We start from the raw sequence: 288,309 nt of genomic DNA, 5'->3' as shown, positions 1-288,309 counted from the left end.
ACAGATGTTAATATTATTTTTTAAGGGTTTGCTTTATTAGAGTGTGATATCCAAAGAGAAGGAAGTAAAGGCAACTAAACTGATGAATCAACCACAAACCTTTGTTTCCAGAAGTAACTCATATCTCAGCCACATCTCCACCTGATAACACGTTTTCACAGCAATAAATAGATGACACCTCACAGATGCAAAGTAGCAACAAATGGCACAAAAATCTGTATCATATGAACCCTAACCCCCAAAATCAGAAGAGTACATTTTTCAGGAAAAATAAAATAAAATGCCAGTTTGTAATCAGATATCTAATGTTGCTGGTTTACAGTTTGTTCTGCCTTCTGTTTAGAAACAGTGTTATAAAGTGGATCTTATCAAACGCCATCTAAAAAACAATATTTCATATTTTTACTCTAAATGCATGTTAGCTCTCGTCTGCATGGCTGGATGATATCAGATATCTTCCACTCCACCACTGAGCGCATGAAAACCGCGCATCTTTTTCAGCTTTAATTGCATCATTACACTGAGGTTGTTGTGGCACTCCAGCTGTCAATCGACCGGACAGTTTCTTGCAACAGTCCACAGGTTAAACTTCGAGTATCCAGGCGATGACGCCCAGCGATGAATGAAGGTCCATCAATAAAGTTCGTGAAAACAATGTGTTGCGGATGTTTTTGTAAACGATTCAGCTGATCGACCTTTCTGTCATTAAGAAGCATAAAAAACGTTTTGCTTAATAACTTTAAAACACTCTGAACCTTCAGTGCGTTTTGGAGCTGATTTTTTCCTTCCTGTAATTCCCTCTCGACCCTTTCTCACACTAATCCCGTCGACCTCCCGTATGTGCATCAATTACATCTCCATTGAGTCCCCATTAAGGCTGAGGCATTGACATTCACAGGCCTCCGTCTGCTCCCAGGCCTGATGTGTATTCCACAACACAGCAGTCCGAGTCTATGCATCACCACCGGGATTTTCTTTATTTATCTGCTTCTCTGCAGCAGCTGGTCGCGGGTGCGTCTTTGGAGAAAGGAGCAGAACAAAACCAAAAAGAAGCTCCACAATAATGTTCTTCAAAAGAGAGGGAGGAAGAGGAGGAAGAGGTCTTTTCCAATACGCATATCGGGCTGCGCATATCAACCGTCCGTCGCAGCAGAGAAGAGCCTGTGATGTTATCAGACATGTTGGTTTACGCACAGTTTACGCACAAACAAGCGAGTAAAGCAATTTGTTTTAGTGGAATCTGTGTTTGTTGGTCTTTTAATTACATAGTCAAATATTTACTAGAAAGTCATATTTGGTATCTTTGAAATATTTGACTATCAGAACCAAGGATCTCAAACATGTTTGGGGGGATATTTGAGCTCCAATGCAAAGTGGTGAAAGTTTTAAAACCGCAGAGAAGTGATAGCCGCGAAAATGAATCACTTTCATCCCATCTCCATACGAATTTAATTGGATTCTGGTCTTTCCACTCATACGCCGTTTTGTACCTTTGCTATTTAGGCCTTTTCGTACCGACTTTTCCGGTAACGAAACGAATTTATCTATCACGGGTCGTTTCGTTGCCAGTATGTGTTAAATTGGCTCCAGTTTAATCTATATTTTTGTAATAAAATATAGCAATTATCTTTTATCAAGGGGGGATGTGGAAACAGAAGAGACCCAGTCCATAAAACCAGTCGTGGTTTATTTGACTAGTCGCCTCCTCACCTCAAACTTACAGTACGTTTTAGCCATTAGTGCTGCTTTTTATTAAATATCTCTGATCTGCATATGCAACGTATCAGTTCTCTGTATTTTCTTTCACTTTGTGTCTCTTTGGGTTGTTTTTCATGTCAATAGAGGCTCCATGCCGTCCATTATCACCTCTGTAATTGGCTTAACAATAGCTGTAATGAGCTGACACTAATGGAAGAAACGACAGATCAACCAGCCGGAGCGCAAAGCCTCCGTGGGTTGGGAAGGAACAGACCCAGGTTCTGTTCACTTCAGAAACATCAGACCTGTAGATCAGCATTCAGGCTGATTAATATGCTTTAATAAAGTGTTGACTAAGCGAGGAGAAACATCTGACTCCAAACTGGAGTAAGAAAACAGATTGTCACCTAAACAAGTTTTAATGAGCCAAATTAAGTTCTGACAAAAGCTCTTGAAAGAAAACGCACCAATTGCTCTTCCAGGAACTATGTGGTCATCAGCGCCATCTTGTGGTAAAACATCAGCTCTGCGTTTTTTCTTTTTTATTCTGCAAACCAAATCCACCAAAATCTGAGAATATTTTCAATGACTTTACACCACGGACTGAAAGTTACTAAAGACTCAGCTAATCAGTCTGAGCGAAGGATAATCTAACCTCGAACTAAAGGATTTTAAGGAGTGTAGTTTGGAGGTCTTAGCTACTATAAGGATTTGACATGTTGGAGATGATGATCCTACAGCAGGGGTGCCCAAGTCCTGTCCTTCAAATCTACTATCCTGCAACTTTTGGATGCATCCCTGTGTTAGAGAAGAGAGGCAGACGTTTTAGCTGCAAAAATATTCAAAACTCCCAGATAATTTTCCTTTCACTTCACAGCTATGCACTTGTAGTTACTGGTCCATATGTGGGTGGACTGTGACAAAGTTCAACAGGTAAAAAGAGTAGGTGAGGCACTCTTTAGGTATTTGAGGCACTTGATGAATAAAGGTACATTTTCTCAACACCTTCAGTTATATTATACACAATAATGTCTGGTCTGTGAAGCAAGAAATTCCCTTCACCTGATGAATATTTTCTACTGCTGGGGAGAGACTGTCAGATCCAGTAGATCTTTAACCTGCAACTCATTCCAAACGAGATGCTTGATACTCGTCACGTTGATTTAAACGTGCACAATATTTTGAACAAAGGTTTTAGGAAACTTAACAATATCCTTTTTTCTGTTTTAGAGACTTGGAGACAGACATTGAGGGAATTTAAAACAATGCTGCCAACTAAAAAAATGTAGTTGAACTAGAAGTTGTTGGTTACCTTCTTTAAGATGAATTAAAGATAGATTTAACACGATTAGGTTGACTGAACCTCTTCAAAGTGTTTCCTACAGTGAGAACATTAAGTGCCACTTGTTTTTAAAACAGCGTGAATTCAGCTTATTGAGGTTTGCAGACTTTCTTTTTCAATCAGGTTGAGGCCTGGACTTTGACTGGACCATTACACCGTGATTCTGTATGTTTTCAGACATTCTGTTGTAGACCTGCTGCTGTGTTTGGGGTCATTATCTGGTTGATGACCCAGTTTGGTTCAAGCTTAGCTTTAGAAAAAAAGAGAGTAGTTTGTGGTCATGATGCCCGAGTCCTGTTCCTGCAAAACAAGCCCAAACCATCATCCTTCCACCATCGGTCTTCACGTCTGTGCTGAAAAGCTGTATTTGTCTCTCTACTACTTGGGTCTTATCCTTCCAAGGGACATTGCTCCAGAAGTCATTCAGAAGCAGCTTCCCAAACCTCAGCCATCAGCCAGACTCCTTTAGGAGAGCACAGGCTTTCTCCTTCAAGCCTTTCAAACAACCTGTACTTGCTCAGTTTTTAGTTGAACTTCAACATTTGACATACTGAATGAGGCCTCTAGAGTTGAAGATGGAGCTCTTGGGTTGTTTTTCCACTCCTGAGAAGACCGGCGGTTGTCTTACATGTTTTTCACTTTTTAATAATCTTTCTCTGTGCAGAATGATGGACAGTTCAAGATTCAATCAAGATTAAAAACTTGTTTATAGTGGCCTTTGTGCTATCTAAACATGATTAGTTTTCAGTCCCAACTTTCATTTTCTTATCATTTTATCATAAAATGTTTATTTTATCTTCTATCATCTTTTTAATTATTTTTTATTCTCTTTAATTATCTTCATGCCACTGTAAAGTCAGTCAGTCATTTTCTACCGCTTATACCATAGTGGGTCGCGGGGGAGCTGGTGCCGATCTCCAGCAGTCTATGGGCGAGAGGCGGGGTTCACCCTGGACAGGTCGCCACTGTAAAGTACTTTTCCTATTATGTTTTTATTTTTTCATGTACAGCACTTTGAATTGTCTTGCTACTAAAATGTGCTATATATTTAAATAAAACTTGCCTCGACAGTAAATTGTGGGGAAATGATCATATTCCTCTTCCCAGATTGATTAGCAGCAACAGTTGCTGATGTCTTTCGTTCTTGGCATTAACGCTTAATGCTCCAGCCTCATAGAGGTGGTCCCACTGGTGATGATCAGCTAATCAAGTCTGATCATCAGCAGCAGCATCTTCCTGCTCCTTTCCCTCTTAAATCCGGAGGTAGAACAAACGTGGATTAAGCTTTTCTTTAATAAATGACAGTATGGAATGTGATTTTCTACACTTAAAGGCATAGATTTAAACAATTGCAGAACTTGGAAAAAACCTAATTTTGATTAAATATTTACAGCCAAGGCCGTAGTATTAAAAAGGATGTTCTCTGTTAAGCTTTTACATGTCTAAATGCTAATAGTAAAGACACACCAACATACATGTTTCCATCCCGTTTATTGATGGTTTCTATTTTGTACATGAAGCTGCAGTAAAACCAAAAGCTCTACAAAAACAAGCACATGGATAAAAAGAGACTCAAACTGAAGGGGATGCAGATAAAACAACGCCAGGTGACTTCAGAAAGGCTTCAGGTAAAAGGAAAAGCCGTCTGATGGCGATCGAGGGGAACTGATTCGGGTTATCGCTAACATGAGAAAGAGCGTGTTGCCCTCCGACTTCCCCTGAGGTTCCCAGTCGCAAACAGATGGTGAACGTTTTTAAGAAGGCACTTACCGAGGGATTGCATCACGTATCAGTGCATAATGTACTTGATATCAAAATCTTCAAAGACATTCCTCTAAAACAGAGCCAATCTATGGGATATTACACGCTGGACACCATCAGTTATTCCATCCCATCATAGAACAGAACACGGGCTTTTAAACCGATAGGGGCCGATAAAGAAAAGCAGCTGTTTCAATCCTGCTCAATAAAAAATGAAATATATTTTTTCACTAAACATTTACATCCAGAAACATCAAGTTGGGCTAAAAATGACCTTTGGTTTGTGTGTGCATCTGCACTGACGGGTACATACTGCACAAGAAGAGAGAATCGACCCAAAACACAAACTCAGAATAACCCTCGGCTGACGCTGGCCGACCCACTTTAGTTTCATCAAATGTCCATTAATCAAATAAAATCAGAGAAGTGTACAAATAAAATCATCATACGTGGGACCAAAATATTTAAAACTTTTTTTTTTTTTAGGTGGATTCTCCCTTTAAAAGTTTTTTCTAAAGATATGCAATTATATTCCATAACATATTTCAAACTGCTGCTTATAAGACTAAGGGATTGCACATACATACCATAACAGATCCTTACAGTATATAACATTTAACATTCTAGTATAAAATATAGTCCTAGGCCTAACAATAGATATCTTTGAAAATATACATTCGGGGTAAAGCGTAGGCTGGGCTGGAAACCGGGAGTCTGCGGCTGGTTGACGGGTCGAGTCAACACCGTTAACATCCTCCTGTCTCCGAGTCACAGATTCATGAAAAGCAGGCATGAAGAAAACAGAGAGAAGAAGAGAAATGTTGCGACTGCTTATCTGCCCATATCGTCAGTTTGCGTTTAAAGTCAGATTTCTTTTGGCTGGATTTGAAACTTTGTCAAAATGTGACGCCAAACTAGAAGTGGACCTGGCAGAGAATACTGCCCTCCACCCAAAACAAGAGAGCTTTAATCTTTACTGCAGTCAGGTCTGACCCTTCTGATGCCAAATATGAATGCATAGAGATGATGTTTTGTAAAGCTCTAACCTTTCAGTACTGATTTTAGACGACTCAAACATCTCTTTAAAACTTGAATTACGAATGTTTCAAAGGTTTCTTGTTGGCCTTTTTAGTCAACAATCATTACTTATCTGTATCTGGAGCAGAAGTAGCGTCCCATAGTGTGCATGAGAGCAGTCAGTATAAAACAGTGCTTACTATCTTAGCGTTGTTTGTGCTGGTCTCTGTGTGGATTCCCTGAATCCAGGATCTTATTCTCCAATTTCCAAAAGGCTCCCATCGTTTCCAAATCAGGCAGGGAGACGTAGGTTTAATTAATGTTGAAGATAAATCAGAGCCCGTGTGGTTTTTTAGGAGAGTGTAACTTCTTTATACTCTGAGAGCCATAAAATATCTCCAAGCTTTCCTCTACTTGCTTTGTTTAAACCAAGCATGGCAGGGGTGCGGGGTCAGAAAGAGGAGGGTGTTTGTGGTCTCTCCGACACAAACATTACATTTTCATTCAGCTCTGTGATGATTCAGAGAGAAACTGTTGTGGTTCTGCACCTTCAACGCACTAAATGAAGGATGCTTTCACATTTTTAATGTTTAGACCTTAATCGCTTATTAAAATGTGACAAAGCTGTTTTCAGACTCAGAATAATGTAACACCAAAGTTACACATCATCCATTTTTCTTCCCTGTCTTCTACCATGTTGCTGTGAAATTCATTCTTTATTCACTTACAGTTGCACAACACTATAATGTACAATTAATGTTACTGTCGTTTTGTTTCTATCGAGTCCTTTTTAAACTTTAACTTGTCCCTTTTGTTTCTAGGGGATATGGGGAAAGTTTCACAAGATATCCAGAGAAATAATGGACATGTGTGCGTGTAGCTGGGATGAAAGGACGGCCGGGTTAGAAGGCAAAGATGTTTTTCTGAACACGGTTCTTAAACGTTCATGAAATAACCTATTATTAGCCACAGAGAACCTATAAATTAGAATGTCAGCATGTGGACAGGTGCTGTTGGTGTGATCCCAGTATGTTAACTGGACCACGCTGAGCCAAAGCGAGTTATCTGTTTTTACTTGACTTTATGAAACAGAAACAACGCCAAGCACTTGGATCATTACACACGAGGCTATGGAGACATGTTCTAGGTTGATGTTTAGCATCTTTGAATCATTGAGGGTGTTGCTTTAAGCTAAATCAGTCTGCCAACAGAAGCTAGTTACTAACATGGGCATCATCAGTCAGAGTTCCAACTCAAACACTCAATGTTTAGACGATGACGTCTGACGCATCAGCTCGTCTTACAGGATCCGTCACACTTCTCTTCAGGAAAATTGTTTCACCAAAATCTCAGCTGTTCACCAAACTGAGTCTAATTTTTCCTGGATTAGGAATTGTAAGGAAGGTTAAATTTAAATTCATTTTAAATGAGGACAACCAAAACATTTACTCTTTGTTAACTGAGAAAACTGATTTTGATGGGAAAAAAGCAGAGCAGCTTCTGAACTCCGAGTTAGAGGAGTCAGAACCTGTGTCGTGGAGGATTTCTGTTTTTGTGTTTCTCTTCTGGGTCCCTCGGCAGTCCAGTGTAGACATCCCTTATTGTACTGAATCCAATTCTGTAGAAACAAAGACGAAACACATAAATATGACATAAAAACACTCCGAGCACCGAGAAGTAGGATAGAATTTTACTTCATTGAGTTTCTGCTCAAAAACTCAATTTTAACAGTTGAGGAATCAGGACAAAATTAAGGAAAAAATTGTTCCAGAAAAAACCAAAATCTTAAAATTTTAACAAATGCTTTATAATACACATGCAAGTATTCCAAGAACTGGAACTGCCGCCATAGAGGAGTCTGTAACCTAAATGCTTTGTTCTGCACAGGTTTCACGTGTGAAATCATAACCTGCCTGCTGCTGTCTTCGGTCCTTGTCACCATCAGAAGCGCCATCACGTCTCTCTCTCTTTTTTAACAGTGACGTCTCCGCCTCCTCCTCCACTGCCAGCTGCTCCTGCAGCTCCATTCCCTGATCCAGATGCTGGAGCAGCTCCCGACCCTGTACTTGGTCCAGATGCAGCTGCTGATGCAGATCCTGCTGGTGCTGAACCAGTGCCGAGGATAGTGGAGACCTCTCCCTGCATGAAGGCCCATGGAGGGCTGTTGGGCGAGTTGTCCAGCGGGCAGCGCTCTCCGCTGGGGCAGTACACCTCCCCATCTCCCCGTCGGCTTTGAATGTACACTCTGGTGCACGGGAAGCAGAACCTGTGTTTGAAAGAGAGCAGAAACAGTCGTGAAAAAGCAACTGGTTTAAATAATTAGTAAGTAAAGTTTCTTTGTTAAAAGCCTTTCACAGACAAAAGGGTTTTCTTTGAAATCTGGTCTGCTGATCAGGTCTACAGTACAACACATAAAAAAAGAAACCATGTTCTGCTGGTTCTTTAAGAGAGGTAGTTGGTTTTGAATCCAACATAAAATGGAGACATTACAAGATTATCCTCATTCATGCATCAAAGCAACGGTCCTCAATCATTTAACAGGTTCTTGTTCAACTCAAAACAGCGCTTCAAAATACAGACTGTTGGCAGATGTGCTTAAAAAAACAAAAACATGGTAGTTGTTAGTTTTGATGCTTTTAAAATATGAATCTGATAACTTGCTGATTAACTGATGGAATCTATAGTAGTAACAAGAAAGCATTGTTCACCAAATGCTTTAACCCAGTTTACATATTGCAATGCATCTGTAGTAATAAATATAGTAAAAACACAAACCTATGCCCTGGGACTGATGGACACTGGACAAAGTGTGTGTCTTCAAGTCGCTCATGGCACAAAGTGCAGGACAGACTGCTTCCAGTTGGATGGGTGTTGGTGGCAGATGCTGATCCCAGCTCAGAGGCACCATTATTGGGTAACGCAGCAGCAGTGGTGGCTGCCTCGGCTGAGCTGCTGGATCCAAGAGGCTCAGCTCCAGACCTTACTGTTGGGGGGCGTTGCTGTCTGGCTGGAGATGAGGCCGGCTTGGGACTAGTCTGGCTCACGCCTCCAGCCATGGAAAAAGATGAAGAAGATATGCTTGTACTCTTGCTGCCGCCGGTGCCAGACTGGGACTGAGTCTGGGACTTGGGCTGGCTCTGGGAGGAACTGAGCTCCCGCTCCAGCTCTGGAGTGATGAAGGGTGAGATTCCCAACCCGATCCCCAGCTGTCTGCGACTCATCTCAGCCAACACCGGCCCAGGGAAGATCATAGGACCGCTCATCGGTGCGGTCCTGGCGGTCAGACCCGCTGGCATGCCCGTAAGCAGCCCAGGGGGGATTCCCGCAATACTTTGAGTCACCAGATTGGGAGCGATGGCAGCTCCGATCATGTGTCTTCGGTTGCTGCTGGGGCTCTGACGGTTCACCTCTTGATGCGGCTGCCCGTCGCGGTGCAGCCCGTTGGGCGGAACACGTATCGCCGTTCCGCCGCCTTCTCCCCGTCCTGCCCGGTCAAAGCGCTCCGTATGCTGCCTTCCACCGTCTGGTCCGGGCTCTGCTCTCGCTAACGAGCCGTGTTTGTTGGGTGAGGGGCCGGGCGACCTCACGTTACCGTCCTGCATGCCGTGACTCCGTTTAAGTTGGCGGGCGCTTGCTATTAGGAACTCGATCTGATTAGCCCCTTCGTAGTTAACGCAACCGCGACAGACCACCTCGCTGAAGTCCCACACCACGGTCCACGGCATCTTCGGCAGGTCACACAAGTAGCACCACTGGCGCCTGGACGACGAAGAAGGGGAGGACATGTCTGGCTGGCGGGCCACCTGGCACACCTGTTCGGATTCAAACAGCCAGCTAGCACGCTAACGTGCTAACACAGGTTAGCTTCGTTAACCTATTTCGGTTTGACAGGTGTACGCCCTCTCTTTTCTACTAACTCTCCGCCTTAACAGACTCAACACAACTTTAGAACAACATTACGCATTATAAACATAAAAAATTATGTCAAATATTACAGTCGTTTTCGCTCTTTTTCTTATATTTGCTGTGTTTATCCAGTTCGGCCTACTTCTCGCTCCTGTCAACTGTTTTTCCTCGAACGACGCTGGTAGGTTACGTAATCGTTCGAGGGGGGTTGTGGGCGTTGGAGTTTTTTCCCCCCGGTGCGACCAGCACAAACATTTCCATCAAACCTAGAAGTGGAACTACAGTCCGCCTTGACACGGAAGTAGTTCTTGAAGGTCTGGGTTCACTTTGTATCAACACATGTGCATTTCCACCTCAGAGCCATGCGTGCCGAGCTAAAACACTCCACGTTACGTTGTTAGCAGTTTATTTTAAAGCATAAAACATGCCAAAAGACGTTTCGTCGTTATCGAGCGAGGATGAAGCGAATGATGTTGCCACGGAAACAACGGCACAGCAGAACCGAACCGGTAAGTTTCCGATGTCATTTGAACAAAAATAACTGATGGTTTTAATGTTATATATCAGAACAAAAAAAAAAAAAAAGCGAATTACCGACGTTTTTACACGTATGAATATGAATTAGAGCTCATTTGAGATTTAGTGTTTCGGTTATGCGTTCGAAAATGTAATAAACGAACGAAAGATCATTGATTTCCCAGAGGCTCGGCTGTTTGATCTGATTCTAGTCCACAATTAAAGTCTGGAAGTGAGACGTTGGTAAACATCTAAAAGAGGAGTCACCGATTACATAATTCTGGGCCAATCCCAAAGTTTGAAGTTGTTGTATTTCGGCAGTTTGTTTCCATAATTTAATTTCATTTTAGTATAGTTAAATCAATGAATTTTGCATTATAAAAAGTAACAGAAAACTCTGTATGTATTCCTTGATGGAGCATTATACCTGCATATGGGTGGGTATTATACTCTTTCAGGTCACATTAAAACTACAGACTTCAGTGTATTATTTGGGGATTTTATGCGATCCATCAACTCAAAGTAGTAATGATGGTTTTTACAAATAAAGTATGACGTACATTTGTATATAGTGCCTTTTGATTTGATACACCTAAAAGAATCCAGTACAATATCCTTTCCGTGACGGCAACCAAGACATGATCTTCCATTTACACTCACAGGGCGGCCAAAAAGAGCATTAATCAGAGAAGAAGCCAAGAAGCCGACAGTAACTCTGTGGTAAGGAAAAAGCAACTGTTGAAACAAAGCCATACGAAGTCTCTGTGCATTTTGTCACAATGTATGTTGGGGACACAGTAGACGTGGAAGAAGGTCGTCTGGTTAAATGACACCTTAACTGAACTTTTGATCCATACGCAAATTGCTATGTCCGAATACTAACCCTGCACATAATCCTGGAAACATCCTTCCCACTTTGAAACATGGTGGTGGCGGCCCCATGCCGTGGGGATGCTTTTCTTTATGGGGCGAAGGGAAGCTGGTCAGAGTTGATGGGAAGATGGTTGGAGCTAAATACTGGACAATCCTGGAAGCAAAGCTAGAGGCTGCATAAGACTTGAGACTGGGTTGGAGGTTCACCTTCCAGCAGAACAATGGTCCTAAACATACAGAGTTACAACTGGATCATTTAATTCAAACCATATTTGTGTGTTAGAATGGTCCAGTCAAAGTCCTAGACCTAAACCCATTTGATAATCAGTGGCAGGTTCTCAAAATGTATGTATGTCCCCAGAGGTTATTCATCCAATTTTGACTCAGCTTGAGATATGATGCAAAGAAGAAAGGATCCAGATTTCAGCGTCTAGTTGTGCAAAGCTGGTAGAGATAAAGACTGGCAGCTGTAAATGGAGCCAAATGTGGTTCCACAAAGTATGGACTTGCATTTTGCTTGAGTTGGTCTGTTAAACACAATCCCAATAAAAAACGTAGCAGTTTGTAGTTGTAATGTGAAAGAATGTGGAAATGTTTTGGATGGTGTTGAGCCAATGGCTCCTCAACTTTTAAACTTTTATTTATTGATGATTTGCTTGTTTGTTCTGCAGAGAAGAAGACCACAAGGTTTGAGTGTCCTGAGGACTTTGTGTCTTTTTGCCATGTCCCCTGCAGCAGCACCTTGGCAGAGAATCTGAGGAGCAATGAGAACGAGTTGTGGCTCATTAAAGCTCCTGCCAGCTTCGATCCCCAGTGGTAGGTACAGCCCGTGCTCTTTGCATCTGTTTATCACATGCATTCCAACTTTTCTAAGAACTTCGTGTGAAACTAGTTTTTTCCTTGCAGTTTTATCTTTGCGTTGCTGTTTTTTAGTAGACTGTAACGTTAAACTTCCTTTAAATCCCTTAATTCTATTTTTATGAAGACATTATTAAAATAAACCCCAGATGAAGCAGGACAGGAGTTGTCTCTTCTTCATTAGGAAAGTGTCGATTTCATTTCAAATTTATGAGCTATTAATGGTTCGATCTCTAATGTCCACCTCACCCAGCAGCTGATTACACAAAGTGTCCCCCACATTTATTTTCCAATCACAGTATTATATTCCTACAAAAAAATAGGTATTTAATCCAACATGAGTTCCTGGACTCGGTGTCACACCATTGGTACCATTGCTGTTAGACAGGACAGCACTTAGTGTTCCTCTATGACATCTTCTAGAGAGAAGGGTCTTTGCACAGTCTGTTTAGTTGTCCTCAGTGCTGCGCACTTTGTGGACAAGATTTTTATCTGTAAAACAATTCAATATTCCTTCCTCTTTGCAACTGACATTTGAGTTCCACAAAACGTTTGCAAAGCGCTGTATCCAGACACTTTTATGATGCGACCACATCCAACAACAGTTTATTCATAGATGTTGGTGGAAATGTCTGATGTTGATCACAGATTTTTCTGTAGTCACGACTGATTCTGGATCTTGCCTTTCCTCTTATCTTCCAGCTTCAGCGGCATTAAGGTTCCCCTCACAGGTCTTCAGACCCTTAAGGTTCCTACCACTTCCACGAGCAGACCTGACCAGCAGATCTACAGCGTCCTGGCGTCCACCCACTGCTCCGCAGATCTTCACCTGCTCACCAGTGACAGTCAGACATCGGATGGCTTCGTCTTTGCTCCTGCATTTTCTGGCCTGCTAAACATCTGCGAGAGCTACGGAGACGGCAGCACCAACCAGGTCCCTCACATCATCCCTGCCACTCCAGCTCCATCCATACCCCTCGGCCTTAAACAGCGGTTCCACCCCTTCGGCAGTAAGACCCCCACTCTTACCTATGTGGCTGAGAATGAGGCAGACGGAGCTGCGTTCGGTCCTTCGTCCACAACCCTCCGGCCGCTAGTGGTGAAGCGGTTCATAGAAGAGGAGGGCTGCGGGGACGAAGACAACAATCAGGAGGAGGAAGGCAGGAAAAGAAAGAAGAAGAAAAAGAAAGAGAAGAGGATAAAGTCAGAACAAATGGAGGTGTTGCTCAGAGTAAAACGGGAACCTGCTGATGAAATTCTGGACGAAGGGATGACGGAGCTCCAGGAGGGCGATCAACAGGTGGAGAAGATAAAAAAGAAGAAGAAGAGGAAGAGCAAGGAGGACAGGGAACGAGAGGAGGTGGAGGAGGGACTGGAGCCCAGTGTGAGAGTGAAGGTGGAACCCGTTTTTGTGAAATGTGAACCAGTGGACACTTTGTACAGCGACGCAGCATCGGGCTCGGGGAAGAAGAAGAAAAAGAAGAAGAAAAGCAAAACTGAGGAGGACTAATTATTGTTAGGACATTTACCTCTACTTCCCTCCATCGTTTCAAATGTATTCAGCAAGCATGAACTCTTAAATGAGTTGAAGTGATGAAGCTGATCTATTTTGAATCTTTAAGGCCAGTTTTCCTCACATTTAAATGTCAGTGATGTGACCTGAGATGCAGGAAGACGTGACAGGATGGAAAACAGTTCCAGTTCCTGTCAACTCGTGCTGGATTTTACGGCTTAAAGACACTCTGTGTTGAGGTGTTCATTTCCACAACCAACGCCACTGCTTTGGCAGTCGAGCTGATGAAGACATGATAACGAGACGGTGTCACGCTGAGATTTACTGTTTGTTTTTCAGCTGAGGGTTTCAGGCCTGATTTGGAGACACCAACTCTAAAAGCTTTTAAATAAAGGTTTAATATGTGGAAAGAAGTGTTTCTTTATTTTGTCCTACAGTTGGCCGCTCAGACCAACAGTTTCCTTGGAGGAGTGATTTCATCCTGAAGGAATGAGAACCAAAATTGTGTTGTTAGTCTATCTGTGGCCCTTAAATCCAACAACAGCTGGGATGTTAGCCGTTTCCAAAGATCAGAATGATTTCTGATGCTGCGACGTCAGCCAAAGCTGTGAGTTTATTTCCACAAAACCGAGCTCTATTAATCAGATATACATTCCAGAAGTATTCGCAACCTTTGAACTTTTGGAGATGAGTTTAATTGTTTAAAACTTTTAAATAGAGTGGTATGTATTTGGATTAAAGTCCTCTCTGACACGCCTAAATATAATCCTTAACCAACCTTCTTCACACTGATAGTCCACCTGTGTGTAATTTACCCTCAGTATAAATACAAAGATTTGGAGCAATTTGTCTTTAGCCCCCTTGAGTTTTAGGATGTGTCTCTACCAGCTTTGCACATCTACAGACTTCCATTTGTTCTCTGGCTGAAGATCAGTCAGATTGAATGGAGAGCATCTGTGAGCATAATTTTTCCATCACGTAAATGTACTTTGATCTAAAGCTCTAAAGCTATGCTGAGGACTATGTCCACATGTTTGCTGTTTCCTCCTATTGACTTGCTTCAAACTGCAAACAGGAATTCTGATGGGCTTCTTTCAACCAAAGCTTTCTTTTTGCCACTGTTTCATAAAGGCCAGATCTGTAGACTGTCCTGTTTTCTTCAGGTCTGCAGTTTGTCCATCATCTTTCCATGTTCAGATGATGGATTGAACAGGGCTCTGTGATGGTTCCAAAGCCTGGGTATTGTTTCATAACCCAACTGCTTTAAACGTCTCCAGAACTTTCTCCCTGACCTGTCTGCTGTGGTCCTTGGTCTTCATGATGCTGCTTCTTCACTCATTTTCTCTTACAAACCTCACAGCAGCTGGATTAATGCTGATGTTAAATTACACAAAGGTGGACTCTATTTACTAGTGAGGTGACTTCTGTTGGCAGCTGATTGCACTGGAGTTTATTCAGGGGCATCAGAGTAAACACTTGAAAAAAACTCACAAATTATAGGTAAAAACAAAAACTTCAAATCCGCACAACATTGTGTCTATTACAAAAATCCTCACTTCCCAATTAAAGTTTGTGGCTCTAATTTCAAGAAATGTGAATAAATTACTGGGGGTATGATTACTTTGTTTCCATATTTTTAACATTTGATGCAATGAAACTTTCTTTTTGAACAAAACAATAAAAGACATCATTTTCCTCACAAACCGAAACTATGCAGGCCAGTTTTCACAGTTTTACTCATCTGCACAACATTCTGGGATTAACCTAGAAGAACATAAAATGATTCACTTTTTGTTTCCTCTGCAGTAGAGAAATCTCTACCCCGACAGGAAGATGGCGCCAGAGTCCAGACTGTGGGTCAAATGGATCAGTCTGCACCCTCTGAACAACCTCTCACCTTTTCATCATTTCTTTTAACAGATGTGATGAATTTTCTCTCTGAGTCTGAATGCACAAAGGAAGGATTTGGACGTGTTAGGTTTTGAGGCGGCTGGCGATGAATCATCAGATCTTTATGACACTGAGGTGAAAAATTTCAGGCTTGGCTCTGCATCCCCCCTCCCTCTGCTCCCCTCTCCTTGCTCTGCACCGCAGTATGGCTCTGCTTCCTAATGAGCTCGGGCACCTCTGGTGCTATCACAGCCTCGCCATCTGTAGTACCCCCCCTCTGCACATGCTGCAAAGACCCACATTTATGCTTCCAGCCTTGGAAGCACATTCATTTGACCAGACATTGGTGCACCTTGCAGCTCAAACCTGCAGGGTTTTGTTGGTTTAGCTGCTAGCCACTAAAGCAGAAAGCCACAAATGTCAGAGGGTGGATAAAGAGTCTCTCTGTGAGTCAGATATGTTGCCAGAGTTTTGTGTATCCTTGCAGGTATGCTGAAGATGTGTGAGATTTTATTTTCCCCTGTGCTTCAGTATTCAGGTTTGAGGGTCTCCCTGCATGTTGTGTAACTGTCTGAGCTCATAGCTTATGAAAGAAAAAAACTTTTTGTGTTTTTTTTAAATATCTTTTACATCCTTCGTATGTGTCAGCCATCTTATTCCAATTACAACGATTTTTTAAACCATTCTCTAACTGTTCTTCCACAATTTGGTAAAGTAGAAATAAAAACATGTCAGATTTCTTTTTAATTGAAGAAATTGAAGATGTTTGAAGAAAAATGGGTGCTAAACTATAACCGTGTCCCAACCCTTGTGCTGAATGGTAGAAGGTGGACTCTGTAGAACCTGACTGCATGAGGAGGTAATTCACTCATTTGATTCAGTTGCGTTGGACTTTGGACACATCCAGAGGTTGCAGGACACCTGCCCTTGAGGACTGGAGTTTGACACCCTGTTTAAAATGCTTTCTGAAATGGTTATGAATACCTGCAACCTTCAGTTCTGTATTTTTTATTTTATCAGATCAAAAGAAAAAAAGATTGAAACCATTTCAATTTGCAGACTTTTAAATGCAGCTACATTAACTTCAACAAAACTCTATTTGGTTTCTGTGCATTTAAACTTTTTAAATCTGCCAGGAACTCTCTGAATATTCTCACATATTTTAGATTTACTGATATTAATTCTGCTAATGCGACACATTAAACTTGAGCCTCTTACTGTTCTTCACCTTTCTGCTATTTCTTCTTTTTCTGTCATGAATTTTAGTTCTCTGCTTGTACAGCATTGGGAAAAAAATCAATTTTCAAAAAAGAAGTCTGTAAATTGTTTTACTGCAATACTTTTCAGTGTTTACAAAATTTGCAAAAATTGCAAAACAAAGAAAATTTAAGATATAATTTGAAAACAAAAAAACAAAAACATACTTAACGTGGGTTTGGCTTTGCATGTGATGATGTCACACCTTCACATTTTAAATCTGTTGAAAATGTAAAAATTTAAACTACCTTCTCGCCCACAGTTTTATTTGCAAAGGTAGACTTTACATATCAGAATGGATGCATTTCACCTGCTTTGACTCAGAATGCAGAAAGCACCGAGACAAACTAATTCACTGAAGCTTGTGTTTAACCTCCTGTATCTCCTACAAAGAACAAAATAACCTGTGCAGATTTTGCCTCTGACAGTCGACAGAATGACGTCCAACAGATCTTAATGTTACAGCCTCACTTACTTTCTGTTTGAGGCTTAAATTCTTTGCATTTCTGCTTAGCTGTCTGATGTAAATTGTGGTACTGCAGGCCCTTTCTCTCCTCCCCCCTGTAGCCAAGAAAAAGCTGGAATAACCACAGCAACCAGGGAGGCAGAATTTTCCGAGTGTCTGATTCTTGTATTGCAAGGAATAAAAGTGAAGTTTAACATACAGAGGTTGAACAATGAAACTGAAACACCTGGTTTTGGACCACGATAATTTATTAGTATGGTGTAGGGCCTCCTTTTGCGGCCAATACAGCATCAATTCGTCTTGGGAATGACATATACAAGTCCTGCACAGTGGTCAGAGGGATTTTAAGCCATTCTTCTTGCAGGATAGTGGCCAGGTCACTACGTGATACTGGTGGAGGAAAACGTTTCCTGACTCGCTCCTCCAAAACACCCCAAAGTGGCTCAATAATATTTAGATCTGGTGACTGTGCAGGCCATGGGAGATGTTCAACTTCACTTTCATGTTCATCAAACCAATCTTTCACCAGTCTTGCTGTGTGTATTGGTGCATTGTCATCCTGATACACGGCACCGTCTTCAGGATACAATGTTTGAACCATTGGATGCACATGGTCCTCAAGAATGGTACGGTAGTCCTTGGCAGTGACGCACCCATCTAGCACAAGTATTGGGCCAAGGGAATGCCATGATATGGCAGCCCAAACCATCACTGATCCACCCCCATGCTTCACTCTGGGCATGCAACAGTCTGGGTGGTATGCATCTTTGGGGCTTCTCCACACCGTAACTCTCCCGGATGTGGGGAAAACAGTAAAGGTGGACTCATCAGAGAACAATACATGTTTCACATTGTCCACAACCCAAGATTTGCGCTTCTTGCACCATTGAAACCGACGTTTGGCATTGGCATGAGTGACCAAAGGTTTGACTATAGCAGCTCGGCCGTGTATATTGACCCTGTGGAGCTCCCGACGGACAGTTCTGGTGGAAACAGGAGAGTTGAGGTGCACATTTAATTCTGCCGTGATTTGAGCAGCCGTGGTTTTATGTTTTTTGGATACAATCCGGGTCAGCACCAGAACATCCCTTTCAGACAGCTTCCTCTTGCGTCCACAGTTGATCCTGTTGGATGTGGTTCGTCCTTCTTGGTGGTATGCTGACATTACCCTGGATACCGTGGCTCTTAATACATCACAAAGACTTGCTGTCTTGGTCACAGATGCACCAGCAAGACGTGCACCAACAATTTGTCCTCTTTTGAACTCTGGTATGTCACCCATAATGTTGTGTGCATTTCAATATTTTGAGCAAAACTGTGCTCTTACCCTGCTAATTGAACCTTCACACTCTGCTCTTACTGGTGCAATGTGCAATCAATGAAGACTGGCTACCAGGCTGGTCCAATTTAACCATGAAACCTCCCACACTAAAATGACAGGTGTTTCAGTTTCATTGTCCAACCTGTTTTAGCCTAGAACATTAAGAGGTGAATTAAGATCATCTCTGACATTGTGAAGTTTGAGATGTGTATGAAAAAAGTCAGACATTGATTATAAAGTCAGATGTATTTTATTTATTTCTTAGAGGACTTCTAGCATTTTTGGTCCCAAATATCTGAGCAAACTTCAGAGTTCTTTTCAGATAAATTTAAGGGTTTATTAATGTTGTAAATTTCTTACTTTACAATGTCAGATAATTTCTTAGTCTAACATCATAATGTTATGCCTTTAATCATGAAAATTATTATTTAATTCTCAGAAAGGTACGACCTCAGAGATTATCCAAATTGTTTATAATTTTTGTTTTTTTTGTGGAACTTTTCTTCTCCATGGCTAGTAATTCATTTGTCTTGTATCTGCAATGGCCATAATATTCTATCACATTATCTCACAATGAAAAACTGTATAAAATCCTCCTGAAACACGTCAGAAGGTTTGAGCATCCAGAGAAAAGTATCTTTGAAACATCCCTGTGTGAACAACCTCTCTACATTGTTCAGAGTCCTGGGTCCATTGATCTGCTCTCTGCAGTACGTCGCAGGTTTTCTATGGGATCCTTTGGGAAAGGAACAGACCCACAGCATTACAGGCCTTCCACTATACTTAACAGTGGGAATGAGGTGCTTTTCGGCCAGGTCCACCTGGAGTGTTAGTTGCAGATAAGCTCTGTCTCATCTGAGCAAAGCACAGAGTTCCAGTTAAAATCCCATAAGCATTAAGTTAACTCCACATGTTTATGTTTGGGATAGTAGGACAGAAAAACTCTCCCAAACAACTTGCTAGCATCTAATGGTTGTTATGGAGACGTGGTGCCACTCTCTTCTACAGTTCCCTAACTGTGGGCTTTGGAAATGTTTTACCCCCCACCCACCCACCCACCATACTGCCTCCAACCTAAAAATAAACACACGTGTATTTCTTACTTTAACTGTGTTTGTTTCCAATTTTAAATAGCGGCCCAAGTGAAATTTACCTCTGTGTCACATATTCATACCCCAGGGAAACAAGAACTCGTGGACTATTAATTAATTGTTCCTAGAGACTTGGACAACTTAAAAAAGTTAGTTTGCTTCAGTAAAATTTGTTTCATAGTGATTGTTATAAGTATTATTATTTTTTGTTATTATGGGTCTGGTGATTTAAACAGTTATTTCTTTTCTTTCTCTATTAATATATCTATTAAAATAGGTTGGTTTTCAGTGTGAGGTTGAGCTACAGTAAAAAAAGATGAATTTATTTTAGGTGTTTTTACAGACTAACCATGGATGCTGTGAAATGTGGATGATGCAAAACCTCCAAAGTGTTTGAGTCTGATTTAAAAATTATAAATGAACAATTTATCAATAAAATCATTTATTTTCTAAAATGTTTCTTATAAAAGCACAGTTAAGAGAAAAGATATTAGAATTTCCTAATATTACAGTTTCTATAAGCATCTTTAGACACCTGTTTAAGTAGCAAAACCATCGGTCCACATTGAACTCGGACAGCATATGTGACGTACAGGGTAGCTGAACCTGTATTCCTATGCTGGATTGTGTGTGTGTGAGTGTGTGTGTGCAGCTGCGTGATCATGAAGATATGTCAGATCCATATCTCATTTCTGCCACATTTAGAGCCTGCTGTCAGCAGATCATCAGATGAAACAAACAGCCGGATGGAGTCCCAGAATTCAGGTGTCTGTTCATGCATTTCTTTTAGCAGACATCAGTGACTTTTTATACGTGTTTTTCTTATTGTGCTGCACTCGGGAGGCTTCAACTGCTTATTTATGCTGTACACAGCCAGTTCTCTGCACTCGTTCTACTTTCCCTACGAATATGTAATGTTTTTTACTCCATAAAAACATGTGGGTGTCAACTGGACGTAGATATCACAGTCAAAGACACCTGTTTTCTTCTCTAATAAACTTCTTTAAAACTACAAATTCAGCCAATAGATTTAGCAATTTCAGGAAGAAATCGCAGAATCTATAAGTTGATATTCAATTCAATTCAGTTTATTTATATAGCACCAATTCACAACACACATTGTCTCAAGGCACTTCACAACAGTCAGGTTCATACATTCCAATTAATCCTAATCATTGAACAATGCAGTCAGATTCAGTTATTTATTCAAATTGGATAAAGTTTTTCTATCAAAGGAAATCCAGCAGATTGCATCCAGTCAGTGACTTGCAGCATTCACTCCTCCTGGATGAGCATGTAGAGACAGTGGACAGTCACTGGTGTTGACTTTGCAGCAATCCCTCATACTGAGCATGCATGTAGCGACAGTGGAGAGGAAAAACTCCCTTTTAACAGGAAGAAACCTCCAGCAGAACCAGAACCAGGCTCAGTGTGAGCGGCCATCTGCCACGACCGACTGGAGGTTTGAGAGAACAGAGCAGAGACACAAAGAGAACAAAGAAGCACTGATCCAGGAGTAGTTTCTATGGGAAGGAAAAGTAAATGTTAATGGATGTAGCTCCTTTAGTCGTTTCATCTAGAAAGAAAGAATATTAAAAATAACCTTTACGCTTTAAATGTGATATTCTAAGTACAGTTGTAACTTCTTTCAGAGATTTAGAGGATGACCTAAAAATGACCTCTGATTATGTTTAACAAGCATATTTAGTTATATCCACTCCTACGGACAAAGAACAGAGGTAAAATACATTTTAATTTTACACCTGGCATTTTCTATTGCCAGTTTTTTGTTGTAAGATGAGAAAGCTGTCAGGAATGGAAAGACACAGAAGTCATAAACTGATTAACATTATTTCTGAAACCTAAAATCATACCTGATTTGCTCTCAACAGTTGCCACTATTGTTTTTCAGAAGCTGATGTTTCCTGTGTGATAGTTGGTGGTCCAAGCACAACATGGGGTAAGGATTTTGAGGTGAGGCTCTTGGGCTTTTTGTAATTTCTTTGAGCATTGAACGGTCTGATCTCAGGCTGAAGTTGCTGTGATGTTCATTTCTGGGGAGATTGGCAGTTGCCTTGAATGTTTTTCAGTTGTGAATATTCTTTTCTCACTGCTGAATCGAAGTTGTCTGATAGCCCGTTCCAGAGTAATGGGGAGCAACAGTTGCTTATTGAGGGTCACTGCCGATGTTTTTCCTTCTCCGCATTGTGGTAACACACGTTATCGTTTTCAAAAAATATTTTTCAGTTTAGAGCTTCATTTTTAGGTAGTACATAATGACAATGTAGAATCTGCTGTGTTTTCAGAAAGACCAGATTATCTTTCTTATATCCTGATGCGTAAAACCCCACAATGAAGAGATGTGCTTTCTTTTTACCCAAACTATGACTATGAACAGAAAATGACTGACAAGTTCACAGTGGTTCATCAGGAATGTGATCTAAATATTTTTTCCTAAACAAGATGACTTGTGTGTACCACAATTGAGTTATTTAACTGCCTTCTTCAGTAAAGACATTTCTAGTGGGACTTTTCTCTTTAAGAAGACAGCAAACTGAGGAAAGGTTTAGCGTTAGCACAGAAACAAAGGGGGCTACCAAGCTACAGCGCCCCCCTGTGGTGACCCAATGTTGCAGCATTACAGAACATTTTAACAGCTAAAATGAATCTCTAGTTGTTTATGTTAACATACAAACTAATGCAGCACAGCTGGCTGCAGCAGGAAGTTAGGAAGGCCGCCTTTTAAAACTCCCATGACCCACTGCTGTGAAGACTATTGTCTCATTTATTGTCTAATGTCTATTTATTGGTTTTTGTTATGTGGCATTTAGGCAGATACCAAATGTGAGGACTGGACACAGTCATTTTCAAAATGGTCATTTCTGAGGGTGTTGCATTAATATTGCTAAATACACTAAGAATTTCTTCAGTGAGTAGTGATTTATAAAAGTATCTCAATTTCATTGTGCCCCCCTCAGTACAATGACAATAAAGACTATTCTATTCTATTTTAAGGTTTTCCTTGTAGAGCACCAGAGCTGGATTTGAACACAGCAACCCTGGACATTTTTCTTCTATGTCACAACTTGACAGAGCATAAAAGTCCATTTGTGTTTGGGTGAATGGGTGTCTTCGCTCTACAGCCCGTAACCATCCACCAGCCGGATCTGATTCTGCACTGTAATACACTATATCTAAAGGCAATAGACTGATGCACTTTATGTCTCTGCCATTCCTCTCAGTGTGTGTGTTTGTGATTTGGTGTTTGGCTGCAGAGCTGTCTGACGTGGAAGAAGACCAGGATGAATAATAAATGCAGCCTGAAGTTTTGATCCAACGTGTGTGGACTACTGAGCAGGACCGAGGCCTTTCTGCGGCCCGACTGAGACGATGCCAATGATGAGGTGTGTGTGTGTGGGGGGGGGGGGGGGGGGGGGGGGGGGGGGGTGGATGGGGGATGGTCCCTGTTTTTATTTTTATTTTTTTTGGAGTGTGTTGGGGGATGCTGTAGGGGAATGAATTGTAGAACATATTCTCGCCTCCTCCACCCCTCCCTCTGCAGTGATCTGTCTCCCTTTCCTTCCTTTGCCTTCTTTTTCAACCAGCGCGCCTTGCTCCAGCCAGCCTGCGGCAATGTGAGTGCTGCCATGGCAACACGGACCTGCCGAGGACCGCAGCGATGGGGAGAGAAACTTGGAAAGAAGTGAGGGAGAGGAAGGGGGGAGGTTGCAGCTCATCAGTGTCTTTAGAGCCCCCTTTTCCATGCAAAAACATCACACAGAATCAAAAATCTGCAGCAGAGAAGCAGAAACTCTTACAGATCCACAATTTCTTACATATACAATTTATATAATTTTAAATAAAAAATCCCAACCTTGCTAACCATTCTTTGTTTGGTTTGGCAAGTCTGACTCAGACTCATCAAATCGTGGGGAGAACGGAGTTGGTTGTCACACTTTTACATTCATTTAAATTCCAAAATATTACTATGTTCAGTCATTACTATTTCAATGTGTAATGGAAGCCTAAAGTGTCAGAATAGTTTAACTTTATATTTCTCAAGATAAATTTGTTCAAAAGGTACACACCGCCAAATACATCTTGTGCATTTGTGACAACCAACCTCACTGTGGGGAAGACATCAGCCAGGAAGTCAAAGCTTGGACACAAATAGGGTCATCCAAATCGACAATGACCTTAAGCATGCCACCAAATTAGGCTATATTTGGCTTAAGGACAACAAAGTCAATGTTGTGGCGTGGCCATCACAAAGGGGGCATGCTTCCTTTGCTTCCCCTTCCACCTGTGTGTCTCAAGAAGTCAGGTGAAGAGACAACTGGAGAAACTGAATCGGAATAAGGCTGCAGGTCCAGATCATGTCAGCCCTAGAGTCCTGAAAGCCTGTGCAGAGCAGCTCTGTGGGATTCTGCAGCACCTCTTCAACCTTAGCCTGGCCCAGAAGAAGGTTCCGGTGTTGTGGAAGACCTCCTGTCTTGTTCCGGTACCAAAGAAAACTCACCCATCAGTCCTCAATAACTATAGACCTGTTGCCCTGACATCTCACATCATGAAGGTCCTTTAGAGACTCCTGTTGGCCCACCTGAGTAAGCAAACAGTAAACCATCAGGACCCCCTTCAGTTTGCTTATCGCTGTGGAGTTGGAGTTGAAGATGCCATCATACACCTGCTTCAACAAACCCACTGTCATCTGGACAAAGCCAGTAGCACTGTGAGGATCATGTTCTTTGATTTCTCCAGAACATTTAATACAATCCAACCTGATTTGCTTTGTCAGAAACTCCAGAAGACTCAGATGGAGGCCTCAACAATCTCCTGGATCAAAGACTACCTGACAAACAGACCACAGTTTGTGAGACTGAAGGGTTGTGAGTCTAACCAGGTAGTCAGCAGCACAGGAGCACCACAGGGGACGGTACTCTCACCATTCCTTTTCACTCTGTACACTTCAGACTTCCAGTACAAGACAGACTCCTGTCATCTGCAGAAATACTCGGATGATTCTGCAGTTGTGGGGTGGATCAGAGATGGACAAGAAGCTGAGTACAGGAAGGTGGTGGACCGCTTTGTGGCATGGTGTGGAAACAATCATCTCATTTTGAACGTGACTAAAACAAAGGAGATGATTGTAGATTTGAAGAAAAACAGGAATAAGTCAAAAACTATTTCTATCATGGGAGAAGAAGTGGAGGTGGTGGAGGAGTATAAACACCTCGGTGTTCACCTGGACAACAGACTAGAGTGGAGATGCAACTGTGAAGCCATCTACAAGAAGGGACAGAGCAGATCTGCTGTAAGACGGAGCGCTACAGGAGATCCTTCCTGCCCACAGCCATCAGCATCTACAACGGCTCTTTGAAGAAACCTTCATAATGTGACCTATAACAACATTTAATTTCCCTTTGGGATTAATAAAGTATTTTTGAATTGAATTGAATTGAATCATGCGAAATCCATTTTTTTAGCCTCTAAATATGTTTTGTTGTGTACTTGGAGTGTGTAGGAGAAAGGTTGAATTTAGTTTCTCAGGGTGTTGCAGAGATATCTTTATATTCTGTTTGGGTCACATTTTTGAGTCCGTACAGTTTTCTCTATCATCAGTTACGTTTTTTGAACTGTTATGTCACAGTATTTGCTGCGGAACAGCTAAATAAGGTTATGGACGACCGGCTGATCAATTTTGCGTATCCACCTTATGGAAACGACGGAAACAGCAAAGCGGTAAGGTGCAAATAATGGTGAAATGACAACAAACTTTATTTTAGAAATAAATATATTGTGCATTGATATGATGTCCTGGCCATTGTTCTAATAGCAGTAGCATTGTGCCTTCTCCTTATGTTTGGCTGTGTGCTGCTTTTAGCTTCTTGAGGATAGTGTTTTCAATATTATAACTACATAAAAGGTTTTGCATTGTTTTTGCCATATTTGTCCTGTTTCTGCACTGCTAGATAATTGTTATCATGCAACAAAAATGGCCAAATGGGTTAAAATTGAACACTATTTGACCTGGAGGGGGGCGGGGCATACGGTGCTGCATTAGCATTTAAAGAGACGGCACCAAAACAAGTTGTTCTCAGTTGCACCTCAGAACAGGTAAAAGAGGAGCCTGTGGAGCTACAATAGGAAGGAGTTCAGACCAAAGCATTGTAGTTCCACTTTATATGGACCACAACTGTATGATTTAAGGACAATAAGGAAGGTTTTAAAAACGTCATATGTCCCCATATGTCATACAGTTTAAAGGCAATTCTACCAAATACTAAGAACATGTTTTTAAACTTCTAAATTTGAAAAATGTTATAAAAACTAGGATTTAGCAAATAGAAATCAACCTGGTTATCCTAACTGGCCTAAAACAGGAAAACTTTACTCTGATTTAATGTCAGACTGTGAAAATAAATCCAGTTCTATGCAAAAGTTTTGACTCTTCCTACATCTTTATATTTTCTCTTCCAAAGAACCAGAGTTTTCTTCTAATCTTTTAAAGTGGTCTAGATAAATAGTTCTCCAGGCTTTCTGAAGGTCTTTCAAAGGACCTATTTGTTTTCAGCCCAGTATCTGCTTATCACACGTTTTTTGAGCCACTTTACTTTTACCAATGAATCATTTGGGCCTCAAGTGCCTTGCAGAAAGTATCCACACCCCTTAAACCTTCCTCATTTGTTCACTTTAATTAAAATCTGTCAACCTGACATCTATTAGCTATGCAATCCACACATCTGGTCGTTACGGGAGGGTAAGCATGAAGAAAGTCATTGTTGGAAGGAATACAATAGCAACTCCTTTGGCAGTTCGCTACCAGCCATCTAGGGGACACAGCACACTGGAGAAAGAATGTGCCCTGGTAAAATGGGACCAAAATTTTAGTTTCTGGCCAAAATGCAAAACACTATGTGTCACCCTGAACATATCATCCCCACTGTGAAACATGGTGATGGCAGCATTGTGTTGTGGTGCTGCTTTTCTTCAGCAGGGACAGGGAAGCTGGTCAGAGTTAATGTGAAGATGGATGGAGCTAAATACAGGAAAACTCTGGAGGAAAATACGTTTAAGGGTCTCAAACACATGAGACATTTCAGCAGAACAACCACCCTAAACATACAACCAGTGCTATGGTGAAATGGCTTAGATCACTTATGTCAAACCCAAGTCCTCAAGGGCAGGACTGTGGAGAACTAGACTGCATACTGAGGAGATATTTCAGCCCTTTGATTCAGGTGTGCTGGATGAAGGACACATCTAAAAGTTGCAGGACACTGAACCTTGAGGACTGGAGTTTGACACCCCTGGTTTAGATCAAAATATATTCATTTGTTGGAGTAGCCCAGTCAAAGCCCAGACCTAAATCTAATTAAGGATCTGGTGGAAGGCTCGAGAATTGATGTTTCATGTCCTTCGTTCAACCTTTATGAGCTAAAATTATTTTGCAAAAAAGAACAGCCAAAGATTTCAGTCTCTCAATGTGTAAAATAGGTAGAGACATAACTCTTGTCTTGCAATTGTAATTTTAGCAAAGTGTTGTTCACCTAAGGGCAATTTCACATCAGAGCTGCATGATCTGTTTTAAAAGGGCCAAAATGTGGTTCCTTAGATCATCCACTCTGTTTGAACAGGTGTGATGCCATATCCAAACTGTTGTGGACCAAACCAGCTAACTGTAATGTGCCTGAATGGTGGGTCTATGGTGCAACTACCCAGCAGATCAGAGATAGGAAGTCAGCCGGTTGTATTCACATAACTGCTTGGTGTCCTTCCACTTCACAACTATGCACTACGTTTGTGTTGGCATGACATAAAATCCCAACAAAACACATTAAACTTTGTGGCTGTAAATGTGAAAAAGGTTCAAGAGGAATGAATACTTGTGCAACATTGAACTGCTTCTAAACTCGGGAAAAACTAGGGTTCTGTCTTTCCAAATCATTAAAATACGTTGTTGCAATTAGGATTTACTGTTTTGTGATAACAGAGCACGTAGAGAAACCGTTAAATACACTCCTGGCCTTGTACATAATCTGTTGTGTTGCTTAACATACAGTACATGCATATGTAAAGCTGTGTAGTGATGCGTGTGTCTGCAGCCTCTCAGAAACATTTACCAAGGTACCACTGACCAAAATGTCTACCTCAAGAGTTTATCTGGCTGAAGAAGCAAAAACTGACCACAGTGGGAATTCTATCTGTCATAATATGAAAAACACACCAGATTAGTTAATCTTTAGAAGTCTAGATTTTTTTTAGCATGAAATAAATGTGATTGGGAAAACTATTGAGTTTTCTTTTTTTCCCATACTTGTCCAAACCTGGAAAATCCTAAAAGTAATTTCTTTCTTCTTAACACTTTGTAGAAATCCTGTCACTCATGGACTCTGGGTAATTCCCAAAGAGCTTGAGTTATGTTATGGTTCAATATTCTCTAACAACTTTAAAGAATGAATTGGTAGCATTGCTCGACAAACCAACTCTGAAAATCAGAAGGAGCTGAAATGTAACTTGCTAATACCATCTCCAGAATATCTGTCTGTGTTGCAATTAATGATGATAAAAAAATATCTCTGGGTCTGAGGATCTGACACCTGTAAAGAAAAATGGAACAAACAAGAATGAAAAACTGCTGTTTGCTGAGGATTTATTGATAAGCTTAACATTACCTACTTACATGTCAAGCATGGTGGTGGCAGCATTATGCTGTGGAGCTGTTTTGGTGCCAGTCAACAGGTAAAAGGTTGAAACTTGGACACAACTGGATGTTCCAGCAGAGCAGGGATGTCAAATTCCAGTCCCTGAGGACCTCGTCCTTCAACTTCAAATGTGTCCCTGGTCCAACACACCTGAATCAGAACCTTCTCAGCATGAAGTCAAGTTCTACAGAGTTCTGCTAATGACCTGATTATCTGATTCAGGTGTGTTAAAGCAGAGACACATCTAAAAGTTGCAGGACACAAGGCTTTGAGGACTGGGGTTTGACAACCCTAAGCTAGATGGTTAAAACTTGGACACATGTTCCAATAGAGCAACCATCTCAACACTCATCAAAACTGGTTTTGGATTGGATAAAGCAGACTCACATTAAATCTTTCTAAAGCCATGTCCATGCCTGAAAACCAACCAAATTTAAATGAACTCTACCTATTTTGCTAACAGCAGTCAAACATCCAGTCAGATAATTACAGAAGCTTGTTGATGACTTCAGGAACTGTGTGGCTGAGGAGCACCTTTCCAGCTGTCTGCTCTGTCAAATATGTTGATCAATAACTCGATATTTGAAGCATTTCTTTGCAGACTAACATGCTGGTTCTTTCATGTGCCTCTATTTTCTTCCACATGAGCGTTTTAGCATGTGAGGCTTTGCGGTAGCAGCCTCAGTTCCTTACCGCACCAACAACTTGATTGCATACTAATGTTTCTGTATAACGCATCCCTCTTTCCTCATCCTCTCTACTAAACATCTTCCCGTCCTCACTTCTCCCTCCCCTCCTTCCCGTTCTCATCTCAATTATTTTCATCTGTCTGCCTTCCTGTTTCTCATCCCCTCCCACCTCCTTCCACGTCTTTCTCCCTCTCCCCCCACCTCGCTCCTCATATTCAGTGTGGCAGTGATGTGGCACCGAGCCGCTGCGTTATATGCAACCCACCCACCATCGCTGCAGAGACAAACAGGAATTCAATCACAAGGGAGATGAAGATGTGCAGGAAAAAGAAGAAGCCATCAGGAATTTTTACAGTCTAAACTTTTTACATTGAAGCTTCAGCTGCATGTACAGAGTAGGGGAGTTTTTAGTACGCCACTATGACTTCATTATTCAGGATTATTTATCGCCCTTTTTATTAAAGTCAAGATGTGAACTAATCCCCCATTTAGGAGCAGCTATTAAAGGTGACTCACCTGGTCTAATTGCAGCAGATTTCATAGTGAAGTCCAGGTGAAGGCATCTGACTCTCAGCTCTTAAACCATCACAGTTTTATCATAAAATGCATTTAGAAGACTGATACAGAATAGAAAGATGCTCCCAAATCATATTTTGGCTCCCAGTAAATGTTGAGAATTTACTGTGCAGGTGCACTGCAATACAACAGTGCACCTGCACTGTTGTATTGCTCTTGCATCTTATACTGCTCTATATTTACTCTCACTCACTTAAAACTGTGCACATATATTTATATTATATTGTAGATATGTTTATACTGTTTAATTTGTACTGTATTGCACCGACTACGCCAAAACAAATTCCTTGTATGTCCAAAAACGTACTTGGCAATAAAGCTTTTCTGATTCTGATCTGATTCTGATTCTGATCTTTCAGAGGTAGAGATCTTAAGAATCACAACTATTTGTACTCTTTCTCTCTGTGGTTAGGATTAACCATTTCGGTGAACTATTGATCAGCAGAAACATCTCTGCTTTTAAACATGAGGTTCTCCACATTTTTAATGAAATCGGTTTTATTTGCATTCATTGTTTCAGTCATAACTGTTTCAGTCAGATGTTGGTGCAGTGAACGCTCAGCAAGACGGTGCGATTGGCTGCACTGAGAATCTGTTGCTAGGCTCACTGTGAACAAAGCAGTCAAGTCTGACATATGTTATCAAAGCAGCCCTCTTAGCAGCTTGCTGCAGTTGCCATGGAAACCCCAAAGCCAATTCCCCCATTGTTTGAACCGCTCGATACCCTGAAAGCTTTTTTTTTTAATGTTATTTTTCTAATAGAGTCTTGGTACATTTAAGCCTTAGAAACCTGCGGTAAGAGCTGGTTTGGTCCAATCTGTTCATGTGTGCAGAATCTTAGTCCATGCATGGATTTCTGGAACAATGTGAGTGTGTTTCTGTGGCTCTGTAGATGTGTGAAGCTCCTTCACTTGACCTTCACGGCAGATGCAGACAGAGATGATATGTGTGCCGCCCTGTGATCACAGAGAAGCTGGAAGCAGCGGTGACGGACCACAATAAATGATTCAGTTATGATTTATTTATTTGAAAACGGACAGCATGTAATCAGCCAAATTACTATTTTCTTCATCAGAAGTCCATTCCCTGATGTAAATCTCCAAAATGCAACATCAACACCAAATCAGAAATTAAACAAGACCTTGAATTTCATTAATGACCTACAATTAAAATTAAAAATAATCTTCAAAATAATAAAAACATACATATTTTTAGCTTATGTGCGTAAATGGTTTTAATTTCTTTGCTTTTCTTAAAAATACACATCTTGCATCATATACATTAGCAGGTGATGATGTATTTTAAATTTTTAATCTTATCTATAATTAACTTTAGTTTTAGTTTTTAGTTTTAATATATAAAAATCTTTTTCTGAATCAGAACAAAGTTAATTTAAAAATTGTACCTTTCACATGTCTCCATTAGGGTTTTGACATTTATCTTTTGCAATGAGCTACCTGTATATTACACATGGAATCTCCAACTCTTTTTATCATCTTTTACTAAATCAAGAAAATTATTTCAATGAACTCTTAACCCTGATCTATGAGGCATAACAACATTATAAAGTCAGAAGATAGACCAGTGTTAGGTTAGCACATAACTGACAACTTTAAGTTGGATCTTTAGGCTCTTTGTTCCCAGCAGTTTATCACAAAGACACTTTTCTTTCAACTTTTCCACTGAATCAATGAACGGTACCAAAGGAAAAACAGTTTTAATGGCAGGAAATAAGAGCTGTTGTCATACCCAGAGAGCTTTGCGCAGGTTGGTGTGTTTTTTTGTGCTGTCTCCTCACCTTCTCTGTGCAAGGTGTGATTGGCAGGTGATGCTGCGCAGCTGCTTCTTGTTAAGAAGCGCTTAAAAGGAGCTGAAAACCCATGGAGAGATGCCAGATTGTTAACGCTGCTAATGTGGTAATCAGGCCAGCCTATCAGCAGGTTACTGATTCTCTAAACCACTTAAGCTTACCTGAGAATTTCTCTCTGTTGCCTTAGACCTAGTTCCCAAGCCCTGATGAATGGTTCCATGCTCCATGGGTCCTAGGAGGAACCGCTCATGTGGATCTCTGCCAGTCTCTCCGTTGCTCCAACTAAGGCTCCAGGAAAGCAGCTTACATCCTCTGCTGGATTGTCCCCATTCTACCAACCAGACCCATAACCACGTCCCTCTCATCCTCATCCTCAGCATTCAGACCGGTCCAGCTACAGAGTTCTCTCCCACTCCCTAGTCTGCTTCAAGTAAATCTGTTAAAAATGTTATCTGTATCCGTAGTTGTTGCTTGCTCCAGAGTCCATTTGCCATCATGAGTGATCAAGGTGATTCCCAAAGAGCCAAAATCCCCGGTAACTGAAGCAAACATTCTTTATAGGGACAAGGAGCAGATAAAAGCTGAACAGAGCTTATGCAACCCTAACTACAATGAAGTTGGGACATTGTGAAAAACATAAAAACAATACAATGATTTGCAAATTCGGTTCAACCAATATGCAATTGAATGCACTACAAAGACAAGATATATTTAATGTTTAAACTGATAAACTTTACAGTTTTTTGTTGTTTTGCAAATATTCACTCATTTTTGATTTGATGCTCGCAGCACATTACAGCAAAGCTTGGACAAGGGCTTGTTTACAACTGTGTTACATCACCTTCCCTTTTAACAACACTCAATGAGCGTTTGGGAACCGAGGATACTAACTGTTGTTTATTGTTGATTGTGGAATTCTTTCCCAGTCTTGCTTGATGAACAAGTTCAGTTGCTCAACTGCCCGGGGTCTCCGTAGTCGTATTTCACCTTCATAATGCGCCACACATTTTAAATGGGAGGCAGGTCTGGACTGCAGGCAGGCCAGTCTAGTACCCACACTCTTTTACTACCAAGGCACGCTGTTGTTACACGGACAGAGTGTGGCTTGGCATCATCTTGCTGAAGTAAGCAGAGATGTCTTTGAAGAAGACGTTGGTTGGATGGCAGCAGATGTTGCTCCAAAACCTGTGTGTACCTTTCAGCATTAATGGTGCCTAAACAGATGTGCCAGTTAGCCATGATGCCATGGGCACTAACACACCCCCATTCCATCACAGATGCTGGGTTTTGAACTTTTAGCTGATAACAAAAGTTATTAGGCCCGCAGGTCGCGATCTGAAACGTGGACCCGTCAGACCACAGCACCCTTTTCAACTTTGCATCAGATCATCTCAGATGAGCTCAGGTCCAGAGAAGCTGGCGGCGTTTCTGGATGTTGTTGATATATGGCTTTGGCTTTGCATGGTAGAGTTTTAACTTGTAGATGTAGCGACGATCTTTGTTAACTGACAGTGTTCTCGAGCCCACGTGGTAATATACTCCAGTAGGAGTCCCATCACTCCATTCAATCACAATCAATCATTTTGAGCGCCAGTTACACATTAAGAATCAATTGTCCAAACGGTTACTAATTTTCATTAAGCAAATAATGTTTTTCAAAATATTATTTTATTAAAAAATGTATTGTCCTTTCTGATTTGCATTGTGAACTAGTTGTTTGAACATATACATGCTATTGTTCTAGTTTTAAAGCTAATTTGACCATCATTCCAGTTCTCTAAACAAACCTTGGTTCTTCAACAGACACATTCACACTGTGCTGTGATAACATTGCTTCATTTTATTGATTATGGTTTTTTTCTTTTGTTTCCTTTTCTTTGTAGTTTATTAGTTCTCAACATCCTTTTCATTTTTATTCAGTAGTTTATTTGAAAGTAAAAAAATATTTGAAATATTCTAACTTGAAGTTAAGTTATTCTGTTAAATTCGTATATTTTGGAGAGAAGTTGTCTGTCTTTATTTTGCATATGTGTGCAGGACTTGAGAACACCAGTGCATGAATTCACTCCTTCATCTATTGTTCTCTAATACAACACCTCACCAGGCAGGTATTCATAAAACAATGACTGACTGAGACTGAGAGGTGATTGGCTATTAATCTCTAATAATTACATGGTGCCCCGACTTGTTAGCTTGAATAAAATAAATACTCCAACTTTATTAATAATTTGTTAATAATTATTAATTCTAATCATTAACAGTTGCTAATAGCCAAACCAAACCTATTGTTACACAACATATGTAACATAAAATGTAAGTAAAGAATGAATGCATTGACAAAAAAAGATTTAATCTCAGATTTGGTTGGCTAGCTTTGTGCCACAGTTAGGATTAGAGTTTGATTCTGAACTTTATTTTATTTCATATGGTAAAACAGATCAATTAGGACCAAATCTGGATGTCTCACCTTGTCTCAGAAGAGCTCTGGGATCCTGTTCCTTCTGTCATTAACCCCACATCATTACTGAAAATCTGCAGATCAATCACCAAGTCAAACATTTCACCTTCAGGCCCGTCGGCTGGTCCAGTACTGCTGAGGCTGCAGAAATAGCTGCATGCTGTAAAGTCCAACGGGTGTAAAGTTCAACATTTACATTAACAGGACATTAGACTTGCAAACTGTTATTGAACCATTATTGAAATCAGTAGCAACATGCTTGATAGGTTTCCAGGGAGATGACAGAATTACAATCAAGCATCAGTGACAAAGAGAGCCTTTGACACACATACTGTAAACCTGGCTGCTCTCGCTAAAACAACACATCCAACTTTTCAAAATTAACTATCTAGTTCACTTAGTTTAGCTGGTTAGTTGTCATAATGTGGTCATAAAAATAAACCAAAAATACAGGAGAGGACTTACAAACTTACACAGTGCCTGCGTTAAAGAACATCCACCAATAGTTTGAAGCAGAATATCTTTGTTATTTTAGCCAAACAAGATACGAGAGATGTGCATGTTCTGGATAGAACCTCAAACCTCACAGCTGTACAGGGTGCAGGTACTACCACAGTTTTAGAGGATCATTTTTATTTTTTTACCAAAGTTTTACACTGAACTGTAAAAGTAACAGCTAATGTTGGTTCAAATTAGGTCTTTAAATAAAAGTGTTTAATCCTTTCCAGAATTTCTTTTGGTTTTGCTTTTTTAATTATGAAGGAAAAACATCTCCACAAACCAACCAAACCCTCTGTAAAATTTGAATGACCTTCCTTGCTAAATCACGAATTAACCACAGCTTTGGCTTATTTTCACCAGCCGCACCCAGGCCTGATTACTGTCTGACCCATAGAATAAGGAAATTATTTAAATAGAACCTTTCTGACAACATGAAGCAGGCTTAAAGATCTCAAAAAGCAGCACATCCTGACCGGACCTAAAGAAATTAAAGAACAATTGAGAAATAAGTTTTTGACATATATAGTCTAGGAAGGGTTACCAAGCCATTTCTGAGACTCTGGGACCACAGGGAAGCCCACTGAGAACCATTATCCATGAGGGGAGAAATTCTGGAACAGTGTGGCCAGCCTACCTATATTCCTCCACGAGCGCATCCATGACTCATTTAGGAGATCACAGAAAAACCCAGAACAACATCCGAAGCTCTGCAGACCTCACTTTTTTCAGTTAAAGTCAGAGTTCAAGATTGAACTGTAGGAAAGAAATTGGATATTTGTCCAAAGACATCTTGATACTCTTTCAGACTTTAGGGAAAATATTCTGTGGACTGACAAGAGAAAAATTTGACTTTTTTAAAGGTGTGTCTGCCGTTACATGTGGTGTCAAACTGACACAGCACAAAAGTTCATACCAACAGTCAAACATAGTAAAGGCAGTTTGATTGCTTGGAGCTGCTCTGCTGCTTTTTGACCTGGAGGACTTGCCATATTTAATAGAACCCTGAACTCTGCTTCTTTTAGTCCATTTAAAAACAGCAACATTTGACCAAAAAGCTTCACAATTACACCAGCAATCATAAATTAGCAAACTGAATAAAACTGTATCAAAAATAAATAAAACAGAGAAGAGTTAAGACCTCTAAGAACTGCTTAGTGTCTCATGCTCAATCAAAAGAAAACAGATAAGTTTTGAACAGACATTTAAATGTTTCTATGATCTGAGCTGTGCAGGCATGGAGAGGTAAGGCATTCTCCAGTCTTGGGGTGGCCACAGCGAATGCTTGATCGGCTTTGCGTTTTAACTTTGGTCTCAGAACATCGAAGAGAAAGTGACTGGTTGAGCGGAGGGCTCTGGAAAGGGTGGGGATGTTGAGGAGATCACGTAGACAGGATGGGGGTAGACCATTTAAAACTTTAAACATGAGCAATTTTAAAATCAATGCGATGACAGACAGGAAGCCAAAGAAGAGATTTTAAGAGGGGAGTTATGTGTTCATGCTTCTTTGTACTGGTTAACAGACGAGCTGAAGCATTGGGAACTATTTGTCAGTGCTCCAGGGATGATTGATCTAGCCTGACCTATACAGGTCCTTCTCAAAATATTAGCATATTGTGATAAAGTTAATTATTTTCCATAATGTAATGATAACAATTTAACATTCATATATTTTAGATTCATTGCACACTAACTGAAATATTTCAGGTCTTTTATTGTCTTCATACGGATGATTTTGGCATACAGCTCATGAAAACCCAAAATTCCTATCTTACAAAATTAGCATATCATTAAAAGGGTCTCTAAACGAGCTATGAACCTAATCATCTGAATCAACGAGTTAACTCTAAACACCTGCAAAAGATTCCTGAGGCCTTTAAAACTCCCAGCCTGGTTCATCACTCAAAACCCCAATCATGGGTAAGACTGCCGACCTGACTGCTGTCCAGAAGGCCACTATTGACACCCTCACGCAAGAGGGTAAGACACAGAAAGAAATTTCTGAACGAATAGGCTGTTCCCAGAGTGCTGTATCAAGGCACCTCAGTGGGAAGTCTGTGGGAAGGAAAAAGTGTGGCAGAAAACGCTGCACAACGAGAAGAGGTGACCGGACCCTGAGGAAGATTGTGGAGAAGGGCCGATTCCAGACCTTGGGGGACCTGCGGAAGCAGTGGACTGAGTCTGGAGGAGAAACATCCAGAGCCACCGTGCACAGGTGTGTGCAGGAAATGGGCTACAGGTGCCGCATTCCCCAGGTCAAGCCACTTTTGAAGCAGAAACAGCGGCAGAAGCGCCTGACCTGGGCTACAGAGAAGCAGCACTGGACTGTTGCTCAGTGGTCCAAAGTACTTTTTTCGGATGAAAGCAAATTCTGCATGTCATTCGGAAATCAAGGTGCCAGAGTCTGGAGGAAGACTGGGGAGAAGGAAATGCCAAAATGCCAGAAGTCCAGTGTCAAGTACCCACAGTCAGTGATGGTCTGGGGTGCCGTGTCAGCTGCTGGTGTTGGTCCACTGTGTTTGATCAAGGGCAGGGTCAATGCAGCTAGCTATCAGGAGATTTTGGAGCACTTCATGCTTCCATCTGCTGAAAAGCTTTATGGAGATGAAGATTTCATTTTTCAGCACGACCTGGCACCTGTTCACAGTGCCAAAACCACTGGTAAATGGTTTACTGACCATGGTATCACTGTGCTCAATTGGCCTACCAACTCTCCTGACCTGAACCCCATAGAGAATCTGTGGGATATTGTGAAGAGAACGTTGAGAGACTCAAGACCCAACACTCTGGATGAGCTAAAGGCCGCTATCGAAGCATCCTGGGCCTCCATAAGACCTCAGCAGTGCCACAGGCTGATTGCCTCCATGCCACGCCGCATCGAAGCAGTCATTTCTGCAAAAGGATTCCCGACCAAGTATTGAGTGCATAACTGTACATGATTATTTGAAGGTTGACGTTTTTTGTATTAAAAACACTTTTCTTTTATTGGTCGGATGAAATATGCTAATTTTGTGAGATAGGAATTTTGGGTTTTCATGAGCTGTATGCCACAATCATCCGTATTAAGACAATAAAAGACCTGAAATATTTCAGTTAGTGTGCAATGAATCTAAAATATATGAATGTTAAATTTTCATCATTACATTATGGAAAATAATGTACTTTATCACAATATGCTAATATTTTGAGAAGGACCTGTACATAGTCAAAATAGTCCAGACGTGATGGAAGCATGAATAACCTTCTCAGGTTTAGCAATGAGTTGTAGTTAAAAAAAAAAGCTTGACTTAATAACAAACTTATCTGTTTGTCCAACTTCAGAGAAATATCCAAAACAACACCCCTATTTCTTACTGCAGAGAGACTGCTAGTGGTAAAGAAACTGCTACCAATCACCCAGACAGTCTTCTTATCATTAAAGCTGCAGTAGGGAGTTCTGAGAAAACTGTGAACTGAGCCTCAAAGTTTGAACAGGCACACCTTACAGGTCCCTCCCCTTAGCTCTCTCCTGTGCTACAGCCCTCACTCTACAGGTCCTTCCCCACAGTGAAGTCTGCTGTGGACGCGCAAGCTAGTGAGCAGGGCCACCAATACTGGCGGACAAACAGCTCATATTGTACTGTCAGGACATAGTGACACTTTTTACAAATATGTAAAAAAAAACTAATGTTTACAAAAGTTGCCTTCTGCAGCTTTGAGGTTTAGAAAACCTAATCTTTTCCAGGTTTTAATTTCAGCCAGACCATTTAATAAGGGTGTCAGTGCAATTTTGCCACTTAGTTTAACTAGCATATAGGTGCGAATGTCACCAGCAAAACAATTAAAATGTATGTACTGCTTCCTAAAGATAGACCCTACACACAGTTTGTAGGACAGGTATGACTTGAACCAGGAAATACAGTCTGGGGAGGAACGTGAGACCCTGATCTGATGAACTATCTGCTTTATAGCAGAGAACGTTGCAGGCTCAAAGTGCTGAAGAACAGTTGAGCGTAAGGGAGAATATAAGGGATCTTTATTCTCATGAGATGATGAGACCACAGAATGATTTGTAACTCAATTGATTTAAAAACGATAAACAAAACCTGAGGTCTGTTGCTGTTTAGAACAATGTTGGACAGAAAAGAAATCTTAGCAGCCTTCACAGCCCTTTGGTCCTTTGACAAACTTCAGTTTCTAGTTTACTGTCATAATCACAACGAAAAAAATTGTTTCCCTGCAACAAAATTCCTCCTTTAGAGTATGGTCGCCAGATGGACAGGAGAAGCAATAATGTAAACACTGGAAATAGTTAGAGAAGAAGAAAAAAAACGAACTGAAAGATCAGATGGCATACCAGCAATATATGAATATACAAGGGCCAGTGTTTTAAATCAGTTGCGCGTGATGAGCGGAGGAAGATGCACAGAATAAATACAGTAAGTAGAATTATCTACATGGAGATTGTGAGTATATATACTACATGACTGCAGTGAACTGTAAACAGTTTGAAAGCCTGATGTCAGAGGGGAAAAAAGAGCTCTACAGTCTGGAGGTCCTGCATTTCACACTCCAGCCTGGGTGGAGAAGTGTGAAGAGTACATGCTGACGGTGGGATCGGGTCTTTGAGGATGGTGCCGGCCTCTGTGCATTCTAGAGTGGTAGATGCTCTGCAGAGAGGGCAGTAAAGTCCTGCTGACCTTTTCTGCTGTCTTCACCACTCTCTGCAGGCGCTTGTAGTTCACTGCAGTAGTGCTGCCATACCAGACTGTAATTCAGCTGATCAAGATGCTCTCGGTGATGCAGCTGTAAACGTTTTTGAGGATCTTTTGAGACATCCTAAACTTCCTCAGTCTCCTCAAAAAGTGGCCGCTGCTGAGTCTTCTTAACCAGCTGCGTGGAATGTCCAGGTGAGGTCCTTGCTGATGTGGACACCTAAATACTTGAAATTGCTCACCCTCTCTACCTCAAGCTCCTGAATAAACAGTGGGTTATGACAAATCCCCTACCTAATGACCACTGTTATCTCCTTTGTCTTGGTGTTTTGGGTGAAGTTGTCCTCGCACCAGGGCACCAGACTGGCCATCACCTTCCTGTAGGCTGCTTCATCCTCACCAGTGATACGTCCAATCACAGCAGTGTCATCCACACACTTCAGGAAGATGTTATCCTTTTAGAAGGTGACACAGACATGGGAGAACAGGGTGTAGAGGATGGGACTGAGAACACAGCTGTGTGGGGCGTCGATGTTTGTGGTGATGATGGGTGAAGTCACAGATTCTGACAGCCTGCAACCTGCCGGTCAGAAAGTCCAGTCACAGAGAATGGGATTTGAGCCAAGTGTGGTCAGTTTGTGGGGGATGATCATGTTGAAGGCAAAGTTGGAATCAATAAAGTGCACCCTAATGTAGGAGTCTTTATTTTCCAGATGGAGACAGTAATGGAGGGCAGCAGCAATGACATCTGAGGTGGATCTGCAATGGATCCAGGGTGCCTGGTACCCTGCTCTAAATGTGGATCAGTACCAGTCTCTCAAAACACTTAGTAATGATTGGAGTGAATGCTACTGTCCTGTAATCATTCAGGTAATCAGGCAGGCAGGAGGGCTCTTCTTGGGTATACGAATGAAGGTTGAGGTCTTAACGATTCTAAAGAGACCTGAAATTTGTCCTTATTCCACTTTCTCTCAGTCCGTCTGCACTGACATCTGAGAGACTGAGAAATTTCATTTAACCAGGGCTGAAATAATGGTTTTCTGCCTTTGGTCTGTAGTGGAGCAACAGAGTCTAAATTATCAGGGCAAGTGGAGTTAAAGCTGCAAGTTAAAAAAAACAAGTCTTTTAAAATTGTGAAAAAAAAACACTCTGAGGATGTAGGATTGTATTATTTATGAGTAGTAATTTATACTACTGTAGAACTACTGTACTGTACTATATCATAGTAGAAAGTACCAAAGGTAGCTGATCTGATTGTCATGGAGTGACATTTTGGACTTTACTTTGTGGGTTGCTTTCTTATTACTTTTTGTGGTATTATTAGTATTATTATTATTATTATTTCACCCTTGGATTCTTATTTAGTATCTATGTGTTTAGTTATGGATTGGTATTTGTTTCACCTGTTCCTTCTGCTTCCCTGCCTCCTTGTCGCACCTGTTCTCAGTTTCTTTGATTACCTGCCTTCTGTTCCCCTCTCTGTTCTCCAGTATATTAGTTGGTTTGGTGTCTCTGTTCGTCGCTGGTTCATTCTGTGTTCTTTGTGTTCCTTGTGTCTGTCACTACCCCTTTACCACGTCTATGCTTTGTTTATGCTACGCTATGCCTTGGATACCTATGCTTCGTTTTGACTATGCTATGCTTTGCCATGAGTACCTGCAGATTAGCGCAAGTTTTTGATCGTGTCTTTGTTTTATTCCTGCAGTGCTTTTGTTACGTTTTTGGACTTTTATGAATAAACAAGGAAGTAACTATGATGCGGCTACCGAGCTCTTGTCTGCACTTCGGTCCAACCCAAGATCCTTCTTCGACATTGATAAACAAATCACAGATTTCTAAAACATGTACATCCAATCCATAAGACAACACCAAGTCAAGAATGTGGCCTTTTTCATCAGTGGGTCCAGAAACAGACTGCTTTAGATTAAAAGAGTCAATCATTTTTAAGAACACTTTGATTAAAAGTCCAGTTTCACAGCAGATATGAATATTAAAATCACTCACAAATACAAGTCAATAATTTTAAAGTAAGAGTTCTGCCAATTAATCAGTAAAAGGAAAAATAGGAGTGAAGTTCAGTAAGTATCAGACTGAATTTGCCGACAGTCAAAACTATTTTGACACTGGCAATCTTGAGCTAGAATGATGGTGGACTCTGTGCAGTGGAGTGGTGTGAGAAGTGCGTTGTTATGGTTTGGGTTTGTTTGGTTTTTTGGTTTCGGGTTTTTTCTTTATGTTTTTCACAGTTAAGGTTTTGAATCGTTCTTCTGTTTATTATTATTATTATTATTGTTAGATTTTTGAATCATGTTTCTGTTTATTTTTCTGGTCATGCTTTAGTTTTGTCGTCTTGTTCATGTTTTGTCAAGTTTGGTTTTCGGATCTGGTTATGCTTTTTGTTTCATATTTTTCTAGTTTCTGTTAGTTTGTGTTCAAGAGTCTCTGTTTTGCTTCAGCCACGTTTTGTTCTTCTGTCAATTAAGTTTATCCGATTCACCTGCACCTATTATTCCGTCTTCTTGTTTCACCTGGTCACACTCCATATATACACACCTGTCCTGTTTATTCCTCGCGGAAACATTCTCAGATTATGCTCATTTCTTGTTTTGTGGATCATGCCAAGCCTGTCCTGCCTGTCCGTTAATTGTTTTGTTCCTGCCTCTTCTGAGAGTGAGTTTTTGTTTTTTAAATTAAATCGTTTTGCACTTACCGTCATGCTGCCTGCTAGTCTGCATTCCGGGGTCCTCTATCTCGCAAGCCCTAACATGCGTGCACAAGTGTGATTGAAACTGCTTGTTTCTGACCAGGAGCGGTGTGTTTCTGCAAATGGCAGTAGAACCACTGGGAGGAGCCAGAGGGGCTTAATTTTTTCACAGTTTACCTGCCCAAATTCAACTGTCAGGACATAGTGACATTTTTAACGAAAATGTGAAAAATACATTTTAACAAAAGTTTCCTACTGCAGCTTTAAACATGCAGGCTTTTTGTATTTAGTCCTAGTTTACAGAGCCAGACTTCCTGACGTCCTGCCACTTAAATTCATTGGTCCTGTCATATTGTGTGGTGTTTTAAATAACTGTTGCTGTGTGTAAGGTTAGTTATTCAGGTGTCATTAAAAGGCCTTGACGATGCATTGGGGCCCTAAAAATTAAGCTCTTCTCCTTGTGGTTCTTTAAATGTTAAGTGTTCAAAGTTTTCCTCTGGCAGTTCAATACATTTTCTGGAATCTTAGAAGTCAGTGAAACACTTATATATCCAATTATTTAAGGAAGGTGTTATGATTTGGGGTTGTTTGGTGTTTGGTTTTTTCTTCTATGTTCTCACACTTTTTGAATCATGCTTCTGTTTATTATTTTCCTAGTCATGCTTTAGTTTTGGTTTTGTATTCAAGATTCTCTGTTTTTGCTCCAGTCACGTTTTGTTCTGTCTGTCAATTAACCTTATACGGTTCACCTGCTCCAAGCTAATCTGTCTCCTTGCTCCACCTGTTTCACACTCCATATATATACACACCTGTTAAGTTATTCGGCGAGGAAACATTTCTCAAATCATGTCTTGTTTTCAAATCATGCTCATGTCTTGCTTTTTGGACCATGCCATGCCTGTCTCGCCAGCCTGTTTCTGTTTTGTTCCTGCCTCATCTGAGAGTGAGATTTGTTTTTTATCCATTAAATCTTTTTCCACTTACCATCATGCTGCCTGCTAGTCTGCATTCCGGGATCCTCTATCTCGCAAGCCATGACAGAAGGACGTTCCTGTATTTCTTTTGGCAAGGATAAAAGAAGAAGGCTTGTGCACATGCAATAAATTTCACTTTGGTTTGGTGTTTTAAATAAAAGAAAATACGAGTAATGCAGCTTTATGAACATATTTATGGATATGCTTTCTTTCTTTAATTATGAGAATGAATAATCTGCACATTTCTGACTTTTGGGAAAATTTAGTTTTGTTTGCAAATCTGCACAGAGATTTATGGAGTCTTTTGAGGTTTTTTATGAATGTTGGTTTACTTGTGTTTCTTTACCATACAGATCTCAACCAAATGGCACTCTGGCAGAGATGTCTTAAATGACTGAATGATGAATAAATGCATATTACTGTAACAGCTTAACCTCACACTGCAAACAACCCAGCCTTTAATTTGACTACAATTGTTCAATGCAGGAAAATATTTAACAAATAATTGTTTTTAAGTAAAGCACTTTTAATTCTTAAAAAATAAAAAGTAACTAAACATTTTAAGTTGATTAGAGTGTCTAGAAACCTTTAATTAGTAATCCATAATGTCCTGTTTCCGCAGGGTACAATATATAATAATGAAGAACAAATTCTCTTCAAAGGGGGAAAACAAGAGAACATGCCCGTTTAGATAAGGCACACCTGAATAACGGATTGGGTATGAGAAAAAAATGTCAGTTTTATTACATATAGGTATGTTAACATAACTCTTTAAATGAGCGTAAATAGATGTAGAGGGTTTTATTTTCTGTATTTGCTGACCTCCATCTGTCTTTTACCTGCTCTAAAATCCTGCTGTTCACAGTATTTTGAACTGGGACTCTGCTCTAGATATTATATAACTCTGAAACAGGTCAGCATGATGGCAGTAGTGTCACTTTCTCTCCTTATAGTGTACTTTATTGCTTCTCACACAGTCAGATTATTTAAACCATTCATGTATCATGTTTGTTCATCTAAATGCTTCTTAAAAGGGCTTTAATTTTATCCACTAACTGAATGTTTTGCAAGAGTAGATGCGATGAACTTTTGTATGCAGTGATAATACCAGCGTATTGCAGTGATTTTTCAGAAAGTCTACTGCTCCATAAGCTGACTTATGTAAAAGGGATTTAGCTGACACCGGGTGTATTGCATAAATGGTTCCTTTGTGCTCGGTCATCCTCACAGAAAACCCGACTGCTTCTCCTGGCCTCCATTTTTACAGAACAATTCATATCCAGTTGACCCCACTTTCAACAACAGGTAGCTCAATCTGTATGGACATGATTTCATTTTCCCTGAGCGCTGCTGTCACGTTCTGAGTCACTTCAGGTATCACAAGAGTCCAGACAAAAACTCACATGAGAGGTCACTGCTGCAGGCAAGTAGACAAACACAAGACTGTTGGGACCTACAGCCATGGATTTCCACATTAAAACTCTGGTACAGACTTTTCTGGAACTTTTCAAAATAAAGTGCATTAACCTTCTTCCAGCACAGCCAGGAAAGGGGATAACTGCGGACTTCCTGTGGTGCCATTACCCAAAATAAAGCACAACTCCGAAGGTGGAAGGGTGGGTAGCAGAGGACGTCCCAGTGATACCACTGCCCGTATAAGACCCCCATCGGGATAGGAGGGAACAAAGCGCGCTGATGTCTGTTGCTGGCAAAAAGACATAAAATTAAACTGGATCCAAAGCCATACGATCATCGATCATATGCAAAGTTAAGTAGAATGAAATACTGTCTGTGTATCCGGTATTTTCATTCATGAACGGGGATAATTAAGGTACAAGCATTGCGCAGACTCAAACGGTGTTCGAGAGAAATCCCCGGCAAGGACGCAGTCTGGAAGGAAGACGGCAGAAACCGCAGCGGACAACGTCCGTTCTTCATCCACAGCTGGAGGTTAGCGGGAAGCTAACCCGTTGTTCACAGAACGAACGCACCTTCTGATCGGGAGAAACTGAGGAAGTTAGCGGGAAGCTAACCTTTGTTCACGGTGGATATCTCTTCAACCTTCGTCGCTTGGACAACATTCCTCACCACAATTCATGAGGTCAAGTGTTTGGGCAGAATAATATAGAGACAGATTTAGGATGAAATAATCTGAACGTTTTCATTCCATGAAGTTTTGTTTTTGTGAAATCCGGCTATCTTAGTGCTAGTAGGCTAGCTACGGCACGCGCCGGTTCCGTGTTCTTTGTATGTTTTAAAGTTAAGATAAACTTTATTTAAAGGGTGGTTTTAACCAGAACATCGCTCATAATGCGCCGTCCGCGCTTATGCATTTTAACCCTTTTATTAATCCTGGTATTTTAAAGGTATGTGTTGATTCTGGTGCTAAGCTCTCCGCTTCTTTGTTAGCTCAACGGCTAGCTGGTAAGGACACATGGTAGCACTAAGACTATTAAACAGAAAGGTTGTTGGTTTTCAAGCTAGTGAATAATCGTCCCTGAACATCATTTACTAGATTTGATAACTATGTCAACACCATTAAGCCCCATTTCTCCAGAAAGATTTGGCTCTTTTCCAAAATACCCGTTTTATAATCTTTCTTTGAATATTATTTCAATAACTAAAGGCAGCTAATTAGACACCGATGTGAATTGGTCATCCAGAAGGTTGGTTTTATTCAGCAGATCATTATTTAAACATTATTTTATTAAAATAATATTTATCTGATCTTGCATTGTGAATGGTTGTCTAAAGGTTTGCTGATTATTTTCTAAGTTAGTTCCAAGACTAACTTAACTTAATTTCCAGATTCTTCAAGATAATCCTTGGTTCTCAAACATAAACATTGCATGGTAATGTTGCATCACTCTTTTTGGTCATGATTTCCAATAATCTTTAATCAACTTGTTTATATTGTACATAGCCCATTAGTCTTCATTATTCTTTAATTCTGCTTGGTAGTTTAGTTGGATTGTTTTAGCATAGTAAAGAGTTTGTTGATTGAAATATGTTTGACTTTGAGATGACTTATTTTTGTTAATAAATTCTTGTATTTTAAGAAATTGTGTGAATTCATTCCATATATGTGCAGAGTTTATGCTGTTCAATAATGTTAGAGCTCGTCTCACACCTTTCTATTCTGTCCTAATACCATCGCCTTACTGGGCTGGTATTCACAGGACAACCCTTAACAGACCGAAATATTATTTAATAAAATATTAATATTAAAATATTAATATTAAATAATATTCTCAGATTCATATTTACAACAAGACTAAACCAGGGTGTGACGGAGGAACCAGCGGGGAACAAAGAACTAATATACAGGGAGAAAACAAAGGCAGATTATCACAGGAACTAAGAACAGGTGTGGCAAGGAGACATGGAGGCATAAGGGACAGGTGGAACTAATTAACAATAAAGGAAAACATAGGCCAAGGATGTCATACCATGACAGCTGCATGGCCAAGTGTCAGTGTTCCAGCCTCTGCTTCTTGAACGGGCAGGAGTACGGACCAGGATAAGGATGATGGAAACACTGGGCTACAATCTGAAGCTGGATAACGTGTTAAACACACGTTTAAAACTATACTTCATTTAAAATAAGACCAAACTGATTTAAATTGGGAGGATTTCTTCAGGGTAATAAATATTTTTTATGTCACAAGTTTTTACTTTAAACAATTATGGTCAGAAGTTTATATACACATCATCTTGGACATGTATCATATATATGATGAGTTAGTTATACATCCAGGCTCAAATACCTTCACCTGAATCTTTAAGAGGTTGTGCAGAAATTAACTTGAAAAAGTTAATGCCTACTAACTTGCTGGTGATCATGATAAAGTGCAGCTGCTATTTCCTTGTTTGCGAGCAGTTTGACAACATTCATCGGATTGATCACTGCAACACATTTTACCCACAGCTTTGTGCCGGTCATAGTGTCTGATTTGATTCAAATAATAAACTCTTCTATATTGTCAGTTGTTTTCCCCCAGGCCCTGAAAAAAGCAATTATCAAACCACTGTTACAAAAAGAATAATCTGGAAAAGTTGCTATATCCATCTCAAATCTCCCATTTATCAGTAAGGTTACTGAAAAAGCTGTGTCTCAACAGTTAAAAACCTTCTTAATAATGACCAGCTGCTTTGACGTCTTCCACTTAGGTTTCTGTGCTCACCACAGAACCCAGACCGCCCTTATTAAGGTGTTCAATGAGATCTGCATAAATGCAGACTGTGGAAGAACCACAGTGTTGGTATTATAGGACCTCACCACAGAATTCGTCACTGTTGAACACAGTATATTACTGGAGCATCTGGAGAACTGGGTCGGGCTTTTTGGTTGGTCACTTGGTTGGTTTGAGTCTCACTTGAAAGACAGGGACCTTTTTTGTGTCAGTAGGTAACCTTACATCAGAGTTGACTACATTCACGTGAGACACCCCTAGGTTCCATCCTGGGACAATATCTACGTGCTCCCCCTAGCTCAGATCATAACAAACTGGATAAGTTACCATGACTATGCAGATAATACACAGCTCTACATTACAATGTTAACAGGTGATTATCAACTTATTAAAATTAGAACAACATTTTCTACTTGGGACAAAGGTGATTTGGGATTTTCTACCTTAGAAGTGAGTGATGCGGACCTCGTTGTGTGCAGTGAGAAGCAGTTCACTGCAGAATATCCCTCCTCGACTGATCAAGTCTGAGCTGGGCTCTCCTAACAATAGTTAGGGGGGAGGTTGCAGAGCACAGAGAAGCTCTGACTCTTGGTCCAGATGTGGACAGGTTTTAAAGGAATATTCCCCCATTACCCAGACGCGTAATGGGCCAGAAGAATACAAAGGAATTACTTCCTCCCCAGGGAGCCATGCAATATTAAAATTAATTCATTTTAGTCTGTAGTCCAACCTTTCTTTGCTTTTAACTTTTTTACTTTCCTTTATTATGCCACTGCAATGTACTTTTTGTGATTTTTATCACTGCAAAGTACTCTTTTAATCATGTAAAGCACTTTGAATTGTCTTGTTGCTGAAATGAGCTATATAACTAAACATGCCTTGCCTTACCTAATTTTCACTGTTACTCTGATGATACTCAGCTTTTCTTATCCATAAATCCTGATGAGCCCAACCAGTTAGATAGACTACAAGCATGTCTTGAAGATATAAAAACTTGGATGACTTTAAATTTTCTGCTTCTAAATTCAGACAAGACAGAAGTTGTCGTCTTTGGACCGGAGTCTTTAAAAAGAAACTGCTTAGTCAATCACTTAACCTGGATGGCATTAAATTGACTTCCGGTAATAAAGTAAAAAACCTTGGTGTTATTTTTGACCAGGACATGTCATTTAAATCCCATATTAAACAGGTTTCTCAGATTTCCTTCTTTCATCTCAGGAACATTGCCAAAATTAGAAATATCCTATCCAGGAGTGACGCTGAAAAACTAGTCCATGCATTTGTTACTTCAAGGCTGGACTATTGTAATTCTTTACTATCAGGATGTCCACAAAATGCAGTTAAAAGCCTTCAGCTGATTCAAAATGCTGCAGCAAGAGTTTTGATGAAAATTAAAAAGAGAGATCATATTTCTCCTATTTTAGCTTCCCTTCATTGGCTCCCTGTTAAATCCAGAATAGAATTTAAAATTCTCGTCCTCACATATAAAGCCCTTAATGATCTAGCTCCATCATACATCAGAGATCTGATTGGTTCATATGTTCCTAACAGAGCACTTCGTTCTCAGACTGCAGGTTTACTGGTGGTTCCTAGAGTCTCTAGAAGTAGAATGGGAGGCAGATCCTTTAGTTATCAGACTCCTCTCCTGTGGAACCAGCTCCCAGTTTTAGTCCGTGAGGCAGACACCCTGTCTACTTTTAAGGTTAGGCTTAAAACTTTCCTTTTTGATAAAGTTTATAGTTGGAGTGGCTTAGTTTATCAGGGAGGGAGCCTTCCTCCCTCCCTGTTGGTTGGAGTAAGGGGGAGTCAGGTTTAGCCTAAACCGGCTCAGTTATGGTTGAGGTGCAAACACACCCTCCATTTCTGCTACCTGTATGACCCCTTCTCTTTTCCAGTGGTTATAATCAGTCTGACAGAGGGAGGTATCCCGATCCTTGTGGTTTTTAGTGTAACAATGAACATCAGTGGGACCCTTTATGGGGTTCCTTGAGACGACATTGTTGTAAATAAGCGCCGTTTAACTAAATAATCTGAACTGAAACTATCTGTGTAGTTATGCTGCTATAGACTTAGGCTGCTGGAGGACATAATGACCACTTTCACCCTCTTTGCTACATTCTCACACTACTCTCCAATTTTGCATTATTTGCTGTTATTTCAGCTTTTAACCTTGTTCTCTCTTTTCTCTTCCTAGAAGCTACACCTGGCCTGGCTCTGTGTCTACCTGTGACACCTTTCTGGAGAGGGGCATCGTCCGAGCTTCTGCTGGCAACAACTTAATGCTCACCCTCTACCGATGATCCACATGGCCCTGTCTTTCAGTGTTTAACCCTTTCTCTCTCCTAGACATGGCTACTGACTGAGCTTCTACTGTGACTAACTCTATGTGCTCTCTTTCAGACTCTAACCTTGAAAACTGGCTCAGAGTTTATCTGTTCTTTCTTTCTAGATGAAACGACTAAATGAGCTACATCCATTAACATTTACTTTTCCTTCCCATAGAAAGGACTCCTGGATCAGTGCTTCTTTGTTCTTTTTGTGTTTCTGTTCTTTCTCTCAAACCCCCAGTCGGTCGTGGCAGATGGCCGCTCACACTGAGCCTGAAGAAACGTTGCTTCAGTTGTTTGGCCACATTCAAAAGAGGTATTTTGCATTAGTCAAAATGAGGCTTTCAAAAACAAGACAACATACCAACTGTAAAGCTATTCACTGGCATTGGTACTAGTGCATTGCACAAACTAAATCAAAATATTAAGAAGGAAGACTGCCTCCAAATTTTTTAACTTCACTTTAGTAAAACAAACCAGCTGAGGTTTTCCAACAGGACACATCAAACACTCCCAAACTGGATCTGAAATCAACTAAAAAAGGTTAACAATTAGGCAGGCATCTTGATTCTGATCCATAGGTAGCTGTGAGTAGTCACAGTTTTACATCTCCACCTTATGACCATGTCATCTTTTCCAGTTTTATTGCATTTTAGACTGAAGTCTTTACAGATCATCTGTCTGGCCTGGAGGCCTGGGGACAGCCTTATTTCATCTTCTTTATTTCCAAGCACTTAGCCTGATCAGATTAGCATTCAGCTATTAAATGAGCAGAGATCATGATGACTAAAAAGCATTGCAGAGGAATGCAGAGAATCAAGGTTAGTTCAAGTTCACCAAACCACTAAGTCTGTCTTTAATCTCACTTAGGCCTGACATTTATTAGCTTTCTGCTGCTGTTCCTGATGGTGCATTGTTATAATGAGGAAGGGAAGGAGGTTGGAGATTAGAAGAGGAAAAAAAGGGGGAATAGGGGAAGCTAAAACAGAAAAAGTAGAACCAAATGTGAGAAGATGAAGAAAAAAGGAAAAAATGAGACGTTTGAGAAAACATGTTTGTTTTTTGAGTTCTTAATAAAGAATTACTGACAGCTTTACTTAAAGCACTAAATGTTTCCCTTTTGTATGATTTACAAATATTTGTCACATGTAGCTGTGCAGACCCATAACTGTTGAAACACATCCGTCAACCATAGCTGTGACTTTAAAGTGAACACATTTACAGCCCAAGCAAATGCTTCACATGTTCCTCATTTCTGTTTGTTCCCCCTCGCCTTGCATATCTAGTTGTCTTCTGCAGCCACGTTGGTCTTCTTTTGATTTTGTTTCTTCTTATTGGGAGGCTCTTATCAAAGGCACCAAAGTTCACATCAATACAACACAATGCAGCTGATGGAGTTTTATTTCTTTCTAAACAGCTCTCTGAAGGTCTCCCCACAGCATTTCAGTCAGGTTGAGGTCTAGACTTTGACTGGGGCCTTGCCACACCTAGCTTATTCTCTGTTGTAAATTTGCTGGTGTGTTTGGGGTCATTCTCCAGTTTGGGCAAAACATCAACTGTCAGACAGACAGTCTGACAGTTGATTGTATAATACTTACAGAGGAGTTCATGGCTAATTCGATGACTGCAAGGTGCCCAAGTCCAATAACAGCAGAACAAGCCCAAATCATTACCCCTCTACCACCTTGCTCAGTAGTTTCTGAGGTGGTTGTTTAATTGCCTGTGTTTAGTTTTCTACAAACCTGTGGCTGTGCCTTATGGCCAAAAATATCTACCTTGATCTAACTTATCCAAAGGGCATTGTTCCAGTAGTTGTATGATTAATTCACATTCAATTTCTGTTTTTTTACCTGCTGCAAAATTCATTTTAGTGAGGAAAATATTCCTTCTTGAATCCTTCCAGGCAAACCATGCTTGTTTCGTCCTTTTCTAATTGTCCTGTCAGGAACCTTTTGATAATAACAATAAACAAGCCTTTTTTTAGCCAGGAAGGTCCTGATGAGATCCAACGTTTTAAATGTACAGACGCACAGCTTTTACATTCTGGCTTCATTTTTGTTCAGTAAATAATGACGGCCTGTGGTTTGAACACTAGAAGGCTAGAATTTTACGATTGTAGAACCTGGTAAACACCAAATAATTGTTATCATACCATCATACATAAAACGCACAGATTAGCAACATTATCAGGTGATTTCTGAGCATATAAAGAAGCATATAAAAAATAAAATTCATAGAGATAATTTGGAAAACTTAGAATTCTTCGCAGCTTATTGATAAAAAAAGATATTAGCTGGACCGCTACAGAACTATATCTCTGGATCTTAAAAACAAATAACAGAAAAAAAGCCTTCATTTTGTGTGTTTTTGCTGTCCTGCTGTTCCTACAAGGTGTAGCAGCCCGAGGCACTCGATGCAGTCAGCCTGATGTGGTTTTTCTCCTCCATACATCACAGAAAGGCTAATGTTTCCTGACAGGGTTCACGTGATGTTTGGGGGGGTCTCAAAACAGGTGGACGATTGCACCCGCAGGGAAGAGGCGCGCACGTCGAGAAGCTTGGGAACACAGTGATTAAAAATGACTCTGTCTGCTACCTGCAGGGGGGATTTCTCACAGGAAGTCTGTTCTCAAACACTACATCACAATGTTTTCACACCGTCTTTAACTTACTTGACAGCCTCAGTCACTGTTGTATTTATAGTAGTGTAAAATAAGCACACTACTACAGCTGCAACAATTAATAATACTTTTCTGGTACTTGTGGTGAGACTGATCTCCGGTTTATTTTAGACCAAACTGAGGCTTTTAACCATTTCTTTTGTATTTTAATTTCCTCCTACAGTAGTGCAGCAGAGAGATTTTAAGTTGTTGAGCTGAGGGCTGAAGTAAATTGTTGTATCTCATCAATTAATCATAATATCTAATAACTTTAGCCTGGAAGCTAACCTTTTTTACAGACACCAACAATGTCAAAACTAAAGATCTGTTGTTGAAACTATACCAAGATTACATGTATTGCTTGATATTCCTAGGAGGATTTTTAAGTAGAAAGAAAGATGTTTGCTTTTTGCATAAAGATACTAATGCTGGATATATTTTAAATGACAAACACAAATTCTGCTGTAATCTAGTCATTTAACTCATAAATAAGAATTTTTAATTTTAAATTGGTAGTTAGACAGGCTTCTTCTTGTTGGGTTTCTATATTCCCATTAAACTGAGTTTTTCTGAGTTATGCCTGTATTTATAGCCCCTCGCATTAAATTGTTCACATTTTTTAAGTGCCATTTTGAATCTTTGGAGAAATGTGTTATGTTCATGAGGGAGCAGAGGGTTGCCGGCTTCTCATAAACTGTCGTGAGACGAATGTGTCCTTGTGGATTTGTGTGATTTGCAGAGCCAGGAGGTGAAGAAAGCTCATTACTGTAAAAATAGAACAACAGCTAAAATAACAAACTGTCTCAATGCATGTTTTCAAACTACAACTGTGCTAACTGGCAAATAAATAGCAAGATTTATTGGTGGCCCTGCATCATTTCACCAAATATGTCATGTTTATCCTCTTCAGATCCCAGTATGAAAACGACATATTGAGAGAAAATAAGCATTTGACACACTGCATGCTCCATCAGAGGATGACCACACCTTTCCAGGTTTTTTGGCTTTTTGCACATTTCGGTTGTGTAAATAAAAAAGTTTGATATACATTTACAGCAGACCTTAATGGTACAAAATTTAAAAAAAGGGAAAAACTACAAAATTAAGTATTTTTTGTTAGATTTTCTAACCAAATGTGAGACTTTTCTTGCAGTCTGATAACAGAAACCAGCACCTATCTGAAAGAGATCAAACCTGTTGAAAATTTGGCCACAATAAAAACAAGACATACAAAGATCACATTGTTCACCTTTTTCATTACCTGAGTGAAGTCTACGTTTAAGCCCCAAATTATTTATACCCTGGCAGAATTAGATTATTAATTAAATTATTTTCATTCAACCATGAGGTTTGTATCTAATATAAATTGTGATCAAAAGATAATAAATCAGTGTTAGTTTGGAAAAAAAATTATTTTCTGTTATTTTATTTTATTAAAACTGGCAGATCAAAAATAATTCATATCCTTCCAAATAAATTGAAAACTATTTTTATTAACATCAAAATCTTATAATTGCTCAGCAGCGTTTTGCATTTTTCCCTTGTTGTTTTGATGATTTACATTTAGTAATTAGCTTAGAGTCTTTGAGGTTGGAAAACCTCCTTGCCATAACCCTAATCTTAATCTTTAGCTCTCTCCACAGATCAGGCCATTCCAAAACATTAACTATACTTCCTGTCAGAAAACCCGCGATGGTAAAATTCCAAGTTTCTTTTACCCTAAACCTGCCACGGGTGTGATTATTTAGAGCTTACCTGGCGGTGAACGGATGGGCTAAAATGGTTCTGAAATGTTGAACTCAAAAGTTGATTTAATAAATGAAAAGCTCTGGTTGGATAAAGTCATTTTTAGAAATCTAGATTTTTATATTTAAGCTGGTTAAAAATAATGAAATACTGATTAAAATTATTCTCTCAGCACCTACATGAACATCCAGTATATGACACATGCTCCTCTACAGGTCCTTCTCAAAATATTAGCATATTGTGATAAAGTTCATTATTTTCCATAATGTCATGATGAAAATTTAACATTCATATATTTTAGATTCATTGCACACTAACTGAAATATTTCAGGTCTTTTATTGTCTTAATACGGATGATTTTGGCATACAGCTCATGAAAACCCAAAATTCCTATCTCACAAAATTAGCATATCATTAAAAGGGTCTCTAAACGAGCTATGAACCTAATCATCTGAATCAACGAGTTAACTCTAAACACCTGCAAAAGATTCCTGAGGCCTTTAAAACTCCCAGCCTGGTTCATCACTCAAAACCCCAATCATGGGTAAGACCGCCGACCTGACTGCTGTCCAGAAGGCCACTATTGACACCCTCAAGCAAGAGGGTAAGACACAGAAAGAAATTTCTGAACAAATAGGCTGTTCCCAGAGTGCTGTATCAAGGCACCTCAGTGGGAAGTCTGTGGGAAGGAAAAAGTGTGGCAGAAAACGCTGCACAACGAGAAAAGGTGACCGGACCCTGAGGAAGATTGTGGAGAAGGGCCGATTCCAGACCTTGGGGGACCTGCGGAAACAGTGGACTGAGTCTGGAGTAGAAACATCCAGAGCCACCGTGCACAGGCGTGTGCAGGAAATGGGCTACAGGTGCCGCATTCCCCAGGTCAAGCCACTTTTGAACCAGAAACAGCGGCAGAAGCGCCTGACCTGGGCTACAGAGAAGCAGCACTGGACTGTTGCTCAATGGTCCAAAGTACTTTTTTCGGATGAAAGCAAATTCTGCATGTCATTCGGAAATCAAGGTGCCAGAGTCTGGAGGAAGACTGGGGAGAAGGAAATGCCAAAATGCCAGAAGTCCAGTGTCAAGTACCCACAGTCAGTGATGGTCCGGGGTGCCGTGTCAGCTGCTGGTGTTGGTCCACTGTGTTTTATCAAGGGCAGGGTCAATGCAGCTAGCTATCAGGAGATTTTGGAGCACTTCATGCTTCCATCTGCTGAAAAGCTTTATGGAGATGAAGATTTCATTTTTCAGCACGACCTGGCACCTGCTCACAGTGCCAAAACCACTGGTAAATGGTTTACTGACCATGATATCACTGTGCTCAATTGGCCTGCCAACTCTCCTGACCTGAACCCCATAGAGAATCTGTGGGATATTGTGAAGAGAACGTTGAGAGACTCAAGACCCAACACTCTGGATGAGCTAAAGGCCGCTATCGAAGCATCCTGGGCCTCCATAAGACCTCAGCAGTGCCACAAGCTGATTGCCTCCATGCCACGCCGCATTGAAGCAGTCATTTCTGCCAAAGGATTCCCGACCAAGTATTGAGTGCATAACTGTACATGATTATTTGAAGGTTGACGTTTTTTGTATTAAAAACACTTTTCTTTTATTGGTTGGATGAAATATGCTAATTTTGTGAGATAGGAATTTTGGGTTTTCATGAGCTGTATGCCAAAATCATCTGTATTAAGACAATAAAAGACCTGAAATATTTCAGTTAGTGTGCAATGAATCTAAAATATATGAATGTTAAATTTTCATCATGACATTATGGAAAATAATTAACTTTATCACAATATGCTAATATTTTGAGAAGGACCTGTATATCATCACTAGCAACACGATCATAAGTTCATAAGACCTCTTTGTGGCATGGTGTGGAAACCATCATCTCATTTTGAACGTGACTAAAACAAAGGAGATGATTGTAGATTTTAAGAGAAACAGGAATAAGTCAAAATCTATTTCTATCATGGTAGAAGAAGTGGAGGTGGTGGAGGAGTATAAATACCTCGGTGTTCACCTGGACAACAGACTAGAGTGGAGATGCAACTGTGAAGACATCTACAAGAAGGGACAGAGCAGACTGTACTTCTTGAGGAAGCTCAGGTCCTTTGGTGTTTGCAGCAAGATGCTGCATATCTTCTATAAGTCTGTTGTGGAGAGTGTGATCTCTTCTGCCATCATCTGCTGGGGAAGCAGCATCAGAACCAGGGACTTAAAAAAGCTCAACAAGCTGATACAAAAAGGCTGGCTCTGTTCTGGGGACTCCTCTGGAACCTCTGGAGATCATTGTGGAAAGACAGATTCTTCATAAAATGAACCCTGAGCATCCTCTTCATGAGACTGTCCTACAACAACAGAGTGTCTTCAGTCAGAGGCTTCTTCAGATCTGCTGTAAGACGGAGCGCTACAGGAGATCCTTCCTGCCCACAGCCATCAGCATCTACAACGACTCTTTGAAGAAACCTTCATAATGAGCTACAACAACATTTAATTTCCCTTTGGGATTAATAAAGTATTTTTGAATTGAATTTTGAATTGAATTGAAGTTGGCAACCACATTTAAAATCTTGATATGAGAAAATATAGATTAATTAAAAAAATATTCATAGGATTCATTTGTCATTTTTCAGATAAAAAGTACTTTTAGAAAATAACCTTTGGGCAGGTATTAAACATACTTTTCATTAAGCTGACATTTCTGTATCAAAAATGTTTTTATTTAATACAGAAATGTATCACGCGTCCCATTTACTTCAGTCCTCGACGCAGCTGGTCCAGGTTTGAATCCCAGCCTCCAGAAGATAACAAAACAATAAAGGCCACTAGTGCCGCAGCAAAATTTTAAAAATAAAATGTATTTTTTAGTTTGTTGTAATGTTTTAATTAAATCTTAGATGTCAGCCTCCAACTGTTGATTCATTTTTAATGTTTACTTCAAATAGCAGACAGTAAACTGTGCTTTGCTGCCTTATGCTCACTTTCTTTTACTTACACAAGAATATAACGATGTTTGAGGTAAATGTTGCTTAACTTACTTTGTGTCCCTTATTCTAAAGTTTTACTTGACATTTGTTTTAACATGCCAAGACTGTTGGAATGACAAGTAGCTGCATTTAAAATGTACTTTAGTCCAAGTTGTCTAAAAGTCAAACAAGTGGACAAAGAAATGAATATAATGCTCATGATCTACAAACCAGACAACACTTTAAAATGAAAAGTGGCGAAAATCACTATTATATGCTGCATAATGTAAGTAACTCTGCTTTCTTAAATGACTAACGTGACCATGTATGCAGTTATAGTGTTTACCTGCACACTTTGTTTTTGCACCTGAATTTCACTCTGTGGGACAATAAAGAATATTTCAAATCTCTGTATAGGTTTTACATATGGACAGCTCACATAAAAATATGTTTTTTCTATGTTTAGTTTTTAAATGAATAGGAAATGTATTAATATGTCTTGATCCATGAGGGTTTGTGATTTGGTATTGGAGTATGGAGTATTTCTTCGTTTATTATTATTTATAGTAAGATCTTGTGATGTAGGTTCAGGCTGTTATTTATTGTGTTCTCTTTTTGTATTTGGTGTATTTCTCCTTGGTTTGTAGTTCCTTCTGTGTCTGTTTCAGCTCCCTCTGTGTTCTCTGTGTTGTTTTATCTCCTTCCATCAGTTTCCCTGCTCTGAACACTCCCTCAGCTGTCCACCATTCCCCTGATTAGACTCACCTGCTTTCCATGTCACTAATAACACCTCCTTTGTATATAAACCCCCTGGTTTTATTGCTCCTTTCTTCTGTTTAATCCTCCCCGGTTCAATGTTCTATGCTCTGGTCTGGGTTTTAGTCCTGCTTCAAAACATGACAACATATGCAAAGAGTAACACTTGTATCTTAATCAAAATAAATAACTTTTTTACTTTAATACTGAAGAAGCAATGCGAAATTACAATGACTCAGCAACACATGAACTGCCAGCCATCTGTGTTTTCTACTGACAGTGGCTGTAGAAACCAGGCCTGGTGTTCTAACAATAGACCCAACCCAGCCCTGATCAGTGCTACATCATGGTACTGTGCATATGCAAACCAAAGTTACATTAATTAGGCCATTTATTCAACTATCCTCCTACAGGTGGATTTTCTTTTTGCCTTGCTGACTTTAAATACCTGTGATAGTTTTTTTTGACCATATTGCTTTCCATAACTGTTAGTTTTAAAAGGACATATATGATGAATATTTTCAGTTTAAGCTTAGTAAAAATGTTAATGGGGTTTCCACTGATGTCACACTGCAATGCATTCTGGGATTGCCGTTGCTACTTGTGAGCTCTGCTGCAGAAGAGGCAGCGGTCCGAGAGGGAGAGCCCATGACACAATAAGGCTTTTAAACTGTTTGGTTCTAGATGAGATGTTAGACGTAAATTTCTGATCTTCCACTGAATAAAGCTGTGTTAGCTACTCAGTGTGTGTTGGGTGTGTTCACCGATGAAGGTCATCCAAGCCATTATTATTTTTCAGTCAGTTTCTCTGTTTTGTTTTTCAGGTTCAGTGTGACCTTTATGATTGTTTATGCCACATATAATGACATTTACACAACATATGTGTAAAAATGTTTAGAAGTATAATTTGTGGGGATGCTGGATGTCTCAGCTGGTAGAGCACCATGTGCAGAGCTGTAGTCCTCGACGTGGTTGTCCTGGGTTCGATTCTTGGTCTCGGGCCTTTGCTGCATGTCTTCCCCTTCTCTCTCCACCTTGTTTCCTGCCGGATTACCTTTTAACAGGACCGAGAAGTTGTGAACTGTGTGGAGATGTAATGGTAAACCAGGCGCCCCATTTCCGGAGGCCCTCATGCCTGCCTGTAATTTTTTGCCTTTTTCTTCATTAAAATCTTTAAATCACCGAAAAGCTCCCGCCTGCATGTCTGCGTCTGGCTTTTACAGAAAGCCACCACCTTCTTGGCAAAAGCGTCATGTTTTGTTTAGTAAATTAACATCTACTTCATGTACTTTGTAATTTAACAATTTGTGGTCCTGTCAGGTCGTCTAGTAAAAAACTTTAAGACTTTTACTTATAAAGATTACATTAACGTTTGACTTGGTGACAAAATAAATTCTAACAACAGCAGAAGTAGTTTAGGGGAGCAAATGTCAGCATTAAAACATAGACTCTCTTTTGTGTTGAACGTTTTGATGAAAAATCAACATAAAAATAATTTTAAGGCCTTTTCTCAGCACTAGGCACCTGCTTCAAAGTTATGTGTATGTTTCACTGAAGAATAAGATTTTGACACAAGCACTGTCAATTGCTTGTTTTTTGTCAAAACCACACACTGGTTTTGAGAAAAAAATAAAAATAAAATAAAACAATTATATGACAGGCAAACAGAAGCAGCTGAACACCTGCCTAAGGTCAACAACAAGGAGCAGCGTAGCAGAAGGAAGTTGGCCCAGCTGTACCTATAGCAGCATAATGGCTTTCTGCAATGAAGACAGCATGGAGGTGAACTACAGCAAGGATACTGTAAGGATTCATTTCAGAGACAGATTGGGAGCAATTGAGAGGTTGTTAATGCTGTTTTCTGGACACATCAGGGGGTGTATGAGCTACAAAATTGGGAAGGTTGAGTTGACTGAGCAGTTCACTCCTGGTGACCCAGAATAGTATGTTGTCATTTGTAGTAATTTTGTGATCATGTGAGATGAAATAAGTGTTTTGTAGATGTTTAGAAGAAAAAAAACCTGTTTTTCTGTGTTATATTTATGACCAGACACTTATTATTGTTTTAATTAATTGTTTTTACTGGTGTTTGCTAATGTAAACAATCTGCCTAGTTGAGTCATCCAGAGCAGTGGTATTTCCAACATACTCTTAAACCCTGTCCTTTATAACTATACATTTAATTATCTGATAATTATTTTCCATTCATTTTTATTCTTGTAAGGCTGAATGAAGTGACTGGCTAAAGTAGCCATTTACCACCCAGAGCATAGCACGACTTTTTCTGTTCCATGTTATTCGTACCTTCATCTTTTCCAACCTAAATTCAGTCAGAGGGTAACAGGATAGATCGTTCACATCTGCAAGTTTGTACCAGTATGTTTGTCTGCTTAATATGGATTTGTGGTGCATCTCTGAGCTAAAACTGGGATTGACACTGGAAGTGGAGGGAAGCTTCCTTGGCATCGGGAGATCTGATTCTCTCTGGGCATTCCTGCTTCCTCCCACATGTCTATTAGGTTAATTGGTCCCTGCTAATTTCTCTTGGGGATGAATATGTTTGTGCATGGTTGTTTATCCTGCGTACCCCTTTGTTGCCCTGTGATGGACCCATTACCTGTCCGGGGTGTACCCCCCCTCTTGCCCAATGATCCCTGGAGATAGGCACCAGCCCCCCAGCAACCTTGCATGGATAAGCGAATACAGACAATGGACGTCTTAGTAGAATTTCCCAGACATTTTCTCATCTGCATCCTTTAGCTGGAGCTATGGTTTGCAGAGAGATTACATGTAGAAGATGATGCTTAATCCCTCATCCCATTCTCTGCAGCAGATATTTTGTTAGCTGTTAAAAAGTTAAGTTGCCCTCATGCCTCATGTATAGCATTATAAGCTTTAGGAATGAAGTGCATAAGAATGTTAAAAATTGGCTTTAAATTTAACCAGAATATTTTATCTTAGTGTTTATTAAGTAAATAGTCAGTGGCAAACTCTGTGGAGCCAAATTCCATATGAAAATAATTTTAGTCGAAGGATGATCCTGTCTGTCACACATGTAAGTTTTAGAAACAGACTTGTTCTGTTCTGCTGTTATGACACATTCAAGCATGTGCGGTTTAAGAATGCGTGACCGATTACTCTTTCTCCCCTCCTTCACACTTGCACTCTCCGTGCTCGCTCAGAGCAATATGTTTAGAAGATTACCTATAGATGCTGCCTGTACCCTCACTGAGCTAATCTGTCCCTGTCAGCCCACGCAGCAGCTCTGGATGCTTCCACTGCAGCACAGCATTTAGATCCCACTTAGATCGGACTTTATCCTGCACACCTGCCTTGGAGGAGTTTTGTGAATTTAGATGAAATAAGGACGATGGAAATGAGCCTGCTGAAAATTGTAACATTTCATGTCGCTAATTGGAAGTTCAGAAGCTTGGGTTTGGCTTGGTGAATAATGCCACGCTGTCAGAGACTTTGAGCTGTTTCTGGCAGCTGTAAAGAAAAAACCCGAAATGTTCTTTAGGCGTAATGTGGTCTGCTGGATCAGATGGTGAATCTCTCCAACATTTTAACTGCACGGGTAATTTAAATAATTTATATTTTATTTGTGTAGCATTAAGTTTCACCTGCCATCAAGATGGGCCTTACCTGCAATCCGAAAACTTCTGTTTTCTCTTTTACAAACCTTCCAAGTAGAGACAAAGATCAAAAGTTCTAAAATTGTGTTTAAATGCACAGAAAGAAGTGGAGAAAGCAGAAAATGTACCTTTTTATGAAATTTACAGAAAAGAAAACACAAAAGAGGAAGAGGAAGCAGGACTTGTTGTGTCCTGTTAGACACACCACACCAAGCACTGTGTAGGCTTTCCTTTTTTAAAGTAGAAAACATATTTATTACAGCATTCAGGCCCCACAAAAAAGGAACAACAGCAACTGCAAGATTGCAGAAATATATTATGTACCATAAAATTGATAAACAACTTACTGTACACACTACAGTGCTTTTAAGAATCATAGCGTTTGCATTGCAGTTACGGCATAAATAAAAACACATTCGGTAATCTCAAATATCTCCGTTAGAAGCAAAGCACTGACAAAAAAACGAGTCAGCTTGAGTTAAAAATGCTACAAACAGCATGAATAATTTCTTAGTTCTGCACATTGGTGCTCTTTAAATTATAGATGAGTTAGACATTTATTAAAAAAGTTAATATTTGACTGCTGTATTGCACTAACTCATTATACTGAGTGTGACTTGTTAATTAAAAATGAAAGACATACCAGGATGTTGGTTAGTTTTCAACCTCAAGATCACTTTGGCCCAGAGATATTGTGATGTTTTTGTCAAAATTTATAGTTAATATTTAATCATGCCTATAAATTAGATTTGAAATCTCTTGATGACGAGATTGGTTTAAATGCTAAAAATGTTCCTTTTAATTTATACTGTAATGCATTGAAGGTAGAAATATCCATATATCTATACATATACAGATATATATATGTTAAAAGTCAAGATCCTTTTACTCAAAAGCTCATTAAAATGCATAAAAATTATATATATATATATATATATATATATATATATATATATATATATATATATATATATACAAACAGTATCTTGCTAGTTCTCTACAAAATTCAATTCAATTTAAAACATTTTTTTTTTCCTCCAGGTAGCTTCTAACAGAAATGTAGCTTTTCTCCACATTTTGCAGCACATCCCAAATATGGTGGCACTCAATTAAATTTAGACTAAAACCAGAACCTAGTTTAATTTTTGACACCCCAAATTAAACACAAAGTAAAATCTTGGTCATTAACGTCTCACAGTGTTCCCCAATCTGTGAGTGGGTGAAAATTGAAAGACTTTGCGACTCTTAGACCTAAAACATCTGTTGTTTATGTTAGCAAAAGCTTCACCACAGTAATAAGGGGCACGTAAGGCTTTTGGTGGGGGTAATGGCAACTGTGACATACATTCATAAAGACAAAAGGACTTTTATACAGACTGGCTTTAACTGGTTCATTTCTGTAAGGATTAATGATATATATTTGTTTATGGGCTGGATTAATGAAAGTACTTTATTTGTACATCTGTACTAATTAAAATAAGGTTTTCCTGCCTTCCCTGATGAAATCTGAGTTCAGTCCAACCTTCATTGCTTTCCCATTTTCAGCTGTTTGTTACGTCGTATAGTGCCCTCTGAAACATCGCCTGCTGTCCTAGCCCAAAAATGAAACAATTCCCTGAAGCTGGGCAGAACGAAATCAACTGTACTGTTGTTCCATCCACAGTTAAGCCCAAAACTATTCACACCCCAGAAAGCTTTAAATGTAAAGTTGTCTACTTATGTGACCATATTGTTTCTGACTGGAACTCATATAAATGTTTTTGGGTGACCCATCCAGAGTTTTGACTTGAATCTAATAGAAAATCTGTGATGGGAACTGAAAATTAGGGTGATGGCAAGGAGGCCTTCCAAAGACTGGGAGCTCACTGGTTCATAATCAAAGACGAATCATCATCCAAATATCAGTGGAAACGTACAAAAAGCTCCTCAGAAATAATTAGAAAGACTTGATAGCTCTAATGTCAATAAAGACATTTCCCTTGATTATTGGGAAAGGTATAAATATCATTTGACATGATATACTTTAAGAAAATGTAAATAAAACTAAATGATTACTTTCAGAATTTATACTCCTTTTACATTGTTCTATCATCTTTTGAGAGATGCCTGTCTGATCAGAAACAGACGTATGAATAATTTTAAGCCTAAATCTAAATGACCTGTCCCTCTTCCGGCTGCCTGCTGTACTTTTTAACACCATATCCTGTGATTGATGGACTAGGAAAGGTACATTACAGTGGGAATGTTTTACCTGTTTCAGGCTTTGGTTTGTTTCCTACAGTTTGTTGTCAACCTACAAACCATATAAGTATTTTTTTCCTGTATTAATCCCGTAAAACAATGGATATATTGTGGAAAACGTGAACCATGGCCCATGAAAGCCAATGCTGGCAACAGAGATTCAGGCTACACATACACTGGAGTCTCTGCAGGAGGATGGTCCTAATTTATCTGCACACCAACTTCCAGAAGACTTCAGAGGAACCAACCTGGACATTTCGGTGTACTGCTCCTCTGGGATGTGCTGGCATTTATTATTAGTTTTAATGAATTAGGGAATATGGGAAAAAGTAGAAAGGGCAAAAGAAGTGGGAAGGAAATCAATATGGATGCCTCTTAGAGTAGAGGTGAGTTATTAGCACTAGTAGCAGCTTTGTTAACGCTGACAAAGACAGATAATCTGCATGGATTAGCCAGGAGGAGATAAAGAGTTACAGCTAAGAGCATAGGCATTTCTTTGGCAAGATGTTTAACTTTGTGATTAATTAAATGACTTTTAGTATCTCTGGTGGCAATTAGGCCCTGTTCTTCCTTTTACTCTAAAACTTTAGAGTACATGCAGATGCTGGGAGGCAACAGCAGCACAATGACATCCCAGTGCCCTAGTTTTCAGCTTTCAGGCTGTGCTCTATATGTTGGTCGCAGGCGTGCAGAAGCACAGATAGTTAATCAAAGAAGCTGTCTGACTAGCTCCTCTGGGGCCCGCACAGCCGCTTTATCCGTACAAACTTCAGTCCTAGGCAGAAGTAGGGCAGCTGGGACAAAAATATGCTAAAGCTCCTCCCCCCAAAAAACTGGAAACTGCAAGAATTATTTGGCATGTAACAATAAATGCAAAGATGGAGATCATTGTGAGTTTAACCTTTCTAAGTGCAGTGGGTAACTTACCTCTGGTATCCTGAAAAACCTCTGTGGTTTTGACACAACCTACAACTCCTTTGGGAATTGATCTAAGACACAGTATCATCCATCACAACACAGTGAGAAGCTTTCTAACCATCATTCAGGGCAGGGGGAAAGACATTTAACTTCTGCTCATCTACAAGCTAAAAGTGAACAGAAATCCAGTTTTCTAAACAGTTATTAGTTGGAGGAAGAACTACTGTGGAGGTTGGAGGAATGTGCAGTTCTCTTAAACTCAATATGAGCCGGAAAAAAAAGTAGCATGTATAAACTGCATATCTTTTTTGTAATTAAAGTGATCATTGTCTTGGAAAATGAATAGATAATTTGAACATCTAATTTGAACTATTCAATCATATGGCAGCTGGTGCTGATCAGACTGTCTTTGCTTGTTTGTGTTGTTCAATCTATCAGAGTCAAGCTTTTTATGTCAGCTATTTTATTAAAGTGAAGGAGTACACAGTTACACAGAACACATTCTGCCAGTGAGTAAACATTATCAATATTATCAAGGTTTGGTTGAAATATATTAAAGGTATGCAAAAAGTCTTTTTACTAAAGATACCTAAAAAAAGGAAGCCAGCAGGAAAAATGTATTGATGAACTATATTATTATTATTATTATTATTAGTGTGTTATGTATTGACAAATTTGACACCTGCCCTTTATACCACCCAGGTAAGGTCATTTTTTAATTGCACCACCATGATTCTTCTAACTGAAAGTTATGTTTACATTTTAGCCCATCCAGAACCATGACTTGAATCTGGTCGAGAATCTATAGAGGTAGATAAATATTATGGTGAGGGGAAAGAGGTCTACCAAGAGTCTACATTTAATTTCCCTTTGGGATTAATAAAGTATTTTTGAATTTGAAGAGACACCAGTGGAGACAAGTAAAAACATCGGTCAGCAATTAGCAGAAGGGCTTGGTTTCTATAATGCTAATACTGATTTTGTTCATTGTTCAAGTTTAGAAAACTTTTTTACATGGCATAAAAAAAAGTAAATAAAAACAGATTATTTCTATCAAAATGGTTTCACCTTTTACATTGTCTTGTCTTTTAAGAGATGTCTTTCTTTCCTTATTATTGCTACATTTAGCTCTTTATTGGTTGAATTATTCCTGTTAAACTGAGACGCTTCATTCAAAATCAGTGTTTAATATTGCAGTCATTACACAGTTTTACATTTTAAAAATAAATAATAACCATAGGGCATTGTAAATATCATGGTAATTATCATGGTCATTATTTAAACTAACACTCATTTTATCCACAATGGCTAATAACAGGTTCTACAATGTGATTCCTTCCCACATAGTTAAAGATCTTAATACATCTGCTTCGGGGACCGTGAAGATGCTGTCTATCATTTTTGGACCATAACAGAGATAAACAAGCCCTTGGGTTGACCTAAACTAATTCTGTTAATAACCTCATTAGTTTGCTGATTAAAATTCTGTTGAAAAAGCCAGAGTTAAATTACAATTTAAAATTGCATTCAAGTAATCATAACAATGTATTACTTTGGTAGCTCACACCATGCAGCTGTGGACTACGTGACCTCAGTCTTACTACACACCACAAAAAGCATATTGTCACTTCATCCGCCTCCTTGTTGCTGAGCTCAGATATACCGGTTAAAGTCTGCCATTGTTTGAGAGGTAAACATAAATCCAAAATGGAAGACAAATACAGAACATATTTTCAGAAGAAGTACATATTTGACAAGGAAGTACGGTAAGCTTGTATATCTCACCACTCACCTGGCAACATTTTAATACTGAATCGAGCTAACACAGACGTACTTTGTATTTGAGAGTGACTGCACTGTTGGCATACGCACATTAAAACTGCAGTAAAAAGCCAAGGGTGTACGTACTAGACGTGTAAAGTATAAAATTTGACATGAATCTAAATAACAGATGTACACAATATCTATAAAGTGTATATTTCTATAATTATCTTGTAATTAAATTATTTGTAATCCTTGGTATTTTAATACATGCATCTATTCAAAGCAAAGATGCAACGATCAGCTTTTTGTTGGCTGATACCAATATTTGGTTTTCTTTGCTATCTGACCTGTTGATTCCCATTTTGGCCCTTCATGACTTTCTCTCTCAGAACTATAACACATTTAAACCTATTTGTTAAAACGTAGCTTTTTTTAACAATTAAATATAACTAAAAATGACTTTAAAAGTAAGATTATGCCCATTTATGCATTGAAGTTTCTTTAAAAAAAGCAAACAATAGAAACAAAACACCCCATTAAGTACAAAGTTGTTGATAGCACAAAAAAACCTGAAACGTTTCATATAAATATGATGTAAATACTGTAAAAACTGTTAAATGTTACACTAAATTAAAATTGTAGGACAAAAGAGACCAGACTCTTGTTCAGAGTAACTATAAGAGTAAATGTAATCTCTAGTTTGTTTAAATTATTTTTAAATTAACATTTTTGACTGTTAAACCAAATACTTTAAGCCTAAAATGTGATGGTTTGGACAGATTTCATAAGCAAAGTAATTAATAAACTAATAATTTTTCTACATAACATACAGCCTAGAAAATGTAATTAATATGTAAAGTTTTGCTAAAGTAATTTTCAATTTTTAGCTCTGTCTTCATGTTGCGTCACATCGAGTTTGCTGGTTGTATCAGTTTTTTTGGTCATACATGTGTTCCAATTAGGCTCATTTTTCAGATTAAAAGAACCTTTCAATGATAACCTTAATGCAGATTTAAACACTTTTCAATAAGCCCATGTATCTGTATTAAAGAATGTGTTGTTTATTGGCCCGATGTAATATTCTAATCTTAAATGTCGTGTTTTCATTAGCTGTATGCAGAAAATTGTCATAATTAACAGAAACAAAGGCTTGAAAACATCTGTCTGTGTGTGCTTAATTTATACATTGTGTTTCACTTAGTGAATTAGGTTACTGAATAGTTTTATTAAATATGATTGTATTAAACATTACCTATATAAGTTTTCTGGTTTTATGTTGAACACTGACTGCACATTTATTCTGAAAGGCACTCCATTATCGCTCCAATGTTATTACTTTCTATAGTGTCTTATTTTTACTTTGTGTTGTTTTTATCCCTCAGTTTTTTAAAAGGTTTTTGTGGCACTGGTGGCTTTTATTCATTTGTAGCTCGACAAGAAGAAGAGCAGAGAGAGAAGGGTACTCATCTAAAGATGGGAATCGAACCTGTAGCCTCTGCTTAGGGTGCACTTGCTTTAACACTGAGCCACCTGGTACTCTCTTATCACTCTTTTTCATTAATCTCATTAATTTATATTTTTGTCTTTATTGTTTTGCTGTATTATTTTATTCCTTGTCTAACTGTGCAGTATTTTGGGATTTGAATCTGTGAGAAGAGAATCTGTAAAGAAACAGTACTTAATTACAATGATGTTTGCCTTTGTTCCAACAAACAAGAAGGTTTTACAGTAAGTCCTGGTTCCTTATTTACCTAATTTTCTTCATAACTGTGCAGCCTTTATTATGTTTAAAACGTCTGAACTGTGTTATGACCATTTTAGCAAATTTGTTTTAATTGAGAAATTTTGCAGACTATATACGTTTTAAATTTTCAGTATAAGTCTTAGATGATCTCTGAAGCTTTGTGTTCAATAGAGATGCTTTTCACCTGAAGTGTGTTTTAACTGGAGCAAGAATAGATTTAATACCTTTATGTATTTTTCAGTTTTATTCTAAAAATACTTAAATGTTTACAGTCTGCTGCTTTGACAATGTTTATTTCAATTCTAATATCTGGCATTTCTCATCTCCCCAGAGCTGCTGGCTTCCCCTAGAGAGTCGCTTGAAATTCACAGTTACAGAAAAGTTTGATTTTTTGATTTTTTTTTGCTTTGCATTTTGTTCCCAGCAGTTCAGCCTCCAAAAAAATTTAAATTAAAGAGAATTCTCAAATATTTAATGTCAGTATGAATTTTAACCATCAATAAAATTGGAGAAACTGTAACTGTTTTAATCAGTTCCCTAAATGTATATTGTCTGAAATAACCTTAATCATCAGGATACAGATTGATCTTCTCACTGGAAGCTGGAGGAACTTCTTTAGGTGGCTTATGGAGAAAGGTATGTGGGAGGAGAGTGACAAGTGGCTGTTCGTACCATGCCGTGAAGTGTGACTCCATTTCCTGGGGGTGGGAGGGGGCTTTGCAACAACAGCTCCAAAAGCAGCTAGCCGCTTAGCCGATGGCATGAAGAGAGTCGAATTGGCCAGAGGTCACAGGAGCTGACGGTGGAATCATGGTGGATGCAAAAGGTGCAGGTGTTGGTCGGATGACTCTGGTGCACAGGAGGATTGTGGGTAGATGGATATGTCATAGAGTTGAACCCTGCCCATTGTGGATCGGAAGGAAGACGATAAAGGTTTTAAAACCCTGATTGTCTTCAGTTCTACTACTGCTCTAACATGTATAGTCAAGCCCTCTAGAACCCTCAGTGGAAACATCATACCCAGGAGCCATGCTGGATGAGCTTTGACTCTTAAAACTTACCTCTGAATAGTGCATCTACATCATTATCCAAAGCAAAAGACCCCTCCTGTTGCTGACTCTTCAGACAAGTGTGAGGATTTACTGCTTAAGACTAAAGATGTTACTTTGCTTTAATGATTTATTTTACCCATAACCATGTACAAATAAACAAAACCTTTACAGCTTTGTATGGTCACACATTTAGCATTCATTGGTCCAAAAGCACTCCTCACGGGCGACATAAAAGTTTAGACACCGACTGATTCCTAGCATCGGCATCTTAAAGTTGCACTGACGTCACAAATGTACCATCCATTCTAACAGTTTCATTGCAAATAAAATAGTCACATGCAATGATTGAAAAAAATTACATTACCTCATGTCACATAAAAAGTAAGCGAAAAGATCCATTATTTAGAAATAAGTACTCTTCAGAGATTTGTCTCTCTCTTTTTTTAAGTCCTACACATTCTGTCAACAGCGTTGTTGGTCTCATTTGGGTTGTAAACATAAGTTACAGTGCCAAGCTTCTTTCAGCTGGCTGCGTACCATCTCTCAAGAGAACTGGTCAATCAATGCTATCAATCAGCTGATCGAGAAGAATTGGTCAGTGGTCAATCAGGGAATAAAAATTATTTTCTCATAGGAGGTTATGGTCGTCTTTGGGCTCAGTTTGGGGCAACAAGACACCAGTGAGAGACTGGAGAACAGACTAAACAGTAAATCTGTGTAAGACACCCTGAGAATCACAATTATTTTTCCTTCATCTGTCCTCCCTTCTTCCTATCCTCTCCTTTTTCTCCCTCTGCTTCTTCCTCTAAGAGCAAATCATAGACAGGTGGGCGGGCTTCATCAGTTGGGCAATATGGCTGGTTGGTTGGTTTGTTGTAGTGGAAGCCAGTTGCCATGCAACTGGCTCCTCTGTGGTTGGCATGGAAACAGGTTAAGGTGGATTCTGACCTGGTAAAGGTAGTATGCAGCACGTACAGTAGCATGAACAATAGGATGCAGTATGCAGCTCTGGGGAAAAGAACAATCTTGATTTTAAAATAAAAACAATGATTTTAAATGAGTGAAATGGTGTAAAATAAGTGCACCTCATGAAGATTAGGTTCAGCTTACTGTCATGCCAAAATACATTCTAACACATAGAGATTTGACACATCTGCCACAAATGTCTGTCCCCATCCCTTAAAAAAATACAAATTTATTTTCGTTGCATGACAACTACATCTGCTTTCATCTGAAAAAAATTGTCCCAGTAAAACTGTTCCCAGAGATGGTTTACCCAGAGCAACAAGGACATGTTCTCCATCACTGAAAGTTTCCTATTGATTTTGTTTTAAGCTTTTATGCTGTGAGCACCACCACAGGCTTAATTTCCTTCACCTCCACGGTTTTGGAGGTAGAAATCCAAGGAACAGACATGTTAAAACTGATAAAACCTTAATTTATTTAAACCTTTGAAGAATCAAACAACTTGAGGTGCACTTGTCTTGAATTTGGCTGGGCTTTGTTTGGTTTTAAACCCTTGGCAATATAAAAGTGAAAACACGCTACATAAGCTTTTATCCCCAGATCTGTAAGCATGTAACAGTAGATTGTGACAGTAGTATGTTATCGATGGAGAACATCACATGGGGCTGACGTGGTGTGCAGCAAAGGATGGCGCAGGGGTAGGCGGTAGTGGTGGACAGTGATTGGCTGATTTGGTTGGTCAGGTGACTGAAGGGGTTATGGACAGTCGAGTTGAGTCAGATCACATGATGAGGGTTTGCAGCTATAACGTCAGGAGGTTCCATCAGGGAGCATGGAAGCCTGACAGGTTTTAGCTTTTGGTGGACACTTGACAGAAACACCCACCCCGAACCCCACCCTCACAGAACTAACACACACACACACACACACACACACACACACACACACACACACACACACACACACACACACACACACACACACACACCATGATAGACATGCATCCAAAGGCAAGTTACCAGAGCAACACATGCACACATTTACCACAAAACACAATACGCTTGTTCATTCAGGACACAACACACATCTCTCAGACGAACTTGCATTCGGTCCCACCCCGGACTTGCGATGTGTTACTGTGATGATGCAGAGTGTGGTGGAAGGTGAAGAATAAGACAACGGAAGACAGGTGATGCTAAAATGAACATTTATAATGACTGCTGTTGCTGTCGCAAAATAAGAATCCTTAAAAAAAAGACCTCATATATATATTAGCACTAGATTGCCCACTTCACTGGTAATCCACAAGTCAAGAAACACAACTCACTAGTTTTTTTTTTTTGCTTTACAAACACAATGCTACAATTACATTAAATATTCAATAATCTTTAAGTCAGTTAATGAATGTTGTTAAAAGCAACCACTAAGATACTAAAAATAAAAACAAAACAATAGTATTAATTCACCTTTTTCCAGTCATTCCCTTTTTTTGTTGCGACGTTATTTATTAATAGTATATCAATAATAGTCTGAGAAATAAATAGCTCATGTGGTGTTCTCAGGGCGATGGGGCAGGCAGCATAAATCAAGAGTGGAGCTGAGAGCAATGCAATGAAATGGTGGAGTCGAATCTCAAGCAAATTACTGCTTTTCAAAATGTCTCGATGCCGAGGCGAAACATGGAGATATGATCTGAGTTTGGTTCTGCAGACAGCAGGATGGTTGAGCGGCACCTGCAGAGGATCTATGTATGTAAACTACGACTGTATTGCAAGAGCGTTAGCAGCTCAGCCTCCTCTTTATAAACCCCAGGAGGAACTGCTTTCTTTTAGTAAAAAATTATATTCAGTTCCAGGGGTTTTTCCAACACAGAGGAGCTGAGAAAGTATTTTCAGTGATTCCATAATGATATGTCTCTAACACTATAACTATGGCCTGACAATAAAACATACTAATGCCACTACAACTCACTGTTAGAAAAAACATCAACAAATGCACATGAACAAGCCTACATCGAGAATGGCTTGGACCAGTTCTCGTGGTTAGTAATTGCTATCTGATGAACACAGTTTTCTAAAGAGTTTGCAAGCCAACAGGAAAGCTAACAGTGCACACAGGAGGTAAATCAACACTAATAACAACAGCACAGGGCAACACGGTAGAACTACCAGAGCCGATTATACAGGCAGACCTAACTATGGGATTCAGGAGTGGGATGATCGCCTCCACGAGTTTCTCTCTTTATGCTGCCAGCCCCTTTCTGCTTAACATTTCTCTCTTTACAGCTTGGCAAAACTCTGACAAAAATATTTACAATGAGAGAGAAAAAAATGAAATTGTGGAGAAACAGTTGCTTAGTGTTTTTATCGTTTTTTTGTTTGTCTGCGTTTCCTTTTTCTTACTTTCATGTCTTTTTTTTCCTTTTTTTTTTGACTTGTATCTCAGAGAAATGTCCCCAATGATGAGCAACAAACAAACAAACAAAAAAGAAAAATCCAATCATATCAGCTAGCATTGCACAGTCTCAGAGAGGTTTTGGGGATGGAATGGAGAGTTATCGTCCAAACAGTTGGATGAACACAGAAGTGGGGTAGGAGGAGGAGGAGGAAGGTCAATAAAGTTCATGAGGGGGTGAAAGTTCAAAAAGTTCAAGAAGACAGAGGATGGCTGCGCAGCTGACGGTGCGTAAACACTCCCCACACACACCACTGCACGGAGGGCGGTGCGGTGTGTCGGCGTGCGTGGTTTGGATGTTAAACGACAAACAGAAACAAAAAAATCTTCATTAGAAAATGGAGTTTTTGAATCTTTCCCATTGAGAAAAATCAAATGGAGCGAGAGCGAGAGGGGTGGGGGGTCACAGAGAAAGAAAGAGAAAAGAGGTGGGGGCGGGGGAGGTACAGAGAGAGGAGAGAGGTGAGGAGAGTGAAAGGTGCCCCCAACACCATGGCACACAATCAATGGAGTCCAACAGGCTGAAGAAATGACAGAATTAGGAAAGCAGCTGGCATGAGCGGTAGGGCTGTTTGTTTTTTGGGTTGAGAGGCAGGACAGTAGGTAGGTAGCCAACCTGCAGAGGGGTTAATCCTTGTCGGGTTTAGCTCTGTGGAGGGGTGGTGAGAAGGAGGAGGAGAAGGTGGTGGTGGTAGGGGGGCAAGGTGCTGTTCAGTTGAGGTGTCATGAGCGACATCATGTTATGAGGGCGGAGCATGCTGGCTTCATGGGTGCTTCCAGGATGAATGTCCAAGACACAAGAACAACTCAAAGAAACGCTTGGAATGGTAGTAGTAGTCGCTGTTGTCATTTTTGTTTTCCTCTCTGTTCTATTTTGGCACTCGAGAGAAGAGACTCGTGGGAGGCGGAGGAGGAAAGTGTGTGCTGTGAGTGTATGTTTGGGCGAGGAGGAGGAGGAGGAAGAGTGGGCAGTGAAAGTGCAGAAAAAGAGGGCATGGAGCATGTGTTTTGAGCGTGTGTGTGTGGAAAAAGGGTAAACAGGCTACACACAGAAATGGCATTTTGTTAAAACAGGTTCGGGTTAAAGCATACAATACAAATCAAAACCAGGAAAGTAAGTAAATAAAAAGAGCGAGAAGAAGAAACCGAAGAACAGTGATATGACAAATGCAGTCTACAGTTGCTGGTGTTTCAATGGGGACCACGTTTTGGGAGAGTAGGAAGGGAAAAAGAAGGTAGGGTGAAGTCCTTTAATACACTGTGGAGGTTGTTTGAAGGGTGTCAGGTGGTATGTGTGGGTGAGAGCAGGTTTCTAGAGGTAGGTGGAGTGGAGGGGCCAAAAAAATAGAAGAAGCTATGAGCTCACCTGTCAAGCAGGTTAGGGGTTAAATTAGCATTTCACTACTCATCACAGTCAGATTAAAACCATGGGAAAAATGATGACTTATTGGCTGTCAACAAAGACACAATGAGCACAGGGCTGCCCTATAGCGGACAAACCCAGAGAGGACAGAAGAAGCATGCACATCTAAACACACAAAACATCTACATTAATGCTAAACATCTACAGTAGTCTTACACACTGACCCCCAACTTAGCTTGGCCTGCCATGCAGTGTCAGCAGAGAGTTTAGTGCAAACGTATGAGCAGGAATGGGAACATTGTTCATGGGGGGTTTGGGCCAGGCTCCAATACCTGACCCCAATGAAAATACTTTCTAACTTAAAAACAAAAACAAATGACAGAGAGAATCTGTGGTGAAAAATTAAATATTTAGAATGATCATGCTGAAGCCAATAAAGCAAATAGGGGAGGTATTAGGATTCAAAGCACACTGGAACTGTATAGTGTTTCTTTCTTTGGGATCTGAGCCTTGGACTGGATATTAAAGGAGCGTAGACTAGGGATGCACCGATCAGGCTTTTACTGCCAATCCTGATTTTCAGTTTTCTTTAACCTAAGCTGTAACTTCTGATTTTCATCTCAGAACTAAACAGATACAAATTTATTCAGGTTAGCTTAGTTTTTCTTCAGTAATTTAATGTAACATTCACAATAGACAGAGAAAATGTGTTCCAATGTTTCTTGATGGAAAGGATTGCAAGATGATCCCCACTGATACATTAAAGAATAATTCCTTAAGATTTTTTAAAACGTTGCAGGTTCAAAACCAACTGCTACCAAAGTTTAAAACTCTTGCACTGTGCACTGCCAGTCAGATGGTTTAAAAAGGCTACTGTAGCATTGACTCACTTACAAAAAATATCAATTTTGCTGCAGGAAATATTTCCTGGCCACAAAAACACGGACAGTCAAGGTGTGAAACCTAGAAGAACACCATACCACCCATCACCACAGGCTAACCCAATGAATAGTTTGATTATTTAACCAGCTATTATCAGGTTGTTATTCTTGTATTACTCTATAAACAAAATTGCAATAAAGTACACTATTCTGTGCAATAAGCAACATTTTATTGCCTAGTCATCAAAATAACCATAAATAATAATTACAGTAAATAAATACTGTTGCTGTATATTCACTCAAGTTATTATACTGTAAAAATGCCATATGGGCCCATGCCTATTCTAACTCAAAACATGTTAAGTGTTTAAAGTATGAAAAATGTCAGTTTTCTGTTTTGATGCATTTGAGCAGGAAATAAAAACCCTGCCATAACATGTCAGAGGCAAATAATGTGAAAATCATCCTGTTTCAATTACCTGATTGGTGCATCCCAAGTAAAAACACAAACTGTCCCAAGTTCAGCAGCAAGGTTTCTAAGGTTTCCAACACATGTGGGATGAGGGAGCTTTTACCCCCTTCTCACACACTGTTCCTGGATTCCTCTAGAACTGTTTAATCAAACTTTTACCATTACTATAACTTTAAATGCTCCAGATAAATCAGGTGCATCAATGCCAAGACAAGCCAGAGATCGAGCGTGGGGGTATAAAAGAACACACGGCAGAGTGTGTTGACAGGTTAGTAATGTTAGAGTACAAAACCACACAGAAACACATGGAAGCTCCTGCAGCACGACAGTTGTCAGAAAAGTGAAACTTATGAAATGATGAGAACATTCGTGGACAATCTCTGTCAAGGTTTGAAACTAAATCCTAATAAATATATAGATTTGTTTATGTGCACTTAAAAATGTTTTAGTCCAAGCTCGCTTAAGATATCACAAAGGAAAGTCTTAGGTTTGTTCAAGAGCTTTGTTCATATCCTTCTTAGGAAGGTTTAGTCAATTTAAACTCTAAAAAACGTTTTCTGTTGTAAGAAGAAAATCAAATATGTAGCGCACGTTTGGCAGGTTTAACGCAACTGCATGGAATAACAATAACAGTTTGAACGCATGTAAAACGATATCAAAATGCTCTACCCTTATTGACATGCAGAGATTTGTTTCAGAAAATCAACAACACACACTTCCTATTTTTATTCAATTGTTTTTGTTTCTTTGAATTTTTTTTCCTTTTTTTTTGTCCACGCTTCACTTTGATATCATGCAATATAGACGTGCAAAAAAGATAACATCTATTTCCACAAAATACATTTTATTTTTTTGTTGTAACTATAAAAGGTCGTATTTAAGAATGCTATCTTAGTCACATTTTCTTTAGCACGATGATGCTAACCTATCGCTATATTGATCGGTGGAGCCCCAGAGTTGTAGTGCTGTTGCATTCTGGGATGTGAATCTCCCAGAGGATCAGCTAACACTAAGATGGCGGTCCCTTCCTTAGCAGGAAGGACAAAAGAGGACTTTAACACAAAGTTATACTGAGGTGCTTCATCTTAGTTTATCTAGTTCCTAAAAACAAATATGGGAACTTCACCCTTAACTATAAATATGGTTCATTTGGCACTTTTCACATTTTCTTAATATAAAAGGAGGTCTCTTCATACCTAATGTTGTTTTGAGTTGACACGTTTAGAGTTTTAGCTCCTTCAAGACATATTTTGGCACAAAATGAACTTATTTTCAGCATCTAACAGAGCGATATTTTACACTGTCACTTAAAACTAGCCGCTCCAGCTAAAGGACAGGTTCCGATATGTTTCAAACTTGTCGTTGTACATCAGTTATTATTAAATAGCAGCATTTCCACAAATTTCAAAAAGGAAAAAAAAAGATGTACTTTTGTAAACCTATCCAACATCTACGGTTAAATCCAAAAGCTCCTATGCGGCAGACAGAGGTTAAGAGACGGGACAACACGATATGCCGACACGAGTATTGCTTCCAGTACTTGTCACATTTTTATTTCAGTCTCCTAACGTCGAGATAACTAAAATAATATTTTAAGGTTTGATCAATGAGTTAAATTAGAAATCCCGCCCACATTAATCATTTCTATCTCACATGTATTTAATAACTGTTTCAGCACTTCTCCCTCTGGAAGGAGCCAATACTGTGCTGCATGCATGCTTTCTTCATATTGCACTTTCAATTTATACAGATATTCCTTAAAATGTATTTTTGACTTTAAAACCATGAATCTGTGAAAAGGTATGCCTAAAAGTTTTAAATGCACATTTAAATAATAATAAATTGCAGTAAATTGTTTGACATTTTCACTTGAGAAATTAGAGATGATTTTGTTTACATGCAGCACAGCATCTGCTCACTGCAGAATGGGAACGCATAATCTTCCTACGCTGAGTTTTTTACTATTTACCATGAAATCCAGTCAAACCCCTGACAAAGTCAAAATACTACCTCATGATATGTGTTTGTGCAATAGGGGATTCCAGCTGAACAATACTTGCCTCCAGAGTCACAACGTAAAATTCACTGATCTAAACTGCACACTAATAGTGTTTTCTTCCACTGCGTCCTGCCAGCTCTTGCGTCCTCCATAGGTGTGGTCCTCTGCAGCCTCCACTACCCACACAGGCCACAGCAGGACACACTCAATCTGAGGCATTTGCTGGGGCAAGCAGCAGACATGCATCGATCGGAACACCAGACATAGTCACCCATGGAGCGATGTGTTAGGAGGAGAAGGGGGTGTCAGAATGGGAGTGCACTGGAAAACTGAGGACGGGTGGGAGGGGTGAGGAGGGTGTGGATGGTGTTAGATGGGAGTAAAGAAGCCTCCTTACCAAGTTGTGGAGATTAAACCCTCACTGGCGCTCCAACAGAGAATGACATGTTCGATATCTGGTTTGGGGTCAGATTGTTATTTTCTTTTTTACCAAAGAATCAAAGGTTTTCCCATCCCTCAACAGGCTATTTAGGTAAAAGAAAATCAAACACACCCTCTCCTCTTGTTCGGACCTTCCAGGGATTTGTCTATTGGATCTTGAGCTGCATTAAAGAACTGAAAGTAGATTTAGTAGAATTTGATCCAGTCTTCTTAAGCTGCTGCTGGACACCCAACACTCCCCTAACATCCTGCCCTCTCATCACAAAGGGAACAGGGAGGCAGAATGGACCTAACCAGAACCACAACTGATTGATCCTCTTCATCGACCTAGTCTCTCTCTACTCCTTCAGATATGACATGCTTCGTCATGAAGTTCTTCATATGCATTCTACATATATTTCATATATGTGGATTTTTGTTTGTTTTTCCCTGCCAGTCATGATGCCATCTGCAGCACACATCCCTGACCTCGTAGGTTGGGAAAACTGCTCTCTAGCTTCACAGTGCATTAAGACAAAAAAATAATTCAGTGTACTCCGATTGTTTAAAAAAACACAACACAAACAAAATATATTCAACACAATAAACACCAGCATCTTCATCTTCATCAGCCTTGTGGGTCTACGTTGGGTGGTAAACAAACAGGAGCTCTGCTCCCTGGATGTCTGTTGAAAATTTGTCATCTGCCCTTTACTTCCTGGCAGTTGGACTAAGGGCAAGTATTAGTTAGGTTATTTATCTCCTTTACTGATATACATGATGCCTTTGAAGAGCAAATCTGCCTACAAGGCTTGCAGATTTAGCAGTGGAGCCCAGACAAATAACGTTCCCTTGTCCTATTTCAGTGTTTTTCGTCCTACTCAACGATTGTATTTTCTCAGTAGTATGCTGTTAGCCTTTAAGTGCTCTTGCTTGATATAGTCTGTGGTTTGGAGGTCAAACTAAAGGGGTTTGGAAGACCACACGCCGAGGAGCAGCAGTTCAGCCGAGATTGAGTCTCAACTCAACAGCTCAACTAAATTATTTAATTTTAGTTGCAGTTTTGCTCTGAAGGCAAACTACAACAGGGCGTTTCACTACAGCTGCAGACAGCAGTGATATTTTGCATCATGAGAAGGAGTATCTGAGCAAAACAAAAGGGTATTGAAAGTTGATATAGCTGCACTGCAGTCTATCGTGTGAGTGGTTTAGATATTTTCCTGCTAAATTAGAAATCTTACTGCAGGCTGCGCCACAGATATGATGAATTCCCTTCTGTAGCACCAAATACGGCATTGTAATGTTTCCTTTCAGTGTGTGTGTGTGTGCATTTCCTGTTCTGCTCTTTGACTGGATATATCACTAAGGATCCTACTGCCTGGGGCGGCTCTCTTATTGGACATAAATAAGACATATATTACACTATTTGACATTACTATTCCTCTTCAGTCCACTTACATGAAAACAAAAGATTTAAACCAAAACAATAGTCTCAGTTACATTCATGTCAACCTGAATTCACAGATTAAAATAGAAGACTGCGCTTTATACGGGCGATATCATTAATAAATAGCGACAATGGTGATGATTCCTGTAGTAATAAGACAATATCATCATTAGTATTATTATTATTATAGGAGACTACAGAGATGTTGACGAGCCTGTGTTTGCCGGAGGTGGCATGTTCAGGCGTCGCACTACATCATGTCATCAGCATGTGCCAAAACATTAGTGCCACATGTGGAGGGTGGTGTGTTCTGTCACACGCCTGCAGGGCTACACAAGTTGTAGTGTGCGTGTGTGTGTGCGTGTGTGTGCAAATAAAGAATCACCCTCACCCTCCTCCCCCTGCACCTCGCAAGATTCAACTTATCCCTTCGCCATTTTCCTGGGAAGGGAGGCGAAATCACATGCGGAGCTGGAAGGAGGAAGTCGAGGACATTTCTTTCCTTACACACTTGGCTGAAGTTTGCAATCTTGCGCTTTTTCAAACTGTTAAAAGGGGAGGGGTAAAGCAAGGTGGGGTGGGGGGATTTCTGCTGGAGGGGGCAAATTTCCTGGAACAAAAACGAAAACCTGTTTGAGAATACAGTGTGAGGGCTAGAGGGGAAGGGTTTGGATCTGTAAAGGATTTAGGAGGGTTGTACCCTGTAAACACCAACCCTCCACCTCACCATACCCGAACCCCCCCCCCCCCCCCCCTTCTCCCGCACTCTGTAGCCTCTCAGGCAGTCTGCCTGGCATTCAGCTCTGTCCACACAATACACAAACAGACAGCTTAATTTACTGAACAAAAAAAAAAAAAAAAAACAACAAAACAAACAATAAAAATTCCCAAAAGGTCAAGACGTTAAGTAATAAAACCTTATTTACATTTTACACATTTTTTTCTTGGTTTTTCAGCGTAATAACTCGCTCCCCTCCCTCCTCATCTTCTCAGCACATTTTTGCGTTGAGTCAAAAAACTTTTTTTTAATATAGAATACTGAAAACACGCAGAAGAAAACGGCGCAAATGATTCCTTCCAATATTCTTTCTCTCCTCTCCTTTTTCCATTCTCCCTTTTGCTTTATTTTTACTCTCCTCCCCCAGGCCCCCATTCCTTTTTTTTTCCTCTTTTCCTCCTCATTTCTCATCAGCTGTCAGGTTTAGCCCACTTTCTGCGGGTTGGTGGCGCGTACCCCCTGCTCGTAGGTGATTCGCTGGCTGATCAGATACTGTGCAGCCTGTGTGGCAGCCTGGGATCCCGTGATGGTCACCTTCCTGTTCCGAGTTCCCGGGATGAACTCGCCTTTCTTGGAGATCTGGATCCTGGCACCGGTCAGCTCCTGGTACTCCACTAGCGTCTTCCCTCCTTTTCCCAAGATGGCTCCAACAAGGTTTTCTGGGACGGCGATCTCAACCACTTCCTTTGCTCCCTCTGCTAGCTTCTCCGTTGCCAGGAGAGACGACGCCATCAGTGGTGATGCTGCGCTCAAGTAGCCATTGGTGGCCCCTGTAGCAGCAGCCAGGGATCCCAGGGAGAGGCCTCCAAGACTAGCAGCAGAGTGAGCTGCGCTGGTAGATGCATCGCTGGCATATGATGCTAACAAATTAGCTGCGGCCGCTGCTGCTGGGTTGGCATTAGCTGCTACAGCAGCTAACACCCCTGAAGCAGCAGCAGGATTCAGCCCGAGACCCAGAGAGTTGGTGTTGTAACCATAGCTGGCCAGGGTGTTGAGAGCGGAGCTGATGGCTAGCAAGTCATTGCCTGAGAAGCTGGACATGGTGGCTGGGAAGGCTCCAACTCCTGCCAAGCCAGCCTGGCCAAGCAGAGAGGAAGCCGTAGCTGCTGCAGCAGCCGCTGCTGCTGGCATTACCTCGGTGGAGTTGGCATATGGAGAGCCGGTGGGGTTAGAGTTGGCCACTGGCCCTGTGATGTTTGAATAGGAGATGTTGAGGCAAGAGGAGCTCTGTGGATCTTCCTGAATCTTCTGGATGATAATCTCCACAGCTTTACGGTTCTGCTCAGGCTCACCACTGATGGTGACCACACGCTCCTGCAGGTTGATGCCCTCAGGTTTCTGGGATAGCTGGACCCATGCCCCAGACTGCTCCATCACTGCCTTGACTGTAGCTCCACCTTTACCAATGATAAGCCCAGCTGTACTGTTAGGGACAATCAGCTTGGCCTGTTGAAAGGGGTGGGGGTGGGGGGTTCAGAGCACAAAAAGAGAAAGAAAAGTTATTAAAGTGAAAATATTTCTACCACATGTCCAGTACAGCCATACAGGGATGATATCAAAGGAGCAGAATCGGGGTTAAATAAGGCCCAATTCATACTAACCCAGATATTTTGTATAACAAATCTTTTCTATACATGCAACCTACGTTTTTGGTGAGGAAACTTTCCAAAGTGGACGGTTTTAAAAAAGGATGGGTATCAGTGTGGGCTGGATCCCCGAAGATTATTAGAAATGATGATGAAATCAGTTCCGCTCTCTGTGCCACAAAAAAATTAAGATCTTTCCTTTTGTCAGATAAAACTGTAATTTAGCCTAGCACTGCTTTAGCCATTATCAGGATGTTTTTTGTTTTCTCTATTTTATGTGAATGTCTCCACCTTGTGGCATTGCTTTGCTGTTGCTCCATTTTCATTAGAAATCTTAGCATATTTTATGCTGTGTTACCATTAATGGAGGCAACCTCCCCTCTCTGTACCCTCTGCTCGCCTCACCACCATGGGGTGCAGGGCCTTCAGTCGCTCTGCCCCTCGACTCTGGAACTCTCTGCCCCCTGACCTACTAAACATCAACTCTCTATCACTGTTCAAAACTGGTTTGAAAACCCATCTCTTTAGATTACCCCATCTTTCTCAACTCTACTTATTTATATTTTCCTTTTTTTTTCTTTGATTTGATATGACTTTTTTAACATTTCATTTCATTGACTGTTGGCCCACTTTTGTGTCCTTGAGTGTCCTGAAAGGCGCTTATAAATAAAATGGATTTTTATAATTATTATGAACTGTGCAGAGTTTTTTTTACTGCTTTGGTGAATAACAGAGAGAGGGGAGGAGAGGCTGAAAGAGGTAAACCGAGTGGGAGGGATGGATGGATGAGACAGAGAGAGTAGAAAGAGGAATGCTAAAGAGGCTACTTCTCTGGAAAAAAATAACATTGACTCCCAAGGGTCAACGTTGCCATGGAAACACAGCTTCAGTATTCAAAGGGTAGAGAAAGGGAGCAGGGTGATAATACGCACACAAAGATGCAAACACGTAATTCTCCCTGCTGAATGCAGTGCTGTATATCTAAATACTTTGATCAGCTAAGCAATGAACATAGTCGTCGCAGAGAAACCAAGATGAACAAAAATTTTCACAGCATTATTTAGACATCATGTTCTGCTTTTCTTTGAAACAAAACATAACAAAAAACCATCCAAACCTGGCTAAAATCTACCAATACCTTGTGGTTGATTGAGGATGTGTAGGGAATTACTGATGAAACTAAAATTGAAGTTTTGAGGCAACGAGTCAAAAAAGTAAGTAAATGTCCACAGTGAAACATGGTAGTGACAACATCATGCTCTGGGATTAATGTTCATCTAATTATAGCCAGGTTTTTGTCAAAGTGGATGAAATTATAAACAGTTCCAAATACTTGTCACCTTTGATGAAAAACCTTCAGGTGTTTGATAGAAAGCTAAAGACGAAGAGAGATTTTAGTTTTCAGCATCAGGGTGAGTCCAAGCATTCATCCGCATCCACTTAAAAATGATTTCATGCAAGAAAATGAAAGTTTGGAAAAAAGCCTAGCCAGACTCTAGAACTAAATTTAACAGAATATCCTCACGATCGAATACATTTTAGGAACCTCTGCAGGTTGAGTTGGCAAATACTTTCCAAGTTAAGATGAGGATTCCAACGAAAAAGCCTGAATCAAAATGTGTTTTAACTTTAAGTAAAAGGTCAAGGATGTGCACACATATGTAATCTAGCTGATTCTTTTTTTTTTTTTTTTCTTCTATTAGATTTATTTGTTTTTCTGTTGAATTTTACAAGAAGAATGTCAAATTAAATGAGTAAATGTTTTGCAAAGGATTTATTATAATCTCATTGTTTACCTCACAAAAACCTGGCACTCAAACAGGGGTATGAGCATCATTTAGTTCCTTACTGTCCTTTGTACACTGATTTAAGACTTTCTTTATGTATAAATAGAGGTAACACGGATGTGTTTTGTTTGAGGATAAAATTTTAAAGTGGATGAAGGATAGGGAAATGTTTGCATTTGTTGCTTATATTTGCAATGGCTGGGAAAGAACACAGCAAGTGTTATATCCTGCATGATTTTCAAAATGTAAAGATATTTTTGTGGAGCCTGTGATTTGTATGTGACCTTCTTGTTTTGTATGGGGGTGGGTGCTTAAATACAATAATCAATCAATCAATCAATCAATCAATCAATCAATAAATCAATCAACATTATTCTGGTGAAAATTTTAAATGTGTTGCAATGGCAAAATATTTTGGATCACTAATCGAACTTTTAAACCTGGAATCCTAAAAAAAACCTTTAGAGTATTTGTAAATTTATGTAAATTATCCCTTTTCTTTTTTCCAATGAAAAATGCATCTATATGTATATTTATATTTATTTTATAACACAACAACACTAAGCAGAATTAAGCACTTACAGAAAATGGACATTTTATATGGATATTTTAAAATAATATTTCACTCTTACTTATACAGGTAATCCGTCTGAGATATGTACAGCACCACACGTTGGGTGCAGATCAAAGCAGAACATGTGTATTTTCAGTGTGGAACAGAAACAAGCACTGATCTGACGTCTGGATACAGCAGAACGTCTGCTGACGTTTGCAGAGAATGACGCACAGCTCTGCTGCTGCTCTGACCTCACACCAGAGGTAAAATCTGCTACAACAAAAGAAGCCCTTTCTGCTTGAAGTTGTTTCAAAAATCATTAACAAAAAAAAAAATTAAAAAGTGTTCTTTTGAGTATTCATGAAAGTTGAGAGTTTCTGAGAGTTTACTGATGAAGGCACTGTAAAGGACAGAAAGAGAAAAGTTGGCCTCGATGAAAACTAAACAGTCAACAGGATCGTGTTTTTACATAGAGCAAAGCTATTCCAAATAAAGCATGAATAGAAAATGAAAAAAAAAAGAAAAAATTAATTAACCCTGCAAAAGAAACATGCAAGGGCCATTTTGATTAGGTTTTCTGCAACGCCTTTCTCTTTTCTTTCTTTCCACACCTCTTCCTGTTCGCAACAGTTGAAAGCAGCATGTGTGGCAGCAGCCTAGACGTTGAGGTTTGTTGCCACTTTGCCTCACGCCTCATTTTGTGCACGGCAGCCTTCTCTCAGGCAGAGGCTGAATTTACATAGAAATAGAAAATTAGTAAGGGCGGCACAGGAGGGAGCTGATACCAAGAGCAGATTTAAACCCGCACGCAGCATTGCATTTTTCCCCCTCGCTGCTTCAGCTTGAATATTGGAGAATGATCTTTTCCCTGAGGACGTTTGTATGGGCGACGTCGGAGCTCCTCTGTGGAATTAACAGTTTTGTTTGTTGCTTGGTCTTTACTCTGAAAACATGAATGGAAGCTGTGGCTGGTTTGTATTGATCAGTTAGTTGTTACTTTCGCTCTCAAACACAGCGAGAATCGTTCAACACGTCTGCTGACGTCCTGCTGCTACGAGAAACTCTGCAACAATCTGCTGCATAGATTAATAAGCAGAGCAATGTGCTAACAAAGTGTGAACTCTACTTTCTGCAGAGCTTTGAGTGCTGCCTGTTTACCAAACCTTTACACTCAGAGGAAATCCAATATTAAAATGTGCAGATAAGCATTTTGTGTACTCACTGCTGTCAACAAATGGCCCCACACTCTTTTTAGACCAATAAGAGCAGCCTACATCCACTTAATATGGGCCTAACTGACCTTTAGCCTTTTTATTGAAAATTGGAGCAGTTCTTTCAGTAATTTGATAGCATTTTACAACAAACAACTGAAAGATATTTTTAAAAAACAATAATTAATCACAATTAAATTTACTAATGATTCAAGAATTGTAGATTTACGCAAGTTGGGAAAGCTTTTGAGTTATTTCTAAACAACTGCAGGTTAAAAGATTATCAGCTCTCACCATGTTTTGGATAAAACGATAAATAAAGGGAAAAATTGGTGAGGGTGTTTAGGAACAATCCAGTAACAAAGAAAGTCGGTCATAAACTGGAAACCGTAGGAGCACCAGTGTCAATGTTCACACTGAAATCAGTTTTAGATCTACATGAATGGACCAAAAAAGCTCTGGTTCCGAAATCATCATCATCTAGCTCAACTGTTTTTAAAAGCTACCCACTTACAGAAGCTTAAAGCATTCTGGAGAACTTGTTATAGTCATAGAAGACAGAGTTTAAACTGCTTGGCTGCTATGACAAGTCAGTGTGAAGCTTAGAACCTAAGAACACTGTACCAACCGTCGGGCAAGGTGGTAGCATCATTGGATGGGCCTTCCTCCATTCTTCAGTGGTGCTTTGGTATTACCTACAAGTCAGAGGACTACCTCTATTTTCTTTAACTTCACCTCAACTCAACAGTTAAATGTTTAGAATTAAACACAGTTTGATATTCCAACAGAACAATGACCCCAAATTCACATCCAAACTACTAGGCGTGGACCCGTCACTGGTTTTAAAAAGCAATGGTTTAAAAAACATTAAGAGTTTCTGTTCTACAAGTTAAAGTCACTTTAACTAAATGCTAGAGAAAGTTCTGGAGTTTTGGGTTGAGAACAAACAGTGTAAAGCAGACCTACAGGGGAAAGTGGTTTGTTGGATGTTTTGCAGTTTAACTGTAAAATGCCACATTTATAAAACACTTTTATTTTGCGAGTATCATTCTGGGCCACAAATATTATCTTTGAAAATGATTCTGCAGTAAAATGTCACATGTTTGGTCGCGAGTGGCAGGACAGCAATGCTTCTGTGTCGAGACGAGCAGGGTCTGGATTGATTGAAGACGAGGGATAAAATAAATGAGAAGCCGTGGGAAATTTTTACCCACGAATCCTTTCATCCTCTGCACTCCGCTCTGAAGCACGCACAGTGTTGGTGTAGAGGTGGGAGGATAAACAGTGGCGTGTCTGAATCCCTCTTGGTGCTAATGATCACATCTACTGTCTTTACATCCAACTGATTCCCCACTAATGAAGCTCTCCTTTCACCTCCACTCCTGCTTCGGTCTCCCCTCTCCTTTTTGTTTTTCCATACTCCTGTTTTGACTCCCCTCTGTCAAATGTCTTACATTTTCAGAATCCATTTGCGTTCCAGCTTTTACAAATCTCACAGTGTCTTCCTCATGAACTTTTACAGCTGTAATTTTCCAGTGCATTTACAATAGTTAATTCTTTCCGGGGCTTAAAACCTCAGACTTCAATCTACCGCACACAATATGTTCCCAGCATGAAGGGCATTTGACTTTAAATTATCCAGTTAAGCCTGCTTTTATTTAGCTGACAGTATTTCTTCAACTCGCTCTAATGACTCCGAACACATTCCTGCTGTGGTGAAAAAAGGTTAGATGACAGTTTGCAGCATCCTACAGAAGTGACTTTTTCCTGTTTTTTGCAGCTCGGATTTATGTTTTTGTTTCTTTTCGTCATATTTTCACTACTTTTGTGTCGAAATTTGCCTTTCTTGTTTACATTTGTGGGAGAAACCTTTCTGTAGAGAGTATGAGGTGGGTATTTGGCTTCCATCCAGCTGCTGACGAGAACTTCCTGTTTCTTCAGCTGTTTGACTGAGGTCATAGGTCAAAGTCAATCTCCTATGCATGAATCCACTCAGGCACACTTTGCGAAGGAGCAGAGAGGAGAAGTGTTGACTTCAGCAGGGATGTAGGCTTTAGCAGATAAGTCCGAATCAATGTTGAGGGCAAAGCGGGGGAGATGTGAGTTTGGAACTTGGAAGAGGTTCAGATTTGGGGTGTTGGATGCTTATGAAGGTCTACAACTGCCAAACGGATTAAATCCAGATCCAGATTATTTCTATATTGCAAATAAATATAATTTTAATACGAGGCACTGAAAATTAGGAAATCTTTAAGCATTTTTTTTATTTGTTTAACCTTTACATTTTCACATCTGAGTGTTTAGGAACTTCCAATGTTTTCCAGGGTTTAAAATGATGTGACACAACTGGACCTGTTGTTTTAGCCACTGGCTGCTATTGAATAAGGATCTATGTTTATTATAGCATGCACAGTGAGAAGAACGATACCGGGGATGAAAAGCTCTCTAGATACCACCTACATTCTAGCTAATTTAGGCTTTTATCTGGAACTGAATGCTTTGGTCAAATGAGACTAAGACTGTAGAGTACGGTAGTGGATCTATCATTCTGTGGCCCTTTTTCTCCTTGAACCTTAGAGTGCATGTCATAATGGACTTTTTAAGGTACTAGGACATTTTGAATTAAAACTCTTGGGAGCCAGAAAATGTTAACAGGTTGACATTGGGGTCTTACAGGAGAATAACGATCTTCCTGGAAGACATACAAGATACCTAAATGTTGAGTGCCTTGTTGCTGAAAAGCACTATATAATTAAACTTGACTTGACTTGACTTAAATCCTCTGGAAAACCTGTGGACTGAGCTGAACAGAAGAACAATTATGAGAAGACCCAGGACTCTGGATGATGTGGAAAGGAATGTTCAAAGATCCTCGTCTCTGTATGCTTCAACCAGGTCAAATGTTACAGGACCAGCCTGTCAAACTGCTGTCCTATTAGAAAAAGAAGCTTGTATAACAGCAGGGCACCAGTAAATGTTGCATGGTGAGTTTGGAAAAAATAATGCTTCCTTAATATGAGATTTATTTGTGATCAAGTTGAAAATTGGATTTTTCTTACATTTTCAGTTTGAGATTATGTGGCCACAAATAATAAGAGTAAGGATTTTAAAAGGTTTTTAATGAGGGAAATCAAAATAATTATGCATCAAAACAGGGTATTAATAGTATTGTTTGAGTTTCCTTCTTGGAAATAAAAAGACAATTTGCTTCCAAAACCATCTAAATCGCCTTATAGTAGTTGATTACAGCTCACTCTAAACCTGATATTGGTAACCTCCTCCATAAAAGATTGTGGATTAGTCATTTTTAGACCTGCCATGTTGATAATGATGATCCATATTCTCATCCCAGCTTTGTGTCGCGTTCCGTCCAGGTCACACAGCTCCGGATGTCGTCTCCGGATGCTAACGCAAACACACGGCCAAGGGCGAGGCAGACATACTGCACATGAATCTGTGGCTTTACTTGTACTTTTGTACAAACCTGTGCACTGCACAGTGACAGCTAGGCAAACAATGTCTGCATGTTGTCTGTTATCTCTGCACACAACAACATGAACATAGAGAGCGACTGGAGGACGGCAGAGCAACTGTTGAGGCTCTTGGAGGTTGAACTTTGAAGTCTTAAGCAGGGGAGTTTAGCTTAATCTGCCTCCCACTGATCCACAGGCTTAGTCGCCTCTCTCTCTCCCCACTTCTTCTCTACCTTGCTCACTCTCTATCTCCCCCCTCTTCACTGTGTTGTCCTTCATATTCCATCAACCAGGAGGACAGAGATCCCCCCAGCCCCCAAAACAAAGCTAAAAATAAAAGGATGACAGAGGAGACAGGCTACAATGACAGACTGCGACAGAACATAGTTCTTTTTCTTTGACACGAGTAAATAGATACACATATAAACGTCTGCTCATGTATTCTCAGCGTTTGTCCTCTTGAGGCCTAGCAATTGATTTCTGTTCCCTCTGGTGGACATTAGTTTGAGACCTCTTAGCAATTTGTAGAATTAATTAAAATCTGAAGTGAAGAGACCAAAAATAAATGTTAAAACGTTGGACATTACACTAAACTCTGGTTGCTTGAAAGGAGATCAGGATGAATGACTCAAGACTTTTGCACAGTACTGTTAGTGATTCAGTATTTACTTTTTTTTGAAAATAATTACATTTTCTTAAAAATAATGATAGTATGAGCCTTAATTTACAAATATTTGTCCCTTTCTGTCATACGGTCACAAAAGTAAACGTGGAGTTTATTAAATTATTTTACTCAAAATGTGTGTTCTGATCCGATGAAACTAAGGTTGAGATAAAATAAAGGATGAACATTTGGAAATAGCACCTCATGTTTAGTATGGTGGAGGATCTGTGATGCTGTGGGCCGGTTTCTCTTCCTCAGTAACAAAGAAATCTTGATATGGTTCTTAGAATCATGAACTTTTTGAAATACCATGAATTTTAAAATAATTGACCTCAGATCTCTGTCAGAAAACTAAAAAAGAGTCGTCACTGGTTCATTATCAGGATAACGGTCCAAGTTATGGTCATACCAAGACTAATAATGGTTCTTCCAAGACTATCTCAGTCTGCAGAGCTAAATCCTACAGAAAAACTGTGGGGTGAGCTGAAGAGAAGAGAGGATCCAGGTCTCTAGGTGATCTAGATTGTCTAGAGGAAGGTAATGTATGCTCAGAAGATTATGAGCTGTTCTATAGACTATAACTGCAAAACAATTATTATTTGTTTTAATTTTTTACATATTTTCACCGGGGGTGCCATTAAATGAGCAAATTTCCATTTCCCTTCTTTACTGTGGAAACCCACATGTTCAGTATAAAAGGCCTTTAATAGTGATCCTGAATTAACTAACTTCAGAGAAATTCGCTGGATAAAAGCAATAGAGTTCGTAGAAGACTATATTTCATGAGGGATAAATAAAGGAATATTTTTGTCATGCTTGTTTTTATTACTTTCCTTTAGGGTGTACGCATTAATTAAACCATGTTTTTACCCTACTGCACAAATTAAAAATGTTGAAGTTTGCTGTTTTTGGGTCTACTTTTGTATAAAAGCAAAAAAAGATGAACACTGCAATGCAAAAAGTGCTGTAAACATTCACAGATAATAGAAAAAACGAGTAAAAGTATCTGGACAATATAAAATTAAATTTGGATTCTTCCGAGTTCTTCTTTCTTCTTTCTGTTTCCTTAATGGTTGCATTGCTCAGGACTGCAAACCAAAACCAGTCAGTGCCTCTTAAGGTATCACTGCATTAACCATATTAACATCTGGAGTTTGACTAGGCCATTGAAACCCCATGCTTATTTTCTTTTACAGCCATTCTGCTGCAGGTTTGCTGCTGTGTTTGGGATCTTTGTCTTGCTGATGACCCAGTTTGGGGCAAGCTTTAGCTGTCGAACAGATGACCTCACCTTTTACTCTTAAATACTTTGGTTGAAAGAAGAGTTCATGGTTGACTCAATGACTGAAAGGAGCCCAGGTGCTGTGGCTGGCAAAACAAGCCCAAATCATCAACCCTCCACCACCATGCTTCACAGTTGAGTTGACTTAACTGTTTATCAATGCTGTGTTTGTTTCTTTCCAACATGGCCCTATGCATTATGGCCCAATATTTTTTAGGTTTCTCTGAGTAGCATGTCTTGACCAGTGGGTGAATGTTCTGGGATGTCTAAATAACAGCTATCTTAAATGTTTTCCACTTGTAAATAATCTTGTAGAATGATGGGCTTTAAATTATTTGGAATTGGCGTTCATAACCTTTTCCAGATTGATAGGCTTCTACGTTTCTCGAAGGTCATTGTTGATATCTTTCCACCTTGGCATTGTGTTAACCTGTCACCTGAATGCTTCAAACCGACAAACTTCTAAAACTCCTGATTTACAGAGATGGTCTAACAGAAGATGATCAATTTATCAACTGGACTTAATGAACTGCACCCGGCTACTGCTTTCCCTCTTAAATCCTATGGAAGCAGAAAGAGTGCATTTAGATTTTCCATGAATGCATAATCTGAAAAGAAAGGCTAAAAGGAAGTAAAATGGAACAAATGACATCAAAACTGCACTGCAATTCCTGCTTGAGTCTGAGGCTCATATGTGTCCACAGTGCTATGAAATGTGAGTTACTGCAGCCATAATAAAATGCAGAAACTCAGTCCTCTCTGTTGCTGAAGAAAAGTGGCACGTGGAGATAGAGAGTGAGTGCCGTTTTGCTGACTGAGCTTTCAGGCAGAGGTTGTAAATTTCAGGAGTGATAAAATTGAATATGTAGTATTATGAAATTACACATATGCAATGATTTCATACATGTCTTTTTCTTGAATATGAACATCTTACTGACTACAACAAGCAGCATAAAATGGATGGAAATATGTAGCCATCCTAGCATAGCTCATCTATTCCTATATTTTGTGTTTTGGCCTCCGCCATCAGGTCTTTAAAAGCAGGAGTAATAACAATAATAACTAAGTAACTGATAAGTTAAAAAACTGAACATATTTCAACAGTTTCACAAAAAAAATCAAAAGCTGAAATAATAGCCCTCTAAAGACGCTAAGCTGCTGTACAGTTCAGCACTGATAATTTTACGAATGTTGTCTGAATGACATTTCACTCAAAATGAGCCCTATTCTACTTTCCCAAAATGAATGTCAAACTTCCTGTGTAGGGCAGCAATAACAGGAAGCAGGAAACAGGTGTTCATGCAAAAGGTGAAAGGTTAAAGGAAATGACCACAGGAAGAGACTGGATATAAGCAAATTAAAGTTAAATAAAGTCAAAGTGCTGCTGCAGTTTTCAGTCTGAACAAAAGATCACAGGGGCTAAAAGAATCCCCAGAGTAAGACCACAATGAACCCCCAGACGGTTTACAACTGATCCCAAGATGCTTGCAACCCTCAAGTCTGGAACCAGGCTACACCAATGACAACGGAGATGGTTTCACTCTCCGAACGAACATGATGGTTCTGTCAGTTGTTGGTGTTTCTATGTGAACAGATCGCCGAGGTCTGCAGAGAGCTTTTAACCTTTATACAACGATCACTTATATTAGGGATTAGTTTTAAGGACTGACCTCACAGGCTTTTTTTGCCTACCGATTTTGCTTGTAACACACAGGAAATTTGTATTTTTTTAAAGCAGCAGATCCTCATGCAGCCTTGTGGAAATAGAAGCTTTGTTCCACGGTGCTTAACACAAAGGCTTTAAAACTGAGATAAAAAAAATCCAGGACTTTGGGATAATCATCTTTTCCCACCGTGCTGCTTTACGTATTTATTTAGTAATGATTTAAATGATGGTTGCCTTCCAAACACTATGTTTGTTTTGGTACTTTTGACCGCGGTGAAGTTAGTTTTAGGAAGGATTCCTGCTCTGCGGATTTAGCGAGGTCTTTCTCCCGTTTGGTCCGATGCAGCCAGTCTGATTATGGGGAGCTGCCTTCTGCCTTAATGTGCATCTGAACAGCTGATTTTATGTGCAATTGGCTATTTTAGGATGTTATTAAATACAGCGACCCTACGTACGTGTAATTCAGAAAGCTGATGTGTCCTTTTTATTTTCAGACATGGTTCATGCAAATTTGTAAATAGTAAAATTATATTTGGGATTGACCCGCTCCGGCCGTTGTGGTCCTTATTATTATTGTAGTCGCTCTTGAGTTTTTTTTAATCTTTTCCCTGCACTACCTCTTGGAAAACAATCTCATTGCTCCTGGTCCCGTGGCCAATCAGTGAAAAGCAGTCTGTTCACGTCACATGTAGTTCCTACTCAGCCCAGGTTGTAGGGACCAAAATCTAGGTACCGGTATGGAAAAAACAGTAATGGAAATGTTTGCAAAGCAGGCCGAGTGGAGTGGAGCCGGTGGATACGGAATAAATGTCCTAAAGAAAAATACACTAAGATTCTGAAACTAACAAAAGCAAAAAACCAATAATAAAAACAGATTCAAAGGAAACATATTTTGCTCATCATTCTGGTGCCTGGCAGCTTACCCTCTGTCCACGTTGATATGCATACTGCACTCCCAAAGTGTCCTGGAAGCAGTTTTGTTCTTAAATATGTCTTAACTAAGGTCTTGTATTATTTTCTCACTTGTTCTAAGAGGCTCCTTTTGTTTATTGCGTTTCATTTTATTATATTTTTAAAAATCCATGTCCAGCCTTGATGTTTTAAGTATTTTAGGCAAATGGTTTTTCTATGTATGCTTGTGTTGATGGTATTGACATATGTATATATTTAAATGGATGCTGGTCTTTCTTGTCGGCAAGACAAATCTACCTAAGAGTATTAAAGAGGTCACATTACCTCATCCACATGTAAGCGGAGGTTTTGTTGGGACCAATGTTTTAACTTGTTTGTGGCCTCTGTCCACACGACTTGGTGGCCTACTTTTGTTTCTGTAGCAGGAACCTCAACAAATCTTTCTAGCGTTGTCCTGACTTCTAAACTTAAGATTCATAAAAGGAAACGATAATAGTCACAAATGTTTGGCAGAATATTTAACCTAGCATTTCTATTGCCATGCTCTGGAGTTTCTTCTTTTGATTTCTTTAAGTTGTGAAACATATTCAGGTCATCTATTGGTGCTACGTTCTCTCTGCAGATTCCTTTCTTTGAGTAGGTTCCTCTTCTTAGATGTCACAGCCTGTGAGAAGCAGCCGTTTGGATTTTTCTTGCTGTAGTAGACAGCAGGGCTGTTTCTTATTGGAACAAAGCTGATAGTAGCCACAATACCTTTGTGTTTTAGAAACCTTAATTTTTTGGGGAATATGCAGCAATTCATACCCTCCTCTGAGTCGATTTATACCCACTTTGACAAGAGAGGATTTAAAGTAATGTATTCATAGTCTACTGTAAGTACATGTAATAATGAGAGTTCAACAAGTGATGTGGACAGTCAAGAGGTTGGTAAGATCACGCTAATTCTGGATTGATAAGAGGTCGTGATCTCAACAATCTCACCACGATCAGTGGAAATAGGGTGTAATAAGTTTTCATCAATTATTTTACTGTTAAATTTAGATATACGTTAGACTTCTACCCAATTAACCTTAACAGTCCAAAAACATGACCGTTAGGTTAATTGGTCTCTCTAAATTGTCCTTAGGTGTGAATGAGTGTGTGTGTTGTTATTTGTCCTGTGTGTCTCTGTGTTGCACTGCGATGGACCGACGACCTGTCCAGGGTGTGACCTGCCTCTCGGCCAGACACTGCTGGAGATGGGTACCAGCTTCCCCACGACCCACTATGGAATAAGCGGGATAGAAGATGAATGAATGAGACTTAAGCATTCTAAGAATCATTTATTTCCAAATAAATGACAATACTTCAGACTAAATTGTTCCTGTGAAGTATTTGTTTCTAGGTGTGAAATGGCAGCAGGAAAAGATAACGAACTGATCTGCTTATTTCCTCTGTCTACTGTTTTTACATTTCTGATCTGGATTTCTTTCCAGATCAGAATCTTCAGTATTTTCGCCTTCCTCTTCCTCCTTCCAGAGTTTTGGGTCCGCTACAACACTTTGCTTGATACCAAAGAGCATTAGCATCATAGACTACTGAAGACAGCATAGAATGCACATATACTTAAAATTTCATTACACAAGCTTTAAAACATTTCCTCACAATGTGGAGAAAGAATTTTAAGGAATGCTTAAATCTAAATGATTTGTTTACATTTTGTACACTGAGTTGTATGACTATGTAAAATATTGAAATTATTTTTTTATGAATGTAGTTTGGTGCAAACTTTAAACAATAAAAGTAATGCTGTCCTCCCATAAAACTGTCTCCTCATTATTTCATCTCCGACCGCTTCATAGCCACCAAAGGAATTCGTTCAGCTCATAAATCATCCCCTGCCCTGTTACTTGAAGCGTGGCGTATCGTCTGTTGGTGTCGTTGCTGCTCAGTTTTTCTCTCTATCAGCAGCTGCTTCTTCCAGTGAAGCCTGCCGTCACTCTGCAGCTGTCGGCTAACAAGAGTTCAGCTCGGCGTTAAGCTTTCAGCCACCCACTCTCCTCCGCTTTCCCACTCTGTTTGTCCTCTACCCATCTATCTTTATGTCACCGTCTCTAACACTTTGTTTTTATTCCCAAACTATTGTTCTCCCTTTTTTCTCAGCACACACACACACACACACACACACACACACACACACACACACACTCCTGTTATCTTTTGTCTCTCTGCTCCAGTTTCCCCCCCTGACAGTCCGGTGAGTTGACTAGAGATTCCTGCACCACATGCCACAACAGCCGCTGTCTGTACAAGAAGAACGAGAAGACGACATTTTATCCACAACTGAAACATTAGACAATCAGAGGTCCACACTGCAGCGGGCACAGATTCTTCTTTCAGATGAACACATGTCAAACCAGGGTTGGAATATCGGCATGGATGTTTGCTTCTAAGATCCATTCATCAGATCAAAGCTAAGCTGCATTGTCGAGAGGACTTGGAAAAAAAAAAGTCTGGCAAAGTGTGATAAATCTGTGCAGGAAAGTTTGTTACGCTGTGAAGTTACTCATCCATGCACTGTTTCTAATTCACCAGAACTTAGAAAAACATTTTCCAATGCAGTAATATCTTTGTATTACTCAGTGTTGGAGCTCCTACAGACTTTTATCCTAGCTATGCACAAAGTATGTCATTTATTTTAATGCTTGAGGTACTTATGTCCGATAATCTTGGAAAACCTCAGTGTCCGGCAGCGTTTAAGAGGTTATTTTGGTGTGGGTGTTTCTTTCTCAGTGTGCATCTGTGTCATCAGATGCTGCACAAACCCATTTAGTTGCCTCTCTGACATGGTATAAATAGCCTTAAGAGCAACAGGGGGATTCGCCTTCTATTATAAGAGTCTAAATATCAGCAGCTATTAGCTTGCCTGTCTCCCTGCGGCTTCTCCAATCATCCAGAACTGGATTACTCAGCTGCCAGTCGGCCTCGGGCTCCAACACTTGGGGTTTATACGCAACATGAAAATAATGTTTACACATTCTGTAAAGAAACTATTTTATAATGATTCAACTTGAACCCAGGGTGCAGTGAACCACAGGTCAAACCGGTGGTAACAAAATCCGCCCACCAGCACTAAAGCACACTAATTAACACATCATTTCTCATTTGTGTAACCTGTGCAAACACCCTGCAAATCGTGTACTGCAATATTTTTATGCTCAGAAGACAGATTTCCTGTAATCATCAGCTGTTGCTTAGAAACAGGAGGCAGAGTTTGGTTTGGAAAAGCACAAATGACCCTCGAAGAGCCCTGGCCTCGGTCCTGACCTCCAACTACCTGCCTGGCCTTCGCCCTCGACGTCAGAAACAAACTCACCAAACGTCTTTGTAATTACACTCAGCTGTGCATGAACCTAATGTCACACACATTATAATGCCCCTTGAGACATAAACCTGCTTTTTTACTAACCTTACAGGCTGCAAAGATCCGCTAGAAGATAAAAGCAACCTCCCTGCTTCCTTTTTCTCTAACCATTAAATGTAAATATAATGTTCTTACATTCGAAGCCATGATAAAAAACTGCCTGGCATGAAAACTCACTTTAGTAGGCCCAGAGTGCTTTTCCGGGATCCACAGCATCAATTTCAGAAAATCTGGCAGCTTGTTAAACACTCACCAGTCAGAGACCAGAACCCAGAACAGTGATGACTGGACCAATGCCGTGCAGCAAAAAAAGCTTTCAGTATAAAAAATACGACAATATTCTTTCACAGCAGAATCCTGCTACGTTCTATAAAGCCTGGAGGAACTGTGGAAACTAAATGTGTGTGTTTGCATCCCGAAAAATTAAGCCTGCATCAAAATGTCTTCATAGCTGCAACTTTGGATCATTCATCCTAGCAGTCGATGGCGACTGTGGCTCAGTGGGAAGAGTAGTCGTCTTGGAATCCAAGAGTTTGATTTCAACTTCCTCCTGTCACATGCTGATGTGCCCCTGGGCAAGGCACTTAACCTCAAGTTGCCTACTGATCTGTGTATCAGTGTATGCATGCGTGTGTTGGTGAGTGCGACTGGGTGAATGTGGCTCTAGTGTAAAGCGCTTTGACTGGTCAAAATGACTGGAAAGCACCATATAAATTCAGTCCATTGACCATTAATGTGCGTACGAGTCTTTTTATGTGTTTTTGCAGCCAGAGAGGAATAACACGATTTTCTCTCCTCCATTTACATCATGTGTCAAACGGAGACATTAGATGCACAGGGGAGAAATCTTCATCTCTGAATCTGAGAAAAAGTAACCAGCATGCAGCACTTCTCTTTACTTAATTTACTCTCATTGTCACAAATGACAGTTAAAGATAACAATGAAATTTGGTGGAGCATCATACAACTCCAAAGTGCTAGTGGTGCAAAATATATAAATAAATATAACTTTATAAGGGTCTAGTAATCAGTGTGGACACAGGTGGTAATACAGTATCTAAGGGCTAAATCATGAAGAGAGAATTATTGTAAATCATTTACACAGACCAGGATCATAATCAGAGGCCACACTAATTGTCCTTAATAAAATGGCTGCTAAAGGCACTCAGCCTGAGGATGAGGGATAAGAAATGAACCACAATGCAAAGTTTTGTCTCTATGAAAATGGGTACGTTAGTAGTGGTGGCGGATAATGCAATGAATGTGTTACAAATGTCCCCTAAATGCAACAAAAAGTCTCTTTTCTATTAATTAAACAGTTTCCAAAGACTGCAAAAGAAATAATCTTACTTTAACTGTAATTAAACTAAAATTAAAGACAGCTGGGATTTTAACCAAACTGAATAATTTCATTTTCTATATGTTTGTTTCTGAGATTTCAAGTATAGTACTGTTAAGTCCAAAATGATTCATACCCCTGGCTGATCTAAAGTCTTATTTTAGTTTTACCTAGAAGTAGTATTACAGTTCTAGAATGGCCTAGTCAAAGTCCTGAAACTGTGGAAGGGTTTAAAGAAGAGGGTGATGGCAAGGAGGGCTTCCAATCTCAAACACTTGGAGATCATCATTAAAAATAAATCTTTAAAATATGACTGCATAAAAACGTAAAACGCTGCTCAGTTATTATAACGAAGGTTTGATGTTTCCATTGATTATTGGAAAGAGTATAAATAATTATCAACTTGCCATTTTTTTAAATAAAATATAAATACAAACAGATAAACTGAACATTTATTTTCATTGTTTAATTATGTTTAGAGATTGTCATTTCTTCTGATTTTCTTCATTAATTATGTCTGAGTTTGAACCACTTAAGGCCTTCCAATAAAACATAATTGTAAACCCTAATAGACATGAACCTTTGGATTTGCACAGAAACTGTCACCTAAGGGATTATTTTCCTGGAACAATTTTCAGATATGTAATTTTGCTGATTGATGATTAATATTTGGAGTTTAGTTAAACACCAAGCTTAAAGTAAGGCATTAAATTGTAAAACAATGTGATGAATCATCCATCTATTTCCCACCTACAGTAATCTTGTCAGAGCCGGGGCAAGGCAGCGATCCAGAGGTTAGCAGCTGAGAGGCGGGGTACACACAGGACTGGGTACCCCATCACAGGGTACACACAGGACAAACAACCATGCATGCACACACACACACACACACACACACTCATACCTACAGAGCTACAGCACCAAGGTAAACTAACAGTCATATTTTTGGACACTGTAATTTGGAGCTGAAGAAAACCAGCTCATGCATTGTGACCTTCTTTCTGCAAGAACCCATGACAAATCATTTTACAGGAAAATTCCACCGCACTAATAATAAAGGCGACCAGATGGAAAGTTAATTATATTAGACATGAAGTAATGAGAATATTATGTAAATATAAGTATTCAGTTCACCCAATGTTTACCACATAAAAAATCCCTACAAAAAACAAAAAACAAATATATATATATATATATATATATATATATATATATATATATGACCTGGAGATGTACTATTGATTTATGAATTATAGATGTAAGATCCTGGTAGTTATTTCCAGATAGAAGCTTCTGTCAGTCCCAGTTTTAATGTCATAATTTTGCATAAATATAAAGCACACTCAACATTGACAGTCCTGCATTCAGAAATAATAACTCATCCATCTCATACTTCATCTGAGCTGCTTTGTGTGAAGGAGAGTAATCCAAACACTTGGTCCCACTTCCTCCTCTGGTGTGGAACTGTTTCCTGCAGGATGTTCAGGTTTCTGGCCTAGCGTGTCTGTGTGCCTGTGTGTGTCAGCCTGCAGTTCATGCGACACTTACAGTTTACATGTTCACACCTCTGACACAACATCCTGTCCGACTGAATCTCATCTCCCTACTTGCAGTCTATCTCCTTTTTTCTCCTTTTCTCTTATTTCTCCTTCCTTCATGTCCCTTCATTTATTTCAGCATCTTTCCCATAATTATATTCTTACAAATCTGCTTGCAATCATGGATTTTATGTGTTCCTCATTAAGTGTTCCTATGACAGAATGCATTTTTAGTGACAGAAACATGGAGCAAACACACCTACGTCACTGTTCCTGTGTTGCCTCTCAGGGTTTATGGTAAAACATTTAAGAGGGCTCCTAAAAGCCCCTCATAAAACTGTGAGAATATAATTTTTCAATTAAAAGCTGTTCATCTCAAAACCTACTGCAGAAAATGAGTCATGGGCCAGGAAAAGGGTTTCTTGATATTAGCGTTAGAATATGTATGTGTATTCTGCATACACATTCTGTATACACAATTGTATAATGAGGTTGATGTGAATGATTAACTTCTTACCCTTGTGCACAATGCAACAGGAGTGCACAAGGTACTGACTTTACTGTGAATATCGGACACTTATCAGTCGCACTAGTCTTTGGTTTAACAGAAATTTGCTTATACATTATTTTTTACACTAAAAACCTGCAGGTTTTCATAAAAAAAAACCAAACTCCACCCATCCTCAGACATCATCCCCCTGTTGCTATAAACGCAGACAAACAGAACAGACGGACCTGTTTGACGCGGTCCGGGTTGACGGTGGTCTGAGGCTGCAGGATGCTGACCGGTTCTGTCTTCTGGGTGCTCTGAGGCATCTCCCTCACCTTCTCAGCGATGAAGTCATGGACACCGTTCAGCGCCTCCACTGTCCCCTGGATCAGACACACCCGCTCTGTCGTGCCTGCAAACACAAGCACGCACAGCCGGGTCAGGAAAGGCAACAGCACGGTTCAGGAAAAAAGGTTCAGGCAACAAGCAGTGAAAAACACGACACAGGTTGAAATGCAAATATCTAAATAAGTTCAAGTCTCCTTCTTCATTCAGGAACATCTCTAAACACATGGAAAAAGATACCAAACTACTTTATTTAAGGTCAACTACTCCAGACAATCACGTTGTATTACAAAGTTTTACTAAAAGTTAAGGCAGATCTTGGTTTTAATGTAGTTTCCACAAATTATAAGGATGTTAAAAAGATTACAATAATTTTCTTACAACTTTAAAACCAGCGGCAGGCATCCGACACCCTTTGCTATGAACTGTTGTCTTCCCCTCAGGGCATTGCTTGTCTGTAGGATTTAGGTCTTGGGGCTGAGAAAGCCATGGAAAAAGGTTGATTTTATGTCTGGTGCGATATTTCCTTGTTGATTTGGCCAAATGTTTTGCGGCTCATGTCCTGGTATCTCATGATGCCTTGCACTATAACAAGTTTCCTAGAGTCTTTTGAAGTAAAAGAAAGCCCACAGCATCATAGATCCTCCACTAGACTTAGCCATGGGCATGAAGTTTTATTATGCAGATATTGCTGCTGAAAAAGTTAACTATATTCTCACTTGACCAAAGCACATAGTTTTAGTTAAAAATGTAGAATTTATTAATGTCTGCATGTTTATGTCTGGTATGGTTAGACAGAAAATGCTTTCTCCTGGGATATCTCCTAAACAATTAGCTAGAGTGTAAATATCACCTTATAGTTGTTAAGGAGATTTAATGAACCTCTGTACCATACCATTCCCTTTGCTGCACAGCATGTCTTCTTTGTTATAGTCCTATTTTGTTGTTTTTTTTGAGAATTTTGATTATTGGTCTGAATGTAGGTCTATGCAAATATTAGGCATTTTGACATTTCTTTCTGATTTATAAATGAACACATTCTCTTATATTATCTCGTCGTTCTCATTTTGAATACCTAAGTGAAATCGGCACCTTTGTCACTTTATTTTACTATTCCAGGGCGACACAAAGTCACGATTACTAATTTAAAGTGGTGCAAAAGATTTTGCAACCTTTCTGAAGTGCAATTTGTTAAATGATTTTAATTAAAAGTACTGATAAATAAAGGTGTGCCTCTCTGACGTTGCAAAAAAGTTGAATTCATTGCAAATCTTTACCAGGGGTGCCCAAGACTGTGGAGGAAGCTGTAACTGGAAACCAACAAATGCTGGATGCTGTAAAAATGGCTGCTGACAACAAGAATCTAGGACAAAGCAAAGCTTCTTAGTCCAACTCAACAATGCTGAAAATCTCTCATCATTTATTGTCTCTAGTTTCTTTCTAGTTCATTGTTTATTCCTTATTTTTGCTCATGGATTCCCTCCACCACCCTTTCATCTCCTGTATTTTTGTTCTTGTCCATCTCTCTCCATCCTTTTCCCCTTGACTGCAGTATTTAGAAGGCTCTGGTCTTATCACAGCCCAGCAGCGTGTCAGTTCACACTTCCTGTCTCCTCCCCTTTCTCCCTCCGCACAGTTGGACCTGCTCGGTTTGGCCCGGTTCAGCCCTCCATGGCTCTGACTGGAGCAGACGGATTGAAATGGCTCTGTTTGTACAAGAGGAGGGGTTGGGAACTCATTATTTGGTACTGTAAGAGGAATCTGAAGAGCAAAATGGCAACTATTGCTGATGGAGAAACAAAACAATCAGGACGGTGAAGTTTAGGAAGGGGGTGGAGGGTTTTAAAGAGGGTTGTTTGTGAGAATAAAAGCTAAAAATAAGGCAGAGCGTTTGTCATTTGCAGATTTTACTAACCTTTTCATGTTAAATCTTTTTACAAAGCATTATAACATTATATCGTTGTTCCTGTGCATTCCTATTTTTATCTGCTGGTGACAAACCAGATCTCTTGATAGTGGCTGAAAGCCTCCATTCGGTCGAGTCAGTCTGATGAGAAGCTTAAAACCCGCTAGCTAAACTTGGTTTAGTTGTCAGACGAAGACATTGGTTGCTACTTTCTCTAATTTACTCATCTTTCTTTGGAATCACCCTCACTTAACCATTGAACTGTGTGTGTGTGTGTGTGAGAGAGAGGAGAGAGAGAGAGAGAGAGAGGAGAGAGAGAGAGGAGAGAGAGAGAGAGAGCTCTAATTCTGAAGAAACTGGGCCTCGCCTCTCACTGACAGCTGGTGCCCTCTGGGTAATCTGCTGCTGTCCAATCAGATGCAAGGATTAACAGGCCATTGTCTTGGCATGAGAGAGTTTGTGTGAGTTTGTTTTGTGTGTTGCTGTTTGAGCTTGTGTGTGTGTGTGTCCATGTGTGTGATAATGGTAGGAAAGGCCACTCTGTCACTGAGGATCACACTGGGGCTGCTGTACAGCTGTGCTTTGGCAGCAAAGACCAGTTTCAGCCCATTACCAGATATTTACCCAACGACCCACGAGTTTCCATATCATACAGAACACATTGTCACTTTTAGAAAGAAGAGGTTTATGTATCGTAAATGTATGCAGAGGTGATTAAAACCTCTGTACTGTACACTATCATGGTCTGTTAAGACACCACACTTGGACCAAGAGAAAACCAGAAGTAAAAGATAAATGGTCTTTCTTCTTCTTTTTATAGTCCTAAAATAAAGTAATTTTTTTTACTTCAGTCAGTTTAGATTATTTGAATGCTGAGGAACAGTATGTTTTGGTCCAGGTTTTGGCCTTCAGGTATTTTGTTTCGCCCGGTCATTTATCAGATAGGAAAAGGATCAACAACAATACAAACATGACACTGGTAACACCGAGGGGGAACCAGAGGCAGCAACAACTACTATGAATTTTCATCTTCCACCAATCAAAGTACCAGTTTAGGGGCTGGCATGACAAGCTGCACTAAGTTAAAACACTTATTTATTTTTATGTTTTATTGCTTATTCATTTTTTTCTTTTCTGTTGTATTTCTTGAATTGTTTAATTTATTTATGCCTATGTTTTGTCCTTCAAAGCACACCACTTTTATATATCCATCATTCAGTGTACCTCCAGACCCACATCTTCCCTCCCTGCATTTCACAGCTACAAAATAAAAGTGCAGATATTCTTTTATGGCTTTTCAATGTGCAGCCCAGGTATTGGTCTTTGGCCCTCATCTTACCATGCCTTTAAAACCCCTCTAGAGGCACCTCAGCCCTAAACAGAACTTTAGTTGGATTTTGTTGCTCCTCTTCCTCAATGTCAGTGATTGCTCTCTGTATTTATTAATTTTATATAAGTGTTTTTAGGTATTCTTTCCTCTACTGGCTCTGACATGAAATAACTATTTAAAGGAGATTCAATTTTTGTGTTTTTTTGCAATCCAGCAAACATAATTTAAGCTAATTTTTATTGAAGCTGTAAACTTATTCTGCAAGCTAAAATAACCTTATGGATACCAACCAGGAACTGTGATCAGATTTCTTTGCTGCCTTTTAAATGATAAAAAATGACACCAAAACCCAAATATTCAGAGAGAAAGTAGCCAACCTGACATGGAGCGTTAGGCAGATCTCAAACTTGGCTGTGCTGCAATTATGTTATGTCAATAGGCTTTAATAAAAATTAGGATGATTATGTCTGAGTATAACCTTTTCCTGAAATAAGTCCCCACACACAAACATTTAGTCCTAGACGTATAAATGCCAAAGCAGCGCCAACACAGCAGAGTTTATACATCCCTCAGTGATTTAAAGTGAGCTCAGTTGGCAGTCTGTTCAGTGAGTGCGTAACTGTGAGTCTGTAAGTGCATTTTAGCATTTGCTCTTGTAGAAAAGAATTTCAACTTTGGACATTTTTAACATTTGGAGACTTCTTTTGAGGTTTCAGAAGAAATCTCTTTAATTTGACTCTGATTACTGCATTTCTAAAACCCATTAAGCAAATGGAAAATCATAACAAGTTAAACACTGATAAAATATGCGTCAAACTGTGATATTTATGTGGACAAAGCCAACCTATGCTTTCTCGGTACAGTGGAACTTGATCCAGAGGTGAATGCTTGCAGAGTTTGCTGGGCATGATCCGTTACCAGTAACAATTCAATGTACTGTGACTTATTAACTACCAGTTAAAGTCCCGAAAAAACCCAACAAAAAAAATCATTCAAGACTGTAAGAGCACAAAAGCACAAGTTACAGATAAAATAAGTTCAGGTCAGGAGGATGTAAAGTTTCAGAGAAGAAGCACCTGCAGCTACCAAGGAAAATACTTTATTTGGAGCACATATACCGAACAACTGAATTCCAGTTGATTTGTAAATCTCAACAATCTAGAAAAACACACACACAAGGTTCAGTTACAGGAGTTCTCTGAAGATGATGGGGATTGAAGATGAAGAGCCTGAGCCAGACATGAACTTTCTGCTCGCGGTTTCCACAGTGACAAAGTGACCCGGCACCTTTCCGTTCAACACCAGCACACTCATCATCATTGTGAGCCAGGTTGCAGACCCTGGCACTTGTTTTTATTAAGGTCTAACTAAAATGACTCACTCCTTCCTCCTCTGCACTCCTCCTCCTCCTCCTCTCCCTGATGATCAGAGGCAGTGGTAACAGACATAAAGCACAGAGAGCTGTTTTCTGATTTGTGACTCATAGCAACATATGCGGGCCCGGTACGGCGATGCATGTTAGGACTCCAGGACGAGCTCTACTGGAACGCTCTTCTGTGGTTAAAACTGAACAAAGCGAGCCATGTGTTAGAGATCAAATGTTTGTCTTTGTTAGATGCAAGCGTAAAAAACATCAGAGGAGAAGAGGAGAGTCTTTGTGAAGCAACTTGTTGGAAGCAATGAAAGAAGTGTGAGCCCATACTGACCACAAAAGGAGAAATTAGAGTTTTCTTTCTGTACCCAAAGGTCCAATTCTCAGAAAAGTACCATGTAAGCCATGGATCTGGTTCTTCAGCTAATAACTGTTTAAATGTTCTTATTCAAGTAAATGAGTAATCCTTCAAAGCCTCATAATTCTACACTTGACCATCTAAAAGCAAGACTATTCCTTTTGGAGCCAGATAGTTGGTTTGCACTGCTACCTCATAGCAAGAAGGCTCTTGGTTTGAATGTGTTCTGGGAGCTCTCTGAGTTGAATGCTTTCCATCTACCTCCACACAGTGTGGCTTCCTCCCATGGTTCAAACACATCTAACTCAACAGTAATATAGTAATAACTGAACAGTAAAATATTTTATTAGAAGTGGTTTAATTAAAGGTAACTCGCAGATTTTTCTCAGTTTCTCTTCTCATCTGAAAGGCCTCACAGCTGGTGGAGGTTTTCAAGAAACAACCAATGTTTTTTTAACCTAAAATAATATTGGATGGATGAAAATCTTTTGCTAAATATTACACCTCCAGGGTTGTAGAATTGCCTTTGCATAACAGAGGGTACATAACTGTACCAACTTTCCCCAAAGAGCAAATGTACCTTGCTGTGTTCAATTCCTATTCATTGATTTCTCTGTGAGATCCACTAAGGGTGTAGTTAAAGTGGCCCGTAACGATGACTCTGTCTCATTGCCTGTTATTGCATTAGTCAACCCACAATTAACAGCCATGATTCATACTTTCCAGCCTCATCCAGCCAGAGGTGGGAAGTCTTGGCCTCTCTGGGCTTCTGTACGTGACAACAAGAGCAAATGACATTAAACTTGTAACTTTAAAAGTCATATTTGGTCCATATTTTTAGGCAAATGTCCCTTTACATTTTCTGGTGTCACTGAGCTTATCTGAATTGGAAAATGTCTGATGCTACAGAATCAGTGAGATAAAATATTGGACTTTCATAATCAGACTACAACCAGAGAGGAAAAAGTACGTCAGAAAACTTTAACTTTCTCGATGGTTTATAAATGCAGCAGCAAAATGTGATGTAGATTAATCTCTCCTAAAACTTGCAGGTTACTTCCAGGACATGTTTTGTGCCCACGAGAACTTAACAGTTGATTTCCTGAAATGTACAGGTTACTTTCTTCAGATTACTTTCGAAAAAAGTCTTTTTGGGAACATGAATGTTACTTTCAAGAACTTATAGGTGACTTTCTGTAAATTCCTTTACTTTCTGTAACTTACAAGTTACTTCTCCTGAATCTTACAGATCACTGTTCCAGATCTTACAGGTTTCTTTCCTAGCACTTACAGGCTACTTTTTATGAATAACAATGACTTTCCTAGGATGTGAGTGCTGCTGCCCTGGGACTAACAGGTTACATCCCTGCAATTTATAGGATAGTTTGCAGGTCCTTAAAGTTAAGCTCCTGAAAAGCAACCTTTTAGTTCAGGTAAAGTAACATGTAGATTCTGGGAAGGTTTTGGCTGTGTTATAAGTTCTTACAAACATTTCTACTTTAAACATTTAAGTCTTGTCCATATTACGCTTCTAAGAAATTAATTAGTGTCCATTAAGTAGTTTAAGACACTGCCTTTATAATCTGGTGAATATAGGTGGCATATATGTGTCGGCATAATGCAGGGAAGCTTCCATAACTAATTCTGACATACAAAACGCCCTTGCAAGCCAACATATGTACTGCTAAAGGAGGGCAAATGCACATAAAGAGCACACTGTAAACAGCATTGACTTCAGCAGCCCCATTGCCAGGGAATCCCTCGACTTCAATTAAATCTTTGTCCAGGAATAGAGAAAAATATGCAGTTTTCATTTTCTACCTGAAAGAAGCAACAGATACTGAAACCAACTCTATTTGTTTAAAGTGATTAAAATGTCCTACACAGGAATATCAGATTTCAGACTTAGTAAAATACTTAGTGGGATATTTTTATATTATTCAATATAGACATAAAGTAGACAGTCTGTTTTCTGCCGGAGCTACACTGCTCTAATATGTCAAATGAATTCTGATAAACTTCTGCAAAGCCATCCACTTCTAAAAAGCAACTTCCTGGTCAGGACATGGTCTCTTAAACCATTCCTAATAATTAATATTTGATAAAGATCTGCAGAGAACCTCAGAGGGCATGAGAAGAGAAGAAAAGACGTGATAGAAACACCAGAGGTCCCATGTTCACAAGTACAAGATGTTCATCCCCTGCTGTGCTGAAATGCACAGCTTTTTCTATTCCAGCATGCCTCAGATGGGAGAACATCAGGAGAAGGAAAGACAGTCGATGGGTACAGATACAGTGGCTCGCACATCTTCAGTCACATCAGGGATGTGAAAGGAAGGGATGAAAGACAGGAGAAACCTACAGAAACTCAGAGGGAGATCAGGAGCATAGCCACCATGGAGATGTCAAAATGGAGTGAAAACAGTGACAGATCGAGGCAAACAGAGATGTGGAGAGAGACGGACAGACCAGGGTGCTGCGAGAGAAACCTTTGTGAAACCTGTCACAACAGAGTAATGTCAGAAAAACAAAGAGGCGGAGAGAAAACAAGATTCTGTAAGATGTGTGTGGAAACCCAAAAACAAACACTATGCAGCAGCATGGCTAGAAGGCTCCAAGTGACTTCATGTATGAGTTAAACAGGCTTTTAAATCTGGTGGTAATTCATTGTCTTTATCATGTTATTTAAGATATTGCTTTCCTGATGTCTCTGCTCTGTAACTTTATAACACACAACCATGTAGAAGAGGTCCAGAAAGACTGCACTGAAAAGGGAACTAAGGAAATATGGAGTGAAAACTAAATCCATGTGCATGGTTATATACAAACGCTCCACCTCTCAGTACAAAATGTCCAACTGGGCTTTATTGAAGCTGACAGAAAGCATAGTGAGATGTGACATCTAGTTTAATGTAAGCTCATTAAAGAGATCTCCTTAGGCTGTGGATGAGCTCAGGTTAACTGGCCACCTTTGATCAGATCGTCTGGATTAACAGCGTTTGTAAAGGTTTTGTGCCTTGTTGTTGTTGCAGAAAAAAGAAAATGCATATGAAGACAGAGAGGGGGCGAAGAAAGTCAGTTAGAAATTATATTGTCCTTGCATTAGGTCTCCAGCTCAGACTTTCATCGGGCTTCTCTGATTTCAAGCAAACTTCAGCAGAAACAAATAACATCTTTCTTCATGTAAAAGTCCAGAACGTTCCATAAGCTTGGTGCCGGAAGTTGAATCTGACCGCATCTCCCTGAATACAGATATTTAACTCAGTTTCATTCAGATGCAGCAGTCACCCCAAACAATTAGAAACAAAACAAACTGAAAACAACTTTCCCCAAACAACAGAGTAAAAAACTGTGTAAATGCTGTTTGGTTTCTAAACAGATGAGAATTCCCTGAGGGACTCCTCTTAAATCTCAGGATGTATTAACTACATTTAAATTCCCTTTGGCTCAAAGCAAAATGTTTCCAAAAGGTATGAAAGAAGACGAGCTGACAATGAGACCAACAGACCAGGAGAAGGATGAATTCATTGACTGACATATTAATAACCCAAAGGAAATGACCGCACAGACCTCAGTGATGTTTTATTAGGGTGAGAGTTTGCTGGAAGAAAAACAGAGGTGAGCAACCAAACACACCCACTCAGGGATAGATGAAGTCATGCTGGATTCGGCAGCAGGGTACACATACTGCAAGCGGATGAATTTTTCAGTTCAGTTTGAATTTATTTATGTAGGACCAGTGCTCATTAATAGTCCTCTTTAGTCACTTTACAAAAAAAGGACACTAATTCAATCTGATGTAATTCATTAATCACTGCAGTTCCATTAATTTTATTCCAAATAAATGCTGCAAATTTTAATTTAACACTTAAAAAGACCAATTCCATTTGTTTCATAAAACAAGTGAAGTCTGTTCTGCAAAAGCCAACTAAATTTATCACTTGCTTTAAAAATACAGTTTCCAATAGGGTTGAAATGAGATAAATTTAAGCTAGTTCAGTCCTGTTGATTTATAACATGACAATGCCCCAAATCATTCCAAAAACACTATAAACAAAAACACTAAACCAGCCATTCTAAACAAACACCATCTAATGAAGTCTATCTATGACCATATAGAAATTAAAATATACAATTTATTAAAACCAAAGTACATCCTAGTTCTCTGCCATTATTATCCAACTCCATCTGATTTATTCCTAGTAAATTTTCATTCAATACAATTATTTCCAATTCTTATTTATTCCAAATAACAATTGAGTGCTTTAATTTAACTTAAATTATGGTAATAATTGTAATTCTTTGAGCAGACAACTCAAACCAACAGCTTTTTTGGTAGGTTAGGGTTACATTTAAATTGGCTTGGACTGAATTAAACTGAACCCAATTCAGCCCAGTTCCAGTCTTGTCCAGTTATGCTCCAGATCCATCCAAATAAGTCCAAATAAATCCACTTTAATTCAGTTCAGTTACATCTCAGCTGCATCCAATTCATTTAAAAAAAATGCACTTTAATTTATTCAAGTTATATTCCAGTTTTATCTAATTCCCTCCTATAAAAATCAGTCCAATTAAAAATCACGCCACACTACTACATATTTGCCTTGTTTTTTAATATAGTATGAGGTTACGCTGCTTCAGCATCATCTTTCTAGTCTCTGGATACTGGAAAAAGTAATCTGATCTCCTGCTAAATCAGATGGCTCAATGGCTTTTAGACATGTTGAAAAACTCTGACAGGAGTTTCACAGCAACACATATCTGGTACTGCAAGGAAATAGACTGTGTCATAGACTGTGTATAAAGCATTGAAGAATCATCCCCAGATGGTCAGGTACTGGAAAAGTAAAATACCCCATGCTAGCATGTGGCAACATAAGAAAAATCCGTCCTGTTTCTCCTTCATGGGTCATGGGAGGGCTGGAACTTATCTCCAGCCAGAAGCAGGCTCTACCTTACACTATTTCTTACAACATTAACAGTGTGACTATTAGACAAAATGACCAAATCGCTGAAGAAAAATACTAGTTTCTGCTAATTCAAACCAGCTGAGTGAAATAAATTGAGATCCTGATCCATATCACAATCATTCCCGTTTCATTTAATTAGGCCCCAGTAGCAAAGCGCTGCAACCTTTAACGAACTCCTCCTAGGGATTTGGAGCTATCGACTTAATATGTGATTAATATGCATTTAAGGCATGGGGGATTAAAAGTTATCGAAATCGTGAGTTTCTGAGGATGTTGAAGGGGCGGGGCCAGGCCTCAAAGTTGCCTTCTCGCCAAACATTTTGAACAGCTATGACTTTCATTTAGACTGAATTAGACCAAGCCTGGTATTATTGATCCCTCTCAGGTGACCAACAATCCTATGTGGTTAAATGATGACATCATCAAAGCCACGCCCCCTGAAAACAGGAAGTAACCTTTTTCACTTAGAAAGGTCCCTCTCTGACCCTCTTGACCGAATCAACTTGAAAGTGAGTCAGAAGGCAGATAACAACTTGGTCTAACTTCTTCTTGAGCAAAGAGACTGTACGCTGGAGGGTGTGGCAGTGGCAAAGTTTGACTTCACGCCATGGCCATACGTTTGGTTATAATTTCCAAATATATCATCTGATCTGCACCAAATTCAATATGACTGATCCTAGTCCAGTCACCAAAAGAGATCTAGTGAAATGTTTGGGGGGCGTGGCCTATTTCCTCCACAACTCCTACTAGAAGATATTAAAAAATCAACCCTAAGCCATGCTTGGTCTGAGGATTGTGATATTTATTACCCCTATGTAAGTTCACAGCACCTACAAATAAATCTCTTGGAGCCTTGGTCCAAGCTCCACAGGTCCAAAGTGAATATGGTTGATCTTTGTCAACCCCCAAACAGCTCTCCTGGATTACAATAGAAGTTGGATCAACGACACCCCCTAGGAAACTTCAAATGCTCTGTCTACCTTGGATCCATTTAAATTTTGATATGCATCATCGTGGACCAATGCTGAGCACGTTGGCACAGTCAAATAATGACATCACTTTAGCCCCGTTTAAAACTCCCTCCAGGAGTTTTAAACTTTCACTAATAAGCCAAACTAATTTTGGATTACAGTTTCAAAGCACCACAGGAAGTCTTCATTATTTCTTCACCACCAGACAGGAAGTGAGTGCAGATTCTGTCAAGAAGGTCAGATTTCTGCCAAACTTTTAATGCTTCTTGCCGGAGCACAACTCTGCATGATCGACGATCATAAGAAAGCTTGATCACAGAGGTGACGTGCAGAATTCAGCGCCAGGCCTGTCTGGATGCAAGAGCCTCCCAATGCTGCTTGCAGCTTTAATTATATTTTATTGTCACTGTTTACACTTGTTTAGGGTGAAGGGGGTATTAATATATAGACAGATAGATCATACAAACATGGTGAATGTCCCCCAAGCACACACTGTTTTATGCAGCTGGGCAGATGTTGGTGAAGTCATGAGAAGTTCTTCCAAAAAGTGAATAGCGTGAACTGAATGAAGTGTGTGTGTGTGTGTGTTTGTGTGTGCAGGACTGCATGTGCTGATGTAATCAGGCACAGTAAGGAAACTTGGACCTGTTCTCTTCTGCAGTCGACCAAGTCATCATTAAAGAGAGAACAGGACAGAAAGAAGAGGAGGAGGAAGTGAGAGAAAGAATGAAAATTACAGAAGGAAGAACAGACAGATAGGAGGAGAAAAGGTTGGAAATGGCAGTTAAAGGAGCAAGGAACTGGAAGACAATGAGAATTTTTAAAGCGAAAGAACAAAGGCAAGAGTATATACGGACAAAAAAGAGCTACTGTAGATGTAAATGTGAAAGTGCCAAGAGTTTATCTGCCTCATAAGAATTTACAGGCATGTATTACACACTAACCCTCCCCCCCAGGCTGTAACATTGTTTTACACCAGGCAAACTTATGGTCAATTAGGAAGAAACTCTATTAAACTCTGGACTTATTGCATACAGCCAGCCTGAGGGCAACTCTACTGGATTTTACTGCCTTAAAGAAAATGACAAGAAAAACAAAAGTGTTCATCTGGTATCCTGATATGATGAGGCGGAGGAGAGAACGCCCCCATGTCAAAGGTTTGTGTCCTTCCACTTTACAACATTTATTGCAGCTGAAGGCAAGTTCGTGGTGGGGAAGAAAAGCAAAACAAAGATCAGAAAGGGATTTGCACATAAACAAATGATATGACTTGGGTCAAATGTTGTGAGCATCATCCCACAAACTTCTCAAAATAGTTTTCTGGAATATTGGCCCATTCCTCCAGTCAGAACTGGTGTAACTGGGTCAGGGTTGTAGGCCACCTGGTTCACCTTAACCGTATGCTTAAGGTAATTTCCTTTAGAAAGACTAATTTGTGCCCAAGCTTCACCTTCCTGTCTGATGTATTTAGAAGTTTGTTATTGCCACATAATGCTCTTTCTTCATGATTCAAATGCACCCTTATAACATGATACTGCCTCCCCGTACTTTACCAATGGGATTGCATTCTTTCTCTAGTTTGTGCATTTGCAAACTGTAATCTGTTATTTTATGTTGCTTTTTGAGTACTGCCTTCTTCCTCACCGAGTCAATCAAGACTCAGCACACAGCATCGGTTAAAAACAGCTAAAATCCACAGATCAGGCCTGAACTTTGGGTTCTATCACCTGAAGAACATTTTTAGGATTAAAGGTCTAATGTCCCAGCAGGATCTTAGGAAACTCATCCATGTGTTTATCTTTAGTTGAATTAATTACTGCGACAGCGTCTTCACAGATCTGCCTAAAAAGGCCATCAGACAGCTGCAGCTGAACGCTGGTGTCCACTTCCTCACTAGAACTAACAAAGTAGAGAACATCAGCCCAGTTCTAACGTTCTTCCACTGGCTCCCCGGACCTCAGAGAATAGACTTTAAAATACTTCTGTTAATACATTAAAGATCTGTTGCTGTTGTATCATCCTTCCAGACCACTCAGGTCTTCTGGTCAGGTCTACTCTGCATCATCAGAACCAGAACCAAACAATGAGAAGCAGCATTCAGTTCTTCTGCACCACAACTTGTCTTCTCGTTCCTTTATTATGGCATTGCTATGTATTTTTATATGTTTTCATCATTTAAAACACCTTGAGTTGTCTTATTGTGGAAATATAATCTAAATAAACTTGGCTTGGTTTACGTTTCAGGCCATGTTGGTTAAGGACTCATTTTGCTGTGGATAATGTCTTTCTTACAAGATATTTTGCTTTTTATCTAGAGCTGATGTGCACACTTTGCACCAAAATACAATATATTCATCTTTGGAAAAGGGGACCCGTGCGGTTGCTGAAAGGTTAAAAGGCTGGACATTCCCATGCTGTTTATAGACGTGAAAAAATCTTTAAACAGAGGAACGGGACATCTTCAGGCTTCAGGAAACTCTACCCAAGGATGAGCCAGACTTGTGGAGGTCCACAGCCTCTCTGATGTCTTGGATAATTTCGTCATTTTCCATAATGTCACAAAAGGAAGCAGTGTGTTTGAGGTGTTGTGAATTCAGAAATCAGAAGCTAACAAAGCCATGACATGTTCTGCTGGGATTCCCTAATTAATTAAATGCTCTGTACTCTTTGTGTATGTAGGCTTCTGGATATGAATATATAGAAACAATATGAAGAAAAAACATCCTAAAAACTGGTCTCTCTCCCTATTCTAAGATACATGAAATATAAATAATTGTAATACCAATAATGCATTTAAAATCAGACAGTGATTTAAAAAAGTTTGTGTTTTTATGTGTGTAAATAGCTAATACAATAGAATGGTGGAAGTACTGAAACGTTGCATTAAATACCTGATGTGTTTTTATGATTATATTCAATTCAATTCAGTTTATTTATATAGCGCCAATTCACAACACATGTTGTCTCAAGGTTCTTCACAACAGTCAGGTTCATACATTCCAATTAATCCTAATCATTGAACAGGGCACTCAGATTCAGTTATTTATTCAAATTGGATAAAAAGTTTTTCTATCTAAGGAAACCCAGCAGATTGCATCGTTATTTGCCCAAATGTCATGTATAACTGTGTTCTCCCTCCACAGTTTTTTTGTTCCAAAACAGTGATGCAAAAGTCAAATGCTACGGAAAAAAAACAACTTTTGTTCCCCACAAGAACCATTTTCTCTGATGATGGCATTACTGCACATCAGGTTTTGTGAATTAATCATGAAAGGAGTGTTGCATTAGATTTGGGCCATGGTCCATGGTGAGCAGGAATGTGAAGGACACAAGATTTGGAAAGAAAACAAAAGTACACTGCATCATCCAAACAACAGGGAGCCAACTATGCAGCACAACTCTATCATAAAGTTCAGGCACTTTAAATACAATTCAATTCAGTTTTATTTATATAGCACCAATTCACAACACATGTCGTCTCAAGGCTCTTCACAAAGTCAGGTACATACATTCCAATTAATCCTAACAATTTAACAGTGCAGTCAGATTCAGTTATTTATTCAAATTGGATAAAATGTTTTTCTGTGTAAGGAAACCCAGCAGATTGCATCCAGTCAGTGACTTGCAGCATTTACTCCTCCTGGATGAGCATGTAGAGACAGTGGACAATCACTGGTGTTGACTTTGCAGCAATCCCTCATACTGAGCATGCATGTAGCAACAGTGGAGAGGAAAAACTCCCTTTTAACAGGAAGAAACCTCCAGCAGAACCAGAACCAGGCTCAGTGTGAGCGGCCATCTGATTGGGAGACCTCTCTCTGTCAGACTGATTATAACCATTGGAAAAGAGAAGGGGTCATACAGGTAGCAGAAATGGAGGGTGTGTTTGCACCTCAACCATAACTGAGCCGGTTTAGGCTAAACCTGACTCCCCCTTACTCCAACCAACAGGGAGGGAGGAAGGCTCTCTCCGCGATAAACTAAGCCACTCTAACTATAAGCTTCATCAAAAAGGAAAATTTTAAGCCTAGCCTTAAAAGTAGACAGGTTGTCTGCCTCACGGACTAAAACTGGGAGCTGGTTCCACAGGAGAGGAGCCTGATAACTAAAGGATCTGCCTCCCATTCTACTTCTAGAGACTCTAGGAACCACCAGTAAACCTGCAGTCTGAGAACGAAGTGCTCTGTTAGGAACATATGGACCAATCAGATCTCTGATGTATGATGGAGCTAGATCATTAAGGGCTTTATATGTGAGGAGGAGAATTTTAAATTCTATTCTGGATTTAACAGGGAGCCAATGAAGGGAAGCTAAAATAGGAGAAATATGATTTCTCTTTTTAATTTTCATCAGAACTCTTGCTGCAGCATTTTGAATCAGCTGAAGGCTTTTAACTGCATTTTGTGGACATCCTGATAGTAAAGAATTACAATAGTCCAGCCTTGAAGTAACAAATGCATGGACTCGTTTTTCAGCGTCACTCCTGGATAGGATATTTCTAATTTTGGCAATGTTCCGGAGATGAAAGAAGGAAATCCTAGAAACCTGTTTAATATGGGATTTAAATGACATCTCCTGGTCAAAAATAACAGCAAGGTTTTTTACTTTATTATTGGAGGTCAATTTAATGCCATCCAGGTTAAGTGATTGACTAAGCAGTTTCTTTTTTAAAGACTCCGGTTCAAAGACGACAACTTTTGTCTTGTCTGAATTTAGAAGCAGAAAATTTAACGTCATCCAAGTTTTTATATCTTCAAGACATGCTTGTAGTCTATCTAACTGGTTGGGTTCATCAGGATTTATGGATAAGTAAAGCTGAGTATCATCAGCGTAACAGTGAAAAGTTATCCTATGCTGCCCGATAATTTGACCTATTGGAAGCATATATATAGTAAAGAGAATTGGCCCAAGTACTGAACCCTGTGGTACTCCATAATTAACCCTGGAGTTTAAAGATGATTTATCATTTACATGAACAAACTGGAATCTGTCAGACAGATAAGATTTAAACCAGCCTAGCGCTGTTCCCCTGATCCCTACAGCATATTCCAGCCTTTCTAAGAGAATATTATGATCGACTGTATCAAATGCAGCACTGAGATCTAACAGAACCAGAACAGACACAAGTCCATTATCTGAGGCCATAAGAATATCATTAGTGACTTTCAGCAGAGCTGTTTCAGTGCTATGATGAGCTCTGAAACCTGACTGAAACTCTTCAAACAGGTCATTGTTCTGTAAATGCTCACACATTTGATTAGCAACTATTTTCTCAAGAATTTTAGATAAGAATGGAAGATTGGATATAGGCCTGTAATTTTTCAAGTCATCTCGATCAAGCGAAGGTTTCTTAAGTAAAGGTTTAATTACAGCTAACTTGTGGTACATATTCATTTACTAAAGATAGATTAATCATATCTAAAATGGGGCTGGTAATCAGAGGGAACACTTCCTTAAATGATTTGGTTGGGATTGGGTCTAACATACAAGTTGAAGGTTTAGATGAAGCTAATATTTCTGATAACTCAGGAAGCTCCACAGGATCAAAACAGTCCAAACACAAATCAGGTTCTGCAGTCATTTTCAATGTTGTCTCACTTGCTGTTAATACGATGGAACAATGAAATAGTAAAAACCCAGCTTCCTGTCAGCCCCTTTCCTTTCTGCTCTCCCCCTTTCTCGCTCTGCTCCCTCATTCTCCCCCACCTCCTTCCTCTCCTCCCCCTCCCCTTTTATCTGTCCAGAGGTCCGGCAGTGGCGGAGTGCCTGAGACATGGGAAGAATAAGGCGACCTGCTCTAAAGAATAACAAAAGGAGCTGGAAGAAAAGGCAGGAATTCCTCTGAACTGATGTAACTCAGTTGGAGCTGCTACTTGTCCAGTTTTTCCCTCCATGTTCTCTGCTTAGCTAATCACTCTGTTGGTTATGTGCACGCTTCATAATCATCCACTTGTGTTTATATCTTTATGCAACAAGAACACAACATTTAGCCCTAAAATAAGGCATAAAGCTGAAACTTCATTAAAAGGAGGCATCAAAAACTTGAACTTTGTGACAATTTTGTTTTCTGTTCTGTATTCAATGTAGGTTTAAATCTCGGTATATTTATTGTATTTAATGTGTTTAGTGTTGTATCAAGTGACCAATGCTTTGAATCAGCTTTTTCTCACAACTACTCTCCAACATGCACCCTGTTTGCCTCCCTTCACTTGATTCCCATCATCCCCCTCTCCTCCCTCCCTTCTTGTCTTCACTTCCTTGGCAGCACAGCAATTGTTGCCCAAGTGACCCGGCCCATGCTGAGCAAACAGCTGAAAAGATGCCATGACTGGCCTCTCCCCTGATTTTCCCCACATTTCTTTCCCCCTCTTTGGCCTCCTCTGCCTCTCATCTGCTGGCCAATCTCACTTTCTTCTTGTTTTCTCAGTCATTCTACCTCCACTTCTCGTTCTTCTCTCCCTTGACCCTTATAACTGGGTAAAATAGAAATCTTTGCTGAAAACATGTTTGAATGACGTCATAGTTTGATGGGTGGAGTGAACCTAACAAACATTTAAGTGAAGCAGATGGCTGACAGGCAGGAACATGTTGAACATGCAACAGTCTAGTGAAGAATTGGAGTAAGCTCATTCTGTCATCTTTCATCTCCCTAAGGGAGAAATAGCCTTTGTTAGATTTTAACCAAATATAGAAATGAATAAAAAAAGATTTTAAGAAAACGAAAATTGTCTGTGAAAATATTAACATGAACACATGATCAAGGATTGGTTGCAAAATAAACTTGTCAGTTGCATTTTGTAGCTTACATGCAAAACGTAAGTTTAGTAAAAAAAGAGATGTCAAAGGAGATATTTTTAAAACAAATGTTTAGGAGCCTTTTAAGAAACTATTTCCACCAAAAGAACTCTCTATCTTGAACCAGTTTGGTTCTGATGTTTTCAAAGTTTGGTACCAACACATATTTCCACCCATTTTGGGAACCAAGCCCGTCTCATCAACAGCATGCGCTGTCCTTCGGCGTCACGCAACACAGAAGGATAACATTGCACCAAGATGGCGGAGCTTGATGACCTGCAAGCGTTTTGTGTTTACAGATGTTCCTTTAATGCAAAAAGAGAACATTTAAACTCCACAGTTAATACAGAAAAGGATAATACGCCACCATATCGTTTCCACCTTGGACCTGCCCACAGGTGACATTACGGTTCATGCAAAAAAATCAAGTAGTCTGCGGTGGTTCCAAGTTGAACCATAGTTTGCACCCTGGCACCTCTTTTTTCAGTGGAAACAACGCCAGTTTGAAATCCTGTACAGGAACCAGAATGGCCTCTGAATCACTGAATCATTGAATCATTGGTGGAAAATGGGGCATTTGTGAATCCCTACTTTTACTATCAAAAGCAAATCCTCAAACCCAACAATAAAGGCAGCTAAACAACATTTGTTTTCCTATTTCTATGTTTGGAATAAATTAATCAGATAAAATATGTCAAAATATGGTTACAATTGTTGTTTTTATTTTAAGTTATTACAAGACAGTCAACAACTTTCTTATGCAGCTGGACTTGGGAATCAGAACTTCCAACTTCTAAATCAAGAGAAATCAGCCGAAATGCAGCTTGAATTCAGAAACAACAAAATCCAATATGGCTGCTTCATTCATTGACAAGCAGCTGCAGTAATAAGTACCTTTGATGGTTTGTGTCTCCTTATATCAAGTTTGAAGTAATGTATTTGTTATTATGCTCCTTCTAAGATTGTTGTTTTTGTGGAGAGCAACCAATCATTGTTTTGTCCCAACATCAGCGGATGCTAGTCATTGTGTCTCGTTGCCTTTCTGTATATTTGCAGTTTTGCTCTTGTTGTACCTGACTAACATTTTACCCACTTTGACAGCTGATGATTTAACATACTTGTTCTGTGATCTATTGATGATCTACTGTAAGGAAATTTAATTGTTTACATGACTCTAAGTTGCATTAATTCCAAAAGAGTTTCCATCCACAGTGGCCCTCAAAAAGAGTACACAGCCCTGTATTTCAATGTATATCAAAATGTTTTCCATATCTTCAAAATTTATCCTGAAACTTAAAAACAGATTGTAAGACAAACTGAGTTGCATGTTTGCATGTCCATAAAACTTATGCTTTGTTAAATCACTTAGTAATATCAGCATCCTACATCTTTACTTGACAATATTTGCAAACCTGTCCTTGCAAAGGTTCTCCAAATCTATGATTCTGTGAGGACATTTTTAACTTGTTGACCAAAACTTAAAGTTTAGTTACTTCAAACCATACAACCAGAGGTGGGTAGGATCGCTACAAACTGTGGTCAAGTAAGCACTACCTCAACCATTTTCACTGAAGGACAAGTAATAAGTAGCTTGCTCAGATATAAGTAAAAAGGTATTTGGTAAAAAGGCTACTGAGTAGTACTGTTTTGTGAAAATGATGTAATCATACAGAAAACATATGCAATTATGTGCAGGTTCTAGTATTTAAAATAGAAAAATGAGTAAAAATAAATCACATCATTACAAAATAAGAAATTTGGGCAGAAAAACACACCTTTCCATATATCCAAAACATAAAACTTTTTAAACAAGCACTTATAGTAGTTCATGTATACATGTTAGTAAAGTACAAAGTACTTCCAGAGACAATATCTACTATTTACTGTATATTCACCTGACCTCCAAATGGCTCAACAGGTTCAGCAGATAGAAAATAACGTTAAAACAATGAAGCTTGTTTCTGAACAAGAAGTCTAACATTTTTGGTTATAACATATTTGTCCGTAATTCAAGGAAGTAACTAGAGGAGGCAGAGTAGCCAAGATATCAAGATAATAACTAGTTACTACCCACCTCTGCATTAAACACAGTGTCTCCCACAGTGTTTTTAGAGATTTTAGCCTTGTGTGCTTTCTTTAAAAAAAAAGAAAAATAATTATGTCTTGCCAATCCTACTCCTTAGTCCAGAAATATGGAGAAATTGTAGTCAAACGTTGAACACAGCCAGTCCTCGTTTAAAATTCCTGCAGATCAACCAGTCAGCCTCTTGGTAGGGCTCCTGACCAGTTTGCCTTCTCTGGAATTCTGCAGAAAAGTCCAGCTTACGTTAAAGCCACAGTTGTTCCACATGTTCCCCAATTATTGGTGGCAGCCTTCACTCTTCCATCGTATAAATATAATACTGCTGATTTTTGTTTGTACATTTCTGCTGACTGATACCTTTGTACAATGAGATAATGTTGATCCTTTAGAAACTCTCTGCAAACTGTACAGAAGGGTTAAGCCCATATCATCACACATGCATCACCTTGCTTCTCATTGGCATGAGGTGTTTGTGCAAACATGCTTTAGCTGAAGTATGCAAATGACCAAATGCCAGATACATCTTTGTAGGACAAGTGAACTTTTTATCTGCTTCATGAGATTCATTATAATTGACAAGTGTGACATCAAGTAGATGCAAAAACGGAATCAAAAGATGTTTGATTCAGTTTTGATACAGTATTTGTTTAAGGGTGGGCACATGAGTGCAACAAAGTTTATTGCTGCTTTTTCTTTTTAAAATTTTTTACTCTAATAAACTTGTCACTTGTCTTGTACTAGCTAAAATTAACATTCACATAAAGTTTTGAAATCATTTATTATGGTCTTATTTTGTGACATCACAAGAACTTGGTATTTTAACAGGGGCATGTACTCTTGAGAGGTACAGTATCCGCACTATTTGACGTGCATAAACACACGAGCATACTATTTCGTTTCCCGTGGTGACAAAACACCAATGTAAGTCTCTGCATATCAATTACTCCCACTACATGCTGAAAACCTGGTGCCTGCTTCCACAGGTGAACAGGTGTCACTGAAATGATACAAAACGGACGGTTTACACTGGAAAAGACTGGAATGGGCAACAGTTGGACGAACGTGGTCCATTCAGGTCTTCCCTGGGGATTACGCATGCATATTCTCGTCTCATGCCATTAAACAACAACATTGCAAGAGCTCTTTTACACACTCACACACGTATGGAAAGAATGCAGATGCACTCACACAGTCAGTTCTGCTACCCAGCTCTCTAGAAAGATGCACATGTCACCGTGTCACCACTGACAACTATATATACACACGCCTAATCACTCTCTTACTCGTCTGTCTTACACACACACACACACACACACACACACAGCTCGTTTGTGTCCTCTGAGAACTGGTGAAAGTAACTGGACCTCGTGTGAATTCCTGTTCCAGCCAAACGAGTTCAACACTGTCCTGATTTTACACCATTGCACATACTCGGATGCAGACACCATGAAGGCAGACATCTTTCTCAAATGCACCTTGAGTTATTGTAGCAACATAATGAGAAAAAGGAAAGAGGGCATAAACATTCCTGACTTTCACCTCATTTGTTGCATTTCTTATCTTTTCATCCTTCATGCATCACCTCATCTCTTTCTTTGCTCAAACATGTTTTTTAACAACATTTCCTCTTAGAAATTAAACCAAACTTGAGAGGTTAAAAAAACAACCATAGTCTCATGTCTCAGAGTCAATTCCTTTTTCAACCATTATACCCCTTCTGCTGCCCTTCTACACACAATGCCTTGTACTTTGGTGCCTCAAAGTTATCAAAACAGTCCCTTCAGCCTCTTCTGTGGTGTGTTTGTAAGCATGTGTGTATGTGATCATTTTCCATGTCTTTTTAATGGTTTTTTTGTGCTTTTTCATGCATACACATCTTTAAAACCTAAGCATTTGTGCTTACATATGTTACTTTACTGCTCTATTTTCATATTTTTGAGTGTTGTTAATGTGCTTTTCCATCTGTGGCTTTTGTTTGTGTGTGTGTGTGTGTGTGTGTGTGTGTGTGTGTGTGTGTGTTAAGAGAACAGAGTCAGCTGGTCTAAGCCTCCTTGTCCCCTCACTACAGCCTAAAATCCCCCCCAAATCCAACTCTGCTCCCCCGGGTGACTCCAACCGTCCTGTTTCTCCGTCAGCTGCCCCATTTCTGCTGTCAGCATCTCTCTTTATCCGACTGTTTGTCTGTTTTTCCCTCATGCTTAGTAAACCCTTTCTAGGACATTGACCTCCATTCAACATGAACTACTTAAACCAAAATTATACCTAATTTAATTCACATTGTAATGCCAGTGATTAAGACTGGATCAAAAACACTAGGTATTTATGCAGAAGACCAAAAAAGGAAACATGTTTTGTTTCCTTCATCATGTTTCTGTTCCTCTGAGACCATTTTGTCTTTCACATGTAAGGGCTATTTAAGTGTAAACCCTGCAAACACTTGTTTAACACATGATTGAGGCTTTATGAGGTAGGGTTTTGTGTAGAGGATATATGAGTCTATTAGCTTATACATAAACTCATTTTAGGGCTTATCTGTTAGGCACCGCAGTTACATCTGATGTAATGTGTTTCATATGACAATACTATTAGCGGCTGTGGACCAACACAGTTTGGGATCATTACCCTCCTGGTGACCCAGTTTGAGGCAAGCTTAGACTCTCAGACAGATGTCGGAGTTCATGGTCCACTTAACAACAGCAAGGAGCTCAGGTTTGTGTGTGCAAACAAGCCCATATCATCACCCCTCCGCCACCATGCCTGGAAGTTGGTTCGAGGTGTTGGTGCTTTTATGCTTTGTTTGGTTTTCTCCAAAAATGCTACTGTGCATTATGGTCAAGGATACTTTGGTAACTGTCGGTCAAAAATTCAACTTTGCAAACCCAAGTCATGCTATAGTATTCTTTTTAGAGAGAATAAGCTTTCTTATTGCAAGCCTTCAAAACAATTCATACTTGTTTCCCAAACGTTCCATCAAAAACGTTAGCATTCAACATCCTAAACGAGCCCCATCGAGTCTAAGATGGAGCTTTTGGGTTTTTAAGTATTTCTTGGAGCATTGCACAGCGTGACCTCGGGGTGCAGCACACTGACAAAGATCCTGCCTTTTCAGAAGTGTGCCCACTTATGATGATTTATTTTCCTTCTTAGATCCTATGGAAGCACCTAGTTTATCCCAGACTATGTTGGCAGTCAGAGGCATAAACAATCCTCCAATAGAGAAAGAAAACAGTTAAGTCGGACTGTTGAGTTCTGTTTTTTCCCTTTTTGTGGGATTTACCATTGAATAGCTAAAACAACAAAAAGCATAAAGCCATAAACAAGGTATCTAAAATTCTTCATTATATTTAATAAAATATAACACTGAATGTTATAATCTCCTTGATAAATTAAATACTATAATTAACAATAGTATTACAGTACAATTAGTATGTTAATGTCAGGTTATAATTAATATACCATGTCTTACATTCTTTAAAAGACTATTTCAACTTTATCAGTTTACATTCCTTTTACTTCATCTCATTTCTCTCCTCTTTCTCTCAACCCAACACACTCTTTTCTTGTGACTCACCCACAAACACAGAGCTCAAGCAGATGTCTGTCAGAGCGTCTGTGGAGTCTAGCTGAGCGACACGATGAGAATACCTGTCTCACCTCATGGGCGTTTTCACAGCTTTGCAAGCACCGGGTGTTTGATGTTGAGCAGAGCACCATCACCTCCCCTTTACGCCAAACTCGCACCTCATGACATCATGTAATGCAGCCTGTAGCGTCAGCCATGCTCTGTTTGAGTGTTACATGCAGCAACACACACACACCTGCTTTTATTCTCTGAACCTTATAAGCTCTGTGATGCTGATATTTGTTTTACATTTCTTGTTTGACTGCAAAGACTAAACCTTACGAGTTCCAGAAATTAGCCATCAGTGACTGTGGCTTGAGCCCGATTAAACTCTTCTTTCAAACATGTAAAAAATATTACGAGACGTTTGTTGCACAATTTTGCAACATAACCCTAAAGATTCCCAACTGTTTTCAAGAACCATCTCGTATGAAACCCGGGTTCGATTCCCTTTTGTGTCAGAAAATGCCTTTGGCGTAAAAATTCTGCTAACTCTGTATGGACTTGTTGTGGCGACCCCTGCATAAGGGCTCATACACCAGAGAATGACCCCACACACACACACAGTTGCATGTACTCTGAACATTTACTCAACAAAACTTGTCATCCATGGAGACCAGCATGCCTGGTCCTTTACATCATCATCATACAAAATCTGCTCCCCATTTTCTACAGCTGGATCTGCAGTGTGAGTGTGTGTGTGTGTGTGTGTGTGTGTGTGTGTGTGTGTGTGTGTGTGTGTGTAAAAGAGCATGTTTCTTGTCTTATTTGCGCCTCTGAGATCATGTTTGTTCAGACTTATGTGAGCCTGGCTCTGCCGTGAAGACATGCAGCATGAGAAACTGAGTATAGGCGTAAAATCCACCATAACATCAACAGCTATTCCTAAACTCACGGCTGCAGCTCATTCCTGCATGCACTGACAGTAAACCCGCCTGAGATTTTCCTCCAAAGTGACATAAATCAACATTGGAAAGCAATAAAACTCTGGCTCCAGGAGATACCTATTACTGTAATTCACACTAACGTTTGACACAGTTAGAAATAGGATCTATAACCAAATAGAGGGCAGGCTGCTTCTTTGTAATCCAGTAAGGTCCAACGTGAGTGTTGTCCAAGAAAATGTTTTCTAAGACATATTACATCACCAACAACTGTTTTTCTGTCAGGAATTAAATGAGAATGACTAATGCAAATATTTACTGATGCAGAGTTTTACATCCCATAATGAAAAATATTACATTTCAAGTTGATGTATTTGCCAAATCAAGATACCAAGATGTTAAACAGCAATTATTACCTGAAATCTAACAAATATATTCAAAAACTTCATAAATAAAACTGAAGAAAAACGTGTTTTTACTCCATGAGATTTACAGAATATATTTGACAGAATCTCACGTTTGAATCTAGGTCAAATATGCTGAACATCGTATCATTCTTCTGCGTTCTTGCTTGTACTTGTCCTCCTCCCTATGACATAATTTAGACTGAAGCCAAATAAAACAGCACACAGCCTGGGAATTCCCTGCCTTCTGCTTTTTTAACAAACTGACCAAACCACAAGCAATGCACAGCACACATACCTGAAATGTATAAAAAAACGTAAATATTGACAGCAAAGTAACAAAATCAAATATTCACATGTGCACAAAAACAGTGTCATTGGTTTCATAAATTATCTCTAAAAGTGTGTGTAGGAGTGGGTTGAGTGAAGTGAGGGTGAGATTTAAAATTTTTGTAAATAATGTATTTTCATATGACTGTAAATTATGGCAAACAGCTGCCTATGATTATGAATGATTATGAAGTGTTTTCATTGACTTACTGTAAAATATTTAAGCTTTTCTGTAAGGTTACTAATTATTAGCTGACTGATGATTGGATAAGGTACATTCATATTATAAAGAAGAAAAGGAAACCACCGTAATGAGTTGCTGTTTTTTGTCCAAGAAAAAGTAAATTTTCTGTTTTCTAACCCAGATAAGATCACAAAACATCCTGTAAAATTAAACGACTTCACAATAAAATGGTATGTTCTGGGAGAATACCCCTGATGGTCCATTCTGCTGCTTACTGGACATCAGAATCGTGTCTCTTGAGTATTTTTGTAAGTGTCAAGATGTGGTCAAAACAAAAAGATTGTCATATATAATTAGGAGGAAATGAAACACGTTTCCAAGAGCGCCAGGAGGAGGAGTTTATCTCCATGTTTCGCCTTTGACCAGTTCTGAGTAAGTAGGTGGAAGAAGGGGGCAATTAGCAATCAGCTAAAACACCAATTAATTCCCTGTCTTCCTCTATCTATATGCCTCCCTCCTTGCAACGAATCAGTGCCAGAGCTGGAGCATATATCAGGACATGAACGTGCAAACCGTGCATATGACCTCCTTCTGGGTCTGTGTTTGTATGAGTTCTGTGTGTCACTCTGGACATGCATGTGAGCACATGTGAGGGTGGGGTCTGACTGGAAGTGTGACCTCATCTGTATTAACGACAACCATATGGAACGCGGTGGTATGATTTACGGCAACAGACGGCTGCAGACTGGAGGCAGATGAAAGCAGAGTTGGACAGAAAGAGGCTTGAGTTCATTGATGAGATGAATCACATGGAATAATGGATAACTGCTGGAAGAGAATACAGTGTAGCAGAGAAGAGTTATTTAAGGTGAAAACTGTAGAAATAACAGAGAATTAGGATTAAGTGTGCAAATGATTATTTTTCGGTATCTTTGTTTTCTTCTATAATAATCCACAATAAAATATGGACCAAGAAATTGACTGGAATTGGTAAATGTCCGCGTTATCGACCCTGACTGCTGATGGCCACTTGTAAACTCAAAAATCTAATCCTTTTCCAGTCAGTAAACACATGATACCAATTGCTACACTGCTTGGAATGGAAGCTATTAATTGAGGCAGATGACTTAAAGTTATCTATTTTTGGGACACTTAGGTGTTTAAAGGTCCACGAACTTGTATTTTCTTACGACATGTCGAGACCCTCTCGCAGCCTGAGAGAGATAGGCTCAGAGGTGAAGAAATGGTACTCTGTTTTATCCTTTTGAGCTTTCAACCTCGGTTTGGTCCAAGCATGGAAATAGAGAAGTAGGCAGCCTGAAGATAGAGGATCTACACCGTCTAAAATAAACACAGAGATTGCTGTTTTTATATTGCTAGTTGATTCAAGTATGCAAAACTGCTAATAAAAGATGCTAAAAATAGTTCAAAATCATAAATCTTGAATCTTTGCTTTAAACCTTTAAACCTGTTTTATAGCGGCTGCTCTCTCATATAGTGATGTCAGCTCATCTGCTCCTAGCAAAAATAACTGATGACTGCTAATGGGCAAAATGGTAGAAAAAGAATGCTTTAATTGTTTTCCTGAATTGGAATTAGCTAAAATCACTATCAGCATGTCAAACTTTATAATAACAATGGATAAACAGAAACTGATCCATGCAGCTGTACCTACAACACAACACAGCAAGGTGCTATTTCTGCTGAACAGTCTAAGCCAGACGCCACATTATTAAAGAAGAACTCACCCATCATGTGACCAACACTAAATCCTGTCTGGCTGCCCAACTTCTGACCAGAAACACAGCAATCACATCTGTACCGTACATGTAATTACACCCCCTGGTCTCTGGGCAAGCGGCGTGTTCACTCGCCAGGCTGAGATCTTCATAATTAAAGTCCAGCACATGTGTCAGAGAGACGATATGACAGCTGATGGCTTTGTGGAACCATAGACAGTGGGGTGAGGGGCTGTGTGTGCGGGTGAAGGGGGTGACCGGTGTGCTGTGGAGTGTATATAGTGTGTATGAGTTGGGGGGGAGCCTGTATGGACGGCTTGAGAGGTAAAAGAAGAAACTGAGGGAGCTTTCACTGGAGGGATTAAAAATAATGGAACTGGGGAGGGATGGGGGCGACTCGAGGCAGCTGTGAAACCAGCTCTTTTGTGAGGGAGGGGTGTGCCTGTGTGCGTGTGTGTGTGTGTGCATGCGTGGGTGTGTGCGTGTGTAACAGAGGGGTTTAGGGGTCCCTGAAGGCTACCTTTGTCCTTCTGCCAGACATTGGGGGTCTGTATGAATGAAAAAAAAAGAAAAGCTATTTCACAAGTGGTTCTCACCGGCGTTTATGAGGTTCTTTGTTTGCGGCGCACACCTTGTTCCTCCTTAAAGTCACTCGTAAACAAAAAAGAACCCCGGAATAGGGGGACCTTAAAGAGCATCCATCTGTGTGAACATGCGAGGCACTCAGAGATATTTACCATTTTACACCCTTTAGATCTGACCCCTTTGACCCCACCAATGGCAAGTGTGATTGTTGCAAAGGTCCAATCAGATCAGAGCAGATTTGTTCCAATGTGCATGAACTTGTTTTTGATTAACTGCTTCTGAATTGTTTTCCTTTGATATAAAAAGGTTTGTCTTTGTTGAATTATCTTTGCTAAATGTGTTCCTTTCTGACATAATGTCGCCGGCGTCTTAATGTCTCGCTAGCACCTCTGTGAGAAAAGCTTTCCTCAGTGTCCCAATGCATTCACAATTTATGACGTTATTAAAAGCTAACACACAAATTACAGCCGTCGACTTCCTAACAGTGCTGCTTATTTCAGTGACTCTCAAGGACAGAAGGCAAGAAGACCTGGAAGCTGACCAAAACGGGAAGAAAGACGTCTCTCTCCGTCTCTCACACTCTTACACCTGCTAGGGTTGAGAGGAGGGGGACGGGGCAGGCAGGGGAAGGAGGCGGGGGCGCTCCTCCTAAAGGAGAGCTGTCACTTTGATTCTCATCACCAAGGCAACGGGTGTACAGTCCCACAATCCTCTGCTTTGTCCGACGGGGGGTTGGGTTAGGGGTGTTTGTGTGGTGCTTGCTTTGCTCTGCCGCTGCAAAACTGCATTAAACGGACAAACACCAAGGCCTGGTGCTATCGTCACGGCAGCCTGTGAAAGAAAAATCCCCATGGTGACACGGAGACAAATCCAGCTATGTCTGCTATATATGGGAAAACAGAGAAGAGGCAATATTCTGCAACCAAACTAGCTGAAATTGCACTGCCTGGATGTGTGTGTGAGTGTGTGTGTATGTTTTGTCTCTCCACATGATAAACATGTTTTTGAAGAGCAACGATGCTTAGTCAAGCTCCTCAGTGTCTCACTACGAGAAGCTTTGTCATAAGAACTGACAGTCAGGAGAAGCTGGATGACAGGAAGGTAAAATAAGAGAGACACCCATCAGTTAATGTCTGCTGACGTAGTTTCAGCCTTGAGCATTGTTTTATAAACCCAGCCATCGGTCGCTTCCAGAATGAACTGGAACTTGGAATGGGGTAATAACAAAAAACAGCCAAAAACCTTTGCTACTCATAGCTTCATCTATTGCTTTTTTTCCCCACTCTTCAGTTATTAGTTAGGAATTAGTTTACAATAACTATTGCAGCATTTTATGTGTATTCTTGCAGATACATTGGGTTGTGCAGTAAACTGAGGTAAAATGTTCCAGGGACAAGTAAGGTTTTATCTTTTCTGGAAGGGAAATGAGATTTCTACAGGGAGCTGCAAGGGTGGGAACCTTATGTGTTGCACAAGCAGTGGCGCCAAAATGAAAAGTGTCTGACTTGAAAACTAGGACCGTTGACAGTGAGAATCATAACTGCCTGTCCCACAGAGGAAACAGGTCATTTTTTTTTTATTACATTTGTTAAATTAAAAAAGGAAACAATAACAAATGCAGATTCCAAGTTTATCAAAAAATGGTTCATAAGTATAAGTTTAGTGTCTGTGTGTGCAGTACTGTCAGTTTGATGTCGCCATGAAGTGAGAGGTTGCAAATCAATAAAGAAGCCCCTGATGAAACATTGACGCCTTCAAGCTTCGTTGAAATTGCTGCTGTCCACAAGCAGAAGCCAAAAGTCTCATGGAGAAAGGTTTAGTGGTCCGACCATACATCAACTGAGCTATTTGGACACAAGAACAAGAAGTATGTTTAATAGCTAGCTGAGGCTCAAACCGGAGTACATTGCACCATCTGTCCAGCATGGTGGTTACAGCATTATGCTGGGGGAATGTTTGATTTCCAGTGGTGCTGGTGCATTGCACAAATTAGATGGAATAACAAAGAAAGAGGCCAACCCCCAAATTCTTTCATTTTACTTAAAATCAATGCCACAATCAGTGGGTTTAAACAAAAATTACAAGAAATGATATTGTGATTTTTTTTTTACCTGCTGAAAAATAAACAAAGTATGTAATATTTATTTCAAAAAATAAAATTACCAAATTTTTGTAGAAAAGAAATATGTAAATCAAAGTAGATCCAAAACTTTTGCACATTTTCCTTTTTAAATGAAAGGCATCTAGTTCACAAATTAGTTTGGGCTTGGCTGAAAAAAACAGGAAGAAATGTTGCTATATTTAGCCAAGTTTAATTAATGATGCAAAGTAGATTTCAGTTCACTAAAGTCTGCTTTTGAGTAAAAGTCAGTAGATAAATAAATGTGCTCCTATTTCCTATGAATTTAAGCAAAATTCAAAATGCTTGGTTATAAAAAGAGAAATATTTTGAGTTGTCCCTGAAATTCACCTTGTAAGATTTGAATTTGTTGGTTATAATGTTGCTCTGATTAAAAATAATGCCAGAAATCCCACATATGCTTTATGTTTTAATAAGCAGCTGTTAATATAAGAAGACTACTGCATGCTAAGTAAGCTGTTCTGTCTGTTGTATCAATCTTAGTTGGCTACACAGTGTTGCTAAGCTAAAAACAGAAAATGGCCAGTAGCGCACATGAAAGAACACCTTTAAAGTTTCATTTTATGTTGTAAAATGAAAAGTATAATTTGCACAATATTTCACAACACAGATTATGATTTATTGTGTCCACTTTAATCTGTAGAAAATAACAGGAGAAAAAATATTTTGAGTTTAGTCAAAGGCTGAGATGACGCACAAATACAAGCATTCGTTGTCAAGGTAGCTACATTGTTAGTTGGATACAACCCTCTCTGTTAGCTAAGCCTGGAATTGATCAAATTTAGTAACTTTATGCAGAACACTGTCAGGAGAACATTAATACATGCTGATATGCTCAAACAGATCAGAGTCCAGATGTATTCACGTTCTCTCTGGTGAGACAGATGGGGACACCCTCAGCACCCCTCCTCCGTCCCCGTTCTCCCTCCTGCTAGCTTGACCGGGGTCAAAGAGCCTATTGTCATACACAGCGCCTCGCTTTGCCTATTGTCCACGACAGTTGGAAACCTTTAGAGCTCATGCAAACCTCTGCACAGTGAACTGTTCCTCCTCCTCTTTTCTCCTCTTTATTTCAATCTCCCTTTGAGTTGCTCCCTCCCCCTTCAGCCTTTTTTATGTGCTGACTAGATTTATATCTGTCTCACACACACACACACACACTGACACAGCTGGATCAGCACAAACACAGAATAGCTAGCATTGCTCTGTTTACTCATATGCACTAAATGTTTTTCTGATTTCCCATCGTGACAACCTGCACAGCTTGCTGTTTTATAATAATGGCCTAACAAATCCAGAGCTTTATCTAAAATCACATAATCCTTAATCTGATTATCTACAAATTATATTCTGACAATCTATTAGACTTTAATGCCACTAAAAGATCATACGGAAACATAATGGAAACAAACGCAGCGATGAACCGTCCAGATTGGCTGTCACATTCCCATCTCGGAAATGACTTTTCCAGATCCTAAACAGATCTGGATGGAAATCAAGTGCATCGCTGCACAATGTGTTTAGCATCTTAAACCTGGAGTCCAGCAGCGTCTGAGCAGAGTTTCCCAACCTGCCTGTGAGACTGCAGGCCGGAGCAGAGCCTGGGAGCGGTGGTGACACCATTGCCCACAGAGACGCACCTCGGCTGGGCTCAGGAGTGGCAGGCAGTGCCGTGCAGTGACGCTGCAGTTTGAATGGCTACAGGGCGCCATGATGCTGAGAACGGCAGGCAGGTGAAATCTCTCTAGCTCTCTGTCTCACTCATGCACATGCGCACAGTGTGATTTGTCCTGTCAGGTCTGCATGGCGAGTCTACAGATCCCTATTCTGCTCCTTATAAAAGAGGGAAAACATGGAGGCCGCACAGCATTGATTTAAGCTTCACATTCAAACATGAGACGTCCTCAGTTTACCATTAGTGCTGTTAGCTTCTGCTGCAGAGCTGACTACTTGGCTGAATGGCAGGAAAATTACAACAAACAATAGCTGCTGCCAAAATATTTTAACTATCATCAATGCATCAACAATCAGTGTGGCTATTTTGCTCACCAAATAAAAAATAAAACTGTAATTCAAGTCTGTGTGTGTTAAAAATAAATGAGTTGGATTCAGAGCTGCCCTCTGCAGATCAGGACTATTCTGTCTGTTTCTATCTAATATGAAAGAATCAAGCTCACTGATGTGGATCCAACTGTATCCCATTCATTACAGCAGCTCTAGACTGGAGGTGTGTGTTTGATTTATGAAGCAAGAAGAAGATACACTAAATCAGATGACTTTTGGTAGCTGCTTCATTTTTATCTACAAAAACGCTTCCATGCAAGTCTTTAATCTTGTATAAACTGATATAGGAGGTTTAAGATGAACATTATATCAAACCATTTTATTCTTTTATAAGCGCCTCTAGGGAGTTTTTATTTTTCTGGAAGTGAAATAAGATTTCTGTAGGGAACTTTAGAGGTGAGCACCTAATATGTTCCACGTTCAGTGGCGCCTAAATGAAATGTGTCTGACTTCTCATGAAAACTTTGATTAGTAGCATTGACAAGGCGGATCATAACTGCCCGTCTCAGAGAGGAAAATATTCAACAAACTGAGCCAAATCTGAGGATGTTGTAGTGTTGACAGCTTTAAGATGCATTCTCACAACGTGGCCTGCCTACTTTGTTACTGGATCCAGTCATGATAAAATAAAGTCAATCAGGCAATTAGGATGTTTCCCTCTGGAGATATCCGTTTTGTCGAGCAAAACTGCCCTGGTACATATAGGTAACCAACTTCCCCTGTGGTAAGCCTGACAGGACATGTGAAAAGACTGATAGGCATTCTCACTGGAGGTTTGAAATGATATGAGAAGCTTGGGAAATGTGAAAACATCATTAAAATGTACCACAGCTGATATTTTAAGATTCAACACACCGTGGCTTAGTGACAGAAATTTAAACGTTGGTGGAAGAATCTGATTTGAAGTTGGAAGACAGGAGCTTAACATAATCCCACAACATTTTAGAAAAATACAACTTTTAGTTTGAGCAAAAAGTGGAATAAAATCTTACAGAACACAGAAAGAGTAGTTTTGAACAAAATCCCCACTTACAGACCTATTGGTACCTCTAACAACTCCTATAAAAAAGGGAAAGCATTTTTCAATTTACACTTTAATTATGTAATCTATCAGTTGATGAACTTTAATTTACTATTTCATGATATTCCTGGCCATAAACCTGTTTCACAGAAACTCATTTATCTTACCCACTCTTAAAAAATGGAAAAACAAGAGAACATGCCATTGATGTAAGTCAAGTGTGTTGATTGTTTTAAGGCTACAAGAATGATTGCTTACATAAACTTGTCCAAAGCTACAATCAGAAATAATTAACATTTTGAAACAAAATTTTCCAACACAAATTAGAGAAAACGACCTGGGAACAGTGTTACATTTAAGTTTAGAAATATATATATATATATATAAATATATATATTATCAAGCTAACTAATTTTATTTCTGTTTATGAACAGTGACAAACAAAGCAGGATGACGGCCAGGGTTTATCTTGCCACCCTACACAGTGAGGAGGACAATAATGGAGGTAAAACACTCTAAAACTCACTGTTAGAAAAGCAGCAAACACTAACATTTTGAAGTCTCCATAAGAACAGACACGATCAATAGACAAACCAGCTACTTTCTGACCCTACCATCACAAACATAAACCTCTGGAGTTTGCTAAACTCTACTGGGATTTTAACTAGAACCATGTGGTTTGGTCAGATGACTCTAAAGCCCCTTTTCCCCTAGTACCCTCTCAGTCAGGTTTTTAGTGTTGGCCATTAGGTACTGGTACTTGGTACCAGCTCCTTAGTATCTACACAGCAGTGGTTCCAAGCGAGCAGAGTCAAGCTGAAATTGCAACATCAGAAGACTACCGGTTACTGATTGGCTAGCAGGTGGCATCACTGGTTGAGTATTGAGAGTGATTCTGTTACAAGAATTAAACATGGCATTTTTAAAAACTCGCAACAGCGACCGAGCTTCAAGGAAAACGGCAACAATGAAATCAACACGGTGGGCCAACGACGAGGTGCCGACATTTTCGTGCTTGGTGACTGATGGGAAAACACAGAGATGGCTAGACGGTGGTTTGTTGCATACAAATCATGTCACTTTTCAGGTCACCTTGCTATGACAACCCCACCCACAGTGAGGTGGTACTCTATTCTAATGGAAGATCTCAACCATACAGAGTTGAGTAGAGCTAAACGGAGTGAAGCCAAGCAGGTACTAAGGGCGAAGATCCATAACATAGCTCTTAAGTAACAAACACTGTGGGTTGGTCTAGCAGAAAACAAAAATATGTGATGCTAAGATTCTGTAATGCTGTGGGCCCGTTTTCTTTCTTAAAGGTTCTGGAAACCTTATTAAAGTGCATGGCACCAAATATTAGAATATTTAGCATAAAAATGTGTCCATCTTAATCCCCAGACCGGGATGGTACTGGTGATTCTGTAAAACCCACAAGAATTGTTTGGTGTGAGATTATGCTGCTGCAATAAAAGAGGAATTTATTCTCTGGCTTTTGAAACATTTTCACCAGTGGGACCAGTATGTGTCCCACTGGTTTACCTGCATGTCTCAGACTGGACTGAAGTGAAAAACATGAAGGATAATGTTGCATCTAAAACAAATGTGTGGTGTATTCTCTTGTCTTGTGTTGACTGTGGGACATTAAAACTAAGCTGCATGTACACTGTACACACACACCGATGCTCCAAGATCTGCAGTGTTTGTCGGTGGTGATCATCTCAAGAAAAAGTGTGTGTGTATGTGTATGTGTGTGTGTGTGTGTGTGTGTGTGTGTGTGTGTGTGTGCGCGCGTGCGTTCATTCGTGCACTCTGCACTAATGAGAGTTAGTAAAAGTGTTTGAGAGGGTTTATGACAATCATCTTTCACTGACAGGCGGCATTAAAGCACCACTGCCCAGGGCACACATCGTCTGTCCCACACACACACACACACACACACACACACACACACACACATACACACACATGCTAAGGCTGAAAGTAGTCACAGTTAGACCCTGGCGTGAGGAAGAGTGGAGATTCTTGCACAAGTAGATAAATAAATTAAGAAAAACACAAATGCACACGCAGCTCAGCGTTGATCTGTGGGTAAGTCGGCCATATTCCTGCAGTTCTGTTTACTGTTTGGCCACGCTGGGACCCTAAGCCCTGCCTTATTAAAAGTCTGAACACAAAAGGCAGTAGAAGAAGAGACAGAGAACGCTCTGAGGTGAAAAAAAAAACCAATATTGATCCTTCCCTTCTTCATTTTTAATGATCAGTTTCGCCGGTAAGTCCAGCTGCTAACCAACAAGAAACAAATGCCTGGATGGAAAAATATAAAGAAAAACAATTCAGAGTGTCAGAATGAAAAGTTACACAGAATAGCATTTTAACCTGACGTATGTAGTGCAGAGTTATCCAAAGCTACTGGACTTGTAATCGAAAAGTAGAATAAAACATTTCCTTTATTTAAAAGTAAAGTTTAAATATATTTGTTCTTTCTTAAACCACACAAGAATGTTTTTTCAAGTATGCTCACCTGGAATCTTTGCTTTTGAATTGGTTATTTTGCCTCTTCTTCTTCTACTTCTTTGCAAAGACTTGCACAGCTAATATTGAGTTTCAGTTTAACGCTGGAGCTTCTGCTTTTAGATGAAATATGTATGATAAAAGATAACTGCTAAAATCTCATTCTGTTCTGTTAGCCATTACATATGAAGTGAAAACAAAGTGTAGACTTGCATTGACTTTGAGGAGGTTGTCAGAGCTGAGTGTCTGTGGTGGTATTAACGCCACTCTGGATGACAGTTCTCATTCTGCATGAGTTCATGTTCAATCTGCCAGAGTTCAGGGTTCAGGTCCCGGCGGAGCCTCAAGACACAGAAACACACTCAAGAAAGCACTTAAGAGGGAAGCAATAAGCTTCTGTCACTTTTAATTTGACCTTTACAGCAACAGTGCATTCTGTCTGATGGAAAAAAAAAACGCAAAGACCGAAGCCTGACTTTTAATATTTTGAAATTTAGCAAATATCTTCTCTTGGGAGACAGGAGACAGATTCTACTTGCCACAACGATCAATGCACAAGTGAACTGTGGTAAATTGTTGCCATTTTACAGAATCAGAAGGAGGTTACCTAGAAAGAAAAGGATGCAGCCATGCGGCACTAGAAAAAGTCAAGCCAGACGTACATCATCCAGAGCTGTAACAACACGTTTATCTGTAATAAATTTGCTTTATTCTGGAGAATGTTTTCCACATTTGAAGTTTTGCAGTGCAGCATTATTTCCCAGCCAATCCAACATTTTAAAGTATAAATATGTAATACAGTTTTGAAATATTTTAAAGTGACTTAATTGTGAAATAAAATCATACAATCCTATGATTGTGTTCAGCCTCATAAATTGTGCATTATAACTTTATTTTTGATTAGGACAAATGGTGTTGCATTTGATGAAATCCAACCCATATTATTATCCCTCCACCACCATGCTAAACAGTTGGGCGTTTGGGCTAAAAAGCTGTGTTTGTTTTTCTCCAAACATGCTGCTGTGCATCATTGTTTAATAGAAGCTGTTCCAGAAGTCTTTTTGTACTTTTTGATGCAGCTTTGCAAATCTAAGTCATGCTGTTGAATTACTTAAAGGGAGAGGATACCTCTCCTCCAGACCTTTCAAACAAACCAAATGTTTTCACTCTTTTTTCATATGTCTAGTCAAGAACTTCAACATTTTCCATGCTAACTAAAGGGTCTGCAGAGTCTGAGACAGAGAAATTTTGCACGCTCTGACTTAATTTGTTTGAACATACAGTCCTGGGAAGATTTACTGCTCTCCTTAATGTTTTCTACTTGCTAATAATCTTTTTCAATGGTGTCTTAGGGACTTTAAAGTGCTGTTGTCGTTCAGCCTCGTAAAGTCTGTCCAGAGATGTAAACTCTGTGCTTTGTTTTTGTCTTGACTGTCCAATTAGTTTTAAAAACATGTGGATATTTGAATTTTTTTAAAAGTTGCCAAAAGATTTCTGTCTCTCATTTTGGCCCTGGAAGGGTGCGTTGCAGCTTGAGTGCATCTCTGCGAGTGAGTCGGAGACATGATGGTCTGTCAGTCAGCCTGCATGGCTCTGACTGGTACAGACGTATTACTCAGATGATCTGATGCTGGCTGTTGTCAGATGCAAATAAACAACTTCAGATGATTGTAAAAACAGCCAGAACACTTCTGGGAATTTCCAAATAAAAATGTTATTCAGAAAACCTCAGAAATGTAGCTGCTAAAGTCTGGTCACAAGCCTATTGAGGGGTTTAAAGTCTGCCTGATCTCTGATCCGCTGCGACGCTCCAACTCAGACAGCAGACTCGTCAACTGGCAACAGTTTTTATGCATTAATTTGACAAATTCGGACAGCTTCAAAGTGGGAATTTTATTTAGTGCAAATCATCCCCCCACAACTGATAAACAGCAGATAACTTTAATGAATAAGTCATTTAATGAAGAGAGGAAACGGCTAACAAACAGGAAATTCATTACTGACGCAGATGTGTGTGTGCGTGTGTGTGTGAACGCATGTGTTTCCAACCTTGTGTGGATCAATCCTTGACGGAACAACAAAATTGTTTGTACATTTTGCCCGGTCCACACAAGGAGAAGTGTGTGTGGGTGTGTGTGTGTGTGTGTGTGTGTGTGTGCAATATGTAATATTCCATCTCTGACTCTGAGAGCTTAGAGCTGCATAAGAGGCTTTGAGTGCTGAAATGAGTAATGTTGATCGAGGCTGGATGGAGCGTGTGGGCGTGTGTCCGTGTGTCAGGTGTTCGGTTAGTTTGTGTGGCCTTTTGCAACAGATTTGTGCAAGTTTGTGTGTGTGTGTGTGTGTGTGTGTGCAGAGGGGATATTAAATACTGGAAACTGCAATCATGGCGTGGGATTAAAGACTGAGCTCTGAAATGGTGGCAGAGGACGGATAGAGGAGATCCAGAGGTTGAATTTGGAATTATTTGTTTCAATGGTAAAATGATAATGTGAACAAATTGTTTACCTAATTTCTTTATATTTTTCTATTACATTGTCTTATCTTTTTATTGGGTCTTGATAATTTGTGCTCCAGGATTTCTGAACTCCAACCAAAACCCTGGTAGATCTTCAGAACTTATGAAGAGACATGGATAAGACAATTTTAAAAATATTACAACATGGCATGGTGCTTAAAAGCAGAACCTAGAGAAATATTCGCTGGTAGAGATGTGATGTCTGCCCCCTTTTTGGTTCCAGGGTCTTTATGCTTTCCTGTGTGATTCTGCCGAGATGCAGGTTTATCTCGGCTTTAATGAGGAAGTAATCGGCTCTGTCTCCTTTGCAGCTGTGCAAACGTAAGTTGAATTAGACCCTGTGGTCCCCGTCCTTCAGGGTGGCTCATTAAGCATCGTTTTGGATGCAGATCAGACTCATTAAAGTGGCTTATCCGTGGTGATGCAGTCACCACAGCAGGAATGTGTTCTGCTCCGGTAGGATACTGATACTGCGTTGTGTCGTCTCCGTCTGTGGAGAAGTCTTCTTTAAGTTGGTTTGTGGGGGCTTAATGTTACACAGTGGGAGGTGGTCTATTATCTCCCAGCAGACAAACTTTTACTGGATGTTCTGGTAGCTTGTCATGCAATGCGCTTTTATTTTTACTAAGAACAATCAATGCAAAGTGGTTTGATTATTTTACAGCTAAATCAGAGTTGGAAAATAAAAGATTTAACTGTACAACTAAAGCTTGTCGTAAATAAGGAGATTTCTTATTGACGAAGAGAGGAAAACAGTTTTGTTTCCAGTAAGCTGAAACGTAGCGTGCAATTCAGAAGTCAGAAAGATGCCACTAAGCTTACTTCAAAGCAATCCACACAAAACAGTTTTTAGCTTCGTCTCTGAAAAACAATGCAAAAGATTTTCTTTCCATTTCTCTTGTGTCTTTCTGGTTTCTGCAGTTCCATTAGAGGGCAGCTATAAAGCTACAACACGATGAGGGGCTGAATATTTTAGTGGCATCAATATAAACTCATCTCCAAGCTTAAGTCTGTCTTCATGGCTTTGATGTCATGTCCAGCCGGAGGTCAACACCTCAGCAGAAAGGAGCAGAGGATCGGCGACGTGGATCGATTCTAATTATAAAGCAAGTGTCACCAATGAATATTTGATGTAAAGTGACGACGGCTCTATTTGTTCTCTGGTCAAAGGGATAACTCGTCAGAAGTAGCTGCTGCCCACCTAGATGTCGTTACAGGCAGCAAAACACATTTGACTGAAAGACTTTTTACCCCATTTTTAATGAAATTGGTAAAATGTTCTAGCCGGAGCAAAATTCAAACCTAAACAGCCACTTCAAGGACATTTTCTTCATCTTTATGGTTGTTTTGTTTAAAAGGCTGCCTAAGCCTAAAATACTGTGCCCTCAACGCCGTTTAGCACCTCCTAACAATTCTTATTAAATAAATGCTGGCTGCACAAAGACCTACATCATCCTGCCACCACACACAGGGAGCAGGAGGAATCTCCAGGGCTCAGTATTAGAGGTCTCTGTAGCAACCATTAGATGCTATCTACATGGCAACTGGTTGTTTAGGACTCATGTCAGGATAACATACTACCATCACCAATGTTGAGTTTACTAAACTTTAGTGGGACTTCCACTGGAACCACTTGCTTTGTTCAGAGGAGTAATACTGAGTTTTTGAGCTAAAGACAACTAAGGTGGGTCTGGAATGAAACAAAGAATCAATACTTTCAAAGCACCTCAGACCCACCCTTATGTATGGTGGATATTTGTAATGCTGTGGTCCTATTTCTCTTCCAGTGAATCAAGAAACATTTTAAGGGAGAAGGGCAAAAACCAAAACCAGTGATTTGCAAGCTGATTTTACTGTTAATTAATGAGATCTTTATTAATTAGTTGATGAACCCAGTTACCAGAACTGGTTAGTGGTGAGATATTTTTAAAGTAATAAATCTACATTTAAAAGAAACTGCACACAGAAACTGGACATTGGTGAAGTTAACTGCAAATATCGGTCACAGTTTGGATGCAGCTCAGGTAGAACTGATTGTGATGTCCTTCCGTTTTTCTCTTTGGTCGGGAGAGAGTGAGAGCCAGACAGACAGAAGCTATATTTAGAGGCGGCGCTGCCTTGTACTGTATGGGTGTGTAATAAATCTGTTGTGCCATATAGTGATCTGTGTATGTGTGTGTGTGTGCTTTAAGGATGAATGGTGGCCTGTCTCATCCCCCTCCGAACACACACACCCCAACCTCGCCGATGCTGCGGCTCTCAGCTAATTGGTCGTCTCCTTAAGTGCTGCTGCTGCACTATTCTCCAGATGGGATGGAGGGAGAGATGGAGGAAGAGGAGGGGATGAGGAAAGAGGAAGTGCGAGGAGAGAGAGGAATGATTGATGGCAGGGGATAAAGAAGCTGCATCGAAAGGATGCATAAAAAAGGGAAGGAAGGACGATGGGGGAATAAGAGAGTGGAGGAATGTAAGCTGAAGAGAGGATGAACAGAAGAGGTCATGTGTTTTAAAACATCCCCAATGTTTTACATCCTAATATGTTGAATATCTTTCATAGTGCAAACTAAATATGTAAAAAACAGTATATGTAATATATTTGACATGTGCTGCAAAAAACACTAATTCAGTTTTCTGGTTTTATGATTTCTGTGATAAAACTCAGCCTGCAGTCTAGGATAAAAAATGTTCGGGTTCATGTGAACTACTACATGCATTAGCTGCAACAAGCCAGTTTATTTAGATTCACTTTCTTCTTAACTCGGTTTTGACATCTCTCTATGCTGCAGTAAAACTATTTTTATTTAACTGATTATCTCAGTTCTGCAGAGGTACTCCTGTTTATTCAACAATCTGGCTTTCCAGGCCAACACGGATTTGTTGATTTTTTTTTTTTTTCTAAAACCTTTAGGAGGTTTTATGTTATATGAGAAAAGAAAAATATGCTGCAGGTTGTTTGATTAAGGCGATGCACTTAAATTAAAGATAAAATGAAAGAATTACAAAATAATCCATGATTTCTGCATCAAAGCATGTCACTAATGTATGTGAGTAAAAAGTGTATGCTGTTAATGAATGTGTTTCTGGACTGAAAGCAGTGCTAATTAATAATTGTCCACCAATTAGAAATTAGCGCAATGAGAAGCTTTTATTTTGAAAATGCATACTGTGAAACAGAAAAGCTTTACTTTTCTGTAAAATCAGTTTCACTTTAGATGTTTTCACCTGCTGAATAACATGTGTTGATTTTTTTCCTTAAAACTATTTTAAAAACATTGTTTTGTGAAATTCTGATGTGGAAACTCAATCTTCATCACCCATTCCACTGGGTGGCCTCTTTAAATAAATCTCTACATTTTTAATATTTTCAGGGGAAATGAAGGTACTTCTGAGTGAATGAAGGTGGAGAGTGTGAGGAAAAACACAAGGATGAGGAAGAGGAGGATAATCGATGTTGTCTGTAGTGACTGAGGAGACGAATGAGGAGCTTTAGGCCAACACGCAGCAGTAACTCTTGACTCTTTTCATCAGACAGCCTCTGTTATTTCCAACACACACTCACAGATGGACCCTTGCAGCAGGTGGGCCTTTTGATTTGTTACCCAGGAAGAACCGTGTCTCATTTGCATACAGATGCCCCCTTCAGAGCAGAAGAAGGGTTTATGTACACGCACACACACAGCTCTTTCTGTCCCTCCCTGCAGACCGAAGCCCAGACAACACTCTCTTTTTCTTTCTTGCACTCATCTCCCTTCCTCCCATCCTTCTCTTCTTGTTGCTTCTTCTGGGCTTCACCCAAACCGATCACAAGCCACGTCTGTGTGCATACACATATTTTTGTACATTTACTTCCTCTGCTTAAGTGTGAAGACATTCTTTGGATTTATATGCTCATGCAAGTTTTCTTCCTTTCTCTTCTCTGTGCATCAGGAGAGTTGTGTGTCAGTGTCATCACATATATGTGCACCCATGTGTCCTTGTGTGTCTGTGTGCATCTTAGATGCTCTTGAACCCTGCATCTGCTCTGGCTGGCAGAGCTTTCAGGAGTCTCATGGGCCGATGTCAAACAACAGCCGCTTGTTTGCAGACCTTCACGCTGAACCGATGCACAAATTCAAACGCTCTCAAACACACACAAATAAAAAATAGAGCTGGGTTTAAAGCATAATAAAGTCTTGGAGACAGCAGGATAAAGTGGAAGCATGAGTGCAGCTGGGCTAAGAAGATGATGTGCAATGACACTTTACACAAAAAAATATTCACTTCTTTCCATGTTTTTTTCCGCAATGTATCAAGCTAAATTCCTGTTTAAGCCAAAAATGCAGCTTTTCGCATTTGATTTAAAGGAAAAGAAACAGATACCTAAACTAAATCACAAATTTTACAACTCCTAAAAGTGTTTGGGCCAAAAGCTGCAATATACCGCATCCCAAAAAACACATTAAAAGTTGGAATAAATATAAGGTGAGGATATGAAATTGAATCAGAACCTCCACCGACAACAGCACTCTAAAGCTACTTCACTAAGCAGAAGCACTTTGGCTTCTAAATGTTATAGTAGAGAGAAACGTTTACATCAAAACAGTACATTTAGGTTGAGCATTTTCAAAACGTATTTTTCTGTGAACTGCCTTATCTGTCACAAACACAAAACATAAATAATTTTTATAATTCAGAGAATAAAAAAAAAAAAACAAGCATACAAATATATTAAAAACCTCCAAATATCTGTAAAATATCAGTAAAAGCTTGTTTTGATTTGTTTTCCAAGAAAGTCTGCTTTTGGCTGCAGATTGTGAAATAATTTGTTGCAGATGCTGTCAGGCATTTCTAAGCTTTTAAGGAAGAATTGTGAGTTTGTAGTGTTAAATGAAACCAAAAAACATTTTAACCAAATTATCTTTCAGTTGCACTCCACTCTAAATTCCTCTCTGTTTCATTTGGACGGATAACAGGGACACCTGTCAAGTTCATGGATTTAGTTTAGGAGCATTCATGTCTTGTGGCTTGAAGAAAAATTTAGCTTAGCAGAACATTTTCAGAAAAATGGCACAAACATTCAGCAGCATTCGTACGTCCATGCAGCTGTAGGCCCCCCTCCTCCTCCTGCCTCCACAGTCACATGTCACATCAAGGCATTAGGAGTTTAGACAAACAGAACGTCTGATCCTGTAATCCTGATCTCTGCTGGTGTGTGTGTGTGTGTGTGTGTGTGTGTGTGTGTGTGTGTGTGTGTATGGTTTAAGTTTCCAGGAGATTTTATAACTCAAACTGAACATCATTTGAGCAGTGCCAACCATAGAAGTATCCATCCATCCATCCATCCATCCATCCATCCATCCATCCATCCATCCATCCCCAGCAGAGTTTGTGAACCTTACCAGGGTAGAAGTCTTTGGATTTTGACAGTTTGATGGTGGCTCCAGTCTCTTTCTGCAGCTGAACGATGGTCTGGCCTCCCTTCCCGATGATTGAACCAGCAGCATAGCTGGGAATCAAAACCTTCAGGAAGTATTCGCCTTCCTCTGCGGCAGGAAACAGGAAACAGGAAGTCAGAAAAACATCTGCACTGAATGTTGGCTTTGTTACAAGTTAAGCTAGAAAATGTAAATGCTTTTTAAAACCTTTGTCCTCATGCATGCCTTCTGTTGGAATTATTTTCCTCAAATTTATTTACAACTTTCCGCTATTTTATAGACTTTCCTCTCAACTGACCATCCGAGTCTTCTCAAAGCTCCATAAATCCACATCAAATGATGTCTGTTATCCATGACAACTAATTATTTCCATAATCAGATGATTCCTCGCCAGGGTTTTCTTCCCTCTTTCTCCGCACATCCATTTGAGCAAACCTCTAAACGCTCTATACAGATTGGTCTGATCTAATTTCATTGTGGGATTTCAGGAATCTGGTCCTCGTCATCATCTTGGCGCAAGCTGAGGAACACGCTGCACGACAGTTTTACTATTTAACCTAATCAGATTCAAACGACGCATCGCATTACATACTTGTCATGAACTGCATGGTAAATTGTTTATTGAAAAGTGGTGATAAACACAGACTGAAATATTTTACTGGAAAAATATTTCTAGAACCGTACACTGAGGGGTACATTCACCTCGGACTGTTTAGAGGTATGATTTCAGCTAGATCAATCTGATTTGTCAGGGAAAACCAATGTGTTTTATCAAGTAGAGCATTGAAAAGATGGTGACCTTGCAAAAGAGACGTTCAGCCACAACAGAGTTCAAATTTTCACCAGTTTCCCCAGAATCATTCTTCAGTTCTTGTTTTAGTTTAGTTTGAGCTGCTCACCCTTTTTCACACCTCTATCAGTTTCCAAAAAAGATTAAATCTGAAATCAATATTTGCATTTAGCTAAAACGGTGTTCTAAACCAGATTAAATTTGCATATTTTAAATCCTGTCTAGCATGTCCAGATTTTTCCCACTTGCTCAGTAACTTCCAAATGGATTTGCATTTCATCTTTACCTTCATTATCCTCCAGTTACACTTACATTTAATGTATACATGGCTATAATGTGCAAATTACTAACTGTCCAATAAAAACTAAGTTTTTCCCCAAACGATCTTTCTTATTGGTTGTTTCTAAAATGTTCGTCAAACCACTTTAGTAACTAAGCCAAGGTCTGCTGCTGTAGTTCTTCAACCAAAAGAATAGCAAAAACCACAGAAGATAAACAGAGCATGGCTTAAATTGTTGTTTTAAAAAGCTGTGTTAGGTGTCACCATGAAAATTAAACTTTGGTTCAAGATATTTTCACCCTGGAGAAAATGTTTTGAAAAATATGTATTTGGACATTATAAAATGCTTTGTTTGGGGGATCCAAGGTAAAAATGATAAACCATTATATACTGAAATACCAAAGTACCACAAGAACCACACCTAAAACAGCACATTTCACCCATTCACTATTTCTTAATTTCATTTAAATACATTTTATTTGATCTACTATTAATCAGGCGTCAAAATTTGCCATATTTTTTATGGGAATCAGCTGGCCCAAACGGGGATCAGAAACATATTTACTGGAAATAGCAAGTAATATAAAATCTTCCCAAAACTATTAGAAAATTTGTCTAAAATTATAGATGAGGTTTGGGATTTATCACCATTATTAATCAGCCAGGAAGGTTTATCCGTAAGAAGAAAAACGTTTGTTTATTAGTAAAAAATGTATGTATTTGTGGAACTGGAGCTATCTTAATAGAGTAGCTAGATTTTCATTTTAAGTCAAAAGCACCATCTTTTAAAGGAGTTTTTATACAAGTAAACATGTCAAATTAAATTTCAAGGTTTTTGGTTTTGGGTATTTATTTGATGCTCTGGATAAAAAGCAACAGAATTTGTCCCCCAGATTTCCCCTTGTGAAAATTGAAAAACTAAAACAGAATCCGAACAAAACAACAACAACAAAAAAAACATAAGCAGAAGCCTTGATGGATTTCATCCCATTCATCAGCCTATTTTTAAAAAATAAAGAAAGAAAATAAAACATCCCTTCCTAAAAGATCAGCCTTTGGTTTTAATTTCAGCATACTGTGAAAACTAATGGCAGCTCTCCAAGGTTTCTCCTCTTTCTTACCGTACTTGGGAAAATATACATTTTCTGAATAAATGGAAAATAATTGTGCGTTGCAGCATTTTATGCAATGACGGTGAGTTGCTCTGCAGCATTAATTAAGGCTAAACAGTTGGTTTAAATATTTAAATCTAACTGTCAGCAAATCTAAAGGATTAAAACACTATTTCAATGAAAACAAAATGTCATTGAATACAAACATCAAAAGTTTGCACCATCAGCAATGAACTCTAACTAATAACGTAAAAGGAAATGTTTTAATAAAAGAAAATGGCTTACAGGTCACTCTGGAAGAACTGCCTAAGACCTATTCTAGATCGGAGTTTAGTTTCTCACTGAGCATGTTTGGAGGCTTTTCTTTAAACTGATACTGGTCTCTTAGCCTTGCAGCATTTAATATATCTAATAATCCAGGACACATAAACTCTGGGGATAGATTAAAAATAGGTTTACTGTAAGGGACACACTTTCTCACTGCTGTTCTTTTGGCTTTTATTCAGGTGCACAACTGAGGACTCAGGAGCACATCATTACCGGAGCATCCTGTTTTCACTTCAGGTGCACAAACCCAGAGGACGGAGTCTCAATAATACTAAAAACATCATCGTTTCCACCTCACTATATTTAACTTTCATTAGCAAAATGCTGTGTTGTTTAAGTATCAGAAATCTGGATGTGAAAGAGAAGGAAACAAGGTTGAAGAAAACTTATTAGGAGAAAATAACATCTTAAAAAAGACCAATGATTTTCTGTTCTGTAAGCCATATGACTTTCCCAAATTCTAAACAGACTTTCAGTGATGTAATGTAAGATCTACACAGGGATTTTAGCACACATTGCACACACAAAGGTGTTTCCACGTATTAAAGCTAATTAGACTTCTTCTGTCGTAGTTGTCTGGAAAGATTTCTACTTAAAATATTTAGAAAAGTAAGATTAAGGCACTCCAAACATGTCGAGTTAATGTCAAAGACTTTCAAACAGTTTTGAGATTAAAACGTAAATGTTTATATCATTTAAAAGAAGCTGATTAGTGCAACTCATTATTATATCAACTTAGAAAAATCTATAATCTATTTAACTTTGACCTTTTCTGTGCCCCTTTTAGTCATTACTTGCAGTTCAAAAAGAGGTAGATTTACAAATGTTTGCCCCAGGTCCTCAAACTTGTACCTTTAAAGTAGAAAGAAATCCCACAAAAAACATGTCCCATTTCACACCACATAACTATGCATGTTAGTGAGGGATCACCATGGAGTCGCTGGGTGGGCTCAGGCAAGTCAAAGCAGACACCCACAGGAAACCTAACACTCCCCTGCCCTTCCACATCTCGGCAAGTGATGAAATACAAACTGCAGGGGGATGAACAGGAAAGAATAACTATCCTAACCTCAGGTTACCCTGTGGGAATCCCCTCCTTTTTTTTAAAGATGAATCTAAGCCTGCAGGCAAGCTGCTTTTAGTGGGTTTGTTTCTAATTCTATCTGGAGCAACAATATAAACGTGAAAAAACAGACATGCTGATGAACATCTGAAACCTCAGCATCCTCTTCGTCATAACATCGTCCACCTGCTCTTTGCTTCTCCTGTTCACTTATTTCTCTCTTCTTCATCCAGAGGAATATTTGAGTTCTCTTTGGCTCTATTTCATACTAATAAACCACTCAGAACTTGCTTACCGAGCAATGCTGATTTTTTTTACAACGAACTATTTATCCAAACATAAATAGAAGAGAAACATATCTTGACTGATTTTAAGGATTTTTGTGAAATATTTGCACATATTTAATGCATTTGTCACATAACCATTAAAATGAGTGGTGCAAGTTTTATCTTTGAGATAGAAGCTCTACCTCAACACTGTCTGAGCTGACTGATGCAGAGATGATGTAATGTTTTTGTGCCAAAAGCATTTCATTGATCCTCAAAGCAGCAGTTTGCTTTGGAGCTTAAAGAAGTGTCAGATTGTTGTGTCTGTTTCATTTTTCTTTTCTTACTGCTCTTGTTTTTCCTTACTTTCCTTTTTCCTTCCTCCTCAGCTCTCCTCCAGTTTCCTCCACACTTCTCCTCCTTCCAGTCCCATCTCCTCTTGTCTCTACAGTGACCCACTTTGTGTAAGAAGCCTTGAACTGACCTGCTTTAGATAGAAAGCTGGCTAATTATAACACGTTCTTATTAATAAGGCAGGGGAATTGGTAAATACGAAACACACTTGCGCGTGCACTCATCTATACGCAGACAAATGCAAATGCACGTGTGCATCAGCGAGCAGATAAAGAAACAGTCTCTGAAACACTTCCTCCGCAAACAGATCGTTTCCGACATCTCATAAACAGGCCTGCTACACCTCGGCACTGTGACTCATCATGTATGTAAAGAGATGTAATACATGAGTCATGTTCATCACTTTAGTTGCATGGTAACACTGTTACCATAAAATACTTAGGAATGCTAATTAAAACTGATTTAGAAAGAGGATTTGTTAAGTATTATTCCATCTGTCAGTTGCAAATTCTAATTGTGGGACAATTATGCTCCGAAAACTAAACATTTATGTGATGCTTCCTGAAAATCCAAACATAATAACCACCTGGATTCTCTCATTTTAAGGCTAAGCTAACATTAAAATCAAATTATGATCAAGATGCATTCATTTAATTACAAACTGCTTATTCATAAATGATAATTAAACTGAAGAGAAAACTAGCTATGTATGCATGTGCAGCAAATCTTTTATCGTGACAAAATAATATGTATGTATACCTTTAGTCATAAAAAGAACAGGAAAAACTCCATATTTATGTTGTTACAATTAGTTGCTAGTGCGTTTTCTTTCAAACAGCATGATGGAAGGGCCGTTTCTGGGGTTTCTTACAAGACGCACCTTTGGGATCTACTTTTGTGAAATCAATGGAAAGCTGAGAGCTACTACACAAGCTGTTAAAAATATAGCGTAAAATATAAACCAGTGTCCTATATCATGCTTATAAACTATGGTATCTGCTGAGCTAGTAGTCTAAGGTATGGTGACTGTTCCTCAAAACAAAACGAAATCTGATGAAGGAGTTAGGGGTAACAAAAATAACAATGGATGACAGTATTCCTGAGTTGTTTCGTTTGTACACAGATAATAAAATGCTGCTATAACTTTTGCTAACTAATGGCCTGCAGTTTGACTATTAGCATAAATAAGCTAAGAAACAATTAGTAGTGCTTTCATTTACTGTAGGTAGCTTTCTTTAAAGTACTTTCTCAAGAGGAGCAGGAGTACACTGAACTCTAGAAAAAGCCAAGGAGGTGAATTTATACGAGTACATAAAATTAGCATCAGTGAGATTAGCATAAACATTTGTTTACGAGTACAACACACATATGAAAAACTTAATTTTAAAATAATTCCTCCATGTATGATCAAAAGTGACATTGTACCATGGCTATGCTAAAGTAGTTAAAGTTAGTACTCCAGCAAAACTAGCATGCACGGGCTGAGCAGAGAGCAGCAGTGCTCTTATTTACAAGGCACCCTTAAAAGCATAACTTCTGAAATAATTGCTCCATGTCTTATCAAAAATAAGACATTAGCTAAGCTAATAATTACACGGAAGTAAACAAAATTAGCATGGGGGGAATTGATTAGCAGTGCTAACAGTCACTTTTAAGATATTAGGTTACAGTCAAGTAGATTTTTCAGTGAAGCATGAGTTCACACCGCATGTGAATTACTACCTTTAAACTAATGGTTCCATATTTTTTTTATCAAAAAATTATTTAGTACCATAGCTGGGTTAAGGTTAAGCAAACAATGGTTAGGACAAGAGCAAACATATCAGCATCAATGAGGTGAGCATTGAAGCGAATGCCTACAGCCACTTTTAAGAGGTTAGCATTCTGTCAAATAGTCTTGCAAGAGGATGAAATGCACAATGTAGTTGCTTTTGTCATAATTTAAAATATTTCAAAAGGTATGGGGGCTGCACATTGGTAACATTGTTGCCTTGTAGCAAGAAGGTCCTGGGTTTGACTCCAGGCCGAGGGTCTTTCTGCATGGAGTTTGCATGTTCTCCCCATGCATGCTTGGGTTCTCACTAGGTACTCCGGCTTCCTCCCACAGTCCAAAAACATGATTGTTAAGTTAATTGGTCTCTCTACATTGCCCTTAGGTGTGAATGAGTGTGTGCATGGTTTCTTGTCCTGTGTGTGTCTGTGTTGCCCTGCGATGGACTGGCGACCTGTCCAGGGTGTACCCCGCCTCTCGTCCATAGACTGCTGGAGATAGGCACCAGCTTCCCTGCGACCCACTATGGAAAAAGCGGTAGGAAATGACTGACTGACTTTGTATGGTGGCAAAGTTAAGGCAATGATTCAAACAGGCCTGAAGGTAACACAGTTAGCCAAGCCAGGCATGAAAGGTAACACAGTTAGCCAAGCCAGGCATGATTAGCAGCAAAATGACTGACTGTGGTAAAAAGCGCTTGCAAAATAATAACAGTTAATGGTTTAATGGTTTAACTCTGACTGCACTGTTCAATGGTTAGGACTAATTGGAATGTATGAACCTGACTGTTGTGAAGTACCTTGAGACAACATGTGTTGTGAATTGGCGCTATATAAATAAAACTGAATTGAATTAATTTTTGTGCCAGTGCAGCAAGTTAAGATAGAACAAAATATAGGTTTACGAGTAAACTACTTCAAGTGTTGGTCTTGAGAAATTAAAATGCTGTTATTTAGTATTTGCCATAATTTTAACAACCTGTTTTGGCAATTTAAAATGTATAAATAATGATTAACATGTAAACTGAGAAATTAACAGATAAATATGAGAAAAATGTGTAAAGGGCAGAACATAGGTGTACTGCGAGCAGCGCGGACTCCAAGCGGACAGTCCGCAACTTCATAGTCGAGCATACCAATTTCCTATATTTCTGGTGACCAATTCCTACATTTCCCACACTTTCTGCCATAGCGTCATCGTACGGGGAGGCAGAACTAATTTGCCGTGTAGCGTTGGAAAAACAAAAAGAAAAGAAGGTGGTGATAAAGACCATTAAACCACACTAGGGACAAAGAAGAGGGATAGACATGTCAGTGTGAGGCATAGAGTGGCCATGAAGCTGCTTATACTCGTGACTGGCTGCTCAGAGCAGTGTGTCACATATAAAACAGCTCAATGTGGAGACTTTTTCCCCGCAAGCAGTTTATTGTGTGGCACCACGTACGCAGTAGTAAATATTGAGCTTTGCACGGACATGTCCAGCGGACGTCTGCGCGGTCCGCGAAGTCACATGCGACTATGTTTTGCCCTTTACACATAAAGAACAAGTTTACAGTAAGTTTAATCTAACTAAGACACTAGAAGCTGAAATGAATACACTATAATGACAAATCTGACTTGCACTTTTCCACTTTCCAACTCTTATATTGTATTTCCCAATTTCCACCAATTATTGCAGCTGATTTTGGTTATTGCTTTTGGTTTATTATTGAGAAGAGATTCAATCAAAGTCGAACAAGCACCAGAGAATAAATCAAACTTTCCAACCCACAACTTGCTAACAGCTACAGATGCTGCAGAGACATTGTCTTTGCCAGAGCCACCATTAGATCATCGCAGACTTTCATTTAAAGCACCTTAAAATGCAGTACACTGTGCACAACACAGCTAATCAGCACACCTGCCTGGAAACATATGTGGATGTCACAGTATTGTTTTATTCTCTTCACTTCTCGTTTATACTTCTGTGACTATATTTTCCAAACTGCCAGATTCCCTGTGGCCATATTGAACCACAAACACAAGCACGCTGTAATAGTTATGGAAATAAAGTTATTACACATTTGCTCTGGAAACTACTCAATTAAAGTGGTGGTTTATGACAAAACAGAGTATATGTGTGTATGTGATGTGTAGATGTAGTGTCTGCAGTTGAGTAACTACAGGGTTTCCCACCAGCTGCTGGGATGAGGGTCTTTGTTTTCACTCCGCCGAGCATCTCTCACACACAGGCATGTCCCTGCAGTTACACGACACACAGGAAGAGCCCACACTTCCTTTAACAAGTAGAGGAGAATTCACAAATAGCCATTCTTTCAGAAATAAAATGACCACAAGCTCGTTATGAATGGAACAAGTAACATGGATCTATTGAGCTTAAAGCATTATCTCCAAGCACTCCACCCTCTGTGTGTTTAGACAAAACTGCCAAAGTAAATGCAGAGTCCATGAAGCTTGAAGAAAAAATAACTGTGTGCATATTTACCTTTTAGCCTTTGTGGACGGTTCGACAAAAAGAGGTTCTGGTGCTATGGTGTTTGTTTACAATAAATAATAAATCCTTCTCCACCACGGCATAACTGGATGTGTAAGCAGTCCAATCTGTTGCTAAGGCCCCCACAGACCCGGCAGGCCCAGAATAGGCTCTCCAACGTTGGGGGGGATTGAATGCTCAAATCCTAGGATCTGGTGTCCTCGGGCCTGTAGAGGCCAAGCAGAGCGGCTGAAGATCACAGCTGCCCTCTCAGCAGACTTCTTACTTTTTGCCCTTCATGTAAACAAGTATTTAATGAATGAGATATTTTTCTGTTAAAACGATTTTTTTAAATGTTTCCTATTCTCCTCATTTTTTATTAATTTATCCATTTTTCAATTTGACGATAGATGCCTTTGCTAAAACATTTTTTTTTTTATTTAGTATCAGATTTTTTTCAGATAGAAACAAATATGTTTGGCTTTCAAACTGATGCAGTTAAATCAAAATTAATACAATCTTGAAAATAACAAGGCCTTGGTGGAAAACTATTATTTTAATCTGTTTGTCTTCAATAAACATTTTATATATCAGACATGTTGACAGATGGCGCTTTAATTGTTTCATAAAGAATTGGTAAATAAATTTGTTTAAAAATGACGCATAAATTATAAGCAATTTCTTGAACAGCTGTTAATATTTAATTTTTGCACGCTGATTTACCAAAACACTGAATAAAATTTGATTTTCATTGCAAAAATTGTCTTAATACTCATTAGATGTGGTTAAGTGAGAAAAAGGTGGATAAAAAACACACATAACAAATATCACAATTTGGTATGAAAAACTAAAACATATGGAACAAATGTAAATATAAACTCCTGGTGGGAGGTAAAAAAGTCTTTAACAATGTTAGCAGAGCCTGGGTTCACAATAGGGAGGTTCTGGAATGGAGGCTTAGAGTTCTAAGGAGTTGGAAAATATTCATCTCCCTTAACAGGGAGAGTGAAAGGGGTGTGCAGGCTTTGTCTAACATGCCCCCCCTCTGCTCCTCTGGTCTTTTGTTGAAACACACACACACACACACACACACACACACACACACAAACACACACGCACGGGCGCGTGTAACGCTCTCCAACAGCAAGGCTCTGACCAGCTGTCTACGTTCTAAAAGATGGCCTCCGTCACTCATAAACAATACGAGCTAGCAGAGAAAAGCAGGCAGCAGGAAATGTTTCTGTTACATTGTTTTTGCCGCTCCATTGCCTCATGTCATTGATTTAGTTATTCAGCTGTACATTTATGTTTGAGTGAACAAAAGCTCAAAATCTTTAGATAACAGCAACCCTGAAATTCATTTGACCTTTCTTATAGTCAGAGATTTAAAGAAATGAGACGGTGTCCTTAATTCTACTTTAAAAATACATTTTTACCCGAGTACTTTTCCTGGAGGGATTGAACCACCAATGTTTCTGTAATATTTTTATTATCTAGGTGACATGTTACCTAGATTACCAAATTAGACTTAAAACTACTAACCCTAACCCTACATTTCAGTCTAAAATGTTTTCACCTAATTGAACCTCATACAATTACTCCACCTAATTTTGACAAACACAACAGTGTAAAACAAAAAACCTAAAATTACAACATTCTGCTGCAGAATTTTTATTCGAACAAAGGCTGGGGGAGAGCCAATCAGATTCACTGAGAGTGTCTGCGCAGAAAATCAAGCAGACATGGCAGCTAGAAATGATAGCTAAAGTGTTCACTTTCTTTGCATTCTGCCTGTGTGAGTGTGTGAAAATCAGTATTGTTCGTGGACCATTGTAGAGGTGGGGGCCCTTCCAGTCACCCACTCTCTGTCGGCCGCTTCAGCACTACCTCATCCATATTCATCGCCACCCTGCTCTCCTCACCTATCAGCCGCCAGTTAGCTGTGACCGACTGGTCGCTAAGCCAATAGCATGTCTCTCTTTATGGGAACGTCACCAACCTCTCTGCGCCTTCACCCCACCCTGTACAATGCCTTCTTTTTTTTTGCAATTTGACGCATTGGCTTAAAAACAGAGATAAACGGTAGGGTGTAGGAGGAGGAAGAAAGGGAAAGATGCATCTAGTTATGCTACCGATGGCAGCTTCGCATCGATCAGCCTAGGAAACAGTTGCCGGGTGAGCAACGTCAGCGGCAGCGGGCGATTGATGGGAGCGGGTGGTGAGGGACAAAAGGATGGAAGGAAAAGGTTGAAGGAGGGTGCAGTTAGAGGCATGATTAGTATGGACGAAAAGGGAGAGAGGCTGAACAAATGAAACGAGAAGAGGGGAGAGGCGCTAGTCGAGGAAGCACAAAAGTGAACAAAACAAGCGCGTCGCAGACGAAAAACACAGCATTTGGCTCTGTGTTCAGTGTATATAGCAATCAATTCTGTATATTCACTGAAAAAGCATCAAATCAACACAAATTATGCATTTATTTATATATATATATATATATATTATTAATAGTGATGTAATTACAGTGTAATATCATGTAATAACTATTATAATAACAGGTACCTCGTAGAAACTTTTGATAATGGTTAAAAATATGCAATGCAAAACTTCTTGAAGAGATGAAATTCATCCCTGAAGCTCAAATATTTAGTTTCAAAGAAATTTTGTAGAAATGGATGATTATTGATGTCATGTGTTACTGGGCTGGTTTATGAAGGACTACAGAATAATAAAGACCACATTTCCATTTATTTCACCGCTGTACCACAGTAAACCGAGGCCTAAGAGGCATAAAGAGGGCAGAGGATAGATTTCTGCTGGAGCTCTACTCAGTAAACAACATTTTTACAACAAAGACTCTGCCTGGCTCAATTTTATGGCTTTTATTGGTTAACTGTTCTCAAGCTGTGGTAGTAGGACCACTTGTGGTTCTTGAGCTGCCTTTAGTGGTCCTCAGAAGAAATGTCCGTAACAGATTTGCCAAGATAAACAAGAAGCCAATTAACCATGTATGCTAAACAATAACTTGGAGCTACTAACCAGAACAGCCAATAGCATAAGTTATTCATGCACATTGATCTTGGCTTAGGAAAAGCAGTGCTAAATAATACAAGAACTCCCAGTAGAAACTGAAATGGACAGAAGTGAGCAAAGAACAAGTGCTGGTGGCTAAGCTGAGAATGATATCATGATAACCTCAAAAACTGACGGCAGAGTTGCGATTGATAATTTTGGTCTTTTTATTCATTTTCTGTTGCATGAAAGTATTACTAAATGATGCGATGAAGTAAAAAAATATAAAATTAACTATAATGTTCTGTTTTCGCTGCACAACTGAATGTAGGTGGTGTTTGTTGCTGTGTGGAAACCAAAAAAACTGATTTAGTTTAAAATGCACCACAAATTATAGACTTTTAAGTTTATATCTCCAATCGCTGTTCTACAGTATGAACTGCTGACTGATTTAGTGAGATTAAACCACCAGAAGTGCAGATAAACTGTACTATAGGTTTCACCATGTTTCAAACTAATGACAGCCATATTGGATTTTAAGGCTGTGGTTGGTGAGGTAACGTCCAGCTTTGCCACTTGGTATTAAAATCATAGCGAACTTTTCTGTTTATTGGGAATTTCAGTGCTTATGTAACACAATTAAAACATGGAGCATCCTTTTGTTCGTTTTTAATAAAATGAGCTGCCGTTTTAAAATTCTTGTAATTACGGTGTTATAGACCGTTTAAGGTCTTTGTGGATATGTCATAAAATATTTGTTTAGTTTTTAAAGAGGACTGATTGTTACCCATGATTTTATTTTATCCTTATTCATGTTAACACATCTAGCTCACCATGTTAGCTCTTTTCTTGTTAAAGTATTACAGATTACCATGTTTTTGTATTGTAATCTTTAAATATGTTGCTTTGTATTACTCTTAGTAATAGGTACATTGCCCTACTGTAACCACTGTGAGTTAATAATTACATAACATTACATATTTTTTACATGTTTATTACCTTACTGTTATTATTGAGCTGTGATGTTAAAAATAAAACACACTCTGCCTCACACTGCTGTTTGCTTCTTCCAGACATCGGATCAATGTGAAGATCCCTGCCCTCATCCGAAGAGAAAACCCAAAAAACATAAGGTCCAGTTCATCGTCAGGAACATCAGAAGAAAGAAAATTAAGATCGATATCATCAAAGACCTGAAGTCATAGAGCCAGGACTCAGCACACAGTATGAGCGAGTGTATGCGTGGTGTGTGTGTGTGTGTCTGTTCATAATGCAATCTATCATTTCCACACCCTACTGCATCTCCCTCATTGCAGGTAGTCGAACATAAAACACAGCAACACCTACACACAGCACACACACACATGCAGAAACCGTCCAGCGTGTCACTTGGCAAGGACGTTTCAAGCACCACCCCTCGCCTCTTTCTTCCCAACAACAGCCAGCCAATCCATTTACTAAATGAATGTATTACATCTTCGAGGAAGTAGTGGAGACGTACAGACAGAAAAAAAGACGATATAAAATAATAAAAGTGAGAGTTGGACCTCGAATGTGTTCGTGTGTCCGCAAACTGATCCCTCATCAGTTTAAGGACCTGCACATTTAAACATTAAACTTGTTTTCAGTCCACTTAAATGTTCTATTCCTATAATGAAAATGAACAAAGGATATAAAAAGCATTCCGTTTATTTGTTTGTGCTTACATAAGACATATTAATGGCTTATAAAAGCAGTTTTTTTCCCCCTGAAGCTTACATTTGTTTTCAAGCTGAAAGAGTGCTCTGGGGGGGCCAAGGTTCTGCAGCTAAAAAAGCAGTTCTACTGTTTTTTTCTGAAAACTGGATGCTGTTGTGGATTAAAATGGTACCTTTTGCAAGCTCTTAGTGTCTTATGGGTGAGTGTGTCCTAAGCATAAGGGAAATAGGTCAGAGCATTTATTTTTAAACAGACGAGAAGCTAAATTTTTTATTTAAATATATGCATTAATTAAACAGACTTGATGAGTTTATCTTTTTCTCCATCAGTTCCAGCAAAATAAATGAATAAATAAATGCAGTCTATCTAAATTCTGCTCCATTAATTATGGAATCATGAGACTATCCTAAGTTATGTAGTTCATTCAGTTCAAACAAGAGCAACTAGATCAAATATTAACAGTGAGCTGATTAAACATCTCTGATCACATGTGCAGGCTCCATGATGAGAGGGAAATCTGAATTCCTTTAATAGTGTGTGTGGGGGGGACTGCTGTGTCCTGCTTCATGGGTGAGGGGCAGCCAGGGTCTGTGAACACATGAGAATGGCTGAGGGTCGGCGGATTAGCCCGGCTTGGTGAGAGCGGGGGGATGTGAGGCGAGCGCCAGCTACAGCAGCTACTCATTGATCTTTTCCGTCTATAAGATCTGCTTCAGCTTTTTTTTTTTTTTTTTTGGGTGAGCAAGTGGGATTCATTACCTGCGGGGGGCAATCCCATGTTGTTTGGTTTCTACTCTGACAGCTGACCGCCTTTTTTTTATTGATTTTATTTTTGATTATTATTTGTTCTTGTAATAAATAATTGCTCAAAATTGAAACTAGCAGACCATAAAGAAAACCGAAAATTGTTATCAGCTAATAGAGCTACTAACCAAATTATATTATTACGGTTTCGGCAAATTAAAACTGCAATAAGGGACAGTCATGTGACTTTTACTTTTACAGAGCATTTTTATCCCGCTTGGATGAACAGAAGATTCAACAGTACATCAGCAGATGATATGGCCAGCATGAGGTCAAAGGTCATCAGTGGTCATCTGTGCAGTTATGTTGAACATCATGAAATAAAACAAACACTGGATCTGCATAAAAAAGCATGGCAATGGATGTTATGGAACTGAAAACATACAATATAAACAATATTTCATGCATTACTCTGAGTAATGAAAAGAATGAAGGCGCTCAGTGTAACCTTAAATCCTATTTAAATGTCAGACTTTGTTAAAAGATCCTACAATTGTTGAAAATCTTTCTGAAAGTAGCCTTCAGGAAAAAACAACACACACACGTGTTGTTGGAGTGTTAACAGTAAGACTATAAAAGAGGTAGAAGATCAAAGTCTGTCTTACCATGAGTCTCAGTTTCTTGTTGAGGGTATACAATGCCTTCAGATTCAAATAGGGGCTGCAGGAAGGCCACTACGAGAGAGGAAGCACAGGGGTGGGGAGTGTGTGGCGTAAACTAATCATTCAGAGAAACAACCAGAATTATGAGCTCTAACTTTAGATCTGCAACCTGAGTGCAGCTTCACGAATATAGATAGAAAAACTACTATGTGGTGAGTTTGTTTCCCAACAATAAAACCAGTTGCAACATCTTCTTCCATCTCACATTAAGCACTTATTTGGCTGATCTCAGTAATGTAACCCAGGCTGTAAAACGTGGTCAGACTAATGATCTTAAAGACACAAATCACTAATTCATATTAGAACATAATACATTTAGAAAACAGATGATAGACCCAAACACCAAGCTCCGACTGCTGTTTGTTTCCACACTTAAACATGTGGTTGCCTGAAGAAGTGCTAAACTGACTGTGGTGCAGGCGTCCTCTACGCCTGAGTAAAAGTCATCATCATCCCAAGCTTTTCATTTGTCTAAATGCACAAGCTGGCTGAGCGTTACGCAGGCAGCAAGAAGGTTCCCAAGGGCCCCGGCTGTGGGTTTTTAAACACAGCCTAGAGGAGGCTTTAGTGCTCTGAGTGCTACATTGATCTGCAGTTAAACACCGCCGGCTAACCTGCAGCTCACCCTCCCTTGGATGGACTCTCAGACTGTTACTAACAAAGATGGCGGTCGGGGTTGTTGTAGGCATGGGCCGGTTACCGGTCTCAAGCTTGCCAAGGGTTTATGGAGTTACTGTTCCTTCCAGCGGTTTTAAAGTCTTTTGAGTGCCTGAGTGAACAAAGTTTTTTTCTGGCTGTGTGGAGCACAACGTAATGCTCCCACACATGCTGCTGCACACTGCTGCTCAGCTGGCTCAAGCAAGGCTCCTAGACCTTTGCCTGGCTTACAAGAAAGTCAGATTTGACCTATTTGAATAATTTACCACTCATATCAGCTTGCTATACTTGTGTTACATGATAAAGAAGAGAACAGCATCAAGGTATAATAATCTGCACATTAAACATTGTTTACTTAAAAAAATGCTACAAAACTTGATTATTACTGTAATAATCAATGGGTAATATTATTTTAGCAGCAGTAAAAAATCATTTGTTTTTTGTTTTCAAGAGATCATGTGATAAACTGTTTTTTGGAACTTTTCTGTTATTATCATGAAACCATATTTTTACTCAAGGGTTCCCTACTGTGAGAATCTCACACCGGCCCATGCCTATGTTCTTGAAACAACCTAAAATTGCCTATAAATGAGGTGCTGTGCTCCTTTAAGACTGTGCAGGAACAGTTCTTCTTTGATCATCATATTGTGTTGAACAGATTCAGTTAATTTCCCAGAATCCTCTTTAGTTTGATGTCGTGGAGTTTGTGATTAGAAGTGCTGTCCTGTGAAATCTGTGCAAGATAGACAACTTATTTTAATCAGTCTACATGCATAGAGCTTACCTTTAATTGTTTAAATGTATGCCAGCATATTAATGGGATAGCTCATGATTTTTAAACAGGAGCTCTGTCAAAAAGTTATGAACAGTTATTATTTTACCTGCAGCAGAAAACTCTCTATGGGGTTTTATTCAGTAAAATCCAGATCTGTTGATCTCAGACACTGAAGCCATGCTAACGGCTAATCTGAGATGTACGAAAAACAAAGCAAACTTTTACCCTCCTGAAACTACTCCAATCTGAAACATGTGAACCTTTACCTCAGCATGTTAGCATTGGGCAGTTGTTTACAAAGATACTGATGATTAATTACAAAACCGTAGGTTGGAGGAGGTGTACGAGTGATCCTCTTCCTGTGTAAAACAAGTGATTAGAATGGAACATGTAATTAAATTTCTAGTCAGAGTAACTGCCTGTAATACCAATCAGGAAGAGGAAAATTTTAATAAAATAGTGTTCACTTAAACCAGAATAAAAATTATGTTTTTACACCGTTTTCCTTTGACTTTAGACAGTTGTTAGTCTGACCAGAAATACTCTGCATTTACAGGAAGATAACTGGTGGGGTAACACCCCCTACCTCCATTTTTCGTGAAAATAATCATGAATATCTGGGTAAACAACTGCCCAAAATGAATGTGAAGCTGGTCTAAAGGTTCATAAAACAGCACCGTGACGTTTTCGAGACTGAAGTTGTTCTAAAATGGTAGAAATCCGCTTTGGTCTTAACCCCTCTTGGTTTAGCCATTAGGTCCCGCCCCCAGAATTAACTACTCTGGATTTATATCAAATGAACACATGTAGAGTGTTATCTTCTACAAGAAAGATGTTATCTGCTTATCAGTGAAGATGCACAAAAAACTGTCCAGAGGTTGTAAGCTGACAATTGACCCCTGATGGGCTCTGATTTGGGATCAGCAGGTGAAATACTGAAACATCAGAGTTTATGCTTACTATTCATTTATTTCATCAACACCAAGAACTTCCACTATTTTTGGTTAGTTATGCAACAATCTACATTATGTCCTCTGATGCACTTGAAAGATATATAAAAAATCTGATTAAAATGGTAAACATTTGCTTTGCAGCATCAAAAGGGATAAACCTGTAATTCCTTCATTTGTGTTGCATTTAAAAAGGTAAAACGTCTATCAAAGGACCTGCATGACATATTTTTATGTGGTATAGTTTTTGGAGAAGAAAAAATTATTACTCAAAGTCAGAACCGGCAGATCAAACCTCAAATAGACCTAATCGGTGCATTTCTACTTTGTTTTGACAGAGCCTCAGTTTTAAAATAGTGAACTATCCCTTTAACTCTTACTCACGTTGGTAGTCTGTATTTAAAGAAACATTTCCCTTGAATTTGCGGAACCTGATCTCTTTATGCTAGTATTGCATTACACCTGTGCGGTGTATCGAGAAGTCTATTAAAAGTGCATTGTATGTCCAGAATGTCCATGATGGAGGGAGTGCATGGCCAGTTTATGCTACGGATGGTTGTAATGCCAGGTGATGGGGATGCTTGGCGCATGACAGCAAGTAAACAAAAACCAAATGTGGTGATTGCCATGGTGACATATTCCATCCAGTTTGAAGATAATGAAAAAACATCATCTGAATATTAAACTGCAGCAGAAAACACAAACACCTTCCTTAAAGAGGCACTGCAATAAAGAACGACACACACAGCTTGACTGTCGCAGTCTGAGCTGGGCACCTCTTGTTTTTCATCGACTTGCCACAGGCCTGCTGCTCCTATGAATCCGCTTGTGTAACTGCACACACAGCGCGGTGACGGTGGCTGATGTGGGAGATTACCACAAGGTCATCCGTCGACGGGATGAGACCCTGCGATCGCGCACAGAAGCCAAACCTCTTCACCTGGCGTTCACTTGTTTACATCCTTTATATTGGCCCTAGCATGGCCGCCTAGTTTCCTCAGACGCAGTAATATTTAATATGACAATAATAAAAACAGATTGGTTTTAAAAAAAGGCTGCATCATTACAAGGGAGGAAACCGAAGGCTTCCCTCCAAATCCCTGCGCGCTTCCCCTCATTGTTTCCTTCCCATCAGAAGCGGCGACCCGTGATTATTTTAATGCTGATGGAAAATGATTGCCGCTCACGAGTGCGCGGATAAAAACAGCCCCTCTCCATTTATAGCGTTTCGTTACAAAACACCAACCTATTAATCTGCGGCAGGTTTTTTTTTTTTTTTTTCCCACTAAGTTTCTATTTACAACGGTTAGGATCAACCTGCTTTTCCGTTTCTTCAGTCATGTTCCCACATTCACTCAGGTTTGCTTGGCTTTCCAGCATCCCCATCTCTTACCTCCCGTGTTTGTGCGCTTAGTGCTGCTGGCCTCAGTCGGGGTCTCCAGGGGTCTTTTACGCGAATCCGGGGGGTCGGACTCCATGTGTGGTTGCTGATTGTGATGATGAGGATTTGAGAAAATGCCGTTTTGTTGTACAGCTCCGCCGGCCATCATTTTCGAGCTCGCTCTTAGATGCTTAAGCTGCGTCTGCGCTTAAATCCCCGTGTTTTTCCCTTTCTCCGCTGGTCTTTACGCAGCGCAGCCGTGCAGATGAGTCCTGGGAGAAAGCGAGAACGCTTTAAGAATGGGGAAATACGCCTTTTTTCTTACGGACGGAGCAGGTTGAGCTGCGCGTTTCTCTGCGCTACAGAGAGATGCTGCGCAGCGACGGAAAGATGGTCGGCTCAGACAGGGAGAGGAAAAAATCCCAAAGCCCTGCGGATCAGCTGTCCTGTGGGAAAATAAAAAAAAATCTATCTTCCAGCAACCTTCAGATATGCGTGCTAGGATATGTGTATCATTCCGCTGCAAGCAGCTCTCATGTCCGACAGAACAGGAGGATTGCGCTCCTCTGCGAACAATGAATAAAACAACAAAAAGAAAAACAACAAAGAGGGAAAAATCAACAGAGAACGAAAGAAAGGAAAAATTGGCGGAACGATGATAATGTATAAAAAAAATCCGATCTGTTATTCGGTGCGATCTCTCTCTTCTTGTCCTGTCCTGGCTCCGGGCGTGGAATAAAGACACCCCTGGGTGTCGGCGGGCGGTGAGAGTCCGGAGACGCGGAGCTGGAGGAAGACGCGGAGAAAGAGACGTTTCGTTCACTCGGTGAAGATGCTGCAGTCTTGCGTTCAGAGCATCCCTCCTCTGACTGGCTGCTGGAGGAGGCGCAGGGAAGCGGCTGACGACACTGGGCCTAGTGATGCATTCACGGCTGCTCGGAAATTCAGAACTTTCACCCTCCGTAGCTTTCACTATGGCGTCTTACTCGTTTTAGGAAATATGCTGCAAGTTTTTGATAGAAATCAAGTAATAGTAAAAAAATAAAAATACATTAGGTGTTTTTAAATAAACGTTGGCAAAAGAACGTTTGCTCCCTAAATAAATAAACAAGAACCCGCATGCATCTCTATGAATTAGAATATCACGAAAAACTTTAACTTCAATAAATTAAATCCAAACGCAGATTTAGATTTAGATTGACTAAATTAAAACTTGATAAATATGGCACCCAGCTAAAGGAAACCCAAAATCAGACACTTTTAGTACAAAGAGTTACATAAGACTAATACAATTATTTTTAATATACAAACGTTTTGCTATGCCATATTATTGCCTACATAATCACGGGGAAGCCTGCTAACTCGACAGTTGTTCAGTAGACAGTCAGTGACAAGGACAGCCAAAGGTCAACGCTAAAAAAAGGTTTGTTCTTCACAGACTACTTTTTCCAAGTATAACAGGATAGTTGAGTGGAAGGAAAAAGTGTAGCAGAAAAAAAACAAAGAGCTTGTAGAGGAATGGGAAACAAAGCCCAGCGGGTTTTAATGCTTCAAGAGCACTGATTCCAGCAGATGTATTCAGGACAAAGGGCAAAACCACTACAAAAGCATCCTACCTGAGCCAATGACAAAAAGAGACTGGACGGTTGCTTAGTGGTCCAAAGACATTTTTCCAGATGAAATCAAATTTTACATTTCAGCTGGAAATAAAGGACCCAGAGACTGTAGGAAGAGTTGAGAGGCACAGAATACAAGCTGCTTGAGGTCCGGTGAGAAATTTCTAAACTAAGTGATGATTTGAAGTGCCATGTCATTTGCTGGTGTTGGTCCACTTTGTTTAAAATCCAAAGTCAGTACAGCTGTCCACTAGAAAATGTTAGAGCACCTCAGTCTTCCTTCTGTCGACAAGTTTTTTTTAGAGATGCTGATTTCATTTTGAAGCAGGACTTGGAGTTGGTCCACACTGCCAGAGGTACCAATAGCTGGTTCAATGACCATGGTATCCCTAAACCCTATAGAGCAGGACTGGCAAATCCAGTCCTCAAGAGCCAGCATCCTGCATGTTTCACACATGTTCCCACTTCAACATTGATTCACATAGGTCATTTTTCTGTCGTGTTCTGCAGAAGGTGTCTAATGAACCATTCATTGGATTCAGGTGTGCTGCACCTGGGAAACACCAAACCCAGCAATGCAGATGAGCTAAAGATTGCTATTGGACAAAGCTATGCTTCTTTAACTTAACAGTGGGAGTGCTGAAGTGTATTGATGCTGTAATTTATGCAAAAAGAGGCCATACCACGTAAAAACTACATATACTCTATATATGTATCAAGTGTTCTCATTGTCGACGACACGTAAATGCATCCTGAGCGAACCCATTAGGGGAACAGAGCGACGCCTCCAGTGGGACGCGATTGGCTCAGGTCGCGTTTCTCCGACGAGAATATCAGACAGAAGATATATTCATCCAAGGGGGGTCACATGATGGAGAGGTTTTGAGTTTGCAACCGTAGCGCCAAAATGCGATTAGGCAGTGAAGTTCAGAGGACGGTCTTCAGCAGTACCTGTCAGAACAGAACTTCCGCTGCACATAGAAACTGGAAGGAGGGCTACAACAATCCGATTTTACTGTTGAATTTCATGGAGTTGGTTTAACCGGTTGAAAGTAAAGAGCATAAATTATTTTTTGGTGAATAATAAAGGAAAAACAGGACAGTTAATGTTTGTTGTTGACTGACTGAGCAGATATTTGTCCACTGGCACAAAGCCGACAACAGTGACCCTCATGTCAGAGTTCAAAAAAGCACGGTCATGCAAAATATAAAGAAATAAAGACAGAACATGAATTCTTAGAATTTGATATGTTTGGATTGGTTTTATGCTCAGAACTTAACAAACGTTACACTCATCCAGCATGCATCACCTGTCCCTTTGGCTGCTGTATGACCCACCTGTGTGCGCCGCTCCTGACATCTCTGCGTTGCTCTGCAGAGCGATCCTCCGGCACTGTGAGCTGTCTCAGAGAGCTATACCCGACTCAGAGTGTCTCCCTCTCTCTCACACACATTTCACATATTCTCTCTCTCACACACACTCACAAATACATTCAGGTCCCCAGCTCTTCCCTGTCTGTGTCCGGTGCTCTACAGATGCTCTATATAACCCTCTCAGTCTCAGTGATGCCTCCTGTTCATTGCAGTCAAGGTGACATTGTCCTGCCTGTGAACAAACACACACACACACACACATTTGCACACATGGACAAACACACTCAGTCAGGCACAATGAGCAGCTATTCTCACACCATTTCGCATTGCCATGAGAAACACACTGGTGAGTCTCTGGGAATATGTGGCAAATCTAAGGCAGATGGATTCCAAGCTGTAGTCTGCAGCAGATTCTGCACCGCAGATAGCAGGCGCTACCCAGACGCATGGAAGGCCACGGGTACCTGGCTGCAGGAGCAGGCTGAGCGTAGCACACTTTCAGTTTGACACATGCATTTATACATTTGGCGCTGGAGCAAAATCTGTTAAAAGGTTGGAGTTTTGAGGGTCCCATATGGCCAGTTCATCTACATGGAAAAAGTGAAGTAAGCTCGTGAGCTGTAAAGCACACAGAGCTGCAGCATTCTTCAGTTTTTATTAGGCTGGAGCTACAAGCAGATGTTAGTAAGAGATTTGCTTTTTTGGCGACAGACACTGAGCCCCCTAAATGCATTTAGGACCTCTGAGGGTTGAACTGAACTCTACATGCAAACAGTAAAAGACCAGTTCACAGTAATAAGTCAGTTTTCCTGTAATGTCATAATCAGCACGCAAAAAGCTTCAATTTGGCCAACAGAAAATGTTCTCCTGGGCTTCACATAAATTTCCTCCTCATGGAAACAGCCAGAGAGAGAGGACACTCCCCAAGTGATGGATCTGTTACTTTGGAAGCCGATGTTGGAATTCCCAGTTAAGTCACCAAAAAAAAGGCTGCAAAAAGAGTGACGAGATTTGAACTAACGTGGACGGAGACAAAAAAAAAAAATCTAAATTTCCAACCCTTTATGCCAAAATCTGTCTTGTTGTGTCCGTAATTTCCTCTCTGATGGTTTGAATCGGAAATAGTGTTTTGTGTGACACGTTTTCTCCGAGAATAAATCCTCCTAAACAGCAGTAACATATTGACTCCGGTGCTCCCTGCAGAGTTTGATAACATGATGCTTTCTGGTGGTTGTGTTCACGCTGGATTCACAGCAGCTAAATGGATATTCAGGGTGTAAACAAAAATCAGCTGTTACAAGAAAAAATAAGGACTGCTGGCGCCACCTGGTGGTAGTCTGTTGGAATGGGAGCGACTGAAGCATGAACTGGATTTTCTAGTTTATCTCCCTCTCCCATGCTATGCATTGGATCTCCACCTTCACTGGTTTTTATGTTAATGGATGGTCTTCATGAAGACAAGTGTAACAAATCAAGATTAATTTAGCTCAGTGTGTGTTTGGAAAAAAATAATGCTTATTGTCCTGTAGTTGCATGGATAAAGAAGGGAAACAAAAGGGATGGGAGATTACAAGATTAAATCTTTAAATGTCACAGTTAAACAAAACCTAAAGTGCCCTAGAACAGAATAATTATAATTCCCAGGATGGTCTAATTATTTAGGCTGCAAGCACAGAAACTTGGCAGAATACTGAATAAAGACTTAAATTGAACAAGGCCTTCCCCGCTTTAAAAACAGCAAAAATGATGGAGGAGACAAACAGATGTACCTAGAGAACATTAAACAGGAACTCCACAGACAGAATAACAGAACAAAGACACAAAAAACAGTACAGTTATCTAAATATAATAAAAAACAGATAAACACAACTACACTGAGAGGAACACATAGAATGGATTTTATTCTACATGGGCTGCACGGTGGCACAGTTGGTAGCACTGTTGCCTTGCAGCAAGAAGGTCCTGGGTTCGATTCCCGGCCTGGGGTCTTTCTGCATGGAGTTTGCATGTTCTCCCTGTGCATGCGTGGGTTCTCACCGGGTACTCCGGCTTCCTCCCACAGTCCAAAGACATGCCTGTTAGGTTAATTGGTCACTCTAAATTGACCGTAGGTGTATGAATGAGTGTGTGCATGGTTGTTTGTGTGTTGCCCTGTGATGGACTGGCAATCTGTCCAGGGTGTACCCTGCCTCTCGCCCATAGACTGCTGGAGATAGGCACCAGCTCCCCTGTGACCCACTATGGAATAAGCGGTAGAAAATGACTGATTGACTGACAATTCTGAGTGGAACTTACCTGATTTTTACATCTTTAGATTAAAAAAGTGACTAGTTGTCTGAAATAAATCTGTGTTTATTAAGGTTCATTCTGTTGGAAATCAAATCATAGCGGTGAATCTTCATGAGGTCAAGGAACTCTTCCAAATATTCATGTCTAACTCATTTTTGTCTTATATTTAGTATTAATCCTATAAGTTATCCTCAACAACACCCTGTGGTCCATCCATCCTTGGTATTCCATCTATCCAAGGTTCTGTTACAGGGTCACAGGTTGGGAAACCCAGACACCCCTTTCTGTAGTGACAACCTCCAGCACATCGTGGGGGATCTCTTTGTCAAAAGGATCTATTAAACCTCCAACAGGTCTTTGGTTCAATCCCTCCTCAGATCCAGAACAGCCTGTGATTTGTCCAACAACTTAAACCCAGTTCTTGTAACTTTCTCACACTGTAGTTTTCTTATTTTCCTTGTCACTGTTATTTGTCATGATGTAGGGTTGTTTGGTTTTTGGTTTCGGGTTTCTTCTTAGATTTTGAATCATGCTTCTGTTATTTTCCTGGTCATGCTTTAGTTTTGTCGTCTTGTTCATGTTTTGTCAAGTTTGGTTTTCGGATCTGGTTATGCTTTAGCTTCATGTTTTTCTAGTTTGTTTATTAGAGTCTCTGTTTTGCCACGTTTTGTTCTGTCTGTCAATTAAGTTTATTCGGCTCACCTGTCCAAGTTAATCTGTCTCCTTGCTCCACCTGGTTTTCACTCGATATATTCACACAAGCTCTGTTTGTCTTCGTGGAAACATCTTTCACTCTCATGCTCATGTCTTGTTCTCTAACCAAGTCTTGTTTTTTTTTTTTTGATCATGCCATGCCTGTCTTGCCTGCCCGTTTGTTTTGTTCCTGCCTCCTGCTGAGTGTGAGTTTTTGTAATTAAACCTTTTCTTCACTTACCATCGCGCTGCCTACTTGTCTGCATTGTGGGGTCCAATTCCAAGTAAACCGTGACAGTTATTGTTATAATCATGTTTTTAACTGCTGTACAGAACATTGAGGTTTTTCTGTCCAACTTTAGCCACGCCTTCATTATAACTTCTTTTTTCATTTTGGTAATATCCTGTACATTAAAGTTTATTTGCCTTGTAGCACCTGTCTTCATGCATTCTCTCAAATGTTTAGTGTGTCCATTCATAAATTGACCAAACTGTGATTTGTAAAATGCTAATGTCATAAATGCTAAGATTCAAAGGTGTTTCCAGCTAAATATCATCAGCAAGGTGCAGCAAGGTTCCTTATTTCTAGATTGCCTCTGGTTTTAAGAAGAACCAGTTTTCTCCACTGCTTCATGCATTTTTGTCTTAGATCTGTGCTAAAGGAAACTCCTCATGTTACGTCAGACTAAAATCACAATCAGTCTCCACTAACATGTAAGTAAGGACTTCTCCCCAAGGCCCCTTTGCCCCCCCCTGTGTCGTCAACTTCTCCATAATTGTCCCTCAGCCAGGAACTCATTAAATTATATGGCAAAAATCAATGAAAAAAATCAAGCTAAGTAGGATGCTCAGCCACTCAGTGAGATTGAAAGCAGACCGATGCGATGCAGTTATTTTTGTTAGGGTCTTTCGAACCCACTTGTGCCTCCTTACCAAAGATTTGTGAGTGAAACTGAAACAACCTGACTGCAAAGAAGAAAAATGGATTACAGTTGCGCCTTTTTATTAAGACTAAAGTAACAAAAAACATTAAATTTCACTCACTTCTGTAGTCATTTAAGCTATAACTGTCAAGATCTGCCTGTGTTAGTGTTTGTAATTTGAGTTTTTTGTCTGTTTTCTCTGCACTTCCCTGTTTAACAGTTGCTGTTTTAGTTCATTCATTGTAGTTTAGATTCATGATTTATTCTTGTGTTTAGATGTTTCTGTTACTTCCTTGGACTCCCTGCTCATCTGTATTAAGTAACCTCCATCCTTCGGTTATTCTGCGGTCTCTCTCTCACCAGCTGCTCCCGGTTCCTCCTGATTAGTTCCCATTATTCACTGGTCCATTCTCCACCCTACCTCAATATTTATACTCTCTGATTTTCATTGTCCCCTGTGGTTCCTCTTGCCTATTACCTACTCCATGTCCATTGCCCTGTCTGCCTTACCTTTTGTAAGTTTCCAGTTTATTATTATTACTAAAAGAAGCCCTGTAACTCACTATGCTGCTCTTGAGCGTTGATCTGCACGTTGGTCCAACCAAAACTCAGCATTATATGACAATAACATTTAATACTGTATACATAATATTGTGTATCAGCCATTACTTTACTAAACAAGTGAGTCAGTTAGTAAAACTTCCTGTAGCATCTTTTAAGACATAAAAATAACAAATTGCTTTACAATAAACTTAGAGGATATCCCAAGAGCTAACAATGCATACAAACAAGATAAATTTTGTGTTTTGACAGAGACTGGCTTTTGACAGAGATAACATGGTCCATCAATCGCAAGTCCAAAGGAACAGAGTTTCAGAGTCTGGGGGCCACTGAACAGAATGCTCGGCCTCCTTTTCTTTTAATCTTAGTAAGGAGAACCATCAGAAACACCTAATCAGATGACCTCAGGGACCTACCAGGGACATATGGGTGTAGAAGCCTTCTGATATGACCTCGAGCCTGTCCATAAAGAGCTCTCCAAGTCAGTAAAAGAGTCATAAATAGCAGTCTGAAGTAAACCACAACCCAGTACAGATGCATCAAGATTGGAGTCACATGTGAAAACTTGGTGAATTTTGTCAGAAGTCTGGCAGCAGCATTTTTAAGAACTTGCAATCGTTCTGAGGTGGTTTTGGTAAGCCAATTGTAGCATAGCATTGCAATAATCCCAATGTGAGGAAACAAACCCTGAATAATTGTTTCTAGATCAGGATGTGAAACAATGGAGCTTAGCTTGGCAGTATTTCTCAGGTAATGAAACAGGAAAAAACCAGAGAGCTGACATATGCATCCAAAGTAAAACCTCTGTCCAATTTCACGCCAAGACTCTTACAGAGGATTTTGCCAAAGAACCAAGAGGTCCACATGTTTCCTCTTTTCCCAGACTTGCATCTTCGTGGTACAAAGATAATTATTTCAGTGTTGTCTTCATTTAATTTACAGGTGAGCTTCCATTTGTGAAATCAACTCTGGATAACACACAAACAGGAGGCGGCTGTACTGATAAAAGTTGTAGGTGGGTTCCATTATGCTAAAGTTGGACAGATGGTGGCGTAGGTGTGGTGGAGGGTCTGAAAGGTGAGCACTCATCATCTCATCACTTTAAAGGTCTGCTTGTGTGTAGTTGCACATTCCACAGATTTATACTTTATCAGCTGATCTGAAACTGTTTTGTTTTACCATCAGTGAACTGAAGCTTAATGTTGCATCACTTTTAGCCACTGTGGATAACTGCCAGCCCGCCGTGTGGAAAGATGATTATGATGTTTAGGTTTATGGGAGAGTGAAGAGAAAAAGACATATAATTAGCTGGCCCGGTAAGAGACTTATCAAATGACTGCTATTACATAAAATTCACTTGATAAATTGATCATCATCAGTGTGATCAGCTCTATAAAAGCAGGAATTCAGGCAGTTTGTTCTACAAGTGTGTGTTAACACAATGCCAACGAGGTAAGACTTAAGGCAATGACCTCAGAGAAGCAACTGCTTCTGCCCATCAATCTGGGAAGCAGCAGATTATTTATAAACTATTTAAAATCATGAATTTTTCAGAGAAAACAATCATGGAAAACAAGAGAAAGAGCAGCATGACCTAGGTTTGCAAAGTTGCAGCTAAATGTAACCCAGAAAGAAACTCAGAAAAAACTGCCCTTAATCCCGCCTTTGCTGCTCCATTGGTTGGAGTGACAGTTAGTCACACAGTGCATTCAGCCAATCACTGCACCTGAAGTGGTTATTCAGGCCTGCCCTAGCTTTCCCAATAAGGTGTGAGAGGGAGAGCTGGAGACAAGGGAGTGTGGTTCATCTCTTTGTTTATTATGCACTTTTAAACTCACAATATAAAAATCATGTAGATCTGAATACCCAGTGAGCTTGGAGCCATGAAGCTGTCATGCGCTGAACTATGTATGGAATTGGTGAGTAATGAACAAAATGTTGTTTTGTTTGTTTAGCATGTTGGTGGTGGTAGCCAATCCTAATTGTTGATCATTTTTAGGGTTAAAGGATGGCGATCTTCTGACAACTGGCTGGGCCAGGAGAACTTGAAATTCACTCCATACTGGTCTGGTAGGAGGCTGATGGTCCGTAGTATTTCCGCCTCCTTCTCACTATACTGACACACAATTCATTATTCATCTCTTCTTCATTGGGAACAAATTGCGCTTGGACATTTTCATCTTAAATATCTGGATAATCAGACCATGAACTATTTAAATGTGTGTCAGTCAGACATTGTGCTGACCGGAGGGGAAATTTACGATTTTTGTGCACATTCATATGGAAGATTTACTGCAGTACTGTGTATATACATATTGTATTTATTGTTTGGTTCTATGTATGTTTTGTGTCTTGTGGTGTTCACTTTAATTTTCCCATCTATAAAATACATGGTATTGAGAGCAGTTATTATTTTGCATTATTTTTTATTGATTACTGCCAACAGCTCCAGTAGATGAATTTAGTCTTCTGATATCATATGCTATCTAGTCCCTTAAGTACATTAAATAGTGCTACATAAACAACTTCAGGAGCAATATCCTTAGGGCAGATGAGACCAAAGTTCAGATGTTTGGCCATGATGCACAGTGCCATTGGTGGAGAAAACCAAATTCGCCATATTAGCGTAAACTCCTCATACTAAGCACAGTGGTGGAGAGATGATTATTTGGGTCTGCTTGGCAGCAACAGGACCTGGGCTTCTTGTAGGCATTGAGTTAACCATGACCAGGCTCAAAAAGAAATGCAATGGTCCAGTCAAAGTCCAGATCAGACTGAAGTGCTTTGGGGGGACCTTCAAAAAGCTGCACAGAAAAATAACATCTGCAAACCTTAATGAGAGAGACAGCTGGAAGTTTCTCCATTTTATTATACAGCTTGTGCTTTTCAATAATTTCAGAAACGTTTTGTTTATTTTCCTCATCACCCACTAGATGGTGCTATTGTTCACACTTAAAACTCCCTAAACGCTGTTCAGGTTCGTTTTTCTCTGAGTGTATAATTTGCAGTAGTAATATCTGACTCTTAATCGATCATTTTGATTTCTTTTCTGATGTACTGCAACTTTATACATTCAAAGAGATATTTCCCCAAAATATTGACTTTAAACAGCTAAAATTGCCTTGTTGTTCAATAGTTTCACCTGTATTTTTGTCCTGAGGGTCTAATACTCAACACTTTATGATTACTTGCAGGAAAACTTCAGAGTGTGTAACATCGTCTTGCTTAGAACGAATCTTTTTCATCTTTTTGTCATCTTTTCTACCTGTTTTATCCTGTTCAGGCTTACCAGGGGCTGGAGCTTTTCCTAGCCTTTACTAGAAGAGAGGTGCAACACATACTGGTCACCAGTCTGTTTCACTTGTACAAAAAGAGGATGACAACAAGGCCTCCATACAGCAAAGTGTCATGTATTAAAGCAGGAAAATGCACAGAAGAGCAGCATGGTAGTGGAAGGTTTTCAATTCAGTTCTATTTAATTCACAAATACTTTACTAATCCTAAAGGGAAATTAAATACTTTTGATGATAAAGATCACGAAAAGCTTACAGGTGGGGCATAAGGAGACCAGGACATGAAACACAGACAGCGTAACGGAAATAATCAGCAATGAACAATGAGAGAGGTTATATACAAAGATATGATCAATGACAAAGCAACCAGGTGAGTCTAATCTGTGGAATATTGAACAGCTGTAAGACGGCACTGAGAAACTAAAGGAAGGAGACTAATAATAAACACAGATGAGGATGCAGTAGTTTATCAGGGATGGAGAGTGGAGCAGAAGTAGCAGAGTTGTTTGAAGTTTTACAGCTTCGGCTTTGATTTGGTGGATTACAATGTTGGACTTGATGGTCGGCATAAACTGGAGTGTGACTGGATCGCGATGGCAATGCAGGTAGATGACGATGAAATGGACTTCGACGACTGGACACCGGCAGGTAGAGGAAGAGGTAAAGTAAATATGAAGAAAGATGACAACAATAAGGAGCTTTATAGTCAAAGTAGTAAGAGAAGCCAAGAGGAGTAAAGTTCAGATGAATGAAACAATGAGTGGTTAGAAGGCAGATGACAAAAAATTAATTTAAGGTAATGCTTAATATCAGGATGGCAGATGAGTTTGAGTCTATAACGGTATCCAGAGAACTAAAAAGGAAAATGGGTGAGGTAGAGCTGAAGACAGGAATATGTTGATAAAATGTAAAACTGAAGAGCAGAAAAATAAAGCAATGCAAATTGATAATAGTTGCAAAAAAGTTGAATGCAAAAGAAAAACTCTTGGAGAAAATAAAGTGTTTTGTAAAGTTATCACTGGAATTCCGATTGAAGATCTGGAGAAACTTGAAAGAAGAATTCATGGTGGTGAAGTATGGTGATTTAAAACGGTGCTAAAAACAGTGACTGTTGAAAGGATTGATAGTCTGCTTTTAGAGTTTTATGGTAATGTTCTTCCCAACAAAACAAGAACAGGATTTATGAATTTTCCTATCAGGCCTGTATCCCTCGTCTTTTGTGCTGTTACAAATGCCAAAGATATGGTCACATTACGTTGGTGTGCAAAGGAAAACAAAGGTGTGGAAAATGAGGAGGAGATCATAAGTATAATAAAAGTGGGAATGGCACAAAAGTCAAAAGTTGTAACTGCGGAAGTCAGGATAGTGTCACTTATAGAGAATGTGAAGCAAGCAAAAGAGCAGCAGAAACACAACAACTTAAAACTGTTAAAAATATCAGTTTTGCAGAGGCAGCAAAAATGTGCGAGAAAAATGTAATAGTTCAAGGAGGTCAAGAAGTTTCTCCAAATACAAGACCTGGGCCATGTCAATGAAGAATGTCGGGAATAGAAATTACAATGGATAAAATAATGTTATTCATAGCTTACGTAATTAATTGCACTGGGGGCGCCCCATAGAGCAACCCTGTTTCCTGTCCAGATAGTCATGAATAAAGGTCAATAGCGCAACAAAAACCTTAAAAAAATGATTTGCACTGATCAAGTAAAACAAGAAAAATCTAAATTATAGTGAAAGGTGCAGAAAGTTCCTCGCTGTGAAGGATCTGTCTTAGGAATTAATAAACAAATGACTTGAGACAGATGGGAAAATGGGTGGATGAAGAATATGATTAATCTTCAATGGAACAAATTCAAGGAGCAAATGGTCAAGAATTTAAAGGATGTATAAATTATTTGAAAAGAAAATATATTATTTGTTCCCATGAAACATGGCTTAACTTAAGAGATTTTCGTTGTCTGATGAGCTAACCCCTCCCTCCTACTTCCCTATGTCTAAGGTGATTGCTCAGTCCAGCTCTCCATCCAACGGGTCCAGACCTCTCTAAACCTGAAAGGTCTTACTAAGCAGGTTTACTGAAAGTTCTCGCCTGACTTCTAATGGCCTATCTTTTCCAGAAGTCTCACCCTTTTTCAACTGGTGGTCTGGAAGACCGAGTAGCCCACACCAGTTATCCACTCCTCGACAGTCACTTCTGTTAATGGCTGCTCATTCCCTATTTTAAAACTCGCAATTGGTACAGGTCCTTCTCAAAATATTAGCATATTGTGATAAAGTTAATTATTTTCCATAATGTCATGATGAAAATTTAACATTCATATATTTTAGATTCATTGCACACTAACTGAAATATTTCAGGTCTTTTATTGTCTTAATACGGATGATTTTGGCATACAGCTCATGAAAACCCAAAATTCCTATCTCACAAAATTAGCATATCATTAAAAGGGTCTCTAAACGAGCTATGAACCTAATCATCTGAATCAACGAGTTAACTCTAAACACCTGCAAAAGATTCCTGAGGCCTTTAAAACTCCCAGCCTGGTTCATCACTCAAAACCCCAATCATGGGTAAGACTGCCGACCTGACTGCTGTCCAGAAGGCCACTATTGACACCCTCAAGCAAGAGGGTAAGACACAGAAAGACATTTCTGAACAAATAGGCTGTTCCCAGAGTGCTGTATCAAGGCACCTCTTGGGAAGTCTGTGGGAAGGAAAAAGTGTGGCAGAAAACGCTGCACAACGAGAAGAGGTGACCGGACCCTGAGGAAGATTGTGGAGAAGGGCCGATTCCAGACCTTGGGGAACCTGTGGAAGCAGTGGACTGAGTCTGGAGTAGAAACATCCAGAGCCACCGTGCACAGGCGTGTGCAGGAAATGGGCTACAGGTGCCGCATTCCCCAGGTCAAGCCACTTTTGAACCAGAAACAGCAGCAGAAGCGCCTGACCTGGGCTACAGAGAAGCAGCACTGGACTGTTGCTCAGTGGTCCAAAGTACTTTTTTCGGATGAAAGCAAATTCTGCATGTCATTCGGAAATCAAGGTGCCAGAGTCTGGAGGAAGACTGGGGAGAAGGAAATGCCAAAATGCCAGAAGTCCAGTGTCAAGTACCCACAGTCAGTGATGGTCTGGGGTGCCGTGTCAGCTGCTGGTGTTGGTCCACTGTGTTTTATCAAGGGCAGGGTCAATGCAGCTAGCTATCAGGAGATTTTGGAGCACTTCATGCTTCCATCTGCTGAAAAGCTTTATGGAGATGAAGATTTCATTTTTCAGCACGACCTGGCACCTGCTCACAGTGCCAAAACCACTGGTAAATGGTTTACTGACCATGGTATCACTGTGCTCAATTGGCCTGCCAACTCTCCTGACCTGAACCCCATAGAGAATCTGTGGGATATTGTGAAGAGAACGTTGAGAGACTCAAGACCCAACACTCTGGATGAGCTAAAGGCCGCTATCGAAGCATCCTGGGCCTCCATAAGACCTCAGCAGTGCCACAGGCTGATTGCCTCCATGCCACGCCGCATTGAAGCAGTTATTTCTGCAAAAGGATTCCCGACCAAGTATTGAGTGCATAACTGTACATGATTATTTGAAGGTTGACGTTTTTTGTATTAAAAACACTTTTCTTTTATTGGTCGGATGAAATATGCTAATTTTGTGAGATAGGAACTTTGGGTTTTCATGAGCTGTATGCCACAATCATCCGTATTAAGACAATAAAAGACCTGAAATATTTCAGTTAGTGTGCAATGAATCTAAAATATATGAATGTTAAATTTTCATCATGACATTATGGAAAATAATGAACTTTATCACAATATGCTAATATTTTGAGAAGGACCTGTATATTGGTTAGGTTGATTTTAGTGGCTCGGCATGAGCCCCAAGGGCATTATTTCAACAAGTTTGGCTTAAGGCAACCTATAGAAACCTCCCTAAAATCATTTGGAACCAGGCAACAAGACCTTTTACCCCCAACGAAAAACCCAAAAATAAGGTGACTCAAAAAATTGTCTATCCACAATAAATCTAGAATTTGATATGCTTTCTTTAATTAGTAATTATTTTGCAGGGGTCAGTAACAGCTTAAAAATCAGCAAAACCTAATAATTTGAATAATAGAAATAAATAAATCAATCAACCTAACCTATCTTTCCCTAACGCTGAAACTGGTAAGGCTGAAGAGGCTTTGGAGACGGAGGTTCACCATGGATCCAAATGGAATGATTTCTTTAGTGGGCAAGAGTGATTTTCTTCCTCTAGGTGGACAGGCGCTGATGCTCAGGGTTTCGATGGTCAGTTAGGAAAAGTTAGGAAGAAAAAAAATGAAAATAAAAAAACAGAAAGTTTGTTGGCATATGTTTCAAAAGTCGGTAGCTTCCAGAGGCTGAATAGTTGAAGGAACCCTTTGAGGTGAGGTTGATTCAGGACTTCCAGTAGCCTGAAACTTAGAGCAATCAGTTGTTCACTGACCAAGTTCACTTCAGCTGTCTTGGTAAAAATGCAACAGATGAAATTCAGATGCTCAATTTAGAGTTGCAGCTCTTCTCAGGGCACACGGGTTGATCCACTTTTATAATGCAGAATTGTGAACGGGGCTGCGTCTCCAGTCTTCTGATTCATCTGTAGCTTCTTTCTCCGTTCGATCGTGTTCGCTGTTCTTTTGCGAGGAAGCAACCGCGTTTCTTTCTTTGGCACAGTTTTTATATTGCAGATAGCCTCACTGCTCATCCCCTGTTGCCGGGCAACTTTTCCCATCGAGTTACGTGGTCACCGTGACTTTTTTGGTGCTGTCTCCCAGCCTCCGTAGACAGAGTTGTAAACAACCCACAGCTGGCTCCTTGTGTTTTGACTTTTGGCTGTTTTTCGAACTTCAGACTGACGAAAAACAGCGTGCACCTGGCTTCTCGTTTCTCGCTCCCATGCTTATGACTTGAGCTTGCTCGTAGACCTTCCATTCATGACCAGTTCCCATGAAGCTGGCTCTCCTCTGCTCCTCCCATCCTGATGTTATGACTCTGGCTCCCAGGCCATGGTGCCCTCCTTATCTGCTCAGCCTCAAGCTTTTTAACACAGTATTTCTCTGCTTCTTGCTCTCACACCAGTTACAGCTAAAAAAAACCCATCACTTCAGTCTTTTTATTCATACATCACAATCGATTAACATTACCCCTCTTCATTACATTTAATAATTGTAGAAAAATAGAAAGTACATGATTCTTTGATTATACTTGTAGTTTTCTACTTCTGAAAAAGATAAGACAGTCACAGTTAATGTGTGACTCCATACAGGCCTCTTCAGTCCTCAGTTCCAGAGTGCGAAGATATACTCATTTTACTGTTTCATGACATCTTATCCATGTAACATGATCATTATTTCTTTGATACTAGATGATTAGGCTCTCATTTCATCGTATGTGATTGTGGCCAAATTTAATCATAGGGATACACTTCTGCAAAAGTAAGAAGAATTAAAACATACTCCAAATCATATTTAATTTATTTAATTATGAATGTTTAATTACTGCATAGATACGTGGAAGGATCTCACTTCATTTTGACATTTTGACAAGTTTGATATGTGATGAAAGGATATGACAGCATTCGAAGAGGACAGGGAACAGAAAAGTGGAGGAGGGTTTGAAATATTTATGAAACAACATAGACTATTAGGGAAAGGAAATAGGTTTAAATGGATAGCCATAGAAATTTGGCCCCTGACCGGGGGTCTTTCTGCACGGAGTATGCATGTTCTCCCCATGCATGCATGGGTTCTCACTGGGTAATCTGGCTTCCCAAGTCCAAAGATATGCCTGTTAGGTTAATTGGTCTCTCTAAATTAGCCTTAGGTGTGTGAATGAGTGTGTGCATGGTTGTTTGTGTGTTGCCCTGTGATAGATTGGCGATCTGTCCAGGGTGTACCCCCTGCCTCCTGCTCATAGACTGCTGCCCGTGACCCACTATGGAAGAAGCGGTATAGAAAATGATTGAATATTAAACTATTAAAGCCTTGTAATCCACTGACACTGCCAATTCATTCAGTGTCACTCAAGCAACAATATACAATATAAACATATAAAATGCATTGAAGTACATGAAATCATCAAATTCAGAGAAAACAGTCTAATACCAGTTCAATCCCTTTGGGTTTACTGTCTGTAAGGAATGGATCCAAAATGCTTCTCTTTGTAGCAGTAGTTTCACCTCCTCTTCCAGGTGCAGGCACGACTTCTAATTGTGCAGCAAAGGAAGAGAAAATAGGAAGAAAACTGTACCATGGTGGGCAAGAGAATGTGATTTTTAACGTTGAAGCAAAGCTTTTAGATTCAGAAGAAATCAGAACTTTCAGAATTGTATTGAATATATGAAATGTTACAAGCTCCTGTTTAAAAGCACTGTAAAAATCCTCCATGTGTGCAAAATATTACACTGGATTAGGCATGTGTTATCAGACTTTTATTTTTCTTTAATCAACCCTCAACACAGGGTCAGGAACAGATGGTTTTAAAGCTAAAGTGGTTGATCCATTGTTTAAACTGTAATAGCTGTTATTTTATGTTCTGTGTGTTTCTTAGTCCTGATGGTTAGGACTGGGTTGGTCTTTTTTATGGGGTGGGCTTCTTTTTGTATTTGTTTGTGTAAAACCTTCAATAAATATATGAAACATAAAAAGGCAAAAGGCAGAGAAACAAACATGTAAATCATTTAGGGAAGGATAAAAAAGAATAAATGAAGAAGATGGATACCCAGTTTTGAAGGATAGAGATGTAACTGCTGTCACAGAGGAGGAGAAGAAAAATATGTTGGTGCAGAATTTTGTTAAAGTTCTGGGCATTATATAAATATCACTTACTGAAAATAAGAATGGTTATTGCTTTAGTGGTTACATCATTCTCGAATGAAAATAAACCAATGCAAAAACACCATCAGCACATAGTTTTATGGCTCTCCGGCGAAACTGGGAGAAAATTGAGAAATTTTGTTTATAAATAAGAGATTTTTGCCTGTCTCCCTTACATATGATAGGATCTGATTGTTTTCCCTAGCTCATGCTGTTTACTTTGGATGTTCCCCTCTGTGCCTACCAGCGTACACTAGCTCATGCTGTTTACTTTGGATGTTCCCCTCTGTGCCTACCAGCGTACACTGTCCCGTCCCATTCTGAGGACCTCAGACCTAACCTTCCTGCTCCTGCACAAACACTGCAGCTCTGTAGGGGTAAAACATCGGGACAAGGTTGTACAGCTCACTGTTAGTCCAACAATAAATGTCCATTTGACGCAGACTGACCTAAATTTATCCTGCTGAAATATTAATGAAATTAGGTTCCTGGAGCTGGTGTCTGCACACACACTTCAGGCATGTTCACTGCTTTCGAAAACCAACATGAGTAAAATAGAAAAGCACTTGAATTACATCCATTAAATCATTTTCTGGTCCAACACACACACACACACACTAATTTTAATCCTATTTCAACAGGTTGATGTGTGAAAAGGTTTTCCTGCCTTTTCCAAAAATTAAAACTATATAAAAATACTGTTATCATATCCACAGAGCTGTGTGCAGGTTGGTGTGTGTGTGTCTCTCCTACCTTCTCTGATTACATGGTCTGACCGGCAGGTTCATCAAGGCCAAAAAGGAGGAGCGGATTCCATGAGGCAGATGCCAGATTTTTTTGCTCACATGAGTGGTAATTAGGGTCTCTGCGTCTCTTGTCTTTATGCTCCTTAAGTTTCTGACACCTTCACTGTCTCTCCTCCACAGAAAGCTCCATTTCCTTGTTGGTGTTCTCCTGGTCTCCAGTGGTGTGTTTCTTTGTTTCCTCCATCTGCTTGGAGAACTCTACTCAGGATTCCCTCCTTGAATCTCTCCACCGCTCCTCTTGGAACCATATACCTGGATTTTCCATCACTCACCTGCCTGTCTACCCTCCAAGCTTCACCACTCCAACCTGGAAATAGGACAAAGACGCAATCACTAGCAAACCCACTCACCAAACTCCTGCATCCTGCATACCGAGGATATAGTCACCTCTTCCTGGATGGATCGCCATCTTCTCCATGTGCCAGTAAGAAACCTTTTCTTCACTTTATTACAAAATCAATTTCAATCATTTCAGATCCTAGACATTTACCACTTCTCCTCCTAGTGCCGTCCCAGACAGCAGCCATTTACCTGGATGAATCATCTCACTGCACACATTTGTCAATAAACCTTTCAAACTATCTTCTGGTGTCTTTGATTATTGCCTGGTGAGGTCTTACTCCTTAACAATCATGACAAGTATAGTTCAAGAGTATGAAAACAGCTTTAAAGGTAAATAACAATATTAATACTCATGCTAAAACGTGTGAAGAAAGAAGCTTGTGGCATAGATTCGGTCCGATTATGTAACAGAGGGACTCTGGCCCTCTGGATTGTGATGTAAAGCAAAAATTTGACACGCTGTTAAAGTTCATTGTCGTAACATGATTCAGCGGCATTGTTTGGATGCTGACGATGACAGTTAAGCTCTGTAACCTGATCCTTTTCTTCTGGGTCTCTGTTCGTCAGCACCCTCACACAAAACGCTGACCCGACTTTGTGCGGAGCTGTCCCGCTGAATAACGTTCAGAGGGACCAAAGGCCTGCCACAGTACAGAGCAGCAATATGATAGCACTGTAAAAGGCTTCAATAAAGGATGAGAATTAAAGATCCACCTCTATGTAGAGCTGTTTCTAAGGCGGTTTGAGAGGTACTGACCCAATAAGAGTTAAACAACACAGGGTCCCTAACTCAACTGATCAATTATTCATATGCTAATGAAATCATCTGCTGAACAGAAAAGTGCAATCCAGTTGAAGTACCAAAATAAACGTACTTTGAATGGGACAATGAACTGGGTCAGTACATCTTGGTAGAACAGTTCTGCTCTCCTTGATGTGCTTGTGGCAGGCGTGGCAATTTGCTGACCCTTTTCCTTAAGTTGTTGTCCTTCTTTTCCACCTAAAAGTGTTTCTGCCACAGCTTCCATCACTGTTTGATCATTTCCCAGTCAGTGAAAGGCTTTTTGTGTTTCTTCCTAAAATCCACGGTTCTCACACTGAACCCTCGTATGCTCGCTGTGCTGTAAGAGACTGCGTTATCAGCCATGTAGCTCATAAATATAGCCTATTCTTATCTCATGATTCATTACCTGTTCTTGGATCGATTGTCTGAAATATCTGGAGATATTTCTTTCTTTGAGTCTTGCTTATTTATGTTGATTATGCTTATAAAAGCAACCCCAAGCATGCCCTACACAGCTTGAATTCTTGATTACTAAAAGCATTACGTTAACAGCATTAGTTTGCTTCATTAAACCAAACAATTGTGTGCGTAATTCTTTGGTTGAAGCGAAGTCGGGCAGCAGAACAAATAATGTTTGTTTTTCTAATCAACCCGAATCTTCCACACATTGAAGTAAAAAGCAGTCAGAAGCTGATTCATAGGACGTCTTGCTCTTGTTGGTGAAAAGTCAGTGAAGCATGTGAGGACGCCAGCTGTTTCCTGCTCACTTTTCACCAGTTTGAAAACTGTCATCGGATCCTGGCAACCATAATTTCAGCTGTATTTTATAGCTTAAGTGTAAGAAACACATAAAATGTTTTGCAAAAGTATTATTGCTAGAACTTTAATGACAACTGACTCCTACTGCCTAGACTTTAATATAGAGTTGGCCCATCCTTTGGACCTATATGGGCTTCAGGTCTTCTGTCTACATGATTTTAGAGTGTATTCATAGGAACATTTTAATATTCTTCCAGGAGAACATGGCTGAGGTCAGGCACTGGTTCTCATCCTCTGGTCCAGGTCTTCACAAAGGTGCTCTGTTAAGATGAGATCAAGGCTCTGTGCCAGTCAGGCTTATCACCACTATACTGACACTTCCAAGTGTTTGTAGGCCTTGCTTTGTGCACTGGAGTGCAGTTATGTTGGAACAGGAAGTGGCCATCCCCTAGTTGTTCCCACATAGGTGAGCAGTTCCTTTTACAGAACTAAGTGTCCATATCCATCTCTAAACACTCAAACCCCATATCATAATACCCCCTCCACTAAACATCACACTTGATGTAACACAGTCAAGAAATTACCGTCCATCTGGCGCTGACAACCCCAGAATCGTCCACCAGATGTGAGAAAAGCGTGAATCATCGCTGCAGACTGTCCTCTGCTCTAGAGTCCGGTCTGGCTGTGCTTTACACCACTTCATCCAATGTGTTGCATTTGAACTCTATTCCATGAAGCTACCAACTCTGCAGTACGTTGGTTTAAACACGATGTGTGCCACAGCTTGCACTGTGGTCATCTGAAATCTTGTGAGGCCTACCACAACCTGGCAGAGTAATGTTTAGTAGTGAGGACGTTTCACAAATGTACTTATACTACATGTGGCTTCCTATTGTGGTACCACGCTCAAATTCACTGAGCTCCTGAGAACCACCCATTCTTTCAGACTGCTTTTAGGAGCAGTCTACATGCCACGGTTTCTGATTTTATACACCTGTAACTGTGGAAGTGATTGGAACACCTGAATACAATGATTTGAAGGACTGTTTGGGTGGTGTAAATAGAAGTGCTTAGTCTAATTTCTTAATAAGGATACAAGCCTAATCCCTAAAACCAACTAAATTCTAATTCAACTAAAGCTATTTAATTTTCCTCACCTTTAAATTCTCACATTTTTGCAAATATCTTGACCCTAAAAGCTGAGGAGCACAACCAAGTTTCAGAAAACATGAATAATGTAATGTCATTTGCAATTCTCTCTTTGACCTCGTTCATCACCCAATGAGTCCACTTCTCTGAGCAAAAGGCTCTGTGTGACTCAGGCGCATGAGTTTGTATTTTCATTGAGCGGGGTGAACGGCATGTGGAGAATAAAGATATAAATACATAAGAAACAGGTTATTGAGACGTCCTTTTCCCCTGATTAAAATGGGATGATTCAACTTCAGGCATTTGATTAATATTTCTGGACAACAAAATATGTCCGGCCTGAAGTTTAGAAATGTTACAAAAGCACACCCCTTTATCACAACTTAAGCACAACTTTGCAATGCTATGTAGTTGTGCAATAGCCGTGTAAATGGTTGAATCTCACTCCAAATAAGCTTTTTGTGGTTATTTTAAAAAAAGCCATTTCAGTAAAAAAGTACAAAAGCAATCCACAGCCATCATTAGAAGTTCTGTTAACACTAGAAAACAGTCATGGTTCCTTACTTAAATAAACTTTGATAAATAAATAGAAACAACTACAAGGATGTCAAATGCTTTTCCAAACACCATTAAATCATGCCATTCAGAAATTGATGAGCTAACCCCTCCCTCCTACTTCCTTATGTCTAAAGGGATTGCTCAATCCAGCTCTCCATCCAAAGGGTCCGGACTTCCCTAAACCTGAAGGATCTTACTAAGCAGGTTTACTGAAAGTTCTGTTTAAGCTGGTGTCAGGAATTGACTCGCCTAGCCTCTGGCTATGGAGGACCGATCCTGACAAAATTAAAAATAAAAGCAGAAATATATATATTTTGTTTTTCCTTTTCCTTACACATGCCTTTGTTCTTTTGACATTTCCTCCTCTCTCTTTTTCCTTTACCATATGCATTTCTGCTTCATTATGCAAATGAGGAGGGCTGCCTTCTTCTCTCCAGCTCCTCGCCTATTGGTCAATATACAGGAAGGAGGAGGATCCATGTGCTGGCCGAGGGTGTGTCCCAATTCAGGGGCTGGATTCTTCCAAGTGCGTACTTGTGGGCTGATTACATCACAGCGCGGGGCGTAAGGTCTGTCAGGTGCTGCCGACAAATGTGTCCTTCTTTTGCCCGATTTGAAGGATGCGTTGTGAGTATCCTTCGCGGTCCATCTTTTCCCATGATTCATTGCAGGTCGATGCGTTTTGGTCAAACAGGGGCAGCCATGGCGGACCACACTGGCAAAAGCTGTGAGTAAACTGTGAAAAATTACACTTTCTGTGACACAAATTAACTTTTACAATGTTTTTAGTGCGGGAATATAACTATGTAGACGTAAAAAATCTGCTTGATTTATCAAGACATCGCTTAATTTCAAACGTGCTCCGATGTGTTCGGAGTTTTCCGCTCCCACCGTAGTAACTGCCGGTTTGCTTCGCCAGCCCTACCGGTGGTGGGGCGAGCTAGCCCGATAGAGATCAGACCGAACTATCGGCACTGAGCTCCTGCTGCCAGTCATCACAGTGAACGTTAAACACAAGTGATTTCTAACAGTTTATGTTATTATTTTAATGTATTGTGTCATTTGTTCATGTAAGTCGATTTGACATTACAGGTGATATTAAAGTTAACCTGAATAAATGGACGATTTTATGTAATCTCACCGTATCGCTGAAGAGTGTGATTGAGAATAAATAAGCTTTTAAATATTCATTTTTGATGAAGAAATATGCTATATGTGTTTTTAAAAGTATATTTATAATTCGGCTAGGATTATAATTTGTGATTCCAGGTACAGTTGAAGAGAAATACACTTTCAAATGCAAGCAAATCTCAGTAAAGAAGTGAAAAGTTTGAAAGAGCTTGTTTTAGGCATTTGCATAGAAATATTTTAATATGTTCTGCAAATTAAGACAAATGTAAAATAAAATAAAAAGACTTGTTTTACACTGATATTAAGCAAGATGGTTTTTCTTGTTGTTTAGGTACAAAGCAGCAGACGGGCCAGTTTATTAAGCTCAGGGGTGAGAACCACCACCTTTTTACTGGAGCTAAAAACTCAGCCACCGTGGCTTGGAGGTACAATAACAACATTCTTTGCAGTCGGTTTCTGTCCAGTTTCAAAAACTCCTATCTTTCTAACTTTCATAAATATCCATCCAGTGATTAACATACTTCTTTTGGTTTTCCCTCTTTCTTTTTGCTTGTTTAGGACAATTCTGGAGAAGATGGTCCAACAGGGGAAGGTCAGCCCCTTGCAGGCCAACAAAAAGTGGGACAATATTAAAAGAAAATATAAAGTTTGTTCAGAAGTTCTCATGTCACACACAAATAAAAAATATTTTTCAAAGTCTTATTGGTTTCTCTGTTTAGTCAACTCTTTTTTTATTCCCTCTAACTTTAGGATTGTAAGTATCCAGGGTCAGGAGAGGGAGTCAGTGAAAAGCCCACTGCTGCTACTTGGCCCTGGTTTGTCCTTATGGATGAGGTGTTGGGACAGAGGTCTTCCACAACACCTCCTGTCCTAATTGCCTCCATCCCTGAGGACACTCCAGGGCCAAGCGGAGCAGTGGGCAACCAGATGGAGAAGGAAGACAGTGAGCCAGCAGGAAGGGGTCAGAAAAGAAAGAGGGACAGAGATGATGGAGACCTGCCTGCATACAGTAGTCATGTTCTGGTGGTGTGTGTATATATATATTTTTTCAGCAGTGTGTGTATATATATATATATATACACACACTGCTGAAAAAAAATAAAGGGAAGACTTAAACAACACAATATAACTCCAAGTAAATCAAACTTCTGTGAAATGAAACTGACCACTTAGGAAGCAACACTGATTGACAATCAATTTCACAGCTGTTGTGTAAATGGAAAAGACAACAGGGGGAAATCTTTGGTGATTATCAAGACACACTCAATAAAGGAGTGGTTCTGCAGGTGGGGACCACAGACCACTTCTCAGTACCTATGCTTTCTGGCTGATGTTTTGGTCACTTTTGAATGTTGGTGGTGCTTTCACACTCGTGGTAGCATGAGACGGACTCTACAACCCACACAAGTGGCTGAGGTAGTGCAGCTCATCCAGGATGGCACATCAATGCGAACAGTGGCAAGAGGGTTTGCTGTGTCTGTCAGCGTATAGTCCAGAGCCTGTAGGCGCCAACCACACCAGCATATGGTCTCACAAGGGGTCTGAGGATCTCATCTTGGTACCTAATGGCAGTCAGGCTACCTCCGGCGAGCACACGGAAAGAAATGCCACCCCACACCATTACTGACCCACTGCCAAACTGGTCATGCTGAAGGATGTTGCAGGCAGCAGATCGCTCTCCATGGTGTCTCCAGACTCTGTCACGTTTCTCACATGTGATCAGTGTGAACCTGCTTTCCTCTGTGAAGAGCTCAGGGCGCCAGTGGCAAATTGGCCAATTCTGGTGTTCTCTGGCAAATGCCAAGCGTCCTGCACGGTGTTGGGCTGTGAGCACAACCCCCATTTGTGGACGTCGGGCCCTCATACCATCCTGATGGAGTCGGTTTCTAACCATTTGTGCAGACACATGCACATTTGTGGCCTGCTGGTGGTCATTTTGCAGGGTTCTCACAGTGCTCCTCCTGTTCCTCCTTGTACAAAGGCGGAGATAGAGGTCCTGCTGCTGGGTTGTTGCCCTCCTACGGCCTCCTCCACATCTCCTGGTGTACTGGCCTGTCTCCTGGTAGCGCCTCCAGGCTCTGGACTATACGCTGACAGACACAGCAAACCTTCTTGCCACAGCTCGCATTGATGTGCCATCCTGGATGAGCTGCACTACCTGAGCCACTTGTGTGGGTTGTAGAGTCCGTCTCATGGTACCACGAGTGTGAAAGCACCACCAAAATTCAAAAGTGACCAAAACATCAGCCAGAAAGCATAGGTACTGAGAAGTGGTCTGTGGTCCCCACCTGCAGAACCACTCCTTTATTGAGTGTGTCTTGCTAATCACCAAAGATTTCCCCCCGTTGTCTTTTCCATTTGTACAACAACATGTGAAATTGATTGTCAATCAGTGTTGCTTCCTAAGTGGACAGTTTGATTTCACAGAAGTTTGATTTACTTGGAGTTATATTGTGTTGTTTAAGTCTTCCTTTTATTTTTTTTCAGCAGTGTGTGTGTGTATATATATATATATATATATATATATATATATACCACCAGAACATGATTATTGTATGCAGGCAGGTATAATATTATAGATGTGATTAATGTTTGAGGGGTATAACTAATTGTCATATTTTGTGAGCACCATCTTCTAATTCTGCATATTTCTGATTACATTCCTGATTAGTGATGAGGTCCAGCCAGCCCTTTAAACTTGATGACGTGGACAGCGGAGAGAGGAATCACAAACATCTGCAGACCACCTGTGTGATGCTTCGCTCACCATCCAGAAAGACAAACCGCAGGTCTCAGTTGCAGCGTCCCATCCAAGTCTCTGACCTTGTGAGAGATTTAGCCACACCGCCAGAGACTTTCTGTTCAGAAAGACATCTGCCTCTTTGTTCTGTTCAAGAGGTTTTTCCAGGAACCGGTCACTCAGGTTGATCCTGCTGTCGCCGTTGTAAATATTTGTACATAGTTTTATTTTATGCCTTTTGTCTTGTAATCTTGATCTGTTTGAATGTTCTTTTTTTCCACATTATGTTTAAATGCTATTTGTAATTTTCTAAATAAACTGTGTTTAGAAATTTAAATGAAGTTGATATATTGTTAGATCAAATGGAAATAAAACACATTGGTGACAAAAACAATATTGAACTTTATTAGAACAGCTTAAAACTTTAAGAAACTATCTGAACAAAACGTAATATTATTTTTTATATAGCACCTTATTTCGGTACCATTCTATCTAAGATGGAAAACAGTCTGTCCATTCTCTGTAGCCTCATATCCTCCCTGATCAACTCCATCATCTCTGTCCCTCTTTCTTTTCTGACCCCTTCCTGCTGGCTCACTGTCTTCCTTCTCCATCTGGTTGCCCACTGCTCCGCTTGGCCCTGGAGTGTCCTCAGGGATGGAGGCAATTAGGACAGGAGGTGTTGTGGAAGACCTCTGTCCCAACACCTCATCCATAAGGACAAACCAGGGCCAAGTAGCATCAGTGGGCTTTTCACTGACTCCCTCTCTTGACCCTGGATACTTACAATCCTAAAGTTAGAGGGAATAAAAGAAGAGTTGACTAAACAGAGAAACCAGTAAGACTTTGAAAAATATTTTTTATTTATGTGACATGAGAACTTCTGAACAAACTTTATATTTCCTTTTAATACTGTCCCACTTTTTTTTGGCCTGCAAGGGGGTGACCTTCCCCTGTTGGTTCATCTTCTCCAGAATTGTCCTAAACAAGCAAAAAGAAAGAGGGAAAACCAAAAGAAGTATGTTAATCACTGGATGGATATTTATTAAAGTTAGAAAGATAGGAGTTATTGAAACTGGACAGAAACCGACTGCAAAGAATGTTGTTATTGTACCTCCAAGCCACCGTGGCTGAGTTTTTAGCTCCAGTAAAAAGGTGGTGGTTCTCACCCCTGAGCTTAATAAACTGGCCCGGCTGCTCCTTTGTCCCTAAACAAAAAAAAACAAAAACATCTTGCTTAATATCAGTGTAAAACAAGTCTTTTTATTTTATTTTACATTTGTCTTAATTTGCAGAACATATTAAAATATTTCTATGCAAATGTCTAAAACAAGCTCTTTCAAACTTTTAACTTCTTTACTGAGATTTGCTTGCATTTGAAAGTGTATTTCTCTTCAACTGTACCTGGAATCACAAATTATAATGCTAGCTGAATTATAAATATACTTTTAAAAACACATATAGCATATTTCTTCATCAAAAATGAATATTTAAAACAACACGATATCCAGCGATACGGTGAGATTACATAAAATCGTCCATTTATTCAGGTTAACTTTAATATCGCCTGTAATGTCAAATCGACTTACATGAACAAATAACACAATACATTAAAATAATAACATAAACTGTTAGAAATCACTTGTGTTTAACGTTCACTGTGATGACTGGCAGCAGGAGCTCAGTGCCGATAGTCCGGTCAGATCTCTATCGGGCTAGCTCGCCCCACCGCCGGTAGGGCTGGCGAAGCAAACCGGCAGTTACTACGGTGGGAGCGGAAAACTCCGAACACATCGGAGCACGTTTGAAATTAAGCGATGTCTAGATAAATCAAGCAGATTTTTCACGTCTACACAGTTATATTCCCGCACCAAAAACATTGTAAAAGTTCATTTGTATCACAGAAAGTGTAATTTTTCACAGTTTATTCACAGCTTTTGCCAGTGTGGTCCATGGCTGCCCCTGTTTGACCAAAACGCTTCAACCCGCAATGAATCATGGGAAAAGATGGACCGCGAAGGATACACACAAGTCATCCTTCAAATTGGGCAAAAGAAGGACACATTTGTCGGCAGCATCTGACAGACCTTACGCGCCGCGCTTATCATGAATAGCTTAGATAGTCGAATTACAACAAAACCAGAGGATGAAACAGACTCAGCACACAGGATAAGACGGTAAATGAGGTTTATTTCTACTGTAGACTTTGTTTAAGGAATCTTGAGTTGGAGTTGTCCAGAAGCCAGAGGAGGAGGAGGTAAACCCAGGAATCCAAGGAGAGAGAGAGAGTACTGGTGATGAGAATATTTACAGTGCAGTCCTTAGGAAGGAGTATTACCAGATGTTGGCAGGCAGGTAGGCAGATAGGCAGGTCGACAGGCAGACAGGCAGGCAGACGGATAGGCAGACAGACAGGAGTCCACATAACTGAGGTTATGTTCCAGCAAAGGTCTGTATCAGCAGCTACCTTAAGAAGCCCATGAGCTCATTAGGAGAATGCGTTGCAGCTGCAGACAATGAGCTGCCAGAACCAACCGGAAGGGGAGGAGCAGAGATCCTACAGTACCCTCCCCTCAACGATTGCCTCCAGGCAATCCAGAACACTTTTCAGGATGGCAATTGTAAAAGGACGTGATGAGAGCAGGGTCCAGGATGTGAGAACGGGGAACCCAGGTTCTCTCTTCAGGTCCATATCCTGCCCAATCCACAAGATATTGAAAACCACGCCCCCTACGCCGAACATCCAGGATACGATTGACCGTATATGCAGGGTGGTCATCAATGAGTCGAGCAGGAGGAGGGGGCTTGGTGGGAGGACTCAGGGGGCTTTCCGAGACTGGCTTGATCTGGGAAACATGGAAAGTAGGGTGAATGTGCATGGAAGATGGTAGTTTGAGTCTCACCGCAGATGGGTTGATGATCCTCTCGATGAGAAAAGGGCCAATGAAACGGGGGGCCAATTTTCTAGAAGTATCTTTTAATTTAATATTCCTGGTGGAAAGCCAGACTCTCTGATTGATGCGGTAGACAGGTGCAGCAGAACGGTGACGGTTAGCGAACCTCTTATTTTGTTCCAGGGTGCGTAGGAAGGTCCTCCTGGTCTGTTGCCAGATCCTACGACACCTGGAAACATAATGCTGAACAGAGGGGACCAGGATGTCAGATTCAACACTGGGAAACAGCGGGGGTAGATAGCCCAGTGAAGCCTCAAAGGGGGACAAACCAGTAGCAGAGGAAGTATGTGTGTTGTGAGCATATTCGATCCATGTGAGATGTTTGCACCAAGAAGAGGGGTTGTCATTTATTACGCACCTCAAGGCGACTTCAAGTTCCTGGTTGCATCTTTCTGTGTGTCCATTAGATTGGGGGTGGTATCCAGACGAAAGACTTACGGAGGCACCAAGAGCTTTGCAAAACTCCTTCCAAACTTGCTAGATGAACTGTGTGCCTCAGTCAGAAACAATGTCCAAAGGTATGCCATGGAATGCGGAAAACGTGGAGAACCAGGAGTTGGGCAGTCTCCAATGCAGATGGAAGCTTGGGTAAAGGAACAAAATGGGCCGTTTTAGAGAATCTGTCAACAACAGTAAGGATGACTGTGTTACCGTCAGATGGCGGGAGACCAGTGATGAAATCAACGGAAATGTGGGACCAGGGGCGGCTAAGGGTGGGCAGAGGTTGAAGAAGACCAGCAGGGGGTTGATTAGTGTTCTTCTTTCGAGCACATGTGGGACAAGCTGCAACAAAATTTTTAATGTTGAGGTTCATAGTCGGCCACCAGAAATACCTTTTGGTAAATGTGATCATACGAGTCACCCTAGGATGACAAGTCAATTTATTGTTGTGCACCCAATCCAGAACTTTATTGACCACAGAGTTGGGAACGAACAGCTTGCCCACTGGGCCAGTACCTGGGTCAGGTTCGGACCTCTGTGCCTCCCTGATGTCCTTTTCAATGGCCCAGGTGAGGGCACCCACAATACAAGAATCCGGTAAGATGGAAGCTTCAGTCTTTAGTTGGTCAGAATGAGAGAACTGGCGAGAGAGAGCGTCAGGCTTAATGTTCTTGGAACCGGGTCTGTAGGAGATAGAAAAATGAAAACGAGCAAAAAACAGAGACCAACGGGCTTGTCTGGGGTTAAGTCTCTTGGCATTTTGAATGTAGGAGAGGTTCTTATGATCAGTCCAAATGAGAAAAGGGACTTCAGTACCCTCTAACCAATGCCGCCATTCCTCAAGCGTCAACTTGATGGCTAACAGTTCACGGTTGCCCACATCATAATTTTGCTCTGCTGGAGACAAGCAACGAGAAAAATAGGCACATGGATGTACCTTATCATCCAGAGGAGACCGTTGAGATAGAATAGCCCCTACTCCAATGTCAGAAGCATCAACCTCTACAATAAATTGTGCACATGGATCAGGATGGGTCAATATGGGTGTTGAAGAAAATAGAGTCTTTAATTCCCCAAATGCCCTTTCTGCCTCAGGAGTCCAATGGAACGTTTTCAGAGAGGAGGTGAGTTGAGTGAGAGGTGCAGTGACCTGACTGTAGTTCCTTATAAACCTCCTATAAAAATTTGCAAATCCCAAGAACCTTTGAAGTTGCCTGCGATCAGTTGGAGTAGGCCACTCTGCCAATGCCTTGGTTTTCTCGGGATCAGTTCTGTACCTGCCTGCCTCAAAAATAAAACCCAAAAAAGACACAGATGTGACACTGAATTCGCACTTTTTGGCTTTGACAAAGAGTTGATTCTCAAAAAGCCTCTGGAGAACTGTTCTGACATGCTGGCGATGTTGTTCTATGTCGTGGGAAAAAATCAAAATGTCATCCAGATAAACGAAAACAAAGAGGTTGAGAAAGTCACGAAGAACATCATTAATAAGAGCCTGGAAAACAGCGGGTGCATTAGTCAACCCGAAAGGCATAACCAAATACTCAAAATGTCCTAGGGGGGTTTTGTAAGCTGTTTTCCACTCATCATCCTCTCGGATCCGGACCAAATGGTAAGCATTGCGCAGGTCGAGTTTAGTGAAGATCTTGGCAGAATGTAATTGTTCATGTATGGAATCAATAAGTGGTAGTGGGTATTTATTTTTAATAATGATTTGATTCAATCCTCTATAATCAATACAAGGTCTTAAAGTGCCGTCCTTCTTACCCACGAAGAAGAATCCGGCGCCAACAGGGGAGGTAGACGGACGAATGATCCCAGATGCTAAAGAATCGTCAATGTACTCTTTCATGACCCTTCTCTCGGGTCCGCAGAGTTTAAAGAGTCTGCTGGATGGTAGCGGAGCGTCTGGGAGGAGATCAATAGGGCAGTCATAGGGACGATGCAGAGGTAAAGAAAGAGCCCCTTGTTTGCTAAACACAGGTGCGAGATTGTGGTATTCAGGTGGAACTTTGGACAGATCAACAGGCTCAGAAGGTTTGAATTGTTTGATAAAGTGAGAGACAGCAGTCTTTAAGCGGTTCTGGATACAGAGATTACTCCATCTCTCTACTCTGCCCTCCACCCAATTAGTAACAGGATTATGTTTCTGCAACCAGGGAAACCCCAAAACTAATTGTGGAGAGATGGAAGAGACAACAAAGAACTCACCCCATTCATGATGGTTACCAGAGGTGATGATGTGAAGCTGAGGCACCTTAAATCTCACTTGAGACATGGTTTGACCAGTGATGCCAGTGACAGAAAGGGAATTGTTGAGAGGCTGAGAGGGTATTTGAAGTTTATCAACCAGATCCGAGGAAATAAGATTCTGTTCAGCATCAGAATCAATAAAAGCGTCAACAGGAAACTTCTCTTGGCCAACAATAATAGTGACCAGAAAACACAGACGAGAGACAGGGGAAGAATGGGATATGCTCATCAAAGTCCCCTGACCTATTGACGAGCCCTCTCTTTTCCCTTCTTGGGGCATCTTGTGATAAAATGTCCTCCTTGTCCACAATATAGGCAAAGACCACCCTCAAAGCGGCGTTGTCGTTCCTCTGGGGAGAGTCGAGTGTGACCAATCTGCATCGGCTCCGGTTCCGCAGATCCCTCTGAAGAGGAAGTGGGTGCGTCGAGGAAAGTGGTTCGAGGCGCCAGAGAGTGCTGCCACTGGGAATTGTAGTTCCTTTCTGTTTGTCTCTCTCTTAGACAGTTGTCAATGCGGATCGATAGGTTGATTAATTCATCCAGTCTTTCGGGTTCATCTCTCAAAACCAACTGGTCCTTTACTTGATCTGCAAGGGAATTAACAAAAATACCCTTGAGTGCCGCTTCATCCCAACCCACCTCCTGCGCTGCCACCCGGAAGTCGATGGCGAACTCAGCCAACGCTCTCCTTCCCTGTTTGAGGGTGAGTATCTTCTTAGCCGCCGCCTCCTGCTGGAGTGGTTGATCGAAGACTCTCTTGAAGTGATTGAAAAAAATGGCATAACTAAGAGACTCAACAGGGTTAGATGCCAAATAGGCGTGCGCCCAGCGCAGAGCAGATCCCTTTAGCGAGGTAACAATATAAGTAATCTTGGAGGCAGCAGTAGGGAAAAGGGAGGGGGAACGACTAAATGCTAATTCACACTGGAGAGAAAAACCACCAAAGTTATTAGGATTACCATCAAACATTTCAGACGGACGGAAGTCACGCTCTCGGATCCCAGAAGATAGAATTGTGGGTGGCTGAGGATTCTCTAAACGAGCTGGAGGATTGGAAGAGGCAGGTGAGAGTTTGGTTATGATTTCGCTTAAAGCATGAACCATACCACCAAGTTCTGTGAGATGAGAATCCGTAGTCCTTTGTTGTTGCAGTAGCTGTTGAAGCATGGTTTCAGTAAATTGTAGGTGTTCCTTTAAGGAAGTCTGTTCATCATCTGAATTGTTCTTCGACATGTTAGAAGGCTGGAACATACTATCATGAATTGCTTAGATAGTCGAATTAGAACAAAACCAGAGGATGAAACAGACTCAGCACACAGGATAAGACGGTAAATGAGGTTTATTTCTACTGTAGACTTTGTTTAAGGAATCTTGAGTTGGAGTTGTCCAGAAGCCAGAGGAGGAGGAGGTAAACCCAGGAATCCAAGGAGAGAGAGAGAGTACTGGTGATGAGAATATTTACAGTGCAGTCCTTAGGAGGGAGTATTACCAGATGTTGGCAGGCAGGTAGGCAGATAGGCAGGTCGACAGGCAGACAGGCAGGCAGACGGATAGGCAGACAGACAGGAGTCCACATAACTGAGGTTATGTTCCAGCAAAGGTCTGTATCAGCAGCTACCTTAAGAAGCCCATGAGCTCATTAGGAGAATGCGTTGCAGCTGCAGACAATGAGTTGCCAGAACCAACCAGAAGGGGAGGAGCAGAGATCCTACAGCGCTGTGATGTAATCAGCCCACAAGTACGCACTTGGAAGAATCCAGCCCCTGAATTGGGACACACCCTCGGCCTGCACATGGATCCTCCTCCTTCCTGTATATTGACCAATAGGAGAGGAGCTGGAGAGAAGAAGGCAGCCCTCCTCATTTGCATAATGAAGCAGAAATGCATACGGTAAAGGAAAAAGAGAGGCGAGGAAATGTCAAAAGAACAAAGGCATGTGTAAGGAAAATGAAAAAGAAAATATATATATTTCTGCTTTTATTTTTAATTTTGTCAGGATCGGTCCTCCATATCTGACAGCCTTCGTACAAAAGTCTCGCCCTTCTTCAACTGGAGGTCAGGACGACAGAGTTACCCACAGCAGTCATTCACACTTCGACAGTCACGACAGTTCACCGCTGCTCATTCCCTAATATTACAAATGGCTCTTTTTATATGGGCTAGGTTAATTTTAGTGGCTCGGCACGAGCCCCAAGGGCGCTGTTTTAACAAATTTGGTTAAGGCAACCTATAAAAACCTCCTAAAATATCTTGGAACCGCAGGCAACAAGACTTTTTACCACCAATGAAAAACCAAAAATACGGTGACTCAAATAATTGAATTTCCACGATTTAACTAGAATTTTATATGCTTTCTTTAATTAGTAACGCTTTAGCAGGGGTCAGTAACAGCTAAAATTCAGCAACACAAAATAATTTCAATATAAATGAATCATTCAACTCAACCTGTCTTTCCCTGATGCTGACACTAGTGAGTTTGGAGAGGCTTTGAAGACGGAGGCTCATTCATGGACCTGATGGAGATGTTTCTTCTGGTAACGAGTGGTTTCTTCAAAGAAATATGACTTAATCTTCAGTTTTGTTCCTTCAAGTAGCAGGCACTGATGCTCCAGGCTTCGATGGTTAAACAGGAACTTTGTTGTCATATGACTCAGAAAACAGTAACTTCCAGAGGCTGAAGAGTTGAAGGAAACCTGGAGACATAAATGAGGCTAATTCAGCACTTCCAGAAGCCTGAAACTTAGAGCAATCAGCTGTTCACCGATCAAGTTCACTTCTGTTTTCTGGATAAAAAGGCTGTAGATGAAATCAGATTCTTAATTTTGAGGCACAGTCCTTCCAGGGCACACTGGTTGATCCTCTTTTTAATACAGTCAATCAGCTGGGCTGTGTCTCTGGTCCTTTTTCATCTGAGCGTCTTTTCTCCGTCCGATCTTGTTCGCTGGTCTTCTGCGAGGAAACAACCGCAGTTCTCTTTTTTGGCATTGTTTTTATAGTGCTGATGCTAACAAAGGGTCAGCCCTTTGTTAGGCTTCTGCATTATTGTGCAACATACTTTTGCCCAGTGCATTATTGCAAGGCTGTGTTCTCTCTCCTCTGCTCTTCTCCCTGTACACCAACAGCTGCACCTCCAGTCACCAGTCTGTCAAGCTTCTGAAGTTTGCGGACGACACCACCCTGATCGGACTCATCTCTGATGGTGATGAGTCTGCGTACAGATGGGAGGTGGACCATCTGTTGGACTGGTGCAGCCAGAACAACCTTGAGCTCAACGCTCTAAAGACAGTGGAGATGGTTGTGAACTTCAGGCAGAACCCAGCCCCACCTGCCCCCATCACCCTCTGTGACTCCACAATTGACACTGTGGAATCTTTCCGCTTCCTGGGAACCATCATCTCCCAGGATCTCAAGTGGGAGCCAAACATCAGCTCCCTCATCAAGAAAGCCCAGCAGAGGATGTTCTTCCTGCGGCAGCTGAAGAAATTCAACCTGCCAAAGACTATGATGGTGCACTTCTACACAGCCATCATTGAGTCCATCCTCACCTCCTCCATCACCATCTGGTACGCCGCTGCTACAGCCAAGGATAAGGGCAGGCTGCAGCGTGTCATTCGGTCTGCTGAGAAGGTGATTGGCTGCAGTCTACTGTCGCTCCAGGAACTGTACACCTCCAGGACCCTGAAGCGGGCAGGGAAGATTCTGGCTGATCCCTCCCACCCCGGTCACAGACTCTTTGAGACTCTCCCCTCTGGCAGGAGGCTGCGGTCCATCCGGACCAAAACCTCACGCCACAAGAACAGTTTTTTCCCATCTGCCACCAGCCTGGTTAACAAAGCCCGGAAACCACCCTGACACTGTCCCTTTCCCCCACACCCCCCCTTTTTTTGCTGACAGGACACTTGTAACCTGTAACTCTATGAGTTACATTAACGCTCAGCTTGGACTCCTGCTTTACTTGCACAATGATCACCTGCACTGTTGTATTGCTCTTGCATCTTATACTGCTCTATATTTACTCTCACTCACTTAAAACTGTGCACATATATTTATATTATATTGTAGATATGTTTATACTGTTTAATTTGTACTGTATTGCACCGACTACGCCAAAACAAATTCCTTGTATGTCCAAAAACGTACTTGGCAATAAAGCTTTTCTGATTCTGATTCTTAGTCATGGTCATCGTGACTTTCTGGTGCTGTTTTTCAGCCTTGAAGATTCCAGTAATAGCCACGCAGCTGGCTGTAGACTCATCCTCCCTTCCTTGCGCTGGTCTTCAAAAGATTCGCTGTATGAGGACTCCTTGTCCTTATACAGTTTTCTCCCTAATATGCTCAGTTTTAAACTTTACACAGTATTACACATTCCATTCTCAGCTTTCTGCATTTACTTTAAAACACAGTTACAAAACCCATCACTTCATTCTTTTTATTCATACATCACAACTGATCAACATTATATCTCTTTCATATATAGCTGATTGAGAATTTCAAACCTTAATGTTTTTTACTTTAATTATCAGTTCTTAACCATATTTCAATCATACATCTTTTAACTTGATAATCAAAGATTACTACATTTATTTAATACTTGTAAAATAATGGAAAATCATCATACATCATTTCTTTGGATACACTTGTTTATATTTCTGCAAAAGATAAGACAGATAATATGTAGCTCTACACAGGCCTCTCCAATCTTTCAGTCCCAGAATATGAGAACATGCTTGTTTCACTCTCTACTGCTTCAACTATGTATTTTAGTAATTATTGCATGGATTACACATAAGAATATTTATTGTCATTTTTATGGATTTAACTGTGAGCAGTTAATAAATATTGCATGGGTTTCATGGAAAGATATCACCTTATTTTGACAACGTATAAAAACAAAGCATTGTGAGCATTTATCTGGGAGTTTCAGTGACTGATGACCTGCTTTCTTTGCCAGAATGAAAATAGAGCTGAATGAGTGACTAATTAGATTATAGCACATGCCTTAAAATAGGATTCTAGGTGGTAGGTGGGTGCAACACTTTAATGCCATTTGACATTTCCAGAGGCTTCATCTCTTTTAGATATTTAATATATATTCATAAAGGGGGTTTTGGTAGGACCAAAGTGTAGAGAAGTAAGCTACTCTAGGACACAATGAATGAAGGTAAGAAAGGTTTAATTCTTGCCCATACGGAATCCAAATGACAGGCTAACAGACCTGACACCAGACCAGACATGATAGCAGAACGTGACTCAGAGCTAACACAGGGTATCAGGAACACAAAGTGATGCCAGTTCGCCTTTGGACCCCTCCAGAACAGGACCAGAAATGGAAACAGAAAGTGAAACCAGTCCGTTTTCGAACCCCTCACAGACCGGAACAGAATGTGAGGGCAGTTCGCTCACGGACCCCTCCAGAACAGGACCAGGAGCGGGATCTGGATGAGGGAGTGGAGACAATTCATCCTTGAACCCCTCAAGAACAGGATCAGGAGTCGGCGGCAATGACGATGGCCAATCTGGGGCGAAGCCATGAGCTGAAGCGTCGCGCCGAGCCTCAGTGGAAAGGTGAGCCTAGGAGTGAGCAGGAAGCCTTTGCATGGAAGCGACGATTTCCTTCAGAGCTTTCTGACGCTCGACCTCGACTGAGATCTGAGTCAGAGGATCCTGGGGGAAAAAATCCCTCCATTCCTCCGGCCAGACCTTCAGGCTGTTTGCGATCTCCAGTCTCCTCCATGGTGAGCTGGGAGAAGTTGCAAGGTTCCAAAACAGCCTGGCAATCACCTCTCCGCTCTTGAACTCATTTTACAGTCTTCTCGCTTAGTCCATTTTGGACTGGTTCCTTCTGTCATAAAGCAGGTTTTGGTAGGACCAAAGTGCAGTGAAGAATGCCAGGAGACAACAAATAAAGGTAAGTGCAGATTTTAACATTTCCCAAAACCAGACCAGAACAGAGAGTCACCAGATGTTAACAGGAACGAGGGCAATGACGAGGCTAAGAGGAGGACATCTATGACGAGGATCCAGCCAGGAACAATGAAAACAAAAAGGCATATATACAAAACAGAACAGCAGGGGGAACCCATGAGAGACGAGACCAGACAAGACCAGACAGACAGGGAGAACAGACCAGACCAGGAAATAAACAAAACACAGACACATGACGGCATGACATATAATAGTTAAAAGAAAAGTTTAGTACCTGTCTGCAGATAGTTTTTAAACCTAACCAGACATGGCCATCCACCTAAACTCACAGGCTGGACAAGGAGATCATTATTTAGTTCAGAGATGCAGCGAAGATTCTCATAGTGACTCTGGAGTAGCTGCAGAGATCCACAGCTCAGGAGGGAGAATTTGTTTACACGACAACTTCGTTGTGCACTGCAGAAATCTGGCCTTTATGAGAAAGTGGCAAGAAGAAAGCCATTGCTGAAAGACAACCATAAGAAATCCCATTCATAGTTTTTACCACAGGCCATGTGGTAAACACAAGCCATGTAAAGTGAACAGCAAACATGTGGAAGAAGATGCTCTGTTCAGATCAAACCAAAACTCTATGTGTCCTGGAACTAACACTGGTCATCACCTTGGCCACATCTTCCTCTCAGTTAAACATGGTGGTGGCAGCATCATGCTGTGGGGATATTTTTTTTCAGCCGGAACATGGTTAACTGGTTAGAGTTTAGTGGAAGATGGGGAAGCTAAATAAAGGGCAGTCTTAGAAGAAAACCTGTCAGAGGGTCCAATAGCAGAGGTTCATCAAAGAGAAGATTCAGTTGTTGTTGTTCTCTGTGTTGCTTCGTCCTGATAATTAATCCAGTCTTCTTTGAGATGACAAATAAATTATTACTGCCCACATTTTTAACAGTAACAGAGATTGAAAAGGTATGTTGCAGGTATTCATTTTTAGCCCAATCATCACCACCATTGTTATTTTCATGTCTGTTGAAGTCACTAAACTCAGCTACTGTATAGTAAACAATAATCACTTCATGTATTTCTTTATTTTGGGTTTGATAAGAGGAAGGAAGAACAGTTGAGTTTTGTTCAGATGAACAATTTGTTGCTTTTCTTCATCTTTTAGGTTCAATGGGATAAAAAAGATTCAGGCAGATTCAGATGCAGCCTCACTCCTGCAGCTGAAACAATCTGTATGCTCTAGTTTTACTTCTGTTTCTAACATGCACACAAGTCAGCCAAACTTTGTGGAAAAAATGAACAGCCAGTATTTATTTTGCCTGTAGATAAATCATTCTCATAACCAGGTGAGCTGTTTGTAAGGGCACTGTGGCCTCTGGAGACGTCTATTTATAGCTGAGGTGACCAGTGGAGCATAGAGGACAAGAAACAATGTTCCCTCTGAGACTCTACGGGTTTTACTTTCTCTTCCTTATAACATGAGGGCATGTGTGGCTGCTCTATCCTTTCTTTCGTTTTTCTTAACATACATGCCTTAAAACCCAGATTTTAAGACAAAATCCTTATTTTTTTTTTCTTTTTGACACTGTGTGAATGCCTTCTTCCCCATGAGAACAGTTTGTAAATATATTGATTTCTCTGACAGGCAGGGTGACAGTGGAAGAGACAGACCACACAATCCAGATCATGCTCAAGCCAACATGGTAACCTCACTGTTTTACATGTGGTTACACCGATGCACGCAGAAAGGCACAAGAGCGCGCTCTGCCCTTGAAGTTGTTAATTAGTTGTGCTGCTGTGTGAGTTTTGACAATGTGAAGAGTGAAGAAGGTGACTTTGCTCCTTTTTTCAGGTGTCTAACAGAATAGCACTGGCAGTGTTATGCAGACCTTTAGGTCTTTTGCGATTTGTAGCAGTTAAATCTCTCATTTCACGTCTGCTGCAGATAAGTTTTGTCTGTTTCTTGATGTAGTAGCTGCAAAACCATCTATGATCTGTAAAGGCCAGATTGCTCCTGATTTATGTGAGAAAACAAGAAAGAGACCTTGTAAATACAATTTGATTTTTTTTTCAGAAAACATTTGACAACATCTAGAATGCTGTGGTGTCAAAATCCATTGTGAGATTGTAGCATATCTGTAGCATAGAACACCATGTCCAGATATCAGAGACATTCATTAGTAATTTGTTTCAAATAAAGAAATGCATTCTATGGAGCCTTTTTCACCCCTTGAGTCAAACAAACAGCAGATGCAAAGTTTTATCTCCATAATTTATTTCTCACATGGACAATGTTAAATAACTGTGACACATCACAAAGCTTGCCACCGTCTGTTTTAATGGCACATACAACACCAGCTAGCAGAGAGTATGCAAAAATTAAATCTCACAACATTTCACAGAACTAATGCCAAGTAAGCATTATTGCTGTCCGGATCCAATCATTTTTATGACAAATTGAAGATGAAACTGCAATTTGGGGACGTCTCTGCTTCCATAAAACCAGTTGGCTGATCTGGAATCATGATATCCTAATAACACTGTTGTTATTGGCAAAGCTTTGGACAATGTAAACAGATGCAGAACTGAGACGTAATCAATGTGAACCATATGATGACAGAAACCTCTGACAGTAAAGAAAAACAGAACAATTAAACGTTTTAGGATGAGACTATTTTCTAGAGGCTGTCTCTGCTCTGTCAAACTCAGTCTGCAGAAGCTACTATGTTGCAAAAATATTGGTCATTTTGTGTTTAGTTACCTATGATAACAAACATCCTTCAAGAAGGAGATAATTTAGTGATTTCACATACAGTAAATATAGTAAAAAAAAGATTTTTTCTTGCCAATTCTGTAATTATTATGATCAGAAGCCTCCTCTACTTCTACTCTTAGTTCTCCGGCACACCTTTTTAAAAAGTCTGTGGTTTTTACCAGCAAGCCGTTTCCTCTTTAACACACAATAATTTTTCTTGGTAAGTTAATTTGTTTTAGCAATCAGCAAAACTGAAGCGAACCAATCAGTCTTACCTATTTCTGACGTATGAAACTTGATTTTATGTGCGGTTTTGTACATTAAATGAAGAACTGATGTCATATGTTTGTTTGGAAGGTGAACATCAAGATGTAAACACTATGAGATAAAAAAATGTTTCCCTTTAACATCATCTCAGTAAAAATCGGAACTGTGTCAGGTGGAGTAAATGAGACTGATTTCATATTAACAAAAACAGCACAAATGTAAGTGACAGCCCATCACTTTCTTAAATTAAGACTTCTGAGTACGTTTAAGAGACAAGCTGGCACATTGTAAAAAATGACTGCAGAAAATGTTGTGGTCTAAGGTGTGTCACCACAACTAGGAGCTTGGTGACACTCTGCTCTACTGCAGTTATGTGACATTTTTTCAGAACTAGTTACTCTTTAAAAAGCATTTGTGAGGCACTTTCAAATAAAATAGAGGGTTACATTTTCTGTAGCTTGTTTGGTTTCATTTAAATTAATTTATAAATATTTAGTTTGTTTAACAAATAAAATTCTGTATTTTCAGCTGATATTTTAATCACTTAAGATTCTGAGCAAGGCATCAATGTGGTGTGAAAGAAAGGAACTGGGAAACCAGTGAAAGGTTAAAAGAGTGAAACTCAGTGTGTCAGGTGACGCAGAGTATGAGGAGTGTGTTTTCGTCCAGCTTTTGACAAGTTTGGCCATAAAATGTAGAGTAGCGACGATGCGGGGACAGAAATCCTTCACGACGTGATCTATTAAAACAAATGACATTAACTGTTAAAACATACTATTACTACATAACGTGATCTTCTGGGGGGGGGAATACCGGTGGGGAAACGCTGCAGGAGCTTTCTCAGATTATAAGTGTTCCTGCTGCTGGCCTTGCACATTGAATCACAGATATTGCAGCGAGCGTCATCTGCATCGCATTTTGAAAAGTGGAGCCATTCTTTCAAGCGCTTTTTATCAGCCATGCTTTGTTGACCGTACCAGCGGCTACTGATGTCATTACGCTCTTGTGCATGCAATGCTGTGTTCGTGTCCGGCATGGAAAATCGCCCGCTCCTCCACTCCCTCAGTGTCACAATGATGTGTTTAGGTACCGAAACATGGTACCGTTTGATTCTTACGTGAATCGGTACTCGGTAGTACCGACGGAATGCGATCGGTGCCTATAAATATACCAAATTCGGTACCCATTCCTACTTGTAAGCTACTTTAGGAGACAAAACCAGCTACTTTCCTGAAGTTAGAAGTTGCATTTGGAACCCTAAGGATACTTACAGTTATCTAGAGATTACTGGTATACTTCAGAGGATACTTACAAGATACTTTATGGAACCTGAAAGGTTGCTGTCTTGGAACTTACAGGTTTCTCCTCCAATCCCCCATGTTTGTACTATGTTTGTCATCTTTTGTGCTGCAGAAAGTTTAGTTTGTGCTGCTATCATTTTAAAGATACTAATAAAAGTTTCCAGAGGTCATCTAAGATCAACCAGCGCCCCCACATTTATGAAATCAAACAAAGGTGGTGTTATTCATTTGTGCTCCATTTATTCTGATTTGTTGCAGTTAAAATTTTCATTTGTCCTGCTTTTGTTTTAAAGATATTAATGAAAGGTTAAAGGTTAGAACTTACATTATTGCTAGATCTTCACTACTGGAACCTAGATGTTATTTTCCAGATCTTAGAGGGAATTTTTGTAAACTTACAGATTGTTTCCCAGAACTAAGAGTTTAATTATGTGGAACTAAAAGACTATTTTCCCAGAATATAGAAGGTGCTTCTTGAAATTGGTAATTTTCCAGGATTTTGCAGATTACCTTCCAAAACTTCCCGGGAACGTTCAGGGACAGGGCTATATTCTGGTGTGATTCTAGTATTTTTCAGAATTCTGAGGTTACTTTCTGAAACCTACAGGATCTTTTCTAGTAACATACAGGTGAGCAAAAGGGCAAGTGAGGGCTGGAGAGGTCCCCTTCAAGTAACAGGAAAATACAAAATAAATTCCAAACAGTTATCTATGGGAAGGAAACCCTTAATTCCAGAAAGTAATCTATAAGTATAGTTAAAGTTACATTTAAATTCCAGGAATGTAGCAATTAAACCGGGAAAGAAAACAAGAAAGTATGAACTGTCATATTTTTGGAACCAAATATTCCTTATATCTCACATACATAGTACATACTTACCAAACGTTTTCTGCAGCAGTACTGGTTGAACTCTACCACTCTGTATTGCATTAGCACATGTGCTTTCCAGAAAGACCAGTGCTGGTACAAATAATCAGATTATAAAAAAGGATCACATCAAGTAAAATTTATGGCAAACTCTTAATAAGATCTTTTTTTTTTTTGGCAAGTCAGACCACTGTCTGTAAAATTTGCTGCTTGGTTGATTTGATTTGTTTAAACAGATATGCCACAAACGCTGCTAGGATGGTTTGGTTGAAATCTGTGGCTCCTCTGGAAAAGTACTAGAAATTCTGTTGTACTGATGGAGTTTGCATGCAATTGATTGCATGCATGGCTACCCTGGGTGCTTCAACAAAGAGCAAAAATGCTTAGATTACAACACACAGAAGAAGCATGACTTTTATCACTTTGTGGTAAACATGCTTCTTTAAATTACAAATCACTGTTTGCTGTTGTGTTCGTGTTCACATCGCTGATGTGTCTGATTTTAAGAGCATGATCATCTAGCATTAGAAATCAGTGAATGCAAAAAATTATACGTTTTACTGGAAAACGATACAGAAATGAAGTTTTGGTGGAAATTAAAACATTTCAGGATTTTACCTAGATATCTCGTTGAACAGAGGTTTATTTTGTGCTAACAGGTACATTAGAAAATAACAAAATGTGGCTCAAGTTCCAAAGTAAGACTCTTCTCTAAGTCCTTCTGCTATCACAGTCTGGAAGTTGAGGTACTAAATAAGGCTTTATATTTCCTTAAAAATAATGCAACAATGACAACATTTCCAAAACCATTACACATTATTCAAATTAGCAAACCTAAGTTAGGAATTCATGCAGCAAAGAAATCCACCAAGAACCGGGTATGCAGAAGGTGGCCTGTTTGGAAGATTTCTGTTAAATACTCAAAGGCCTCTTGTGAGCTTCATAACTAACTTCTGACCAAGTGAGAAAAACAAAATACAAAAACGTATAAATAAAAAGCCAATTTACTTTCAGTAATCTGGATTAAGAATGTTGGTCCACTCTAAAATAAAATCCTCTGGATGGACTTCAAATTTCCCTTCATGCTGATAACCTTAACAACCATATTCTGCTCCACCCCTGTACTTTGGAACAAATAATAAAATCATTCATAGTAGATGTTGCAGTATTAATGGCTGAAACATATCAAAAACATTGATGTCAGCCTGAGAAACTAGCAGTCTGGGCACCAAAATGTCCAGCTGAGTTGGAAAGTGACAGCCCTACTTTAAACTCATTTTACAAACAAAATTTAAAAAAATCAAAGACAATCTGGTTGTAGGAGCAAAAACCCAATTGATGTAGAACCAAACTGTCATCTGGTGCTACTTTCAGGTCAGATTTCACTTACTATGCGTGTGCTAACAGACTAACCGCTAACAGTAGCAGTTTGAGGTGTTGGATACTGTATCCTCAGTTCACATAAATCTCATTTTGGGTTTTAGTGGAAACATGGTCTCCACACATCGACAGCCTCTCAACACATCTGACTTTTCCCAGTTGCAGAGAAAAATCGCACCCTAGACTTGTGAGGATGTACTGCTTTGCAGATCTGGGTGGTTTGAACCAGTTAAAGCTTTCTAGAATTCACTTTTTAACAGCAAGGATTGTCATCTGTAGACATTCCTCCTTCATAGCCAGGAGTTCAGTCTTGTAGCTGCTTGGCTTTCCCCCATCAACATACACACATGATGGTTTCTTAGTTGAAAGAGGCGTCTCCATGGTGACTGAACCAGCATTAAGTATGTCAGCATGCGATGGTGAGGATGAGGAGCGCCTCTGGCATGCTGTAGACAATATAGCTGCGAGGGCACGACTAACATCGTGCCTGGCACCCTCATTGACAAAACAGTACAAAATGGGGTCAGCTACGCAGTTCAGGCTTGTCAACGCCAATGCTACATGGTATGCAGCGAACAAGGTCTCCTCTGAGCTACAGTCACAAGGCTTTCTCAGAAACATGACACTGCGCACCAAGAGGAGTGTGTGGTATGGTCCAAAGCACAGCAAAACTATGAGAATTAAACTCAAAGCCAATCGCTGGATTTTAGCTTTCTCCTGACGCTCTGTTGAGACGTTGCATCGCACCGCTGCCAGTATCCCTCTGTAGGCGACCAGCATTGCTGTCCATGGTGTTAGAAAACCAAGAAATGTCCTGTAGAGGTTCATTCCTGCCACCCAGTCCTGCATTGGATATTTCTCAAAGCAGAAGGTGTGATTGAACCGATCCTGGAAGAGTTCATCATGGAAGAGAGGAGCAGAATTGGCTACAATCTCAATGATCCAGACAATGGCACTGACGAAAACAGCTGTAGGAAGGAGAGAAGGAAAAATTAGACACTGCCTTCCAGTGCTCCATTACGCTGATACTTAATAACAATGATTACTGGATGTAGTCATAGGAAAAACACAGCACATCATCTTTCAGTTCCATTTCAAACACGACCTGACCTAACCAGGTTCTAAAGATGTTAATCTTACCTCAGGGGTACAAAAACACTTAACAAATTCCATACTTTCATTGCTAGTGAAGAAATGCAAAATGGAAGGGCAGTGTGTGCAAAAACCTCAACATGAAACATTTTTTAGAATCTTCACAATATTGATCTGCAAAGCTTTCCTAAGGGCCCAGACTGGATCTCAGGTTGTAGTCGGGACTCTGAACGGGGCATTGCAACACCTTGATTTTTATCTTCCCAGGCATTCTGTAGAAGATTTGCTGCTGGGTTCTGGATTATTGTCTTCTTGCGAACAAACATCATTATATTGTTCCAGGAGTCTTGTGGTCCTTTAAGATGCAGCTCAGCAAACCTAGGTCTTGCTCCCATGCCCATTTTAAAGCGTTTTCTTCCTTCAACCCTTTAAAACAAACTAATTTGTTAATTATTTTTGTTTTAACTTGTAACATTTTTGTCACTAACTGAGGCCTTTTGAGTCTGAGATTGAGCTCTTGGGTTTTCCACACTTTGACTGCTCATTGTATGACCCTGGGGTCGATTTGCTAGGATGTCCACTCCAGGTAAGATTAGATTGATTTCTAAATATATTTTTTTTACATCTAAAAAATCTTTCTCTCTTTAGAATCAAGAATTTTAAAGTTTTTCAGAAATGGCGTTAGAACCCTTTCCAGACCGCTTAACAGCAACAATTGTTTTGCCAAGCTCATTGCTGTTGTCTTTCCTTCTTGGCATGGTGTTATTACACACCTGTATGTTTGCCAAAACGTCTGCTTTTACAGAGGTTTTCACACTGGTGATGATCAGATGATGAATAACATTTTTCTATACTGTAAACCTTTATTTCCTAAACCATTTGGAAGCAAAGAACAAATTTGCTGACGGACTTGGTGATGCTTAAATTAAGCTGTGAGCCTGACTGTATCTCTCCTCTCCAAGGCGGACAGTCTGGTTTCAAACTACAAACTAGGCCCCCTTCCCAATCCTGGGCCCCATCTGCTGTCCTGGGTCTGGGAGAACAGAGAGTGCCTGTCAGGGGGCCTGATCCAAATGTTTGAGAAATGAATGGTGCCTGTTGATTGTGTTTTTTCTTGCAGTAATGTGTGCTATGTTGTGTATTCTGTGTAATCTTTACCAATTTTATGTGTCCACCTTGTCCTATTTTGCTATTGACCACAGCCGCATGCTATAGTCATTACTCCCCTTGGCATGCAGTATAGCAACATATTTATTTTCCCTTTGCTAGAGCCTTGTTGTCATTGTGTTTTGTTATCCACCTCTTGTCATGTTCGTCTCTGTTTTGCAGATTTTCTATATTACTTGCCTCTGCAGTTAACTTTATATAAACCAAATTTCTTGTTAGTCTTGCAAATGGTAACTTTAGAACTAAACATCCACTTTTGTTCAACTGTTGCAACATTTGGAGAACCAAATATAAAAAAATCAGCAAAACAGATTGAAAATATCTTTATTAGTGGCTGTCTTGTCTTCAAAATAGACTCTTAGCCAAACTTGACAAACGACTGACAATTATTCACTGGTTTGCCTTAAGAAAATCCTACCTGTCTTGATTCGTCGAACCTTTACAAAGCGCATTGGGTATGCCACAGCCAGGTACCTGTCCAGTGATATACAGCACAGAAAGGCAATGCTGACATAGATGTTTGTATAGAAGATGAAGCCAAACAGCTTGCAGCTCTCTTGCCCATGAATCCAGTCATCGTGCTGTAGGAAGTAGTCTATCCACAAAGGAAGGGTGATAATGTAGAGGAGATCAGCCACCGACAGGTTGATCAGGTAGATGCCAAGCTCATTGCGCTGACGTACCTGAAGGATGCAAGGAACAAATTTATAGATAAGTGGTGCAAATAAAAACAAGTACAATGGCAGATTGCTAATAAATTCTCAAACAACTTTTTATGTAACCGTTTGAAACAATCTTTGTTTTAATTAGCTGTAAAGTATTACGTTTTGTGGTTTAGGAGTAGGACCCAGGAACAGACAGGAACATGGGAGCAGCAAGATGAGTAGAATAATTTAATAAAACATTATTCAAAACATTTTACAGTAGGGCACAAGGAGATCAGAACATTGGATATAGGTGTGCCAATCAGGGGATATGTGGAGAAGCTGCAGCAGAACGTAAGCAGGAAGGCTTGGAAAGGGAGGCTAATTAACACAGGGAAGCTGAACTAAGACACAAGGAAACACCAATTCAGGGAGAAAGACAAATACTAACCTAAATACTAACCTAAGGGGAAAAAACACAAGGAACAAAATACAGGAATGAACTAAAAGTTAAATACAAAGAAGTACAAAAAACTAATAGGACTAGAACTAACCAACACTTATTGAAGCCAAAGAAATGACTTGAATTTAGAAGTGGTCAAAATACAAACACAAACCAAAACCAAAACCCAGGAACATGTGTCAATCGTGACAGTAAAGCAAATTTAATGAAAGGACGCAATGTAAATCCCAAGCAACAGATACAGTTTGAATTTTGGCACATATTTTGGCGCATCTGTTGACACATATACGTAAGATTCTCTCTCCCTGTCATCTGTCGTTCTTTCTGTGCCTCTTTCTGGCCAAAGTGACAGCAAACATTTTTGTGTCCCAGTGAGCACATGCATTTTAAACATGCTAAATCCACATGCTAAAATTGCGTTTCAGGCTTTGAAAATCAAATTGCAGGTGTTAAGGGATGACGTTTGCATATCCTCCTCCCATGAATTTCCACATGTGGTTCATTATCATATGTTTTGCATATTCATGAAGGTAGACACGCTAAAAAGTTTGCGCCCGCACTCTTGCTGATTTTGCACAAGCAATCCGATTACCCCCTCGTTTGTAGATCAGCTTTTGCGTGCGGTTTTGTACATGCAAATCTTTTGAAGTTCAGGCCCATAGGCAGCTCATATAAAGCAAACATAACAATCTTGTCTAATTGATTTTGTCAAGTTATTATATTTGTGGCTTAATATCTACTTTTTAAATTCAGGTTAAAGAAAATTTATATTTTTTGGAAACTATGGCTTGAATCTTATAAACTTTATTTAAATAGAATTTGGATTTTTGTTTAAAACTCACAAAATGGGTTGCCTAGTGTGACAGACTAAAGGTTTTAAGAAGGGTACTGCCCGACCTCTAGGAGGCAGTGTCTCAGAGTGGTTGTGTTTGTGTTACAGAGCAGGATTCTGAATTGCACAAGTGAAAATAAACATCAACTTAACTTCAATGGATCAACTTGGATCAACCAACAATGGACACATTTTTCTGTACTTTATAATGTATTTTATAAGAACACCATGACAGATGGTGTCAGATGGTGGGATTCCAACTACATTTGGAGACCAATAGTAATGTCAAAGAGTTCCACTCATTTTAAAATAGCTTAGCTGTTAAAACTGAAGACTAAATGTTGTGATCATCAATAATGCTGAGTTGTGTTGCAGTCCCAGATAACTAGCCTCATAGAGTGAAACAAAACAACTGGTCTTAACTTGATGATATTCAGTCAGGATTTTAGACTGATTATGCTCTGTGTCAACTTAACATATTTTCTTTCATCTGCACATAGGACATTATTCCAGGAATCTTGTGATTTATTCCGATGCAGCTTTGTAAACATGGGTTGTACAGCCATGTTCATTTCAGAGTAAATAGGCTTTCCCCTTTAACCCATCGGAAACATTCATAGTCATTTTGTAACTGTCTTATTATGATCTTTAACATTTAACAACCTGTCTGAGGAATGACTAGTCTGTGATGGATTTTTTTATTTTTTCTGAGCATTGCATGGTCTTATCTGAAGCTCTATTTGCTGGAACATCCCCTCAAGGGAAGACTGGTAGCTGCCTAAATGTTTTCCTCTTCGTTTTCTCTCTGCAGATTGATGGACTTCAAATTGTTTTGAAATGTCCTTACAACACTTGACCAGATTGATGGGCAGCAACAGTTACTATTCCAAGATCATCCACCATTGTGCATCATAGTTTGTATGACGTATTTGTGCTGTTATGCTGTGACAAACATAGTGGCCAAACATCTCTAGTTGAACTTAATTCAATTCAATTTAATCTGTGGGAGCTTTATTTAGAACTAATTTTCATAAACGCTGAACTTCTCCAAACTTGCAAAGCATTTTTTTTCAGTTCATTGGTTCCAATAACAGCCATATGTTTATGTCTCTTCCAGTTTTTAAAGAATCTGAAGACTCTCAGCAGTGCACTAAATGTTACCAACCACTGAGACAGGTTAATGAGAGTTCAGACAGCAGCATGATGATCATCTTGTGGTGAATTTGTGCCTTCACAATCAATCTCTCATGAAGCCATAAATTTATCCCAGATGTTGAAATTGAAGACAAACAATAATTTGAATGAATAAAAAGTCAATAAGAGTCGTTCAGGCTGCTGCCAAAGCAAACTGACAGTCTGTGGGAAATATAATTCTGGATATGTTTGATGCTTTATAGGAAAATATCCCCAGGGTTCTGATTCTATCTTACTTAATTGCTAACCACAGAATATGTTTTACCTTTTTATTGTAAACAAATATGTATAATGTGTTTATAAGGGTGGCTTTTATGTGGCTGAGAAAAAAGTGGCTTGCCCTCTTCAGGTTGGAGGGGAGTGGAGCAGTTCAAGTATCTCGGGATCTTGTTCACAAGTGAGGGCAGAACAGAGCGAGAGAATGACCCACGGATCGGTGTGCCCGCCGCATGAACTTTGGGTCATGCCTAGATCCCAGATACAAGTTGCTGAAATGAGCTTTCTCTACAGGGGGGCTGAGCACTCCCTTCAAGATAGGGTGAAGAGCTCAGCTATCCGGGAGGAGCTCAGAGTAGAGGAGCAGAGCAGCTCCTCCATATCGAGAGGGGTTAGCTGAGGTGGCTCGGGCATCTGTTTGAGATGTCCCCTGGATGCCTCCCTCGGGAGGTGTTCCTGGCATGTCCCACTGGAAGGAGGCGGTTTTAGAAAACATTCTTCCATCTCATTACTAGACATACACAGCCCTGGGAAAGTATTCATATCAATTGATTTTCTTTCTGATTTGATCACATTACAGTGAAAAAACTCAGTCTATTGTGTAGGGATTTCATGTGATTGACCAATGCAAAATAGCACATAAAGAGAAATGAAAATGATACAAGGTTTTCAAAATTCTTTAAAAAGAAAAAAGAAAACGCTGGTATGCATAGGTATTTAGCTCCACCAAACTCAGATACAACAATATTTTGTGCGACCCATTCTCAGAGTATTACTCTGAGAAGCAGGGCGAGGGACTCTGTTCACAGAGCCACTATTACTTGTCTGCTCCACAAATGCAGCCTATATAAAGAGTGGAAAGAAAAAAATCATAAGAAGCTCTCTTTGTCACAAGACTTGTAGGGGACACAACAAACACGTCCTTCTGAAATGTTCAGTTTTACAACTGATTGTTCAAGAAAGTTTTCGATTGCTTAAAAATGTTCAACACTCCAAAAACATTGAAAAATTATAGTAAATCCAAAACAATGCTGCAAGAGTTCTCATGCAAGTTCGCACGTATGAGCATTTCACATCCATCCTATACTCCCACAACTGGCTCCCAGTCCCATTTCGGATCCACTATAAAATTCTTCTGCTCACCCATAAATGCATCAGCAGCCATGGTCCATCTTATCTACAAGAACTAATTCCACTCCAAACCTCCACTCATGTCATCCAACAGCCGGCTCCTCCAGGTCCTCTCTACCAGGCACAGAAAAATGGGGGACAGGGCCTTTTGCTCAGCTGCACCCCAGCTTTGGAGCAGCCTACCACCAGAGCTAAGAGAAGTGCAGAGTCTGGATTCTTTTAAAGCTGAACTTAAAGCATTCCTGTTAAGGAAAGCTTTTAATTGTTAAATATCTCTATTTTACTGAGCTACCATTTAGCTCAAGGCTTAAAATGGTTTGTTGATGCTTCATAACTTAAGTTAAGTACAACGCCTGAAGCTGGGATACAAAGAGCCGTTCACTGTAGTGCACGTTTGGTTATTGGTATTTAAATTGTGTGTGTGTGTCCTTGTGCGTGTGTGTGTGTGGTTTATAATGTCTGCATAAGCCTCACCTGCATGTATGCAGCCCACAGGGCCATGCAGTTGGTCGGCAGCCCCAGAACGATGACTATGATGTAGAGTGTGGGCTGGAAGAACAGGTCCACCTTACTATCCACATCACAGAAGGAGATGTTGCACATTGTCTTTTGTGAAACTCTGTTTGGTGTGTTCATTGGCGTTCACCTCCTTTCAACTCTTTGTGTTTGTTCCCTGTGTAGTTTTACTGTATTCCAGCTCCAGCGTCATGATGACTCCGATTTCCTGCTCAGCTCCCGAACTGCAGTTAAACGAGGAGCAATCAAAGAAAACGGAGGCCATACAACCAGGGCATTTCATGATTCCTCTTTTCTAAAGCACCTTGTCACCTTGTCACCCGGAGGCCTTTGCCTGTCATAATCCTTTCTCACGCTTCACAGCCAGTCCCCGTGTCCTTTATAAAGTAAAGGAGAGAAGAAGAAAGACAGGAGCGAGGAATAAAATGTGGTGGGATGAAAGCTGCATTATCGACACGGTGCCGAGGCTCCTGTGCTGAGACAAGACCTCATCAATCTTTTAGATATTAGAGGGTTGCCAGGTTCTGCTGTAAGGGGGAGAACATCAGTGGGTGTTTGGTCGTGCCTCAAGGTCCCGATGACACACGAAACTCTGGAGGGAGGGTCGTATCAAAAGACAGGGATGACGTTACAGACCATCAGCATTCTGACGATGACACACCATCCATTCATTCGGTGAAAATGAAAACCTGCAACAGAGAGACAGCCATACCATTAGATTACTAGAAGCTAAGATTAAATAAAAATATTTAAGCTCCATTTAGTGCCTGCAGTATTTTAGAGATAGAACAACATGATTACGTTTTTATAGTAGCTTGCAATGACTGTTGTCAAAACTATTTTATTCTGTGCTAATTTAATCAGGAAAGCAGATGCATCAAAAAAGGCTTTATTCTCAGCTTACGAGCAAAAAAAAAAAAACACATTTCTTGCTGCATGAGCCTGGGAAGTGTGCAAGGACAACGTTCAGGATTGGGCAATTACATAACTATATGTATGGAGGGAGATGAGAGAGAGAGAGAGAGCAAAGACTGGAGCTCAGTTTCTGTTTCACCTCTGAGACTTTCATCATTCACCTTGAACCCAGCAGCTGTTCATACATGCTGGATTACTCCCATATAGCTCCCATGACTCCATTTACTCGTGTATGTTGATGTTCAGTGTTGAAGGAGAAGTAAAGTAGGTCGACAAACTGAGCAAAAAAGTGAAGTATGTCTCTACGGGTTTTACAAGCCAGCAAGAGTAAAGCAGCAAGCAGAACAGAGAGCTTATCAAGGAACGTATCAGTCTGCAGGACCAGCAGATTCACTGATCGGGTCCAGCATGGAGAATATGGATATAAAAGAGCTGTTAAAATGTCTAGATTATTTCATTAAATATACTATAAGACTGATTGATGCTAGACTGTGCATTAATCATTAGCAAATAATTTCCTGCAGTTTATATTTTACTATCACACATTTATGTTCTTAGATTAAGGATGAAACTTCCTTCTGCAAAACCTTTGCACCAGTTTAAGTGGAGCTCAGTTACAGCTCTTTGTCACTTAGACAAAAAATTATTGTATATTAAAAAAAAAACTAGTTGAAACTGAAAAGAAAATAATGTTGAAACAGAATGTCAAATTTAATATTGAAATCTGAAAAATATCAAATGTATTTAAAACAAAGAAGTGAAACTAAAGTTTATATCAGTTTGAAAAAATATTTTACTCATTTCTTTCTTGTTATATATTCTTATGTTTTAAATATTTTTTTGTCTTTGCTTCAGTTTCAGATGTTTTATTTTGAAATGTTATTTTTTTCCCACTTTCAAGTTATTTCAAATCTTTCACCCAATCTGCCGAGGGAGGGGGGTGGCAACATGATGGACAACACGCCCCACATGACTGAAGTGTCCGCCCAAGTTGCGTTCATTAACTATGAAAGAAACAGTTTCGTGGTTAAGTTTCCAATCACATATAAACTGTATTGTAAAATTACATAAAATACTGAAAGATCTAACCTTTTCAGTTGGCTGTTCACATGCAACACTTAGCGGGAAAGTATTTAATCTTTAATATGATTGTCAGCAACACTAAGAATTTCCCACGCCCACAAAATATCGGCAGCCGTGTTTCTCTTCATTATAGACGCCCCGCTCCTCCAGATGGACACTAGAAGCCTCTGCTTTTTTATCAACATACTGCCCGGTGTCATACTTTATGTAAACCCACAGCAGTGATATAAGGTGAGACGGATGGAAGATGTTATAAATGTTCAAAAATTAAACAAAAGAAACAGGCTGGTCACGTTTTTAATGGGTATCCTCAGATGGGTTTATTGTGAATAAAATGTAATAAGCACCAGCTAAACAATTCCCACTTTGGTTAAAACTAACTGTTGCACCCAGTCATGAACGGAGTTGTTTCCTAACATACAGCAGCAGCAAAGAAGCATCAGCGGGAGAAAGGCTGCAGCATCCATCTTTTGAGAAGGGCATGAGAAGGCTTTAGATGATATCATCTACAGAACATTCAGTTGATGCCTTTGTGCTGTAACCATAAACAGTGGTTTTAACGGGTCTGTTTAATTTGGTTAGTGTCGCAAATTTGTTTAGGAAAATCCAACAGATTTAGGTTCTAAACAGTTGTTTCCTTTTTTTGCATAGAAGCAATTTACTCAATCACTGCTCAGTTTAGGGAAAGCCTGCAGCAGCATGTCTGCTTTGACCTGATGAACCATTACCAGATACCTGCCTATTCCCTGGAGTGAACAAAAATTTGGGAGCAACATTTGTCATTGTCACAACATTTTCTGATACAAAAAGTATCCATAATGATAAAAAAATCCTCTTACTTTAACATTGTTGAGTTTGGTTTTAGTATAGTGTGGTTTTTATTCATCTCAGAGCTGGTACACATGCAAGCTGGCACGGCCTCAGTCACAAAACTAAAACCAATGTACATGTATTTCTGAAAATCTAGGCAAAAAAATTTAAAACCATTTTAAAATGTCTTAATCACATAGTGAGAGATGTATAAAAAAAGGGAAATGATTGAAGATGCTGTTTTCTTCAGGAAGTTACTTTCAAATGATTCCTAACTTTCCCGACAGAATCAAACTTCCCAACTTGACAGTCCTGTATAGAACAATCCATGAGTCCAATGTTAGGACTCCAGTGAGTCCAAATTTGTCTTTTAAGGGGGGAGGCTGAAACAGCAGGTAGCTACAGGGGTTGGACAATGAAACTGAAACACCTGTCATTTTAGTGTGGGAGGTTTCATGGTTAAATTGGACCAGCCTGGTAGCCAGTCTTCATTGATTGCACATTGCACCAGTAAGAGCAGAGTGTGTAGGTTCAATTAGCAGGGTAAGAGCACAGTTTTGCTCAAAATATTGAAATGCACACAACATTATGGGTGACATACCAGAGTTCAAAAGAGGACAAATTGTTGGTGCACGTCTTGCTGGCGCATCTGTGACCAAGACAGCAAGTCTTTGTGATGTATCAAGAGCCACGGTATCCAGGGTAATGTCAGCATACCACCAAGAAGGACGAACCACATCCAACAGGATTAACTGTGGACGCAAGAGGAAGCTGTCTGAAAGGGATGTGCGGGTGCTAACCCAGATTGTATCCAAAAAACATCAAATCACGGCAGAATTAAATGTGCACCTCAACTCTCTTGTTTCCACCAGAACTGTCCGTCGGGAGCTCCACAGGGTCACTATACATGGCTGGGCTGCTATAACCAAACCTTTGGTCACTCATGCCAATGCCAAACGTCGGTTTCAATGGTGCAAGGAGCGCAAATCTTGGGCTGTGGACAATGTGAAACATGTATTGTTCTCTGATGAGTCCACCTTTACTGTTTTCCCCACATCCGGGAGAGTTACGGTGTGGAGAAGCCCCAAAGAAGCGTACCACCCAGACTGTTGCATGCCCAGAGTGAAGCATGGGGGTGGATCAGTGATGGTTTGGGCTGCCATATCATGGCATTACCTTGGCCCAATACTTGTGCTAGATGGACGCATCACTGCCAAGGACTACCGAACCTTTCTTGAGGACCATGTGCATCCAATGGTTCAAACATTGTATCCTGAAGGCGGTGCCGTGTATCAGGATGACAATGCACCAATACACACAGCAAGACTGGTGAAAGATTGGTTTGATGAACATGAAAGTGAAGTTGAACATCTCCCATGGCCTGCACAGTCACCACATCTAAATATTATTGAGCCACTTTGAGGTGTTTTGGAGGAGCGAGTCAGGAAACGTTTTCCTCCACCAGTTTCACGTAGTGACCTGGCCACTATCCTGCAAGAAGAATGGCTTAAAATCCCTCTGACCACTGTGCAGGACTTGTATATGTAATTCCCAAGACGAATTGATGCTGTATTGGCAGCAAAAGGAGGCCCTACACCATACTAATAAATTATTGTGGTCTAAAACCAGGTGTTTCAGTTTCATTGTCCAACCCCTGTACATTGTGCTTGACAGAATTCTGACCCAGATTGATGGACACTTGCATTGATGCTGGCTCTGAGCCTTGTATGATAAGTTGTTGATGTATTTAATTTAGAAATAATTACGTTATTCTAAATCTAGTCCGTCTTCTTCCTTCATCTAAATAACAGAACACAACAGACTGACCCGAGACAGATATGAATTAATGTTTAATCTCCACAAAAGATGATCTAAAATTTCCATCCTCCACCTTTTTATAACCAATCATTAGAATTTAGTTTGACGTCATCCACTATATAAAACATGTATGTACTGTATGATCATTGCTGCCTCATTGGCATATCGTGTGCGCCTTGGTGAGTGCAGGAGGTTGGACAAAGAGAAGGACCTTGTACATCCGAACCCTTAGACTCCAACTGAAAGAAGCAGTTTTTGTTTTTAAACTCAACAATTTGGACTCCCAACTTGATGTGACTTGACATATTTTTGATCTTTATTAAGAAGAGATTATTTTCTCTACTTCCAAATGTACATTTTTTTACATATCAAATGATCAAACCCTAATTTTTTTGTGTCATATTCTATCCTTTGGCCTGTTGAAGTTGGTTGTGTGTTCTTTTCTCTCTGCACTCCTTGCTCTTTGATAACAATTAATATCTTCTCTTCATGCAGTTATTACTGTACTCAGAATAAATATTTCTGTTTTTGTCTTTGTTGTGTGCTAGATCTTCTTCATCTCCAACTCCCACACAAAGTTAGTTTAGAAAAGTTTGTTTTAAAATGTATTTTCTGGTTAAGTTCTGTTCAATCTGCAGCTCCATTAGATCTGTTAATTAAAATTTTTCTGTGTTTTGTTACCTCCTGCCAGAGGTGGGACCAAGTCATTGTAATGTGAGTCAAAAGCAAGTCTCACGTCTTTCCACCCAAGTCTCAAGTAAAGGCATGAAAGTCCCAAGTCGAGTCTATAGTCAAGGGATGCAAATCTCACATTGATTCGAATCCTAAACTTTACATTTCAAGTCTTAAACATCTCATTTGACCAACTGCAACAGTACAAAGCAGTTCTTGAAAAGACAGGATGCAGATTATTAAATCTGATTCAAGAAATGTATAAATCACACAGAAGATAATCTGAATGGAAATGTATTTCATTTAACCAATTTGGATCTCATAAATTGTCATGTAAAAATAAATAAAAGTATTTTTTAGTACACAATGTCATTAAACCTAGCTATAACATTCACTGAGGTTTTGCAAGCATTGCATTTGTGACATATTAATTATACCTCAATAATATAGATATAAAATCCAACTGCTTAACATGAAGAGGAAGAGGGGACTTTCAAACATATTTTTGCTTTGTTTTATTTTTTAAGATAAAATAAAAATATGTAGATTATAACTTTAAGTTTGACATCACAGCTGTCTTAGAGTATGTTGCCCTGGCCCCACCACCCAAAACAATGGCCAAACATTTATGGCAGCTCTGGCATCCCATATTGATGTCAACACACCAGCTGGCTGTACTTTCTCCAGGGCTGCATTTAAGAATCACTCTATAACAGTTGCTTGTGTCTGAATTTCAAATTTGATTTAAAGTTATATACACTACAAGCATGTCTTGAAGACATAAAAACTTGGATCACTTTAAATGTTTTGCTTCTAAATTCAGACAAGACAGAAGTTGTCGTCTTTGGACCGGAGTCTTTAAAAAGAAACTGCTTAGTCAATCACTTAACCTGGATGGCATTAAATGGACCTCCGATAATAAAGTAAAAAATCTTGCTGTTACTTTTGACCTGGACATGTAATTTAAATCCCATATTAAACAGGTTTCTAGGATTTCCTTCTTTCATCTCCGGAACATTACCAAAATTAGAAATATCCTGTCCAGGAGTGATGCTGAAAAACTAGTCCATGCATTTGTTACTTCAAGGCTGGTCTATTGTAATTCTTTACTATCTGGATGTCCACAAAATGCAGTTAAAAGCCTTCAGCTGATTCAAAATGCTGCAGCAAGAGTTCTGATGAAAATTAAAAAGAGAGATCATATTTCTCCTATTTTAGCTTCCCTTCATTGGCTCCCTGTTAAATCCAGAATAGAATTTAAAATTATCCTCCTCACATATAAAGCCCTTAATGATCTAGCTCCATCATACATCAGAGATCTGATTGTTCCATATGTTCCTAACAGAGCACTTCGTTCTCAGACTGCAGGTTTACTGGTGGTTCCTAGAGTCTCTAGAAGTAGAATGGGAGGCAGATCCTTTAGTTATCAGGCTCCTCTCCTGTGGAACCAGCTCCCAGTTTTAGTCTGTGAGGCAGTTTTAAGGCTAGGCTTAAAACTTTCCTTTTTGATAAAGCTTATAGTTAGAGTGGCTTGGTTTACCTGTTGGTTGGAGTAAGGGGGAGTCAGGTTTAGCCTAAACCGGCTCAGTTATGGTTGAGGTGCAAACACACCGTCCATTTCTGCTACCTGTATGACCCCTTCTCTTTTCCAATGGTTATAATCAGTCTGACAGAGAGAGGTATCCCAATCCTTGTGGTTTTTAGTATAACAATGACCATCAGTGGGACCCTTTGTGACGTGCCTTGAGACGACATTGTTGTAAATAAGCACTGTTTAATTAAATAATCTGAACTGAAACTATCTGTGTAGTTATGCTGCTATAGGCTTAGGCTGCTGGAGGACATAATGACCACTTTCATCCTCTTTGCTACATTCTCACACTACTCTCCAATTTTGCATTATTTGCTGTTATTTCAGCTTTTAACTTTGTTCTCTCTTTTCTCTTCCTAGAAGCTACACCTGGCCTGACTCTGTGTCTACCTGTGACACCTTTCTGGAGAGGGGCATCGTCCGAGCTTCTGCTGGCAACAACTTAATGCTCACCCTCTACCGATGATCCACATGGCCCTGTCTTTCAGTGTTTAACCTTTTCTCTCTCCTAGACATGGCGATTGACTGAGCTTTTACTGTGACTAACTCTATGTGCTCTCTTTCAGACTAACCTTGAAAACTGGCTCAGAGTTTATCTGTTCTTTCTTTCTAGATGAAACGACTAAAGGAGCTACATCCATTAACATTTACTTTTCCTTCCCATAGAAAGTACTCCTGGATCAGTGCTTCTGTGTTCTTTTTGTGTCTCTGCTCTGTTCTCTCAAACCCCCAGTCGGTCATGGCAGATGGCCGCTCACACTGAGCCTGGTTCTGCTGGAGGTTTCTTCCTGTTAAAAGGGAGTTTTTCCTCTCCACTGTCGCTACATGCATGCTCAGTATGAGGGATTGCTGCAAAGTCAACGCCAGTGACTGTCCACTGTCTCTCCATGCTCATCCAGGAGGAGTGAATGCTGCAAGTCACTGACTGGATGCAATCTGCTGGGTTTCCTTAGATAGAAAAACTTTTTATCCAATTTGAATAAATAACTGAATCTGACTGCACTGTTCAATGGTTAGGATTAATTGGAATGTATGAACCTGACTTTGTGAAGAGCCTTGAGACGACATGTGTTGTGAATTGGCGCTATATAAATAAACTGATTTGAATTGAATTTAAAGTGCCTGAACTTTATGATAGAGTTGTGCTGCATAGTTGGCTCCCTGTTGTTTGGATGATGCAGTGTACTTTTTTTTTTTTTCCCAATTCTGTGTCCTTCACATTCCTGCTCACCATGGACCATGGCCCAAATCTAATGCAACACTCCTTTCATGATTAATTCACAAAACCATCATCAGGGAAAATAGTTTTTGTGGAGAACAAATGTTGTATTTTTTCTGTAGCATTTGAATTTTGCATCACTGTTTTGGAACAAAAAACTGTGGAGGGAGAACGCAGTTATACATGGCCTTTGGGCAAATAACGATGAAGCAGCAATTTCTATAGAAGTACTGCGGCACCCTGACAATTTATTTCCTAAAGTTAAGTGTTAAGAAGGTTATGTGACGTCTGTCACCATAACTGTAATGATAGCAGTCACATATACAAAAACAGATAGGTTAAATGAGGGCAGATCAACAATGACCTTGACGCCAAAAGACTTTGATAAAAAAAAAAGTCTTTGGGAAACTGTTTTTTACTCAGGTAAGAATCTGTGTATATTTAAAGAATAACCTGAAGCCAAATGATACTTTATTATGCTTTTGATAATTAGGAAACAACAGAAAATCTGATTTTTACCTTAAGCCTTATCTTCACAGCCAAAGACTAAAAGTCCACCATAAAGCCCATCTACATCCATTTAACCATTGTTCCTTTTATCTGAAGTCAAGACACAAAGGTCAGAACTCTCCCCTGCAACACTATCCTGGAAGATGCCAGGCCCTTTCGTGACCAGAAGGATTATATGGTCCCTCTAGAGCAATCTGGGTCTGCCCTAGGGTGTTCTCCCAGTGGTACATGCCTGGAAAATGTCCAAAAGAAGGCACTTATAAGGAGGCATCTCGAAGCCCAGACCACCTCAACTGGCTCTTTCATAGCCAAAGAGCAGCAGTGAGCTGGATAATGGAGCTCCTCACTTGTCTTCATTGGTTTGGTGGTTCTTTGGTGTAGGTTCTTTCATGAGGCAGATCAGAAGTCAGCAAAAATGGTGTTGCCTTTTCTGCTGCTGCTTCACATGCATGCCATCCTGGAGTCTTCATTTTTACCAGTAGACAATGCTATAGAGAAAATCTGTCCATATTTCACAAGTCCAAAAGAAGAACATTCCTCATCTGCAACTCAAACTACATAGTTTGACATTTTAAATGTAACTTTTAGTTTAACATTATGCAATAAACATTCCTTGTGTGGTTGTAATCGGAAATTCATAGCCTCTGAAAATGTATGTGCTTTCAAACTGCCAAAGCAACTGAACAGGACTGTGCCTGACAGGGTCTTTGTTGTCTTCTTTCCCATGAGACACCATTTTATGAGGACAACAATGGGAAGCATAATCTGTAACATAAATTCTGAATAGGTCTACAGGAGCCTCATTATACCTGTTTGCATTTTAGAGCTTGTTCTTTAGGCCATAATCCACATCTCATGCCCATAGGTGAGGATTGGAAAAGAGACGGACCTGTAAATGGAGAACTTCACTATTTGGCATAGGTTCTTCTCTATCTGAAGACATCAGAGGAACACCTTTACAACAGCAGACAGAACCCTGACCAGTTTATTCATTTCTTACTATGTTCTATTATCACTCGTGGACAAGAACACCGAGACCCGGTTCACAATGAGCTGCAAAATGCTCCAAAGCCAGCTGAAGGTCATTGCCAAGAGAGGACAACAACTACTTCATCTGCATTAAGCAAAGATAAGGTAACATTTATGTAACATTAATATATGTTTCATATGTTATCTTGGACTATAAGGGGATATACTAAAAAAAAAAGAAAACTCAGAGAGCACAGTGTACCGGAGTCAAATTCCTTGTTTGTATGTACGAACTTGGCAATAAAGCTGATTCTGATTCTACTGATTTCTCTTAGCTTTTGTAACGTTACCTTTAGACAGTAACGTAGATGCATAGTCAGTTGTTATACTCCTGTAACTGCTGCTCTTTAAATAGTTAGTTATGTGCAACAATACCAGTGGTGCTATTATGCATCATCTTCCCTGTCAACAAACCCATACCCGTTGAGTGTTTTTTCACACCGAGCAATACAATGTGTTTCTATTCTGTTTAGTTGTCATTTTGTTTAGGGATGTGGGCATTATGATTGATATCGAGGCGGAAACACAACTGTTGGTAATAACATCTGATGTAAAGGTTCTTTCTGTTTGTTTTTTATGTCAAACTCAGCAACCTTTCTACATCCATTAGATTTAAGTTTAAGCAGTTAAACTCTATGTGACCATTTTAAAAATACAGACTCGGTTTGGTGTAAACCAGCTGAACATGAGCAATTCTACTTTTTGTGGCTTACTTTTGAAACCCCAGACACGCTTGTCATGTGACTCAGTGCAATCCTCATAATAATACTGTTGCTCTTGCTTTAATCAGTTTGAACAGATGTACAGTATCTGTCCTCAACACAAGCAGCCTGTTCACTGCTTTGAATGTTTTACTGCTGCCAACAGGGCTTATTAGAAATGAAAATCCTCAACGTGTGACACTATGTCTTACATAAAGAGCCTCGCTTTTTGAATTCTTGAGTTTGTTCTAGTCTCTGTTTATTCATTTGACTTAATGTTCATCTTTACACATTTAGAAAGTTATATTTTACTGCTTTGATGTGTTTTTAAAGGAGTATTACAAGTCACCAGCATCAAAATTGCTTTCACATCTCTTAAACTTTTTCCCATTTTGTCATGTTACAACCACAAACTCAATTGTATTTTATTTATTTTTAACAAATAACATCTGAAAATTGAGGCTTGTATTTCTATTCAGCCCCCCTTTCTCAGATTCACTCAAATAAAAGCTAGTGCAACTAACTGCCTTCAAAAGTCACCTAAAAAGAATTCACCTGTATCAAATTTAATCTCAGTACCAATACAGCTATATTGCGAATGCATCAACGAGTGCCTTAGAAAACATTAGTGAACAAACATCATCATTAAAAGGAAGGGGCACAGCAGGGAGGTCAGATAAAGATATAGAATAGAATAAAACCAGGTTAGGTTATAAAACAATATGCCAAGCTTTGAACATCTCACACTGTTCTATGTATCACTCAAAAGAGAATGACACAACTGCAAACCTGCTAAGACATGGAAGTCTGCATAAAAGAAGAGTTCTGGCCATGAGACCATTGACTAGAGGCACATGGCAGATGCTGCAAAGATCTACAGCTCAGGCAGGAGGATCTCTCAACTGGACGACTAGTAGTTGTGTGCAGTCCATAAATCTGGCCTTTATGGAAGAGTGATAAGAAGAAAGCTATTGTTGGAACAAAAACATTCATAGGACAATCTGCTTAAAAAGTGCCACAAGCTAGGCAGAGGGAAACGGCAACTACATGGAAGCAGCTGTTGTGGTCAGATGACAGCAAAGTTGCACTCTTTGGTCTACATGCAAAATGCTAAGCGTGGCACAAAACTAATGTTATCCTTCAACCTGAACACACTGTCCCTATTTGGGAAACATGTGTTGTGATTATGAATCTGAGACTATTATTTAATATTCAATATTAATATTTTAATATTTTATCAAATAATATTTCGGGCTGTTAAGGGTTGTCCTGTGAATACCAGCCCAGTAAGGCGATGGTATTAAGAAAAAATTTAAAGGTGTGAGACGAGCTCTGACATTGAACTGCAAAAACTCTGCACATATATGGAATGAATTCACACAATTTCTTAAAATACAAGAATTTATAAACAAAAATAAGTCAACTCAAAGTCAAACATATTTCAATCAACAAACTCTTTACTATGTTAAAACAATCCAACTAAACTACCAAGCAGAATTAAAGAATAATGAAGACTAATGGACTATGTACAATATAAACAAGTTGATTAAAGATGATTGAAAACCATGACCAAAAGAGGGATGCAACATTACCATGCAATGTTTATGTTTGAGAACCAAGGATTATCTTGAAGAATCTAGAAATGAAGTTAAGTTAGTCTTGGAACCAACTTAGACAATAATCAGCAAACCTTTAGACAACCATTCACAATGCAAGATCAGATAAAATAGTATTTTAATAAAATAATGCTGTAAATAATGATCTGCTGAATAAAACCAACCTTCTGGATGACTAATTCTCAACGGTGTCTCATTAGCTGTTTTTATTTATTAAAATAATATTTAAAGAAATATTATTAAAGGAAATGGTAAAATATTTAAGGGAATATTTTGGAAAAGAGCCAAATCTTTCTGGAGAAATGGATAGCATTGTAACACTTAGAGCATAGTGTTGTCATAAGTCACAGGTTGAATGATCAACATCTGTGCCCGTTTTACACTCATACAAATGTTTCCAATATATGTATAGTCAAATATACATATATAGCTGGACATACATTTGTTAGATGTTGTTGCTTTTAGAGATATTCTGATAACTTTGTTGTTGTTTTGTAGTGTCTGCCAGAATGATGGAATCAAACTCCATTATGAATTCATCAGACGTGGAGATGCAGAAGGTTGTTGTTGCTGATCTCATCCGTTTGTCTCCAGATGAGCGGGATGCTTTAAATCAATTTGACCTTGCCACATGTGATGAGAGGATTCAGGAGTTGGTAAACTTCATTAAGTATCTGACTAGAGATGCTCTGATTTCAGATGTTCTTTGTCAGCTTACCTTGCTGTATCAACAGAAATCACAACTGGAAGATAAAAGATATCTTCAGTTACAGACTGACCATCAGATGGCCCTTCAAAGACAGAATGCTGCAAAGCTTGAGCTCTCAAAAGCTGAGGAGAGGATGGAGAAAGCTGAAGCAAATTTAGTGGACATGAAGGCAGATGAGTTCAAGAAAGCTTCAGTCCAAAGGGGGGAATAGACCCCCACCTTTCAGGTACCAGATTTGCATTTTCACTCACAGCGACAGCAGGAGGCAGACCCAGACAAGAGGCATCCAGCACCTAGGTCAGAGTCTCCCCTTCCTAAATTTAGTCAAAGGGTTCAACTTACTTCCACAGACCTTAACAGAAGTATTGGAAGTCAGATGGTCTCCAGTGGTGTCCTGCCAAATCCCATTTCAGTGAAGATGACCAAGTGCCGGATTCAGCGTGCACAAGTGGTCCAATTGGGTGGAAGGAGCACCCTTCCAGCCTGATCGGCAACCCTCTCCCTTCTGACTCTGTGTTGACCTCTAATGGCCAGGAGAGACGCACGTGGTTCTGGGGTGACTCAATCCAACCTGACCCACCACCACTTGCACGAGTCCATTCATTAGAAAGCTCTCATTTAAATTGTGAGAAAACTTGTTTCCTTCCCTAGAGGTTAGATCATGATCTTCCATCATTTCATGAACTTAACCAGCATGACTTCTCAGATGGACGTGGTCCACCTTGCATTTTAAGCAGCTTGAATCCCTTGTTAAGGACATAGAAGTTTTTGATCCAGGTAGCCAGGAGTCAAATATTGATGCTTACCTGTTTGAGGTTGAACATTGTCTTCTTGATTTGCGTTTTCCTTCTGATCGTGAGAAGCTGAGGCTTATTTGGAAAACAACAACTAAGAGTGTTCATGTGTTCATAAAAAGCTCTTCCTCCAGAAATTAGTGACAGTTATCCAGCTCTCTGTCAGGCACTTAGAGAAGAATATTATGATTACAGAGATGAAGCCGCTGCCACTATTAATGCTTTGACAGTTTCGCAAAAACAGTATGAACCTCCCAGAGAATATTTCCACCGTTTAAAGACAGCTTATTTTCTGGGATGTTATGCTCCAGGTCTTGAAGAAGACCACACTTTTAAGTCTTTATTTCTTTAAAACCTCCACGTTAGTGTGCAGTATGAAGTGACTATGCATTGCAGAACAGAGAATCTCTCAATGCAGGAGACTCGTAGATGTGCTCAGCTTGTGTGGGAAACACGTGTCCGTTCAGACAGAGCAGGAAAAGGCAAGGTGTTAAACATTCAAATTGAGAACAGGCCTAAGAAGAAGAGCAAAGTAACTCCCCAAGTGATGCAACAGAACCAGGGGGGTGGTAACTGGCGCCAGCTAAAAGACAAGCAGCCAGTTAGCAGACAAACACCTTTTCACAGTGCAGCATCGAAGTGTAAGGTTGGTGGTAAAGAGTGGAGACACTCCAAAGATGTCATCACAAAGGAGGAGTTTGAGATGATCTGCAGGTGTGTTATAACTGAGGTAACGGCGTTCCTAAAAGACATGGCAAGCCGTTGCAGTCCACAATCAACCCTGTAAAATCTATCAAACAAGGTATGAAGATGGTAAATAATTTCCAACACCCTATATTCTGTTTTAATCTTCTTCTTTCTTAAGGTTCTGAACTTGAGAAATTATTAAGGTTTTAAAAGCAGTATTATTATGGTGTGAAAATTATTACATGACTTTTGTTTTCTTTTGTTTTTTTTAAAACATTTTATTAGTGTTAGTCTCTGCCCAAACCTGCCTCACTCCTGTCCAAACACTAACTTCCGAACCAAAAATTAACTGTTGAACTCCTACCTAGACAGAAGTTGTAATCTGAAGATAATCTGAATGGAAATGTATTTCATTTAACCAATTTGGATCTCATAAATTGTCATGTAAAAATAAATAAAAGTATTTTTTAGTACACAATGTCATTAAACCTAGCTATAACATTCACTGAGGTTTTGCAAGCATTGCATTTGTGACATATTAATTATACCTCAATAATATAGATATAAAATCCAACTGCTTAACATGAAGAGGAAGAGGGGACTTTCAAACATATTTTTGCTTTGTTTTATTTTTTAAGATAAAATAAAAATATGTAGATTATAACTTTAAGTTTGACATCACAGCTGTCTTAGAGTATGTTGCCCTGGCCCCACCACCCAAAACAATGGCCAAACATTTATGGCAGCTCTGGCATCCCATATTGATGTCAACACACCAGCTGGCTGTACTTTCTCCAGGGCTGCATTTAAGAATCACTCTATAACAGTTGCTTGTGTCTGAATTTCAAATTTGATTTAAAGTTATATACACTACAAGCATGTCTTGAAGACATAAAAACTTGGATCACTTTAAATGTTTTGCTTCTAAATTCAGACAAGACAGAAGTTGTCGTCTTTGGACCGGAGTCTTTAAAAAGAAACTGCTTAGTCAATCACTTAACCTGGATGGCATTACATTGACCTCTGGTAATAAAGTAAAAAACATTGGTGTTACTTTTCACCAGGATATGTCATTTAAATCCCATATTAAACAGGTTTCTAGGATTTCCTTCTTTCACCTCCGGAACATTACCAAAATTAGAAATATCCTATCCAGAAGTGACACTGAAAAACTAGTCCATGCATTTGTTACTTCAAGGCTGAACTATTGTAATTCTTTACTATCAGGATGTCCACAAAATGCAGTTAAAAGCCTTCAGCTGATTCAAAATGTTGCAGCAAGAGTTCTGATGAAAATTAAAAAGAGAGATCATATTTCTCCTATTTTAGCTTCCTTTCATTGGCTCCCTGTTAAATCCAGAATAGAATTTAAAATTATCCTCCTCACATATAAAGCTCTTAATGATCTAGCTCCATCATACATCAGAGATCTGATGGTTCCATATGTTCCTAACAGAGCACTTCGTTCTCAGACTGCAGGTTTACTGGTGGTTCCTAGAGTCTCTAGAAGTAGAATGGGAGGCAGATCCTTTAGTTATCAAGCTCCTCTCCTGTGGAACCAGCTCCCAGTTTTAGTTCGTGAGGCAGACACCCTGTCTACTTTTAAGGCTTAAAACTTTCCTTTTTGATAAAGCTTATAGTTAGAGTGGCTTAGGTTATCCTGAGCTATCTTCCTTATTTTTTACTTCCGTCTTCTTCCCTCCCTGTTGGATGGAGTAAGGGGGAGTCAGGTTCAGCCTAAACCGGCTCAGTTATGGTTGAGGTGCAAACACACCCTCCATTTCTACTACCTGTATGACCCCTTCTCTTTTCCAATGGTTATGGTCAATCTGACAGAGAGAAGTATCCCGATCCTTGTGGTTTTTAGTATAACAATGACCATCAGTGGGCTCTAGATGGACAAACTGTCTACTTTTAAGGCTAGACTTAAAACTTTCCTTTTTGATAAAGCTTATAGTTAGAGTGGCTTAGGTTATCCTGAGCTATCTCTGTAGTTATGCTGCTATAGGCTTAGGCTGCTGGAGGACATAATGACCACTTTCATCCTCTTCGCTACATTCTTACACTACTCTCCAATTTTGCATTATTTGCTGTTATTTCAGCTTTTTACTTTATGTTCTCTCTATTCTCTTCCTAGAAGCTACACCTGGCCTGGCTCTCTGTCTACCTGTGACACCTTTCTGGAGAGGGGCATCGTCTAAGCTTCTGCTGGCAACAACTTACTGCTCACCTTCTACCGATGATCTACATGGCCCTGTCTTTCAGTGTTTAACCCTTTCTCTCTCCTAGACATGGCGATTGACTGAGCTTTTACTGTAACTAACTCTATGTGCTCTCTTTCAGACTCTAACCTTGAAAACTGGCTCAGAGTTTATCTGTTCTTTTCTAGGTGAAACGACTAAAGGAGCTACATCCATTAACATTTACTTTTCCTTCCCATAGAAAGTACTCCTAGATCAGTGCTTCTTTGTTCTCTTTGTGTCTCTGCTCTGTTCTCTCAAACCCCCAGTCGGTCGTGGCAGATGGCCGCTCACACTGAGCCTGGTTCTGCTGGAGGTTTCTTGCTGTTAAAAGGGAGTTTTTCCTCTCCACTGTCGCTACATGCATCCTCAGTGTGAGTGATTGCTGCAAAGTCAATGCCAGTGACTGTCCACTGTCTCTACATGCTCATCCAGGAGGAGGGATTGCTGCAAGTCACTGACTGGATGCAATCTGCTGGGTTTCCTTAGACCGAAAAACATTTTATCCAATTTGAATAAATAATAAATAACTAACTCCGACTGCACTGTTCAATGGTTAGGATTAATTGGAATGTATGAACCTGACTGTTGTGAAGTTCCTTGAGACAACATGTGTTGTGAATTGGCGCTATATAAATAAAACTGAATTGAATTGAATTGCACCTTCAAAGATCGAAGGGAAGGCCTTGCAAGCCAAACCATTCAACCCTAAAGGAACGGATAAGCAGGAGCCTTCAAGATTTATGAAGAATTGACTCTAGAATATTATTATACGCATCTGCTCTGTATGCACTGCAGATCTCTGTTGCTTCTGTAGCAGTCTTTGCTTAGTCTCACATCCAAGACTTTGAGACTTGAGTTGACGCCTCTTCAGTTTCTCGACATGGATCTGAGAAATATATTGCTCAACAGAATCTGAAGTAACATGTTGAAGATGGTGCACAATAACTTTGCTTGTATTCAAAGCACTGAATGAATTTGAAAAACCTATTTGGAGACTGCAACATTAACTCAGCCCCAAGGAGAAACCCTTCACATATCTTATGCGTTGTGCAGGTGAATGTTTTGAGTTGCAAGTTACGCCCCTTTGGTTCCGTAATCTCAGTGCATGCTGCATAGGCACACACTACCCATGGTCTTGATGGATTGACTTGTATGATGTGAAAGAACAAAGTGATCTGTAAAAAGTGGGGTTAGACATTTCGTTAATTGTGGTACTATGACCTGAAAGGGGCTAAAGTGTGTTGGTTCTGGTTCTCTGGTCCTTGAAGGAGAGGTGGCTACCATTGAACCTCAGAAGATAAAAAGGAGCCGATCGTTCAACTGTCCAAGACTAAAAAGTTTCCAGTCAGACCCCAGAGACTAAAGATATATTCCACCTACCAAAAATAGTAAAGATTTGTGCTTTCAAAATGAGGCTGGAAAAATAGAATAGAATAGAAACTCAAAAAGAGTAAAATACTGAGTGGTTCCGTTATGTAGTTAGATCCTTCTGTTTTAACTTAGCAAAGTGTACCCAAATGCTGGATGAATGGATGCAGGTCAATGCAGCAAAAGTTGTTTAATAATAAACCAAGTCCAACTTGCAAAATACCACATCTAAGCAGCCTTCAAAATTCAAAACAAAGGTAATACAGGTGAAATAGAGAGAGTGGAGAGAACATGAGAGAACCTGCATAGAAACAGAGATGACAACACAAAGTTCGGACTTGTAAGAACTGACACCAGGGAGTATGCAGGAGTGGTACTGAGTCTTATTGACTGAGATGTTAAAGTTGTAAGAAACTTTATATCGGTAATTTTTTTATTTTTTGAATATAACTGTATATTGACTATCAGTCCTCTACACATATTCAATTGTCTTGTCTCCAAAATTAGCTTTAGCCATCCATCTGAATTACTTATATTTGCTCCAGTCCATTTTGGGCACTTCTGCCTGCGCTCATTTATCAACTGGTCCATCACCTTTGGAAACAAAATCATAGTTAAAAAAAATCTATTCAAGGAAACAAAAAACTTACTTCAGCACTTAAAGAGACGCGTCTACCATGATGTATTTAGTCTGGACCAAAGCTATGATGTCTCCAAGTGTTGGTTGATACTGTCTAAATTTTTCACATTGTTTTATAGTTTCTATAATCAAAGGTTATCTTAGAGCATTTGGCAATTGTTGCTTTTGAATATTTTGGGTAGATGTGAGCTTTTTGGCTGCAGCAGTGAAAGCTTTAGCATCAGAATTAATTTGTTTCAGGTCTTTTGGAAATCATTGATGTTTTTCTCCCTCTTCTCGAGCATTTCTTGCAGTGAGGTTGGCAGTCCAAATGCAAAGGTTTATTTAATGGTCACACAGCAAATGTTGCTTAATAACTATGAGAATCTTAATAAGGCAATTTAGCCTGAAAGAGCTTTAACTAAAACAAAAAGATAGTAGTGGAATTAAAATTTGTATGGTTTCAGTGTCTAAGAAGTATTGATATTTTACTTCATTGTTCCAATAGTTATTCCTGATATATTTCATATGTAAAGCAAACAGGTTTATAAAGCCCGCTGATAGAGGAACTTCATTAAGAATGCCTTAACCTTGTTTAAGGTGTGTTGTATATTGTTCTGTGAGAACAGGAACACCTCAGACTGTGAAGGCAGGAAGGGAGAGGACAAAAACAAGAAGCTAACTCTATCTTTAATGGAAACATCAGGGTCAGCAAACAGGTCAGGCTTTAGATGTGTTATTCAACAGTTGTGGAGGTTTCGCAAAGTTTTTATTTGAATTTTGCCTACATTTTCATTCATTTTTTGTCCAATACGGACCATGATAGCTTGTTGTGCAATATGTTCTTTGATTAACAAATGACAAAAATGGTCAATTGGAGGACAAAAGAAGACATGTAGGACTTAAAGAGCTAGCAACAGCAGAATAATATCTGAAAGTTATGTCTTTAAGCAAAAGGAAGAAAAATCTGGCAAAGACTTGAGACAAGAACTGAAGGATTGATTATCCTTCAGTTTAAACTATTTGCGGATCACCTTGTTGGTGCTTAATTGCAACAATCACTCTTGTCTTTTATATTTTTTGCCAATTCAACTAAAAAAATGCAATCACTTTTTGACACAGGCTGCTGACAACAAAAAGCCAACTTAAAATTGACTCTTTTCTAAGTGGTCTGTTATGTGCCAAGGCAAGACTAGGTCAGAGTATGGAGACTAAAAACAATGTAAAAAAACATTTATCTGAAACTGTACAAGTATTGTAAGGAATAAGAGAAAGATTTGCCAAATTACACATAAAAACTTCAAGAGACCCTCACAGAGAAAAAAAGAAACCACACAGACTTTTAAAATGTTACAAAAAAGGTTTTCTGTTTTGAAAGGAAATTCAAAGACATGAGAAGGGATTGATAACTTTTGCACAGTACGATGTCATTGATTTATTTATAACTTCGCAGTCCAAGCACTTTAAATATGTGTTGTTGTATACTCAGTTTGGAATCTGACTTTTCTCATTTGGTATAATAAAAGTGTGAGAACTAAAGCATTAATTAAACCAAGCCCACAAGCACCACAGAATCACACCTGTAAATGACTATGGAAGATTTTTATCTTGCAAACCAGAGGGCTGCACAATGAATGAAGATCTATTTGAGAAACACCTGAAGGACAGCGCAGGTTGTATCAATCTACACTGTCTTTATAAAGTGCTACCTTCTAACTAAATATTTGTCTGCACATCACAGGCATAAAACTCAGACTAAAAGCACATATATATGTTATCAGATGAAATCTTTTTAAAGTATTAAAAAGGTTTTGATTTTGTTAAATACATTTTGAATAATCAAACAATTCCAACAGTTGGACAAGCAGAATTTAGTCTCTGATGTAAATGTCAGATATATCATAATGCAACATATATAGTTAGACTATATATTCTGTTCATGTTGCCACTCATGAAGCTGCAATTATACAGTAAACAAATGCAACACATACTTGTACTCGTCCACTTCCGCTAATTTGAGACCGGGTCGCATGGGCAGCAGTCTTCCCAGACTTCCCTTTCCCCAGACACCTCCTCCAGTTCTTCTGGAAGGAGTCCAATGCATTCCCAGGCCAGCCGGGAGACATGGTCCCTTCAGCATGTCTTGGGAGTATCTCATCCACCCCTTAAGCCTTGCCACCATGGAGTTTTTTAACCAACTCGGTGTTTCCAGCCTGGGTGATGAACGAGTCTGAATCAGAGTTCCCAGTCCCTGCTTCCACCAGGGAAGGTATGTCGGCAGGGTTGAGGAGATCCTTGTACTCCTTCCACCGCCCGATAATGTCCCCCGTCAAGGTCAGTATCTCCCCACCCCCACTGTAAACAGTTTTGGCAAAGCACTGCTTCCCCCTTCTGAGGCACCGGACGGATTTCAAGAATCGCTTCGAGGCCAACCAATAGTCCTCCATGGCCTCACCAAACTCCACCCAGGAGGTTTTGTCTCTTCAACCATCAGGGCTGCAACACGCTTGGCCTCACAGTGCCTGTCAGCTGCCTCAGGAGTTCTACAAGCCAGCCAGGCTGAATAGAACCCCTTCTTCAGCTTAACAGCATCCCTTACTGCCGGTGTCAACCACTGGGATCAGGGATTCCTGCCACGACAGGCACAGCAGACCTTTGGCTGCAGCTCCAGAAAGCCACATCGATAACAGAGCTAGAGAACATTGTCCACTTGGACTTGATGTCTCCAGTCTCCCCAGAATCTGGCAAAAGCTCTTCCAGAGGTGAGAGTACATTCCTGACCTAGTGCTCTACCAAATGTTACCAGCAGACCCTCACTAACCACTTGGGCCTGCCGAGTCTGTCCAGCTTCCACCACCAGGTGTCGGTAGACAGCTCAGACCCTCTCTTTACCTGAGTATCTAAAACATGCGGTCGAAGGTCAAAAGAGAAGACTACAAAGTCGATTATTGACTGCCGGTCCTGGTGCCAAGTGTACTGATGAACATGGTGTTTGGTATGGACACTCCGTGACTGGCACAGAAGTCCAACAATGAAACACAGCTAGGGTTTAGATCAGGGAGGCCATTCCTCTCAATCACACTTCTCCAGGTGTCACTGTTTTATACCACGGGCATTGAAGTCCTCCAGCAGAATGACAGAGTCCCTGAGAGGGGCGCTGTTCATCACCCCAAACAGGAACGCCAAGAAGGCTGAGTACTCCGCACCACTGCATGGCCCATAGGCTGAAACAACAGTCAGAGACCTCTCCCCTACCAGAAGGCACTGGGATGCAACCCTCTCATCCCCCGGGGGAAACCCCAACACGTGACAGATGAGCTGATGGGCGACAAGCGAACCCACCCCAGTAGGGTTTACTACCATACTGGAGGAGAACTCCATGACTCTTGGTCAACTGTAAATGCGGTCTTCCCCCCTGATTGTATTGATCATAACATAAAACTATTTTAGTTCTATGTTGCCTTCTAATGTTATCATTAACGAAAAGTGTTTGTTAGCACTGTTGCCTTGCGACAAGAAATTGTGGGTTTGAATACTGGCCTGGGATTATTTGCACAGAGCAAGCATGTTCTCACTGTGCATGAGTGGGTTCTCTTCATGAATTGTGGCTTCCTTCCACAGTCCACAAATTTAATTGACGGGTTAACGTCTGTCTGATTTCCTATTGCAATTTAGTGTGTGAGGGCATGGTGTTTACCTACTAGAGCCTAATGACTGCTGTTGAAAGGTACCCCCTGACCCTCAGCAGGTACAGACAGCAGTTGTATATAGATGGTAAACTTTGGATTGTCGCATGGATTGTGTGCTGCTGTGTGACATCTACATTCTGCTTCAGCGTATGACAGTTGCTTTGGGGTTATGAAACTTTCAGATTGAAGTCTGATGGTAGTTGTGTTTAATTAGTAGCTTGAAAGACGACGCAAAAAACCCCAAAAAAACCAAAAACGGATTTCAGCAAAAAATCTGAATTGAGCATGAATAAGACCTGCAGTGTGAATGTAGCCTAAGACTGGCCACACAAAGTACACCCTTTGTTAACCCTGCTTCATGATATAACCTTCAATCCTAATTATGAACAAAATGATTCTACTCTGAAGAGTAATTTCTAGTAGTTAAATCAAAAAGAAAAGTGGTTCAGCCTAATTGACCTATTCATCGAGAAACAAAATGTGTGTGGTTCTGTGTGCTGTGTAAAGTTTCCATCTACATTCCTTTAGACCAGAGGTGGGCAAACGTTTTGACTTGTAGGCCACAATGGGTTCAAAAAATTGAGTGGACTGGCCAGGAGAGGATGGCTTTAGTATTTGTGTAAACTAATATAAATGACATGTAAAAGCAATAACATAAAAAAGGTTCTGTCCTTTAATAGATAGTCAAGCATGGATATGCAAGGCTTATTGTTCCAAATGCATTTTTTTTCACAACACAGTAGAGAAACTCATGTTCGGCGGGCCGGATTAAAAACCCAAACGGGCCGTATATGGCCCGCAGGCCGCGGTTTGCCCATGCCTGCTTTAGACAGTAAAAAGTAGAAGCTTGAAGATGGTGAGTCATGTCTTGGACTTCTAAAAAACAACTTTACCATATACACACACCCAATCTCAGGTAATTTTACTGCTTTTAATCACCAAAAGGCATAAAGCCAACTGAAATGTGGTGCAAACAGCGTTCAGTCGTGTTTTCTGCCTGAAAGATCTTTAAATATTTGGTCAATTACAGGACAGTGGACACTTAACTACCAGGGGAGTTTAAAGGAATTTAGCACTTAATAAACATCAGCACATCTGTTTTTCTAATCTTGCAGTATTTCAAAGCCATTTCAGCGAAAGCTTCTTAACTGCAAAAGGTTTTTTTATTATTCTGTTTTTTTCAGATTTAATTATTTTAACTTTGCATCTTGTGGCAATTTTTCAAAGCAAATTTACATTTCAGGGTGATTCTTTTGGCTCAAACTGCACTGAAAATATTTCCTTTCCCTCCACGTTTTAAGTTCTCTCTCTCTTCCTAAGAGTCTTTGATTCCCTTTTGAAGTCGGCTCTACAAGACGAGAACCTGAGCCTAAGCCAAGTTGTCAAAGCACTGCTGAACAGCTGATGTCAGCAGGGTCGCCTGTCCCCCTCTGGGATTAGCCCACCCGGATTCCCATGTTCAACACCTCACCTTCTGAACTTTTATCGTGCTTTCTGATATTTTTAATATTTTGATCAGATGCAACTTCTGTCTGGTTTCACCCGTTGATGAGATCTGGAGAGAGTCCACTTTCTGAACTGAATGAAACGAAACAGAGGCCATTGACTTTGACCTTTACGCAGACAAGTAAAATATATTCTGTACACCAGAGACCTAGACTCTGTAATGTTCCCACCACTGTATCTGTTTCCATTGCAACAGCCGACACTTTGGACAAACTAGGGATACTTTTTTTTTTTAATCACAACTATTTCTGTTTTACTTGCATACGTTATTTTATTCAGCAGACACACAAAAAACAAGCCTTGCACCAGTCACCTCACAAAGACCTTGTCGTGCAGCTGCCAGGACCGGACTTGGTGGGTTCATCAGCGGCAAAGTTTGAATTTGAATTAATGATTCCTGGGCATTTGGGATTCTGTACCTTATTTAAATAATTAGCTTTAATGGCAGACTGATGCACAAGACGTATGACTCTACTGTTCTCTGAAAATAATTGGTTATATTCCAGTTTCTTTATTTAACAACCGCACTGAACCCATCGAGGCCTTTAAGACATTTCAGGAAAGCCCTAAGGGGATTTGCCAGAATCGCTTCGAGGCCAACCGGAAGTCCTTCTCCATGGCCTCACCGAACTCCTCTCAGGCCCGAGGTTTTGGCTCTGCCAGAGCCCGGACTAGGGCACGCTTGGCCTCACAGTACCTATCAGCCACCTCAGGAGTCCCACAAGCCAACCACAGCCAATAGGACTCTTTCTTCAGCTTGACAACATCCCTTACTGCTGGTGTCTACCAATGGGTTCGGGGATTGCCACCACGACAGGCACCACAGACCTTACAGCCACAGGTACGGGCGGCAGCATCGCCAATAGACATGGAGAACATGGTCCACTCGGACTCTATGTCTCCAACCTCCCCCAGAAACTGGTCCAAGCTCTCCTGGAGGTGGGAGTTGTATGCATCCCTAGCCGAGGGCTCCGTCAGACATTCCCAGCAGACCTTCAGTATGCGCTTGGGCCTGCCAAGTCTGTCCAGCTTTCTCCTATTCCAGCGGATCCAACTCACCACCAGGTGGTGATCAGTGGACAGCTCAGCCCCTCTCTTCACCCGAGTGTCCAAAGGTCTGAAGGTCTGAAGACATGGCACGAAAGTCGATCATCGACCTCCACCCTAGGATGTCCTGGCGCCAAGTGCACTGATGGACACCCTTATGCCTGAACATGGTGTTCATTATGGACAATACGTGACTAGCACAGAAGTCCAATAATGAAACACCACTCGGATTCAGATCAGGGAGGCCATTCCTCCCAATCACGCCTCTCCAAGTGTCACAGTCGTTAAGTCCCCCTGAAGAATAACAGAGTCCCCGAGTCCCCGCTCGCACATCCTTCTCCATGCCATTGATTACTGTAGCCCCATTAGCCAGCCATAAGCCAGTCTTAAAGGACTTTTTTAGACAGGCCTAAAAAAATTCCTCTGCATAAAGCACCAGCGCTCTCACATGTATGACTCATGTGCACCACTGCTACAGAACTGACGCAGCAGAACACTGTGAATTCCACCCTAATGATCTCAGTGAATCCATCAAAAGCTATACACGCATACTTCAAAGAGGTAACAGGACTTGATTTTCAACAAAATCTCCTTCATTTCCTCACAATTAGACCAACTTCATATGTATTGCTCAAAAGCAAGATAGGAAACAGTGTGACAGCAGCTTGTTCATGTACAGAATGTCTAAACTTCCAATACAGCTCTGGTAAGGGTTATCCCTTCACCCATTCCCACCAAAAAAATAAAATGTATCTTAGAAATCAACACTGACAAAAAATTTACAGAATGATCTGTAAATTTTGTCATCACATTGCTCACAACTCTTATCGGAGGATTAAACAGCAGAAAAAATTAAACTGTGCCCGAACATTCAAACCATATTCACTTTAAAGTGCTTCACAGAATTCATTTTTCTCAATCAAGACTTCCAGAAATTTATCTGGATATTCCAAATGATTGTAATAGATGCCAAGGCTTTCCTTGTAGTGTACAGGGGTAGGACAATGAAACTGAAACACCTGGTTTTAGACCACAATAATTTATTAGTATGATGTTGGGCCTCCTTTTGCAGCCAATACAGCGTCAATTCGTCTTGGGAATGACATATACAAGTCCTGCACAGTGGTCAGAGGTATTTTAAGCCATTCTTCTTGCAGGATAGTGGCCAGGTCACTACGTGATACTGGTGGAAGAAAACGTTTTCTGACTCGCTCCTCCAAAACACCCCAAAGTGGCTCAATAATATTTAGATCTGGTGACTGTGCAGGCCATGGGAGATGTTCAACTTCACTTTCATGTTCATCAAACCAATCTTTCACCAGTCTTGCTGTGTGTATTGGTGCATTGTCATCCTGATACACGGCACCGCCTTCAGGATACAATGTTTGAACTATTGGATGCACATGGTCTTCAAGAAAGGTTCGGTAGTCCTTGGCAGTGACGCGCCCATCTAGCACAAGTATTGGGCCAAGGGAATGCCATGATATGGCAGCCCAAACCATCACTGATTCACCCCCATGCTTCACTCTGGGCATGCAACAGTCTGGGTGGTACGTTTCTTTGGGGCTTCTCCACACCGTAACTCTCCCGGATGTGGGGAAAACAGTAAAGGTGGACTCATCAGAGAACAATACATGTTTCACATTGTCCACAGCCCAAGATTTGCGCTCCTTGCACCATTGAAACCGACGTTTGGCATTGGCATGAGTGACCAAAGGTTTGGCTATAGCAGCCCAGCCGTGTATATTGACCCTGTGGAGCTCCCGACGGACAGTTCTGGTGGAAACAGGAGAGTTGAGGTGCACATTTAATTCTGCCGTGATTTGGGCAGCCGTGGTTTTATGTTTTTTGGATACAATCCGGGTTAGCACCCGAACATCCCTTTCAGACAGCTTCCTCTTGCGTCCACAGTTAATCCTGTTGGATGTGGTTCGTCCTTCTTGGTGGTATGCTGACATTACCCTGGATACCGTGGCTCTTGATACATCACAAAGACTTGCTGTCTTGGTCACAGATGCGCCAGCAAGACGTGCACCAACAATGTGTCTTCTTTTGAACTCTGGTATGTCACCCATAATGTTGTGTGCATTTCAATATTTTGGGCAAAACTGTGCTCTTACCCTACTAATTGAACCTTCACAATCTGCTCTTACTGGGGCAATGTGCAATCAATGAAGACTGGCTACCAGGCTGGTCCAATTTAACCATGAAACCTCCCACACTAAAATGACAGGTGTTTCAGTTTCATTGTCCAACCCCTGTAGCTCAGATGTTATTTCAGTGTTCATCCTTGCATGAATTTTGGACCAGTAACTTTCATATCAATGCATTTTAGTAAAACATTGCAACCTTATAGCCATTTTTTCGATTGCTAAGAATGGTTTTCCTTGGACATTTAAGCAAAGACACAACAACAAGCAAAAGTTCAATATTTCCACAACCAGGTTGGTTCTACAGAATCATGCTGCCACAACTGCAGAGCTTGCTTAACATTGGAAGCTGGTGGTCTAAGCACCTCTGGACACACAGTGAGGTAAACACGTTTTTCTCAATGGACAGCAGCAAATTAGTGCAGTTTGTTCCTGGGATAAATTTTGTGATGATCTGTGGATTTGTCAGCATAAAAAAGTACGATGTCTCAAGGCTAACATGATAACATGTCTCAGCAATCAGAACATTCAACATTAGGACGTGGTCACAACTCCCCAGATCTCAGCGGTACCGAGAACCTGTGGTCAGTTCTCAAAATACAAAAGCAAACCAACTGCAATAAACTCCAAACTCTAAGAAGACAAGGATGGGTCACCATCAGTCAGGATTTGGTCCAGAGGCAGAGCCCAGCATGACAGAGAGGAGAGTCTTTGCATGTATTTGCTCATTACAAATATAGGAAATTAAAGAAGGATTTGTGAGGACATGTTTGACCTTTACAACAATAGAGATGACAATTAGCTTGAATATTTCAAGCAATTAAATTATTAGCCTCAACCTGTTACCTGCAAAACTCTTGGAAAACTACTCCCTGAAAAGCATAAATTTTCTATTTTGCTTGCCTTAGTTTGCAACATATTTAGAGCAGGGGATATTCACTACAAATACTCTAATATTGTTTCACTTACTGCCACATCCCAAGATAGAAGAGTTAACCAGAATTTTGTCTTAAATCAGCAGCAGAAAACAGACATTGTTTAAGCTGTTTACCAGTTAAAATGCCACTAAGAGGAACATAAAGATCAAGAGACAGGAAAGAAATAAACCTGAAACAAAAAGGAAAAAATAAGGAAGGCAATCCCAAGACAGAGTTTGGTTTAGATCAAATCTTTCCTGCCTGATGTTGTCAGCAACTAATGAGGAAATGTGAGTTTTGTTTCTACTTGAGGACACACAAAGCAAATGGATGTGGCAAGTATCCATTTGCACTACATGGAAATTTATGTCCAGTGAGTCATAAAAAATGTTTCTTACTCTTTAGATTTAAATGAAACAATCCATAACTTTGAGAGAGCAAAACATTAGATTTCATAACATTTTGAAAAAAAGGCATGTTTATGGTTTCCAAAGTCACTGAAAGGTTTTACCAGGTGTTTCCTGATTTTTAGACTAGTGAGATAACATTTATTTTCTGCCTATATTCTGCCTATATTGGCTGCTCATTTCTTCATTATGTTAAGCAGTGTTCCCTAATCCAATTAGATTAAAAGCTAAGAACGTAACCAGAAAGAAATAACATTCTCCTCCAACAGACTGAAGCAAAGAATCTCTGCTCATTCACGGTCAGCAGCCTCCAGATGGCTGAATATAGTTTCTTGCTGCAGGGCGTATGGGACGCTGTGCTTCCTAAACACCTCTCCATGTAATTCCCATGTGCACTGTTACTGAAAAAGAAAAAAAAAACAGTATGCCCTAATAAACCCAACCCTCTTAATGTTAAACAATATATTTTCTTTGTTTTCATATTCATTTAAATCTCATTTGCAAATAGGAAAAGACGCTGCTGTGAAAGAAAAGCCATCTGGACCTGGCTGAGTTACAGTCCAGTTTCAGCTCACTTAAGAGCTACTTTTCTTGTGAAGTGTCCTGAAAACAATCCAAAAGCGTGAAACATTTAGCTGTTTAGATGAGGACGACAATGTCTTGCAAAAGTATTCATGCCCCTTCAATCTTTTTACCTGACTTACCATGTAACACAGACAAAATGAAGCATGGTTCAATAAATTTGCTTTTACAAATATAAATCTGAGAAGTGTGGCATGCATATGTATTCAGCCCCCTATAGTCTGACAACCCTAAATGAAATCCATTGCAACCAGTTGCCTTCAGAGGTCATCAAGTGATAAATAGAGTCCACCTGTGTGTGCTTTAATCTGAGCATAAATATAGCTGTTCTGTGAAGGCCTTACTGTACCTTAATCCACTAAAGGGCAGAACCCACCGAGCAGTTTATTGTGTGGCAACGTGTACGCGGTAGTAAAAATTGAGCTTTGCACAGACATCAAGTATACACGACTATGTGTTGTCCTTCAGAGATCTGTGAACATCTGAGCTCATCAGGCAGGAAGGCCAAGCAGGGAGAGCACTAACTAAAGAAGTAGCCATGCCATCTGTGGAGGAGCTGCAGAGATCCACAGCCCAGGTGGGAGAATCTGTTAGTTGTGCACTCCACAAATGTGGCTTTTTTTTAAAAAAAAGGCAAGGACAAAGCCGTTGCTGAAAGAAAGCCATGTGAAGTTGTTTGTAGTTTGCCACAAGGTATGTAGGAGACACAGTGAAGATGTGGAAAAAGGTGCTCTGGTAAAATTTTCCCTTACATGTGACTCAGATTTTAGCACGTTAAACGTTTGGAAAATTATGGGTCTTTTGCTTCCATTTAATATTTATAAATGGCCTTTTATTGTTCTGTCACATAAAATCTCAATATATTACATTGAAGTTTGTGGTTGACAATGTGAAAGTTTTCAAGTGGTATGAATCCTTAAGCAAAGTGGTGATAAATACAAAACTTTCAAATAATTACATTTGAACCATTTGCAACATACCTTTGTTGAAATTTCCAGAAAACATGTATTTCTCTGTCATATCTCTGTCTTTCTTAATATGTAGTGCATGCCAGTTGCTAAGGATAAACTAAATAAAAGAGGCATATTCAGGAAACAAAACTTCCCCCTCTGGATCCAAACTGAATTTCATGCTTCATAGTTGCCTAAACCCATCTGTTTGCTCTCCTTACAGGTGGCTCCCCTGAAGCCTGATAAACAGATACGACAGCGTTCCTGTGATAGTCACAGTGATAGCCCGTTTGGCTCTCTAGCATAAACACTCTGCCTGTGACAGGCTCCGATATATCTGCTGTGTCATATGGTGTCAGTCCATTGGCCCAAACATCGGGGCTCATGTTACACGGGTGGAGCAGAACTGCAGCAATGCCTCCTACTACAGTCTTCCACTTTAAGCTTGTTTGTTAAAGCATCATATTACAACCTATTGTTAGGTTTCATTGTAATTATCATGATGCACAGAGAGGAGGCTGGAAACAGCAATTTAAAATGAGGAACCAACTGTTTTTAAGTAAAAACTGAACCACGACATCACTGTATTGCCTAACAGTTCCATTATTTTTTTCCTCATAGAAATGTGAAGATCTAAAAATATTTATGTAGAGACAGAACAAAAATCAGTTTAGATGCCAGCACAAAAAATTTAAAAATGTGAATTATTAATGTTCTTTATTTGGCAAATATTCCATCCACAGCCTTACAACAGTTCAGTAAAATGTGAAAAACAAATGTTAAACTGCATCACTCCAGTGTTATGCTAATGATGTACTGAGTAATGAAAGGATAGAGGTTGGCATTAATATAAAATTGCACTCTGTGTTTTAAAAGAGGATATCTGCAATAAAAAAAACTGCTTAAGAGAATGTGTAATAGTCAGGCATGTTTAGATTTATCAAAAATGAAAACAAAAGGAAACATTTAAGAATAATTGACATGTTGAAAATCTTTGTTCTTGTGGTAATTAGCCTATTGTAAACTTAAAAAGTAGGCTTGTATTGAGCAGTTATAAGCAATATCTCTTCAGAGTGATCGCAGATCTCAGATTGAAAAATAATTTAGAAATTTTCATGAGTCAAGCAAAAAACTGCTTAGAGTACGAGCAATTCACAAAAAAAAAAGGAACCAGTAAAAAAAAAAACTAAACTCAAATCTGTCCAAGCAGTCAAATCAAATATTATATATTTTTCACAAGAGAGAGTTGTTGTGAACGCCATGGGGTGAAGGAGTCCAGAGTCCCACACACATACATCTACAAAATTCATTAAAAATCATAAAGAATAAATAGAAATGTCCATACATTTCAGTACTTGATACATACAGTCATAGGTTAAATGTTTGCATTATTTCAGTCCTGGAGTCTGGACAGTTTTTGCTGTTCTTGAGCAAAAAGGTTTTAACACAACGCAAAGAGGGAAAGAGATCAGCAATGAGTTTAGAGAAGAGCCTTGTCCTACTCATCAGTCTAGGAAGGGTTATAATACTACTTCCAGACAATTTAAAGTCCATGATTTCACAGTGAGAAAGATTATCGGTAAATGGAAATCCTTTTAGACAGAAACCAATCTTCCGAGGGGACATCCCAGTAAAATCACCCAAAAGTTGCAAGGCAGCATGATAAGTAGAAATGTTCGGCCATAATGCATATCTTCATAGGAAAACCCAAACATAAGCATAGCAGTTCACAGAGTTTACATCAACTGCCTAGTACAGTGGAAGAAGGGTAATGATTTGGGTTTATTTACACAAAACCTGGGCACATTGCAGTCATTGAGTTGACCGTGAATTCCTCTGCATACTGAAGTATTTTGTCCAATAGCTGGAACTGAAACAAAGTGGGTCATCACCTAAACACGGCAGAATAAAATGGCCCAGTCAAAGTCCAGACCTCAATCTGACTAAAATGCTTTCTTGGGACTTAATCGGGGATGCGTAGCTTGACATCAAAACGCCACCCTTTTTTTCAGATTTAAATATCTGATTGCTGTCTACTGCAGGTAAGATATTGGCTGTTCATGACTACTCAAGAAAATAATGGTAATTGCCCTCAAAAAGACATGAGTAATACCTAAAAACAGATAATTTCAGAGTGTTTGATGGGATTGTTAGTATAAAAAATATTGCTGTAAGTTTTAATTATATTTTACACACTTGATATTTTCCTAAATATTTCTATTTAACAGCAAATTTTACAGCTAGATGAAGGTGGAGATGAATGCGACAGACTCCATGATCTCCCATCACCTTGTTTAAATCCTCTGCTAGAGGAAATGCTGACAGATCGTTGTCACCTGCAGGGTCACTGTTATTACAACAATCCATCACCGGCCTAATCCATTTTACAGGTGAGTCACAACAGATGGCGACCTCAGATGGGATTACAGCAAAGATGAGTTGGTATCTCTGGACAAACCAGACTGTATTATTAGAAACTCCCAGTCTGCTGCAAGGTAATCAGTTTTTGTCAAATCTTTGAAACAAAACGAAGTGCCGCGACATCTGACTTTAGCGCCCCAGCAGGGACTGAGTCATCAGTCTGTCCCCTCAGCCGGGACCAGAGCATGTCTCCAAAGGGGACAAAGCTACTGTACATTGTGCTTTATGTTGACCTGCAAGGTGACTGTACAATGTTGAGCTGTCTGTGTGTGGTTTAATAGCCTCAGAGGGTTTTATTCTCACAGCAATTACACATGGTCTGCACTGTGATGTAAACATGTCAATCATTTCATAGATCATTTTAGAAGCTAATTTATATGCGTCAATTTTTCAAGTCTGTAAAGATTGTTCAAGTCAGATTTAGCAGATACCTAGCGGTGCACCAAGGCAAGGAAGCATTTCAATATTAGAGATACCAGACGTTTATGTGTAGTCGTTCACCAAGGAACTGCTACGTAAGACATCCTGTTCATATCTATAAAAGGGAAAATAAGGTAAAAAGACAAACTTTAAACCAAACCCATTTTAGTTGTTAAATTATTAAACACAATTAAAATCTTGTGACACACAACTACAAACCGGATTCCAAAAAAGTTGGGACACTAAACAAATTGTGAATAAAAACTGAATGCAATGATGTGGAGGTGCCAACATCAAATATGTTATTCAGAATAGAAGACAAATCACAGATCAAAAGTTGAAACTGAGAGAATGTATCATTTTAAGGGAAAAATATGTTTCAAAATTACATGGCGTCAACAAATCCCAAAAAAGTTGGGACAAGTAGCAATAAGTGGCTGGAAAGAGGAAATTAAGCATATAACCAACAGCTGGAAGACCAATGAACACTAATTAGGTCAATTGACAACATGGTTGGGTATAAAAAGAGCTTCTCAGAGTGTCAGTGTCTTTCTGAAGCCAAGATGGTAAGAGGATCACCAATTCCACCATTGCTGCACAGAAAGATAGTGCAGCAATACCAGAATGGTTTACCCAGCGTAAAATACCAAAGACTTTCAAGTTATCATCATCAACCGTGCATAACATCATCAAAAGATTCAGAGAATCTGGAACAATTGCTGTGCATAAGGGTCAAGGCCGTAAAACTCTACTGTATGCTCGTGATCTCCGGGCCCTTGAACGTCACTGCACCTCAAACAAGAATGCCACTGTCAAGGAAATAACAAAATGGGCTCAGGAATACTTCCAGAAAGCATTGTCAGTGAACACAATCCACCGTGCCATCCGCCGTTGCCAGCTGAAACTCTACAGTGCAAAGAGGAAGCCATTTCTAATCAAGCTCCATAAGCTCAGACGTTTGCACTGGGCCAGGGGTCTTTTAAAATGGAGTGTGGCAAAATGGAAAACTGTTCTGTGGTCAGATGAGTCACGATTTGAAGTTCTTTATGAAACACTGGGACACCATGTCATCCGGACCAGAGAAGACAAGGATAACCCAAGTTGTTATCAACGCTCCGTTCAGAAGCCTGCATCACTGATGGTATGGGGTTGCATGAGTGCTTGTGGCATGGGCAGCTTGCATGTCTGGAAAGGCACCATTAATGCAGAGAACTATGTTCAGGTTCTAGAACAACATATGCTCCCATCTAGACGTCATCTCTTTCAGGGAAGACCCTGCATTTTTCAACAAGATAATGCCAGACCACATTCTGCAGCAATCACAACATCATGGCTACGTAGGAGAAGGATTCGGGTACTGAAATGGCCGGCCTGCAGTCCAGATCTTTTACCTATTGAGAACATTTGGCGCATCATAAAGAGGAAGGTGCGACAAAGAAGGCCCAAGACGATTAAACAGTTAGAGGCCTGTATTAGACATGAATGGGAGAGCATTCCTATTTCTAAACTTGAGAAACTGGTCTCTTCTGTCCCCAGACGTCTGTTGAGTGTTGTAAGAAGAAGGGGGGATGCCACACAGTGGTAAAACTGGCCTTGTCTCAACTTTTTTGGGATTTGTTGACGCCATGTAATTTTGAAACAACATATTTTTCCCTTAAAATGATACATTCTCTCAGTTTAAACGTTTGATCTGTGTTTTGTGTTCTATTCTGAATAAAATATTAGATGTTGGCACCTCCACCTCATTGCATTCAGTTTTTATTCACAATTTGTTTAGTGTCCCAACTTTTTTGGAATCCGGTTTGTAATTGACAATATGGGATGTTATTATGGCCTTTTCGGTACTGTGTTTAAACTGCACTGCTGTCTAAAATGTCTTTGTAGTAGTCATGGTTCATAGAATTTACATCCCCAGATTGTTCTTACACATAGATAAACCACCAATAATTTATAAAATCCTAATTTTATTGGTACACAAAAATTGCATTTTTAGGCCTTTTTGTTATGAACACAGTATAGTTGTGCTTAACATGGGTTGTGGTGCAACACAGCATGAAACAACATAAACCCTGATAGTGCCTCCTTGCAGTTATGGATGTTCACTGATGTTCTGATAGCTCTGCAGAGCAAAGACAGGAAGCATCACCGACAATGGCCCCGCTGCTGTTTGTGTCAAAAAACCAGGGTTAAAATTATTATATGAAATAATTTGCTATACATTTTGCTGTGTGCTCCATGAATTTATAAACTGTAAATTGTTTAATACAAATAAAATACTTTAAAGATTGAATTTTAACAGAAACTTAATAAATCTTTCCACATTAAAGCAGTTGAAAAGGTTAAGTAGAAGCAGCTAAGAAAATGTAATCTAACACTACTCTTAGCTACTGTGTTTTTAATAAATCACAGACTCTTTCAATGTGTAAATCCCTGTTTGTATTTTTATCCACAGCCCTGCAGCTCATGTGCTTCAGCAGCTAAAGACCACATTTGCATCACGGCTGAAGCTGTGTGATGAAAAGACGTTTTTTATCATCTGGTTTAAGATAACTGCAGCTTCAAAGACATCTAGCTCTGTGGTGATTTATTGTTTACCCTCCAACAGCATTGCTCCTAACCCTGACTGACCTTGTGGAGTTTTAAAAGTGTTGGAGGTTGAAAAACATGAGCCTGCATTTGATACGAGTGCACAGAACAGTTATAATAAGTGGAAAGCTATTCCAGTAAGTGAACAGCTCGGCTCCCCGCCCCAACATATTCATGAGAAGATAGGCACTCATGAAAGATCTGAGATATGTGGTAGACATAGCATCTCGGTTTTTACTTTCTTTTTAACAACAACCTAAGCTAAAATTGCAATTAAAGTTCCCATGCAGTAGCAGTCACATCCAGAAATGATTTCTAACACTAATGAACAGCACTTTAGCAATCTCTTCTTTAGAGCCACGGAGACCCTAACAACCCCTTAAAAAGACTAATTTGGTATTGCTGCACACTATAAGCAACAGCTCGATCTGCGGGACTGGGAATATAATTTTGCTTAAGTGGGCTAACACTTAAGAAAAAAATGTTTACTCATTGTTGAACCAATTGTAACAAGGATGACTAAAAGTTAAAGAGTGTTTTCTTTAGAAAAATAATGACCAACAGTTCAAAACTGTACATTTGCTGACTAAACTGTGTCAGTTTACTTGAAGACATGGGCAAAGAAATGACATGCATTTTCCTGAACATCAAGACCTTTGACCTATTTTGTCTCTTTTGATGGGTCCCATTTGCATAGTGGATGAGTATTGTGATGAATGGTGTAAAATTCACAACATTGTACTGCGCCAGGATACACCTCACTTCTGCTGGCCATCTGGGGATGAATGTTTATTGCTCTATGACTACAAATGGTCAAATAATTATTATCTGAAGTAATCACAAAGTAGGTTGTAAAGCTAGAGGCAGTCAGTCAGTTGACATTCTGAGCCTGCAGCTTACCACAGGAAGCGAATCTCAATGCAGTAAGGAGCAGCTGCATAAAGTAGCATTAGATCAGGTAGCAACACTATTGGGTCATTGTTGCCAAATTTGGGTCAGTTTGAGTCAATAGCCACAAATATAACGTGGTGGATCTTATACTGCAGAACAAATAAAGTAAGTAATTGAAGAGAACAAATACATTGTATCTAGTTGTAGATAGTTGGTCCTTTTAAGCACTTCACATTTCTGTAGAATGACTGACACAATTTCCTGCTTTAAAAAAAAACCCAGAAATCCAAATGATTCTCGACATAGTAAGTGCATAATATCAGATGATTCAAATAGGAATGGGGAACCAAAATTCTCCAAACACTGTATGTCCATGAACATCATTTAAATGGCTATTTAAGGTTGGCCAGTCCTTGTCTGCATTTAGCCCAGACAAAATGGTTTAAGATTGGACTGTTTTTGGCTCATAAATCCTGTCTAAATCTATCCTAAAAATAAAGATGCCAAAATTCAGGCAATAATGATGCATTTGATCAGCCGAGACCATCTTTCAACTACATTTAGACATCTATGGATGGATCGCGTTCTACATTTTGACCATATTTTCATGTTGTTCGCGTTTTTCTTTTCTGTCCATTCAACATGTACTGCAAGGATAACATCCCTAGCACTTATAGACAGTAATCCGCATACAAAAACAAATGACTCTCAGTCAGTATTTTCACATGAGATCACCAGAGACATGCAAGCAAACAGAGCTATAGCGTCAGTAAAAATAACCGGGACAAGGTGTGTTGCTGTCAAGGCGCAGCCTGAACACAGTGTCTGTCACCGGAGTGCATCTGAGACAAGATGACAATGGTGCTGAGAGCAGCAGAGAAGAACAGCAGCCACAAGATTACAGCCTCCAGCCCCTTATCAGATGCCGAGCTGAGTCATGAGAATGAAGCCTCTGGACCCACGCTGTTATCATGTGATGGCCTTACCTCTTTGCTTTCTTTGTTTGTCAGTGTAAAAGACAAAAAATTCTAAAAAATATTCTTCTGGTTATAGTAAAAACCTTTTTACCCAAGAGATCTCAAGACCACAACAGACACTTCTTTTCATATAGCTCTTCATGGAGAAATACAAAATAAAAAAAGGCGAAAGAAAAGTGTGACGACAAGACATTTTTGGGAAATTTCTAGAGGATGGGACTGGCTGCATGGTGCTGTTTAGGTTTGGACTCTCACATCCCAATAAGATAGGCCAGATGCTGGAATATGAAGTTTGGAGATCTAAATTTGTGGAAGTTGCATGTTCTCTTTTGTGTACGTATGACTTTTCTCACATTTGTAGGACAGGCTCCAAAAACAGATATGTTAGGTCAATTGGACATTCTAAATTGTCCTTAGAAGTGAGTGTGAGAATTAACAGTTGATTGTTTTCATGTGTTTTTCACAACTACGTGATTCATGTGTTAAATATCGACCTTTCCAGGATGAGCCCCACCTCTCTGCCCATTAGTGGTGGAACTGGGATAGGACCTGACGCTGAATGAATGTATCGACATGGGAGAACCCTAGGAAATCTTTTGTCTCTCAACACAGCCTACACTCAGGAATGTATCGACCAGGTACTACGTAAGAAGGGTACCCTACTCTAACTACGTCTGAGCAACAATAAACCAAAAAAGACAGAAAGATAGTGGAATGGATTTTATGGGCAGATGTGACAGATGATTCCAGGTGGAATCCAGTGTCTGTGATGTTATGGACTAATGGGGAACCATTAGTGGTAGTGACACTTTTTACCTGCATATGTTTGAAGGAATGCTAAGTGCTTAGGTAGAAGGCAATGGGAGTTCTCCAGCTCTTTGTTTGGAAGCATTTTGGATGAGAGGTGAAATGTCTTCATGACACAAGAGAAGAAGTCCAGTTGCTTTCTACTTCAGAATCAGAATCAGAATCAGCTTTATTGCCAAGTTCGTACATACAAACAAGAAATTTGACTCCGGTACACTTTGCTCTCTGGGTTCTCCTTTTTTTATTTTAATTTTTTTTTATGCGTTATAAGATATATTTATACATATATCTTTATGTCCTTAAATACATATATACAAATATACACATATACAAAGGTGCATTTGCAACATCTGTATGCTGTTGTTTTGTACTCTATTGAATGTTCAACAGAGAAACAGCCTGGGGGAAGAAACTGTCTCTGTGGCGGCTAGTTTTAGTAAACAGTGCTCTGTAGCGCCACCTGAAGGTAAAGCTCTGAACAGTTTATGTGCAGGGTGTGTGGGGTCTGCAGAGATTTTAGCAGCTCTTTTCCTGACCCTAGACCTGTATAAGTCCTGGATGGAGGGAAGGTGAGCCCTGATTATTCTCTCTGCAGACCTGATTGTTCATTGCAGTCTGCACATGTCCTGTTTTGTGGATGAGCCAAATCACACTGAGATGGATGAAGACAGGACAGACTGAATGATGGCAGTGGAGAAGATGACCAGCAGCTCCTGTGGAAGGTTGTACTTCTTGAGTTGCCTCAGGAAGTACAGTCTCTTCTGGGCCTTCTTCCGAAATGTGTCTATGTGTGAAGACCATCTCAGGTCCTCAGAGATGGTGGTTCGTAGGAAACCTGAAGTGGTCCACAGCCGACACGGTGTTGTTGAGGATAGTGAGCGGGGTGTATGGGGGTGGTGTTCTCCGAAAGTCCACCACCATTTCCACAGTCTTGAGTGGGTTGAGTTCAAGGTAGTCCTGGCTGCACCAGTGTACCAGCCGATCCACCTCCTGTCTGTATGCAGACTCATCACCGTCCTGGATCAGACCAATGACAGTGGTGTCATCTGCAAACTTCAGGAGTTTCACGGACGAGTCTGATGAGGTGCAGTCATTTGTGTACAGAGAGAAGAGGAGTGGGGATAGAACACACCCCTGGGGGGCACCAGTACTTATTGATCTGATTCGGGAGAAGATGCTCTCCAGTCTCACCTGCTGCTGTCGGTCCGTCAGGAAGCTGTTGATCCACTGACAAGCCTTAAGCCCTTAGGATTGTCCTGTCCTGGATGAATCTACTGCAATGTTTGAAGGAATGGTTGGAGAGTCATATCTCTGAAAGACATGGAGGTTTTTGCTCATTTCCGCATGAGAATTCAGCAGGTCTATGTTTCATATTTTACCTAAACTTTGTGCATCTGTTAAAAAATCATTTTAAAATGACCTTCTGTTTAAGATAACACTGACTTAAAATGAAACAGTTGATTCTCCTTTTAAACATAGGGATGGTCAACTCTTGCCTGTCTTCTGTCTCTCTCCCCATTTCTTTGTATGAAAATCAGTCAGTCATTTTCTACCACTTAAGTGGGTCGCAGGGAAGCTGGTGCCTATCTCCAGCAGTCTATGGGCAAGAGGCAGGGTACACCCTGGACAGGTTGCCAGTCTATCGCAGGGCAACACACAAACAACCATGCACACACTCATTCATACACCTAAGGACAATTTAGATTGACCAATTAACAGGCATGTCTTTGGACTGTGGGAGGAAGCCAGAGTACCCAGTGAGAACCCACGCATGCACAGGGAGAACATGCAAACTCCATGCAGAAAGAGCCCTGGCTGGGAATCGAACCGAGGAACTTCTTGCTGCAAGGCAACAGTGCTACTAACTGCACCACCGTGCAGCCGTGTATGAAACTCAAAATAACAATAAAGAAAAATCTTAAAAAACATAACTACAATTATAACTTTATTTTCTGAGGAGCAGCAATGTAATTTTTCTGTTATGTTTAAGAGAAGCAATCAGATCATGTTATACATTTCTGTTTTAAATAGTTTTTTTACTGTGACACTGTTGTTCGCTTGTCCTTCTGAAATGTCCTGTGATATATTTAGACAGCAGAAACAGACAGTTGTGAGAAGAAGGGCAACCCAGCCTGCATTATTTCTGCATGTGTTTGTGTCCATGTCAATCTTGTTGAAAATAGTAGAAATACCGACATCGTAGTGCTTTAAAAGCAGCCAACAATAAAAACATAGACTTAATGAGTCACTTTCAAGTCCCAATTTGACATCCATTTTGCAATTTATGTTAATTAGGTTCTAATCGGTTTGGGTTAAATTCAGAACCCCTTCTTGTTAAATATGAACTTGATCAACACTTTCAGCCACATACTGGTTCTGAGCTTCACAAATCTTGAATTGTGTTAAATTGGCTTCACATTCATCTTGTAAAACTGCACAATGTGTTCCCAATTCCCCAAAAATGAAAACAAGTGTAATTAAAAAAAAGGTTGGCGTAAAACACAATTTAACTATCCTCTTTCAATTTGTTAAAGTTTTCAGGCCAGTTTATTTTTTGAACAAACATCTGATTCATAAAATAAAGCAATTCAGCTTCCCTGCTTTGTCACATGGATCACTCAGAAATATTTAAGGAATTTAACACACAATGCAAGACAGCATAACTCACTGCAGACCTCTTATCACTACAATGCACAGTACGAAGCTGCATGTTCATGCAGCTTAATTCCTGTTTCCTCACTCACCACCACATTCAACCCAAAAAGGTTATTTATTTCTAGACCATGCCTATTTACAGTAACTAACCTAAAAAAAATTTATTGAAGGTTAAATGGTCAGCAGAGGCTTTGATCCTTTGTGTAGTCTTGACTGTTATGTAAAATAATTAGCCTTGCATTCTTTAGCAATCTGTTCCTTCCTGTCAGGGATTTGTCGGATTTCTGATTGACCTTTTCAAAGGTTTATTCAGAGTTATTTAAAAACCAAAACAAGCTTCAGTTTACTGTTTGCATATTTTTTCCTGATTATGGATTTGTTACAAAACAAAACAAAAGATAGAAGGTTAAAACAGTTTAATTTATGTTATTTGTTGATTACAAACACAAAACAGGCCTTGTTGTCTTTTACTACCTACATAGGTTAAATACATGTTTTATATATAAGTTTATTCAGACAGTAAACCTGACTTATCTCCATTTGCTATTTCAGCTTGGTTTATATCAGTCATTCAGGAATCTATTTGGGTTTTTATACCAAGCTTTCTGCTTTATGTCAGCATTACTGTGTTTTATGTTTTAATGGCAGAGTTGGTGTAATGTTTTGATGTACCACTTCTCCTCAGGAGGTTTTAAGATTTATTGCTAAAACTAAACAGATTATTCACATAATTGTTGTGTAGGGAGTTTGAATTTATGGGGGAATGTTGTGTTATAGAGTAAAATGTTTGCCACGTCAAATTTCTATTGCTTTAACTTTGTGTTAAAGAAAATCCTGCAAAAATCTGTGTTTTATGACCTACAGCTTGCAGGGCTATAAGCATCTGAAGAGTGAAAGCTCATCTTACAGACTTGGGACATCTTAACATTGTGGGTTCGTGTAGGCATTACCATCAAATGGGTGATTTTGAATTATAAAACCACCAAAGTTCAAGAGAACATCAACTGTATATATACAAAGGTTACTTGGCACATACTCTGCATGTGCCAGGGCTTTCCCATACAGGACAGTTTTTTGTTTTTCCTGTGTAAACAACCACGATGACTGGGATGTTTTTAAAACCTAGAACCCATTTTTAAATTATGCTGTTGTCACAGAAAATGTGTGCCGTTGTTGTGTACTCGAACAATAGAAACTCAACAAAGCTTTTCTGTTTTCACCAAAACATGTCGTGCAAACCTCCAAAAACAAGAATCCTTGGTGTCTAGATGTATTGTTCTCAATCCTGTTCCTCAGGGTCCACTGTCCTGCATGTTTTAGGTGGTTCCCTGCTGCCACACACCAAACTTAAATTAATGAGGGATTAGCAGGCTTCTGCAGCACTTGATGGTATGCTGAGGAGATAATGTAATCATTTGAATCAGGTATAATGGAGCAAAGACACATCTAAAAAATGCAGGTCAGTGTGCCCTGAGGACCAGGGTTGAGACCCACTGGTCTAGATATTTAATTTTAAACACAGAATTTAGATTTACATTAGTCCTCTGCACTTCCTTTCCTTTTTCAGCTGTAGAAGTGATGGCTTTTCTTTGTTACTCCAAGCTATATGCAGAGAGCTCCTGTTTTCAATGTTACTGCCTCAATCAGCAGTTCAAAAACCCTTCTAACAAGTTGCAGTTTGACGATCTGAATACAAAGAAACAAACCTGTTTGTATGTACATAGAGGATTTTAAAATGCTTTGCTATAAGCTCTATGATAATATAACAAAATCCCATAAACCGGACTTAAGAGAGTCACTCATTGTACTGAAGGAGAAGTAAAATGCTGCCAGAAAGGGGTAAAAGAATCATTCCAGCAAAATGTGAAGGTTAACTGCAGTTAATCCTGGTTGTTCATTTCATGCTTGGTTGATTTTGCAGTGGTCCTTGTTTCAGTGGCCTCGTAGGCTCGACTGGACAACCTGCAGGGAAAATTAATGACTTCAATAAAAGTGCCACCTGCAATAAAAGTGCCACCTGCAATGTTTTCCGCACTGAGGTTTATCAGCTACATTTGACTCGGATCGGATCACCGGAGCTTTTTACTGTACAACTCAGCAGAAAACAGGTGCAGTTATTTGTAGGAGTGTGTGTGCCAGTATGCAATTTATTAACATGTTGCTAAACAAACAGTGGATAGGCCTTATTACCTGAAAACCTGTTTGCCCTCCAATGAACTGCTCCACATCCTGATTACTCAGATCATGGTGTGACAGGCTATCACCCTGGACTCAGTTACCTCCTCCAAGCCTGGATCACAGCCTTCACCAGTAAGTAGACAATCAATCTCATCCATTCAATTCTCACCTTGTGCATCTATTTAATATTCTCTCATCCTTTCCTTAGTGGCGTGCCTGACCAAACCGCTGAAGCCTCTTCCGGATCCAGCTCAAACAACCTTTATTGTAATAAAGTGTTAAACCTAACTAGTCTCATGGAGTTTCTGCACGTGGGTCAAAACTTTTAAAACTATGACAAGTCATCTTCACTAATTAGTACCTCTAAATATGAGTTTTTCTTTATTGCAGAAGCATAACCTTACACTGAAACAATTCAAGAAGTCATTTATTTGAACATATAAGAATTTGTTCAAACGTTTCATGAGCGATGCATGACTTCCTGTTCATCTGTGGTTTAAACAAGACATGACACAGAGGCCCAATTCTGCTCACTACTTTTAGAAGTTGGAAATTCAAGAGAACATGCCATTCAAGGGCGGCAGATGTCTGTTGAAATAGCTACAGGAAAATACTACCTTGCCTAAAGTTCTCCGTCTCTACTATCAAAGAACCTGACAAACAAATGGACCCAAGTTTATCTTGGTACTGTGCATAGTGAGGAGGGTGGCACGGATAAAAACAAAAACTGCCCACAGCTCACTATTAGAGGACCAGAGGAAGAGTCCCATCTTGAAGTTTCCATGACAACCATTAGATCCTATCTACTAGGCAATCAATTTTTTGGGCATTGCCTTTTCTGTCCCACCATCACAAACATAAATCTGAAGATTTATAGGGATTTTAACTGGGACTGTGTGCTTTGGTCCAATCCAAGATGTACAATAACGGAATCTATTATGATGTATGGTGGATGATATGAATAAATGCCCTGGGAACCCTGTTGAAGTGCATAGCATTCTGAAACCAATTAAATACCAGGACATTTTAAACTAAAACATTATCTTCTGTGAGAAAACTGAACATTTGTCATTGTTGGGACGTTTAACAGGATAATAATCTTAAACATATGGCCAACTCAACACAGATGTTCACCAGAGACAAAATCAACCTCCTTCTATGCCATTGTCAGTCCCCAGACCTAAATCCTATAAGGAAATCATCGTTTTTTCCAGGGTTGCCAATAAGTGTGGAGGGTGCTGAATTATTGCAAAAACGTAAAAGAAAAATGCATTTTGCTTTATGCATGAATTGAACAAGTTTCAATCCATTTTAACAAGATTAATAGGTGTTATGATTACTTCTTTATGCATGTTTAAATTGTAAGAACCAAACCTTTTGTTTGCTCTTCAGAAATCTTCGTCATGTGCTTGACTGTTTTTTGTGTTATTGTTCAAATTGATCAGAATTGAGTTTAAGGTTAGAGTTTATTAGAGCATATCAGCAATGAGCTGCATGAGTTGAAGAGTGTCTGTGTGTCTCTTTGAGCGTTTGCTTGCTAACACTGGTGTGCTGCCAGGATGTGGATGTTTCCATTGCTACTTCCTGTTATGTCTCAGTATATCTGATTGGTTGGTTCTATTCCTGGTAAATGGTGTGAAGTGAAATTTGTGCAAACCTAAACTCATTCCCCTTTAATCTTCAGCCTGTGTGGGATGCACGCTTTTAGCCTGTATTCAAACACCCACTCAGTGATTTGTGTTCCTAGAGTAACTGACACAGCATGTGAGACATAAATAAAGAAATTATCTTGTAATCATGGACCAATTCAATGCAGGTAAAGAAAAACAAAGTAAAAAATAATTCTGTTACAATGTTAACTGATGAATCTAATCTGATTTGTACCAGTTTGCTTATTGCCCAACCTGCTCTACAGAGGACGCTATTCCCACTGCTCTCCATCTCAGCCTAGAACCTGGCTCGTTTTAAGTATAATGTGTAGAAACAGCATTTGTAGCTGAGTCATCTGGCTCTTAATTACTCCTGAAAAACAAGTGAAAGACAAACTTACACCATAATTTAACTAAGTGTGCATTGCAAATGTGATCATAACCATGAGCTACATTTTAAACACATGTTTGCCAATCCTTGCATCTTATGTAGACTCCAAACCATAGAACATTATATAGTTTTAAAATCTGCTCTGTTCCCTCCTGTCTCTAAGCGTCTGCTAGTTTCCCATCTACGGTAGGATAACAAACCATTTTCCCTTAAAGTAGTGCTTGTGGTTGACCCCAATCAGCAGGACAGTCTCCATGGTCATCAGCGCTAGCAATTGTGCTGCTACAGAAATGCAGTCAATAGTTTTAAAACTTTACTCATGAAGCCTAAGAAACCTGCAGAGACACACATGAATGAATTTATTAGGTACACCTTGGCTTTAGAAAGGCCTTAAGTCTTCATGGAAGATTCACCAAGGTGTTGGAAACGTTCCACAGACATTTTGTGCCATACTGACAGGATAACATCAAACAGCTACTGTAGATATGTGGGCTGAACAATGTGGGCTGAGAACGTCTTGTTCCACAACATCCCAAAAAAGCTCTTTTTGATTGAGATCTGGTGGAGACAACTTAAGTACACAAGACAGCAGCTTATGAGGATTTGACCTTTGAGAGATTATGGAGCATTATTCTCTGAAAGTAGCTGTCAGGTGATTGGTACACTGGGATTTTAAAGAGTCAGTCAGCAATAATACTCAGGTAGGTTTTGGTGTTTAAACAATAATTATTTTGTACTAAGTAGGCAAAGTGTGTCAAGAAGATATCCCCACACCATAATACCAGCACCACCAGTCTGAAGTGTTTTTACAAGGCAGGATGGACCTATGCTTTCACTTAGTTTACACCTAGTTCTGACCCTACCACCTGCCTTTCTTCCTCTTTCTGATGCTCAGTTGGAACTTTGGCAGGTTAGAACTACAACAAGTCATCATCACGTCTAGATACCTTAATACACTGAGTTGATGTCATGTGTTTGATGGATTCACAGTTTGTGCTGACAAGCAATTGCATAAGTGTACCTAATAAAGTGGCCAGTTGCTTTGATTACTGCTACGCACAATCTTGGCATTCTGCTGATGAGCTTCAAGAGGTAGTCCCCTGAAATGGTTTTCACTTCACAGGTGTGCCCTGTCAGGTTTAATAAGTGGGATTTCAAGCCTTATAAATGGGGTTGGGACCATCAGTTGTGTTGTGCAGGAGGTGGATACAGTGCACAGCTGATAGTCCTACTGAATGGACTGTTAGAATTTGTATTATGGCAAGAAAAAAGCAGCTAAGTAAAGAAAAACAAGTGGCCATCATTACTTTAAGAAATGAAGGTCAGTCAGTCCGAACAATTGGGAAAACTTTGAAAGTGTCCCCAAGTGCAGTCGCAAAAACCATCAAGCGCTACAAAGAAACTGGCTCACATGAGGACCGCCCCAGGAAAGGAAGACCAAGAGTCACCTCTGCTGCGGACGATAAGTTCATCCGAGTCACCAGCCTCAGAAATCACAGGTTAACAGCAGCTCAGATTAGAGAACAGGTCAATGCCACACAGAGTTCTAGCAGCAGACACATCTCTAGAACAACTGTTAAGAGGAGACTGTGTGAATCAGGCCTTCATGGTAAAATAGCTGCTAGGAAACCACTGCTGAGGACAGGCAACAAGCAGAAGAGACTTGTTTGGGCTAAAGAACACAAGGAATGGACATTAGACCAGTAGAAATCTGTGCTTTGGTCTGATGAGTCCAAGTTTGAGATCTCTGGTTCCAACCACCGTGTCTTTTTGTGGTGCAGAAGAGGTGAACGGATGGACTCTACATGCCTGGTTCCCACCGTGAAGCATGGAGGAGGAGGTGTGATGGTGTGAGGGTGCTTTGCTGGTGACACTGTTGGGGATTTATTCAAAATTGAAGGCATACTGAACCAGTATGGCTACCACAGCATCTTGCAGCAGCATGCTATTCCATCCGGTTTGCGTTTAGTTGGACCATCATTTATTGTTCAACAGGACAATGACCCAAAACACACCTCCAGGCTGTGTAAGGGCTATTTGACCAAGATGGAGAGTGATGGGGTGCTGCGCCAGATGACCTGGCCTCCACAGTCACCGGACCTGAACCCAATTGAGACGGTTTGGGGTGAGCTGGACCGCAGAGTGAAGGCAAAAGAGCCAACAAGTACTAAGCATCTCTGGGATCTCCTTCAAGACTGTTGGAAAACCATTTCAGGTGACTACGTCTTGAAGCTCATCAACAGAATGCCGAGAGTGTGCGTAGCAGTAATCAAAGCAAAAGGTGGCTACTTTGAAGAAACTAGAATATAAGACATATTTTCAGTTGTCAGTCATTTTCTACCACTTATTCCATAGTGGGTCGAGGGGGAGCTGGTGCCTATCTCCAGCAGTCTATGGGCGAGAGGCAGGGTACACCCTGGACAGGTCACCAGTCCATCACAGGGCAACACACAAACAACCATGCACACACTCATTCATACACCTAAGGGCAATTTATAGTGACCAATTAACCTAACAGGCATGTCTTTGGACTGTGGGAGGAAGCCGGAGTACCCGGTGAGAACCCACGCATGCACGGGGAGAACATGCAAACTCCATGCAGAAAGACCCCTGGTCGGGAATTGAACCCAGGACCTTCTTGCTGCAAGGCAACAGTGCTACCAACTGCGCCACCATGAAGCCCCTATTTTCAGTTGTTTCACACTTTTTTGTTCAGTATATAATTCCACATGTGTTAATAGTTTTGATGCCTTCAGTGTGAAGCTACAATATGAAAATAAAAAAAACTCTTTGAATGAGAAGGTGTGTCCAAACATTTGGTGTGTACTGTATGTACTAATTTTAATGCACAAAATCTAAAAAGGGAAGATAAGGGTGATTGAAAATGATAAGGTGGAGAAAAATGATAAGGGGGTAAAAAAAAAAAACATGTACTTGATGGAACAGTGGTAGTACAAGGATAGAGAAGAGTACTTTCCAGGTACAAAACAGTGGAGGAGAAAAGCAAGGAGTGAAGATTAAAGGGAAAAAATATGACAAATGACATAAAAGGAAGACAAATAAAAAGACAGAAGAGACCCTCTGAAATCAGGACAAAAGAAAAGACAGAGTACAAGATGTCAAAGAGAGGAAAATGTAATTGGAGGGATAAATGGAGATTTAATGGGGAGGAAAGAAGACCAAACAGAGAGAGAGGCAGAGTGGTATTGACCATCAGAAACAGCTCTAATGTTGGCCACAGGTGCTGCTGACTCCACTGAAGTATAACAGCACCAACAGTGTTTACAGGACAGACAGTAGTGACCTCATCTCACCCTGGGTGCATTTAGACGTGGCGTCAGAGACCTACAGAGGCTAACTCACCTGTGATTTACGTCTGCACCCTCGGCCCTTTTTATTTGTCCTTTTCTTTTGTTTGAATTTCAGTTCTGGGCAGCAGGCCATCAGGCATGTCATTTCGTCAACACACAGAGACTTGCTCCACTGCAAAACTACAATAAAACGCTCAGCCAGTGTTTGCTTATACATCCATCCATATTTACATTCAACCTGACCTGTGGCAGTGTCACCTGCGGTTTGGGCCATTGTCAGTAAATGACGATGGATGCAAACACAACCTTTTGTTTAAGGGACTGATTCCATTAGCTTACCTGAACAAAGAAGACTAAATTTGTGCCTTTTATTACTTAAATAACATGGCAACAGTTGCATCCTGTCATAACTGACATTAATGATTTTATTGAACCAAGGTTGTTTTTCCAAAGTTGAAATGATCACACAAAACAAAACTTGAATTAGGTCCACAAACTTCAGTTCATTGTCTATTTTTTGTAATCCACAGTGGATCAAAGTTATACATGGAGGTTCTAATATATGCAGGGGTGAAAGTGAGCCAGAAAGGCCCGGTACTGTGTACCACTAAAAGATTCTGCGCCGGTACGCAGTACCGGGAAGAGGGAACAACGGCTGTCTGCTATGAAGCCATCAACCAGAACCAGTTACAGCTGCAAAGATTCACGAGCACACAAAGAATATCAGATCCGCTACCAATAGGCAGTCTAAAACACGACTTAATCTGTTTATAAATATAGCTATTTTCCCCATATTCCAAATAGTTTCTGAACTGTTCTGCTATGATGGAGCCTCAATGCTCTTGCTTTGCTTCTCTCCCCTCAGAGCTCGAGGCTGTTATGAACGGCCAGCCTTTAAATTAATTAAATTAAATCATCTTTATTGGTCATTGCACATGTACATTACAACGATATTTGTCCTCTGCATTTAACCCATCCCTTATAGGGAGCAGTGGGTTGCCATTATGCGGCGCCCGGGGAGCATTCTGGGGCTAAGGGTCTTGCTAAGGGACCCAGAGTGGCAGTCTGTGGGATACAAACCTGGCCCCTTGTGTCCCCTCCGGAACGCAAACCTCCTGTTCTAACCACTAGGCCCCCACTCCCCCCCTTTAAAACGAGCACCGCTACGTTTAATGTCTGTCTACTCGCTGCTAAATACCCCAGTTAAAAGCACAGGGAGAGTAACTAGTTGCATTTCATGTTATTTTGCTGAATTACAACAACACAGTACAGCTCGAAAACACCGCTTATGACCAGAGATTTCACATACACTACACGAGAGCGCATGCGCGCTTAACTCCAACACAGAGCGGTTGCCAAGGAGATCGGTGCATTCGATTTAATGGACTGGGAGATTTTACACAGGTGGTGCACAGACATAAAAAACCGCCGCTTGCATTAGGACAGGACGAAAAATAAATCATTTACCATCTACAGACTTTAAAATAAAAACCGCAAAAACAACCGAACTGTCAATTCTTTTATTTAAATGAAATCAAAACTTGACCACAATGCAGAGAACAATAACTTCTTTGTTCAAAAGAAAAGATGGAAACTGAAGATGAAAGGTTATGCATCAGAAAATGGTTTATCATTGTTTCATACATGGCAGTTCTTTATCAATTGAAATGTACACTGCTCAAAAAATAAAGGGAACACTCAAATAACACATCCTAGATCTGAATGAATGAAATATTCTCTTTGAATACTTTGTTCTATACAAAGTTGAATGTGCTGACAACAAAATCACACAAAAATCATGAATGGAAATCAAATGTATTAACCAATGGAGGCCTGGATTTGGAGTAACACACAAAATTAAAGTGGAAAAACACACTACAGGCTGATCCAACTTTGATGTAATGTCCTTAAAACAAGTCAAAATGAAGCTCAGTATTGTGTGTGACCTCCACGTGCCTGTATGACCTCCCTACAACGCCTGGGCATGCTCCTGATGAGACGGCGGATGGTCTCCTGAGGGATCTCCTCCCAGACCTGGACTAAAGCGTCCGCCAACTCCTGGACAGTCTGTGGTGCAACGTGACGTTGGTGGATGGAGCGAGACATGGGATAGCCAGCTCTTGTCTGCACTTTGGTCTGCCTCAACCACAAACCATGACACTGCTGCTGGGTTGTTGTCCTCCTACGGCCTCCTACAGCAAACCTTCTTGCCACAGCTCGCATTGATGTGCCATCCTGGATGAGCTGCACTACCTGAGCCACTTGTGTGGGTTGTAGAGTCCGTCTCATGCTACCACGAGTGTGAAAGCACCACCAACATTCAAAAGTGACCAAAACACCAGCCAGAAAGCATCGGTACTGAGAAGTGGTCTGTGGTCCCCACCTGCAGAACCACTCCTTTATTGAGTGTCTTGCTAATCACCAAAGATTTCCCCCTGTTGTCTTTTCCATTTGAACAACAAGATGTGAAATTAATTGTCAATCAGTGTTGCTTCCTAAGTGGACAGTTTGATTTCACAGAAGTTTGATTTACTTGGAGCTATATTGTGTTGTTTAAGTGTTCCCTTTATTTTTTTGAGCAGTGTATATATTCTACATTGCCAAGTGATTCTAATTTCTGCCTTATACAGACAGCCTACAGTAAAGTTAAATATTGATACATTTTAATTAGTTTGAGTTCGGGCTTAGCTGAGAGAGAGAGAGAGATCTCGAGGGGCCACAGATGAGAGTGACAATTAACACACACACATTATATATATATATATATATATATATATATATATATATATATATATATATATATATATATATATATATATATATATATATATATACACATATATGCCCCCAGTGCCTCTTCCCCCCACCCCCAGCTCAGCCCCCAAGTACCAGCAAGAATTTAAAACTACTTTCACCCCTGAATATGTGCATACAGCCTCCCCTGCCATTTAGTAGAATATCTAATTGTTGCTTTTTGCAGCCATTAACAAGCTTCTGGCATAATTCTGATTCAGTATTGACCGTTTTACAAAGCAGAATTGTTCATTTTAACTGTTTTTCCATAAGGTTGAAGTCAGGACCTTCAAAAGCCCAGTCCAGAGGGTCAAATACAGGCTGCTTTAACCAGTAAAACCACTTCTGTTTGGGATCATTGTCCTGTTGGAACACTCATACCATACCATGCCACTTTATTTATTGAGACCTTTAAAAACAACATGACAGCTGACCAAAGTGCTGTACAAAAAAATCAAATACATAAGAACTATAGGAAATATAAAATACAAAATAGTACATGTGCACATTAAGGATAAAAAAGGTAAAATATTAAGACACATATGCTAACTCATTCTGGGTTAAAAGCCATGAAGAAAAGGTGTGTTTTTAAACAAGTTTTAAAAATGACAAGAGATGGGGCTTGGCTTGGCGATCATACACCAGTAATGAGTTAATGTCAGGAAAAATGTACAGGAACACCAGCAGAGATAAAACAATAGGCAGCACTAGACGACTCACCACATACACTGGCGCCATCTTATACATAGCAAGAAAGACAATCCTCAGATGTGTCCAGATTTCAACCATCAGCTGTTTATTTATGGGCAAACATAAAGAATTTGGAAGGTTCTTCTTTACTTTTCCATGTGCTTGACTGGCAATAAAACAACCACTCTTTACCATATTAATAGATTTAAACGCCTCACCTTGACTCAAATGTCGGCTGATTTTCAAAACCTGAGAGACCCCACACATGACGATACAAAATCGTACATATAACAAGTTTGGTCCTACAGTGTGTGGTGTTCAGTCCCACGGCAAGCACAACGCAGCACACACAAACATTCAGATTTCTGATTGGCTATACGTCACATTCAACAGGCTGCATGCTCGTTTGTCCTTGGGGAACACACGAGGGCCAAGACAATCTAACATGTTGAATATCCCCAATTTGAGGTAGGAGTGGTCCTGACATCCTTCAGAGCAGCCTAGATCACTCTTAACACTCCACAAACAGCAAGAATATCTTAAGAGCCATCACGATGATCATGGCATGTCAGAAGTCGAAGATGGAGTTGAAAATTGGTACAAAATCCTGCCATGTGAACCAGGCATAAAGCAAAAGCCTAAAAAGCGACTAGAGCCATGCCAAACTGTGCTGAGTAGGGACTAGTGAAAAAGAAGTATTTCAGCACAGATGTTGTGGTTAAAATACATGAGTGGAAATTTTGTCAGCTGGTGTATCAATACGTCAACCTTGTAGTCCTTCATGATCTTAATTGGTTAATTTTTACACAATTTCACACTTGTTTAGTTCTCTGACAAGTAAAATATAAAAAATATATGAGTTAGAGGAGCTTTTTTGAGAGTTTGCTAAATTTAGTTACAGTTTTTCTGAGCAAAGAGAGTAGAAGTTATCAAAAGCCAGGTTGGAAATGCTAAACGATGTCATTGTCGATAAGCTAATCTACAAAATATTAAAGACTTTATTTCATAAAAAGATTGATAAATAAGGAGAACTAGTTCAGAGTAGTTCTGTGAACTTAGTGCAGATTGTTTAGGCGGTGAACGTTGAACATTGAATAACCTCAGTTTGATCATTGTGAAGTGAAAGATCTATATGTCTGTAATGAATGAATTTAAGTTGATCGTTTTTGGTTCTAAACAGATCTGGGGAGTCTACCTCTTACTAATGGTAGAATTAAGTAAGTTTAGGAATGAATTTAATTTATGGTTCGACACTGAAGAGGGGACAGTTGCTCAAGACTTAAGAGTTCTTTAAAGGTTGTCAAGTTTAACGTGGAAATGTCTGTGCGCGAATCTCTAAACTAAACACATGAAATACGCCAAAGGAATCCCAAAGAAAGTGAGAAACAAACCTCAGGTATCATAGCCAGTAATCGTGCAAAAAAGGCACATCTATAAATGTACAAAGGGGATTAATGGGTCCAAAAAGGCTTAAGGAAATCAACAGTCTGTGATTCTTCTTTAGCCAAAAATATTAACAACCAAATTTCAAACACACGACTACCTACATTAAATCAGGGTACAGAATAGGAAAGGGTATTAATACGAAACTTTGGTGTCATCTTTGACAGGAAATTGTGTGTTTTTTCTTAGATTACACAAGCCTCTAAATCAGCCTTGTGATCTGAAAATATGCAAAATGAAAAAAGGATTTTCTTCCTGATTCATGTCTTTGTTTCTTTTAGATTGATCTTCTGTAATGCCCTTCTAGCCTTGTTTCTAACTGGCACCAGCACACAGTTAGAGTATTGACTGGTGCCACAGAGAGAGATCACATTTCTCCTCTTTCAGTCTCTCCAAAATGGCTTCCTGTAAAAGTAAAACTTGCATTTGAAGTCTCATTTATACAAAGAACTTAATAGCCAAACTCTTGCAACAAACTTAGTTTATGTTCTTGCACATTTGGAAAGTATTTATTTACTAAATAAAAATTAAGAAAATATACAAACAAATTATAGATCAGGAAATTTAAGTGCACCTCACAATGCAATACCGTGTAGAGGAATCTTTAGCAGCAACATAAGAATTTATCAATTTCTGACTGACCTTCTCAGTCAGCCCCATTTTGCTGAGTTAACTTTGGCCCATGTTCTTTATACAGTTATTTTAGTCCATTGAGGTTAGCAGAAATTCATTCATGAACAGTTTTCTAAAGGATCCACTGCTGGATTTAAATCAGGTTGAGGTCTGGCCAATTTTGGGATGACTAATGATGGCCAGATTTGACAGATGTCTTCACATTTGACTCCAGAATATGTTAGTATGCAGAGGAGTTCGTGTTCGGTCCAGTAAGTGGATGGTACAATGGTTCTGTGGCTACCAAACAAGCTCTAAACATAATCCATCTACCAGCATGTAAATGCTGTTCAGAGAGAAGTGGCTTCCTCTTGCATTTCTCTGAACATTGCAACCTCTCACATTGGGGAGAATTTGGAGAGACACCCGCTCCTTGTAAGACTGGCAGATATCTTCACATTTCTCCCCCTTTGGCTAGCCTTTCACTCTCTAGAATGATGGACCCCCAACTGTTTGCAAATGCCCTCAGAACCGTTCCCAGATAAATAAGCAGCAACAGTTCCTTCTCTTAGTCCATTGCTGATGTCTTCTGAATTTGGCATTGTGTTCAAACCTGTAATCTTAAGAGCAGCAAACTGCCAAAAACCCTGGTTTTCTCAAGGTGCTCACATTGATGATAATCAGTTAATAGCTTTTAACATGCACAGCTTTTTCATTTTAGTTTAATCTTTGTTTAATTAATAGCAATATGGTATTTTTTAAACCTGATAAAAAACTGATTGTTTTATTAGGTGCATCCAGATAGGGTGGGCTCTTTTTTCCTGTGATGGTTAGAGAAGATAATTTAGCCATGAACATCAATTTCGTACTATTTTATTAACAGGAAAACTAATTTGAGTTTGATTTTGTGTAGCTTTATGTTTTTGTAGATCAACATAGCTGTATCATGGAGGAGGATAATCTGTGATTCCTCACAATAGAAGGCAATACAAATATCCCAACAAAAGACATCTAAAATCAAATGTGGATGAAGCAAAGTAAATTTGTAAACAAAAAAAACAGGTTTGACCTTTTGAGGGATAATGCTTTGGTGGTTAAAACCATTCTGATACACCAAGGAAAGCTTTGAATGGAAATCAATATTTCTAAATAAATGAACTGTTGTGACTATGAATCTGAGAATATTATTTAATATTTGATATTAATATTTTAATATTTTATCGGTCTGTTAAGGGTTTTCCTGTGAATACCAGCCTAGTAAGGCAATGGTATTAGGACAAAATCAAAAGGGTGAGCCAAGCTCTGACATTATTGAACAGCATAAACTCTGCACATATATGGAATGAATTCACACAATTTCTTAAAATACAAGAAATTATTAACCAAAATAAGTCAACTCAAAGTCAAACATATTTCAATCAACAAACTATTTACTATGCTAAAACAATTCAACTAAACTACCAAGCAGAATTAAAGAATAACGAAGACTAATGGGCTATGTACAATATAAACAAGTTGATTAAAGATTATTGGAAATCATGACCAAAAAGAGTGATGCAACATTACCATGCAATGTTTATGTTTGAGAACCAAGGATTATCTTGAAGAATCTGGAAGTGAAGTTAAATTAGTCTTGGAACCAACTTAGGCAGTCAGTCAGTCAGTCATTTTCTACCGCTTATTCCATAGTGGGTTGCGGGGGAGCTGGTGCCTATCTCCAGCAGTCTATGGGCGAGAGGCGGGGTACACCCTGGACAGGTCACCAACTTAGGCAATAATCAGCAAATGTTTAGACAACCATTCACAATGCAAGATCAGATAAAATATTATTTGAATAAAATAATGTTTTAAAGAATGATCTGCCGAATAAAACCAACCTACTGGATGACCAATTCTCAACGGTGTCTCAGCTGCCTTTATTTATTAAAATAATATTTAAAGAAATATTATGAAGGAAATGGTCAAATATTTAAGGAGGTATTATGGAAAAGAACCAAATCTTTCTGGAGAAAGGGGCCTAAGTATGCAAGCACATGTTCTTACCTGTTAGCAGTTAAAGCTAACAAAAGAAGCTGATAGCTTAGCACCAGAATCAAACACACACCTTTAAAATACCGTCAATAAAAGGGTTAAAATGCATAAGCGCGGACGGCGCGTTATGGCCGATCTGTGTTTAAAATCACCCTTTAAATAAAGTTTGTCTTAACTTTAAAAACACACAAACACAGAACACAAAACTGAGCATGTGTGCTGCAGATAGCCTGCTAGCACTAAGTTCAAAACAAACAAAACCAAACTTCATAAAATGAAAAACGTTTAGATTATTTCATTCTAAATCACTTCTATCTCTCTCTGCCCAAAACCTAACATCATGAACCGTGGTGAGGAAACGTACGGGGCGACGAGGTTTAAAGAAACACATCCACTGTGGACAAACGGTTAGCTTTGGCTAACCTCCGTAGCTCTGGATGAAAGACGGCTCGTTCTGTCCGCCAACCAACTGCACAGTTACTGTAACCACGGTGATGCGGTCTCGGTTGTCCTCCTTCCAGACTGGGAAAACCGCTCCACTCGGCTTCGTAGAGACAACGTCTCTGCAGGGAATTATCTGGAACACAGTTTGAATACCGGGTACACAAACAGTAATTCATCAGTACTTAATTCAGTGCATAGGATCGATGATCATATGACACCCTTGGATCCAGTTTGAAGAGTTTATGTCTGTTTGCCAGCAAAGAGACATTATCGCGCAGTCTCCCCGGCCAGCCTCGCACGGAGTCCGGGTGGAAGAGAAAGGACCATTGGAAAGGGGGTGCTTTTATACAGCCAGTGGCATCATGGGAAGTGATGCCACTTCCCCCCCCCCCCCCCCCATTTTCCAAATGTTGGCAGTAGGTTAAATGCAAATTTTTTTGAAAGTTCCAGAAAAGTTTGTACCGCATCTTTCATGTTGTAATCCATGGCTGTGGGGTCCCAAAAGAACTAACTTGCTAAATTAGGTAACCTGCCATGCAATCCGTCATCCTTTGATTTGTAATGAGAGCATAATTTAATGATTCTATTACAACACAGTAATTTAATAAAGAGATGGAACAGAATGGTTTCCCGGATGTGAGGTCACTGAAACCCTAAACCCTCCCAACAGCAGAACAATAGCAAAAATACAAACACCACAAAAACAGAAAAAAAGAAAAACCCCAAGACCACTATTCTTAGAAAGCTGCTTCCTCTGGTGTGCTGAGAAGAACTGCAGGATCACCATGAGAACCAACAAAGCATACGTTGGCAGGAGACGATGTTCCTGATGCAAATCAGCTATTGACTGTGAGGGAAAAACGGTTTTCGGCCACAAAAAAGCACACTGGAACAAAATCAACACTGCTTAGGGACTTCCAGTTCAACATATCTCTGATTGGCTGCCTCCTACTTGTGTTTGTGTGTGGGTGAATGTGTGGGTGAATATGTGAGTGAATGTATGTGTAAATGTGTGTGTGTGCAGGGGGTGTACCACTTTCATCCTCGCTGTGAGTCATCCCTCTAACTAGCCAGCAGAACTGTGACACTTGTCGCCTCTGCTGCAATTACCAAATTAGACCAGCTGTGATCATGGAGGGTGATGTCTCTCACTTTCCAGTTACATTTTCCAGTTACAGATAGAGACCCTTTTTATGGTCCAAGTTTTAAACTGTTCTGTTATACAAGCAGCTTCATATACTAGAAACAAACTGAAGCAAACTTGCCTTTTGGAAGCATTTTCTCCTCCAGGTTGGAGATAAATTGCTTTAAACTCAGCTGGTCTCCCCATTGAGGCTCCTGTAACATGGTTATTTCTGTGAATGAAATCTGATGCCTGGATCAGAAGTACAGTACAGTGCAACGGTGCTGAAGTCTTTCCAAGATGTCCAACGTTTCTGTAATGTTGATTGATACTTATCTGCGCTTTCTGAAGACCTTTCATTGGACTTTGGTTGCTTTTTTTCATTTAAAGTCTGCACTTTACAATTACAACACACTGTTTGATTAAAAAATAAAAATAAAAAGTCATGTCAGGCTTACTTTGTTTTTTCTAAAACAGAGATAAACTGGAAAACAACCAACAAGGTCTGACTAGGACCTGAGAGAGGCATCATCCTTCATTTGCTCACCTAACGACATTTTGAGTATTCATCTTATTGGTGTTAAAATCCAGCTTCCTGGCTGCCAAACTGGAATCATCGACATTAATTACGTTAACAAAATTATTTTGAACAAACTGTCTTTTTATGAAGATCCAGTTTAAAACAAATAGTGATGGGACTTATGGCTCTTTGAAAGGATATTCATGATATGTTCCCCTGAAAGAGCCGTTAAAATTATCCATTTTTAAAAATGTGCATTTTTTGAGGAACAAGCTATTTTATTCTTAATATATTCTTAAATATAGAAATATTTGGGAAACCTGGCATGTGTGAGTAAAATTTACAACTAAAGCTAAATCATCTATATTAAGTAAGTTTAATATTATTGTTTAAAAGGTATAAAATAGAACCACAGTTGGTTCATGCAAAAAAATCTATTTATGTATATATTTTCCATAAAATTAAGTATAAAATACTGGTACTCATCTTTTTCTGTTTCATCCGGGACCGGGTTGCGGGGACAGCAGACTTAGCAAAGACACCCAAACGTCCCTCTCCCCAGACACCTCCTCCAGCTCCTCCGGGGGGAGCCCAAGGCGTTCCCAGGCCAGCCGAGAGACATACTCCCTCCAGCGTGTCCTGGGCCTCCTTCCTGTGGGACGTGCCTGGAACACCTCCCGAGGAAGGCGTCCAGGAGGCATCCGGTATAGATGCCCGAGCCACCTCAACTGACTCCTCTCGATGTGGAGGAGCAGCGGCTCTACTCCGAGCTCCTCCTGGATGGCTGAGCTCCTCACCCTATCTCTAAGGGAGTGCCCGGCCACCCTACGGAGGAAGCTCATTTCAGCCGCTTGTATTCAGGGTCTCGTTCTTTCGGTCATGACCCAAAGTTCATGGCCATAGGTGAGAGTAGGAACGTAGACCGGCTGGTAAATTGAGAGCTTCGCATTTCGGCTCAGTTCTCTCTTCACCACAATGGACCGGCACAGCGTTCCCATTACTGATCCGTCCGCCGATCTGTCTGTCGATCTCCCGCTCCATTCTTCCCTCATTTGGGAACAAGACCCCAAGATACTTGAACTCCTCCACTTGAGGCAGGAACTCCCCTCCAACCTGAAGAGGACAAGCCACCCTTTTCCGGTCGAGAACCATGGCCTCGGACTTGGAGGAGCTGATCTTCATCCCAGCCGCTTCACACTTGGCTGCGAATCGCCCCAGTGCATGCTGTAGGTCTTGGCTAGAGAGGGACAGCAGGACCACGTCATCTGCAAAAAGAAGAGAGGAAATCCACAGGTCCCCAAACCGGACCCCCTCCGGTCCTTGGTTGCGCCTAGAAATCCTGTCCATGAAAGTTATGAACAGGACCAGTGACAAAGTACAGCCCTGCCGGTGTCCAACATGCACGGGGAACAGGTCCGACTTAGACCGGATGGGGCCTAATAAAGGGCCTCTGACTCCGTACTCCTGGAGCAAATAGAAAATAGAACCACAGTATGTTCATGCCAAAAAACCTTTTTATGTATATATTTTCCATAAAATTAAGTATAAAATATCAAAACATAAATATGAAATACCCATGTAGGTCTTTACTACAAGAATTGTGTGCATTAATAGCATTTTAATGTTGTATGGAATATAAAAACAAAATAAAGAATGCAAAATAAAACAAAATAGAAGATAAAAAAGCTCACTTGAGTTGCTTTGGCAGAAATAAAAATATCACCAACTGCAGCAAATACAACTATTAATGCAACGCAACAATAGCAAACAACACTTAACTGGAAACATTAACCAAATAAAGTGTGCAGATGTTTGTTGCGCCACTTATTGTCTCTTCCTTGAGCAAGGAGTGTGCTGTGACCGTCCTCCTCCTCTCTCCCACCAGGTTGCACGCAGCACCGCACCCCTGCCGTCATAACATGTAACATTTACCTCTGAGGCGTGGGCTGTCAGAGATGAAAAGTCTATCCTTTGGTTTGTGGATCCTGGATGTTTGAGAATCTAAACTAACATTTTAATTGCACAATTGCAAGGAAGGAGATGAGCTCAGCTTTTCAACATTTAGTGCGAATGTGGAATAGAGCCTCTTCTCCTCCACACTGCAGACTGTCAGCTGAAGGGGTTCCAGTGTCCAATGTTGATGCTACTCTTTAGAGGTTTCCCAGGCACTAACTTCTAGAACTCAGGTAGACCAAGAACTTTCTAGATATATTATATATATTTTCTGGGCTGGGAACACTTTGGGTTCCCCCAAAATGAGCTGAGTGTTGCTTGTGAGAAGGCTCACTGGGTTTAGCTCCTGAACCTTTTACCTCTGGGACCTAACCATGACTCCAGGCCAAATGAGCGATCATCTAGACAGACAAACGGAAGGATAGATTCATGAATGGATGGAGATTATTTCAAAACCAACAGAGGAGTTTCTCGATCTCATCGATAGTCACCAACACTTCACTGAGTCTTGTTTCCATGTATGTTCAGTACTGAAAGTGCCACATGCACACAGCATCAGCAACCCATGTATTTCCAGATGACTGCCTGTAGCAGTTAACAAAGCAGTTATTTGTCCTGTGCATGCTCAATCATTTTTCTGACTTCAAGATCTAAACTCAGAAATACTGGACACCAACAGAGGGGAATACATTCAGTAAAATACTCTCATTATTTTATGGTAAATAATGATAATCTAGTGCAGTGGGTATTCATCCTGTCAGACCAGCTGTTTAGAGTAATTTTTTCCAATGCAGCTGCAAACCATAGTGATTACTGACCACACAGGCTCTGAAGTGCTGCTTATCAGAACTCCTCTGGAGGGCAATTAAACCTTCAGTGCTATCTCTTTTACATCCACCTTCCTCTGTAGCTGCTGTTTATCTTTTTGTCCCATCATCATCCTTTTCCTGCCTCCCTCTCTATACTCCTACTTCATTTATGTTACTCTGTTGCCCCCTTACAACTCACCAACTCTTGTTTTCTCTGCAGCTTCCAGCATACTTTTTTCCTAGGTTGTATTTGTCAGGGGTTTCTTCATTAGCAAATTAGTTATTAGGTGGTTGGAAGAAAATTAAACCAATTACTTAGTCACCTCTGGGTGTACAAGGTTTTCTGAAGTAATTGTAATGTAGCGGAGGTAACCAAAACAGCTGAATTTGACTGGGTTATATCAAAAATTATTAGCTTGGCCAAAATGGATCCTATATAGTTTGACTAGTTTTCTTGTAGAAGTGTATTGCAGTGACATTTAATGGTAATTGGCTAGTGGTATAAATGAACTAAAATGAACTGAATTGAATGAAAATCTTGACCACACTAAACAAAAACAGAAAGAAAGTTGGGACAGACTTACAGCAAATGATAATAGATCAGAGTCTGACCCAGACCAGCAGAAGTGGTTCTGGAGGCTATACCAGTTACAAAGATTAAAAAGATGTTGAGTTCTATGAAGTTATCAGCAGTCAATATTTTACCTGCAAACAACTCCTGTTTGAAAAAATCTGTTTTAAAAAATCAGAAAAGATGGAACAAGACCACAGAGTTAGTTATTGCCACCATACATCCAGCAGATCTCCTTTCTATCTCGTAACCCTTCCTTGTCACTCTTTAATATATCTTTAATATATCCTAATATACCCAGTGGCTGATTTCCATTAGGGCAACATGGCTCACACCCCAGGGTGTGACAGCCAAGGGGGCACCACAAGCAGCAGAAAAAAAGCAAAGAAGTAAAATATCAGTTGCAGCCGCAACATGTTTTATATTTCTTAATTGCATGTAGAGTCATTGGGGAATGGGGGCCAAAGGTGGCTAATGATGTTAAATTGCATATCAATCTTTTTCTGCTTCTGTCACAAATCACCCTCCTTGGCTCCATTCCCTCCTTCCTCCTTGCATTCTTATGTTCAATGCTCAATGTTCTAGATAGCAGGCCCATTTACCTTCAGAACCTCAAGTCCTTTCAGCTTCACAGTTTCACCAGTCTCACTTTCATTTACAAACATTAGTTTTGACAGCTGTTAACTTTACTTCCTCATCTCTCAGGACAGTTACTCCATGCATGTAACATTCAACTTAAATCAAAGTAAAGTTAAAATATACAGGGGGGTTCTAATAAGGGTTCAGGTCATATACAAACAACACCATGGATGCATATACTAAATTATAAACTTATCATCTGCAAACAACATAAACGCTTGAACACTCATTTATACTGAGAGGATGCTGTTAATAACCGCATCTGGTTTTAATCAAAGATACAAACACTACTAAGAAAAAAACCACAAAAAAGAAAAAGAAACTAACAGAAATTTCAACATAATGCAACCTTTATACACTGCTCTATATATATATATATATATATATATATATATATATATATATATAATGTGTGTGTGTGTTAATTGTCACTCTCATCTGTGGCCCCTCGAGATCTCTCTCTCTCTCTCAGCTAAGCCCGAACTCAAACTAATTAAAATGTATCAATATTTAATTTTACTGTAGGCTGTCTGTATAAGGCAGAAATTAGAATCATTTGGCAATGTAGAATATATACACTGCTCAAAAAAATAAAGGGAACACTTAAACAACACAATATAACTCCAAGTAAATCAAACTTCTGTGAAATGAAACTGTCCACTTAGGAAGCAACACTGATTGACAATCAATTTCACATGTTGTTCAAATGGAAAAGACATCAGGGGGAAATCTTTGGTGATTAGCAAGACACTCAATAAAGGAGTGGTTCTGCAGGTGGGGACCACAGACCACTTCTCAGTACCGATGCTTTCTGGCTGATGTTTTGGTCACTTTTGAATGTTGGTGGTGCTTTCACACTCGTGGTAGCATGAGACGGACTCTACAACCCACACAAGTGGCTCAGGTAGTGCAGCTCATCCAGGATGGCACATCAATGTGAGCTGTGGAAAGAAGGTTTGCTGTGTCTGTCAGCGTAGTGTCCAGAGCCTGGGGGCGCTACCAGAAGACAGGCCAGTACACCAGGAGATGTGGAGGAGGCCGTAGGAGGGCAACAACCCAGCAGTAGGACCGCTACCTCCACCTTTGTGCAAGGAGGAACAGGAGGAGCACTGCCAGAACCCTGCAAAATGATCTCCAGCAGGCCACAAATGTGCATGTGTCTGCACAAACGGTTAGAAACCGACTCCATGAGGATGGTATGAGGGCCTGACGTCCACAAATGGGGGTTGTGCTCACAGCCCAACACCCTGCAGGACGCTTGGCATTTGCCAGAGAACACCAGGATTGGTAAATTCTCCACTGGCGCCCTGTGCTCTTCACAGATGAAAGCAGGTTCAAACTGAGCACATGTGACAGACGTGAAAGAGTCTGGAGACACCGTGGAGAGTGATCTGCTGCCTGCAACATCCTTCAGCATGACCGGTTTGTCAGTGGGTCAGTAATGGTGTGGTGTGGCATTTCTTTGGAGGGCTGCACAGCCCTCCATGTGCTCGCCAGAGGTAGCCTGACTGCCATTAGGTACCGAGATGAGATCCTCAGACCCCTTGTGAGACCATATGCTGGTGTGGTTGGCCCTGGGTTCCTCCTAATGCAGGACAATGCTAGACCTCATGTGGCTGGAGTGTGTCAGCAGTTCCTGCAAGATGAAGACATTGAAGTTATGGACTGGCCCGCCCGTTCCCCAGACCTGAATCCAATTGAGCACATCTGGGACATCATGTCTCGCTCCATCCACCAACGTCACGTTGCACCACAGACTGTCCAGGAGTTGGCGGATGCTTTAGTCCAGGTCTGGGAGGAGATCCCTCAGGAGACCATCCACCGTCTCATCAGGAGCATCTCCAGGCGTTGTAGGGAGGTCATACAGACACGTGGAGGTCACACACAATACTGAGCCTCATTTTAACTTGTTTTAAGGACATTACATCAAAGTTGGATCAGCCTCTAGTGTGTTTTTCCACTTTAATTTTGTGTGTGACTCCAAATCCAGGCCTCCATTGGTTAATAAATTTGATTTCCATTGATGATTTTTGTCTGATTTTGTTGTCAGCACATTCAACTTTGTACAGAACAAAGTATTCAATGAGAATATTTCATTCATTCAGATCTAGGATGTTATTTGAGTGTTCCCTTTATTTTTATGAGCAGTGTATATCCTTCAAGCAAAGAAAAATCTGTATAACTCCTTAGATAATTTGTCTGTGATTAAATCCAGAAATGAAAAAATCAGTCTGCAAATGAGTCCCAAATAAAAGCGACAAAAAATGTTGTTCAATTATCCCTGCAGCTTGCTCAGAGTCCGAATCCAAAACAAAGGTCCCTAAAAGTAAATCCCACCCAAAAAAATGCAAAGAAAAAATTAATAGCAGTACAAAAAAACCCATAAGAGCCACAAGTCCCCCACAGTGTTTTAATGCCCTCCTTGGCGGCGTCTTCTTGCTCCGGCCAGGCGTTCACACGTTTTACAACGTCTCTAAGAACCGGCCTCTGTTCGGCGGTTCCATGCCACTGCATGTAGAAGTCTGCAAGCACTCCTGGATTTTATTTTTTCAAGTAAGCTGTTGTTTCTAATCAGGCACCTCCAGCTGCATGGCTCTAAAACTTCTGTGCTGTCAGCAACATGATTCAATTCAATTCAAATTCAAAAATGATGCAAATCATCCCGCCGCTGTCCTCCTATAATCAGCTTTAGCACCTAAATTTCCCACAGCTCCATTTTATAACATCTTAGTTTTATTTATTACAAAAATGCAGTGCTCTGAACAAGTACAGGTCCTTCTCAAAAAATTAGCATATTGTGATAAAGTTCATTATTTTCCATAATGTCATGATGAAAATTTAACATTCATATATTTTAGATTCATTGCACACTAACTGAAATATTTCAGGTATTTTATTGGCTTAATACAGATGATTTTGGCATACAGCTCATGAAAACCCAAAAGTCCTATCTCACAAAATTAGCATATCATTAAAAGGGTCTCTAAACGAGCTATGAACCTAATCATCTGAATCAACGAGTTAACTCTAAACACCTGCAAAAGATTCCTGAGGCCTTTAAAACTCCCAGCCTGGTTCATCACTCAAAACCCCAATCATGGGTAAGACTGCCGACCTGACTGCTGTCCAGAAGGCCACTATTGACACCCTCAAGCAAGAGGGTAAGACACAGAAAGAAATGTCTGAACGAATAGGCTGTTCCCAGAGTGCTGTATCAAGGCACCTCAGTGGGAAGTCTGTGGGAAGGAAAAAGTGTGGCAGAAAACGCTGCACAACAAGAAGAGGTGACCGGACCCTGAGGAAGATTGTGGAGAAGGGCCGATTCCAGACCTTGGGGGACCTGCGGAAGCAGTGGACTGAGTCTGGAGTAGAAACATCCAGAGCCACCGTGCACAGGCGTGTGCAGGAAATGGGCTACAGGTGCCGCATTCCCCAGGTCAAGCCACTTTTGAACCAGAAACAGCAGCAGAAGCGCCTGACCTGGGCTACAGAGAAGCAGCACTGGACCGTTGCTCAGTGGTCCAAAGTACTTTTTTCAGATGAAAGCAAATTCTGCATGTCATTCGGAAATCAAGGTGCCAGAGTCTGGAGGAAGACTGGGGAGAAGGAAATGCCAAAATGCCAGAAGTCCAGTGTCAAGTACCCACAGTCAGTGATGGTCTGGGGTGCCGTGTCAGCTGCTGGTGTTGGTCCACTGTGTTTTATCAAGGGCAGGGTCAATGCAGCTAGCTATCAGGAGATTTTGGAACACTTCATGCTTCCATCTGCTGAAAAGCTTTATGGAGATGAAGATTTCATTTTTCAGCACGACCTGGCACCTGCTCACAGTGCCAAAACCACTGGTAAATGGTTGGTTTACTGACCATGGTATCACTGTGCTCAATTGGCCTGCCAACCCTCCTGACCTGAACCCCATAGAGAATCTGTGGGATATTGTGAAGAGAACGTTGAGAGACTCAAGACCCAACACTCTGGATGAGCTAAAGGCCGCTATCGAAGCATCCTGGGCCTCCATAAGACCTCAGCAGTGCCACAGGCTGATTGCCTCCATGCCACGCCGCATTGAAGCAGTCATTTCTGCAAAAGGATTCCCGACCAAGTATTGAGTGCATAACTGTACATGATTATTTGAAGGTTGACGTTTTTTGTATTAAAAACACTTTTCTTTTATTGGTCGGATAAAATATGCTAATTTTGTGAGATAGGAATTTTGGGTTTTCATGAGCTGTATGCCAAAATCATCCGTATTAAGACAATAAAAGACCTGAAATATTTCAGTTAGTGTGCAATGAATCTAAAATATATGAATGTTAAATTTTCATCATGACATTATGGAAAATAATGAACTTTATCACAATATGCTAATATTTTGAGAAGGACCTGTACATATGATATCAAAAAAATTTGTTTCTTGTAACAACATAAACTTCAATATAAATACATTTAAACTTAGAAATATACATCAAATGCAAACAAAGCTCCAGTTGTAAAGGTTTTCAAACAATACGGTTCATTGTGAAACTTCTGAGACCGGAGTAATTTTAAGTTAGGCAGAAATCCACTTCAGGAAAGATAGCTTCAGTCTAACAAGCAGTTATCTCACCAATGAGAAATAATACTTGTTTTTGACTAAATCAGATGGCCCTGTTTGTTGCAAACGTAATGGTAAGACACTGACTGCTGATAACTACTCCACAGAACCCCACTTCCAACATTACTAATCTCTAACATTAGGTTATAATATTATATACAGCAGATATGTAACGTTTTTCACAATGATGGGATTTTCCTTAACATTTGAAGCAAAGTTGGTTTGTGAGAATTCTGTGAAAATGTGAAGTTTTACATTTAAAGTTCTCTGGTTAACACTAAAATATGATGAGCCTGCTATGAAAGACGTTAATATAATTGTTCACTGTGGCTATAGAAACTTTAAAATAGCCTTTAGCAAAACTGAACATTACAGATCCATTCATGAGGGACCTATTTTGAATGTAAACCCTAACGTAAGATGATTTAGGGAAGTGCAAGATGTTTATTCTAGAAAAGGAATCATGCATCTCTGTTAAAACTCCAAGGTTACAGCCAACACTTTGACCGTTTTCAAAGCCTATAAAGAGCACCTGTTTCCTGATGATAGGCACAGTGTCCTTTAATTCCAAACCTTAACAGCGATTAATCAGATCAGTAAATTTCTCGACTGTAAGTCACACAAGCGATTAACCTTTTTGATGAAGAAGGAGAGAAAGGAGTGGAAAGACCTTTCTATATGCAGTAAAGAAGGACATGGAGGCCTGTGGGTTTGCAGATGAAGAGGGAGTGGCAGAAAGGAACAAGCAGGCGAGTAAAGCTGAAGCTCTCATCCATCCATCTACCTTCATGGTTGAGGTTTAAACTACACTGCTTATCTTTCAGAGGAGGTCAAAAATAATGTGACAATGAAAACAGAAAGAGGACGTTCTGGATCGAAAGCTGGGCTATTTTCTTGCCATGTTATAAATGATGCATATTATGGAGTTTACAGGAGGAGAGTCAAGGTCATAGAACACATTGATCTGGCTTTGCCAATTTTGATTTTTTATTGAGTGCTGATAGATTCTGTTGTGAATTTGGTCACATTAAAAAATAAAGAGATGGGCAAAAGGACTAAGATCAGTGGGAAAAATTGGTTTGCAAACGGCTGCTTTTTAAAACACAAAACCTTTTGTAGGAAAGTTGGTTCATCATATATCAACATTTTTATTTATGCAGGAAATATTTAGCTAAAAAATGAACGGCCTGCATCCATAGTGTCAAAATTGTATCAATTAACAGCCCAATAACAGGCAGTGAACGGATTTTAGACTTTAATCAGATTTTCTTTCTAGCCATAATGAGATTGTTGTTTTGTTTTTGCAATTGCTTTAATTTTTAGCCCTCATTAAGGGATTTTATTGCCAAAAATCCACCAGGAGAAAAAGGATCTCATGTTTCTGTTACCAAGGAAACCAAACCAATACAGCGCCGATCAGATGTTTACATACCTTCATCATAGGCATGACAGTCACATTAATGATACATCTAAACCATTCTTTTGATTATATCATACGGCTGCAATAAAGTTAATGAAAAATAATTGAGTGCTCAATGTTGATGTGATTTTTGGATTTTTTTTTTTTTTTCGACATTTCGATAAACAGTCCAGTTGATATTTGAATAAATGTTCCCTTGCAGGTTGCAGAATTTAGGCAGGACATCTGACTACTCTTCATGGCATAGATAATTGACCTCATTCATACTGCTTGCCTTCCTGCCACAGGCTTGGCTTTTAAGCACAGACATCAGTGACCTGATGGATGACCCAAAAAAAAAAAAACATCTAAATATTGATTTCCAATGAAGTTCAAGAATTTGGGGCAGTCCCTCTGCAATATTGCATCCAGTTTATGCAATAAATGAGTACCACTGGCAGCAAAACAGACCCTCAGCATGATGCTACCACCACCGTAATTTGTACAGTTGGTACAATGTTGTAAGATTTACAACCCTCATCTTAACACCTCCAAACATTATTCTTCTCCTTGTGTCTCATCTGACTGTAAAACTGTTCTCCAGAAGGCACTGAATTGTGCATGTGGGCTGCGGAAAATTTCATTAAATCCTGAAGATGTCTCTTTCGGAACATGGGCTTCCTTCTTAGTCAGCAACCTCCCAATCCATGTTTATGCTGCTCTGGACAGAAAAACCCGTGTACCAGAATCCTCCAGTTTATGATAGGCTCTGTGGTTCCTGGGTTGTTCCTAAACATCCCGACCTTTCACCTGAGATTACATTTTGGGACAGATATTTGAACTTTGCACACAGTTGGTTGTTCAAATGGAAAATATTCCAGTTCCCAGTTTAGGGCAGGTTTGAGCTTTTGTTGTTGCTTGGTTGTTCCTGAACATCTAACTAATCTCCTTTTATCTGACCATGACAGTTTGATTAGTTAATTGAACACATCGTGTGTCCAGTTTTTGTCTTCTAAAATAATAAGCAATATGCTGTGGAGTCATTCCACCCCAGAGAAAGAATGTTTCCAACGCATGAACAAAAGCCATGAATTATCTTGACATGAATGCTGACAAATGAACTTCGGACTGGATGTCATGTTTAAATGGATGTAAAATACATTTTTGATGTTAAATTAGTGATTTTAACCTTAAGCATTATTAGCGACTTCCTCAGTCAGTTTTATTTAGATGAAGTTGTACTGATTTGAGACACGTCTTGTATTGTTAATGTATTGATTAAAAGTCAATAAAAGAGATCACAGAAATCTTAAAATCTGAATTAATTCCATATTTTTCCCAAGCCATCAAAAATAATTGCAAAGAAACAACTTGAAGACATTGACAGCATGAAAATCTAAACTGCCTGAAGGGCAGAATAACCCATAACATTAAATCAAATCTATCATTTCAGTTATTTAAGCCTCATTGACCATCTGTACAACTGAGTTTACAGGACATTACAGTAAAACCTGAGGATCAATGTCTGCAAAAAGCAACGAAAACAAGCATGTTGAAGGTTTTCCACTCCTTGTAATATTATCACCAGACCAAAAAATATATATATTTCATTCAGAAATACAAGTAAAAATAACAGTTCACAGATGTTGCAAATCTGGCAACATGTAGCGTTAATTTCTTTTAAACAAATCAAGACAAAATTCACGCATTTCATAAAGGGACAAACTGCTTTTGGGGGGGAAAAAAGCTCAAGTCTAAAAGCTGAACTCCCAACTTCTTCTGGCTTAACTTTAAAAATAAATGTCACCATGCTGAGCAATTCAGACACATAATATTTAGTCTTTAAAACGTTGGAGCCGGTATGTTCCACACAGAAAGCAAAGCAAAAAACTGGAGACTGCAGGAGCTGATTTAATAGTTGAGACTCATGATTTATTAATATTCTGCAGTCAATAAGCTCACGGCTTGTGGCAGCAGGGACGCAAAGTGACCTGCCATGTTGTAGCTACGCTGCCAACTCTTCCTGATTGTACTTTCAGAGGCAGTTTGAGCTTTACAACAAGTTACTGGAAGCAAAAATGAGGCTGTTAGAAGGAATCAGCTCATGCCAGATTACAAAGGAAGAGCAGTAGACAAGTTGCAGCAGATAGATAGATAGATAGATAGATAGATAGATAGATAGATAGATAGATAGATAGATAGATAGATAGATAGATAGATAGATAGATAGATAGATAGATAGATAGATAGATAGATAGATAGATAGATAGATAGATAGATAGATAGATAGATAGATAGATAGATAGATAGATAGATAGATAGATAGATAGATAGATAGATAGATAGATAGATAGATAGATAGATAGATAGATAGATAGATAGATAGATAGATAGATAGATAGATAGATAGATAGATAGATAGATAGATAGATAAACCACAAAAAAGCTTTACTCACTTTCTACAGAGCTTTAAAATCCTCCTTACTTCCCAAATAAGCGCGTATCCAGACAAAAAGTTGAACAATGTCATTGAACCTCCAACAAGAAGCCGGCAGTGAGCGCGCAGCGGAGCGGGCAGCGAGGCGCAGCGGGGCGCAGCGGGTCCACCCTGCGCACTGAGGCACCACCACTTCACTCAGACTCAGAGAGGAGGAGTTACTGTTTTTTCTGCTCTGCCTTCCTCTCTATCCTCTCTCTGCGTCTGGGTAGAGCTCACCGCGATCCCGTGGCTCTAAACTGTTTGTGTTTGGATTTTAGAGGATCATTAGGAGGATTTACACGGATAATTAGGCAAAAAAATAAATCTCAGGAAATTAAATATCATGCGGTAGCCTACACATCCTTTCCATTTAACCAACTAACTAAAATCACTTATTCAGTTCCAGTTTAACCGTTTCCCTGACCGTTATACTTTTTCTCTAACCTTTAATCTGTTTTGATTGTTTTAAGAGCTTCTTTTTAATATCCAATCCTAACCATGTTCTCTTTAACATACACTGAAAACCGCTCAATGCAGAACTCAATCTTACTAAAATCAGAAGCAGATCTACAGGAAATCCCCCACATTCTTTGTTCTTGTGAGCTTGCAGGTTCACATTTTGAGGTGGCCGGCAGGGTTTCAGCGTTTCCAACCTTTGAGTGGGGCTTGGAAAGAGATTTGGCCTGTTATAGAGGTCAATTTAAATAAACGTCATGAAAATTGCATAACAAAGGTTTAGAAAAACATGTCCCCAATCCGGACAAAACCCATTTCATGATTTGGCCACTAAGAAGTGTTAGACAACAAATCTCAGCAGCATTTAATGCTTCTAAAGAGACTGAGGACATTTAAATGAATAAAAACATTGTCATAAACGTCTACAGCTGCATCATCCAGCATACTGACCAACTTTTTTACTGTGTGATGTAGCTGCAGCACCTCAATTGTCCAAAATCATCTGCAGAGAGCAGTCTGGATTAAAGAGCAGCTTGTTAAAGCATAGTCCTGCAGGATGTCTCTGCACCAACAATAGAGCCATCTTAATCATCTCTGATGACACTGATGCCCAGCAGAATTTTCACTCTCAAACCTCCAGGTGTAAAGACTCAGAAGTCTGAAATATAAAACATCAAAATTTAGGAACAACTGCTGTCCTGAACAAATCCGGATGATTAACTCTTCTAAAGATCCATGTCAAAAATCAGGTCTTCACAGTACCATACTATTGTGCATATGAACTGTATGTCTATGTTTACAAACCTTTTTAATGTGCCAATTCATATTGTTTTGTTCATATTGTTATCCTATTTTTTTTATTGCTGCTTCAGATTGAAGAACAGCATGGTGTTTGATTGGTGCTTAAAGTTAGATTAAATAATATTTAAAAAATCTTGGATGTATTTAGTTGTTAATGTTACTGTATTCAATCACAGATTTTTTTCCAAGACTGCACTGAGATTATCAGTTATTACATTTTAAATACAAAGTTGAAAACACTTTTACAGTACGTTTTCAGAACCTAAAATTGTCCTGTATTAGTTCTACAATATGTCTTTACATTTAGTGGTTTTACATTTTTGAAAAATTAGCAGACAGCACCAGCACCGGAGCAAGAAGGGACATTTTTCACCCTTTGCCATAATGAATAATTCAGAGCGAGTTTAGATGTGCACTGAGTGCCGCTGAGTCGATCAGTGTTGTACAATGTTCTTTACTGAAAATAAACAGCTGCTCACGTATGACAATATTTATTTTAAGTGTTATTCTGAAAGCAGAGAGTAAAAAGACAAAGTAATTGGTGACTTAAATAAAAAGTGAAGTTTAAAGTAAAGCAAGTGTGGGACACATTAGATCAAGCAGGAGATCAAGCCTTTTTCCCATTCAAATATGGTCATTCTACCCTTAAACATATTTAAAGATTAAAAAATTGCATCCTGCAGGTACATTGTGTCCATGTAAACAGAAAAAATAAAGCAGTTATATCCAAGGATAAAAACTATTTAGATTTCATTGTGTGGCAGCTTCACAAACTCAAAATGTCAGTGCACGTAAGCCCTGCAGGTCAGTTCAGGCGTGTTTCCCTACTTAAAGACATAATCATCATGGAGGAACACGGTTCAGGAAGCAGCAACATCTGGCCTGAACATTCACATCCGTCCCATTTACTACAGTAAAACTTGCTTCCAGTTATCTGTTAATCACATACTTTGTTAGCCAAGTCATTAGCCTTTCCCCATAAATAGAAGATTGTTCAAACTTCTTGTTTGCTGGACCATTAGTGACGATAAACGGCACACAGGAATTGTGTTGTCTGTGTTCCTGTTGTTCCCGCCTGTTTCTGGTTTGGCCCTGTCTGAAACCATGTCATCTCTCCTCTGCAGGCTTCACGGAACCCTGCGGTGTTTTAACATAAACTGCAGCACATTAACATCGCTGGTCTGTGTTCGACACATAATGGCTAGACCAATGACAGACCAGATCAGAAGCTGAAAAGGCTGTTAAGTCATCTTTTCTGAAATCTTTTTCCAGTAATCTAACATTCTCTGTATCAACTTTCACTAATGGTTTATCTGAAGCCGCAGCAGGCTATTCTCAGGCAAAGCAGGTTGAATTTTAAGCATCCTCTGCCAAGTTTAATGTGATTTTGTGGTTTTATTATCCATTGGACTCACATGAGCATGCATCACACCAATCAGGCTGGAACAAGTCTGTTGAGACAGATGGAGTCTCCTAAACAGTGGAATGGATCCAAACCAGTGTGAAACACTAATAAAGCGAACATCACGCAGAGATGAAAGATCAAGCTGCACATCGTCACTGGTCCACACACAGAGTTAGAATGACTTTTTCATGAATTTTAAGTGGTAAATGAGCCAGGAACAACACTCTATTGTACTGCAGAATAGCCATGTTTGGCTGTGCAGCCAAGTGTTTGGTATTTCAGAAATGTAACCCCATATTAATGCACCATTCGGTCAGTCTGCTGGTCAATCAGCTCAACATTTGGTCCAGATTCTTAGAACTTGTCCACACTAACATGGAGAATTCATGATGCAGTGCAATCTTCTTCTTTTTGCTACTGTTTTGATCACACTATTTGCTTTAGTTAAGCAGATTGCACTAAATACCTCCGGAAGTAAATGCCCATCAAGTCCAGCAGATGGGAGCGATTTGCACTCGTTTTTGTGCTGACTTGCAGTTGTTCTCTGCTCATGCAGAAACAGATCCAATCTAAGTGATCAAATAGATCCTGGAATTTGTTTTAGAACCATATCCTACAAAAATGAAATGTGTCTCCATGGCCCCTTAGATTCCGGACAAATACATTGTAATATCAATTTCACACCAGTACGGTGGGAAAGGTTTTGACATTGCCAGCATCAAAACCCCAAAGAAGAACAATATGCAGCAACAGCAGTGCTGGAATGAAGAATCTACCAAAACACTAGCTGCTCTTTGAAACTGCTCTACCTTTCTGTCCTGCCTCCAAATTTCCCAAAGTTTAATAGAAACAAAGTGGAAAAGGAAGCAGAAACCAAACCTTCAACTTTTGTATTGTAATACTCTTACAACAGCAAAAAATTTTAATTTTATGGGAACATTTGCAAATGTATGGAGGAAATTCGTGGCCCTGCTGCAGCCATGACACCACCTGTCATTTCTAAGGTTTGATTTGAATCTGTGTTTTACATATGTTTTGTTTTTACCTCCCCCAGAAACAAATGGAAATTAGTCAGTGGCTAAATCTGGTACAAGGCATCTTTTCTCCAGTGTGAAAATAAACACAAGGCAAACATCTTTGTATGGCCTACATTATAAGCACCGTCATATTGTTTAACAAAGTCTTTTTAAAGGTTCCTGAAATTATTAAACTGAAATTATTCATCCACCTGGAAGACTTGGGTCTAAAGTGATCTTTTAATTGTACCAACATGTTTCTTCAGACTGGAGGGAATAATAATGTTTTGGAGCAGCCCGTGGGATTGAGATTGGAATTCATTGGGGGGTTGGGACTGTTTCTTCCTGGGATGGCTCTGGTTGGCGGTCTCATTTGGACCAGGCGGACCTCTCTCCAGATGGGGATGAGGAACGTTGGGGGCTGGGGTTGAAGCAGGGGTTTGGGGTCTGGGTCAGGGTTGTTCGGGCTTGGGCGGTGCCGACACTAGCCTGGGCTGGTGATGGAGCGGTCCACCTGTCTCCACCACAGAATGAGGGGGACCACCTCCTGGGTCCGGGGGCTGGTTGCCTCTCTGGGGTATCGGTACCTGGTAGTATAGAGTATGTATTGGGAGTATGAGTGAGTGTACGACGTCCATTGCTTTGTGCTCTTACGTTGGTTGTGTGGGTATGACTGTTTTTATGTGTACGCATGAGGATGGGAATGAATGTGATTGTGTGAGCTTGTTTTTGTGTCAAGTTGGGTCTTGGGCTCCCCTGTCTCCTGGATCAGCTTAGGCCACCCATCAAATGTGGGGCCTCTTTCCTCCCCGCCACACTTCCTGCCGGTGGCTGGTGTCTCTGTCCCCTGGTGTATTAGTGGTTCTCGGTGTCCACGTAGTGCGACTGGCTGACGTCTTACCATTATTCTCTTCTCTAATCCTGAAGGACAATGCCCAGCCACTGGATCAGTTTGTGACCATTAGCCCACAAACTGAGCTGAAGGACTTGCTAGTGGACCTGAAACCCACAATCCAGTCCACCTCCGACTGGTTAAAAAACATACAAAGGGAAGGGTTTGGACAGGCCCTGCCTAGTCAAAATTCTTTAATTAAATCCGACTGAAACACTTTGACATGACCTTCATGCTCAACGTCCTTTCAGTGTGGCTGGATTAAAACAGTTCTCCAGTGGGCAAAAAGTACACCACAGCATTGTAATAACTCTTTACCAGTTATTACAATGGTGTTTGCAAAAACCAGTTATTAGATTAAGGGGGCAATTACTTTTTCAAAGGGGGCAATTACTTTTTTCATCGATGAATGAAATGATCATTCAAAAACTGCTTTTTGTTGAAGATTCTAATAAATGAGTGACTTTCTTTAATGAATGTAGAAAAACAAAGACCCTTCAAACATTTTGTACTCATGCAGTTTAATCCTGGTTTCATGTCTGCACACTTGAGGTATTATCCCACACTCTGGGCTTTCTTATTTGCTCATGAAATGTAAAACTTTGCAACAGTTTAGTGCTGGTGTAGCTTATGTGTATCTGCAGGAATCGTGCTGATCCAATTGGCTTCAATCCTCAGTAGATCACCCATGAATTTGTTTCATTTGAGCTTTTAGTTCATTTATATTGATTTTGACATTGTCCTGATTGTGAATGTATCTATAAATAATGCATTGATTTTTGTGCAGGTCTACCTTACTGAAACATCGTTTTTTTGTGCACCTTTAGCCTCAGTCAGTTTCTGTGTTCTGACTGTCATAGAAACATGGCATGAAGCCCCTCAGATATGTAACAAATTATGTATGCTCCTGCACATTGAAAGAACTTGTAAAAGGAGCTGCAACGCTCTGTACAAACTGTTTACTTGTAACTTTTTGAGTTATAATTGTTTGGAGTCACAAAGCCAAAGTTCGAGAAGGTCTGACCTCCGGGAGAACATTAGACAAGAAAAAGGAAATGTGTTTAGTAAATGTTTTTCTGGACAATTAAGCAGAGCATGTGGTTTCTTAGAAATTTCTCAGGATACAATAAAAACATTGTTATATCTGCAGCCATTTAGCTGAACACTAATTCGGTCTTATGGTTAAAATGAAACAAACAACATAGAACAATGCCAAACAATCTATATTATATTATATCTTTATTTA

The 288,309-nt window shown here is 39.9% G+C and overlaps 4 protein-coding genes and 2 long non-coding RNA genes across 11 annotated transcripts; 3 read left to right on the top strand and 3 right to left on the bottom strand.

The window, feature by feature from the left end:
- Positions 1-4,514: 4,514 nt before the first annotated feature.
- irf2bp1 (interferon regulatory factor 2 binding protein 1) lies at positions 4,515-9,603 on the bottom strand. 2 transcript variants are annotated; one of them, XM_047391513.1, is made up of 3 exons: positions 8,594-9,603; positions 7,728-8,084; positions 4,515-7,436 (listed from the first exon to the last, which is right to left on the bottom strand). In XM_047391513.1, exons 1-2 carry the CDS (start codon positions 9,601-9,603, stop codon positions 7,772-7,774), a joined length of 1,323 nt encoding a protein of 440 aa, XP_047247469.1. In that variant the 3' UTR covers positions 4,515-7,436; positions 7,728-7,771. The 2 variants fall into 2 exon arrangements, with proteins under 2 accessions (XP_047247469.1, XP_047247468.1); XM_047391512.1 differs by having other exon boundaries at positions 7,732-8,084.
- A 491-nt stretch (positions 9,604-10,094) lies between these two features.
- polr1g (RNA polymerase I subunit G) lies at positions 10,095-13,894 on the top strand. The gene is made up of 3 exons (XM_047391514.1): positions 10,095-10,233; positions 11,785-11,929; positions 12,674-13,894. The coding sequence occupies exons 1-3, from the start codon at positions 10,149-10,151 to the stop codon at positions 13,479-13,481; spliced, it is 1,038 nt and encodes a 345-aa protein (XP_047247470.1). The 5' UTR covers positions 10,095-10,148; the 3' UTR covers positions 13,482-13,894.
- A 54,833-nt stretch (positions 13,895-68,727) lies between these two features.
- On the bottom strand, positions 68,728-164,363 carry nova2 (NOVA alternative splicing regulator 2). 4 transcript variants are annotated; one of them, XM_047392345.1, is made up of 6 exons: positions 162,840-163,308; positions 161,236-161,495; positions 157,404-157,472; positions 142,816-142,959; positions 99,551-99,717; positions 68,728-80,844 (listed from the first exon to the last, which is right to left on the bottom strand). In XM_047392345.1, exons 2-6 carry the CDS (start codon positions 161,390-161,392, stop codon positions 79,822-79,824), a joined length of 1,560 nt encoding a protein of 519 aa, XP_047248301.1. In that variant the 5' UTR covers positions 161,393-161,495; positions 162,840-163,308; the 3' UTR covers positions 68,728-79,821. The 4 variants fall into 4 exon arrangements, with proteins under 4 accessions (XP_047248301.1, XP_047248303.1, XP_047248300.1 ...); XM_047392347.1 differs by lacking the exons at positions 161,236-161,495; positions 162,840-163,308 and adding an exon at positions 164,178-164,363; XM_047392344.1 differs by lacking the exon at positions 162,840-163,308 and having other exon boundaries at positions 161,236-162,825.
- LOC124884422 lies at positions 139,648-142,818 on the top strand. 2 transcript variants are annotated; one of them, XR_007042430.1, is made up of 3 exons: positions 139,648-139,904; positions 140,806-141,015; positions 142,688-142,818. It is a non-coding gene; the product is annotated as an uncharacterized LOC124884422 (long non-coding RNA). The 2 variants fall into 2 exon arrangements; XR_007042429.1 differs by having other exon boundaries at positions 142,681-142,746.
- Positions 164,364-172,396: 8,033 nt separating the features above from the next.
- Positions 172,397-180,206, top strand: LOC124884742. The gene is made up of 3 exons (XR_007042493.1): positions 172,397-172,632; positions 179,744-180,047; positions 180,129-180,206. It is a non-coding gene; the product is annotated as an uncharacterized LOC124884742 (long non-coding RNA).
- Positions 180,207-204,468: 24,262 nt separating this feature from the next.
- gpr4 (G protein-coupled receptor 4) lies at positions 204,469-282,629 on the bottom strand. The gene is made up of 4 exons (XM_047390550.1): positions 282,471-282,629; positions 212,437-213,167; positions 207,901-208,165; positions 204,469-206,191 (listed from the first exon to the last, which is right to left on the bottom strand). Exons 2-4 carry the CDS (start codon positions 212,596-212,598, stop codon positions 205,470-205,472), a joined length of 1,149 nt encoding a protein of 382 aa, XP_047246506.1. The 5' UTR covers positions 212,599-213,167; positions 282,471-282,629; the 3' UTR covers positions 204,469-205,469.
- Positions 282,630-288,309: the final 5,680 nt, after the last annotated feature.

This window comes from Girardinichthys multiradiatus, chromosome 18 (genome assembly GCF_021462225.1).
Source record: "Girardinichthys multiradiatus isolate DD_20200921_A chromosome 18, DD_fGirMul_XY1, whole genome shotgun sequence".
Classification (NCBI taxonomy): Eukaryota; Metazoa; Chordata; class Actinopteri; order Cyprinodontiformes; family Goodeidae; genus Girardinichthys; species Girardinichthys multiradiatus.
The sequence above is the reverse complement of the archived record's forward strand: the minus strand, read 5'-3'. Positions and strand labels throughout refer to the sequence as shown.

Bases quoted from the DNA above. Each gene is read 5' to 3' on its own strand.
- irf2bp1 (XM_047391513.1), bottom strand. From the start codon at position 9,603: ATGTCCTCCCCTTCTTCGTCGTCCAGGCGCCAGTGGTGCTACTTGTGT. The intron at 8,085-8,593 runs GTTTGTGTTTTT...TTTCAAACACAG, and splicing joins CCATCAGTCCCAGGGCATAG to GTTCTGCTTCCCGTGCACCA.
- polr1g (XM_047391514.1), top strand. From the start codon at position 10,149: ATGCCAAAAGACGTTTCGTCGTTATCGAGCGAGGATGAAGCGAATGAT. The intron at 10,234-11,784 runs GTAAGTTTCCGA...TTTGTTCTGCAG, and splicing joins GGCACAGCAGAACCGAACCG to AGAAGAAGACCACAAGGTTT. The intron at 11,930-12,673 runs GTAGGTACAGCC...CTTATCTTCCAG, and splicing joins GCCAGCTTCGATCCCCAGTG to CTTCAGCGGCATTAAGGTTC.
- nova2 (XM_047392345.1), bottom strand. From the start codon at position 161,392: ATGATGGCCGGCGGAGCTGTACAACAAAACGGCATTTTCTCAAATCCT. The intron at 157,473-161,235 runs GTAAGAGATGGG...CCTCTCTCGTAG, and splicing joins TAAGCGCACAAACACGGGAG to TGGCCTTCCTGCAGCCCCTA. The intron at 80,845-99,550 runs GTCCGTCTGTTC...CCCTTTCAACAG, and splicing joins ACCCGGACCGCGTCAAACAG to GCCAAGCTGATTGTCCCTAA.
- gpr4 (XM_047390550.1), bottom strand. From the start codon at position 212,598: ATGAACACACCAAACAGAGTTTCACAAAAGACAATGTGCAACATCTCC. The intron at 208,166-212,436 runs GTGAGGCTTATG...TGCATCCTTCAG, and splicing joins TGTGGGCTGCATACATGCAG to GTACGTCAGCGCAATGAGCT. The intron at 206,192-207,900 runs GTAGGATTTTCT...TCCTTCCTACAG, and splicing joins GGTTCGACGAATCAAGACAG to CTGTTTTCGTCAGTGCCATT.